This window comes from Streptopelia decaocto (assembly GCF_964273445.1).
Source record: "Streptopelia decaocto genome assembly, chromosome: Z".
Lineage (NCBI taxonomy): Eukaryota > Metazoa > Chordata > Aves > Columbiformes > Columbidae > Streptopelia > Streptopelia decaocto.
In genome coordinates, this window is record NC_138657.1 from 26,547,226 (window position 1) to 26,835,583 (window position 288,358).

At 40.6% G+C, this 288,358-nt stretch overlaps 5 protein-coding genes across 11 annotated transcripts; 3 read left to right on the plus strand and 2 right to left on the minus strand.

Moving 5' to 3' along the window:
- Nucleotides 1–4,548: 4,548 nt before the first annotated feature.
- Nucleotides 4,549–41,156, plus strand: PTAR1 (protein prenyltransferase alpha subunit repeat containing 1). 2 transcript variants are annotated; one of them, XM_082074809.1, is made up of 7 exons: nt 4,549–4,661; nt 14,301–14,470; nt 19,289–19,355; nt 24,255–24,359; nt 26,530–26,743; nt 31,148–31,464; nt 32,031–41,156. In XM_082074809.1, the coding sequence occupies exons 1-7, from the start codon at nt 4,576–4,578 to the stop codon at nt 32,377–32,379; spliced, it is 1,308 nt and encodes a 435-aa protein (XP_081930935.1). In that variant the 5' UTR covers nt 4,549–4,575; the 3' UTR covers nt 32,380–41,156. The 2 variants fall into 2 exon arrangements, with proteins under 2 accessions (XP_081930935.1, XP_081930936.1); XM_082074810.1 differs by lacking the exon at nt 24,255–24,359.
- A 16,627-nt stretch (nt 41,157–57,783) lies between these two features.
- APBA1 (amyloid beta precursor protein binding family A member 1) lies at nt 57,784–164,853 on the plus strand. Of its 2 annotated transcripts, XM_082074715.1 has the most exons (13): nt 57,784–57,899; nt 120,817–122,021; nt 133,716–133,817; nt 137,242–137,281; nt 140,133–140,278; nt 147,569–147,601; nt 148,718–148,804; nt 149,396–149,581; nt 153,453–153,632; nt 154,430–154,642; nt 158,334–158,453; nt 159,878–160,018; nt 161,384–164,853. In XM_082074715.1, exons 2-13 carry the CDS (start codon nt 120,870–120,872, stop codon nt 161,453–161,455), a joined length of 2,472 nt encoding a protein of 823 aa, XP_081930841.1. In that variant the 5' UTR covers nt 57,784–57,899; nt 120,817–120,869; the 3' UTR covers nt 161,456–164,853. The 2 variants fall into 2 exon arrangements, with proteins under 2 accessions (XP_081930841.1, XP_081930842.1); XM_082074716.1 differs by lacking the exon at nt 147,569–147,601.
- A 5,207-nt stretch (nt 164,854–170,060) lies between these two features.
- ENTREP1 (endosomal transmembrane epsin interactor 1) lies at nt 170,061–203,531 on the minus strand. 2 transcript variants are annotated; one of them, XM_082075220.1, is made up of 11 exons: nt 202,938–203,531; nt 200,337–200,393; nt 190,038–190,148; nt 187,711–187,839; nt 186,784–186,891; nt 186,554–186,672; nt 181,966–182,095; nt 181,261–181,333; nt 177,232–177,372; nt 174,523–174,809; nt 170,061–171,465 (listed from the first exon to the last, which is right to left on the minus strand). In XM_082075220.1, exons 1-11 carry the CDS (start codon nt 203,283–203,285, stop codon nt 171,259–171,261), a joined length of 1,710 nt encoding a protein of 569 aa, XP_081931346.1. In that variant the 5' UTR covers nt 203,286–203,531; the 3' UTR covers nt 170,061–171,258. The 2 variants fall into 2 exon arrangements, with proteins under 2 accessions (XP_081931346.1, XP_081931345.1); XM_082075219.1 differs by lacking the exons at nt 186,784–186,891; nt 187,711–187,839 and having other exon boundaries at nt 202,938–203,420.
- An 18,148-nt stretch (nt 203,532–221,679) lies between these two features.
- Nucleotides 221,680–228,711, minus strand: LOC309451780 (riboflavin kinase-like). Its single transcript, XM_082075897.1, has 4 exons — nt 228,158–228,711; nt 226,373–226,524; nt 224,933–225,035; nt 221,680–224,338 (listed from the first exon to the last, which is right to left on the minus strand). The coding sequence occupies exons 1-4, from the start codon at nt 228,501–228,503 to the stop codon at nt 224,208–224,210; spliced, it is 732 nt and encodes a 243-aa protein (XP_081932023.1). The 5' UTR covers nt 228,504–228,711; the 3' UTR covers nt 221,680–224,207.
- A 19,722-nt stretch (nt 228,712–248,433) lies between these two features.
- GCNT1 (glucosaminyl (N-acetyl) transferase 1) lies at nt 248,434–260,654 on the plus strand. 4 transcript variants are annotated; one of them, XM_082075837.1, is made up of 4 exons: nt 248,439–248,575; nt 252,143–252,706; nt 257,789–257,925; nt 258,342–260,654. In XM_082075837.1, exon 4 carries the CDS (start codon nt 258,478–258,480, stop codon nt 259,756–259,758), a length of 1,281 nt encoding a protein of 426 aa, XP_081931963.1. In that variant the 5' UTR covers nt 248,439–248,575; nt 252,143–252,706; nt 257,789–257,925; nt 258,342–258,477; the 3' UTR covers nt 259,759–260,654. The 4 variants fall into 4 exon arrangements, with proteins under 4 accessions (XP_081931962.1, XP_081931963.1, XP_081931964.1 ...); XM_082075838.1 differs by having other exon boundaries at nt 257,824–257,925; XM_082075836.1 differs by lacking the exon at nt 252,143–252,706 and having other exon boundaries at nt 248,434–248,575.
- Nucleotides 260,655–288,358: the final 27,704 nt, after the last annotated feature.

The following is a 288,358-nucleotide window of genomic DNA, read 5'->3' on the forward strand; positions in this document are numbered from 1 at the left end:
AGTCCAAGCAGAACCTGACTCTGGCACTAAACCATGTCCCTAAGAACCTTGTCTAAATGCCTTTTAAAGCCCACCAGGGATGGTGACTCCACAACCTCCCTGGGCAGCCTGTTCCAGTGTTCTGTTACCCTCACTGAGAAGAAGTTTCTTCTCATACTCGAGTGGAACCTTGGTTTATTTTTGGATCTTGTGTATTTTCTGTGCCCCTCAACTGTTGTAACTTGTTACATCATTATGGACAAGTTCAATTGACTTCAATGCTATTGATTTAAATATCATATTTTGTGTAAAAACCCCTCACAGTTGGCACTAATCATCGTACACTTTGGGAGGCTGGAAACAAGTGCACGGGAAGATGGGCACATCAGTCTTGGTGATTTCCCATAGCCTAATATGATTTTTATTAATAAGCCACAAAGCATGGCCGACAGGAGGATAATTATACCCCCATCGTTGGTCTCTTCTCCTAAGTACCAAGTGATAGGACAAGAGGAAATGGATATTAGGAGAAAATTCCTCACATAAAGGGTTGTCAGGCATTGGAACAGGCTGCCCAGGGAGGTTGTGGATTCTCCTCTGGCACATTCAAAACCCGCCTGGACACATTCCTGTGTAACCTCATCTAGGTATTCCTGCTCCAGCAGGGGGATTGGATGAGATGATCTTTCGAGGTCCCTTCCAATCCCTGTGATTCTGTGATTACGTGTATTTTGCAAAGGTGGCTGTGAAGACATTAACAATTGTATTTCACACTTGGTGAACTGGATCTGAATTGAAAGATTCTAACCTTTTAGCCATTTATTAGGGAGCTCTTAAAGTAAGCGAAGTTTGTTATATCACTTCAGATAGCTACAAGGATATATTATTCTGTACTCATCACAGAAGAACTACCTTGATCAAATTGTTTCCAAGATTTTTGACACCTTCCCAGATGTCATAGGAATGGACTACCCAATAAAATTTATTTTCTTTGGACAGCATATATACAATTTTTAGATTATTTAATTATGGTATATTTTCTACAGTTTAATCTTATGCCCTACGTGAAATTTAACAAAAGAATATTTTCTGAAATAGTTTACTATAATTACCCCGAAATTACAGCATGTAACTATGCTTGGCTTACAACTCAGTAATCACTCTCAAAAGGTACTGTACACTATCATGTGCAATATTAATACCACCGCCTGCCTTATAAGCTTTTATAATGTGTGTAAGTACCCAAGGTATGCAATTTAAATACATTTTATTATGCTATTCAAATAGGAATAGTGATTTAATATTCAGTCCCCTTCAAAAGGCATGCATGAAGCCATACACAGTATATTGTCAGTTAATTGCTCTGTTCTAAATAACTTTTGCAGTTAGTATATCAGTAGTTTTGTAGCAATTTTCAGTACTTTCAGAACAGAATTTTGCATTGTTATGACTGATTTTCACTTGTACACAACACTAAAACAAAACAAACAAACAAACAAAAATTTAGACTTTTAATCCATCAAGTAATTTTGGCATGATTAATAACATCTTAAAGGTATTCCTTTTACGTCTAATTCACTAAAACCTCTTTACAGAATTCAAACTTCATATATAGCTGGAAATATTTATTCATTATGCTACTTGACTGAAGCTAAATTCACGGCTTTAAAGAAATCTGAAACAAACCTGTGCAGGGAACAAATTGCATGGGACAAAGTGAGAAGGCAGTGAGCCTGAAAAGGTATGCTGTCAACTACATAAAGCTGTCTTATTCCTTTTGAGGAAGGCAAATGGGCATAAATTAAAAATTCTTGGTTATGCTGAACAATCAAAGCTATTTTGAAAAAGTAATTTTTCAGCTAAAAATATCTTCCAATGCCCACCAGGATTTGTGATATCTTTCCTCATAAATGTATTTTTATATGACATCCAGAATACATTGGCTTTCTTCAATAATTTCAGACGCTGTGTAGCATAAAAGAGTGTCTGCACAGGCTATAAAGTGAATGAAGACCTGGGACAGCACAGCCATATAACCCAGCTACCTGAAACCAGTGCTATTTAGTCTGAATTCTTCCACTTCATATATGGGTTATTACAAACTCCCATATCTAATTAGTTTTCTAATTTGGAGTTTAACACACTGAACCTTCAAATAAATCTGTGAAGGCCCTGATTTGTGAAAGACTACAATCTTTTAATGTAACAATCTGTTTGAAGTGCCATATGACTTTACAGGCTCTTGCTTATATATATTAAAAAAAAAAAATAGAGTTGAAATCCAAACTAGAATTAAAGTATCATTCATTTCCTCAAGAAATGCAATAGAGTAGGCCAATTATTCAGTACCTTGAACATGGTATATAGACCTAACTCATACTATTGCATCTTATTTTCTATGGGTGTTCACTGCAGCAAAAAGAAATACTGAAAGGAAAAAAAAAACAACCACCCTATGTGAATTCAGTGCTTATGTAGTTACAGTAACAAACTATTTTCTCAGAACCCTAAAGAAGTTTTAGCAAGTACAGTACACTGGAGCCAACTGGAGCTGCTAACACAACATGTGCTGCATTATCTTTTGCTTCTTGTAAAGGCATTTAGTTCAGAATTCTGCAATTACAGTGTCTTGCCACCTCACTTCACTGCACTGAGAGATCCTCATATAGGCTATCAAGGTAAATCGGTCTTATAACAAAGTAGCCAGTCCACAGCCAGAAGGTAACATTATAACGGTGAAAAAAATAAAGTCACAATAATTGAGAATGCAGGAAATCCTGGATTCCATTTGCAGGGTAGATGGTCTACATAACCTCCAATCAGAGGTATAGGAGTCTAAACTTGCATTCATTGTAAGTGAGAATAAAAATAAAGCATGTGTATAGAAAAATATAGCAGCAAGGTTAAAGAGACATTCCTAAACACCTACAAATATTATTTCAGGGAATATATGGAAAATCATGTAAGAAAAGCATGAAGTTACCTTTCAGCAGTTGCCGCTGCAGAGGACTCCAACACATCATCTTCAGGTTTGAACACCAAGGTTTCACCAGTATTGGTCCTGTTTCACTTGGGATTCCTTGTAGACATCACCTCCATGTTTATATTTGTCATACCTAAACAAATATGACAAAATTTAACTAACAAAAAGGCAAGAGCCAACAAGAAACACATCTCTGCTTTAAGGTTAGTTTATTTATGAATCCAGCAAAAAAAGGCAATATCAGCGTGTGAGAACACAATCAATGTTTCTCTAAGGGATATCCACCTTCCTTCTTGTTCTTTGATACACATTCTTGACTGAGCCCTTCTTATCTCCAGACTCTTCCTCCTCCATTTTGTTAATTTTTTTTTTTTTTTTTTCCCCTGGAGAATATACAGTGGGTCTACTAGGCCACCTTGGTGGTGTGTGAAGGTAACAGTTAAGCAGATTATGATGATGATGACACTGCAAGCTTTCAAAAGATACAAACCAATTATGCATAGTTAATGCTTCGTAAAACAGCTTGTCTGGGAACAACACATTAATTTCTAAATGACAACCAAACACAGTAATTATGGTTCAGAATTATAATCGGCTGTTCACACTTAGCCTGCAGATAAGCGCACTCATCTCTTTTCAAAGTCATAGAATCACAGAATCCCCTTGGTTGGAAGACACCCTCAGGATCATCAAGTCCAACCATAACCTAACCTAACTCTGGCACTAAACCATGTCCCTAAGAACCTCATCTAAACAACTTCTAAACACCTCTAGGGATGGTAACTCCACCACTTCCCTGGGCAGCCTGTTGCAATGCCTGACAACCCTTTCCGTGAAGAATTTTTTTCCCTAATATCCGATCTAAACCTCCCCTGGTGCAACTTGAGGCCATTTCCTCTTGTCCTGGCATTTGCTACTTGGGAGAGAGACCAACACCTTCCATGTTACAACCTCCATTCAGGGGGTTGCAGATAGCAATAACTCGGAAGCTACACGTGTGTTTATCTTTAAAAGCTACGTGGCTTAACATCGAGCATGAATATTAAAATAATGAAGGTTTAAACTGCTAGTTTCGTATATAAATTGGCCATTGCTGCTGCTTTTCCTTGGTCACCTGTCAAACAAGGGAACAGCAGATGGAAGGTAAGTGCAATTTGCACTTACACCACAACGCAGGGGGTGCTTCCAAGGGTCCCGGAGGCTCCCCCGAGAGGCTCCCAGCCCTGCCCCGGCCTCTCAGAGCTACGGGGCGACATCCACAAACCGCGGCGGGCACACCCCAAAGGGGGGCTCGGCCCCGGCTGACCATGCGGAGCTGTGGGGCCGGTTGAGGGCCGACGGCTCCCCGGCCCGCCTCTCTTCAGAGCGAGAGCTGCCCCCGCCGGGAGAGCCCCTCCACTGGAGCAAACGGCCCAGGCCATTTTACAGCACCCTTCCCACGCCGCCCCCGGGAGCCTTTCTGAGGGAGGACGCATGGCCACTCGCAGGCGGGGCTGAGGCGGGCAGGAGACCGCGCCCGCCCCGCCGCCCGCGCGTTACCCGCGGCTCCCCGCGGGCCGCTGACCCGGAAGCGCTCTGCCCGCCCGGCGCGGTAGAGCCGGCCGCGGAGGAAGATGGCCGAGTCGCCGGAGGAGGTGGCGGTGCTGGTGCAGCGGGTAGTGAAGGACATTCGCAACGCCTTCCAGCGGAACCCGCACATGTGAGTGGGGCGGGCGCCGCGCCGGGGCGGGAGCGCTGTCCGCCCTTGGTCTCGGCCGGCAGCGACCCCGCGCCCTCGCCGTCGGATGAGCGGGTGTGGGGTGCGGGCGGGGACGCGGCGGCCTCCGCTGCGCAGCGGGGCCGGGGAGGGCCGAGTGCCCGGCCCAAGGTCACGCCGTGAGGGGGCCGCGGGGGCCAGCCCGGTTTTTCGCCCCGGCGCAGGTGCAGCTGGTGGTGAAGGGTGGTGAAGCCCCCGGCGGAGGGGCCTCAGCGCGGCGCCTCTCCGGGGAGAACCTGCCTGCGAGTCGGCACCGGGCGGCTGCCCGGACACCTGTGCTGCGCCAGGGCAGGTCGCTGATGCCGATTGTCTTTTGTGCTCTTCGGCTGCCTCCTCTTCTTCTGGGTAACGCCCCGTAGCTGCCCCGGGAGTTGGGGTGGCTGCTGGAGGCACTAGCGGGGCGCCGGCTGCACCCCTGCCTCCCGGAGCCGTGCTCGGCCGGCCTGCCAGCCACAACAGCCTCGGTAGTAAGAAGTACCTAGTTATAGAAACCGGCGAGGACTCTGGAATTTGGAAGTGATGAGTGGCTTTTCAAAGACTGGCTTTTAAATTAACTTTACTTGAATTTGAGGTCGGGCAGTGTTACACTCGTAATGCGGCCCAGGTGGGACTGACTTCTTCTCAGTGAGGGTGGCAGAGCACTGGAACAGGCTGCCCAGGGAGGTTGTGGGGTTTCCTTCTCTAGAGACATTCAAAACCTGCCTGAACACTTTCCTGTGTAACCTCATCTAGGTGTTCCTCTTCTGGCAGGGGGATTGGACTAGAAGATCTTTTGAGGTCCCTTCCAATCCCTGACATTCTGTGATTCTGTGACTTTGCGACCCCACTGAGGGCAGCAGGTCTGAGCGTGTCTTGGGCAGAGCATCAGTGGTGCTGGCAGCCAACCTCAGGACTGAAGCCTACCGAATGGCACCCTCGTACAAACAGCACTGTTTGATGAATGCCGCCTTCAAATCTGTAACTGTTAGTGCATATGCCAGTGCTTTTTCATTGTGGGCTGTTTCAAGGGAGACAAACAGGGTGACTGTGTAAATGGAAGCTACAATTATTGCTGTCTTGTGAGAATCAGGTTTATTTGACAATTTGGGGTCATATGTTCTGTGTTTTATTTTCAGTTCCACTGCTGACCAGCTCTGAGACCGTGATTTACATATCTTCTGTATTTCTTTCTTTCCCCAGCCTTTCTTATTTTAAGACACAAACTGTTTAGGAAAGCATCTTGCTATCTATTTGTGTAAATTCCATATTGGTTATGGCAAATGAGGTAGCACATAATGGATAACAACTTCATAACATAAGTACAGTGTATTTGTGTCAGTTGGAAACACTGCAGTCTCTGAGGTGGTGACCTGTTAATCTGTTCCTGAAAATGGTATGCTGAGTGGCTGTGTAGGAAAATTTCGTGGGCACTTAATTTGTCCCTTCACTTAAAAGAGAGAATTAGAATGAATACCCTCATGTTTCCTTAAAGGTAGTACGCAACTTGGGTGGGTGGCCAGGTTTTAAAATACAACATGTGGATGCTGTTTGAAAAAGAACTGCTTTTTTTCATGAAGCTTCATTTTTAGGTTCTGAGGCATAAGGTGCTGTAAACAGCCAGTATTTGTGAATGAATGTTCTGGTTCTTCTTAGTTCCTTCTTCTTCACCAGAATTGTTTATTGGTAGAAAACTTCAAGCTTGTGTTTTTGAAGAGTATGCTGCTGTTCCTGTTTTCTTTCGTAGATGCAATCTTAGAGATGAAAGTAGGCTACAAGAGTTGTGTGCTCTGAGACTGATGCACTGTGTCAGGCTTCGAGTGAAGAAGCACGGGCTACTGCTAATTTGCCCCCTAAAGTGGAAAATGCGGCAATTCTGTCTGCTAGATTTCTGAACTGCAGTGCATGAGAAGGGACCCTGCACAGCCAGTGTAGGCCCTTTGCTACAATACCTCTCTGCCTCTAGAGCACCAGGTTGAAACCATGCTGGCTAGATATTTTTGTGTATCTTGCAGACATCTTGTCTTCCTGCTGGTGGCCAAGGCAGTCCTAACCAGCTGCAGTCCCTGACAGATGTTATTCTCTTGAATGAGTAGCCTGTCATGTCACAGATCCACGTGTGATTTTTTTTTACATGGCATCTGCCAGGGTCCACTGAAAATAAAGGATCTGCCAGGTGCATGAAGTTCGTATTTACGTATGGGCTCATTTTAGGCAAGGCTGGAGTTGCAGCCATCTACTGTGTTTCCTGGTCCACTATCTGAATTGGGGTTAATGACACTGTTGTCCTGTATAAGCTTTTTGTTCTTTGCTGGCATGAAATGTGAGAAAAAGTGCAAGTGGTGGGTTAATGGTTGGACTCAATGATCTTGAGGGTCTCTTCCAAACAAAATGATTGTATGATTCTATCCCACACTCTTGTCCCTTACTTGTCTCTCTTCTAGCATTTGTTATCCCTTGTTTTGTTTGTTTGCTTGCTCCCTTTTCATCTGTCAGAATGGCTGTTTTGTTCTGGCAGGTTCACAGTTTTCTAGTTTTAAAGGGAATGTTGTCTATGGTCAGTACTAAAAAGCATGTAAAAATACATTTTTAAGCTAAGTAGAACGTTGGATTGTTGTTTCTTTCTTTCTTTCTTTTTTTTTTTTTTTTTTTTTTTGCTTTAAGTTGCAGTCATATAGTGCCTATTTTTAACCCGAGCTTATTTCTAACTAAATACAAAATTCTTTTTGCCTTGTCTTGCTGATGGGTGCATTTTGTTCTGTTGGATAACTCTGTCATCATGCTAGTTTTCGAATTTGTAAGGCTGTGAAATTTACTGGACCCAGCCCTACAAGCACAGGTCCTGGTAAAGTCATGTATGTGAGTTATCCCACTGGAACTGAACACAGGACCAGCAGTGAACAGATTGATGTATACTTTCTTTCTGAACTTTGCTGTTCTTTTGCACATGAAGTCAAACAGAAATAGACTTACTTGTCAAAAAAGTTAATGAATTTGATGGGCATAACTGGAGAGACGAACTCTTAGATGGTAGCCCAGCATTTGTATACAAAATCCAAGGATACTATTTATGGTTTTCCCATAATCATTTATGTCACTATAGCTCAGATAATTTTTTTCTCTCTCAAGTCATCACATTCTTAGTGTAGTAAAGATAGCATTCTTCATTTTGTTAGATTTGAAACTCTTGAATCAAAGTTCATCCTGGTGTGACTGCAAATTAAGCTGCAAGAGATTCAGAAAGAAACATACTTCCTTAAGTCTTTACAGTAGCCAAGTACAAAATTTGCCAGTGTTATTTTCATTAGATTGTTTAGTACTGTTGTGCAGCATTGATACTTCCAAACATAGCAATAGGCAGTAAAAATAATTTGCTTACAATACTTAGTGGCAGGGGTCATCAGTGCAGACCTTTGCTATTGCAGCAGAAGTTTCCAAATCAAGTGGAGATTAATGTGAGAGCAAACAAAAGCTAACTTCTAGAGAGTGAAGGTGTTGTAGCTTCTTTAGAAGCAAATACTGGCTAGAAGTACTTTGGATTTCAGTGATATATTATTGTTGGTTCATTTATGAAAGTTTTTGCTTGTACCACTAAGATAATGACTAATCGTAACATGTAAATTAATTTATTATTTGAAATTCTAAAAGCAAATTGTGTATATAATGCGGTGCATGATAAGGAAAAAAAAAATTCGACTCTTGGATTTAAGCTCCCTTGTCCCTGCCTTTCACATCCTGAAAATTCGTTAGCCATATAGTCATTTCATGAGACTTACTCTAGTGTAAAAATATACACCTTTCAAATGTCCATGCTCCAGATTGTTTTCCAATATTAAAATCTTTTTATAATAGCAGAAATATTCAACTGCTTAGGTTCAGTCTTTGTTGTCGGTAGGGTCATAGTTGTGTCATGTCCACTGATTGTACCACATTCAGGTCTCCCAGCAATTATTTAATATCCTCTGTCTAATTCTTTGCAGAGGGGTTGTCTTGTTTTAAGGATGATCTTCAAGAAAAAAATCAGACCGGGTCCCTTCACTTGGGCATATGTCATGGTTTAACCCCAGCTAGCAATCAAAACCACGATAGCTGCCTGCACACTCCCTGCCCCATATTCCCCCCACCAAGTAGGGGAGAGAATTGAAAGGGAAGGGAGAAACTTGTGGATTGAGAGAAAAACAGTTTAATAAATTAACAAAATAACACTAATATAGTACTGCTACTACAAATAATATATCTAAAATGAAAAGAAAATATAAAACAAGTGATACTCAATGCAATTCCTCACAAACTCCGTCTGTGCCAAGCAGCCAGTTCCAGGAAGAGAGCAGGCACCCTGGTCCTGAACAGCTGATCCTGAGGACAGAGAGAGAAAAGACCAAAAAGGCAGGAAGGCCCAGAGGCCTCTGCAAAATGGCAGAACAGTGAAAAGCTGAACTAAAGGAATTCCTGAACGGAACTCAGCCGGAATGGAGCAGAACTGGAATGACTCTCCCCAAATGGAAAACCCAACTCCCACTAAATATGAAGCACAATACTTCATGTCATGGAATATTCTCATTGGTCAGCCCGGATATCAGTCAAGGTCTGTCCCATCCATTGCCCCCTTCCGAGCTGCCTCGTGCCCCCAGACATAGAGAAAGACCTTGGCTCCCAGACAACAACTAAGATAACAGTAAGTTCTTACATTCTCTTCACTCCAACTCAAAACCACTGGAAAGTTACTTGAAGAAAAATATTAATTCTATCGCAGGGTGCTGTCTCATTATTCTCAAACTAAATCCAAAGAATTACTGTGCTAGCTACAAAAAATAAGAGTTTCTAACTGCATGAAGAAAATTAACTTGATTTCAGTTGAACCAACACAGTTACCTAAAGTTGAAGACCCGTCATGGTAGCACAGTAAGAAATGCCTCTTTCTCTAGCAGTACTGTGTTATTCTGATTTTGTGAAAGATGGTTTTGAAGTAGTTTGGCTAGAGTTTAATTTGGGGAGAGCCATTGAATTACTGGGTTTCTTGAAGCAGGTCCTGCAACAGCTTGTCAGTACTGTTCTGCCATGGCTGAGGTTTGCACTATGGACCAGGTCTGGATTGTGCAGCTCTGTGATTTCCTGGGTCTCGTCTTGCGTATCTTCTTCAATCTCAGCACAGGTTGCAGAAGCTCTGTAATGGCTGCAGACTTCGTGAAAATCCAACTAAATTCTTCCACTAAGTTCTGACTGCTTCTACAGTGTAATTTAGGAATGTGGACTAATGTGATATCCTGTAAATACAGAGACCATTCATGCAGTTTTTGGAACATGATTGTGGTGTTTGCTTCAAGGAAAATAAATGCATCAAATAACTCCTAAAATTCAAGGGACAATATCGGAAAACTGGAAAATCTAGGGAAAGAAATGAAATCTATTCATAGTAGACAGTGCTTCTGATAGTACAAAGTACTGACAAACAGCAGCTATCAGTTGGTGTCTCCTTCAGTATTGTGAGCAGCTTGCAGCTCTCACTTGACTAAAATGTAGGCATCTGCCATTCTGTAATGACTTTGGGCGATCCTGTCTTATGCACAGGCACATCTTCTGACACATGGCCAGGAACAGTTTGCACAAGGTGAATGGTACTTCAGTCACTTCATTTGACAAGCAGTAATTCACTGGTGCCTGCAGGTGAGCCCTGCTGCAGAAGGTTTCTTCAGGTACATGATGGAGCAGAGGCTGCAGGTGTTCACAGGCAGTGTCTCCTGGGCTGACAGACCTGCCCCATTACTTGCTCCTTCTGCAGATTTGAGGGGCATTCAGGAGTAGCCTGTTGGAAATAGATGGTAGTTGGCATGAAATTTTTTTGCTGTAAGATAGGTAGGTATCCCTCCTTAGATAAATCTGCCCTCTTGGTATATTTGCATTGTGAATTCTATTCCTTCTCAGTGACTGAATGCAAAATATAGCTTCTGAACCACACAGATCATAAAAAACAATACCAAGGTGCTAGAGGCAACATTTCTACCAAATGACAAGCTCTGGTTTGCATCTTGGAAAAAACTGAGTAGTTACCAGATAAACACTTTCATATATTGCACTGTATCTTGACAGATTTCATTATGCAGTGGTGCAGTCCTCTGCCAGTTCTGGCTAGCTGAGTGTGTTCTGGAGTTGGGGTGTTTCAGGCTGACTTCTCAGCTCTGTGCAAACCCTACCTGTCTGTCATTTTGGCGTGTTTAAAGCAGTATTTTGAAACTTAGCTCACCCGAGCCAGTCTTTTTGTATTTGGTAAGAAGTGAAGGTGTGTATGTATGTAACTTCTTTTTTTAATCTCCTTGCTGTTTACCTTTGGTGTACTGTTTGTAAGCAACAGCTGGTAAATTCTTGTGGTAATTTATGGAGTTAATGAGCAAAGCTGTGGGTGACTACATCTTCATTATCTGGCACACAGCTGGATAAACACACAATGCAGTGGGTGAGCAATTGGCTGATGGGCCAGGCTCACAGGGTTCTAGTAAATGGCATTATGTTGGGCTGGTGACCAGTCCCTAGTGGGGTTCTGCAGGGATCGGTCTTAGGGCCACCACTCTTCAATGTCTTTATAAATGATTTGGACACAGGATTTGAGGGAATACTAAGTAAGTTCACCAATGACACTAAATTGGGAGGAGCTGTTGATGCTCTTGAGGGCAGAGAGGCCCTGCAGAGGGATCTGGACAAACTGGAGAACTGGGCAATCACCAGCCACATAAGTTCAACAAGGACAAGTGCTGGATTTTGCACCTGGGACACGGCAACCCTGGCTGTACATACAGACTTGGGGATGAGATGCTGGAAAGCAGCTCTGTGGAGAGGGATCTGGGGGTTCTGGTTGATGGTAAGTTGAACATGATCCAACAGTGCCCTGGCAGCCAAGAGGGCCACCCGTGTCCTGGGTGCATCCAGCACAGCATTGCCAGCCGGGCAGGGAGGTGATTGTCCCGCTCTGCTCTGCACTGGTGCGGCCTCACCTGGAGCACTGTGTGCAGTTCTGGGCAACACAGGATAAAAAGGATATAAAGCTACTGGAGAGTGTCCAGAGAGGGCTATGAAGTTGGTGAAAGGTTTGGAGGGGAAGCTGTAGGAGGAGTGGTTATGAGTCACTTGGTTTGTTCAGCCTGGAGAAGAGGAGGCTGAGGGGAGACATCATCACGGCTACAGCTTCCTCACAAGGGGGGAAGAAAGGATAGGCCCCAAACTATTCTCTTTAGTGACCAATGACAGAACCTGAGGGAATGGCAGGACGATGTGCCAGGGGAGGTTTAGGTTGAACATGAGGAAAAAGTTCTTCACCCAGAGGGTGGTGGAGCACTGGAACAGGCTCCTCAGGGAGGTGTCACAGCCCCAAGCCTGACAGTGTTCAAGAAGAGACTCAACAACACCCTCAGACACATGGTATGAACTATGGGGTTGTCATATGCAGGGTCAGGAGTTTGACCTGATGATCCTTGTGGGTCCCTTCCAACTCAGGACATTCTGTGATTCTGTGATTCATTGCAGGTGGGAACCTGTATGTCGTTGTAAGCAAGGCCAAGCAAAATTTGGCCAAAGACCGTGTTTAACATTCATAAAAGAAAGGAGACAGCACTAAATACAGACTTTGGGCTATAAGGTACCATGTTGAAAGAAGCAGCCTGCATTCTCATTTTAGGTCTAATCTGACTAGCTTCCTGAAGAGCTTAACTTATGTTGAGTAGAGCAGCAGGGATGAGGATCTTGCGTTGATACCCATGTCTTGCAATTGAGTAGGAAAATGCTGATTTTCCTAATTTTGTTCTAAGATAACCAGGGATGGAGACAGTGTGTTTGGAGACAAAACCAAGTGATTTATTTGCAAATATCTTACCTTGAGTTACTTGTGCTCTTTTTGTCTTGTGATGCATGTTGTGATATATGGAAGATTAAATCTGCTTCTGAACAAGCAAATATGTTCTTAAACAAGCACATGGTGTCACTTTTGCTTCGGTTGGTAATAATCCAATGAGGACACAGAATTAAATTGGTACACTGAGATTGTCCAGTAACAAAATTAGCTTAAGATAATTGAGTTGATGTTGTGGGATTGACACTTGGAGTTATCTGTAGACTTCATCTTGGGAAAAATTGGAGAATTCACTTTTTATCTGAGAACACAATAGATTTTTTTTTTTTTCCTGCCTGAGATCTGAGGGTCTACCTCCTCATCAATAAAATTTTCCACCCAACAGGAGTTGGTTGAGAAATCATGCTTAAAGGAAAGTATAAAATAATGCTTTCTCTCCAAATGAGTATGAATGCTTGACAACCTGTGCTTGTTTGTAAGAAGCTGTTAAAGCTGCTCTTCCAAAATCCCCATGTGCTAAAGAAGGCTGAGGAAAAAGTAAAATATGGTGTAGCCCTTTGAAAATGAACAGCTGAGTTTCTTCTGCTTTGTTTGGTGATAGGAATTTTTGTGGCAATCACCTTTTTTTTTAAAGGCTTGATTGCTGTTTAATGAGACTCGCCTCTCTGTCTCAAATCTTCCCCGTTCTGCAGGCCGCTTGGCGTAGCAGAAGGAAAAATGGGACATGTGGAAATTCATGCATTGCTGTCTATATGATTTTCTTTTTTGTGACCTGGTCACGCTGCTGCAGGGCATGCCTGGGGTAGTTTTGGGTCGATCAGGTGCCTGTACTGGGTAACCTGTTTTCTTTCCCTTGCACTAGCACTTTTTACAGCTCCATAGCATCTCTACCACAAAGTGAGGGGTGCTTGTGTTAATTCAGCAGGGTTAAACTCCTTAGGTGATAATCTGAAAATACAAAATAGGGAACTCCTTCATTTGGGATCTTCAGGAAAATCTAATAAAACTTTTCCGATTATCTTAAGGTGAGATAAACCAGCAACACCAAAAGGAATATTTCTAGAGAACATTCAAATTATATTGAATTCATGCTGGCTCGTCTAATCATGGTTATTACTTAGAGAGTATTCAGCAAGTCTTAAAATATTTCTGATTTTCTATTACTACAGAATTAGGGAACTAATACAAATTTTTTCTAGTGACTCGTAATTCCAAACCACAACTGGCTTTTATATTATGTCTGAATAAATAGTACATGTACTTATTTTGCTCAACTTAAATCTTTATTCATGCCTTAAAACATGTTTGAATCACCTGTTTTCCCAGTTACTATATTGCATGAGTTTTGTGGAGGATGTCTTTTTGAAAATACATTTTATCATACTTACAGTCCAGCACTTAAATTTGAGAAGAAACTTCTTCTTAGTAAGGGTGACAGAGCACTGGAACAGGCTGCCCAGGGAGGTTGTGGAGTCTCCTTCTCTGGAGAAACCCACCTGGGCATGTTCCTGTGCGACCTCACCTAGGCATTCCTGCTCCAGCAGGGGGATTGGACTAGATGATCTTTTGAGGTCCCTTCCAATCCCAAACACGCTGTGAAAGTGTGAAGAATCAAGAAGGTGAATTGAGTATAACGTATACAGATTTTGGTAAAACAGGAAAGATGGTGGACTGACTGGGTGGGGAGCATTGCCAGTTTGTTCTATTGCAAAAGAGAATTAGTATCTACTGGAAATAAGTTTAATTATATTTCTTTCTGTTTTTTTAAGAGATGAAATTGGATTAATACCCTGCCCTGAAGCCAGGTATAACCGGAGCCCTATTGTCCTGGTAGAAAACAAGCTTGGTGTGGAGAGCTGGTGTGTGAAGTTTCTTTTGCCATATGTCCACAATAAGCTTCTCCTCTACAGACAAAGAAAACAATGGCTGAACAAAGATGGTAAGTTACCCAGTTGGAGAATAGTATCTGATGTGATTCTTAATGCACATTTTTTTTATTTGTCATAGAGTCATTTAGGCTGGCAAAGTCATTTTATATCAAGTCCAACTGTTAACCTAACACTGCCAAGTCTACAACTAAATCATGTCCCTAAGAACCTCATCTGTTCAACTTTTAAATCCCTCCAGGGATGGTGACTCAACCACTTTCCTGGGCAGCCTGTTCCACTGCTTCACAACCATTTCTGTGAACAAATTTTTCCTACTATCCAATCTGAACCTTCTTTGGCACAACTTGAGGCCATTTCCTCTTGTCCCATCACCTGCTACTTGGGAGGAGAGACCAACACCCTTCATGCTACAACCTCCTTTGTATAGTTGCAGACAGCAATAAGGTCTCCCCTCAGCCTCCTTTTCTCCAGGCTAAACAGCACCAGTTCCCTCAGCCGCTCCTCAGCAGACTTGTGCTCCAGACCCTTCACCAGCTTCACTGACCTTCTCTGCACTTTCTCCAGCCCCTCAATGTCTGTCTTGTAGTGAGGGGTGCAAAACTGAACACAGGATTTGAGGTGGGGCTTCACCAGTGCCAAGTACAGAGGGATGATCACTGCCCCAGTCCTGGTGGCCACAGTATGTCTGATACAAGCCAGGATGCTGTTGGCCTTTTGGCCACCTGGGCACACTGCTGGCTTGTGTTAAGCCACTGTCAACCAACACCCCCAGATCCCTCTCTGCCAGGCAGCTTTCCAGCTACTCTTCCCTGAGCCTGTAGCGCTGCCTGGGGTTGTTGTGACTCAAGTGCAGGACCTGGCACTTGGCCTTGGTGAAGCTCATACAACTGACCTCAGCCCAATGAACAAGCTAGTCCAGATCCCTCTATATGGCCATCCTACCTTCCAGGAGATCAACACTCCCACCCAACTTGGTGTCACCTGCAAACTTACTGAGGGTGCACTTGATCCCCTCATCTAGGTCATTTACCTCTATTGACACTACACTGGTCCTTCTTAAAGCCAGTTTAACCTGTTCTGGAAGAACTGAGGGTTCCTGGGCAGGAGGGCCATCTTTGGATTGTGCATCTTGGCAACCTGAAGAAGTTGTAGGGTTGCTTAGTTGAAAATGTAAATCCTTTCTCTCTTGCTCAAGCTGGAAGTGTTGGAGGGACATGACTTATTCCCATGGGTGATTTAGGGAAGTTATGTTAGTCTTTACAGGAGGAATTTTGTCCTACTTTCCTGAGTCAGAAGGGAAACTGTGTTGATGTGTGGATCTGAAGCAAGAAACAAATGGAATGTTTTTCAGTAAATAGTGGAGTGGCATGAAGTTTAAAGTACTGCCTGTTTGTGGAAACTTGTTTTGTTTTCTTTTTTTTTAAAATGAAACTTCATTCTCCTCCATTTCTTCAGTTGCAAAATTCAGTGTAAAATGTGTGAGAGGTGTCGATCTACAGTGTTTAAATATCTGTTGAGGTTTTGTGTCACTACTGTAAAACATGATCAGGACCTCACCTTGTTAATTACCTGTTTGTAAAACAAGGTACAGTTTATAGAGTTTAGTATGTTTTACCATTAAGTGAGTTTCACATGTGACAGGAAATTTTGGAAGAAACTGAACAGCAGCAATGGAGGGAATGAAGCTGCAAGTCTTTCCCAGGTAGACTTAACAGAGTTGTCTTTAATGTTATGTAAATAGGCATACTGTATTGAGATGTTACATTTTCTGTACATTTGAAATATCCTGAAGGATTTTCCTCCGAATTCTTTTTGTAGATTACAGTGCATGCTTAGAATTTGGCAAGGTAGGTGTTTGCTGGATGTAGTGAAGGGATAGATTTGTTTATTACTGCTGCAAAACTCAATTGCATATTGTATTGATGCTTGTAAGAAACAATGATAGCAAATGTAGCCTCTTGTTGCCTCTTTTCTGGTGTTCGACTTACTGTAAGCCATTTTAAATTGCACAGAGAAGAAAAGGAGGGTGCTGATTCATGTGTCTGCTTTCAGATGTGGTGTCCAGTATTTTTTGGCAGGATCCTGGAAGAAGGAAGTGCTTTATAGTCAGTCATTGGTAGCTTACTGTGACAGATATTTATTTTAGTTATGGTTTCTCTTTGATACTTAGTGTCCTGGAATTCAGAATTATGACTGTTTCTCTTCTGGCTCTTGTTCCAGTTTAGAAATCTTAATTTTACAATATGTTTTTATTATTTTTCTGATTTTTTTTTAAATTCTGCATGCATATTATTTGTATCATCACAATATAGTTTTCTGAAATTGCTACAAACTGATTTTTTTATGCAAGGTATTTTTGTGTCTACTCCCAGAATATCCTTCCTTCCCATAAATCTATGTTTCTACTTTTACAACACTCTTCTGGAAAGCACCTCTTCGTGTGACATACTTCTAAAAATCTAGATACAGATTTTTAGAAGAAAATGTGCCAAAATGGTCTTGTTATATTTGTCCTTTTGCAGCTGGGGACACTTTAATGTACAAAAGGACATGTATGTCACAGAATCAGTTAGGTTGGAAAATACCTTTAAGAACAACAAGTGCAACCATGTTGTGAGCACCTATGATCTTATAGTTTGCTTATAATGTATCTAGCAGAAAGTACTTTGAAATTGTAAATAGAAGATTGTTTTTGTTACTGACACAGAGGGGACTAGCTGGCAACCGCTGTCATTGTGTGCCAGATCTGTCATAAGACTTTCTATTGAAAAGTAGCTCACAGGTAACTAAAACTGGGTCATTTGTCATCTCAGGCTCAGAATCCATACTTGATGAAATTTTAATCTTTTACTTGTTGCACAAAGCATCAAGGAATATCAAGATGAAATAACTGGGTATCGCTTTTTTATTTTCCTTTTGCCTTCTTCTTTCCTTTGCTGATGTTCAGGATACAGTGAAGCTCTGTTATGGGCAAACACCCAAAATGGTAGACAAGCTTCTGTTTAAGTTGGGTTCTATTTGGTGCTGCTCCAGACCTTTGACATTAACAGAATAATCATGTTGGCTGGAAATCATGACTTAGTAGGATAAGCAAAGCATATTTTTCTAAGTGGAGCCACGTAGACTATGAAAGCTGTTTTGTAAAAAGTATTCCAAGGAATGAACTAGTCTGTAATAGGCTTTTGCTTAATATGTCTTGTCAACCATTGCATATACAGTGGTTGGAACCTAATAGTTACTAAAACCATCATTGTATTTACAAAATCCAACACTCAAAAGTTCAGAATTTTTAATGACCTACTTCAGAACTGCCTTGGCAGTAAAAGCCTGGATAGTCACATTCAGTTTTGAAGACAGTTTCTTCTTAATCAATTGCAAAATTACCATGTAAACTTAAGGGTTGTAATTGCATGTCAGGTTGACTGAGCTGATGCTGTGTCTCCTGAGAGCAGAGGTTCGGGGGCCCAAGGCAGTCACAGACCCTCATTATCTCTAAGTGTTACCCTGGTGGGCCTCAAACCACCTGAATAGTGTCGTGGAGTGCAAAGGGAAAGACTGGGTTACAATGAAATTAACTCTTCTGTTCTCAGCAACTGTATACCTCAGTCTTGCTTTTATGACATTGTTAAAAATAAGTGTAATATGTAAATCTGGAATTTCTGCAGTGCTTAAATGGAGGGATGCAAACAAAAGTCTGTTCTTTTTTACTGAATTAGTCTTAAAACCTTAGTCTGAAGCAAGGCTGTCATTTCAGGATGTATTTAAAGTGTTTCCTCTGCAGTTATCGGAGTTATTTTGTGATCCTAACTCATCGTTATGGTGTTTCATTTTCCTACAGGTTTTTTATAGTATTTGTATTTTTTGTAACAGTATAGTATAGTATATAGTAGCTGTCTGCAGCTCAGGCTTGTACTGATGTAGTAGGGTGTTGGAGAATGGCTAAGAGAGAAAGGGCATGGGTCCAGAGACCCTCTCTACGAAGAGGATCTTTTCTAGTTAGCATGAGTAGGCCTCAGTTAGCATGAGCTGAGCAAGGGCAAGTGGAAAAGTACTGACCGAGAGGGGCCTCAGTCACTTCAGTAAACAAGTTCAGGGGGCAGCTCCGAGATAACGAGGGAGTCACATACCAGAGAAACCACAGAAGGGGATGGGCTCATTATGTATGCTGGGATGGGCTCATTATGTATGCTATCAAATCGGTGTCTGACGAGTAGGCATAATTAACAGAATTGCTTTATAAAGGTCTGCTATAAATAGAATTGCTATAAATAGAACTGCTATAAAGGCCTGTGCTCTGCATTGCTATAAAAGTCGGTGCTCTGCATCAATAAACTGAAGTATGCTTATCACCCACATTGGGTCAGCTGCATTTCTTCCTCCGTTGCCGCAGGCCAGAACCCATGCCGGGGTCTCGATCCCCAACAGTAGGGTGTATTTTAGTGGTACTATATTATTTAAAAATCACTGGATTTTCTTTGAAGAATTCTCTGTTTATGATATATACAGCATATCTGCAATTTATATCACTAAATACTCAAGGATTCTACGCAATCGCTGTCCCTCACTGAGGGCATCCTCTGTTTGATTATAGCACTACAGGTCAAGGTCAGAAATTGCCAGCTGCAAACTTCTTGGGTGTGAGTTATTAGCGAGATAGGAGTCCGTTATTTGAAATAATGAAAAGGGAGGATGTGTCAGATTTTGCCTCCTTACAAATTAAATGACTGTTTTGCTGAGGTGGGCATCCCTGGGTACAGCAGTCCGTGGGAGAGAGACTTTGGGGAAGGACAGGGAATAAAAGAGTGGAGAGACAACACTGCTGTAAGCAAATCATTGCTAATATTGTGTCTCTTGTTCAACTGTTTTAGAGCTGATAGATACCACGTGTACCCTGCTGCTGCTGAACCCTGACTTCACCACTGCCTGGAATGTGAGGTATGTTGCACTCAGCCGATGACATCAGAGGGGCCTGGGCCTTTATGTTCAAGTCAGCTATAAGCTTTGTTTTAAGTGGTAATTACTGACACAGCAAGAGGATTTCGGCTAAGGAGTATCAAAGGAATGTTAAAAATCTCTTCTATCCTCTGTGCCTTGCAGATAGTTTCAGACTGATTTTTTTTTTTTTTCCTTATTGTTGTTTTGTTTGTTTTGTTTCTTTGGTCAATTTGGTTTTTGTGTTTATTTGGAAGGTTTAGTTTATTTGGGGGGTTTTGTTTGTTTTGTTAGTGGAGTCTAAAGATTACACTGCTCTATGTGAAGGCCTGTGTTTGGCCTATATTTTGAGGGGATATAAATCCCATTGAACTGTCACTCTGCTTTCCATCTGTCATTTAAGGAGGGCCATTTGTAACCTTTAGATTGGTGTATCCTTTTTGCTGAATCACATACTGCCCAACTGATGTCTTCTCTCTATCTTCACTGTTCTCTTTTTACCCTTCCAAATAGTATACCTGAAAGCTTTTCACAGAATCACAGAATGTCAGGGATTGGAAGGGACCTCGAAAGATCTTCTAGTCCAGTCCCCCTGCCGGAGCAGGAACACCTAGATGAGGTTACACAGGAAGGCGTCCAGGTGGGTTTTGAATGTCTCCAGAGTAGGAGAGACCACAACCTCCCTGGGCAGCCTGTTCCAGTGCTCTGTTACCCTCACTGTGAAGAAGTTTCTTCTCATATTTAAGTGGAACCTCTTATGTTCCACTTTATACCGATTGCCCCTTGTCCTATCATTGGTTGTCACCAAGAAGAGCCTGGCTCCATCCTCGTGACACTCACCCTTTACGTATTTATAAATATTAATGAGGTCACCCCTCAGTCTCCTCTAAGCTAAAGAGCCCCAGCTCCCTCAGCCTTTCCTCAGATGGGAGATGCTCCACTCCCTTAATCATCTTTGTTGCACTGCACTGGACTCTCTCCAGCAATTCCCTGTCCTGAGGGGCCCAGAACTGGACACAATATTCCAGATGTTGTCTCACCAGGGCAGAGTAGAGGGGAAGGAGAACCTGTCTCGACCTACTAACCACCCCACTTCTAATATACCCCAGGATGCCATTGGCCTTCTTGGCCACAAGGGCACAGTGGTGGCTTATGGTCATCCTGCTGTCCACCAGGACCCCCAGGTCCCTTTCCCTTACACTGCTCTCCAACAGGTCATTCCCAACTTATACTGGAACCTGGGGTTGTTCCTGCCCAGATGCAAGACTCTACACTTTCCCTTGTTGTATTTCATTAAATTTTTCCCCACCCAACTCTTCAGCCTGTCCAGGTCTCACTGGATGGCAGCACAGCCTTCTGGCGTGTCAGCCACTCCTCCCAGCTTGGTGTCACCAGCAAACCTGCTGACAGTGCACTCTATTCGCTCATCCAAGTGATTGATGAATATTTTGAATAATACTGGTCCCAGTACCAACCCTTGAGGCACTCCACTGGATACAGATCCCCATTGACCACGACTCTCTGGCTTCTTTCCTTCATCCAGTTCACAGTCCACCTCACTGCCTGATTGTCCAGACCACACTTCCTCAGTTTAGCTGCAAGGATGCTGTGGGAGACTGTGTCAGATGCTTTACTGAAGTCAAGGTAGACCACATCCACCACTCTGCCATCATCTGTCCACCTTGTTATGTCCTCATAAAAGGCTATGAAGTTGGTTAAGCACGACTTCCCCTTGGTGAAGCCATGTTGACTGCCCCTAATGACCCTCTTATCCTTGATATGCCTTGAGATGTCACCAGGATAAGTTGTTTCATCACTTTCCCAGGGATGGAGGTGAGGCTGAACAGTCTATAGTTACCCGGGTCCTCCTTCTTGCCCTTTTGAAGACTGGAGGGACATTTGCTTTCCTCCAGTCCTCAGGTACCTCTCCCGTTTCCCAAGGCTTGTCAAATATGATGGAGAGTGGTCTAGAGGTAATCAGAGTGGTCTAGAGGCTTTTGAGGTAACCGTTCAGTTTGCTGCCATTACCAGTGCAGCTCATCAGGACTGAATAGCCCTGAATAGATACACTGCAGGAGAAGGAGAAGAAGGTGATTATCCTTTATTCCAGACATGTTCTCCCCCACCCTGCTCCTTTCTTGTACCTCTTGGGATTAGTCTTGCTTCACCACTGGTCATGCTGCAGTACCAAGAGTCATTAAGAATGAAGAGCAAAAGTTTACCTCCTTGCTTCTAATGGAGCCCAGAAGCAACAGTTCTTCATAACCCTGTAATCTGATAACTTTTTTGTGTAAATCTCAGATGTAGGGAATAGTCTCTTTCTGCTGCCTAGGTAAGAATGGAGACAATCTCCAAGGAATAGCGTTAGAAGGGCTGGAGGGCTAACAGAATATTATGTTAGTGTCTAGGAGGGCTCTTATTAAAAATAGGCCTTTGTAGTTAAGATGCATTATTGCAATATGAAAAATTAACAAAATTACCTAGAAAGATAGTGTCTGCAGGTAGCTGTCAGTGCTAGATATGGCAAATTCAGCTTTTTTTTTTTTTTTCCTTTCACTGCTGGTGTAGTTCTGAAGGATACTGCTGTGATCTGTATCCTTCTAGCATCTCAGTTCTAAGAAAGGGGGATCAAAATGATAGCAAAGGGCTCGCTGTCATGAAAATGTATAGCTTGAGTAGCTTTCAAGTGATAAGATGGAATTAGGAGCATGTGTAAGTACTAGATCTACTACAATAATGTAATCTTGTGGTACTTAAAACTGAATTCAGGTTTTTGTTTTAGGATTTGTGGATTTATTTTTTTTTTTAATGCAAACACATGCATCCTTATCAGCCTGTTTTTTTTCTGCATGACAGATGAAAGCATTTGCTCCTACGTACATGAGAGGAATAGTTCAAAGTTGGAATTAGAAATGTTAATGAATATGGATGAAGATTGTTTTCTCTTTTATGATGTTTATGGTTTACTGTAGCATACAAATTGCTACAGATGGTCGCCTTGCCCCCCAAATTTTTGGCCAGTGGCCTTATTGGCGGTCTGTCTTTGAAGCTCCCTTTAGCATTCAGGGAGAAGCTGTGGTTACACCAGCCAGTCAGTAGCTGTGGAATTTACCACTGAGCCTGCTCTAGCCAAGGGACTGCTTTGCTGAATCTGGCCCTATGTTGTTTTAGGGCGCTGCTGCGAGTTTGCTCTTTTTAAGCTTAGACACTTAATTGGTACGACATTTCAGCTTCTATTCTGTGGAATTCCTGCTTCAGTAGATTACAGGTCAAGCTAGCCAATCAGAGTAGAGAACAGACTCCATTCTGCACAGATGCTGGAGATAAATCTTTATTCTGAGCTAGTATAAGCTGGAAACTAATTGTGTGTGGCTTCCACTCTGCTTGCAGAACATGATGAATCTGCCGAAGGATGTTTTTGTCTTGTTCAGGGGACGTTTGTCATGCCTGATTCATCTTATATTCTCCACACACAAATTCATTGCTTTATTGTGAGGGAAAAAAGTATCATAGATTCTAAGTAGCCTAAAAAATAGAAAAATGTAATAGTTATTTCCTGAATAGCAGCTCTGCACATACAGTGTTCCCTGTAGAATTCTCTATTTCATTTTAGGCTGGGATAATCCCTTTTCCCTATGTTGAATTCTCTACTGAGAGCTTCAGAGATAGTTATTGACTCAGTAGCACTGAACTTGAAGATACAGGAAGAGTGTTTTTCGAGAGTCAGAAAGGGAAATCTTTTCCTTGGAAAGCAGACAGGACTTGTCAGAGCAAGTAGAGTGGAGTGGTGGTGTGGAAGACTAATGAGCATTTGAGCTTAGCTGACAATCACAGAACGTTGTATCTGATTAATGAAGCACAGGAGGCCAAAAAACTTCAAATGTGTTACCTGCTAGGAACAGATGGATAATCTATCTTGACTTTGGAGCTATTCTAAATAATTGTAATATGTGTGTGTAGGTTTGTCTTTTATTTTTTTCTTTTAATTAGAAGTGACTGGGAAGCTACAGAAGGGCAGGGATTATAACTTAAACTGTAAGAACACAGCAGGAGCTAGTTATATGACATAGGAAGGCATGATAAAGACTAGGAGACTTGCTTCTTAAACTTGGAGGGAAATCCCTGTTATACTGAATGGGAAACAAGACATCTGCAGTTGTTAATCATAATTTCATTTATCCTGTGTTTCCAGAAGTTGAAAAATCTTCCAAGTTAAAATGACCAGAATCTTTACCTTGGTGTTTGTAAAATAATTGTCATAGGTGTTTCTCTTCTTGCTGGTATACTTGCTGGTATGTACAATTAATCTGAAGTCCAAACACATTAGGTAACAAGACACTCTGAAGTGTCAAACCTTTTCCTATCAGAAAGCAATTATTTCAAAGGTTTCAGTAAAAACATAAGGCATGTTAAAATAATTTCAGATTATCTTTTATGGGAGCTAGAATTCTGAAGGCTGAAAAATTATCTGTGGTTCACATGACAAAATGTCTCCTTAAAGAGCTTTAAATGGATGTGTTTGGGAGTCTATGGTACTTTAGTCATACTTGCAATTAAAGTCCCTTATTTGTGAATGGGAGGGTCTCTCATTTGAAAATTTATGAAACCAGAAACTACTTTTCTACCACAGCAGTGAAACTGAATCCTTCCTGTAATGTTTCTCAACTTTGCAAAAGAATATATTTACTTCAAGAGTAAATAATGTGTGAGCCTCCTTATTTGCAGTTAATGCTTTGGTACAGAAAGAGCCACTTCTGCAACAAAGGCTTTTTAAACTCTTGTAGTTTGACAGTGAAGTTCTATTATGATACAAAGGAAATGCCATGGTCTTTGTTATTGGGATTTGTGTTCTGTTTTCAGGTTACTTCTTTTATTCATACAAATTTATTTTGTCTTTTGTAGGAAAGAATTAATACTGTCTGGCACTTTAAATCCACTTAAAGATTTGCATCTTGGAAAGCTGGCATTAACCAAGTTTCCAAAGAGTCCAGAAACATGGATTCATAGGTTTGTTTTCTTTGCCTTCTGTTGCCTCCCCAAACCTAAACATTTTTCCTAGGGTTTTTTTTCCTGTGCCTGAGTTAAGGAGAGCTATAGGTAAAGGAGGACATCTAGAAATATAGCAGATTCTTTGAGCCAGTCATTGTAAAACACAATGCCTAGGCTTTTCAAGATACCTGCCTATATTTTACACTTAGAACTAAGATAATATGCACCTTTTTTGCTGCATATTTTTAAAATAAACTTTGAAGGTGGGATAAATCTTCTTAGAGGTTTATCACGTCTTGCATGACTTCTCAGCCTGAGAGTTCTGATTCTATCAATAGTAAATATTTGAACATTGTGGATTTCTCCCTCTTTCCCTCCTCCAACTTGTTATTATCTGTTGTATTGCTTGTCTACAGGCATTTCAGAAAGACAAGAATCTGTAAAGCTAATCTTTATAACCAAATTTGAGTTATTTTCCATTCCAATCTGGTCTTTGTGGTTTGAATTTATTTTTTCCATTTCTAATGTAAGCAGTATCATCAAGTCACCACTCCTAAATATTTAAATAACAGGGCACATTTTTGGAAGACATAACTCCAGAATTACTCAAACACACAAAGCTAACCATCTCTGTCATGACTGAGTGTACACAAAATGCCTGTAGCACAACCAAGTGAAGTATAGGCCTATTGTTCAACTTTGTTTAAAAAAAAAAATCTTGGTACGTGTGCAATTTTTTTTTTTTTTTCCCCCATGATGTATTTTTTTCACAGGATAACTCATCCTTTTATAGACAGCCTTAAAGAGATTTGAATGTAACACATTAGAAAACTTAAAAAACATAAATAAAGCTTCAGTTGTACTGATAAAATATGAATTTTGGGAAGAAGGATTTGTCAGTAAACTCTTCTTTGTGGGTGCATGAGCTTAAAATTCTCAAATTAAGCTAGTATGTAACACATTGAATATTCCTAGGCATTTCTTAATTTATAAGTGTCTACTTAATTTCTGTTAATTTCTTTTGTAGTAGCATTGATGTAGTAACAACGTTGATTATTTTCTGCAACGCTGTTTTTTTTTCTTTGTTGCTCTTCAACTGCTTTTCATCACGTACATACTCTTGACTCATGCTGCTTGATTTCTATGTTTGAAGCAAAAGGAATATGTGGAGATAATGTGGAAAAAAAAATGCAGTTTGTAATGGTTTAGCCTTTCCTGCATGGTAGCTAACACTGGAAAACTATGATTTTTTGCATGTAACTAGTACTGAACCAGGTGCCATCCATATCATTACGATGATCAATATATTTTTATGAAACTAGTCAGAATGTTTATTTACATCTTAGAAATAATTAAAAGTTCTGTCTCTAACTTCTATGCCATCTTAAACTAGCAGTATTTTAGTAGCATTTTAATTGGTTGTTCTTTCATGTATTTGCCCAAAACAGAAAAGTACCTTTGAAGATGATTGTACAAATGTTTGGCTGGGATTTGGATGTGCTGACTGTGATTGATACATGTTAGAAAATAAGATTTTAAAAAATTTTCTTTTTGATTCAGCATAGTGATTAATCTTTTGTTTTCCCTTCCCCCATGATACCAAATTTCAGACAGAATTGCAAAAAGATAGGATAGGCAGTTTAAAATTCAGTAAAACTTATCCAATTTTTTTTTTCTTACACATGGCAGATACACTCACTAAAGATATCAAAATACCTGTCATACATTTTGCCGCATGGCCTTTTCCTGTACGATTTGGGGGCTGTCAGATAGATCTTGTGCATATACAGTTTGTGCATATATATTTTGGATACTTTATTTTAGCGCTATGCAAGTCTCTGAAAGAGGAGCTAATTAGAAGTCTCACACAGACAATTTAATTTTTTTCACAAATTTTCTGTTTCCTTCTCTTTTCTTTTAATGTGCCATAAGTAGCCATGACCACTGACAGCAAGCAAGCAAGGACATCTAGAGTTAAATTATTTCAGCATGTGATTGTAAAGTCATAGCTTTCAGTGTGGTTAGAGATCAGATGGTTATGTTTACTGCTTATTCGTCATCTAGTTACAGTGTAGTTCAGATAACTGAAATATCAGAAAGTTTTGATTGATTTATATAAATGAAGAAACATTTTTATTTCCTCTTAATATTGCTCTCTCACCATTGACACTGTACATCGTTTAACCAGACGATGGGTGCTGCAACAACTAATTCGGGAAAACTCCTTGCCCAGTCTTGTGACTAAAGGAAACTTGGGAGCAGCACCTCTGGAGAGGATTCACCGACTAGTGCAGGAGGAGATGAATGTCTGCTCTGAAGCTGCTGGGAGGTACCCGAGCAACTACAATGCCTGGTCCCATCGCATCTGGGTGTTAGAGCATTTGGCGAAGCTGACTGTCAAGGTATAACACGATAGTGAATAAAGTTTTAAATTTCCTTGTCTAAAAAAACCCACTGGTTTGCCAAGCAGACATGCATGCCATGCATCGAAAGTATCATGTTAAGTTAGCACGGGTAGCTAAGAATATTTAAAAAAACAGAGCAAAACATTGTGAAATGTTCTGCATTTTTATTACCTGTGTAGACAAGTTCTGCTCTGCAGAAAAAACAGATTTTACTTGCCAATGTATGAAGTTAGGTTTGTTGGTACTTAGTGTTCATGAATTTGTGGCAGGAGGATAGATGGGACTGTGTGAGCTGAAATAAAGAAGGGACAACTGAAAATCATTCATCTAGCACTAATCTTGAAATTCCTAATAGAGAAAAAGGTAATACATGGCAGATACTATTTTGATAATGTAATGCAATATCTTGTTTTGATACCCTTATTCAGCTTATCTGTGGTTTCAAAATATTGAAGGATTAAGTAAAGACAGCAGGTATTTCACAGAAAGCATAGCAGTGCTTTTAACTGGTTTCTTCAGTTAGGGTTAGAGGCCTATATTAATAGGAAACAAGGACTTTCATCTAAGTCTTTAATAACTTAATTAAGAAGAAGGGGAAAAAGTTACTATTAGTTAAAACTCAAGTAATTTTATGCTTTAGCTAACAGTAGTTTGAATATTGGGGTAGCAGTGAGTCCTTTTTACACTGCTATTATTTACTAATTTAATTAAACAGAAGAGAATTGCACTGTGGTAGAAATAACTCTTCCCAGAGCTGCAGTTATTCTGCTGGGTTTATTCATTTGCAGTTGTCAATAATTTATATTACAAAGGAAGTGGATTAAATTTGTTCAATAACTCCCAAGTCCATTGGCCTTACCCTCCATCACAGTTGCCCTACTGGTCCTCTTTTTAGGCTGATGAGTAATAAAGTGATAGTTTTCTCTGGCAAAATTTCACTGGTGCTGCTCCTCGGGCAGTGTTTAGCCCACTGGAAAATCTTCATGTTGACTCTAGGTCAATGCTTCATTTCAGTTGATGTAGCAGTACGTGTTTGGGGTGCAGGAAAATTAGCAAAAAGTGTAGAACGTAAGATATCAAGAACCTTGAGATAAAATTTGTGTCTAGGTGACTTTGAGAGGCAGAATCAGCAAGTGATTATTTGCAAGATGTGATGTGAGAAAAAAAAGCAAATACAAGGAGGACAAGGACAGAACAGACATTCCAGATTTTGACAAAAATATGCAGGTTGTTTTCTTGCTTGATGTTTCTTTTTGTACATTCAGCAATTTGTGTGTTTGAATATCCGAAAGAATGCTAAATTTCACTGAAATGTAAGACTGGAACTGTGGTGAAAAAGTAAAAAGAAAAAAACAATCACTGTGATTCTACAGCCATTTAGTTCTTCCAAGGTTGCCCAAAATTAGAGTACACTGTGTTATTTAGGGCTACATTTCTGCTGTAATATAAACTCTACATATAGTCTGAGTTAGTTTTTATTATGGTGTACAAGGAAACAGAGGCCCAGGAACATTATGTTGTGTTATTGAAACGGCAAACCTGTTTTTAGAAGTTTTATTTATGAAACTGTTGACCTGCTTTGGAGGATTTAAGGGGGTACATTGTTTCTTAGGGTTTGGGGTTCTCTTTCTTTTGGTTTGGTAATCCTGATGCTTTTGGAGACCGAATCTCAGTTCAAACTCTCAGAAAAATAAATTAAATACTAGAGGATAAAGGTTTGCCCCTGTAGGAAGATTTTTCTTTTGTCTTACATTAGACAGTAAAAAAACTATCTTGTTTGAATATAGAACTCTCCATTTGTTTTTCCTGCAGAATTCAGACCACACTAGGAAGTTTACATAGTGTTTGAAAGGTATTCATTAATATCAGTTAGGGGCTTGTCAAAGGGGTTCCAAAGCAATCTAATCTTTCTGGTATTGGAATACTTGCCTCAGAAAATGGCAAGGAAGTTTGACTTCAGCTCTCTTGCTTGACAGTGCAGTTAGCTGATGGGGGGAAAACATGGGCTGTTTTCTTTGGATAGGAATATTTCATAATTACAGGATGGAGAATGACTTGATTAGGCCCTACAATGGAAAAATAAGCTAAGAAACAAGTGGTGTGGTGACTGTCACGAGGCAACACCTCTCTCGTGTGACATCCAGAAGACAGAAGCACGCTTATCAGACACAAAGTAATTTTTCCTGTAGACATCCCCAGCAAGGCCTTGGCTTTTTTTCAGATGACTGGGCCTTCAAAGGTACCTGTCGTTTGTGTGAGTGGACATTGCCATCCATATTTATCTAGTTATCCTTAACAGCTTTTTCCCCAGTGTCCCAGACCAGGCAGGAGGTTTAGGGCTGCAGTTTATGGTGGGTAAGCATGGTAAAAAAATCAAGCACAGTGCCAGGGAAGGTGTAAGAGAGTGTCTACCAAGAGGTTGAGGAAAAAGTCACCAAGCGCATACGTCCTATTCTGGAGCAGGGGGCCACTTGCATAGTGCTCAGCTCACCACCAAAGGTGGATGCAGGCCTGTTGTGAGAGGTTATCAAGAGTAGGGAGAGAGGTGTTTTTGTTATCATCTCCTCTTTGCTTCACAGAAGAATGGCAAAGGTCTAATGCTATTCAGTGTGAAAATGGAGAAAACTGGCTTGTTGAGAAAGAACCTCTGTTGGAATTCAGATGTAAGCTGGCATTTTGTTTTACCTCCAGTTATTTGAAGCACCTTCCACTGTTACTCTGAGGTTCCTAGAGTAGAGACTGTTTTTTTGTAGAACTCAAGAGGTTTAATGGCAATCATCTCTCTTGCTTTTCCAAAAGAGGTTTTCTAGTTTGGGTGGAGTGATGCTGAGTGTCATTCTGTTTGATTTGTGCAGGGAGTTAAATGCATAACTATAGGGTTCACCTGTAACTTGGTAGCTTATAAATGTGTCAGGTAAATAAATCAGACTATTCTGAGATCTAAGTTGGACCTAATGTGCACAGTATCAATTCCAGCTGAATAAAGACTGATCTGATTTTGCTTATATCACCCTTGAGCCTTATGTTGTTTTTAATAGGCTTTTAAATGTTAATGTTCAGAAATGTAAATTAGTAAGCTCAATTCTGCTGAGAAGAGAGAAAATTGATCTTGTGGTTTAAAGTGCAGAACTGGAGATGGGGAGTTTTAGCCCACTTAAGAATCCCTTGTATGAACTGTTAGTTAATAGTGCCCTTCAGTTTGCTCATCTGTAACAGGAAGACAATGCTGGTATCTCTTGTCAAGACCTAAAAAAGAGTATCTTGGGTAGATTGTGCGATTTGTATTGTTTGTATTTGCTCTAATATGTTTTAGAACAGCTGCACCACAAAAAAGGTGTATGACTAGCATTGTGCATTTCCATGGTTTTCTTTGTGGGAGGCAGTGCCTCTTGTGCTGCAGGAAAAAAAGACAGACTTGTGCCTAAGAAAGTTGCTTTGCATCAGCCAGTCCTGTTAAGTGACATAGGTAGCTTAGAAAAAGATATTAAAAGCAAGAATATACCAGTAAATTTACATCCAAAGTCTTTAGAAGTAAATGAAAAAGATAGTTCTGATCTCTTTGAATAGTATAAACTCCAGAGGAGGAGCAATGTAAGGAAAGAGGTTAAAGCCTAAAGAGAAATAAAACCACTAGTTCTCATAGAAAGTAAAGTCAAAGAAGCTTTGCTCAGTAGCTAAACTCACCTGTCTTCCTAGAAATTAATTTTGAAGGCTTAAAAACATTCAGAATGAAGAGAAAATACATAGGTGCCAGCAGTCACCAATGTAAGTGTTCATTGCAGTTGTCATGAAAGCCTTTCTGGTAGGTCACCAATTACCAAGTCAGGCAACTTAATTATGGACAAGCAGTTTTGTATTTCACAGGCTCTAGGACTTGGAACATAATGTTAGTGGTTGACATTCTTTCATGGAAAATGGAAGTATAAATTAGTTTGAATCCCCTTTTTTTTTTTCTGAAGCAACTCACCCACCCTCTGACACCTGTAATGCACGAGGCAAAACTTCAAATACATCTAACCATTAAATACACCAATTTAATCTGATGTACCCTCTGCCTCCTCTAAATACTCTTTATTCCTAGCCATTTTGAGATTTTTAAACCACTGCTTATTTCTCTTCATAAGTGGTTTGGGAATTTTTCCCCTCACCCTGTGGGAAGCCTCACCCTGAGACACCTACCTTTGCAGAGTTTGGAAGAAATACAATTTCTTTTGTGTAGGGATTCCAAGAGACTTGTCAGCACACAGTGGAAAAGGCTCAGTGATTATATAGTTTTCCTGTGTGTGTTCTTAAACCATCACCACAGTGGCTGAGATCCCCAGAGATGTTACCTTAATACAGAAATGTGGTGGTAAATTGCTCCTTCATACTGACTGATAACTGTTGCCATCTTTGTTTCAGGTCCTCCTTGATGAACTTTCATCTACTAAGTATTGGGTATCCATGCATGTCTCAGACCATAGTGGATTTCATTACCGCCAGTTCTTGTTAAAGTCCTTGATAGGCAGAACTGTGACTGACAATAATGTACAGCTACAAAATCAAACGGTAAATGAGCAAAGCCCTAGCCTTCAAAAGGGGGAGGAGAGCGCAGGGGCAGAAGCTGCCTGTGCAGAGGAGCAGAGTGTGGATCTCCCTCGCTGTTTAGAGGAAGAGTTGGAGCTCTGCACTGAACTGATTGATACTTACCCAGGGCATGAAACCTTGTGGTGTCACAGGTAAGAGGAGTTGGTAGAAAGACTGTTCTTCTGATTTGTGTATTGTTCTTTGCCTGTTCTTTCCAAATTGTTGTTCTGATTTTAAAAGGTACCACTAAATAAAAGATTTCTAAGCTGCTGTGTCTTACACCTTTGGAAAGCATTCAAGAACGTAATCAGAGCTATTGAATGGAAAATTTGATTTGGCTTACGTATCTTGTTGACATAAGTTCCACTTGTCCCTATAGTGTGTGAAAAAGAGGCAAGATACTGTTAATCAGCCTCCTCACATTTGTAATATTTAAAGGGCAACGGATGAGCAAAAGGTAGGCAGGAGGTGTATCAGCTGCAGAAAACCTCTGCTTTACCAGCTGGGTATATGTGCCAGACTGGGTAACAGCAGATTTGCCAAAGTGACGCTGAGCCCTTTTTTGTCAACTGTGAGCAATGACAGCAGATTTTATGTCTGCTTGTGGGGAATCTGATGGGATAACAAATGAACTGAAGCAGTTCAGTAGCAACAGCAGATTATTTTCAGTACATGACATTTTTTTTTTCCTTTTTTCCTCCTCCATTTGCCTCTGAAGAAGGCATGTGTTCTACCTTCAGCACCACCTAAGCAACAAACTCCATCTTCTAAGTGAGGTGGTATCATCCGTGGACAACAGTGATGGAACTCTGAATAATTCCCACCACAGTCCTGCAACAAGTCACTTGGCACAAGCTATGGATGTTGATGGTTTGAGTGAATCCAGCAGCAAACTCGGTTATACACAAGAAACAAAACGACTGAAGCGTGCTCCTATGCCGGACTCTCCTGGTCCAGAAACAGAATACCGGTTCATTGATAAAGTATTATCAACTTGTAGGGATGCGGACCAAGCCAGGTTTGCTACTGCTTATAGAAAATGGTTAGTTACTTTTTTAGGTCAGTGATGGAAGAGTTTAAAGCTTTCAGGGTTCTTCTTTTAGTGCAATATTCTCTTTTCAGACACAAATGCATGTCTTGGTTTCAAGTATTAACTAACCTTGTTTCTCACTCTTTCAATGGTCAGTCCTAAAATTAATTTTCAGAATAGAAGTCTGTCACTTTATTTATTAAAGAACTGGCATACCTTTTTATTAAGCAAATGCAGTTTGTTCTTTAATCTTTTACTGAAATCACTCTGTGTCAGCTTCATACCATGCCATTTTCTTCTTTATCATTTGGCTTAAAAAAAAAAAAAAGTCTGAAATGCTTTTGAAACAGTGTCTGGAAAAAGAATAGGAAGATCTGTCAGTATCGGATAAACCTGTTTCCAGGTTGTTCCTCTTTACTGTAGTGGAATCTTGCTAATACCTTATTGGATTCAGACTATATTTTGTATCAGCAACCTTTAGTAGAACACCAGACTTCCGCATTTATTTCTTAAGGCTCCAGTAACAGCGTTGGAGCTGTTGCCTTTTACTGTGGTAACTGGGTTTTTGTTCGCTTATTAGTTGTCACGTGAGTTTGATACGGAAGTCTATGAAGTTGAAATCCTGAAAAGCAGATACAGAAAAATATGACAGAAAATAGTTCAAACACACACATTCAGGCTCACCCTGACAGTTGGAGCTATATTTGGAAGTACTTTTCTTAGAACAGACTACCTTAATTTCCTGCTTGGTATTTATTTATTTATTTTATATCAACAATCTAGAATTAATTACACTTGATACACATTTCTGAATGTATTATGTACACTACAGAATCTCAGCCTGCTAAGTCACACATTGCTAACTTGTACTTAACCAAGATCATGCAAGACCAATAGATGATGATGACTATACAATTAAAAAAAAAAAAAGACAGCAGGAGTGAGCCATCTCTTCACTTTTGTTCTTTTGCAGAGCTTCAGTCTTTTTTTTTCTTTTGACTCTTCCTTGAGAGCACTTCTCCAACCATACGTCTCTGTTTACATAACATGTAAATTTTAAGGGAATTTGAAACACATTTCTGTTCCATTGAAATTAAACATGAATGGTTTATTTTGTCATTTCCTTAGAATTGGTCTATATAAGGGATTTTTACACTAATGGAATTGTGCTGGTCCAAGGACCCTGGGGATAAACATTGTACAACTGTAGAAGTTTGTACAATGGCAACATTGCCTCTGTTCCAAACAGACTATTAACTAAGGGGATTAGATTTTCAAGCTAGAGACTTCACCAAAATTGCTGTATATTTCTCCTGCCCAAAGTGCCTCCTGACTGTGATAAGTTTCAAGCTGCTGTTTTTGTTGATAAGAGAGAGCAACAATGAGGGAGGAAAAGAATGGGTAACCTACTCAAAAAGTATCATTTGGAAAGAAAAAAGGCACTCAAAACATGTGGAATCCCAACAGTTCTAATTAAGTTGATGGTTGGGGATTACTCTTGCATTTCAAAATGAAAACAGACCACCTCTAGTCTTAGTATGTTCGTAGCTCATTTCAAGCACAGAGTTGCTAACAGAGACATTTCTAAGTATACACTGCTTTGTTTACAGTACCTAGGAATGACTGACCTAGGCTTGAGCATCCACCTGGCAAAGGTTTATCTCAGTGGGCATCCACACCTGCCTCTGGATAGCTGGGGACATCCTACATGGCCATTCATCTTGAGGTGCTCTGAGATGCTGTTCTTGTTGATGGTTTTAGTTGCAGAAGAACATAATGGGTGTGTGAAGGTGTGGGAACAGCTTGAGAGGATAACTTCGTCATAGGGTTCTGTCTCTATGACCACTGACAAATGGATAGGTTCAGGTACAAACCAGAGTCTGAATTTAAGAACTTCACTTGAGCAAGAACTTTTACCCATCCCAGAGGACCTAATGTTTTTTGAGTATATAGGATAACATTAAAACGTGCATAGTAGCCTTGGTCAGCTTGATTAATTATATCCCATTAATGACTAGTATGAGCCTTGAAAGTGTGAAGTCAGCTGGCAATGTGTTAAGGATCATGTTCTTGGTCCTAGATTACTTAGATGGTAACATAGTTGTGTGTTCTGTTTACCTTGGCAAAAATTACCTGCTCATGAGAAAATAATTAGTGGCAGGAGCAGACTGGAAAGTGGGAGCATGATACAAAATATTTCTTGAACTGTGGAAGGGAAGAGATGCACTCTTCTTGCACTGGAATGATTGAGGTTTTTAGAGGTTTTACTAGAATCTCACTTGAAGCCCATTATCTATTTCCTCCAGACTATAACCTGGCATCGTAGTTGGCTTTCTTAGAGCTATATTGTGGAAGTACTGTGCCATTGAATTTGACAACCTTTCTGTCATAAACACTTAAGATCAAAGAGCTGACCTCATATACATGTGTGCAGTTCTTATTCATGTCAGCACGAGTTACGCATGCTTGTAGGAAGACAAGATTTGGTCCTATGTAACTGAACCGAGTTGTATCGTATTTTCATACTTGGAAGATGTTCTGAGAGCTCTGATTAGAGATGGTGCTGATATTTTTATTACTTTTACAAAACACTGGTGTTTGTACTATGGCTCTTACATGCGGGTTTTTAAAGCCTGCACCTGATGGAAATATTCCCCACCTATTTTTTTTTTCAATCCAATGAGAACAGTTACATTTAGAAATGTTTGCAGGCCAGAATCTACCACACAGGGAACTAAACAATAAAGGTGAAATTGAAACAAGTCATATCTTCCCATTGAAAGAAATGCAAACAATAAGGTGTCAAAATGGAGCTTTAATTTTTTCAAGGTAACAAGCTATATGAAAGAATAAAATGTAAAACTAAATTACTTCAAGCCATCAATGTCCTGAAGCCTCTTACATTAAATGATTGGTCAGATACTTCCAACAAATTATATTAAGCTCACAGATGTGCGATGTTCTGAAAATATGATCTTTGGAATGTACCTGTCTAACCATTCATTATTCTTGCAGAGTCCCATTAGGGCACCACCTGAAAAAAAGAAAAGTGGCTTCAGGACATTGGTAGTTAACATGCATAAATGTTACTACTCTAAGTAATGTATTTTAGTTGGTTTGTGTTTCAGAGGTCAGAATATCATAATGTAGTCAATGAACATTCTTGTGGAGAAAATGTCCAACAGAAGCGGCAGAATACAAGGCTCTTAATCTCTGAAGTTCCTTCAAATATAAAATCAAACTTTGTACATCTGTAAATGTCTTCATATAAAATTCAGTATCTTTACTGTTTTTATCTTCTGCTGTAGTATGTGTCATTTGAATTAATGCAAATTCTTTTTGTTCACTGGATTAGTCTTTGTAGCAATTTCCTTTTGCTAGAAACAAAGGGTTTTGAGGAACAAATGTAATTTGAAATTGCAGAAATTAGAATAGAAAGAATCACATTTTTAAGTTCAATTCTCCGCTGCTAATATATTAATTGTTATTTAATTGGCATTAGGTTTATCTTGTAAGTTACAGTCACTGGAGCAACACATGCAGCATTAAAGACAGCTACAATAACAAACTTGTATAAAGTTATTATTGGAATGCATTGCTGTAGCTGCTCTGATTAATATTTGCTAATCTGCTCATGCCTGCATAGTAGTTTTTTGTTGACTTCTTGCACATTCTTTATACAATCAAATCCTTGTGTCATTTAAATAGGGGGAAAAGTATATTGTTGATTTATACTATTTGATTAATTACCTTATGTGAAACTTGGTTTAAGACAAATAAGCAAAGGGGTAACATAGGGAGAAAAATTCAATTCTGTCTTATAGTCAAAATTTCTGGCATTTCCAGTTTTGTGTTAGTGCTGCTTAGTTAGAATGTGTAGCTAGTCTTCATGGACAGGAGTGAGTTTTTTTCCTAAGTAGATAATTAATGAATTTTTAAAACAGTACTGTATAATATTGATGAACAGAAATGAAGGGTTTTGGAAAGGCTTGTCTGCATAGCTAGACTCAATGAGCATACTTCTTCAGAGCAATATATAATACAATGAACAAAATGTGACTACCAGAGAGTCTTCAGGGACTTGATGATTCAATTTTTGGACAAGGTTGTTTGCTTAGTTTTGTTTTGCCTTCTGTAAGGGAAAAATGTTCCTTAGGTTTTTTTTTTCACTTAGTAAGAAGTGAACCATTGCACTTACAGTGTGGGGAAAAAACACAGCTCCTGAGTTGTGTCTTCTAGAGAAATTTTGGAAAAAGAAACAGTGGAGTGAAATGTAGATGTGACTTTTAAATGCATGTTTGTCTTGTACTAATTTGGTGGTAAGAGGTCTTTACGATTAGATCTTACTGTTTTATTATTGTCAAATATAAAGGAAAGAGGGTAGCTCACCTATTCTCAAATGCACTTAACATTCAAGTTAGTTTCAAAGGAAGTTCAATGTCCCTGTCTAAGATAATTTTTCTCCTTTTTTCCCCATGTGCACAGAGACCTGTTCCCTTCCCAACCTCTTCTCTGTTCTTACAACCAGCACAGAAGAATGTAGCAAAGCACTGGTGAGGTGGCCTCATTTCATGTCTAGATAATTCTGACTACCTCCCAAAAAGTGCTCTGATTAATGTCATTTAGTGGAGCTCATTAGGCTCAGTTTTTCTGGAACCTCATGCTAAGCCTGCATCCTCTTTCAGAGGTGAAAAGCAAGAGCTTTATCTATGAAGCCATCTAGTTTCCCCAGGAGAGTTTGACGGAGAAAATTTAAAAAAATAATAATTCTTGTAGTTAAAGTTGGGAAAACTAGAATTAGCATAAACTTTTATTAGTGTTTTCCTCTGAAGAAGCAATGTATTGCTGAAAAATGGAGGAAATATGTGCTTCCAAGAAATTCCTTCCAGAAAGTTTATGCTTTTGAATTATAGACCTGACACTTTTTAGTGGCTTTGACTTAGTGTGTAATGTTACTTCTCAGGGCATAGTTGTCTTATAGTGAATTAGGGTACATTTTTAAAGTTTATAATTCTTGATTTAAAAAAACCCTAAAAATAAATGCTAAACATGTAATAATGGACTTTTTTTTTTCACTCTAGCATAGTGTTTTATATCTACCCACAAGCTAATACAGTACTTAATGATCCACACCAGACCTTACCATCTCATCTGTGGCATATTTTTATATCTTAAATTGCTGTTGCAGTCTTGCAGGAAGCTCCTGACAGTTTCTGGGATTCTTCTCTGAGTTCCCTAGTACTATTCAGTAGGATATTCAGTATCTCACAAAGATGCGTGTTGTAACAATGGGGAAGCTTTCCACAGTATCTGTGTTGATGCACTATGTATCTTAGATATTTTTTTTTTAATTTTGCTAGGGGTCTGAATACTAGAATTGAAAAAGCTTTTAGTTGTTGATAGCTGGCAGATGCTTTTGTACAATACAATTATCCTCAAGAGCAGAACTCCTAACTGAAGTCTAGTTTATTAAGCATCTTTATCTGCACCATCTGGAAGCTGCTGCTAATCCTACTTTATAGATGGAGGTGGGGAGAACCCACAGCAACAGAATATAATTTTCTGAACAGAATATGGTGAAACAAAGAGCTTCTATTGGAAGAGATATTCCTGCACGTTCATTGTGAATAAAGTTATGAATTTGATATATCATTAATACAGTAAAATTTCCTGAATGGGGAGCTAAATGTTTGTGGTGGTGGTTTTGTTTTGTTTGCTTGTTTGTTTGTTGTTTTTTAACAGAGTATTCCTTGTTATTAAAAATTGCATAAGTTATACAAGGTACCAGAACTTATTTTTACACGACAAAAATATATTTAAACCTACTGTGTTTATTCTTCTTAGTTCCGGTTTTTCTCTTTTGAAGTGGCTGCATTTAAAACCGGGTAGTCATCTTGAAAACGTGCTTTGGAATGTTGTCTTTAATTTCATGTAATGGAAATAGTATAGGTCTTAAATGGTTTTAAGTAGTATTAAGATCCAAGTAGTAATGGCGCTACAGTATTTAAGTGAGCCATTAAACACTAATTTTGTAACAGTCATGCCCATCAAAGTACAATTTTATGTAGGACAAAATATTTATTTTATCAAGATACATGAAAAAATATTTAATTCTCACAGCTTTCATATTAGGGGGAAATACAGTTGGTTTTAAACATAATATTTTGCAATATCTTTTCTATGAAAAAGTCTCAGATACACATTTCTGACCATTCTAAATTGTATGTAGATTTCCAGTGCAGATAAATTAGATAAATGATAAGTTTTGTAGCAGAGAGAATGAGAAGATGACAAGACAATAAAACATTGGAAAGTAATCTGTTAATTTACTAGTGTTCTACAGGATAATGAACGCAAGGCATTTTTTTTCACTGGTCTTACTTTGTCATAGCATTAATTTTTTTCAGAGGGGGATTGTTTTCTTTCTTTTGTCATCCGTAGAGAGCTTATTTGTGAATAAGATATCTATATTTATTCTCCCACAATAAGTGTGCATGTATGTGTGGATGGATGGCAGGCAGAACTGTGTTTATGTGAGCCTGAATCTAGCAGGATCATTGCCAAGGTCAGGGGTTTGCTTAAAGCAGCAAGATCTCTTGCTTCCCCTCTCCGGCTTAGTCTGCTTTACTTTCTTGATAGTGGGGCAAATGTGTGCATACACAGACCAAATTGTTAGTGGTGGTGTTTATTCCAAGTGCTGGCAGGGAGTATTTGAGATGGTGAAAGAGCTGGTAAGGTTGTGCAGGCTGGGAGAACTGGTAGGTGCTCAGCCAGTGTCCTGCCTGGGGGAGGCCGCTCAGGAGTCCTCCCAGAAGGACCGGACAGGGATATTTTGGACTAAGTGCTTTAGTGTCACAGGAGACTGGGAAAAGTATGTCAGATACAAACTAGCAGCTGAAATTGGTATGTGAATACAAACAAGTAGCCATTTTGGTACTTTATTTTCCATATTTTTCTCATGTTCTTTTTTAATAAAAATGACTCACATTAAAAAAATATTTTTTTGAAGTTACTCGTCATTTGAATGCTTTCTGATTTTGAAATATTGGATTTGAGAGCTCTTCTTGAAGGACTCCATTTTATTGGAAAATGCTAGTAGTGCCTTTCATTCTAGACGTTGTGATTCACTCCGAATGTTCTAAAATGAGCACCTAAAATCACTGGCCATTACTGCAAATATTGCTCATCATCTTAAATCCAAAACTTCGAAAAGCAAGGACAAGATCTGCTCATACAGGGTTTGGTTAGTTTTGGGGTTTTGAGTTTTTAAATTATTTTTATTATTAGTTGGGGGTTTGTTCATCTTTCTTTTGTTGTTTGTTTTGGGATCTATTTTTGTGGCTTTTTGTTTGTTTGTTTTAATTTTATCCCACTAGCTGCTAGGACAGAAGGTAGAAAGAATGTGTAGGGAAGCCCTGAGTCGATGTATACAATCCTGGTCTACTTCATTTGTGGGTTCATTAAATCAGAAAGCTTAGTATGAGCAAGTAATAAACTCTCCAGGGTCCTTGTACAGAAATAATTTGCAGGATCTGGTCACTAGGTGGTTTCTGGTGTGAGTGCTTAATTTTCCCCCCCTGTTAAAATGAGTGACAAAATTCCCGCTGACTTTACTGAGACAGGATCAGGCCTTGCTGTGGAGAGGGCATCAGCTACTACGTTGTAGCTTTGACATTTTCAGTGTGGTAGATTGAAAGGGATTTGTCTTTTGCAAATGGTCATATTTATGACTTCAAGAAAAGAAGAGTATTCATTAGCAATTGTGGTGGAGGAGAAACTGTTCAGGGTGTGGAATATTATAAATTTAAAAGGGCAGCTAGAGAGAAATATGGGTACTGTGGGGTATAAATAGCTAAGAAAGCTGCCTTGTTTTTCTCGCCTCGTTTGTTTTTCCCTCCTTGTTTCTTTTTCCCTCTGTGTTTTTCTGTCTTTTGTGGTGGCAAAAAGTTTAATACAATATACCTGTGTGCAAACCAGGGTGATATATTAGTTTGGGATGTATTGCGTATCAATAGAATATAGGTCAATGCCTGTGTTTTATGCAAGATATTTGGGGATGAACAGTAAGCTTTTATGCGCCATGTGATAATTGATGCAATATTGAAGCAAGGAGGTCTTAAATAGTGAATGGCTTAAGTTTTACAGTTCCTCAAGCATGCTGTAGACATTTATGGTGCAACAATAAACTGCACGTTTGTCAACCTGTCATCTCACAAATGCTTATAACTAGGTAAAAGCTATTTTTTTAAATGTATCTACTTAACATTGCTTTGTAATGTTCTACAATTATTTGTTGTTATCTAGTACAAGATAATTTTCTCCACACCTTTAATCCATCTTCAGTGGAACCTAGTCAGGTATAGATTTTCATGATTATAAATCTAGTTTTGCTGTGAAGGGAAGTTGAATTTCCACCATATAAAATGTTTAGTTTCCTTATGTCTAAGTTAGAAATATAACAGGGCATCCTAGCACTACTTCCCAGTTGTGCACATTACGTTTTACCTTGTTTATCTAAAATATTTTGTATTGCATGTTAATTAAATTTTTACATATCCTAGTAGTACAAAATATATTAAAAAGCACCCCTACAGTCCCTACTATTCTATGCAGATGTCTTCCAAAATCTACAGGTACAATTTTAGTGGTGGTGGTTGGTAAATAGATTTTTTTCACTTATTTATCAGCAGACTTGTTTTTATATGTATTAGTGACAGAATGGACTAAGCACAGCTGTAAGTTATTGTAGAAAATGGAAAATAGTGTAAAATCATTTTTGTTACATTTTGGCAGTTTTTGAATAAACTTTTCATCTCCCAAAAAACCCTCTTTTCTGTGACAATGTATTTACCCTGGACTTCAATTTCATTGTTTACCAATAGACATCTATCCTAATGATTACTAACCTCTTTTCAGTGGTAACCTTCTTTTAACAGAAGTTGCATCTTTTCTTATTAATTCAGGTGATGGCAGCAGACTTATTTTATGGCCTCTTTAAACATGGCCAGTTAAGACTTTTTCAAATGCATTCCTACATCTTCTGTTCACACTTAGTTTATGAAAGGATAGAGATGAACAGCAGCTTCCCAAATGAGAAATTTCTTTCTGGCAGTAGACAACTGACTGTGCTGTCCAGTGTTGCAGAACTCTGAGAGCTGAATGATGCTCATGTTTCTGTAACTTCCTTAAGTTTCAGCACGATGCTCCGTGATGTGCTTGCCTTTTCTAAAATCTAGAATAAACTCGAGTAGCTTATGCCAGTCTTTCCACGGTCCATACAGTTTCTGTGCTACCATAGTTGAAAGGAAGACGTTTCACAGATCTTAAAAGTGGGTAACTGCCCTCTTAAGTTTAAAACATATATTTGTTTGATTCATATTAAAGATAGATATAGTATAGAAGCACGGTGTGTTGATCCTAGTTGATTGCCTTTAGAAGATAAATTTTGCTGTATAAATTTTGTGGGACTACCTGAAGAAGAATCCTCAGGTGATCCCTAATCCGAACTGCTTGAGGTACGCTCATTGGTTTTGCAAACTGTCTAATTATGCACATACGTATGCGTTAACACCTTAATCCAAGTCTATGGGGCCAGTTGGGATCTCCCAAGAGTACTGAAGGAGCTGGTGAAGGTGCTCACCAAGCCACTTTCAATTATTTGTCAGCAGTCCTGGCTACCTGGGTAGGTCCCAGTTGACTGGAAAATCACAGATGTGATGCCCGTCTGCAAGGAGGATCCAGGGAATTACAGGCCTGTCAGTCTGATCTCAGTGCCAGTGAAGGTCATGGAACAGATCAAGTGCCATCATGTGGAACATAGAAGACAAGCAAGAGTCAGGCCCAGGCAGGATGTGTTTATGAAAGGCAGGTCCTGCTTGACCAGCCTGATCTCCTTCTATAACAAAGTGACCCACTTAGTGGATGAGGGAAGGGTTGTGGATGTTGTGCACCTAGACTTCAGTAAAGCCTTTGACACTGTATCCCACAGCATTCTCCTGGAGAAACTGGCAGCTCATGGCTTGGATGGGCATACTCTTTGATGGATGAAGAACTGGCTGGATGGCTGGGCCCAAAGAGTGGTGATGAATGGAGTCAAATCCAGTTGGCGGCTCTCATGTACTGATAAGGATAATGGCTGAAACGTTGTGGCAAAACCAGTTCATCCAGCCACAGGAGATTATACCTTCAGTATAGGGTGAATTGCGATTTACATATCAATGACAAGCTAACGAGCCACAGACCAGGAGGTCGAGGACATGCTGGAGGGCACATAGCTCCACCTTCTCATACGCCCAGTGTGGCACGAAGGGGAAAAGCTGAGACCCTTCAACATCACTTGTCTTTTACAATCACCCCTTCCCCCCAGATTTTTCTCTCCTTTACAAACACCTCCACAAAAGACCAAAAGTTACACAAGCAGGCAACTCAGAGGGCTATAAAGGCCCCACCTTGTGCATGCACTGGCAGTGCCCGCCCACCATCCTGCGGACCACTCTGCCCACCAGTCTCACCACATGAGCTGAACAAGACACCAGAGGACGCCTCACATGGCTGGACCCGAGACTGCAAACTCCATCACACATAAAGCAGAGCCATAAGGATGGTGAAGTCTTTCTCTTTTCTTTCTTTCCCATATTTCTACCTTTTTGCTTTCCTTTTGATATGTAACATAGTAACATAAGATTTACAGCCCCGCATATGCTGCAAAATTTTAATGTTTACTGATCGAACCTACAATAATGTAAATCCTTCTGCCGCCAATTTCATACACCATTTGGGCCAAACTGCAGAATAAAAGCCTTTTGTTTGCAGACCTTAAGTACTGTGTGTACTGTTTTCCAGCTGGAGGGGACACACGAACCTGAGTCACTTCTCCCCTCACTCATACCTGAGGGTGTGACATGACAGTGGCTGGTCACAAGTGGAGTTCCCCAGGGCTCAGTATTGGAGCCAGTTCTGTTTAATCTCTTTATCAATTATTTGGACGAGGGGATCGAGTGCACACTCAGTAAGTTTGCAGATGACACCAAGTTGGGTGGCAGTGTTCATCTGCTGGAGGGTAGGAAGGCCATACAGAGGGATCTGGAACAGCTGGATCATTGACCTGAGGCCAATTGTATGAGGTTCAACACGGCCAACTGCCAGTCCTGCATTTGGGTCACAACAACCCCAGGCAGCGCTACAGGCTTGGGGAAGAGTGGCTGGAAGGTGCCTGCAGGACAAGGATCTGGGGGTGTTGATTGACAGCTGGATGAACATGAGCCAGCAGTGTGCCATGGGGCCAAGAAGGCCTGTACTCGGGACCGCTGAGGCCGCACCTCAAATCCTGTGTTCAGTTTTGGGCCCCTCACTACAAGAAAGACATTGAGGTGCTGGAGTGAGCGCAGAGAAGGGCAATGAAGCTGGTGAGGGGCCTGGAGCACAAGTCTGATGAGGAGCAGCTGAGGGAACTGGGGCTGTTTACCCTGGAGAAAAGGAGGCTGAGGGGAGACCCTATCACTGTCTACAACTACGTGAAAGGAAGTTGTAGCATGGAGGGTGTAGGTCTCTTCTCCCAAGTAGCAGGTGATAGGACAAGAGGAAATGGCCTCAAGTTGTGCCAGGGGAGGTTTAGATTGGATATTAGGAAAAAATTCTTCATGGAAAGGCTTGTCAGGCATTGGAACAGGCTGCCCAGGGAAGTGGTTGAGTCACCATCCCTGGAGGTGTTTAAAATATGTTTAGATGAGGTTCCTAGGGACATGGTTTAGTGCCAGCGTTAGGTTATGGTTGGGCTCAATGATCTTGAGGGTCTCTTACAACCAAAATGATTCTATGATTCTATCCACAGATCTGCAGTTATGCTTCTCAAATAGCATTTTACTTCTTATAGTTTCATGCTTCCATTTATCAAAAATTGTTCATTAGTCATCAAAACTGACTTACATGTTAAGGTACCTTTCATTGATTTAAGGCTGCAGTAAATTTGCTTTGTATATGAGGGCAATCAATAGCTCTCTAAAGAGCTTTCATTCCAGGCTGTTACCCAAATAATTCTGACGTTCATATCGTTTAAATAAATAATAGTTCATTAAATATTAATAGAAAATAATTTTAATTATTAACAGAGAATGTGTGGTTGGACTTCTTTTATGTCTAAGCAATTCCTACATTAGGATATTTCAGTGTGACAGTATATGTGAAAGAGTCTTCAAATAAAGTTACTTGTATATTCTAGATATTTTACACTGCATGACTGGAATGAATCATAGGTCAAATAATTCTCAAATTTACTATAGTGTTTCTTGGATTGTCTTGTCATCCTGGTATCTTGTCCATCATCTGCATCACATGCAAAGTCCTGAGCTAATGACACATACAAAAAGAAACTAAGAATATGATGCGCCTGCATGGTCATTCTATTCTACCTGTACTTTATAACACGTCTTTGTTCTCCGGTATAGGGCTTCAAATCTTCCACCATTTTCCAATTCTAATAAATATAAATGTTCCCCAGGTGCTATTAATGATATGCAGACCTCTGGAACTCCTTTGCTGGATGCCAGAGGGCAGTGGTGGCATTGTCTGGCTGTCCTGCTGCTGTCTGTACTTGCTACACCTTTGAAAAGCAGCCAAGGATTCACCGCTTCCTTTGTAACCAAACACCCAAAGCACCTTTGAGAACTACTGTTCTGCAGTATCTAGTAGAGAAATAAAAAAGAAAAAAAGCAGAAATGTTATGTTAAGAAATATCTCAGTAGACAGGGGTAAGTTGGTGTGGCACAGCATGAAAAAAGCATGACAGAAGCAGTTTTCTCATTTGGCTAAGTCTTACCATTACCTGCATGAACCACAGAATCACAGAATGGTTGGGGTTGGAAGTGACCTCTGGAGATCATCTAGTCCAACCAACCTGCTAGAGCAGGTTCACCTAGAGCAGATCACACAGGAATGTGTCCAGGTGGGTCTTGAATGTCTCCAGAGAAGGAGACTCCACAACTCTCTGGGCAGCCTGTTCCAGTGTGCTGTCACCCCCAAAGTAAAGAAGTTTCTCCTCATATTCAGATGGAACCTCCTTTGCTTCAGTCTGTGCCCGTTGCCCCTCATCCTATTGTTGGGCAACACTGAAAGGAGTCTGGTCCCATCCTCTTGACACCCATCCTTGAGATATTTACAAACATTGATGAGATTCCCCTCTCAGCCTTCCCCTCTCCAAGCTGAACAGACCCAGCTCTCTCAGTTTCTCCTCATAAGAAAGGTGCTCTAGGCCCCTCATCATCTTCATAGCCTGCTACTGGACTCCCTCCAGTAATTCCTTGTCCTCCTTAAACTGGGGAGCCCAGACTGTACACAGCACACCAGACACAGTCTCACCAGGGTGGAGGGGGAGGATAACTTCCCTGGACCTGCTGGTCACACTCTTAATGTACCCCAGGATACCATTGGCCTTCTTGCCCACAAGGCACATTGTTGACTCATGAGATATATCTGACATGCAGATATGTTGACAAGCTAGGAAAGCGGTCTCCAAGGGAAGGAGACAGCCTTTTGAGGGCAAGTGTGTTTCAACATTTGAAGTGGAATGTTTGCAAGGGAAGAAGTTCTCTGTTTCACTGTGGGACAGCTTGTTTTTAATTGCTCTTGCATATATGCTGTCTCAACTCTGACATGCCTTGTAGTATCAATATTTTTTTCACCAAAGTAACCTTTCCTGGTGCCTTACAGCTCAAAAATACAAGGTGGGTAACAAAGATTTTTAGCTGCAGAATCTATTGGTTTCAAAGGCCTTGCTTGTTTTCTCCATATAAGCTTGCTTGTTTAAAAAGAAATATTAATCTGTCTGGCACCTCTATCTGACTGGAAAAAGTGACACCTCTGAGGGTGCACTTAGTGATTTCCATGGCAATCAGTGTTTACCAAGTGGAGTCAAATAGAAGGCAGGAAGAGAAAGATCAGTCCAGCTGTTTATTGTCATTATCCACCCTAAAGCTAAAAGCATACATATTTAATTAAACATGTACAGGCATGAAGCAAAGTAAGACTATGAGGCAGCCCAGTTCTGTGGTGTCACTTCAGGTTAGCTCATCTGTGTATGCCTGTTCTGTACAGGAGATGACTGTGTTTTTAGCCGTGGAGATTTATCAGAGCTGCAAACAAATCAGCGGAGCCATGAAAATGTAGTATTCACTGATAATCTGTTGACCTTAATTTGTTTCCTTGTTTAAGGTGTTTCCATCATGAAGGGCAATATGGCTTTTTCTGATGAAAAGGAAAATAGAAACCTTTCTCTCCATGCATAACTGCTGTCTTTACAATGTACTATCTGGCACCTTTTTTCAGGTGACTGTCCCTTTCCTACAGTCCCAGTGAACACAGCCTGTTCAGTTTAGCAGTGCTTGACTTGAATTAATACAGAAACTAAAACATGCTTCCAGCTGCTCTATCTGTGATTGCACCATCTTACAGGGGAAACTGCAACTACTACTCTAATTGACGAGTCAGAGAGGAGAGTGGGTGACAGAGGTGAGAAGTAATTTTGTAGGGAATAGAATGGAGATGGAAAGGGAGCAACATGAAAAATAAATAGATCAGTTCCCTTTTGGTCTTACAAGACCCGTTTTTCTCAGTCAGTGGTAGGTCTTCAATTATAACAGCCCAAATCTTGTGTGAGAAAGAGAACATACATGCATTAATGAAGTGGATGCCACCTGGTTAAAAATAGGGATGCAGACTTAAAATGCTCATTGGTACACAGCAGGGCAAAGCTGGCTGCACTGAGTCATATTTAGGAACTGGAAAATTAACTGGCAAAATGGCAGCTCTTTGCTGTCCCCCCTAACTGAACTAATCACTGCAAACTTACCAGCATGTGGGTGAAACTGTCAGATCACCTGTGGGAGCTAGTAGAAAGTGTCACTGAAACAACCGGTTGATGACTCCAGACATTGAGGAGAATGAAAGGTCTATATCTCCACCCCTCTCTAATTAGAAGTTTCCATAAGGGAAGCAGAAATACAAAGTCTATTTTCCCTTAAGCCTGCAGGGCAAAGGAGGGGATGAGGAGAAGACTACTGAATTATTTAAGTCTTTATGTCACACCAAATGTAAGATGGGCTCGCCACCCCAAAGGAGGGTAATCACACAGTATGAGAAACCTGCTTTACCCCTGCAGGGAGCAGGCCCATGGACCCGATTGTCAGAAGATCTCAAGCACAATCTGTCCCTTCTGTCCTTTTTGTGAAGGATAAAAGCTACTTTATACAGAGCGTCTCTGGGAGTCTGGCTCTGTCAGTGAAGTCAAACCTTCCCTGTATGGTAAGTAGTTTGCAAGACATTGTCATAGTTCTTTTTCTCTTCCTTTGTTATTTTCTGGACAAGTGAATATGGGTTCCTGCCTTTTTTTTTTTTTTTTTTTTTTTTCCCCTGTAGTGCCAAAGGCTCAATAAAAGGAATAAGGAGTATGTTCCCACTCAAGCAAAGAAGGTAACTGTGCTTGAATATGATATGTGGTAGTTAAACGTGCTAAGCAATATGCTGTGGCACAAAACAGGAGTGATTTGTTATTGTAGTTGTTTGTGTTTTGATGAATCTGTAGGAGGACAGGATTTCATCTTTCATCTGTGCTTTTGTGTTTAGCACCTGGTTGCTGTGACTTTCATTCTGAAGAGCTTAAGTCATGTCACATGTTGTGAAAGGGCTTGTTACTTATACTAAAGCAGACTATTAATGCCCAAAGGCAATGGAAAGAGAGAAAGGAGACAAAGCTCTTCAGTCATAGGGCTGTTGATCCTCTGAGTCCCAGCACTTAATAGTTAGTGGTTTGATAGTCAACATTGCCGTGACTGGCATCTCTATCTTCAGGGAGTCTAAAATCTGTCTACTTCATATTGGAATGAATGGGATTCTGATATTGGTGTTTGATATATAGGATTTGATAGTTTGCTTAAGGATAATTAAGCTAGCTATTAGTGCTTTAATTCCATATTTTGTAGTTTTTCAGTTTTCCTATGAAACAAAACAATGCTGTCTATGCTTTATACATATGTTATTAACACAGTAAAGCTAAAGCTGAGAAAAATAACCAGTAATTTTGATCCTGCTTTGAAAAACCACAGCTCACCACAGCTCCCATTAGGGACCAGAAAACGAGGAATACTCAGTGTGCACACATTTAACAAAATGCAAATTGGTTACTGCTCTGTTCAAGAATCCTGTGGAGGAGGCATCTGAGACACAGCTCTGGTCTGACTTTAGGCCTCCATAAGTCATCTGTCACGCACTCAAAGGAGATAAATTCAGTCTGCATGTGAAACTTCCATTCGAGTTTGAGTGATCTTTGTATTCCTATGTTTTCCAGTTGCACAACAATACTTATATACGTGTGTATTTACATTCTGTGATTTCAGTTTCTAAATTCCACCAAAAAAAAAAGTAGATGGAAAGCACTGAGATGAACAAGTAGCAGGCACAATTTTTAACAAGACTGCAATGGTGTAACTGCAGCAAAGAATCCATGACATTTTTGTGATATACCACATACAAACCACAGTATTCAGTCTTAGTATTGATACTTCTTGTGTGAACAAATTGCACATAGAAAAAATTTTAATGGCTTAACTATTTAAATTCACACCTACCACAGTTTGCTTCAAAAACTGCGAGTGAAATCCATTTCTACATGTACTGTTTTCACAGTAGCCTTTATTCAGTAAGGTCTCTAACACCAGAAGTCCTGATTTCAAACACTGTTTCCCTTTTCTTGTCATTAGTTATCCTGTAACAGTTAAAATGCAAATAGTTTACAAATAGCGGAGTCTTGCTATCTTTAATTACTGCAAAAGATATTCTTTTCAGTGTATATCACTATAAAGCAATAATAACACAAATCAGTAAAAATGGATTTTATTTGAACACAAGTTAATAGAAAAAAAACCCACCTGCTTCTTTCCTTTTTCACTCTTTCAACATACTTCAATTTATTCTTATGGTGACATATTGTAAAACCCTGACAACAAAAAAAAATCACAATAGGCTACCTTCAGCTAAAATTTAGCTAAAGTAAAATGAAGCAGTACATGTAGCCAGAATAGTTGGCTATATCTCTACAGCAAGACTAACATTTTTTAAAAGGAAATGTGCTGTCAATACTTTAAATTTGTCTATACTGATTTGAAAGCATATCTGTCTCCTGTACCTCCCCTACAAGAGAGAAAAATCTAGATCTAGGATCTTTTCTTCTTCCTGTCTTCTTTCTTTGTGAAAAAAATGGTTATATGTGAAGATATTTTTATGTACCCCTATACATATTTTGAGCCAGGATGAAATTTCCTCACCAAAGCAATCAAAGACCCTGTTTTTTTATAAAGGCCATAAGGCTGCCTTTCAATTTAGCCTGACTCATATGCTAATGCATCTCTCAAACGGACATCCACTGACCCTTTTTCCTCACTTTTACCACCCACTCTTCATCTCTCCACATGACAGTCATCCTTAATCCTGACCCAGCAACCTGACTTTGCAAAAGGAAGAAATGTCAGTGAAGAAGAACTGTGCACAAAATACATCACCCTTCACATCTGCTGGAATTCACATTTCATTTGTTGCTGCCATCCACCATTTGATGACTAGTGTTTATTAATAGTCCACCTTTTAGTGAAGGTTTTCCAAATAAAGGGTATATATATATATATGTTCTATACTGAACATAACAGACATACCTGAACTTGCTCTAAAGCAGACTTCCTCCTGGGCTAATTTACTTTGACAAGGAGGATGCTACATTTTCAGCATACAGAGTAACACAATTCACATTTAGAAGTTACTTTATCAGCACATTAAAAACAGTCTTATAACAGACCTCAGATACAGTCATAACCTTTGCAATTTGAATGAATGCAAATATTACTATATTACTATTACAAATCTAGACCATTGCTTTTCATTTAGTCTATTCCTTTTGTGTCCTCAGACAACATGATGACTATTTCAGTTTTCCACAAGGCTTTATTATCCAACTCTGCTTATCATTCAACCCCACAAATATCCCTGACTTCTTCCATGACAGTGTCTCTTGTGTTAGGTCTGCTAACTCTTGTATATTTCAATTGCTTCCTGTTTCAGTAAAAACTGTCAAATTTTTTATTCTTAGATTTCCTCCTGTGGTCTGAATGCAGCCACCTACATGGATGACTTCCTGATTGATTCAGAGTAAGTTAGGCTGAGTTGGGTTTTTTATTTTGTTTTTATGTATTCCCTGAGCTTCAGACAAGACACAGACTCCCTCAGACTTGTATTACATGTCTCTGACCATGAGACTAGCACTTGAAAAGGGATTGCATACAATTAGTGGCCACTTCAGAAAGAAGAAAAAAAATAATAATTGACTGGCGCTTCTCTTTCAAACAGTGTTTAAAGGAGCACTTCCAGTCCTGCCAGGCAGCGTGGTGAAGCCTACAATGGAAACAGGGGCAAAGTGCTCAAACAGGAGGCGTGATACAATGTGATGTATTCTGTGCATGTGATAGCTACTACTGCAACATTTACATGCTTCAAAGAAGAAATGGTAAAAGATCACACCTGGTATCTGTCATGAGCTTAATCTTAAAATAATAAGACTTGCAGCGTGTTCTGGAAGCCCCCAGGTACAACTGATCTGCTGGATCCAGTAGATCACCAGTAGGAGGGAGCTTGTGCACCCAAGGATTGTTCACTGGTAGCACCTCCTTTTGCTCTCTCTGGGACTCATTGGGCCTACCAGTGCAAGTGCCTCAGCTGAGGTTCCTCCCACTTGCTGAAAAGCAAAACCAAAGCTATTGTGAAGTATGCCAGTGCCAAGCCATTAATTTGGAACCTGAGATTGCAGACAGGAGGCTATTGATTCAAAAACTGTATCTCAGCCTAATTCTAGCCTGTTTTTGCCAAGCGGTTGGGGTGTTGCCATGACTGGTCTCTAAAACATCGCATGCAATGCTGGAAGTACCTGACTTCAGGAAGCAGCTCACCAGTTTGGCTTGTTGCTGAAGTGACAAAAAATCCCCATCAAGAAAAAATCCAGTTGCCCGGCTAATGACAGAGTCTTTTGGGGTTTTTCACATTTTGTCAAGTAAGCACTCCTCCTGTCCGTGCTTCCTGCAAGTGTCTTTGGCTTGGCTTCCTCTGCCTCGCCAACAGATGGAACAGGCACTGACCCTGCCAAGTTCTACGCTTCAGCCTTGCAAACCACATGCCACTGCTGCCTTCCCCAAACTAGGCTTTACTTGAGACACCTGTGCTATAATGAAAAGACAAAATGGAGGTGAAGTTATTGGTAAAATCACACATATCTTTTAACTTTTTTCCTCTGTGTAGATGAATCTGAACCACAGGATGGGACTCTGCAGAGTTGCTGTTAAGGAAGGTCATTCTGTGGGACTGACATTTTTTTATCTCCATCTACTGCCAGGTTTTAGATGAGGAAGGGCAAGGTACCGTTGAATTGTCCCATCTACTGTGTAGATCTCATAAGCAGGTAAATTAATGTACAAAACCAGCAGTGGAGCTGTTCGGTGCACTTTGGCAGCGTGCTGGCAAGGGTTGCTGAGGGAAACGGTTCAGGTCAGAAAAGAAAGGCCTGGAAAATGGGAAGCCAAAGAAATACAGGTGACATTGAAATGTCCTTACTACTAAGCTTAACACAGAATATATCCAGAAGGAAAATGCTTGTGTCACAGGAGCTTTTGGTGAGGGCAAAGAGAAGGCATTTTCAGCAAGACCTTCTTTCTTACCTCTTGCCTGCAAAATCCCTTCATACAACACAGCCACAGGGACACAATGGCAATGCCAGTGGTTGTCACTGTGAGACCAAACTCTCAGTTCCAGCAACTGCAAACAACCAGGATGCTAAGAACAGGTCAGCCCCTCAAAATCTCACATATGGAGGTAGCTGAGGAGGGGTGTAAGGTAAAGTAAATCAAGTCAGTCTTTTCCAGGCTCCCTGTGCTTCCTCTCCCACTGTTTGCATGTGCTGGCTCCTGTAACCCACTGAAGATCTGTCAGGATAAAACAGCAAGGGCAGCTGGCATATTTAATTTAACCTTTTTATTCCTTCTGAGAGGTTCCTGATATGTAAGTTTTGCTAAAGATTCCCTTGTGCACCTGTATGAACAATATTAAAAACCCCAGTTGGGTGTATGAAATGTAAGATAACTGTCTTTGACTTAATTGGCCTCACTAAATATCACATACTGTTCAAGGCTACTCCGAGAAAACACAGCCAAAGCAGTATGAAGCCACGTATTTTACACAGACAAATTCTTCAATCTGATTATAAAGCAAGGTGCTTTATACTCACTACACAAACACTTCTTTAGATTGTTATACCTAAAAAACACATTTTATTTACCATCACTGTGGACATTAGAAGTCCTAGGGTGTCTGTATTGTAGTCTGAATAGACACTGTAGTTTATAATACAAAGGAGATTTTCTCAAATTGTCTTTAAACTGCTACAGCTTTTTAGAAAAATATACATTTTTGGTTTATTCAACAATTCTATGTATATAACCACCACCAGCTTCATTGCTTATGTACGCTTATGTCTCAAAAAACTGTCTAAACAGTATGAAAAAGTGACTTATTCACTAGTGAAGGGGAAGAGTGAAACAAAATTCTCTACAGTGTGCAGAAAGGGGGATGGTGAATTGAGAGTGACCTTCAATAGATTACACTCCTTTAACATATTTCCAGAGCTTCAGAACTGCCTAGTTTAATGTGTAATTGCTGAATTCCTCAAATACTACCACATATCTCTATATTATCCATAAGGATGATTCCTGACTGATTATTTGTTTCCTTCTATTATACCTGAAGCTTTCAGATTTTTTTTATGTCTTTGGGAACTTATTTATTTTGTGATTAAGTCTATTGCCTAGTATTCTGGAGGGCACAGCAGTTCTACTTTATTATACCCCGAAGAGCTTTCTGCCTGCCAGCTGTCTATTTAAGGCCTCTTCATAGATGAGGCTTCATTCTTTATAATTTAAATTAATTAAATATTTAGTATATGGTCCATCAGGCAAAGTAAATGTTTCAAAGCATAACTAGTGATATACTGTCCCCTTAGATTATGATAGCATTAGAAAATGGGCAATGTCTTTTTACAGGCTATGGGTGGGCAGACTACAATAATTGCAACCCACTGGAAGTGAAGTTTTATTTTCTAATATATGGGATGCCTGCTACAAGGCTTGCCCAATAAGATGAAGTGAATAATCAGAAAATAAGATGAGTAGAAATTTGCATTGAACTTTTAGGGAGGAATGACCAATGTTTAAAACAGTACTAGGAGGCTTTAAGGGGCAGTGAATCCCAACTACTTAGAATCATTTTGGTCAAAAGAGACCCTCAAGATAAATGAGTCCACATTAGAGGTTATCTTGCTGGCACATTATGAGATACACTCAAAGAAAAGGGAGAAAGAGCATTTACAAAATAAAAACTTCGAGATATTCCAGTACTACCTTAAAGACTACACTTATTCAAGTGATAAAGAAAATGCCAGGCATTCTCCATGTGCACTGGTCTAGTGTTCAGTAGTGCTTGAATATATTTGAAGGTATCATTCCCTCACAGGAAATCAATTTATGAAGGAAATTGCCTGTGGAACCTAGCCTGTTTGCTGCTAATAAATTACAGACTAGATGCAGACACACAGAGCAAAATGTTACGGGTACGTAGTATGGTAAATTAGTACAGATGACAACACTAGTGGCTTCTAGGCTTAAAAAACATAGATCTGACTCCATGCTCCTGACTTTGCTATTTCAGATCAAGCTAATCAAGAAGATAAGATGGTTGAGTCTAGGAGATTTTATTCATAAAACTATCTTCCTTCAGTTCATTGGCCCAGTATCAGAATTTGAAAACATTTCAATTTCTAAAAGCCACCTACATCAGTACCAGCAAGCACCTCTGAAACAGCCCACACTCTTCTAGCAGCAGACACTTCACACACCACTGGAGTTAGAGATTAGTGCATTCTGACATATAAAAGCTGTAATCCCAAGCTTTCAGTCAGTAAAAAGCATTCATTTCTGTCCCTCGTGGATCTTGAGCTGACCTTAAAACTATGTCAAGCTTGCATTGGTCTTTTCAGCCTGTAAGAGCTGTTCTGCCATTGGCCCAAGGCAGAAAGTAGCAAGTCACAGGCCTAAACCCATTACAGTGTCCAATTCCTGAAAATACACCCAAACTGACTAGATTAGTAGACCAAGGCAGTAAAAAGTGTCTGACCTTCCATGGCCAAGGCTTTTCTCTAGGCTACTAGATATATATATATAAATAGACGTGGAATGTAGACAAGCTGAATGCAATTAATGTACTCTGTAAAGCATATTTTTTTCCTGAGAAGAGAAACCTTTAGCATAACTTCTCCCCCTTTCAAATAGACAGGCCCAGCTAATGAGATGTCTGTATGAAACCTGTGCCAGGCTCTTCCCTGTGAAGTATGTGCTTTCTCAATACTCACACAGCAGCTTGTGCCAAATGACCCTAAAATATTGCAAGAATAAAGGCAGACCGTGGTATTTTGGAGCAGATTTAGAACCCCATACGACTCTGTCCACAAAGCCCAGAGGAGTTCTCTGTGTATGTAGGAAACAAGGGGAACAAGGGCTCTCTAAAATCTGACAATTTCCATCTGCCTTTCTACTTTCACAGCAATGCTGAGCGGCAAGCGTAATCACAGGCCATATGTGAGGCAGCAAAGCTGGTCTCAGCTGGTGCAGGACTTCTGGGAAGAAAGGCCTGTTTATACTAATTTTCCCCTAAGACAAGCATGTCTTGGTCACTGTGGGGACACCGAGCCTTAAAAACCATTGACAACGGTACGATGCAAATACTGGTCTTTAGACTGAAATACAGGGTGGGGAACCTATATACAATGAAAAATGGGTTCACTGTAAATAGCATTATTTACAAAGCAAGAGTGCCTGAATATGCCAGAAGCCGCCTGATCTGCATTTTTTACAGATTACCCCAATGACTTGGAAAACTGTCACCCTCATAGGTTACCATTTAATGTCCATCAGATTGTATAGATTCATTCACAGCACTACTTCATTTTATAAATGTTGCAGATTAGTCTTGGTGCTTTTGATAGTAGTTTTTTTATTAGGTTTTATTTACTAAATTTAAATGCAAACTGGTCGGTTTTAAAAGGGCAGCTTACGTTTGTCCAGCAGCATAACTTCATGTAAGCATGGTTTTACAAAACTCAAACACATTTCTACATTTGCAGAAAGAGGTAGAACAAAACTGTGTTGAATAAATAAAAGCTTTACCTTGAAAACAATCAGACCTCAATTTCCAGGATTTCAATTGCAAAAATGGAAAGAGAAAGAAATTGACTAAACAATGGTCAGATTGAGAACATGTAAGAGCCTGAAGGTCAATGCTAATGCAATGTACTAGTACTGTTGCATTAGCAGTAGCATCTCTTCTGTTTCAGAGACAAATTCTGTGCTAGAAGACCTGTCATGATGACTTGTCAAACAAATGGTGTAAAATGGAGCTCTGGAAGAAAAATGCATTTAGGATATGGAACTTTCCTTGGATATAATTTATCAGTCATGAAGACCGTTATTATTAGCATTTTGAAATTATCAGAATATAAGCGAATAAGGTAGCTCGGGAGGGACCTCTTGAGGTCATCTGGTCAAATTTCCCTCTTAAAGAGGGGCAAATTTAGATAACCTTCAGTCCTAACTGCTTCATTATTTTGAGAAGAAGGAGAGAAAGAAGGAATTTAGTCATAGGTAAACTGTTTCACCTAATGTAACTATCCAGGAATCAATAGCTTTGGAAGTCTCTCATGTGCCTTCTATACACCCTAAATTGTGGTAACTTGGGGACATACTGGGGCCATATATCCCGGACACAGACAAGAAGAAGGGAACAGAGATCTGCTCCAGGTTTTTTCATTTTCACTACAAAAGTTATTAGATTGGAAGATGTCTCCAGGGTAAGAAAGAAAAACATCAATGAATAAGAACTATTAGCAAAGGAGGAAAAAAAATGAAGTGTTGCACTGTATTAAAATAGAGGAAAGGATTTTGCTAGCAGCTATCTAAGCAACTAAAGTAACTCACATTTTGTTAGCTTCTTCCTTCTTTTTCAAAAATATTTTTTTCGTACTGTCATTTTCGTAGTCTTCATTTATGCAGTACTGCAGGAGTTTGGCAAGGATATAAAAGTACAGCTGTGCTTAGGGGATGGCTGAACTATATCACAATGGGGGAATAGGTGCTACCCTGTCACCAAGAACCAGAAAATCTCTTTCAGATATGTATTTGGGTGGGGAAAAACAGAATTATATTCCAGACTAACCCCATGTTATAATAGCAACTAATTACAAGCCCTTATATGCATAAATGGCTTATAGATAGTTTGTAGTGGGATATACCTAAACACAGATGTTTACTGCATTCTTTGAAGACACAGGTTCATAACACTGTCAAAATGTACCAATTTAGTTTGCAAATACTACAATTTTGCATTAATTGTTAGGCATCTTAGTCTCCTACCCTTTTTTAAATGGAAAACTGATTAGATATCAATTTTTTAAAAAAGTTAATTTATTCTGATAGTTTATTTGGTTATGACTGTCCAGCCATATTGATTTAAATACCACAAAATGGTAGCTAGCTTGAGAAATTTAGGGTTTTGTTAACACATGTGGAATCACTGAGGCAGTGATGTATGGGAGCAGCACCTTGGAGCAGCAGTTACAAAATACAATAGCTATTCAGCCCGGCCTAACACTATGTTCATATATGCGAACAGGGGCATAAGTAGCCCCCTTTCAGGGAAAAGGAACTGCTAAAAACTCTATGGTGAGGCAATAAGCCTCCACAGAGGCTGCTGGCACACTTTGGTTAGGTGTGCAGCACCACGGTGTTTGCTTCTTCTTCATAGCTGTGGAGGATGCCCGGGGCCGGCTGGCAGCTGCACTGCCTGGCACATCCACCTCGACACGCCGCAGCTCCCCACCGGGAGCCTGCTCCTCTCCCGTGGGACAAGCCACGGCTCTGGGCCCGTGCGGAGGGGAAGCTGAGAGAAATAAATGGTCAAGGTCCGCGCCCTGCCGGGCCACCCTCGCTCTGTACTACCCACGCAAGAACCGGCATGTCAGAGGGTTTTGCCAGGGGCTACTTCTGCACCGTCCGAGGAGTAGCGCTGCTCGGTGCCGGGCACCCTCTGGACGACGACGGGCCACTCTGACCCCCCGCGGGGCCGTCCCTCAGCCCGCCGGGGCAGCCCAGGGCTTCACCCGCCCCTGCGGAGCCTCGGCCCCGGCACCCCGCGCCCGCCGCTCCCCCACCGCTCTCCGCGGCGTGCGGGGCTGAGCGGGGCGGGCGGGCGCGCTGACGCGGGGAGGGCGGCGCGGCAGGAGGGGCCGGGCCGGGCGGTGCTGGCGGCGGCAGGAGGAAGATGGTGGCGGCGGGAGGAGCGGCTGGCTGCCGGGCTTTCCGCCCTGCGCTGCGCTGCCACCCCCGCCGGAGCCGCCCTGCCTGCTGAGGAGGGGGCGCGGACCCGCACCAGGTGCGGAGGGGCCGGGAGCAGGAGTGGGGTCCGTGTCCCCCGCGTCGGTGGGTGGCGGGGAGGCCGGCGGGCCCTCGGGCGGGGGGCGCGGGTTCGGCGCCTGCTGCCGCACTCGCGGAGCCTCCCGGCCACAGGGGACTGCGGCCGGGGCTGCGGCGGGGCTCCGTGTGCGCCCGCAGGGCTGTGCGGGCATCTGCGAGCGGGCGGGGGCGGCTCTGCACCTGCCCCGGGCCGCGGGGAGCGGCGTCAACACGTACATGGATGCCTCGGTTCCAGCCTCCGGCGTGCAATTACGTGCTTTCGCTTATTTCGTCTATTTAATTATTTTATTCGGTGTTGGTGGGATATGCTTGGAATAATACCGCGTGGAGATGGGCATACCTTACTGCACTGGTTTTGATTTATCCCTCCCCCTCTATGCATCCTTTCTGTGGTGAAAGGAGAAATGGGGGGGTGGGATGTGGAGATTCTGCAGCCGCCGATCGAGCCATCACGGCCGCAGCAGGACGGGGAGCAGAGCCCTCTCCTGCAGGAGGTGCTGCCGGGCCCTCCGCCCCCGTCCCTGTTTGCAGGGGGGAACCCAACGGCGGCCGGATCTTCCCATCCTCTCTGTGGGGTGCTGCGAGTGGCCCGTTCTGCTCTCCATCACTGGGCTGGGGGGTGAGGTGACATCTGCTACCATCACGTACTAGTTTCAAGAAAAAGAAGGCATCTTGATCTTTTCTTCCCAGAAAAGCAGTCTGGTATAACGGTTGCCTAAATGACAGTCATGGTCAGTGCAGCCGTATGTGCTGCATCTGCTTTCTGGAAAGATCAGTGGTAACAGGAGTGATTTACCAAGACTTCTGTTGTCATCATCTATAAATCTGCCTTTTAAGAGAGAATGGAACTTGGGCCTAGGCTGGAAAACTGCAACATCTTTTGCTTTCCCCTGTTGTAGCTTTTTTGGATTATGGAATTACAGTTTGCTTTAGAGAGCGTGTTGCAGATCTGGCTGTTTTCATAGCTGCTGAGGAAATAGAAGGCAGAGATGTTTGCCTGACTCTGCATATATTAAGACTGAGCTAATGTGGGTGTAGGGCAGATCAGGCATGTAGCATTTTTCTTGTCTTTGACATGCGTCATCTTATAACAGCTGATAAGAGTACACCCAGGTGGCTGCAGTTTTGCGCCTGCTCTGCGACTGCGGCCCATTGGGTCCCAAACAACTTGCCCTGGAAAATATTCCAGTCACAGTACTCCAGGTTCTGCTGCATTGCTGTCAAAATCTGGATGGGCTGCACCTGCCTTTGCAGCATGTGGCTGGAACAAGTATGTGATGCCTGATTTTTCCCAAACACTGACAGTGACATAGAGTGTGTTTATTCTCTAGGTGCTATGTTTTAGTGGTATGCAGATAACCAAAAGTGAGGTGCCTGTTTACGTTGAGCTGTAATGGGGGGAAGGTGTGGGCAAGGGGAGAAGTAGGCTGCCCAGAAACACTGTTTGGGAGTGAAAGAGAACACCATCAAATTCTGTACATTTGTGTTGATTTATACTGAAAAATTACATGCTCAGGAAATAATGGAAGACCACAGGAAACTCTGCAAAAGCAGAAAATTTAGCATTCTGATGTACCTTCGGACAGACGTTGTGGATGTCTAACAAGTCAAGTGTAAACCTGAGAGGAAGACAGCTTGTCTTGATTAGAAAATGTGATGTGAGACTGAGAGATCTATGAGCTTTTAGGCTAAACTGATTTCTGCAAACTAATGGCAGTTCCAGGTTGGCTTTATAATATGAATTGTATGATTCATTGGTCTAAGTTTTCTTGGACACTTGTAGTTGTATCTTGAATCAATACATTTATGTTAAATTAGTGTGTAGTCCTCACTTAAAATAGCAATTTTTCTGGCTACTATGCTGTCTTTTAACAGATGCAAGGCCAGCCTTTTGGAAGGCTATTAAAATGAAGATATTCACAGATGAACGCTTCGGTTATAAAGTGTATGGCTCATGGAAAGGTGATTTGGTATATTTAGGTAGATAGAAATGGTGTGTTGAAGAGAAGAGAAAGAAACCAAGGTTTTTTAGTATAATTCTTTTTGGTTACTTAATGGAAAATAATTTTTTGTGATTTTTTGAATTAATAATTTAATTTTTAACCATTTATTATAATTTTGCAGTTCCTTATGTGTTGGGAAGAGTGTAAATGCATTCCCGATTTTTCACTTGTTAAAACTGTCTTTATGTGTTTAAACCGTAGGAAGCAATGCTTTGGAAGAAATGTGGTGATGCTGGATGTGGTTGATGCCAGGAATTGGCTTCTGACTTCTTTGATATAGTTGTAAGCCACAGTCATATATAATGCTTATGTTCTGAAACTTTAAAAGCCTGCAATACGAGGGTTATGTGCATCTCTGAAACGTTGTTAACCTTTTCATAAGCGGTCCCTACCACTGCTAGAGCTGTCATGAAACACACTGGGCGCAGAGAAATGGAATCTCCCATTCAGCTGCTTATTTTGTATTTTTAACATGTCGACACGGGTAGTCATTAGTAGTGGTTTTGCTGCTTGCCTTTAGGTTGTCTCAGTGTGTGGTAGTGCTTATGGCAAACAAAATCAGAAAAATCAATTAGTAAATCCAGAAAAGGTAGCTTGGAAAATAAACACCACAATGATTCTGTGGTGTTACTGCATGTGTGTGAGTTCAGAGTTAGTATCCAAAACTAATCATGAGGATACGAAAAAGCAAAACAAACCAACCTGCCAAACAAAAAAACAAAAGAAAACCAAACCAACCAAGTGAAAAAAACCCAAACAAAATGAAACAAATACCCCAAACAAAATCAAACAAAAAAACCCAAATGAAAACCAAACCAATAAAACCAAAAAACGACCCCCTAAATAAAAACAAATTAAACCCAAACAAACAAGCCAACCAAACAAAAAACCAAACAAAACCAAAAACCCAAACAAAAACCAAGCAACAACCCTCCCCCACCAAAACCAAACCAAACAAAAAACGACCAAACAAAAAAACCTAACCAACCAAACCAAACTTCAGAATCATCAAGTAGACAAAATGAAGGAAAGATCAAACAGAGAGCTAAAACTTTTAATTTATATCTCGTGGCCTAGATACTTCAGACCAGATTCAGTATTTTTCCCTCAACACTCAACTTGTCTGCTATTGATCATTCATGTTCTGGATTCATATGTGATTATGAATTAGAAGAATTAGACCTTTTCCTTTACTCAAAGAAAAAAGTAGTAGCAGTAATAATAATAATAAATAGAGGTGCTTCACATAGTTTAATACATGTTGCCCATAGGCAGTGCAGCTTGATTAATTGAAGCTTAACTTTGAACAAGATCCTATTACTGTGGGTTTGAGTCAAACCTTGATGTTCCACTAATGCATTTTAAATGTGTTTTTCTGGTTTCGCAGAAGGTGAGGATTGCTGCCTAATGAGAGGTCTAGCAAGCAACCCTCTGCTCATTTGTGTCAGGCAGATTGTGCGTAACACATATTGTGTAGGGGTTAAAGGTTTCTAAAAAGCAGATTGATTGTTTTTGCTTCATAGTGTTGACTGATTTGATAAGCCGGCTGCTCAGAGCAGTGTGATAGTATTTTTGTTTCCGCTGCAAAAATCTCTTTCCATGGAGCCAATAGGGAGGTACCACTGGGAAAGTAGCATCTCACCTGGTACATCGCATTGTCCTTGCAGGATCATGTCTTACAAGGTAATTTGTGTGCTGTGTTCTAACTGCAAATCCTTACTGGGAGAACTTTCCATCATCCAGTAAGCCTGTATAAACAACTATTTGTGGATCAGCAGTGGGGTTTTGTACATTATCAAGGAAACTAGTGAAGTAAATTGATTAGAAGTAGTTAAAACAATAAATCATCTCAGTGAGGTAGACTACTCTGGGTGAAGAGGAGAAAATGCTCTGTGACATTTAGCCAATGATTTCACAATGTTTAAAAAATTTAGAGTGTTTAAATTATTGTATTTTTGTTGTTAGACATGTTCCCTTACCCCATGCTGTCCAGTATATTATTGGATTATCTGTTTGGTCTCTCAAATCTTACTCATAAACCAGCAATTACACATTACTTGCTTATTTCTTTTTAATAAGCACTTCAATTGAAATTACTGTCTGTAAGAAGGTGTCCACCTTGTCACCCGTCTGAAGAAAATGTGAAAACAGGGAATGAGAGACTTCATTGAAAGTCTGTGAGTGAATGTGGCAGATGAGCAGAACATCCTTGGAATTTGGACTGAATCCTTGTCACGGAGGCACCCCGAGGTTAGTTTAAGGGACAACAGGGTCCAAAACAACTTTTATCGAACCGGTGAGAAACAGGGTTTTAGCACTCCAAAAGTGACTTAAATACAGGTGTGGATATCAGTTGAGGAAAATTGTTAAGGGCCAGCAACTAATACAACAGGCGGTCCACAGTGTGCATGCACATGGCTTCACCCAAAACAATGCTGGAGCCGTCCCTGAGTCCCGGAGAAGTACACACTTGCCTAAACACGGTGTGGGATTATTTTAAGAGAGATACACGTACTCGTAGTGAGTACGGAAAGTTAGTACACTCGCGATTGTGCGAGGCTAAATTTATAATACACTCGCAATCCTGCGAGGGTTAATTTACTTACACGTGCAAATGTGCACGGAATATTACCCGTGCTTATGTGGAAGCACGGGAGGAAAATACACCCGCGATTGTGTGAGGAAATAATTTATACACATGCTCATATTGAGCACGCAAAGTTACACGTGCAAATGTGCACGGAAAACAAGTACACGTGCTTGTATTAAGCACGGAAAGTACGCGTGCAAATGTGCACGGAAAGTTACTCGTGCAAATGTGCACGGAAGGAAAATACACCCGCGATTATGCGAGGATTAATTTTACACGTGCTCATATTGAGCACGGAAAGTTACACGTGCAAATATGCACGGAAAATATAAATATATTTGCAATCCTGCGAGAAGTTTTACTCACACTGTGGCGGCAAGGCGAGCGGAGTCTCCATCCCGGGGAGGGGGCTCTCGGTGGCAGCATCTCGCTCGTGCTCCGAGAGACCCATGACAATGAGCGGACTCTCGACGAGAATCCCGTTTTTTAATAGGCTTATCAGATCTGACTGTAGGCATTCCAGAAGCTTCTCTGCACCCCCACACTGGCTGTGGGTGCCCCTGAAGCCTCCAAACATCCCCCACACTGGCCGCAGGCACCCAGCGGCTCAGTGGTGCCTCGGGGCACTCCCTTCTCCTAACGGCCCTGGCCAGGGGGCTCTGGGGCCAAACAAAAGAAGCTGTTAGCCTCAAACAGCAGAGAGAGAGGGAGATGTGCCTACTCCTTCCATACTGAAGGAGGGAGGGGGAGAGAGGGGGGTTTGCATTCTGCCACAATCCTTTTAGTGGTAATTTCTTTTTTTTCAACTAAATAAACTCTTCTGAATTTCTGGGCACCTTTTTGTGCATCAAGAGTATCCCTGTTGAATTTGATATTCAAACTTTCACATGTAAAAGATGAACACAGATCAAGAAAACATTGGGACAGCAGAGCCAGAGTGTCTTCAGAACTTGGCCATCTGCTGCCAAGATCAATAGAACAACTACCCTAAATTCTATCACTTACTTTATTTTTTCTATGCTGGGGATATATATCAGGGAAGAACTGCCTTTCTATATGTATGTGGTTGAGGTATTGGTTTGATATCTAGCAGATAAGGTTTGATTCCCTGTATTGATCTGGATAAATAATTTTGTTTCTCTGCAATTATTTTCATTTTTGTAGATAAGAGAAAAAGGTTTCTGATTGTTCATTTTCTGGTGACCACTCAGAATTTTTGTTTTTTTAAAGAGACATATTTTGCTCAAAAATTGGAGGGAACTTCAGGTGGGCAAGAGCTTAGGGGCTGGGAAAATAAGTTATTTCTAAACAGAAGGAGGTGGAAAAAAATAAGAACATAATAGAAGATTTAAAACATACATGAACATGGCTTTTTTTCTCTTAACATATGCTTAGGTTTTATTCATGATTTAAAAAAAAATAATTCTGATATATGAGTTGCAATTCTTACCAACAGTGCTACTGTTACTGTGTATTTATACAATGTCTATTCTGATGGGACTTTGATCATCTTTGAAATCTTGGTTCTTTGGAAATATTAACTATAACTCTTCTTTAGACTAAATAAATTTAAATTAGAAAAGCATTTAAAAAAAAACAACAATGGAGAGTAATATCTAAAAAAGCTCGCACCAGAGCAGGGGGTGAAAGTGGAGGGTAAAAGCTCTTGTTCCATGCCTTCCCCAGGCTAGCGTAAGCAAAATGCTTTAATTAACACTCTTCAGATTCAAAGAACAGGCAAAGCCAGTAGTTTTCTATATGTTGACTGTCTCAGGTGAATTTTGGGAGGGTGGGTAGTGCCTCCACTGCTAGAAGAGGGAATTGGTACATTTTGTGTGGTGTGTGGGGGAAGCTAAGGGTTTTTTTTCTTCACTTTTCTTAACAGCTTTCTCGCACCAGCATTTTTATGATCACAGAGTAACTTGAGTTGGAAAGGATCCCTAAATGCCATCTGATCTAAGCTCAAATTGGGTGACTAAGGCAAGGGCTGCACATGCCACCTTGGCTTAACTAAAGCAAGCCTTCCTGTGAACTGCTTTCCTCCTCCTCCTCCTCCTCCGCTGGCCAAGCCGCCGTGCAGAGCTGCTGGCTCAGCCAGTGCCGCTGGGGCAGAGGAGGGCTGGGGTGAAGAGTGTCTGCTGTGTGATGGGAATGGTGACTACCTCCTGGTGGGCACTGGTTTCTAAATCCATCTTACCATAGTCATTCAACTCAGGAGAGGGCTGAAATACAGTTAAATTTGCTGTATTAGGCTTATCCAGTGACCAGATAATTTTTTACTTTTTAAAAATTGCATTTTTAAGACCATCAAAGCAGAGAAAAGTAGCATTCAGAAGTTTAGAAAACAACTTTTTGTGTTAAATTATGTTACAACAGTTTAAAAATTAGAGCACTGTTTTTAAAACATGATTCTATGATTCTAGGACAGCCATGAAACTGTTGGAGTGGGGCCAGAGGAGGCCACAGAAATGATCAGAGGGCTGGAACAGCTCTGCTGTGAGGACAGGCTGAGAGACTTGGGGTTTTTCAGCCTGGAGAAGAGAAGACTCCAGGGAGACCGTATTGCAGCCTTTCAATACTTAAAAGGGGGGACACACTTTTTGGCAGGGCTTGTTGTGATAGGACGAAGGGTGATCGTTTTAGACTAAAAGAGGGGAGATTCAGGCTAGACATGAGGAAGAAATGTTTTTACAATGAAGGTGGTGAAACACTGGCCCAGGTTGCCCAGGGGGGTGGTAGATGCTCCATCCTTGGAGACATCCCAGGCCAGGCTGGATGGGGCTCTGAGCAACCTGATCTAGTTGCAGATGTCCCTGCTCATGGCAGGGGTTGGACTATATGGCTGTTGAAGGTCTCTTCCAACCCAAACTACACTATATTTCTATGATTCTTAGAAGTGAAAGATATATTAAGCAGAATTCCTACTAATTATGTGTTGTGCAGTTACCCTTTACTTAAGGAAGAAAATCTCCCCCAGTAACTTTATGATGAGCTGACAGGAATTTGTGTTAAACAAAAGAATCGGTGTGAAACTGGTCTGTATCTTTGTAATTCTGTTGCATTTTCAGTGGACATTTTACATACCTTTTCCACAAACTTAACATGTATTTATCATACCCCAGTTATTGTACCTTTTGTCTCAGAGTGATAAATAGGGATGAACTCGAGGTTCTGCTCTCGCTCAAGAATTATCTTCCCTTGCTGATAAATGATTAATGTAATCCACTTATGAGATTGCCATGACATCATTCAGATTTTGGCATGCTTAATTTTATTTCATAACAATGAGAAAATCCCAAAGCCCTTGAAAGCTTCTTCTCGCTCAACTGTGCTGGGGCTGCAAGGAGCTTCGGAGAGATGTTTGAGCTCGATGCCATCTTGGCAGGGGGCTGGGAATCAGTCCCAGGGGACAGCCCTGTGCTTCGTAACCTTGGCTCTGCGTTAGCTTCAGCATCTAGGCTTTAGACTTTTAACTACAGCCTCACGATAATTAATCTGATTGCTCTAGCCGTAGTTCAAAGTCCTGTCCAAGTCAGGCAGTTTTAGTGGGTTCTGTGAGTGGAGTATCCTTTGGGTCTCACCAGTTTTGGAATCGGCAGTTTTAGTTGCAGTTGAAGTTGAGTTGGAGACTTAACATGCTGTCATGTATCTTTTTATTTCTTTACCTAAGAAAATGGTAGAGACTGAATGTCTTTATTTCAGTCTAGGTCAAGCTGCTTTTAAATGCAAATTAAAAGGTAATTTAGGTTACAGAAAACACATCTATGTTTTAGGAATTACTTTTAATGCCTCAATATACAATATGTTGAAGCATGTTCTGGATTCAAATCTAACTACTTTATTAAAAAGAACTAGTATTTCTAGTTAGCTTCTGACTTGATTATTTCTGGTTTTGAAGCCAAGATCTCTCAGTCTCCTGAACAAAATTTTTGTCTCAAGGAAATCCAAATAAGTAATCTGGACAGAGAAGGGAAGATTTACTTGATTTGGGTATCTATAAGCTGCATCTATGACTGCTTATTTTAGATAAAAAGTAGGCTCAGTAATGTATCAGGTAACTCTTTGGGTTACGTTATGTGGAGCATCACCTGATGTCTTCTGCTGCACTGATTATGAGAGTTGGGTTGTTAGCTGTCATCAGGCAGGAATCACAAAACCTTTTCCAGAGGAGATCTGGTTCTCTGTCAGATTCCTCTCAGCATAAATTACCCCCTGATAACTGATAGAAGCATTTTGAACTCAGTGGCAGTGTGGTAATACAGTTGCATGAAAAGTAAATGTTAAAAGCACAGTCCTAGCTTTTATATATTTATGATGTTCTCAAAAAAGTAGTAAGTTCTCTACTCCAAAAATGGGTGCCTGTTGGAGGTTCTCTAGGAATTAAAACTGCAATTAACAGCCTTTTTGCACATGGCACAAAGGCAATTTTTATCGGTCAGGTTTCCGGTGTGCAAATTCGTATTTTATTGAAGATACTTTTCTTCAGTATCTTTATCCATGAATATAATGACTTTGTATGTAGACGTCCAAAGGAATTTTTGATTTTTTTTCCTTCCAGTGCATAACTCTGTTGAAACCTGAGCAGTTCATAACTCAATTTTGATCTGCAGTGTTAAATTCTGTGTTACCGTCTTGTCAGCAGTGGCCTCCACAGGCACTGTGGTACAGGTTTATATACATGTACTAGATACATTCTGGATAACAGAACAGGACAAACAGCAGTAAGATAAGAGTTTAGTGGTTTTTTTTTTTTGTTTTGTTTGTTTTGTTCATTTGTTTTTTGGTTTTGTCCTTTGTATGTGTGTGTTTTCTTTTTCTTTTTCTTTTTCTTTTTCTTTTTCTTTTTCTTTTTCTTTTTCTTTTTCTTTTTCTTTTTCTTTTTCTTTTTCTTTTTCTTTTTCTTTTTCTTTTTCTTTTTCTTTTTCTTTTTCTTTTTCTTTTTCTTTTTCTTTTTCTTTTTCTTTTTCCTTTTCCTTTTCCTTTTCCTTTTCCTTTCCCTTTCCCTTTCCCTTTCCCTTTCCCTTTCCCTTTCCCTTTCCCTTTCCCTTTCCCTTTCTCTTTCTCTTTCTCTTTCTTTTCCTCCTTTTCCTTTTCCTTTTCCTTTTCCTTTTCCTTTTCCTTTTCCTTTTCCTTTTCCTTTTCCTTTTCCTTTTCCTTTTCCTTTTCCTTTTCCTTTTCCTTTTCCTTTTCCTTTTCCTTTTCCTTTTCCTTTTCCCTTCCCTTTCCCTTTCCCTTTCCCTTTCCCTTTCCCTTTCTCTTTCTCTTTCTCTTTCTCTTTCTCTTTCTTTTCCTCCTTTTCCTTTTCCTTTTCCTTTTCCTTTTCCTTTTCCTTTTCCTTTTCCTTTTCCTTTTCCTTTTTCCTTTTTCCTTTTTCCTTTTTTTCTTTTTCTTAATTAAGAAACTGCACTTCATTTATTTAGAAAACAGAGACTTTTTTGACTGTCTGTCCAAGAGCCCTGTAGGGCAGTGACTTCAGGGCCGTTGGTCTTTGGAAACGCTGAGGGTTATGTACTATACATTTGCAGGTGTTTTACACCTGAAACCAGCAGGTGAAATTACCAGAAAGGAATTCACAGGGTGGGGTTGAATAATTCAGGGCTTCTTGTGGTGCAAGGAAGAAGAACATATTTTTTCAGTCCATTAGATACTTTTAAAGTCAGCCTGAAGGTTTAATAATCCTATGAACTGCAAGGACTCAGTGACAATACATACACACAAAAATCTGTTATTCTTCCTATTTGATAATATTCTGTGTCTCAGTTATCAGACACATCCCACTTAAAGATTGACCTTCTCCAACTAGGTGCACATCTACCATCACTTTAGTAACTTTGCTTGTTGAAGATTTTCCCACTCTCCAATGCTGAACAGGAATTGTGCTGCTTCATGGCCTTTTGTAGTATCTCACACAGTTATTATGTGGTAGTGGCATACAAACTTTAGTGGCATCCTTTTTGTGTTGGCTTTTCAGGTGTAGTGAGATGTTGAACAGTGGGTGTACCTGATAATTCGGATAAAATTCACTGCTTTAGTGGCTCTGAGAAGAATCCATTGAAGTCTTTGGGTGGATTTCCAGTGGCACCTGTGGGGCTTCATGTTAGGGAGAGAAGATAGTTCTCAAAGACAAAGTCATCAAACCTTTCAAGTGTGAAGTGGTGTGCTATGTAGTCACGTATGATTATTCATACTTAGTTTGAATAGCGTGGGAAACCTGGCTGAAGTGCTGGTGACTTTAGGAAGACTCCACTTGCAGAGAAGTTGCTCAGTGTCAAGCTGGAAACCCACCCGTGTTCCACTGGTGCCACTCGCTGGGGAAGGGGCCCTGCACCATTGTTGTGGCCGTTTTGTCCAGTGGCAGGAGTCGACAGGTGGCCTGTGTGCATAAGAGGGAGAATACAGGAGAGGAAAGGTCCAGTTAATTTTTTTTTTCCCCATAAGAAGACCCGTTGAGATGTTGAAAATACAAAAAAAGTATCAGTCACCTGTTAAGGCAGTGTCATGGGAGCTTTCATGAGGTTGGCAGCAGGAGTGGATTATTTAGGAGAAAATCAAACTTGCCCGAGACTTCCAGTTGTGTATAGTTCAGTGTTCACCCTGGTCTAACTACCCCTTCCCGCAGCCTCACAAGCACTGTGGCAGTACAGCTTTGTAAGTATCAAGATCAAGACTGCATTTTACCATTAGTTTTGACTAAAGTAATTGGAGCAGTCATTACACTTTGGTAGATAAGTAATTATCAGCATAGTATTTTCCATGTTGTCATCCATCATTGCTCTTTAAAATTTACATCCTGTTTGGAGCAGAGGAGTGGGGAAGGGAAGAGACTTTGTGTAACCGGAGTATCCATCTGATGCAATTTGATGACACAGCATGCTAGGGAGTTATCTCATAGTTGCTGTAACCAAGCCAATGCCAACTACATAACAAGGACTTGGCATACAGTATAAAAAGTACCCCCTATTGTACTTGAATATTATCTATTCAGACTCTTACAATTTCTGGTCTGTTTATTCTTGTTTATTAACTGAATCATTTGAAGACACTCTAAAGATGTTCATTAAATAAGAACTTTTTTTATCAAGAGGAAGGAATACCCCTAAAGATCTCCACCATCCTTTTATTATCCAAAGAGCAAATTTCCTGGATGTAGTCCTGTCTAAAAAGAAAATGTGTGGGTCAACATGCTAAGCTTCAGGGAAACAAATCTGGAAGCCATTTTCTGCTGCAGAGCGACTAAAGCTTCAGAAGTTTAGTCTTTTTTTTTTTTTTTTTCTGTTGCTCATTAGCTGTGATACAGTTTCCCCACAGGCAGTGGTTTCTGAATTATCTTTTAGTGGCTCCCACATCTATTCTTACTGATGTTTGTAGCTTACCAAGCAGTGACACAGAGAACTGACGAGATTTTTGGCACTTCCACTGTGAGCAGGCATTTGAGCGTCAGAAGAAAACATGGAGTAAAAACATACCAGTTTCAGTTTGCATTTCATGAGATGGCAGTGGTATTGTTGCCAGTTTTTGTCTGGGGACTTAGGACAGTAGCAGTGCTTTTATTTGTATTTCCAGGATTTTCTTTATGATCACAGATTCTTCAGGCTCAGACCCATATACCTCAGAGGAAACCTTCCTGTGTGCTAATTATAATTTTATTTTTCCTGTCCCTAAGTGTAGCATGTGAAAATTGAATTTCTTCTTATAAGGCACAGCATTGTCATCTTTCAGCTCCTTCCGTACAGCACACTTGTGACAAGACCTGAAAGGTAATCTTGTGTTCACATTTTATTTTGCATCTAGTGTGTATCAGTTAGCATTTTGCTCTGGGTACTGTGTATTTTAAATGCCTTTGGATTGTGTGTGGTGAGGACTTAATCCTCTTTTTTTTTTTTTTTCCCTCTCCCCTCCCATCTGTATCTGGTTTGTAAGTTATGTCATCGTGTTTCCACTTGTTCTTCTTTGTCCTGAGCAGGCTAATTCTTCCCCATCTAAATGTAGCCCCATTCATGAGTTCCCAGTACATGTGACACATTCCCCAAAGCAGAGCAATGATGTCATAGTGGATTTTTATCTGCGAGGGATTGAGGTTAGAAAAAATGCCTTTGCAAAGGATTTGATGAAGCTATGGAGGACACATGGGGAGAGAGTTGAGTGAGTTCGTCTCTGGGTGTGCATTTAATATAGAAACACTTGTTTTTAGTAAAAGATAACTTTATCTTTCAGAAATTATAGGAGAATAATGGACTGAGTTAATGGGAAAACCTTAGAGCTTAAAAATTGGCAGATGCCTCACCATTGTGACAGAAACAGCTTCACAGTTGATGGTGTGGAGTCAGTGGCCCACAGTGTCTAAATAAATCTTAGTCTCTTCATGCTAAAGACTTAGCGGTGAGTGGTTACTGTTCTGCATGGCACTGATACTCTTTCCATTTTCTGTGGCCTAGTGAAGTTGCAGTCAAATAAATTATTGTCAATTTTACATTTTTTTTTCTTTAATAATGCTGAATATATTGTGGGGATGATATCTGTATGTACATGAATAAGATTCTACCACACTAATAAAGATGCTCAGTGAATTACAGAAACAGAAGACCTTGTTGTGACGGGCGTGGACACAGTTTCTCTTGTTATCGTCTGCATATAAGTACATGGCACTTCTGTAGTGTTCAGTTAGCAAAGCGGAGTTACCCCATTGTTGCTGCTGTGATTGTACACTGCCTTATGTGGTTTTATTGATTCGTTTAGGGACAGATGCATTTCTGGATTGCAGATGCAAACTTTATGCCATCAAGAAAAGAATTACAGTAATTTGGGGCAGAAGTTGGGCCATTAGTCTACCCTATGAAAATTACATTTTGTTTCAGCACCAATAAAAACCATTTTTTTGTTCAACTCTCTGAATTGAGACATGGCAGAAGTCCAAGGTTAGTGGTTTTGAGTGCCTCTTCTGAGAGAAAGATTTCACTCTTCCAGTTTTTGACAACTGAAGAGAGACGGCAAGGAATACACGAACTGAATTAAGGGTAAGGTTAGAATCCTAGTAGCAAGTTTCCGGTGTTGGAACCTAACTTGCCATTGAAGCTCTTTGCTTCAAAAGAACCTATAAACTTTTGATATCTGTCTTAGTTGTGTGCCTCTTACAAGGTGGGTTGTTTGTCTTGAAGTAAATAACACAGGGATTTTCAAAGGGTAGGAATGATCCCTAGTAACTGGCGAGGGCTGGAATGTTATCTGTCTTTTGGGGAATAACCTTACTTCCTAACTGAAAAGCCCTAGCAGAAGCAGCAGGAAAAGAAGCTATGTATGGTCAGAAAGACCTAACTGTGAATCATGGGATAAGATACAGAAAGAAGACTCAATGGAATCAATGATCTCAAGGGTCCCTTCCAACTGAACTTATTCTAGGAGAACTAAGCATTGGAAAAACAGCTTAACACTGAGGTCTACTAGACTGTGAAATCATCTTCCAGGGAGTCAGGAAAGATACATTTTTGGAGAAGTGAATACTCAGTGGTGCAAAAGCTTCAACAATACAGTAGGGAACAATCTTCAACTTGAAAAATCTCATTCTGAGAGATTTTGACCATCTAGGATGACTACATCCTTAAAATGGACATAAGCAGATTTTCTTTTCTTCTTTTGTTTCTTTGTTTGTCACCAGATGTAGTTTTCTCATCATGCTGTTTTTTTCCCACGAGAACAAGCATTTAGTGATGTGGTAAATTATTTTCTATTTTGGTTTTGCCCTTGAAGCAGAATTCCATGACTCTTTCAATGGTCAACTGCTTTAGGTTGATATTTAAAGTTTGATTAAAATACAGTAAAGGTTAGGAATGAACATCAGTATGTTTGATTCTTGCAAAATAAGGTCAGGAGTTATTGACGAGTCAGTATCATCTGTCTCACAGGTGATAATAGTGTAGTTGTATATGGTGATGCTTTGTAGTGATCTTTTTATTCCTTTGCAAGTGAGTGGAATGCTTATAACACACGAGCCCTGTACCAATGGGTCCGTCTTTGATGTAATTCCAAACATGACCACAATTTTTGCTACTTGGCTTTCTCCTTAAAAAATACAGGGAAAGTAAAATCTGTAGAAAAATCAGCTTAAATTGTTAGAATCAGTTGGATGCACAGTGAGTGGCAGAGGGAGCGCAATACAGCTGCTGGGTTAAAAGAGATTAAGAGAAAAACAGTAATCCTGTACAAGCAAACTCAATGAAATAATGTCCAGCATGGGGAGGGGGCTAGTTAAATTTTTGAAAGTGGTGAAACAAAGAAGGATGTTTGGGTGTTAAAGGTGTCAGAATAAATAATTCTAAATGTTACAAGAAACCGTGATAATAATGCTCGATTAACTGGAACACCGCTAGGGAATATGTTTGGAAATGATTGATAGGATTAGAGAGTAAATATAGTGGATCAACAAAGAGGTTTTTAGGTGCTGATTGTTAGAGTATTTTCCTTCCAGGGAGGGTATAATTTCTAGCTGAGGTGTCTTTGGTTGCCACAGCTAGCTATCAAAAGAAGGTACTGTGTGTTTGTACACAAACTTTTTCTCCCGGAAAGATGAAGTAGATACTATGATTGCAAGATGCTTTTAGCTATTTCAGAACACCTCCTCTCCTTGCTTCCACTGTGGCCCTGTGGACTCTCATTGTTACTTCTCTCCAAATCTTGTTTCCCCATGCTTTTAAAATCTGGCGTTGTGGCAAATTCTCGTGAGTGACTGAAGAATGATTAACATTATTTCTGTAGACTATTGCTGTCTCTGTAATAATTCTGAATTTCATGATGTTCTTTATCATAAACCCACATTTACACATTTTACCCATCACTGTCATTGCTTCAGCATGCAAAGCAGACAGCGCTGCCTGTTGATCCGTCACAACCTGTACTTGCACAGGATCAAAAGACAATAATTAGGCTTCAAACCTGACTCCACTGAGTAGTGAGATTTTGATTGCAAATGGTGTGTTTGCAATTGTGTAGAACTGGTATAGTGGCTTCAGTGCTACTCAGAATTGAGATTATTGTACAGCATGTCATAGAATTAGCTGATTCCTTGAACGTATTTTGCTTGCAAGTATTTAATGGTCTAGCTGGTTGTATCTATTTTTTTCCTAGTGGTCTAGCAGGTTGTACATATTGTTTCTTCTTGCCTTGCTCCTGCAACTTTTTTGCCAAAGAGGCTAAATTTTGAGTCAGAGCCAAAGAACTCTCCAGTCTCCATAAAGCAGCTTCTGTAAGCGGTATTCAGCAGATACGGACATATTTAATCTCTTCAAGATATTTTTCCTGTTTTTGAAAGCTGTGTGAAATCCATTAATTTACCAGACCTTTCCAGACCTGGAACAGAGGTGTAGCAGAGTGGAGAAGGCAGCGTGGTCCGGTGGGGTGACCCAAAAGTCTGCTGCAGCCGCGGTTTCTGATGTGGAAGCCTGGTCAGTGAAGCCGAGAAGTTGCCTGCTGTACTCCCGGTCTGCCTGCCAGTGGTGCTTCACAGCCGCTGTACTATCCCTGGGTTGTGTCATTAGTGTGAGCAGCTTGAAGACATGCTATGGCATTGAGGAACTTGAAAGCACACCCTAAAATCCACCGGGGAACTATCAACATGTGGTTTTGGTTTTTAAGTTCCATAATAAATTGCTGATGTTGTTATTGCATATGTAAACCAGATCAGAAGTAAGTGAGAGAGTGGTGGAATGGTAGGGCAGCTCTCGTGCAGAGTTTGTGACTTCCAGAAACCTAATAAGGTTTAGAATAATACTAACTTTATCTTTTCAATAAATACAAAACATGTAATTTAACAAGTACTGCCTGATGCCTGGGACCTGTTGTTAAGGCAGTTCACAATTTTTCATGATTTTTAGCTAAATTCACTGAAGCTTGAGCAAAGGTTTAACTTTTATGTCTATCATGTGAAAAGTGCTACAAATACCTGGAAATGAAAAATATTTCCAAGTGCCCTTCTACTTGTTTCTTTCTATACAGAGCAACCAAAAAACCCCAAAAGGTGACATTGCTGCTTCAGTGCAGTGTTGGGAGAGTAAGTGTAGAATAATGAATTCATAATCCTCTGTGTGTGGGGGATTACCTTTTTTTTTTTTTTTTTTAAGTAGCACTTGGTTTATTTTGATAGTAGTTATTACATCGAATGTTTCTGTTTACATATCCACTAACTGCTTGCCCTAGAATAGCTTCTGGAAATGCCTCATGGAGATGAGCACACTGGTGTTTTCTGAGCTAATAGAGCGTGGCATTGTGGAAGCCATGGGTAGAAGGCTATGTTTTAAGCCACAACATCCAAAATCTATGAGGTGGAAATTAGTGAAAGTGAAGGGTATTATCAACAGCATTCTTTCTGAATTTATCTGTATCTTTCCTAAGTGGGATTTTCTTTCAGGGCATCCCAGGGTTACAAATCCTTGGGGAGCTGAAAAAGAAGATGACAAGGAAATAGAAAATATCTGAGAGTCTCAAAGAGTATTTGACTTAGCAGGTCTCACTGATCTGCTTCTAGCATAACTAGCCAAGGCCCAAACACTGATCTTCACTTGCTCCAGGAATGTAGAAGCGGCAGTATTTTTAATGAGGAAAAAACAGTCCAGAGGCATCTGATTTAAATCTCTGTAGCTCTGCTATAATCCTGTCAGTGACACAAAGCTGTATTTAATTTTGTGGAGTTACATTTATTTGGAATCCATTGGGGCCAATCCTTAGTATTTAATCCATGTGTTTGTTACTGTCAAAGGTTTACTGAGGAACTAAACTGAGGTGGCATTGACGTGTTGTGGGTGTCTGTTGAAGATATGCCCACATTCTATTTGGAAGCAATTTTGCTACGTAAGTTTCCACATTTCCTTTTTTTGCACTATTCTCAAACCAAATCTGTTTAAGTAACTCTTTTCTCATTGTACGCATGACAAGGGTATGGTATACAGCTTACACTCTTTTAAACTCAGAATAGCTCAGTTTATTAATGGCTTTTTCAACTTTCTTGTGAGCTCAAAAGCAAAGATAAATTTTTAAAATTTTTACACTTACTTGTAGCTAGGGACAAAATACACCCAGGGAAATTCTGCTGAGAGAACAAACATACTGAATAAATAGACTGATTCCTAAATCATGTTCTTATCCATATCTCTCTTCAGGAAAAATGACTTTGTTATTATTCTATCTCTTTTCCTCACAATGGTAATTTTTATTCTTTTCTTGCTGGAAGAATTTACTTCTCTGTTTTTTATTTTGTTTGTTTGTTTGGTTGTTGTTGTTGTTTTAATTACGAGATCTATTGGGAAATATAGTAAAAATGAACAAACAAACAAAACCCACCACCAACAAAAAAACCTCACACCCCAGGCCGTGAAACCAGTCAATTTAGACTCTGGACAGCTGTTTTAAGGAAATTTTGGTGTTAAAAAAAGAAAAAAAAAAAAAAAGAAAAAAGGAAAAAAAAGTTTCCTAGCCAGATCTTATTTATGAGAATGTAGACAGGGTGAAAAAAGTATTCTAAATCACTAGTTATACTCCAGTTTCCACATGAAAGACTAAGGTAGTTTAAATTGCCTGCCTTTAACACCATGGATGCGTTTCTTTAGATAAAGCTTCCAAAAGCTTTTAATTATTGTTCTGTTTGTTTATTTCAAAGTTTTCACACAGTTTAGTGTTTCTGGCATTGACAAGCATCATGAGAGTTTGATGCACAGGATTCTTTAGTTCTTTCTCCACAGTGACAGACTGTGTAGCACACATGACTGGAATGTGGTCATGGATGGCTATGTCCTTCTCAGGAAAGACAGGCCAGCGAGGCGTGGTGGTGGAGTTGCTCTTTATGTGAGAGAACAACTACAATGTATTGAGTATTGTCCAGGCACAGATGAGGAGCGAGTTGAGAGTCTGTGGGTGAAAGTTAAGGGACAGGCTGGCAAGCGTGATACTATTGTGGGCGTCTATTACAGGCCACCAGATCAGGGTGAGGAAGTTGGTGAAGCCTTCTACAGGCAGCTGAGAGTGGCCTCACAGTCACAGGCCCTCGTTGTTGTGGGGGATTTTAACTTCCCTGATGTTTGCTGGAAGGACTACTCAGCCGGCCAGCCACCATCTAGGAGGTTCCTCCTGTGCCTTGATGATAACTTTCTGATGCAAAGGGTGGAGGAGCCGACTAGAAGAGGTGCACTGCTGGACCTCATCCTCACTAACAAGGAGGGTCTGGTTGAAGGAGTAAAGGTTGAGGGCTGCCTTAGTTGCAGCGACCATGAGATGGTGGAGTTCAGGATCTCATGTGGTAGGAGCAGGATAGCAAGCAGAATTGCAAGCCTGGATTTCAGCAGGACAAACTTTGGCCTTTTCAGGCAATTGCTGGGGGAAATCCCATGGGCAAGGTTGCTTGAAGGTAAAGGGGCCCAAGATAGTTGGTTAGTGTTCAGGGACTGTTTCTACCAGGCTCAAGAACAGAGCATCCTGACATGCAGGAAGTCAAGGAAGGGAGCCAAGAGACCTGTGTGGTTAAACAGGGAGCTGCTGGGTAAGCTCAAGTGGAAGAGAAGAGTTTATAGATCATGGAAGGAGGGGCTGGCCACCTGGAGAGAACATAAGGCTGTTGTCAGAGGGTGTAGGGAGGCAACTAGGAAAGCTAAGGCCTCCTTAGAATTAAACCTGGTGAGAGGGGTCAAGGACAACAGGAAGAGCTTTTTCAAATACGTGGCAGATAAAATTAACAGCAGAGGCAATGTAGGCCACCTGATGAATGAGGTGGGTGCCCTGGTGACAGAAGATATAGAGAAGGCAGAGTTACTGAATGCCTTCTTTGTCTCTGTCTACTCTGCTGGAGGCTGTACTGAGGAGCCCTGTATGCCTGAGGCCCCAGAGGAAGGCAGGACAATGGAGGAGTTTGCCTCGGTTGATGAGGACTGGGTTAGGAAGCAGTGAGGCAATCTGGACATCCATAAATCCATGGGTCCGGATGGGATGCACCCGCGGGTGCTGAGGGAGCTGGCTGAGGTCATTGCTGGACCACTCTCCATCATATTTGCCAAGTCTTGGGAAATGGGAGAGGTGCCTGAGGACTGGAGGAAAGCAAATGTCCCTCCAGTCTTCAAAAAGGGCAAGAAGGAGGACCTGGGTAACTATAGACCGATCAGCCTCACCTCCATCCCTGGGAAAGTGACGGACCAACTCCTCCTTGGTGCCATCTCAAGGCATATCAAGGATAAGAGGGTCATTAGGGGCAGTCAACATGGCTTCACCAAGGGGAAGTCATGCTTGACCAACCTTATTGACTTTTATGAGGACATAACAAGATGGATGGATGATGGCAGAGCAGTAGACGTGGTCTACCTTGACTTCAGTGAGGCATTTGACACAGTCTCCCACAGCATCCTTGCAGCTAAACTGAGGAAGTGTGGTCTGGATGACTGGGTAGTGAGGTGGACTGTGAACTGGCTGAAGGGAAGAAGCCAGAGAGTCGTGGTCAGCGGGGTGAAGTCTAGTTGGAGGCCTGTACTTAGTGGAGTGTCTCAGTGGTCAGTCCTGGAGCCTGTATTATTCAATATATTCATCAATGATTTGGATGAGGGAATAGAATGTACTATCAGCAAGTTTGCTGATGACACCAAGCTGGGAGGAGTGCCTGACACGCCAGAAGGCTGTGCTGCCATCCAGCGAGACCTGGACAGGCTGGAGAGTTGGGTGGGGAAAAATTTAATGAAATATAACATGCAAAAGTGTAGTGTCTTACATCTGGGTAGGAAAAACCTCAGGTTACAGTATAAGTTGGGGAATGACCTATTAGAGAGCAGTGTAAGGGAAAGGGACCTGTGGGTCCTGGTGAACAACAGGATGACCATGAGCCAGCACTGTGCCCTTGTGGCCAGGAAGGCCAATGGCATCCTGAGTTGTATTAGAAGTGGGGTGGTTAGTAGATCGAGAGAGGTCCTCCTTCCCCTCTACTTTGCCCTGGTGAGACCCCATCTGGAATATTGTGTCCAGTTCTGGGCCCCTCAGTTCAAGAAGGACAGGGAACTGCTGGAGAGAGTCCAGCGTAGTGCAACAAAGATGATTAAGGGAGTGGAGCAGCTCCTTTATGAGGAAAGGCTGAGGGAGCTGGGTCACTTTAGCTTGGAGAAGAGGAGACTGAGGGGTAACCTCATTAATGTTTACAGATGTATAAAGGGTGAGTGTCAGGAGGATGGAGCCAGGCTCTTCTTGGTGACAACCAATGATAGGACAAGGGGTAATGGGTACAAACTGAAACACAAAAGGTTCCACTTAAATTTGAGAAGAAACTTCTTCTTAGTGAGGGTGGCAGAGCACTGGAACAGGCTGCCAAGGGAGGTTGTGGAGGCTCCTACTCTGGAGTCATTCAAGACCTGCCTGGACGCCTTCCTGTGTAACCTCATCTAGGTGTTCCTGCTCCGGCAGGGGGATTGGACTAGATGATCTTTCAAGGTCCCTAGCATTCTGTGATTCTGTGTAGGTTAATACAAAAGCCAGTAGTGAAATCCAGCATATGCTTTTGGGATGGAAGAGGCATCATTTAACCTTGTTTTCTGGCTATATTTTTAACTTCTCCTAGGAATGATTAGGTGGATGGGAAAATGCCCTTTCAAGGATTTGCCTCTTCTAGATCTGTATTTCTGTATATGAGAAGTGCTTCTGTGCAGTTACTTCTATGTTTAATCTTTTGCTTCTTGTCACAGTTTGTCTTCATTTGATGGTACTGTCAGAACCCAACGAAGTTTAATAGGCAGGCTGCAAAATTTGGAAGACATCAGTCCTGGAGTAAAGCCAAGCAGGAGCATCATTTATTAAATAAATGATTGCTAAGTAGGTGGGAAGGAGCTACACTTTTGAGTAGTTTGATGTTTGAATGTTTTTATAGTTATTAAACCTGCAGTTGATAAGGATATAACCGGCAAATGGAGTATCTTCCCTTGTATCACTTGTAACCCATTCCATACCTGCCTAGACATCAGCACCTGGCAGGCAAAGGTGGGACTCCTTCTGCTCCCTCCTACACTGGTGTAAAACTGTGTCAGCACCAGGTGATTTAAAATGTAAAGCCTTTTCAGTTTCTTGGATAAAGCAGCAGGCTGTCTGTACTACTCACTTTCACAATACAGTTAGTTTACATTTGGGGATGATTTAAAGTGAATTTAGGAAACCTGGCACAAGACTGGCTAGCACAGCTAGGGGAATGGATACAATCTCTTCCCCCTGCCTCTGCCAGAGACCTAGTGACCTTTCCATGTAGTGTGCATGTCCCATGCAGAACCCTGGTGTGCTCTTGAATACAGCTTCCTTGTGGCTTTTTCCTTGGGATTTTGTGGCGTGCTTTATAATGTGCATCAGGTTCATTGTGTAGCATAATGCAAAACCTGGGGAATCACAGAATCACAGAATGGTTGGGGTTGAAAAGGACCTCTGGAGATCATCTAGTCCAACCCACTTGTGAAAGCAGGGTCGCCTAAAGTAGATCACACAGGAATGTGTCCGGGTGGGTTTTGAATGTCTCCAGAGGAGACTCCACAACCTCTCTGGGCAGCCTGTTCCAGTGTTCTGTCACCCTCGAAGTAAAGAAGTTTCTCCTCATATTCAGATGGAACCTTCTACGCTTCAGTCTGTGCCCGTTGCCCCTCATCCTATTGTTGGGCACCACTGAAAGGAGTCTGGTCCCATCATCTTGACATCCACACTTGAGATATTTATAAACATTGATGAGAATCCCTCTCAGCCTTCTGTCCTCCAGGCTGAACAGACCCAGCTCTCTCAGTCTCTCCTTGTAAGAAAGGTGCTCTAGACCACTCATCATCTTTGTAGCCCAGCACTGGACTCCCTCCAGTAATTCCTTGTCCTTCTTAAGATGGGGAGCCCAGACCTGGACACAGTACTCAGATGCGGCCTCACCAGGGCAGAGTAGATGGGGAAGAAGGGATGGGCAGGTCTGCTGGCTGGCATCAGGGCCACCCTGTAAGTGACAGGTGGGTGCAAGGTTTTAAGCATGGACGTGGAAGTGCAGCTATGAGGAAGAGCTTTCATGAGAATGACTGGGAGCTGGGCCTGGTCTGAAGACAGAACTGATTAAATGACCAGAGTCTGGCATTGGGTATCTGAATGATGCACTAAAGACAGCCACAGGACTGCAATTTCCCCAGTGCGTTGGAGAAGAACACAGATCTCCCAAGAAAGCCAGGAAATTGGTCTGGAAGCAGCAGAGGGCGAGGATAATGTCAGGCTGAGCACCTGCTGAACTGCTGGACTGGCCGTGCCCACGGGTCCATCTGCCCACTGCTGTCAGACTTTGCTCACCTTCCCCCTGTGGGGAGAATGAACCAGCGTTGCCTGTGTAGCTCAAACAAAGTCCATTGTCTTTAAGACTTTCATAAAACAAATCTATAATTGGCCGGTGGCTAAAACTTAAGGATAAGAAATAAAGAAATGTTCAATCCCTCTAAAGTATTGTTTGTGGATTATCCACCTAATAAAAGAGCCTACCTTCCAAGCTGTTTAGTCATAGAGGTTTCTTTCTTTTTCAGTTAGGTTTTAAATCTTACAAGCTTGTGTGATTCTTTCTTTTCTTTTTGGTAATCAGTAGCTGAAAACCAGCAACATAATATATTAAGTCTTTAATGAAGCTTTAATTATGTCTATGCATTTTTGCTTGAGTCATATCACCTTGTATAAAAACATCATGTATACTTCATGTATGTGATAGCCTCTTCACAAAACTGATCACATACAGATGAAATAAGATTCATCTGGTTTTTATTTTATGAGAAGTTCTTTCTTGGTTGTGGCTCTGGTAAACGTGTGTGTTTGGGTTTTGTGTGGGTCTTCAAAGTGTTAATGTTGTATGAAGTATAGAATTCAGATTTATGTATCTAAAAACAGATTTTAAATGTTTTACTCTTGAAGAGAGAATTTATTTTGTAATTCTGGATAGACTATATATCAGACCATGACTACTTTTTTTTTCTTCTTTTATACTCTCCATTTTTCTTTCTCACAGACACTTGAGTTATGATTAATTGAATAAACAATTACTGAAGGAGATTATGAGAAACCTTATGTGGCTTTTCTTAGTTTCAGCACTTGTCATTTTGCATTTCCAGTGATCTTTCATAAAAATATCAGGCAGTTAATTGTAATACTTCTATGTGCACAATTTTTGCAAATGAATGAGCTCTTTGGGAGAGTATTTTCTGTTACTTCAGAAGAAGTGTAACTTTGTGATAATCAGAGTTTTGCTTTTTCAAAGTATTTTCTTTTGACATTTTTCAATAGACATTTGAAATAATTTTGAATCCTTGCCATCAATATCAGTTGTGCCACTGCTGCTGTACAATGAAAAGTAGTGGGTTATGGAGAGGAAACTCATCAGTTAGAAATCAGTTTGCTAGACACTACACTGATTTCATGTGTAACCTTTTCGCTGCCATGAAACAGAATTTAAGCCATCAAAAGAAAGGTATTAGCATAGGTAAGTGGAAAGGGATAGCATTTAGACTTTTTTTGTATTTTGTTTTCTATCTTGGATGTTATTATCTGAGAGGTGAAAATACAGTGGGCATTTTTTATTCTCGGCAGCAGGATGATAACAGGATGTGTTTCTCGCCAGCATTTTTATCTACCTTACAACAATAAGCCAGCACAATTTCTCCATAGCTATAATTTTCTGACAATACTGTTGTATTTTCACTCTATACGTCTGATTACTCAGGTAGACTATGACAGAACTCTGCCATATTGGAAAGTATGCAGTTGCTATTGAGGTATTTTACTTTTTTGGGGGGGTGGTTTTGTTTGATGCTAAAATTTAAATGGAACACAAAGCTTATTTGAATCTCAGAAGATTTGAATTTCTTTAATTTTCTAGCCTGTGCTTTGACCTTCCACTCAATTTCCCATTATTCTTTCCCAGTCGATAAATTTTCATTCAGAAGTTCTGGACTATTAATTCCACTTAAGCGGGAGACACGAGAGTGCCAAACAATATTCCCACGCAGTCTTTGTAGGATGTTTTTATCAGAGGGTGCTGCTCAGTAGCGTTCGTGGAGGAGGTGGTACCTCATTCCATCTCAGAGGTCAAGAACGCCCTTTGTGGTGTCACACACCAGCACTCTCTCAGTACTGGGGATTTTACTGCTGGGCCACAGAACCAGGTGTGATGCCGTGATGGGGTTTACTGGCTGAACCTGAACTGAGGCATTTTGTCCTTGTTTTCACACATCTTTCATGGTTGAAGACTTGTTGGTTGGTGGCTGAAGAAGGGATTTTTAGCCTGCTGCTCGTTATTATAAATTAGTGTTTGCTCTTCTGTGAAGTGCCTGCATACTCAAGTAATGGGAGCTCTGTGTGTTGTTATAGTGAAAAAGCAGTTAAGTCTGTAGGAGTTTTAAAGCAGGATGCATCACACTCTGTCACATTGAGTGTTGTGCAAAACTATGTTGACCTTACATTGGTACAACAGTGCTTTCAGAGCCTGTGAACTGTGGAACAAGGTTAAGTAGCTTAAGGAGATATATGTGTTCTTTGTCAGTGCTGAATCAAGAGATTTACTTTGAAAAGCAGGTTAACGATGTAAGAAAGCATCTAATCATAGTAAGTTACTCTTTTTTCCCTTTTGAATAATTAAAAAAAAATATTTTTATTTTATTAATGTAAGATTTTTTTTAATCTGTTACCTTCTACGTTTTTAATTCCACTTCCTGAGGGAGAATTGTGCAAAGACTATGACTGTTTTGATGACTGATTATTTTTGCAATGTTTTTAATACTTTTTTCCTCTGGTAAGTGTGAGGTACAAGGGTATCCTTGTTGTACAAGTTGAGGCAACTTTTTTTGTGTTCTGAATCTAGTTCTGATCTAGATGTTGGGGTTTTTTTCAGTGGCAGTGGGAAGAGGCTGGGTGAATTCCACTTTGTTCTTTCTGTGAGATTCATATTAATCTCGGCTGTAAAATATATTATGCAAACTGCAGAAAGGAATCTAGTAACTCTTTGCGGAAATGAAAAAGTATATCAAAGTGGGTTTTGCAGGTTTTGTCAGTAGCACTCAACATTTTCATTACAGTTGTGAAAACCAGAGCAGAGCTGCTGCAGTCTGGGCAGGCCCACCAGGGTGTTGGAGGATGGAAAAACATTCACAATGAGTCTTCAGAGGGGGAAGGAGGAGGGAGGTGCTTTTCAGCAGGGACCAGAGCAAGGGGCATGATACCACAGTGAGGGAGCAGCTGGCTAAGTAGCTGGTCTGCAGAAACATCTGTGGGGGTTGCAGCTAATTACAGTGTAAGATGGGTTGTCAGTGTCATATTAGTACCGAAAGGCAGTTGCTGTACTGAGATAAAAGGAATATAGCCTTGGGAGAGGCACAAAGGATGCTTGGTGAAGGTGCAGATGCTGTGTTCTGTTTGACATGCTGTGTTGGAAAGAGTTTGAAGGAGAGTGCTTGAGGTCTGTAAGTGGAAGGGCAAGACCATGAGGAGTGAATCCTATAAAAGGAGGGACTGTTTAGGCCAAAGAATCACAGAACCGTTTTGGTTGGAAAAGACCTTTAAGAGCATAGAGTTCAACTGTTAACCTAACACTGCCAAGTTCACCTCTAAACCATGTCCCTAAGCACCACATTTATGCGTCTTTTAAATACCACTCCAGGGACGGTGGCTCAACCACTTCCCTGGGCAGCCTGTTCCAATACTTGATAACCCTTTCCATGACGAAATTCTTCCTAATATCCAATCTAAACCTTCCCTGGCACAACTTGAGGCCTCACCAGTGCCAAGTACATGGGAGATAATCACTTCTCTAGTCCTGCTGGCCACATTATTCCTGATACAAGCCAGGATGCTGTTGGCCTTTTTGGCCACCTGGGCACACTGCTAGCTCATATTCAGCCAGCTGTCAATCAACATCCCAGATCCCTTTCTGCCAGGCAGCTTTCCAGCCACTTTTTCCACTCTTCCCCATGAAGAGAGGTTCCATACAAGGCACTGAAGGCAGGTGTGGTAAAAAGGCAGCGGGCAAACTGTGGTTGGTTTGGCAGTACTGGGTATGACTAACCAGCTTCTACCAAAATGGTCAAGAGTCAGATGAGAAACAAACAAATCTGAACAGCCAACCATGGATGTTTGGAGGCCTTTGAGAATGGGTAAATGTCAGCAGTGTCACTGATGCTGACATCAGGGACAAGGACATCAATATAATTGTGTCAGGCAGCATCTCAAGATATGACTCAGTGACTGCAGCGTTTTTGGTATGCTGTCATGTAACTGTGCGGTTTGATTGTTTTTGTGCACGTGGGTAAAATCAATCCACTGGAGGGGATTTGAACATTCTCTTTTTTTTTTTTTTTTTTTTTTCCTTTCCCTCCAACTTGGTATTGTAAAGAAGTAAAGAAATTTGCACAAGCCTCTATTTTCCTTTTTCTTCCCCGCAGTACCCTGGCTGATTAATTTCAGCCAAATTTGGAAGAAGAGTAGCAATGTCAAAAGTAAATAAAGCCATTCATTTGTAATAAAACTGATGATCAGATAATGAGAAGATACATTGATTTTCTGCTCTGAGAAGAAGACAAGCTGAACTCATTTATATATAAATTTTACAGTCACCGGTTGCCTAGGCAGCTGTGTGTATTGGACAACCATTACTTGTGTAACTCTGGACTCATTGTAGATTGTTCTGATTCCTGTCTGATCGGGATTTCTTCAGGTGTTAAGATCAACTTTGTTATAGTAATAATGGAAGGTGGTTTAGAAAACAAATAATAGAAAACCACAGGGATATGCACTCCTTTTGAGTTTTCTGAGTCAGCAGAATTGTTTTAATTTATAAAGCAGTAATCTCCATTGTTCACAGAAAGATTACCTTTGTCACAATACTTACGTATATCATTTTATGACCACTTTTATAGCTATTGATTCCATCCATTTTTTTTCCTTTGTACTTCTTGGATTTAATATGTAATCTGTAGTAGGCAAGGTAAGAACCGTGTCTGTGTTTGTAAGAGTACCAGTGGCCTTGTCAAAATTGTCACTGGTGATTTCCAATATATAATTTAGATGCTGAGCTGAAATCTTAATGACATATACTCAGGAGGCATCTGAAAAGGGAGTCTGTTTACAGTTCATGGTTTTAAGTGAGGGCTGTAAATCCAATGTAATGGCTGCTTGTTTGCTAGTGGTTTAAACCTGTTAACTTGTATTCTGTATTGAATGCCAGCTGTCTCCCATGTTGACTAGAAATTTTAACACATCTGAGCATCCTCTTTACTTGGGTAATACGTAGGTGGAGTGGAATGAGACTGGCTTTCTTGCTTTTTGGATAGATGCGAAATCTCAGAAAGCTCAGATTGGCTGAGCCTCTCTCTGTCAGAAGTGGAAGCCTCCACACTTATCTATACTTGTGAACTATTTTCACCTGACATGGATCCTCTGTAGTTGGTAGTCTGACAAGAAGCTTTGATTTATGGTGGAGCATGGTGTAGAGTTAGGACACATTTACTCTGTGAGCTGTGATTATGGCTTGTTTCTTGCCCATTTCCTTGTTTCCTTTGAATGCCAGTTTTGTGAGTAGATGCTTGCAAATTAACGATGTCAAAGCCACAACTGAAACCTGGAGTAATCAGTTCTTCAGGCTGATGTTGCTGTTGCTCAGTTTTCATGGGTGTTGTCTTAAAAACCACTTGTCCTCTGTCTTTTTGTTTACTGAGTGATTCTACATGGGGGAAAATGTCCAAGATAATTTCCAGAGAAAATGAAGAAATTTGGAGGAGATTGATTTGTTGTGAAATACTGTCATATCTCTAAATAATTCAAAATAGCAATATCATTTGGTTGATGTCACAAATAGAACAGTATGCCTGAGAGAATGCAAATGGAAATTGCTTATGCAGGAAGGGAGAGTGAACTGTGATATGGTGGGTACTATTTTGCAAATATAATCCACAAATCCATTCTGCTCAGATTCTTATCCTATGCCCTTCTCTGTAGTGTTACAGAGGGCTTCAGTATAAATGAACAGGTAACGTAATTAGTTTCTCTCAGCATTTCTGTATGTTGAGTTTCAACCCAAATTGTACCTGGGGACATCTTGTTTTCTGGTGTGGTATGAAGTTGCTAGAGCTTTCAGAGGAAAGAGTATAATTACATTTATAAAAGTGTTTCAAACTGGAATTAGGTTTCTTTTACAGTACAAAAGCAAAACAATAATATGTAAAATCAAAACAAAGGAGTGCTAAAAATGAACAATCAGGAATTGCTCTGGTTCAAGAACAGCTGTTTTGCATCTTTTATTTTAGTTTTGGGTGGGTAGTGACTACACAGAAGTTATTTATACTGTCTATGTTCCAGAAATTGAGTTTTAATCTGAAAATATTTGTATGGGTGTTCTCTCATCTTCAAAAGATCACGTGGATTGAGAAAAGTCCTCTTTAGCTTGAGAAAGGCAACTGTTGCACCCATCTTCAAAAGAAAACATCAGTCATGGAAACTACAGTCTGATTAGCCTCACTTATGTCCCTGGAAAAATGCTGGAGTGAGTCCTGTTGAAAGACATTTCTGGGCACGTGAGGGAGGAGGCAGTCATCAGGAGCAGTGGCATGGATTGACCAAGGGTGGATCACGCCTGACCGAGCTGGTTGTTTTCTGTGATTAAATTACCAGGTTTGCAGACAATGGGAGAGCAGTGGATGTTAGTTTCCTTGACTCCAGCAAGGTTTTGATACTGTCTCCTCTACAATATTCTTGTATCCAACTGGGACATTACAGTCTGAAAGGGAGGACAAGCAGATGGGTAAAAAGCTGTTGGAATGGTTGGGCTCGGAGGTTATGGTTAATAGGTCATGCGCTGTCTGAAGACCAGTCTCAAGGGGTTTTGGAGAGGTGTGTCCTGGGACCTGTTGTGTTCAATATCTCTTGGTGACTCTGAGGAGAGAACAAAAGGCACTCGCATAAATTTTAACAAATGACACTGTACTGGAGGGACAAGTCGATATGTTGGAGGGCAAGGCTGCTGTTTAGAGGACCTGAACAACAGAGACCTGATGACATTTTAAAAGGACAAAGGCTGAGCCCTGCTTCAGGGGTCGCAAAGCCCCTGGCAATGCTGCAGGATTGGACAAAAGGAGGCAGAGAGCGGCTCCACAGAGACCACAAACGACAATGTGCAGGAGGATGGGGAATGGGGGGGATTGCAGTCAGTCCATAACATCTCTGTGCTGTTCCTTCCTCCTCACACTGTTCCCCTGCTCCAGCATGGGGTCCCTCCCATGGGATACAGTCCTTCATTAATTGCTCTGTTACATGGCATGGGGTAGCCCCTAGTTCCTGCTCACAGAGGCCAGCCCTGCGGCCACCTGCTACCAAAACCTTGCCGCATAAACCAGATACAGTCACGACCACTTTCAAGCAGGACTAAAACTCATGAAGACAACTGTTGTCCACCAAAACCTCAGCCAGTTGGGGAAGCACATGGCATTGCTGCACAGACTTACTTAAGGCTGCTGGAAGGGAGGAGAAAAAGAGGAGACATGTGGCTGGAGCTGTACTCTTGGAAGGAGATGACCCACCCTGGACTGACGAAACTCCCAAGGGACTGCAGCTCCCAAACAACCAGGCTGAGGCAGGTTGCTTCAAGACATCACAAGTCTTGGAGGATCTTCACCAGGGCAGGGACACCCCTGACAGGCTGCAGCCCAATAAGGAACTGGAGGATGAGTTAGAAGCAAGCAGCAGTGGAGGAAGACAAGTAGGAGCAAGGAGCAGCAGAAAGAAACCATACAATAGTGGCTCCAACCTCGTGCATTGCATGTTGCATGGCCATCGCAATTAGGAATGACCAAGTGAAACATGCAGTGAAAACAAGAGAAGTTGAGACTAGCAAGGGGAAGGAAGGGGTGTTGGACTGAAGCTGAGTGTGGAGAAGGGAGAGTAAAATGCTTCCCTAAGGGTTTAATTGTTTGTGTTTTTTTCTCAATATCCATATCAGTAGCTATATACAACTACACTGCATTACTATACATTTTTGTAAAAATATAACAAAACTTCATAGATCAAAAAAAAGCCCACAAGAATAGTTCTACAGTGTTAGTGAAGTCCATTGTCCAAGTGTCCTATTAATAGCTATGAATGCTTAGGAAAAAGTATAAAACCATGGACAGTGTGATTTGATGGTTTCTCCGCCTCACAGCATTTCAAGAACTTCCTCATTCAGAAGTACAGAATTATCTTTTCAAAACAAGAGAGAGAAACGTACATAGAAATACCATGCTACCACTATTTGTTGTGTTTTCACTAATTTCTGATGTCTCAGGTAATCCCTTACATAAAATTTTGCTGTTCTAAGAACCGCTAGGATTGAAAGTTTTTTGTTGCTTGCACTAGAACTCCCACTTGAAAGCTGCTGCACAACCATGTTATTTCCTGTCTGGATCTTATTTCTGCCTATTTGTCGTTTTACCAACATCAGCCTTCAGTTTAAAAATGTTGGGTTTGTGGGTTTTTTCTATTTTTGTTTTGTTTTGTTTTGCTTTGCTTTTTATTTCCAGCATCTCAAGTTTTTATTTTGTTAAGATCAAGTTCAGCTCTTCCAGACTTTTTTTGTAGGGAATGAGAAAGCTTGTCCTAATTATATCCTCGTGCATTGCCTCTGTGCCTGTTTGTTGTTTCTGATTGTGAGATTCCAGCTGAGGCCTGAATGAGATCTTGTGGTTTGGTTGTGGTTTTGTTTGGTTTGGTGCTTGAATTCTGATCCCAGTTCCTGGGAACTCCAAACAAAAGCTGTCCTGGGCTATGCAGACCAAGAGAACCCCTGATATTGAATACATGTAACTATTTCTCTTTGGCAAATATGTGAGTGAGTATATTTACTGCCCCCTTGGCCCATGAAGATGTGTTTACAGCTTTTTAAATTGATGTCTAGTTCTTGAGCAGTAAATCTTCAGATGCAGTAGTCTAGGGAGCATTAGAATTATTTTAGAATATGTGAGATCATGAAATCAATGCAATTAGATATTTAATTCCTCTAAATTTTATCTTTACCTTGATTACCCTGGTCTTACAGGTCCTTATAGGTTTTCACAATTCATTTTTTTGTTTATTTTGTTGGGGGAGGATGGTTTGATGTTGTTGGTTTGTGTGTGTGTGTTTTGTTTTTTTAAATTCTGTGCTCGTCTTTGTGCTTAGTGACCTTTATCTGAAGTTTAAACTGTGATCCTTTGGGGGTTTTTGTTCAATGCTGAACTTGTACATAAAATACACAACAGGATGGCAAAACAACACTTGCATTCAGAAAATCAGTTCTCAATGTATTTCTGAAGTTAGACATTTCTCCTCTCCAAGGAGGAGAAAGCAAGAAACTTTGACAATATTTTTCACAACACTAGTATTTCAGACTGAACCCCTGTTAATGTACCTCTTCAGTCTTCCCAGGACACTTCTGAAAAGTATGTTGTGAAGGCATACTGAAAATTAGCTTTAAAAAAATATTAGAATTTGTTTTTGCCAATGTGTTTGTGTTTACCTCTTGTAGATGCTGGATGAGTGTGAGGTCCATAACCTTGTTCGACTCTCAAATCAAAGGGAGGACTACAAGAACTGATCCTTCTGTGCATTCACTGAGATTTGCTTGTTCTGTAGTATGGGCTGTGGGGTCCACTTGCAGGACTAATGACATTGAGGCTGGAATTTGCAAATTGAGGTTATTTTGTCACTCAGCTGCATTTAAGAAACATTAAATGGATGGATTTGCTAAGTAAGGTTTTCCATACAGCATGGTTGCCTATACACTGCATTCATTCAGCTTGTTAGTGTGCCTGCAACTTTTCATCCTAAATAGTTAAAATATAAGTTGTTTTCCATATCTCTATGTGCATTCAGCTCTGTCTGCTGAGAAAGCAAATGTGTGGATCACAACCTGTTGTTCTTACCTTGAATATGGACATGCTATAACCCAGGACAGTGGACAAGTTTGCCTTGTTGCGTAGCTGTCCATGTTTCAGGAAGCCAACTGGAATGCCGCGCATTATGGTTCCGCCAAAATCCAATCCCTTGGGATTACGTAGTTAGCCGAGAAGCTGGGACTGGTATCTGTGTTTAGTCTGGAAGGAAAAATCTGATCCTTTTTTTCTGGGAACAAACGTGCTTAAACTTGCCTCCCCCACTGTCCACGGAATTAGAAAAAAAATTACTTAAAGCAGGTGACGTTAATCCCTGATAAAACTCAAGAAAGTTGAATTGGGCCATTATTTTGAGGCCAGTGTCGGTGAGATTATAGGTTTTTAAATCCTATGTCTTGAAAACTATGTAGTCTTTTTTAATTAGTTGTAAGGTGGCATTGTTAATACAAAATTTGTGTTTGGAAGGTTTTTTAGCTTTTTGTCACCCCACTCTGCTGAGTTGAGTGGTCTTAATAAAATGCCATTATTGAATTCTACCATAAGAAGGATTTGCATTTTTCAATAATTTTTTAATGCAAAAAGAACTGGGATTTTAAATATTTTGTAGCAGGTGACAAAGCCTGAGACCTCTCCCTGAGCTCTGTTAGAAGCCACTGGCAGTTTTCCTCGCAAAGTAGTTTCAAGATTAGATAGGCAGCATACGTGGATTAATGGGATCAGTCTGTCTTGGCTTGTGAGCCTTCTGAAGAGAATCTGGGTCTGCCCTGTGGTGGGAGTGGAACCGCTGTGCTGTGAAACTGCCAAATTGCTCTTTGCCCTAAGAAGTGGTTCCCATGATATGTACAGACATTTACAAGGAATCTGACCTAGTCCTGGTGCCTATTTGTTTCACTGAGGCTACAGCAAATAGGACTCGCCAAGCAGTCCTAAACCATATAAACTGAGATATTCTGTACTTTTGCTGAAAAATTTAGCATTGATTTCAAACGTAAAGCTGCCAACAGCTATCTAATACTTGGAGGATCTCAAAGAGTAATTCAGCTCACTTCATTTGTGAGACCTCTTCACTGTCTTAAAAGCATACCTGATTTCAAGTGCTGTCCAGTTTGATTTAAAGAACATAGAATAATCCTATTCCTAATCTCCTGTGTTTCTGTCAGGGTGCAGAGAGAATTTGGTGATACATTTCACAGTTAAATTCACAGTCCCTATTTATAGATGTTTAAATCTAAGTCAGCTGCAGTATGCCTGACTTAATTTGCAGTCAAAAATTCACATCACGTATAATTAATGTGCTTGAGATATGTTTGATTTCATTACTGCTGTTGCATGTACTTATGTACCAAGTCCACATTTCTCATAATTACTCCCAGATGATTAAATTCAGATTTGTTTCAGGATGACATTGTTTCTGTATTTATAAACTGAGTGTTTAAATAGAATGGCCTTGGTTTAAGCTTTATTTTTGTCCCTGCTACAAAAATAAAATATGTGAAGGAAATAGGGTATAACTGTTCCCTATGCTTATAGAAACTGTATTTAAAAAAAAATGGTTTATCTTCCTGACTATATTTCATGTTGTCAGTGCTGTGTCATTTTAGGACTCCTTGCTGATGCAAATTGTCCTTTTCACTTTCAGAATTCACTGCAAATAAGCAGTGATTAATTTTAACTACTGTCTAGTACCCTGATAATTTTTTGTGTCATGCTATTTGCTTGTTACAGATAGGGAGGCTAAAGGAGAAATTTTATGTGGCTCGCCCCTACTGTCAGTGAAGAGATTAGAGAGAAATGAAGAATTTCTGACTGCTAGCTTGTCCTTAGAGGATTCCTTTCTGTCTTAGTACAAAAATAATCAAAATATTACAAACTTGAAGCAGTGGCACAAGGTTTATCATAGAAATTGCTTAAGCATTGCAGCTACCTATTTCTTTGTTAGTCTTAATGAAGAAAATTGGACTCTTACAATATTTCTTCAAAAACACTTTCCTAGTGGTGATTGGTAGAAATACTCCATATTTGTCAATACTGCTTGTATTTAATGATTTTTCAACCCATAATATTGTGAGTCAAACTGATTTTGATTTATTAATAGCTTGGTGGGAGTATGGTACGTTGATGGCATATCTGGTTTATAGAGCAGGTACAGTCTTGTCTATATTTGGTTTAATACAACACTGCTAGAGGAAAATACATCACACCAGATCCAGCAGCCTGAGCAAGGTGAGGCAGCTGCTGCTCCGTGGCTCCACGTCCATCCAGTCGCAAGGCTGAGCCAGTGTTCCCAGCGGACACGTTGCACGCAGCACACACAAACACCAGACATTACACATGTATGCACAGATGGATCAGATGGGCAGACAGAGCACTCATTCAAGCACAGACAGCTCCAGGGGCCTCATCCTGCTCCTCTCTCTCACAGGGAGTGACTGGGTCCCCTAGTGAGAGCCACATATATAAATATGGGAAACATGGATCCCATCAGCAGCTGCGGTCAGCCTGTCTGCCCTGTAGCTGCTGACATTGGGGCATACGAGCTCCTGAGGCCACAGCTCTGCTCCAGTTGCTGGTACTACCCATATCACTTGCGCACACACACACACACACACACACGCACACGCACACGCACACGCACACACACACACACACACAGAGTTGACCAGGACTCCCCTGGTCCTGTAGCTGACCCCACTGTGCTCTCAGCCTCAGAGATGCATGGGATCCATCCCACCAAGGGCTGGCTGTTAGAGGCCACTCTGCCTCTGTGTCCTTGGCCACTTGCCCTGTTTCCCAGCCGGTCCCAATTTACATTTGATCACACGCTCACTTGCATGTGCTGCAGTGCCAGGGACACACAGGCACTGCAGCTGGTGGTCTGACTCCAGCTGTTGCACCCAGACCCCCATTCACATACACCTGAAGTAAACAGTCCCTCACACAGGAATGAGTTAGAAAAGCATTTATGGAGAAAATAGGTCAGGCTGCCCTGCTCAGGCACAGGCCATGGCCAGACAGGCATACCAACCAGCCCACTGTTCACATGCGACTAGCCCTTTTTATCCCCCTGCCCCTTCATCTTCCTATACTTCCTTGCCAAATCAACTAAATCCATCCCTTCCCTTCTGTCTTCAGTTCCTCTCCTAAACTTCCTGTTATGAGTCCTGTGCAATCCCCAAATGCTCTTCTGCTGCATTGCATCATGTCCCCTCACACCCCTGAACAGCAGGCCCACTTAGTCTGAAAGGTGATCGAGTGGGCTGCTCCAAATGACTCCTTTGGTGGCTTTCACACCTGGGCACAAGGGCTGAGGCTCTCCTGGGTGAGCTCTGGGGTGGCTCAGACATGATGTTCCTTCCTCAGGAATCTACGGTTTAGGTTCTTATCTGCAGTTGCATGCCCTTGGCTCCTCTGGGCTTGTGGAGATGGACCTTTGATGGGCTGATGGCTTCTGGGGTGGGACAGGGGTAGCTGAGGCAGCGTATTTTTTGAGCTTTGTTCCCACTATTGTTTCTCAGTGCTGCTTTGTGGTTGAGATTTTATCACATAGCCTCACTCATACATCCTACAGGGAAGTCAGAAATAATGGCTATGTGGGTACGTTTATGTTACTGCCATGGTCTGACACTCTACCATTTAGAATGGAGACTTGAGACTTAGCTGATGTGAATTATTAAGATGTTTATTGATTAATGAGCACTCTAAGAGGAAATAGGAAAAGCAGCAAAATAATCTATACTCTGTGCAATTAAATATACCAATTTATGATTTTATTATGATACAGAATGCAGATTCTATGGAATCATGTATGTGATTACTACTAAATTACATTTTTTTAAATATTGAGGTGTAAATCTGTTTACTGCCTCCCAAATCTTAAGAATGTAAACCTGAGGGAGAGGCCAGCATGTCTTCCAAGGGGATTTCCTCTAGCCTCCTCGTGGACTTGAATCCACATGTCAGCATTACTACCATCTGTAGGTCCACACACCTACCTTTGGAAGACCTATCTTCCTTTTTTCTCCACTCAGTTTGCCATTTTTTTCTGTATTTGGTATTTTATTCTCCATTTTTTCAGAGTTTGGGCTCAGCTTTTCATTAGCCTTACACCTTCTTTCTGTCAAAGCTGTTCTCAAGCAAACAGCCCTCTCATAATTACTGTTTTGACAGTGGTCCCAGTTTTGCTACATCCATACCGAGATTTCATATTTCATATTATTATATGCATAATGTAAGCTTTATGTAGTGTTATAAACAGGATTGCCTCATTATGAGTGGCTTGGCAGCCCAAAATTCATCTGTTATTATCAGCCTAGAGTGATTGCATTGGGTTTACACTTATCAATCACTAGATATATTCTATTTTAGCCCTGGATCTCTACCTAGATCCAATTCATCATCATCAGGTTCTTATCATGTATGCTGGAGCACATGCCAGAGCAGCAGAGTAACTGTCACACTTTTTCACACTTCCGCTGTGGGCTCTCATGGTGAGGTGCAGAAATGACCTTACAGCCCTTGAGGTTGTAAGGAAGGTATGTATTTATGATGTCGAACACACACAGGGAATAGCTTCACCCAAGATGCGTGTGTGTTTTACAGTAGTTGTGAGCTTGGTTAAATACAGTAAAGTGTAACGTATTAATGAAAGTTTTTAGGAATGCCTATATATATTCATAAGCTGTCCCCAAGAAGGCAGTTCTTATTACAATGAGTTCCGGGAGACCATTTCCATAGTCTCCACCTCCGGCTCCTCCTGGTTGCAGCTGCACAATGATCGTGAACCGGGGTCCTCTTTCTCTGTACACGATCACCTTTGGTCCAGTGTGATGAGTTGGTTAGGACTCAGACTGCTGAGTTGGTTAAAACTGGCGTATCTCCTGTCCTGTGCCCAAGCTTCTGTTATCTAGTTCACCCAAGGATGCACCAAGGATGCACCCAAGGATTATTATCTCTGCAAGGCATCAGCGAACTCCTGTTTCTCGTACAATAAGTTACACAAAGATAAGCAAGGCTATGTGGGTTAAAGGGTTAGCTCTCTGTTGGCTCTTTAGTGATGTGGGGTAGGGTTAGTTCTTTAAGTGTCAAGTGTTAGTTTTTCAAGTGTTAATTAGTTAATTGTCAATTCCCTGTATCAGTGGTTCCTTACCAGGGCCCTAGCTATTGTGAGGCCTTGTGCTCTGGTTTGGCTTCATAGTCACAGTTTCCTTTACATACAATCCATTTCTTACTGAAGTATTTCTGTTTAATTTGTTTGGAAATAAATGAGTACCTTGATGAAAGACCTAGAGCTGAATTTCCTTATTTTCTTGCCTTAAGGAAGCCTATAAATGTTTTAATAAGCAAGAAAAGCTTACTACTGTGAAATATGTTTATCAGTAATGTGGAAATACAGGGCCAGAAGGTTTTTCCAGACATTAATCTAATTCATTGCTCTGAATAAAGGCATGATGAATCATACCTATATGATCTAATCATCTTTGATTAGATATTTTTCTAAGCTCCTCTTACGTCTCCAAAGAAGGAGACAGGATATTCCACAGCCTCTGAAAGTAATCAGTTTCAAAACTTCATTATCCTTTAAAGTTACAAATGTAATTTTGTTTGCTTTGCTTGTTTGGTTTGTTCGTTGCTTTGGTTTTTGTTTCTTTCCCCTTCCACCCCCCAAATCTGAGCTCAGTATTTTTAAGTTGTCTTTTTAGACTGATTTTTTTTTTCCCCCCATGGGACTAAATTAACTCATTTCTTTCAGTCTTTTCTCAGAGGCCTTGTATTCTAAGCATCTTGTAGTTATTTGTTCTTCTCTGGTGTCTCTCCCAAGTCCATTAGCCTCATCCTGTCACACTCAGAATCCTGCTGTTTTTACAATGCTAAACTTCATTGTTTTGTGATTGTGACACAATTATCTATCACAGTTCAATTTTCACCACTAATTCCTCCATGTTTAGTCAGAATAAAATGTCCTTTCCTGGTTACCTTTTCAGCTTTCTTAAGCAACAAGATCCTTGCATACCTCTCGTGACTACATTCCATCACTCTCTCACCAAGTGCCAGAGTTCTTGTATTTTACCATCATAGGCTGTTGTTTGGGTAGTTAACTAGTTAAGAAAAAATGTCTGTAATTGCTTCAAAACTTGAGAATCTGTTCCACCTGTAATAGTGCTTTTGTTGTTTTCTTTGTGACTTTCATCTTAACTTCAGTCCTCTCTTTTATCTTCTCTTGAATGCCAGAATAAATGCACTATTCTTGAAGTATGATATAGAACCTTGTTACTCATTTCTTCTTGCCATGGTTGCCCTTCATGAATGAGCTGTTGCCTTCTATGTTACTATTATAGTTGGTTTTAGTTGTCCCACAGAGTTTATGGTGCTGGCTAGGACATACTGCACAACTTCTCAGATGGCTTGGTATTTTTGGCATTTGTGTGAACATCACTGGTGTTTAGGAAACTGTCTTTTGACCTTTTGTCTTTATTTCTTCCATAATCCTATTGCAATTTCTAACTGCTTCCTAAAGGCTAGTTCTAAGACAAAGTTACTGTTGTCTTCATCTATAAGAGCTTTTCCCATTAGTTTCCCGAAAAACTAGTTTAGTACCTTTTTGCTGTTGCTGAGCTAGCATGCTGAACAGCTCCTCCGTCTCTGCATTTTTTGGTCCATCCCTCATTTGCCAAACAGGCTCTCTCAGTTGAGAAAATTAAAAGCCTTCTGCTGATGCTGTTAGTGCAGCCATGTGTTCATTTCCAGTTATGCATCTGCCGCTACTTGGGTCTTTACACCTGACTAGAGGATTGAGGAGGGAGCCACCTGTGTCTCTGACTACTTCAGCTGTCTCCTAGAAACTAAATATTTCTGATCTGTTACAACCATATCTGTCAATGTCATTAGTACCAGGTGATAGGTAGCATAGGGCAGTAGGGGCCCAAAGCGGAGAACAGACAGGTGATTAAACTATTTGAAACAAATAGTGTTTTAATATTATGGAACAGAATGCTACATGTTTGTTTGGAAGCCTGTACTGTCTTCAAGTCATGCAGTATTTAAGCTTCCTAAATCGCTTTTGAAAGTGAGACTTAGGCAGCAGCATTAACATGGCTGCTTCCAAATAAATCTGTGGTCCTTCAGCTGTATTTCAGAGCATGAGTACAGAGGAAATTCTGTTACCTTGATGTTCTCAGTCTGTGCTCTTCAGATTAATTAGGTGGTCACTGCAGTTTCCTTTTTTTTTTGGTCCACCTTCTTGAATTGCAGAGACCTGAGGCATTTCTGCAATGAGACATTTGCAGACAGAATCACAGGCATGGATCTGTCAACCCATTTAGTGGAAGAGTTGCTAGCATGTTGCTCTGAGGTGCCCTAGACCAACCACATTTTACCAGCTGAAGCTTTTTGGAAGTTTGTTTGTTTGTTCTTCTTGCTGAAATAATTTGTAGGAACAGAATGATAACCTCTTGTTTAATGAAATGCAGAAACTTAGAGGTTTTTAGGAATGGATTTCAAAGAGAAGCTGATTTCCTCTTGCAAACTGGGTGACATTTATTTCTGAAAATTTAGTATACTGACTTAACTTCAGTGCACCAGATGCCATGTGTTACAATAAAGACAAGTACGTGGATTTTGGTCAAGGAGATTGTTTGCACCAGTTGCATGATATCAATGATTTTCAAGTTGCACCAGTGATTATTTACATTGTTAATGAAAAGACACTTGAAATGTAACAACATAACAACTTACCTGAGAATCATTCTGAATAATCATGTTGGCCGTTACAAACTGTAAATTGCTTTGTAAAAAAACATTGTTAAAACACAAGTCAGATATAATACATTATTTACTTTAATTCAGACATTGTTGAATAGTTCATTAGATTTGGACATCAGCTTGACGTTTTGTATAATCTGATGGAACTAAATGGAACTAAAGTTGAATTTTGGACTTCTGTGGCATTCTAGCTCCAAAGGATGTCAAGAAACTTCTACTCAAGTAGTCAGCAGGTTAACCCAAGCTTGAGTGTAAACTTTTAATTTTACCAATATTAGCTTCCTGGGACAAAAACAATTTCTTTGGTATTCTCAGCAATGCATTCTATTTAAAAAGAAAAAACAATCCTTACAGTGTGAAATTAGCAACCGTCTGTATTGCTGATATCTGTTTTTAGCGCATTGTGTGATGCCTGCAGTGTAGCAATTAACTGATCTAAAACATTGCAGTTCTCATAGAAGGAGAGTAAAATCTGGTCTGAAAATTATTAGTTAATTTTGAGTTCTGAAAGTTCTGACCTTTAGACTTCTCTTTGCAATTCTGTTAAGGCAACACCATATGTTGCCATCTGAGGCAGCTGAAGGTCACAAGTAGCATAGAGCAGTCCCAAAAGATTTGGAGAATATTAAAAATCATGGTGTTTGTGTTTTGCTGCATCAGAACATCTAGAGAAACTTTGTATTAAAAAACCACAAAGCAATTCTGCATGAAATTACTTCCACCAATGACAAAATGGCCTGGAGGAGAGAGTGATCACTAAATTTGGAAGAACCACGGGAGTATGTGGCTGCTCATGTATGCTGCTTTTGAGTATACAGGTTGTTTCAAAAAGATGGACCCAATCTAAAATCACAAGGCTTTGAAGTTGGGTCCATCTTTTTGAAGAACTGTGTACTATGGTAAGGCAGCACAATGGCTGTACCTTTGTCATAGTGCTACATTGGGTAAGAAGGAATTGGACTTTATGTTTGAGGCTCTTGTGACAGAAACTGCCACCAGAGCTGAAAGTATACAAAAGTATACACAAACCACACTCCATTTAGATTTTAGGACAAGACTTAGCCCTGACAAAAAAACAGACAAGAGTGTAGATAAGGATTTTGAGGATTTAAATCACTTATGTTGCCATTGTATAATAAGCGAGGTGAGGCAATTTGAGAGAGGGTTTCTAATTTATTCCTACAGTGCAGTCTGTAAAAAGGGCTTTTCACTGCCAAGATAGAGGATTGAAAAAAATCAACACACCTTTCAAATCTCTATTCAGTTGATATTTTTGTATTATTTTTACAAATACCACCTCTGTTTACTAGCGCTGAAAGGACTTAGAAGGAAAAAAAAAATATTTCGAGTATTTTCCCCACCCTGCCACCCCTTCCTATAATTTTAAGTTGTATACCTATTAGCAGTCTCTAATGTATGTTTTCTTCTGCATTGAACAAAGAGTTCCAAAGGCTTGGTCTTGAGAACACTGCAAAAAAGAGCCTTGTTACCTACACATGTGAAGCTGGTTCTCCCCATATCTGTACTGAATTAAAGAGAGTTGAATACATGTTGATAATTTTTTTCTTAATATTTTTCTTTTGGTGAGCATGTGGTGGGTTGATCTTGGCTGGCTGGCAACCTGTCCCCACCCTCAGCCTCTCTCCCACTCCTCCCCATCAACAGGGCAGCAGGGAGAAGCAAAGATGAAGAAGTTTGTAAGTTGAGATAAAAGAGACTGGTTGCCAGTTGCTGTCATGGGCAAAACAGACTTCACTTGGGGAAAATTAATTACCAATTAAGATAGAGTTGCATGGTGACCAAAAAAAAAAAAGACAAAAAGCTAAAACCACTTTCCTGCCCTCCTCCCAGCTTCTCCCTAGGCTCAACTTCACTCCTTCACTCCCCATTCCTCTACCCCCTCCACCCCAGGTGGTGCAGGGGGATGAGGAGTTGGGGGTTGTGGTCAGTCCATGACAGCCCCTCTGGCGCTGCTCCCTCCACGTGCTGTTCCTGTGCTCTGGCACGGGGTCCCTCCTAGGGGACACAGTCCTCCAGGAGCTGCTCCAGCGTGTGTCCTTCCCTGTGGTTCAGTCTGTCAGAACAGCCTGTGCCAGCGTGGGTGCCACACGGGCCACAGCTGCTGCCAGCAGCCTGCTCCTGCCTGGGTCTGCATCCGCTGCTGCTGCCCTCAGGGGCAGTTACCTCGGAGGGGGAACAGCAAGGTGGTGTCTTCTTCCTAAATTATGACTCAGGTTTCGCAAGTGTGTGTACTGGGAAGCTTACGGGCTGGAGGTGGTTACGGCAGTGCGTAGCTGAAGAGTTGTGTGTAGCTGTGGGTTCGCTCAGGGTACATGGGGTGGGCGGTTTTGGGGTTTGCCAGGGGAGAGCCGTGCAGCTGCCTGGCACCTCAGGCTTTTTGTGCAGTGACAGGAAACATGCAGGCCATGGGACAAAAAGGGTAGAAAGTGTGGTTTATTGAAAAAAATACAACAAAACCCTCACATTGGTAGAAAATCTGGGGAAGCTAATGATACTGCAGATAGTCCTTCAATACAGTCACCAGAGTGCTTAGGCTTGTGGTTGGCAATGCCCCTACACCAGCTGGTGCTGCAGGTGTTGGTCTGGGCATGGACTTCTCTCCCACTTCCTGGCTAAGCTGTCACAGAAGGGACCCTTCTTTCCCATATGTGTACATGCATAAAAAGCATTGCCTGGCATCTCACCAAAACAATTTTTTTTTGCTGGGGGGAAGAGGCAGGGAACAGAAGTAGTTTATTACCACATTTCTTTAATACTGTTATTTTGAGGAGTTCAGACTCTTCTGGGCAGAACAGGCAGCAAACAGAAGCACAGCTGCGTTTTCTAAAATACGGGAATGGGTCCACGGTGAGGAAAACACGGGCAGTGATGCTAGGGCCTGATACTGGCAAAGCCAACCTCTCTAGGACCCACGGGGAACATGTGGGGATGGCATGGCTGGAAGCCAGGGGAGCTGCCGTGTTGTCACTGCTGGGCGGCCTTCAGCTGCTGTGTTTTGTAGTCACTCACATGCTGTCATTGCCTGCACGGTCTCAACCAACGCCCTCTTGCTTATTTTCCTTTAATGTTTTATGGTTTAGCTCTTCAAAGTAGGTGTGGATTATTGATCTTGAGCTTGTTGACTCTGATTGACTCTGCTTTGTTGTGGCTTCGGTAGGACTGGTGGGTTTGCTGATTTTCTCTAATATTCAGGTTTCCTGGATGAGCTATTTAAAATGTGTGTCTGCATGTTGTTATTCCTATAATCCAAAAAAAATAAATCAGCATTTCAATTTCTCAGTATGTTTGTTTACCTGAATTATGATTGGTATTGTTTTTCCCAAACCATGTGACATTACTGTAGTACAAAGAATTAATTGTTTTGCTTTGAATCTTTGAGGGAGGGGGTGAGGGATTTTCTGTGTTAATTTTTATAATGTAGCAGGGTAGCAGGGTTTTTGTGTCACTGTAGTCTATTTTTTTCTGTTAGGCTTTTACTGTTAGGTTTATCTATTTTGTATTTTCTTTCAACTTTGCTGCGGCAGGTGTTTGCATAAGATGTATCTTGCTTTGCACATGTGGCACAGTGCTTATGTTTGTTCTGATGTGCTTGAAATTGTATGCAGAGTTGGGAATCTTGCTTTACTGCTGTTATTTAGGTCCATTTTAATACTTCATAAAGTAATTGAGGTCATAGTTTATTTTTTCTATTGCTGACCTTTTTCTAGCTTTCTGTATTTCCATTTATGGTTACACACTGTCTCCTTGAGAAAATAATCAGCCTAGTATTTGGTAATTTGCTTTTTCCTTGCTGACTTTGCACACCACTATAACATGCAAAATGTTTACTGCTTGGTTCCAGGCTGTTTTAAATATTTGGTATTTGTTTTATATACTTGGGCATTATGCTCGGGTGCAAAGACCAGTCCAGTTTGAGCTATGCGAGGAAAAGCTATTTTTATGCTTTGGATTTTTTCTAACCTGCTTTTAAGAGGAAGGTTTTGAATGCTTGCCTTCACCTTAGAGCTTGGTGGGGGGTGTATTCTCGTGTTTGTGGCTGTGAGTAGCTTACAGCTAAATATGCTGGGTTTGCAAAGACATGCCGAGAGGGCAGGGTGGCAGGGCATTGTGAGATTCCTTTCCCTGTGAATGTTAGAGGTTTTGTGATGTTGGAGTTTGTCCCTCTGTTGCATCTTTTCTCCCTGAAATCTGTAGTTGGGAAGCTTGCAGGAAAATCTGAGCAGTCTGTTCCACTTTGGTGGACCTGCTTTTGAGGAGTCAGGACATGACATCATATGATCCATTCCCACGGTCTGATCCATAGTGTCCTGCAACTTTTCCTGTGTGTGTTGGAATGCCTGTCTCATTGGATTAAAATAGCCTTCTGATGTCAAATGTTTTGACAAGTGCCTCCAGAAGCTGGATATGCACTTGTTTTCCTTTGGTTTGTACATTATCCTTCCAGCCTGATCTAAGGCTTGCATGTCTATGCTCTGACTAATGTAGACTCGACCTACTGCTTATCTCTGCTTTGCGGCTGATAACCTCTTAGAGTGTGTGAGGTGTTTGGTATATAGGTGTTTGAACCAAATTTCAGACTTAGCTTTACAATAGCTTAATGTTAGTAATTCAAAGAGTAAAAATAAATAAATAACCAAATAAATAAATAAATAAATCAGTTTTATGTGGAACATCTTATTGTCTTTGTTACTGGAGATAATTCTGAAAATACAGCTCAGAAGGGAATAGGTAATATAAGTTTTGGAATTTACTTTTTCTTTTGATAAATATAATTCTACAACCAAATTACATCAGAAATGTCTGTGCTTGCAAGGGTCATTCTAGATCATAGCAGAAATTAGAGGCAAATCTTATGTTAGCTGTTCCTAGTCTGGATACAGATTAATACATTGCTCTATTTTTTCCTGAAGGAGGTTTACACATTTATCATAACAGTCCCTCTTGTGATGGCAGCTATCTAGAAAAGATACATTTCCAGTGGATGGAAAAGACAATCTGCAGGCTTAAAAAGAGGCCTTTTGTCTGGGATAGAGGTAGAGAAGCTACCTCTTCAGGACTGAGATGAATTTTAGATCATTTGTTACAGAATGCTTTGTCTTGGAAGGGACCTTCAAAGGTAATCTAGTCCAACCCCCCATGTTGTCACAAGGATCATATAACCTGGGGACTTGACCTGTGAGCAGTGTTACCTTGTTCATAATGCCAGATGACACTACTGTAATTTTGATTGACAAAAGGTGAGATCTGCTTAGCTTAAAACAGCTGTCCTTGTCTGTTTCTTACCTCAAAACAACACACAAAAGAGAAAAAGGATTTGAACACTGCTTTAAAAAAGTAAGTGCTATTAAAATACATGTATGTCCCTGTCAAATCTTAAGTAATATTGAAAGACAACACTGTCATTAGCTAATCTGCTTCATGGACAAGTCTTTTCTACTTGTGCCATTTCTGGTTTTTGTTTATTTTCTTAAATGTTTGGTCTTTTTAGGAAGCTACTTGGGATAACTTACATTGCAAACTCTTTTGATTTTAAGTGTTCATCTAGTGGTGGATGCAGCTTTGAAAAGGTGCAGCCTGTTTTTTGATATCTTGTCAGATTATTTTGGTAGGACCTGAAGTGAAATAGCTGACTCTGTCTTCATGCAAGAAGTACCATAGGAAGAAGAAGAGATGCAAAAATTGAAACTCATGGGAAAACATTTTTGAACATGAAATGTTTGTCAGAGTCCATAGATGGCCCTTAGTGATTGTTAAGCCAGAATAACTCTGGCAGGTAATAGCAGAAGGAGTTTTGAGTAGCATAGTTTTGCTTCATGGCAAAGCATCATAAATTGTTTTGATTTCTGCACAACAAGCCATGTTCTTTCATTCTGCCTAAAGCGCTGTGTATGCTTGTGAGAGTGATAGAGCAACTGGTGCCATCAGTTTGGAGGTGAATTTTGTCTGTTGAACATTACTGCTTTTCCCTAGTTTTGTGGTTTCTTGAAGCAGTTTTCTTCCAGTGGATCAGAGGTAAATTTACTTGCAGAAATCAAGTGTTGAGAGGTGTTAGATCAGACACTTTTGACAAATTACAATGCTGTATTAAGGCTTGCAGGTGTTTTTCTGAGAATTTTCCTAAGGCTGCTCTGAAGGCCTTAATTTTGTGCTTGTACAAGTGGAAGAGTCATTAAACTGTGCTGCAGCTTCACGTTGCCAGCACCATTAGTCATTTTAGGGAGTAGTGTGAGTATGCTTAGGAGCCTGTAAACAAACCAACATGTAGACAGAGTTGCTCTAGAATTACAGGTTTAAATTTTTTAGCCTTTAATACGTGGGAGGTCAGGGAAGATTTTTTACTGGTCCTAAGAAAAAGTCTGAGTGCCTGCATGCAGTGCTTACCTTTCAGGAATGACAGCATAAGGGAATTAAGTCAGAAAGCTGTTTTTTTTCTTCAAGTAGTGGAAAGTGCCTTCTTGATCATCACTAAAGTTTTACATTGGTACAACCAGTACACTGTGCTCTTGAACCCTGTGTTTGCGGGGCGAGGTTTCGGTAGCAGAGGCCTACAGGGGTGGCTTCTGTGAGGAGATGCCAGAAGCTTCCCCTGTGTCCAGTAGAGCCAATGCCAACCAGTTCTAAGACATACCCACTGCTGGCCAAGGCTGAGCCCATCAGTGATGGTGGTACCACCTCTCTGATAATGTATTTAGGAAGAGGAAAAAAACTGCTGCACAACAGCAGGTGGAAGAGAAGTGAGAACATGGGAGAGAAGGAAACCGAGCTCAGTGGAGAAGGAGGGCAGGAGGTGCTCCAGGCGCTGGAGCAGAGATTCCCCTGCAGCCCGTGGTGCAGACCATGGTGAGGCCGGCTGTCCCCTGCAGCCCAAAGGAGGCTGTGACTCCCTGGGAAGCCCGTGCTGGAGCAGGCTCCTGGCCGCACCTGTGGTTCCATGGAGAGAGGAGCCCAGGCTGGAGCAGGTTTGCTGGCGGGACTTGTGACCCCGTGGGGGACCCAGGCTGGAGCAGTCTGTTCCTGAAGGACTGCACCCCGTGGAAAGGAACTATGCTGCAGCAGTTCATGAAGAACTGCAGCCCAAGGGAAGGGCCCACATTGGAGAAGTTAATGTGGGACTGTCTCCTGTGGGAGGGACCCCATGTTCGAGCAGGGCAAGAGAGTGAGGAGGAAGGAGTGGCAGAGACAATGTGTGATGAACTGACCACAGGCCCCTTTCCCTGTCCATCTGTGCTGCTCAGGGGAGGAGGTAGAGAATTTGGGCGTGAAGTTGAGCCCAAGAAGAAGGGAAGGGTAGGGGGAAAGTCTTTAAGATTTAGTTTTATTTCTCATTGTCCTACTCTCTTTTGGTTGTTAATGAATTAAATTGATTTTCCTGTATCGAGTCTGTTTTGCTCATGATGGTGATTGGTGAATGATCTCTACTTGCCCTTATCTTGATGCATGAGCCTTTTGTCCTATTTTTCTCCCCCTCGTGTCCAGTTGAGGAAGGGAGTGATAGAGCAGCTTGGTGGGCACCTGGCATCCAGCCACTGTCAACCTATCACACCCTGGTACATAAAAGAAGAATCTGTTAGTTGCTTCTTCAAATGTGGTTGCATGGGAAGTTACAGTCTTTTGGTTAGAAAACATTGCATTTATGCAAAGATACTGGAGCTGTAGTTTCACTGACCAATTTCAGTCTAAAATCACAGTCATTCAGAAGTCTGTTTTTAACTGAATTAGGTTAATGTGATTTTTTGAAACTTTCTAGTGCCACCAGATAAAGCCAATGTCTAATGATCCCAGACAATGAAATTCACAATATAGTAAAGAGTAAAGAATGGAATTTCTAAATACTGTTTAGAGAAATTAAATGCCAGGTTTCCCTCTCTCATTATTTTTCCCTGAGGCATCTTATTTTTCTTTATAGCTTATATAGTTTTGTTATGATTCTTAATGCTTTTTTAAGGCAAAAGATACCAGGACATGTGCAAAGGAAATGGAAGCAAAACATGGCCATGGATTTAATAATAAGGAGGTGTCATTGACTTTCATGTCTTTCTTATTTTTGTAAGAGTGAGGAGTCTGAACACTGATGTGAAGAGTAAAGAATAATTTCAATTATTGAACAATTGTACTATTGGCAAGGTTTTAAAATAGAATGCCAGGTCTTTAGCTAGATTACTTGCAAGTACTTGAATGAGAGATAATTGGAGAAGGCACTATTACAAAGCAATTCTTGCCTTGTTAATACACCTTATGTGTCATATTCCTCTTATTTTCTGTGCCACTCCACCCATCCTTTTTGCTTTAAGTTGCTTTAGGACAAGAGGAAACGGCCTCAAGTTGCTCAATGGAAGGTTCAGACTGGATATGAGGAAAAGTTTCTCCATGGAAAGGGTTGTGAAGCACTGGAACAGGCTGCCCAGGGGATGGTTGAATGGCCATCCCTGGAAGTTTTTAAAAGATACACAGATTAAGTACTTACGGATATGATTTAATGCCAGAGTTTATGGTTGGACTTGATGATCTTGAGGGTCTCTTCCAGCCAAAAGGATTCTAAGATTCTAAGTTCTTCTTTCTCTTGGTCCTCTGGATGTTTTATTCCCTGAGCAGATCTATAGGATTAAATGTATGGTACCAAGGACCAAACATACAGCCTTATGCACATTTGATGAGTCTCATATCATGTTAGCTCTGGACTGGTCCTGGGCCTGAATGCTCGCCAGCAGGTTGAACAAATTAGGTGCACTACTGGATCACATTCTACCAACTGATTGCTGTTTGAAAGAAATCCCTTATGTGATCTCCACTTCTGCTCTGCAGTGTGTACTGACCTGCAGTGTGTGGGCACCATTGGAAGTTGCTCTTCAAAAGCATACTTCGGATCCAAACTAGAACGCTATGTAGACCCACTCTTGAGAAATCTATTCACTATTGCAAGCTGCAGATTTTTTTTTTCTCTTTCCCTGCCTTTCCCTCCCCTTCCGCACCCCTCTCTTTTTTCCAGACTTTTTTTTTCCCTTGGAACCGATGAGAGTCAGAAGTTCAGAGACTTTCAGAAAATCTAAAACCCCAGTCATAGGTCTGAAGGAGCAAATGGTGTTTTCCTGAGAGTGACTGTGATTTATTTTTTTTAATTATGTGTCTGCTTTAATGTAATTTTTGAAACATTACTTCATCTTGTAATGACTCTTGTAGTTCCAGATCTTGAATGTTGTCTATTTGAGCTCAGGATCTGCACAAGTAACTGTCTGCAGAAACTGGCCTGTTCAAAAGTCTTGAAACTTGGCCATGCTAAATTCCTGCTGTTGACCAGCTGCTTTTCTACATATTCAGGTAACTAATTTAAATTTTTAAAAGGGTGTGGCACAAAAGCCTTTTGGACTGTTAGCTTTCAATAGCTATGATAACAATGCCAGAATCCTAGAAAACTCTAAGGAAGTTTATGTAGTGCCAGTAGTTTAAAAGGTAAAGTGAACTAATATAAAGTGAATTGATAATAGTAGAGTGGCAGCTTAGCATCAGCCCTGTGTAGGATAATGGAATGGATGTTGTGGGTTGATAGACTTTGAAAATTGCAAATATTTTTAAATGGTTTTGCTGCAGTTCAAACAAGCAAGAGTTTAGGGGGTTATACTGTGGAGGTTGGATCTACTGATCACCATGGGTTTTTACACCTTTTATGGAGTTCAAAGCTTCACTTCTCCAGAGAAGTGCCACAATGCCAATAAAAGCTATCTGCCTGACCGATTTGAAACACAGTGTTGAATTCTGTAGTAAAGTGGTAATCTTAACATATTCCTGTAGCAGCCTACAGAGCAGTGAGAAATATAGAATTCTTTATTTTCATTGCTTTTTTAACCCACTTCCATATTTAAAGTTAATTCAGTGGCTTCCTGCCTTCATTTTTAAGTATGTTTCCCTGAGATGGATCATGTCCTCAATACTTCTTGTCCTGAACTTGAAAAATTAAAACCAAGATGATGCTGTAGTAGAGCAAAGAAAAGGGATGTCAGCATGTGCATGCTTATAAGGTGACTTATGCAAAGGTCAGATATTTGAAGAAGGATGCAAACTGTTCCTTAGCCTGATGGATAGCAGAGACCAGACTAGCATGGTGTTTAATTTGAGTTAAATATCAGTAGAGAATAGAGCCTTAAATGCCACACTTCAGCTTGGATGTCAGCAGAGAAAGACATTCTGTTGTCGGATGGATGATCCTTCCTTGAAAAGAAATAAAAAGATAGGAGAGAATAACTTTAAATATTCCATTCTCTGGCATTGTTGAATCCGTCTTCTCTAGGTTTCACAAAACATTTAAGAGGCATCTTGTTTTCTCTGTATAAAATGTAATAAAGCAAAATAATTAGGACTTCTGTTTACTGGAGAGAAAGGTTCTTCAGTGTCTTTGAAATACATTGCCTTAATAATTACTTCTGAGCCTAAGTGAAAGGAGCCACTGACTCTCAGACTGTCTGCAAGCAAAAAGGAGAAAAATGTTAATAGATGAATACCTAAATATTTTAATTATTTCAGGTATTGAAACATTTCAAGAATGTACTGTTCTTCCTCTAAGTTTATCCGTGTGAAATGTATTTTTCCTTAAAACTGCCCGTTTTAGTTGCAGCTTTTCTCTGCTATAATTCCACTGGTGGGGTGTATTAGGAATATAAAAACATTTGCTAAGGTTAAGAATGAATAATAAAAATATTTTAAATGGAGTATACTCTTCTACTAAAATCTAAGTATTGCTGTATAAAAAGACAAAACAAAGTAACCTACTTTTACAGAAATGTGAGCCATCTGAAGTTGTTTGTTTTTTCTTCTGAAGTCAGCACTGTTCGGAAGGGAGACAAGAGCACTGCAGGGGGGAATGAAATAATTTTTAAAAGAAGATGACTGCCACCCTACATGCGTTTAGAAAATGTTTTATTTATGCTCTGTTTCACTTGTGACTGCATCTTTAAATGCTGTTACACATTTTACTTTCCCACCCCATTGTCTGTATGTATTACTTGACTTGGAATCATTTGTGTGGAGGTTTTAGCGGTAAATCTTGCACAGGTATGTTAAAAGTGTGTCTTTCTTTTCTTCTGAATTCTCTCCTGTGTAATTATGTTCTGCTAAGTTTGTTTTCTTAGTGGGTAGAGACTGGCAAGTGTATGGAAAACTTTGTGGTTTTGACAGAATGCATCTGGTTTTGATTTGCCTGATCTGGCAGTGGTGTGTGATCTGGTTAACCTGATTAGCATCAGCAGATCTTTTTTTTTTTCATAACCTGATGGGACCCCTGTGGCTGTAGCTGGGCATCAATCCCATCTCCCTGGCTCAGGCTGTAATTTCTGAGCAAGCTGCCATTTGAGAGACAGATCTGAGGACCCTGAGCTGTGCACAGTGCAATTACTAATACTTGTCAAGTTCTGTTCTATGCTGAAGTAGTGGAGAAATGCCAGCCTTCATTAGGGTTTAATTATGTCTGGGGAACAGATTTCATACGTAGTTGCCTTGGTGCAGCTAGTTCCACTAACAGAAATGTGCTTCTGCTGAGAAGTAGGTCTCGGTCAAAATCTTCCTCAGTGCAAAGAAAACAAAGTGATGTTGATGTCTTGCTTGTTGGAATAACTAACCCTTCTCATCAGCTCTGAAAAAGAGCACAGAATGTATCTTGCTTCCTAAGTCACTGAAGGTGCAGAAATTGTTAGTGTTTTAGGCTCGAAAAAGCTTTGCTGTTGGGAAGCCTGGAACAGGCAGACAGGTCTGGTTGAGGCCAGTCAAATGCAGGCAGGTACATGCTGGTCTACCCAGAAAGGTCTCTTGCAGTTGAAAATTGGGTTTGTAGTGCCCAGTGGTGCATCTGCTGTGGTGCTGACAAGTGGCCACGGCATTTGAGAAGGGTCGTAACAGTGGAAGATGTGCTTGAGAATTTTTCTCTAATCACTCAGGACTATGCTTGGGAAGTAAATATATAACCTCCTTCCATGTGGTTTTGGAGAGGACCATGGGTCTGTCTTTACAGTATAGCACCTTAATACAGTTGCAAATCTGTGAGAAAATGAAAGTGGAAAATCAATTTTCCTTCAAGCCTTTGGAAACTCATGAGCTGGTCTGTGCAGCTTTGGGTTTGTGTTTTTTTTGAGATTGTGTTGTTTTGTAATGTGGACTGATTCAGCAGTCTGTCCTTGAAGAAGTAAGAGAATCTGCAGGTGTTGTCAGAATTTGATGGTTGTATATGACATTTGGCTTACTATGTGGGCTAAAATGGCAACAGAAATTACAACAGAAAAGAAAGCTGTCCACGGGCGGGGGTGGGGGGAGTTAATTTTGATCTCCTGTCACCTACGTCTGTGCATTCCTACTTACTCCTCCTTTGCATCTGTTGTTTTGTTCCATAGTTTCTTGTGACATTCTTCCCCCTGCCCTGCCCTGAGAACTGAAGTTATATAGATGCAAGCTCAAATCTATTGAGGTAGCTTTTAATTCCAGGAATATTGCAGCTTGAAGCCAGTAAGATTTTATCTTGTTGTTGTTGTTGTTGTAACTTCGTAAATTTTCAGCTGTGTCTATACCTATACATGAAATCTCCTTGTTAGTGGGATTTCACTTGTTTCTTCACGCAATCCTGATAGCCTACAGCACTTATGTGTTCTTGCTTACCTAATATCTGTGAATAGAAGCAGGTATTGGTTGTGGTGTCTTGCTGCCACTCTGAAGGAAGACAAACTATTTGATACTTAAAGCTGCCCTCTCAATAATATAATCCAGGCATACATCAAGTCCTTGATAATAAACTTATGGTATGACAGCTAGAAAGTGTTAATTCAGTTGTTTTGAATGGTTAGAAGTGGATGCAAAAGAGATTATATGCCCATCATATTAAAATACTTTGGAATTTTAGTTACCCCTATCTCTCTGTCTTCCTCATTCTTCTGCAGTCTGAATAACATCTCCACGTCTTATATATTGCCATTTTCAAGCCTTTCTAGAAAAAGTCATTGTCAAAAAACATGTTGTAAAGTCTAAGTTGAATTGAAATAATAATTGAAATAAGAGCTGTTAGGTTTGAGGCTTTTGTTTTTCTAGGATGCAGGCAAGAGGGGGAGGGATTGTAAAATCTGGTGTTTTCAGTGGCTGGGTGTTATAGTTGCCAGGCAGGGGTACATTTTTAAGTACATGTTATACTGTGAAAGGTAGGCAAATTCTGTATCCCATCCATCCTGCTTTCCCAGATTGAGGTGAGTATAGCTCCTTTGAAACTTGTGAAATAAAGTGAATTAAAGGAGGATCAGGTTGCTTATACTGTCTGAGCCATGGTTGCTTTTTCCTGAGGGAGTATCCACAGTTTGAAGCTCTGGGGTAATAATAAGCGCCTCAGAACTAATCCTTCTACTGATCCTACTGACAGAATCTAGGAAGTTACTGGGGTTTCAGCACTGTTTCTGCGCCATTTCAATATGATCCTGTACTTTTGATTTTGGGTTTGGAAAGATGGGAAACAGATTTTTGGATCAAAATGTGTTGCTCAGTTATCTTGCTAATTACTAGATTTGTTACAGATACATTTAAGAACTGAAAAAGTTATTGCTTAGGTGTCCTGAGGCTTTTTTTTGCCCTCCACATGTGTACTATTCTGCTGCTTTAGCCTTTTTCTTTGAAGTGATCTCTCCTGGAAACAATATTCTGCAACTTGTTTTTCTCCGCTGAAGGGATATAATTAGACTAACAGACTAACTAGCTGAACTTTCTGTTGTTTAACTTGGTTTTCCTGAAGGCTGCACATTTGCTGAAGAGCCTTCTCTCATATTCTAGCTGACCTTTATTTTCTTGAAGTAGTCTCAACACCATCTAAATGTTTCTGTGTACCCAACACAACATATGTCTTGATTGCATTAAAGAATTCAAAAATCTAGAGTTTGACTCACTTGAAAACTTTGCTTTCCATAACAAAATTGATAAACTTGATTTTTCTCTCACAGTATTATTTTAAGTTATTGTATCTGGAGGACTGAATGACAAAAACGTTTCAATAGGTGAAGAGTGTTCTCAGTTTTGGTTCTTGGCTGGTACGTCTTCTGTTTCGCTCGTATTGAAGATAACGTTGCATCAAGACTCTGCAGCACCGACCAAGGAGACATCTGAGTAGATTGTCTCAACCAGTTTGGATGAAGTCCTCATGTGTAGGCAGAGGAGAAAAATCCAAGGGTTGGTTTGGTTTTTTGTTGTTGTTTTTGGTTTTGGTGGTGTGGGGTTTTTTTTGTTTTTGTTTGTTTGTGGGGTTTTTGTTTTGTTTCTTTGTTTTTGTTTTTTGTTTTTTGTTTTTTTTTACATACTAGTGAAAGTATGTTGTGAGTGAAGCTTGAGGCATTCTTAGTCACCCTGAAGGACTATCATGCTCTGCAGCTTACTGAATCATATTTTTTAGCTCTATCTATGGTTTTCAGTATTACACTTTCAATGGCATCTGAAAGGACATGGAAAGGGTATTTGGCTTGCTGGGTTGATTTTTTTTTTATTTTTTTCTTTTTTTTTTTGGTAATATAAATCTAATCTCTCTTTGTATATTACTTTCATTGATATAAAAATATCGCTACTGTAAAGATAACATCATTTGCATTCAGAATTCATCACTGGAGAGTCAGCATTTTCCATTGTGCTCTCTGAAACAGTTCTGCCCTTTTACACAGAGAAGAAAAAATGGTAAATTACAAACAACCATATGCTCAGATTTAGTAAAGACTCATTTTTAATGATAGTACCTGTAACAGAGATTGAAGCTAGTCTCATATGGTAATATTGATATTAAATGCTGTGCTTTGACATTGTTTATGTACTATTTCAATTTATTTTTCTTCTTTGGAAATTTATTTTATTAGTAACCATAATTTAAATACCACAGTATTTAAATACCAATTCCAGTAGTCAAAATTTTAGATTATCCAGCTGCTAATTAAACATGCAGTCCATAAGACACCCGGGAATTAAACCAGCAGTAACCTGTCTGAGGATCACAGCAGAGTGAAAGAGAAGCCCAAATTTCCTTAGCTTAGCTGTTACAGGACTCTTATTTATGATGCTTAATCATTCTGGTTGGTGAGAACAGAGGTTGCCTGTGGATGGTTGTCAAGATTTTTCTCCACTGCTTTTGGTTCATGTCTTCTGTCTGGGCCATAGTATCAGTTAACCTTCCTCTGGCAGCAGAGGGATGGCTTCAGATACTCCCGGAGTTCATTGCCTCTGTTTCTTCTGTAGGCAGGAATTCAGTGTTAAAAGGTGCTGAAAAGGGTCTGTTACTTTCCTGATCTCTCTCCAGTGCCCTAAAGCATTGCCAACCCTGTCCTCAGGAGACCTGTCACTTGCTTCTTCCTCATGAGATCCGGCCTGTCTGCTCTGAAATTACTGAATGGTGTTTCTTGGTAAAGCTTAAATTTGAGTTTTGAATAAGATGTGAACTGAAAGGGGAGAAAAGTTGAATGTTTTTTGAGAACTTATTAACTCTGGTAATTCTACGTCTGTTTACTATTCACAAAAGTCTGGGGTTCTTTTATGTCAGGTGCAGATTTCTCTCAGCCCGCACTTCTTTTCATGAGGGCAGGCATGACCTGGAGGAAGGAGGCCCATGGAAAGGAAATGAAAGTGCTGGGTTTTTTGTGCTGTGTCTGTTATGTTGGCTTCATCACTGATTGCATCGGCTGTTCAATGTGCTCAGGTTCAATGAAACTGGAAACTGTTTTTTTTTTTTATTTTCAGATTTCAGTTTAATAATTTGGATGCATAAAGCTAATTATTACTTTTCTAAAAATAATTATAATTAATTGAAGGCTTGCAAAATGCTGCTTCTTATCTGTTTTAAACCTATATTAAAAACAGTCAGAGGTGATTTGCATGGGCAGTAAATAATTTCTGTTTTCAGTAAGCTGTTAGATTTGTAAATATAATAAGTTATCTTTGTATTCCTAAAATACTTTTCAAACCTTATGAAAAGGGGTAAAGACATTCATCAGGGAAATGGTCATGTTTTTAATCTGGTCTTCTGTAGTTCCACCAGTTTATGTGCTGCGGTAGATGAAATGGGAATGTACTTTTGAAGACACGCAGGAAGGGTGAAGTTGTGTTATCACAACAGAAAGTCCAAAACCAGAAGGAGGTTCATAGGATGGAGATGAAGGTGTTAAATGGATGGAGAGTTAAATATGCTATTGAGCAAAACCATGGTGTGGTCTTAGTACTCTGTTATCTGTTACCCGGGGAGTGATGACATTTCCAGACTCCATAAGAGAGTTGTGTGACTCTTTCAGGTTTCTTTAGTTGTGATCTTGATTCAATTCAAAGATATATTTAGGAGCTGATGTAACCAATTTTGATTTGGAATCAGAAATTCAGATTAGTTCCCTATAATCACAGGGTTAGTATGAGATTATGTGTTTTAGGAAGTCTGATGCTGACACATGTTCACCCTTCCCACCACGGAATTTTATGCCCTGGTGAAAGCCAAAGTAGATTTAGAAACAGTGGAAACTGACATCTGGTGTATGATTTGCCTTTAAGTTAGTCAGGTGCACACGGTGGCTTAATCCAATTAATTTCCATTTCAGTGTGGCTTGTGTAGTCTGTTCATTGTTGTGGTGTTAATAACATGTTTGTTTTAGATATGGGGAACTTTTGACTACTCATATCTAAATAATAGATGTAATTGTGTCTTCCAAAGAATTTGTAGTTTTTGTTTATTTTTCTACTGCAGACTTAATTCCTGTGATAGTCCTGTTCTAGTAAGTTAGTGGTTCTTTGGTCATAAATTCATGGTTTTGCATTTTTTTCCTCTGTTGTGCCCAATATTTGATTTCTTGTGTGCTTTCAGTTGTGAGGGAACCTAAACGATAAGCCACTGAGTATTGTGCTATGGCCAAGCTGATGTTGTAAGCATAGGCTAGTGTACAGTTCACTTTTATTCTAATAATAGTATTTCCTTACTTCGTGTTACAAATATGTGTAGTCTTTTAGACTAGTTGTAGTCAGAAAAGACTGATGCAGGCTACCTCCTTTTGAAATTCATGTACCTTACTAGGTTTCTGTTGAACATGGACTAGTGTGTATTTCTCCTGCTGGGTTCAGCAGCAGACATAGGACTCAGAAATGGAAACTTCCAAGGATGTTATGAATAAAATTGGAGTAAAATACTTGCAGAAAATATTAAAGGCAAATTATAGTGTTGCAACTAATGCGTTTAACTTGTTTAAAATAGTACAGTGGTACAAGGATGGCACAAGCACCTGCAGAAAACCGTGTACAGAGCAATTTTGTGCATGCAGCTTTTTGCATTACAGTTAAAATATTATGAATGCTCATAGTTGTTCACCCTCATCAGTATGAACCAATGTGTGTATGTGTGTGTATGTGGTGAGGTTTTAATGTCACTTTCCAGGTGCTTTCAGTGACTTGCACAAAACATACTTAGTTTAAAGCATTTTTGGTTGAGTTTACTTAGCACACAACAGCAGAACCAACCAGGTTTCCCAAGCAGGTTAGAGTTCAGAAAAAAGAGTCATCTAGCAGGGGAGAGGTGGGGAATTCTCTTGATGGAAACATTGCATATGCTGTTGAATTCTCAGCCATTTTAAACCACAGGGGCTCTTTAAAAAAATAACAATAAAAATTGAAGGTGTGTCTCAAAAGACATATGTTTGCCAAAATACTATGTTGGGTTTTTTGAAAGGTAGCTTATGTTCATATGAGAGAACGTGCCAAGACAACTTGCACTCAGGGTGAGATACCAGAGGTCTCTCTGCTTTTACTGTGGCTTGGAGTTATGGGTAAATATGTTCAAAGAATAGGTATTTTTTACAGAAGACATAGGTAAATATGCCCAAAGATTTTTAGGGGAGAAAGAACCTTTTTTGTTTACATGCTCAACCAGCATACCAACTTTTCCTTTGCAAAAGTTCTGCAAAATGAGAGGAAATTGTTATAATTCTTATAAATAAAAACATTCATTAAATATATATATATATATGTGAATACCCTTCACAGTGATGCAGGCTGGGGTTGATGGGGGCAACGAGCAGCTCTGGGGCATGGCCTGGGTAGCAAAAAAACCAACAGTGAAGCCTGGTGGGGTGTGAGCAGTACATCGCCCCAGAGCTGGGGGAGGGCAGTGACTGTCTCCTCTGCTCAGCGCCCTGCCAGATGCCACCTGGGTACTGCCTCCAGTTTGGGTCCCCAGTACAGGGATGACATTGCCAAATTGTTGGGAGGTGAGGGGAGTCCACCAAGGCAGTAAGGATGGAGCCCTTGTCCTGTGAGGAGGGGCTGCAGGACCAAGGCTGGTTTAGCTGGGAGGAAGGATAGCATTGAGATCACACAACACCAGCCCATGGGATGGAGATGTGGCTGGGTGCTTCTTAGTAGCGTGTGGTGGAAGAGTGGGTTAGAGATGTCTGGCACATGTTGGAATGAGGGAGATTCAAACTGACTAGAAGGAAGAAACGTTTTTCCCACAAGGACAAGCCAGCAATGAAGCCAGGGCCCAGACAGGTTGTGCCATCTCCAGCCTTGGAGGTTATCAATCCTCAGCTGGATAAAGGCCCGAGCAGCCTGGTCTGAGCCCAGAGCTGGCTGTGCTTTGGGCAGGGCTTGTAGTGGAGACCTCCGGTGGCTCTCTCCTGAGTTATCCTGTTATCCGATGTGTGGCAAAAAACAGTGTGTATATGTGTGTGTAGTTGTAGTCTTGGTTCCACATGTAACACAGCTGTGTTTTGATATAGCAACAACACTATACAGACTTATCGAAAGCATGATATTTTATTCAAAAAACAGGATTGGCCCGTGGAAATATGGTGCATAACGCTCCTATAAAGTAAGGTCTAAAATGGCATATTTGGAATTTAAAAAAAAATTATTAATTTCTGTCTGCATGCACAGGAGAGCAAACAATTACACATCTGGACTTGGGAAACAAACAGAAAACCAAACTGTAACCTGAATACTCATATTTTCTCCTTTACTTATTGCATGTCTTTTCCTGAGTAGTACTGGGCATGCATGTTGTGATCTTGTTCCAAGATGATAGCATGCCCTTTGTCGATATTTTAAATACTTCTTTTTTAATGTAAAGTAGCAGTGAAATAAAAATCCTTAAACTTCAAGTTTTTCTTTATGCTACTGGAGAAATATGTGGAGATGTTTAATTTTTCTTCTTTACAGGCAGTAAGGTAGTTTAACCTTCAGCAAAGAGCTAGTTGCAGTAGTACTCAGCCTCTGATTTCTCTATTTTAGAGACAGATTCATCCATCAAGTCCTGAGTGCAAAGCTGAGAGTGCTTACAGAGCACTTTCCCATATATGTTTGATTACTGGAGCACAGCTGCTGTTCTGCGTAATTAATGTGAGGGTATAATATCTTTCAGATGGGTGCTGTGTCTTTATGTCCAAGGTCAGATGGCCTCTCTTGCTTATATTCTCTTCTGTTTATGGCAGTTTATGTAGCTTATTGATTTTTGTTTACTTGCTGGAACTCAAGTGCTTTTTTGAAGGCCTGGTGAGAAAAATCAGGCAGATCTTGTATCTGCTTGAGGGAAATGCTACTAAGAATTAAAAAAAAAAAAAAAGAAGTGAGTTTTAATAGTCTTCCAGCTACTGTGTATGAAAAGAGATTCAGTGCTTCTAACCTCAACCTAAATAGGTGGTTCTTTAAATTACTGTCCCAAAGACTGATTGTTAAACAGCCAAATAAATGTACTTGACTTAGAAGCTTACTTTTCATTGAAGGTTATTGGGGCATAGGTGACCTAAGGGTGTTTATTCAGATCTACAATTTTATAAGTAAACTTCTTTTTTGACAATCACAATTTCTCTTTTGAAAAAAAAAAAAAAATCAGAATACATTTCAAAATAAGATTTTATTGTTTGCAAAATGAAAAGTGAAATTAAATTGAAATTATGGGAGGAAGGGCAAACAGAAGACAACCTTTTCCAGTAAAAAGCTTTAAGTAAAGCTTAGAGTTTCTTCCTCATCCCCTCAAAAGACACAACCTTGAAAATTTCAGGATATCTGTATTTGAAATTAACCTGAGATCATTCTTCAAATGAGAGCAGTTTCACAAGTGAAACTTTCAGTTTTCAAAAGAAAAACGTTAGGGCTCTCAGGTGGTTTATAGCAATATTTTGTAATGTTTGTAATCTCTGTAATTTTTTTCTCATAGCTAGACATGTCAGCGATGCTGTCTGTCGATAGTATGCTAATATGTGGTGGGCATATATTAAGTCTTTTAAAACAGGATCACATATTTTCAGATATTATCAACTATTTAGTTGTAAATATCATGACATTCAATACCTTATTTCACTTGAGGTATAGGTGAGGTATAGTCTTCAAGCAGCTGAATTTTACCTTCTTTCCTAATTCAATTTAATTTAATTTAGTTAAAGATGTGGCAGGACACGTGTCATGAAGATTTCAGGAAGCTGGTCATCATCCTGCGTTTCTGTGGCACTTAATTTCTTTCAACTAGTACTGCCCTTTTTCTGCAGGTGACCAGTGACAGGTGCAAGTCAGGGACTACTTTGAATGTGACAGATTTAAGGTAGAATTTTTAAACAGTCCTCTATTTTAGCCTAATTCTGTCTATGTGCAAAGCAATGGATATTTTGTAACTCACTTCAGTGGAAGCAGGAAATCTTTCTTGGGGTTGTTATGTCTTGGAATCTTCACCCTTCATTTTGTGGGCTTCAAATGGAAAGCTCTCCAATGTTGTTGTTCTTGTTTACTTAAATAATATTTCGTATGCTGCGAGGAGGAGAGTGTTTGGTTTATTAGCTCTGGCACACACCTGTGTTCTTTCCCAATTTCTTGGAAGCCTCAGCTGGAAAAGATCTTAACTTGTCACTGAAGGCTTCTTGCTAACATACCTTCTTTAGCTGGGAAAAAACCGAACTGAGTTTTTTCATAGTTGTTTTGAAAAAGGACTAGTTTGTGTAGAACATATTTATCTGTTCAGTTAATGTGATGTTTTAGCTATTATTTTATAACTGTATTTGTTGTGTACTATTTGATATACTATATGTTTTTCTTTTTTTGCAATGTGAGTGAGAAAGGTGAATCTTGGAAGTTAAACACAGCATGCTAGATTTGCAAAAAGCTATCTGTGTATGGACTGTACCTTAGCATGAAAATATCTGTCTGTAACAACGGCCAAGATGTATTTTGTTTCTTTTTCTTTTTTTTTGTACTCATAAGTTGTACAGGCTTAAACATTAGGCATATTACATGAAGGAGTGCACTCACTAGAAGAATAGCACAAGTAACTCCCCCGGAGTCTTCCCTGCCTGTCAGCTTTTCTAATAGCAACTGAAATTACTGTTTCTTTCTCATCACAGGAAGTTATTGCTACGGCTCTTTTGCAGAAAGCTCATTTAGTCAGGAAAGTGTCACCTGAGTCTCCCTGCCTCAGGGCAGTAGATTTAGTTCAAGTTCTATTTTACATTCAGGTTTTTTTTTTTTTAATTGGTAATTTACATATGCTTTTAGAGATCCTTCGAGTTCGAAGTCTTCCAAGAATTAACTTTTCTTTTAGTACTGATCAATAAGTCACAGGCTAGAGCTGTATTTTACTTGTGGATGTGTGGCTGGACTTAGAGACCTAAGAGGACATAAAATGTCCTTTTTATTGCACTGTGTTTTAAAAACATAGGGCAAGGTTCAAAGTAGCTGAAGCTGTTAGATAAAAATGGAACTTTCTGAGCTAGATAGGTCTGTTTGCACAATGAAACTTACAGAAGATATTCTGTATTCTTAGAGAGTTTTCCTATTTCTATGGCCAGCATGTTTATTATTCCACAGCTCTCTAATAATACATCATCTTTTGAGTCAGCAAGGCTAAGATGCCTCACTAGTCTCCATGTCATCATGGTTATGAATATTAGTAATGTCTTCTCCATGTTTTAGGAAAGGTGTTCAGTGCAGAAGCCATCTTAAGTGATTATAGATACGTTCCACAAAGGTAACTATAATATTTAGCTGTTATGTGCTTCTCTAGGGAGGAGAAACAGGTGCTTCAAATGCACCCTGAGAGTGCATTTTTACTTCTAATGATTTTTTAAAGCACATGGGGTGACTAGTTCAGCTGAAGATACTGTACTGAAGAAGTGTCGTATGCATAGCTGCCATGTGTCTGAGCAATTGCAGACTCCTGTGATGGGACTAAATCTGTCATTTTACATTACAGCATCCTTCCTTTGCACTGAGTTAGTGAGCTGTAGGGAGAGCAGTGGAGCAAAGGTGGAATATTTCTGTCTTATTTCTACCACGGTTGAGCCTTTGGCAAAGGTTAGCTTTTCTAACATGCAACGTCCTCGAAATGCCACAGCAGCCCATAGGAGCATCTCCAAGGAGGTGCTTGGAAATTATTTTTCTACAGAGAGTTTGTCTGTAGAAGTGAGAAGTGCAGTCCCCAAAGGGATAGTTGTTGGTTGCTGCTGTTGGAGGTCGTTTTCATGGGAGATCACACTGTTGTGCTGGCTGTCGACTGACTTCGGAGCTGGTGAAGTCAAATGCTTATCTGCTGGGGAAAGAAGGACACCTTTTGTTACTTCTGTTTATTGACTCCACTTTTTTTTAAGAGTAACATCAGAGTTTGTTTGTTTGTTTTCTTTCCAGCTGTGATAGACAAAATGTCAATAGAATAAGTGACCTGCCCACCAGAAATTGCCATGAACCATTTGGCTGGACCGCCTGAGGGGGAGGTAAGTGAAGAGCCAGCAAATGGAGCAGTGAACGAGTCAGTGGAGGCTGACTTGGAGCACTCAGAGCTGGAAGAGGAACAGCGGTATGCAACTCGCTACCCAAGACATACAAACAGCAGCCAAGGGGGCCTGTCTGGGCAGGAGGAGGAAGGGATGTTAGCTCGGTCAGCCAGCACTGAGAGTGGTTTCCACAACCACACGGATACTGCAGAAGGGGATGTGATAGCCACAGTAGAGGACAGTTATGACACAGAGAGAGTTCAGGAAAATGAGGATGAGAGTGCATATGCGGTGCAGTACAGGCCTGAGTCTGAGGAGTACACAGAGAATGCAGAGGCTGAGCACGGCGAGGCCATTCATAATCGAACATTGCCGAATCACTTACATTTCCATTCCATTGAACACGAGGAAGCCATGAATGCAGCCTACTCGGGTTATGTCTACACACATCGGCTCTTCCACCGAGGAGAGGATGAACAGTATGCTGAACCTTACGCCGACTATGGACTGCAGGAGCATGTGTATGAGGAGATAGGAGATACACCAGACCTCGATGTCAGGGAGGGGATCCAGCAGTATGAGCGTGAAAGGGAGGAGGCTGACAATTACCGCAAGGAGGCACTTGGTGCCCGCCTTCACCATTATGATGAACGGTCTGATGGAGAGTCTGACAGCCCTGAGAAGGAGGCAGAGTTTGCGCCTTACCCAAGAATGGATAGTTATGAACAAGAGGAGGACATTGACCAGATTGTAGCAGAGGTGAAGCAGAGCATGAGCTCCCAGAGCTTAGACAAGGCAGCTGAAGACATGCCAGAGGCGGAGCAGAGTTTAGAGCATGGTCATGCTCTTGCCGGTGGTGGGCATGAAAGTAACGGCCAGCTCCCAGCTGGTTCTCGAGTTACATCCAGTTCAGGAGAATCTGTACAGAGGTACAGCAAGGAAAAGAGAGATGCGATTTCACTGGCCATCAAGGATATTAAAGAGGCTATTGAGGAAGTGAAGACAAGGACCATCCGTTCTCCTTACACCCCTGATGAACCTAAAGAGCCCATCTGGGTGATGAGGCAGGACATCAGCCCGACCAGGGACTCTGACGACCAGAGGCCACTAGATGGAGATGTGAGTATACAAAGCTTTCATCTCTCAGGTTATGTGTGTCTTGTTCCTTTGTTCCTTTAATTGTGACATACATGGCAGTGAATGATGGTGCATTTTGTTCTTGTCCTGTGACTCATCATTCATTAAAGTATATAGTGCTTGGTCTATTTTAAATTCGTACTTTAGAGGGCATGTAAGAGGTAAGTATGTGCATTATCAGTGGGCCAGTTTTTTCTCTTTGAAGAACTGCTGACCCCAGAATTTGTCACATGAAGCTCTTAGTTTTTTTTTCGGAAACAAATACTGTTAAGTTTTTTACAGCCATGAGATATTTTAGAATAGCTACTGAACACTCCATCTTCTGTTATCTATCCTTGTTTCTCTTAATTCTAGGTTTCTAAGCTTCATTTTCTGTCACATAACCATCCTAACAGTTTCGTCAGAAATCTGTTAATATTCTTTATGGTGGTATTATAGATCAGATTAATATTGCAGAAAAGTTGCAGGTTTTTTGTCCATTTGCAGGCTCTAGAAATGTGTTATGAACCTCCGTATATTAGATTACCACTGTAAAGTGTATTCACTTTACAGCAATCCAAGTATTAAAGGCTGCTGTTCAGATGTACAGCATCAGCATTTCTGAAATTCTGTACTTCTGACATGAGGCTTTGCTTGGATCAGAATCAGTTCACAGTTTGTGGTTCCAGCTGCCTGTACAATAATCTTTACTTGAAGTTTTATGGATTTGATGCATTTCTAATAAAATAAATTCATAAAGAACTGTTAACGGCATTAAATTTATGCCTGATATGAAAATAACTGCTAGGCTAAATTTACTGATGAAAAATAGTCTATCATATGGACTGCTATTACTTCAAGGATAACTGCACTGGAAACATCTGCTCCATCCTTTTTATTGCTGTGCAATGTTTTCTGTGACCTTTGCTTTTTTGAAAGAACACCGAAAGCTAGAACTGTTTGTGTGTTGTTTGGTGTTTTAAACCGAGTTATTGTAACCTTCTAGGAATGCATCAGGACTATCCAAAACACCTCAGCCTCTGCAAGGTAATTCAGATAGTGAAAACACATCACGTGCAGGGTAGACATGTAACTGGCTTCTGATTTTTTTTATCTGACATCAAAACACTGAAGGCTGGTATTTTACAAATGGTAAGGCATTTTTGGAGCATGGTGTTTGAGTTGCTGAAAAAAAACCTGCAAGTTGACTGAGACATGTAGCTTACAAATTTTATTTTTCCTTGAAAACCATTGGAAACACACAGTAGTGAGTATGTTTTGGTTGCTTTTTTGTTTCTTCAAAGTTTCAGTGAAATTTTTAAAAGCCCCAAACAAAACAAAAATGTTTCTTTTAAATATTACTTCAAAAAGTATTTTTAAAATTATGTTACAGAGTGGATTAACAGTCATGTAGAGGGCTAAAGCAGTCTTCCTGGATTGGGAGAACAATTACTTTTAACTTCTTTAAACATTTCCAGAAGCTGTAATTATTTCTCTCTCCTTTTTGAAATAGATTACATTATCCATTTGCTGTGCATTTTGTTCACCATATTGTCTGTGTCTGTAAGTGCTGTCTTTGGGAGGATCAGAGAACTTACTGTTCTTCCTGATGGTCTGATCGTAACACTCAGTACCATGATGGTCCTGGTGACATTAGGTTTGGGATCGTCAGATCCCTGAGTCCTTCCTGAAGGTGCTCCAACTGCCCTCCAAAATCTTGCTGGACCTTTCAGAATTTAACTTTTCTAAGGTATGATGGTAGGACTTAGCCAGGTGTGTTCATATAGAAGCCCAGGTGTTTGTGTTGGTCTGTATCTGTATCTGTATTAGGTATGGAAGTACATAGGAGTTTCTGTTTTGCATTAAAAGTTAATTTCTCATTTGATACTTTTCATTACTAGTCAGATAAGAACCTGACTAAGATTTTCAGTGCTGGCTGTAATCAGAACAGTGATGTATAATGACAGTATAGCTCACTGCAAAGATAAATGATGGCTGTAGATGTGCAGTATGTGTTCTTGGAAATAGGAATTAAATTAAGCAAATAGTTAGGAAGATCTGTAGCAGATTGAGGGGAATACGTGTTGTAGAAGAATGGACTTGGGACTGGGTAGGAATTTTGTTTTTCACTGACGATAAAGTAAGTTATGCACTTTACTGGATTCTAATTCAGACACCACCTCATGAACAGTCTGAACAGTCTGTTTCTTCAACAAGTATTCCTAGAATTGCTTAGCAGTGAATTGGTCAAAATTAGGTTGTGTTAACTATGTGACCATGAGTGATCCATTATAATAAAAATATACTTGAAGCATATTCATCTAAATGTCTTATCTGTCTCCCATGAGAAAGAAGCAGAATCTCAGACAGGAGCTTTTCAGTGTAACCAGTATATGCCAGAGATGTTACTCAGTCTGATTTGTAACATTGGCCTTGAAATAACAAGGAATTACATAAAGAGAGTAATTATTCCCACTGTACTTCAAACTGATGGTCTGTGCTGTTTCCCTGTTTTTTCAATTCAACAGTTTCAAACTTGACTTTCACACCAAGAATCTTACCGGTTCAGCTTCTTTTGCACCGCTTGAGCAGCTTTGGAGGACACAGGAACTAAGCACAAAGCTCCAGCTCTCTGGTCTTTGCCTCAGCTCCTCTTTCTTCCCTCTCTCACCTGATTGCAGTTAATGTGAGGAGATTTCCTTACCTCAGCCACAGGGAAATGGCTGAAGTTGGTCTGTTTTTCCTGGGCCTCTCTCCCCAGCCTGGCTTTGACCCCTAACACAACAGGTTTGTGCTGAGTGCAGGCAGTGAGGAAGGGCTAAAATCACCCTTGGAATCCAATATTTATGTTATGTTTGAGAGCTTGGCTCTTAACTGCTCTTCTCCTGAGCTAGAGCAGCAAGCAGCTTTGGACCACTTGGGAAGAGACTGAAATACTGCTGGATGTGTCTCGGGGACATGCATTTGGAGCACCATTCTGAAGGGGAGCAGCTGAGGGACCTGGGGTTTCAGCCTGGAGGAGGCTGAGGGGAGACCTTCTTGCTCTCTGCAGCTGCCTGAAAGGAGATTGGAGCCAGGAAGTTCTGGCTCTGCTCCAAAGGGACAAGCATCAGGATGAGAGGAAACAGTCTCAAGTTGCACCAGAGCAGGTTCAGATTAGATATTGGGGACAATTTCTTCCCGTAAAGGGCTGTCAGGCATTCGAACAGGCTGCCCAGGGCAGTGGTGAAGACACCATCCCTGGAGCGGTTGAACAGACACAGAGATGAGGTTCTCAGGGACATGGGTTAGTGCCAGCGTTGGGTTAACAGTTGGACTCAATGAGCTTGAGGGTGTCTTCCAACCAGAATGATTCTGTGATTCTGTGATTTTACCTTAGGAGGGCACCACTTTCTTCCCCCAGAAATATTAAGGAACTGCAGCCAAGTGATACAAATTGTGTGCTTTTATTACCTTCCATTATTTTGTGGGTCATCTTTGGAAATTGTCCCTATATTGTTTTTTAACAAAACTATTTTGCTTTTAGAGATAAAACTTTCTTGAAAATACTTGTAATAATTTTATGTTGTTTATCATATGATGTTGAAACTGGTAAGACCTCTTTAGACCAGGAGCAATCACTTTTTATTTGGCTAGGAGCATTCCATGATAGAGCAGTAGAACCAGGGAGTCAGAAGAACGATTTGGACTTGAGACTCATTAAATACGACAACCTTTTTTGTCTTTTTTTTCACAAGAAAGCACCTGCCATTCCCCAGTGCTGAGCATTTGAATGATACATTAACAGCAGAATGTTTGGTAGGATCCCCATTGGAAGTATCCAGAGACTGTTTCGAGAAGCTAACAATCCTGAAGTGTTCAGCTAGCCTGCAGCTGGGTAATGTTTGGGGCTATTAGGAAAGACATGCAACAACTGTAGTGATAAGAAAGCTAACAGGTCAACTGTATACATTCATTTTTAAGATGCCCTTTATTCCAGGTTTGTTCTCAGTTTAATTTATCAGGAATTTGAGTCATTCCTAGGAATTTCTTCTCAAAATAAAAGTTTGGTACGCATGCAAAAAAAAGAAAAAGGCTCATAGCCCATGGACAATTTGACTGTAATAAACTCTGGCCGTCATGTGATGCAGAGGCAGGTAGCAGATTTCTTTGAATAAATAAATAGTGTACTAAAGTATCTGCTTAATATTTAACAATGGAGAGTATTTGCTGTTGTTTGCCTTGTGTACCTTGGTTTACTGATTCGTGCTTTCACTTGAATAAGAGATGATCTGGACATCTAGTTTGTGGGGAAGGTGTTGTACCTGTGTATTTGATAAAAGCCCAAAAGTTATCTCAGTGTCCTTTGAATAAATACGGTAAGTTGGATTGGTTTGGGTTTTTTTTGTAGTCTTCCACACATGAGATATGAGCAATTGACATATATTTCCAAAATCTGTTTATCAGAAACCTTTTTAACCAAAGCAGACTATCACTTTTTCAAATACAATAGCAGTTAGAGCTGCACAATTGCAAGGAATGTGACATCAGGAAACTGACCCATGATGGAAAACACTGTGGAACTGCAGTTAGGTTGCATTTTCTGAGTGTGAAATGGGAGAGATAATCTGTTCACATTGTACTGAATGATGTTCCTTGTTGGAGACCAGCATGGAGCTTATGGTGTGCACATGTCTAAGAATGATGGAGGGGGATACCCTTTAGGAAAAGGTGTTCTTCCAGATCCACACAGTTATCTCACTGGAAGGGGAGGCCCATATCCTATTTAGGTAGCTCTTGCCTGTCATTCTTTGTCAGTTTCTCTGCCAGAAACCTGCTGTGAATGTGCCTAGCCACATACAGAACTAGTGGTGTTTAAAGGTCTAAATAAAAGACATCTGGAGTGCATGGATCTGGATTTAAGGATTAACACGTGTTCAAGTGGAAAAGAGAATAGTTTTGAGTAGTAGATATCTCAGAATACAGTTAAATATTCTGGTGTACAAACTGTATGGAAGGTCTTAAAAAGCATCTTTAAAATGTCATAGAGCTATGAGAAGAGTGGCTTGCTTAGTTTTGGAAGTACAGAGATCTGCTTAGAAAAACACTGAAAGGCACAGTTCGAGATTTGTTTGTTTGTTTTTTTGTTTGTTTTTCCTGGCATTTAAAGAACATTTATATCTTCTCATATCCAGAGAAGACAAGCAGGCTGTCTGCTTCACTTCTGCCATAATCAGGAGAAAATGGTGGTTTGGAGGGAGAGATTCTCCGTTTCAGAACTAAATACTGTGACCTTTTGCTGAGGTCCATTCAGTTATCCGTGGGGTAGCAGATCTGAAAGCCAGATTTTGCTGACATGCCGGGCACAGTTTGTTGCTGTGTGCAAAGGCTTCAGTTTTGCAAAGTGTTCACAGTCTCTGTTCCTCTGCAAATACTTGATGTGGTACAATGTTAGAGTAAGTCCTGTTATAAAGTAAAACCACTTACATGGGTGGTTTGGATTTGTGAAGTAGAAATTCAGAACTGAAGACAAGCCCTTTAGGCAAAACAGAGCTGAGATGTATTGTTCTTTTTGGTTATATATATTTTATTTCAACCTTCAGCTGCAGGATTTTCTCAGTTCTGATAACTCCAGAAGCAAAATGCTTTCACGGAGATGAATTTGCTTCACTTTTTCCGCTGCAGGAGTAATGTATTATTAACAAGGCAATAGAGAAGTCTGTTTTAAATAATTAAGCAGGTTTCAGTAATAGATGAACAAAGCGGGGCGGGAGGGAAAGAAAAGAAAGTAAATGAAGATGAGTTTATATTGATGGAGTACTGTTTTCTTTTTCTGAGCAGACCTTTTAAATTTGTTGATTGAGCACACAGAATACAGGTCATCTTTCTGTCATCTACGCAAGACCATAGTCTTAACACTATACAGCAAAAAACCACTCCAAAAGCTGCAAGCCAAAAATGATCTAAAAAAAGACCAAAACCAAGCAAAATGCATCTTATCAGCTTATCTTATCTGAATCAGCTTTATGCTGATTCATCAATCACACAGAAGAAAGCTTAAATTTATCAATTAGTTTGCTTGAAGATAAACACTCTGCAGATGAGTTACAGGCTTTTAAATTATAGTGAGCACACATAACCCCTTGAATTTTATATATCTGTTATGTTTTTTAATTATTGAAAGATGAAAGTAATTTCAAGTGTTTTTTCTGTGCTGTTTAAAACTGGAAAAGCGCTTGTCACACTTTCAAAGTCTTTTGAAAACACAGGAGAGAGCTACACTAATTTTGTCAGGCTGACACATGAAGCTGCATTTGAACTAGAAGTTAAAGTTCAGCTAAGAAATTCCATAGTTGAGAGAGAGCATCAGCCAGTACTGACCCAGCTCACAGGAGCCTTGCTGTGCTGGCAGCTGTCCATCCAGCCTGAGTGCTGCTGGACAGACCCTACCCATATAGCTCTGTGTGTGTGATCTGATGGGCAGTCAGAGTCTGTACAGCCTAAGGTTTTATTCAAAGGGAAGTTAGCAGCTCACAAAGTGTAGCATGGCTACTGCTACTGACTTGTGTGGCCAAGAGACTCTTTGAAATGAGCAAAATAAAGGGCCATCTTGACCTAGCAGCCTCAGTTACTTATATCGTTTCCTCACTCGGACTTTTCTCTGTCAGATCTAAACCTCTGTCTATTTGTAGATATATTTTTATTTTGCTTTTAAGACTTAGTAATGTAACAGTAACAGATGGGTGTCTTTCTTCAAAGACTTTGACAGAGGTACACAGTTACTGCTTATGTCAAAATCTCTGGTTTTGTAACAAATGAATTTTACTGAAGAATTACAACTCAGTGGTGTTGTGCAGACACTCTTGGACAGTGTGTTTGTTTCTAAACAGCTGCTTTATTCAGAGCTCTTGCACAGTGTAACGTGTGGACGGTCAGATCTCTCAAGTAGGATTGTCAGCCATTGTCCAGATGGTGGTATGTGGCAGGAGGCTCTATCCTTGCAGGGCATTGTCAGCTGAATCGGGAGAGATTCCCCAAACTGCATTTGTTCTCAGGTCTTACATACAGCTGGTCTTTGATCCTACATGACCACTCTAGCACCTCTGGTCCATTGCTATAGTTTACCTTAAGCTACACACAAAACACTTCCTATGGTAACTGTGCACATTAGGACTGTCATACATCTGTGGGAATAGCTTCTGTTGACTAGCAGCAAGTCTCTTATCCATGTAGTGTTTGGTCATTTTTGTAGCAGAAACTGTTCAGGAGTGCTGCTGGGTTAGCCAGAGTCGATGGCCAGGACTGTAGTTAGCACCCTGAAATTAGGAAAGGTGCCTCTCCCTTGTCATGTGCGCAGGAGAATCCTGCTGGGGGAATATTCCTGTATGGAGAGGTCCTAGAACAGTTAGTCAAATGCTTTGTTCTGTAGGGAGCAATTTAGTCAGTCACCTAGTCTCAAGTCTACTTGTGTCAGCTGTGCGCAAACTGTCAGGGGTGGGTCCTGGACCACCCAGCAAACGGATGGGTAAGTGCACTGGGCATGCGCGGAGGCAGTTACACCACAACCACAAACTTAAATTTCATCCTTTGCCACAGTTACAAAAATTAAATTGCATTGCTTGTGCTATGGTATGCATGTATGTGTACAACAGTTCTGAGTTGGTTTTATTTTTTCAAACACTCCATTTTTAACACTACAGTTAAAGTAAATTTAGCCAAAGACAGCTGCTGCTGATGATGATTTATATTGTGAGGACATTTAGCTTTCAACTCCATTCTTCATGGGTACTTCATGCTGTCTAAAAGTTGTGAATATATGTTGATGATCTCAGTCTACTTTTCAGTGGATAGAATTCCAACTGTTCAAATCACGGTAGAAATTCTGCCACAACATGGTTGTGCTAAAACCCAAGAGATTTACTTCCACAGTTCTGTACTGGGTGGTGTTTGTAAAATCATGCATCTGACTATACTTCCATGTTGGACCTGAATATTTCATAGTGCTTTGACCTTTGCCCAATGTGGTTGGTACCTCTCAGAAGACTTTTTATCACTGAAATAAAATAAATTTAAAAGCCTTGCTTTATCCAGTTGTTGCCTGACCTAATGTACAGGAAGACTCTGCCATTCCTCTGCCAGGAAGCCAGTAGGTGGACATTAGTGTCATATGAGTAATGGACTTTTGCTTAAGTAAATCTTGCATTGCTGAAGTATTTAATCGTTTCATCTCCTATCCCGGCCTTCTATGTGGTGATGTGACCCACTAGGTTATACTTTTGTCAGATAAGCAGCTGCTAAATGCAGGTAAAACAACTCTGCTTTTATAAAACAAGAGCAAGTTGTTGTATAAGAAGATGTTTCAATGTCAGTTATGTTTGTCTTCATGAGCTATTCAGTAGCCAGCTGGGTTGACCTGGATAGGTTGTATGCAACATGATGCAGATGCAGTACAATCCTCTCCTGTTACAGTTTCTGTTACTAAATCCCTCTGCACAATAGCAAAGAAGGTTTCTCAGGTGGAGTGGGTTGCATGTTAGGTAGAGTCAAACAACACCAAAATTGAAATGGAGAATTTTTGGATGTACCAGATTGAGTATCGTAAGAAAAATGTAAGTAGATTTTTTGAAGGGGAGAAATGGGGTAAGTCGTACTTTTCTTTTTTTTATTGCTGTGCTTAAGAAAACATTTTGTAATTCCATTGATGGACTTCTTTACATAATTGCAGCACACTTCATATGAACTTACTGTCTTTGTTCTGACAGCATTTTTGTTAGACTTCTAAAACTTTTTTTGTTAACAGGCGGTGAAGCAGTCACTCAGCATTTATTTTAGACTTCAGTTGTAATGTTTTGAGCAGGCATTCAAGTTGTCTATCCGCTACAATGTATCAAGATATTTCTTGTTACTGCTGTGACTGCATTCTTTCCTTGTGCATGGTATATGTACCTCTAAAAATACATTTTGATGCAGAAGAGAACTGAGTGTTTATTGTTCAAATAGCGAATTTTTTTGTACAAATGTTTTTGAGGACAGCTCTCATGTCATGTAGAGAACTTTATAGAATGTTTGATATTTGGGTCTGGTAGGTTTGAATTTGTGGGTTTTTTGCAGAAAAATTTAAGCAGACATTCAAACAGCACATGGAAAGCTGTGTGATCATTTTGAATAGTTGCTAAATTCTGATACTTTTAAATGAAAATAGCTGAGTAAAGGTATTTGTAGTGCTACTGGAGCAACTGTTAATACATTTTAAATGGTGCAAAATTTCTTAATGTCAGCAACCAACTGGTTTAAATGAAATAATTTATTATCACTTTAGTGTGCAAATATGAGAGCTTTCAGGGATTTTTTTTTTTTTTTATGCTAAAGTATGCTATGCTTTGCTTCCTTTATTTGTTTACTATTTAAAGCTCAATCCTACAATATCTTGATGCAATTATTAGGTTTATGGTATTGTGCATCTTTTATATTTAATCCTAATACAGAAAGACTGTAACTACTGGGAATGTGACCACTGCGAGGATGCTTCCTCAAGTAAATAGGAGCTGCTGTTTGTGCAGTTGAGCCACTGTGTCACCGTAACTCTGGTAGTTACACAGCAGGTCAGGGGAGCCCGTATCTCTCGCACAGCCCCGCGTTGACTGCTGGTGGTGCAATGAGCAATCCTTCAGTCTGAAGGCACCAGCACAGGCCAGCGTTCCAGGGACCGTTTCACAGCTGCATCTCCTTTTTGCCTTGCAGTTGTAATTCAGAATATAGGGGTATGCAAGGACTGTTCTTTTACCCAGGAGATATCTGTAAAAGGAAGTGCTTCTGAACTCTTTGGAAGCCTTTCTTTATTAACTATAATTCTGATATTTAGTAATTTGCCAAGATAAACCTTTCAAAGGCATGAGGGTGAAGACAAATATAAGGGAATTTTATTTATGCTTGTTCCATATCTGTGAAGCTAGACTTGCAAAACTCGAGATGTTTTTGCACACAGTTTCGTTGAACTCAGTGTTTCAGCTGAAGTGGAGGCATAGCAGGAGAGCACCGCTGGACAGGAGCTGCTGCCAGCTCAGAGCACTGGAAGTTTAGCGCTTCTCTGGTATGACTCATTGGCTTAGAGAAAAGCCATGTCATGTAATTGTTTATGAAACCAGAAGAACAGTATTTGACTGTTTTACCATCAGTGATGAACTGTTGAGCTGGCAAAACTGGGGCCACAGTAGGCTGTAGAATGCGAGGGCTGCTGGGCTAAACAGCCAGTTTGCATAGCTAAATGCTAAACCTTCTTAGAGGATTCACATTTTATCATGGGCACCAACCTGTTTTTCAGATAAGTCCTTAAGATCTGTCTTCAAAAGTGCCTGCTGTGTTGAAGATTTGTGCTCTGTTTCGTTTTGGTCACTTTCTTTAATTCCACACTCTGTGTTTTTGTGTCATACCCCCACACCAGGCCCTCTTGCTCTGGTACATACCTCGCTATGACTTTCTTGTGTCACCAGCATTCATTAGGAGTTGCCTGTGATGAGAATATCCTTTCCCAAAGCATTCTTTCCCTTCACCAAGGTACTTACTAATGGATCATACAGGTCAAGATATTCTGTGATACTGCTTTTCTATGCTATACCCTTTGTTTTTCTGCTATGACATTCTTGATGATTGTGAATGACTACGACATGATCGGAAAGACAGTTTCTCCACTGAATTGTTTATGGTGAAGGGAGACAAAGGAGTAAGTCTTACCTACAGAGAATGCATAATGCTAAGACCATAGCACAAACTGTGAAATATTTCCCAAGTTTGTGCTGTATCTAGGATGAGGAACCATAGCCCTTGGTGACACTGGAATTGAGTAGTCCTTAAATATATTCATATATTGCATACATTAGAATTACTCTGTGCGATTTATGAAAGTTCTCTAAGATGATAGAATAACATTTACGGACAACTACTGCAGCCTGTATCTGCTCAGATTACATTAGTTTAGCACGTCAGATTAATTATATGTGAGACCATGTGTGCTTACGGGGAAATTACAGTCTTTTCTTCACTCCCCCCAGTTTGACAACTAAGTAATCTTTACCTGAATCTGTGTGTTCTAGTCACAATGAGTTCACCTGTCTCCCATTGCAGCTTACTTCTTAATGACTTTATCTTTTCTTTCCTAGAAAGTCAGAGCTTACGACATCAGTCTGCCTTGGCTGCAGCCTTCAGTAAGCTTACAGTCATTAGTCTGCATGCGATAGGCAGGTACTCATGCAACTCAAAGTCCTGTAGCTGCAGCTTAGTTGGATGCTGACAGTAAGTATAAGCAGTTGGCCTAATACCGATGTCAGATGATCCTACATTCGTCTTGCAAAAATACAGCTTTATGACACACTTTTTGGCTGAGTTTTGCTTACCACTGTGTACAGCTTTTTGGGTTTCCAAATGCTTCACTTCATACATTACTGACAAATAAACACAGGTGTTTTTTTGAAGGATTTAGCTGTTTAGACAAAGTTCATTGAGCTACTGCTATGTGGTCATTATGATAAAAAGCAAGGGTTACAACATTTTAAAAGTGTTTGTCCTGAGCCTTTTTTTGTTCATTGCGTTGTTTGTTGTTGTTCTTTGTTTGTTTGTTTCCCTCTCACCTCTTATTTCCACCGCCAAGTTAGAGGGAAATAGGAAAGAACAATTTCCACGTTGGTCCCTCAGATTATTATTTAATTTTCTTGCTGTGTCTAGTCTCCATCCCCAGATTCCTCTTCACCTCGGGGTGCTGAATCGTCAAGTAGACAACATCACCAGGATGTCTGCAGTACGGCAGAGGCCTCCACTAATAAAGAGGTAGAGTGAGATATATTTAAAAGCCACAGTCATGTTCATGCTGCTTATGCCATTTATTTTCCCTTCCCCCCCAGTGCCTGTGCAATCTCTTCTCACAAAATTGAACAGATGATTTTCCTTTTGCTAGTCTGTCTGTCTGATTTTCTAGCATACTTAGGACTGTTTATCATGGCATTTCTGACTCTGCATTCAACTGCCACTACATTTTACAGGCTGGGAAGTTTATTGGTTTACCAGCAACTATCACCTCTGTATTAGAGGCAAAAGGAAGAAGCTCTTTTTTCCATGCAGAATGTCTTCCTGCAAATAAAATTGTGTTTCTCAGACACATGAAGAAGCTTGCTTAAATATAATTAATTAGGCAGTAAAATTATGTTGCTTGATATTTTGTCATTGTAGAAACTGACTTGTCAGTGATCCACAGTCAGAATTCAGTTCCTGACTCCAGGCTCCTCAAAATAAAGCTAAATACTTACTTTCTCTTTATTTTACTTTATTTTCTTCTTTCTTTTTTTCTTATTCTTTTCACCTCACTTGACAGCTTTTTACACTGCAGTAGTTCCACTGACACAAAATGAGAAGTGTGAGTTGAACTTGTTGCAGTGTGAAAAGAAAATAATTTGGCATTAAAAGTATTTGGATTAGTATAGAATGTTTGGCTCTATAAACAGAAAAATCTGCAAATATTTGGTTTGTTTGTTTTTTGGGTTTTAAACTTAAAAAAAATGTAGAACCTTTAGTCTAAGAATATACCATATTGTTACTGAGAGCAATGCATGCGTTATCTTCCACGATGGAAAAAAACAGATCTACCATAACTGGAAATGCTGATTAGAATTGAAAAACTAATTAGTAATCCATTCTTTCTCTTTTTCTTTTATTATTATCAAGAGATAAAAAAGCTTGTAACATGTATGTATTTGTGCCTGTCTGTATTTGCATTCAGAAAACAGAGAAAGTTTTCAAAAGACTTAAGAAACTCATAATTTCTCACGTCCTAAAGCCTTCAACAATAGATTGTGCTGTTAAATTTTCATCAGCTGTATTGCTATCTGTTAAAGCCTTCAGCTTTATTCAGTAGAGATTTTGTCACTTTATATATATCCTAGCTTTTAGTATCGATAAACTTACCCAAAGGAAGAAAACACACAAGATGCTAATAATTTCATTTTTTAGGATGTGCTCACATGTAGCGTCAGAGGTGGTAAACCAGGTTTCACAGTAAGATGTGTCAGGCTGTTTGTTACCCTCTGATGAGCAATAATACCTACTTTAGTACTTCTAGTACAAAAACAACAGTGATAAAGCAGCCTCATAATTTGGGGGAATGACTTTTAGGTCTTAGTAAAACCTTTCTTTAAAAAAAATGATTTTATTATACTACATGGCAACAAGATGAACGAGAGTAATGAAACATTAATGACCTTGATGTTTCATAATTCATGGATATGTAAACTCAAAAGGTGTAGTTTTCCTCCCACTGGTGACTTTACCTGTTACTTTACTATTCCTGTGGACTTAGTAGAATGTCTTTCAGCCTGGGAAATGAACAAAAAAAACTTGATTTTGTGTGTGAGTCTTTGCAATAAAAGCATGTATGGTGACAGTTTACTTCACTCTATCCTGAAAAGAAGTTGCATCAGCTAGTCAGGTTGCTGAATAGTTGCCAAATGTGTAATTACAGACTTTGTTCACTCTATTTGAAAAATAAAAGTACTTTGGCAAGGACATTTATACACATGACCTGTCTCTGGTGTGCAGGGGATTTGTCCTCTGGGCCTGTCACAGTCCAGTGGTTGAATTTCACTCTCAGCGCTACTCCAACAGCAATTAAAAACAGTTGTTCAAGTCTGCATAGATAGGTGGTCCAGTAAAAACATTAATCTGAAGAGATGAAAGACCCACAGATCTGAGAAGGCATGTCAGTGTCCTCACAGCAGCTTAAATGCTTTGGCAGCGGGAGATGGTTGTTTATTGACATCTTTATTTATGCTAGTACAATCTCTGATGGAGAGCTTTCTTGGTTTTGCAGTACAGCGTAGTCGTTTTGAGAATAAACAGCAAGTACTTAAAGGCTGCACGGGCTCTGCTGTCCATGTGTCACACACCTTTTGTTTTTATTTCACTAGTCATTTTGTTTTATAGCAAGACAAGCATAATTGTTTGAAAAATGTTAATTGATGCATCCATTTTCTATTTGTTACAATAGAAAACACTCCCTCAGGTTAGTGACTCAACCTGTCATGTAACTACGACCTTCCTGGTTTACCTGTTTTTTCCACTAATATGCAGAACATAGTAAGTTGCCCATCATAAAGGAGAATAATCTGGCGAATATTTCAATGGATATTGTCTGGAAATGTACTGGAAATTGTCTAAGATATTATGCATTATTATGAACATATCGTGATTTTCTTTTATAAAACTATATTAAGCAGTCATTGGAGGAGTTACTGCTACTATAATCAGTTGTAGATTCATTAGAGTTTTGTAATCCTTGGACTGTCCAAAATTCTTATCTGGAAAACATATGACAGCAGCAGTTTTTCCAGTTTACCTGTTACCATCTATATATTGCCACAGATAATTTTCTTTGAGTTTTCCAATGTGTTGTAAGTTATTGATTATAACAAAATAGTGAGTCTCACCCACTGAAAGCTGTAGTTTCCAGGTGTTTGAAGTGTTAGCTACAGTCACTCACATAACATTGCAGTTGCAGATAAGGTCTTACTTTACACTGTGTATTCACATGTGCAAGGCAGGATTTTTTCTTATTTGTTCACCTTTTATGAAATTGAAGTTACCAGATGTGGTTTTGTGCTTGATACAGTGTAAACATGGTGGTGAGGTGTTAGTGAATGTAATTACCCCATAGAACACGGGTTGCTACCAAACCTGTTAAAATTTAGAAAGCTTTTTGTAGATTGTATTAATGTGAGGGATGCATCTAAGAACAATCCTAATGAATAACAGTATTTTGTTAATGAATAACTGATTGGGTTGCTGGTTGAATTCATGAATAATAACAGTATAGCATAATTTCATCTATTCCTGCATGTATTTATTTGTAGTTGGAAGAGCTAGTGTCTTTGAGATATGTATTTTCCTGCATACTTCTTGATTAGCAAAAGCAGAGCACCTATTGGTAGAGGGTTAATATACTGTTCAACACCAACAAATAACTGAAAACTGGGTTTAGCATGTTATCTGATAAAGGCACAAACAGAATACATTGAATTTCACTCTAGTAGGTGCTTAGACTTTGAAAATATGAAATACAATAATAACTCTTAATAAATGGTTATTTTCCTGTGCTAATAATTATGAGTGATTTATTTTTTTAATCTTTTTGGCATGGAGAAATTTTCAATGCATATTTGTGCATGCTCTGTTCTGTTTGAAAGTCTTTCTGTATTAATTACAGCCCAGAAAAAGCTTGGCTTCATTTCCAACTTACGTTGAAGGTAAGATAGTTCTACAATTTCTAAATATTTTTTCATATCTTAAAAACTCCAATATTTATAATGTATAAAATTTTATTTCTATTTGTTGAATAGAAAAGCTGACAGGGTTGGGTATACTGATTTAGATTAAATTGTGTCCAATGTGAAACCTGAGCTAAATCCTACTGTGCTCTTTCCAAAGTTCAGATACATGGAACTTCTGCTTTTTTAATGTTTCATTCATAGTTTCTGTGTCATTTATGCTGTTTTATTGTCCGTATCACTTAAAACACTAATAATTTTTTACGGTATTTACACAACAAATGTGAACGTGTGTGGACAAGGAAAATAGGTTAGGCAAGAAGAGTGTAATGCTCTCTCTCCAGCACCGATTTCAATTGGCAGGCTGAAGCCAACCTCAGTTGCATTAATTAGAGGAATTGAATTAATTTGATTAGTTGGCAGGCCTGCCAGAGGAAATCTGCACTGTTTTACAGCTACTTGTCCTCTAACTAAATAGTGCTTCCTGTCTGAAAGTTAAGCTTGCTCTTGTGCTAGTGCTGAAGTCATTCAGAACAATGTGAAAAAGCAAGTTACCAGCTACATGAACTGCTGTTGCCTTTTGTATGAGTCTGCATCCTGTGTATACAGGAAGCCTGCATGCTGTAAAACCCAGTTATTTTGTTATGAGAGCATGACAAAAGCAGAAAATTTGAAGTCTCATTTGTTTTTTCCCCCACTGGCAGCAGTTGTCCATGTGCTTGATGAAATGACAGGAATACAGTTCCTATGATAAGTCATTGGAGCCATCTTGGAACTCCTTGGATTGCTTTACAGTGTGCTGTGTTTAAACGATAACGTGATCGTTCTCTTTTGACTGCAAGTTGATCATTGGTTTAGTCCTCAGTGTATGAGTTGCATATTTTGGCGTCTGTGATCAGAATATCAACTAATGTAAATTTAATACATTTTTTGAAACTAGCTTGAGTTTTGGAATTTTGCAGCAATGAAGCATCTCTCTGAACTGAAATTCATCTCCTAGTGGTAGCCCTGTCCATCAAGGGCTATCTTAAATAATCCTTCTCTCCTTTAAACAAACAAACAAATGAAAGTAAACTAAAATTTTCTTAGATTTTGCTCCAGTGCAAAATCTACTAAAACCCCCCAAATTTTGCATTTTTATGCACTAGCAGTCCAAGAAAAACTTGTTAGTACCTGTGCTATACTTTTGTTCAGATAATAATTTCATTGTCAGAGGTAATAAATCAAGGGGGTCTTGTAGAAAGCAGTGCAATCTCTGTGTTCACCTCTCATGCAAACAGAGCACATATCTTTTTTGTTTTAATTGTAGGAAACAATTATCTTGCAAATATAATATGTCCAGGCAGGACCTCTCAGCAAAGCATATTTTAATAATGATTTTGCAAGATTGGGTGTTCTACCTAAAGGTAGGCACACAGAATAGGGCAAAAAGCCCCTGCTTATATTCCCCCCAAATCCCAGGTGCAAATTCCCTCCCCTGTTCCCCTTTGGTTGGGTACTTCAGGATTTACAGACTACCCAACACCTGCCTTAGTTTACATATTTCATTCATCTAATTCTAACAACCTTCTCCCCTTATTGATTTATTTAAAATATGGATTCCTGGCTCTTTGGTTACGCTTTCCCATAGCTTAACTTTTTAAATACAGTAATCAGTTTGCATTTGGGATTAGTTCGAGGAGACTTTGTTTTACATTAAGGATTCATAGTCTGATGTCTCTCAGTTCTTCCCACCTGCTGGAGTCAGGTGCCAGATCAGTTGTAAAAACAACATTCCTTCCTTAAACGTTCCTTACATCAATATGCTTCCTTCTGGGAGTCTTATCTACACCTTTGTCAGCCTATACTTATGTTCTTTGTGTTTTGATCAGAAATTGTACTATAAAGGACTTTATACCCTTTATAGTGAAGTGGTGAAAAGGCTTTGACGTGTAGAGTAACAAACAGCAACACTTAAAATGCTTTATGGTTTCAGGACTGGAAGAGTGTGCAAATATGTAATATAATACTTCCAGAAACATAAATTTCCATAAAGAAAAAATTCCGTTTCTTTGGGTCGTGTACTTGAAAGTGAACTGAAAGTTCATTTTGAGAGTTTTCCAGATACACAGTATCTGAGCAAATTCTGTGCACTGGAGATGAGCATCTTAAAACTGGTAGTCATAAATTCTCATATTTAAAGAAACTATAAAGGGGACAAGCTTACTCCTAAGATTTATCCATCTACTTCTGTCTTTGCATATAGTTCCAGTGTGATACTTATCTCCGGCTCTTTCTTTACCCCAATATCCTTATTGAGACTGAGAATGATCTTTAAAGGTCCGTGGCATAAAAGTACTTTGCTTAATTGGGCAATCAGTCTTCTTGGTAAAGGGAGACTTGTACCTGTAAAGCATTCCTGGGAGGTTCCTCTGCCTGTTGTACTAACTGTGGCCAACACACAAGTGAGCAAGTGGCTGATGGCTGGTATTAAATTGCACCTGTCCTCTTTCTGTTTGTCACTGTCAGTCTTACAAATGCAAGGCTGGTTTTGGTGGGTGAGGGGCAAACTGAGATTATTTTGCTTCAGGGTGATCCCTGCTCAGAAAAGAATGAGCTATTGTGAGAGACAGGCTGGATTAACAATTACAGCTTTTGCTGGAGAGATGTTGAGAGCATTCACTTGATGTTCTGTACCTTTGAAAGTACTCATTGCCATATCATCATACTAAACTGCAGTGTTTCAGAGAAGGATTTGCAGCCATCAGGTGCAGACTCAAGTTGTCAGAGTGCTGCTGTTTTGCCCTTGTTCAACGTTAGATTCTTCGGTGATTGCTTTTCTGTGTTACAGTTCCTGGACCTTGTGATCCTGAAGACTTGATCGATGGAATCATTTTTGCAGCCAATTACCTTGGCTCAACGCAACTCCTTTCTGATAAAACTCCTTCCAAGAACGTGAGAATGATGCAGGCTCAGGAAGCTGTCAGCAGGATCAAGGTGAGGAATAATTCCTGCTGCTTCTCAAAAGGTTGCGGATATGAACTTCTTACCTATGAGTAGTTTCTTCATGTGGGGTTATCTGTGGTTTCAGAAAGGTTAAGTGCCTCATCCTTTATTCTGCAAAATAAATCACATGTTTAATGCACCTTTTGGAGCAAAATAAGGAAAGGTTACCAGATTATTTTAATTCCCTATAGCAATACCTGTGCTGTGTACTCTAAGCCAGAATCTGAAGTCAGTGGTGGTCTAAATTACATATTACCTGGGTGTTGAGAGAAAACAGGTTTGGGGTAGAACTAGTCGGTACTGCAGCTGCTTCTGGCTTGGCACTTGCTGGAACTGGTACTGTGGTAATGTTTGCAGTTATTTTTGACCCTGCTGTGGATGCTGTTTTCTCCATGACATAACAGCTATAAGCTGAATAAAAAAGAAAAGCCTGTGATGATACAGACATGTACGGTCTGTATCATCAAAAAAAGTAGTTTTTCCTGGAATCTGGTATGTTTGTTTGGAAAACAGAAATGCATGCTGATTTCTGTACTGGCCATGGCAAGCAATGGGTGTGCTGCTGTATTGTAAGTTACAATGATGACATTGCTAACTGAAATCAAGGTGTGTGGATGAACTATTGCAGGGTTGTAGAGGATGCTGCAATATTCTCACTACCCATACATGACTAGGTGGTAGGCACACGGCTTCATCTTCTGCTAATTCAGCTAACCAACACCATCTCATCTGAAAGTTTTCCTTAGTTTAATATTTATGTGTTCTTCTTTTGTATAGTTTATTTTGGCTTCCAACTCAGACTCTGTGTACAATTGTATAAAAGAGAGAGGAAGAGAAACAACATGCTATCAGCAAGGCCGATAGCACTATCTGTTAAGGTTGGCTGATGTTATTCCTTCCTACTGTTATTCCTTCCTATGTTTTCCATGCCAGATGTTTAGTTCAGTCAGTGTGCAGAACTTTCACAGGGAAGCTCCAACTAGAAACATTGAGAGACTTCCATAAATTGTGATTTTGCAGTTGTTCAAATACATAAGTTCTTGTAACTTTGTCTCTGAAAATCACTAACACTCTAGCATTTTAGAGGAGGTAGGAATGTAGCCTTCTTGTTACAGATAAGTCTTCTTCTGCCATCTCTGTATAAGTTTCCACAAACTTAAGCAACTACTGAGCCTATTGTAAAAGAACGGTTTATCTGTGTTCACTGGAGATTCTGTATTCAGTGACGTTTTTGAAAAAGATTTTTCACACAGCTCTCTCAACCCCATCAGGTTTTGGTGGGTTCTTTCCAAAGCTACAGTGGAGACTTTCCATTACAGAGTCTGCTTCTTTCCTGCTCTGCGTGCAAGTAAGGCTGTGCCTGTCTCCTTAGTAGTCCCCGTGTGTTCTTTCCTGACACTTGGCTGCATGGCAGAAAAGTTTTCTGATTTGAATGCCCAGGAAACTAAAGGTAAAACAGAGAAGGGAGAGAAATAAGAGCTTCAGTGAGGCTGGATCTAGGAGGGACACATCACTGGAGACTGAAAGATTAGCATCAGCTGTCATAGGAAACTGGTTTCAGGAGTTAAATTTGAGCCTGGGGTTGGGCAGGAAGTTTGTGCCAGTGAGGTAAAGCTTGCATGAGAGTACCTGATAGACAAAGATTGAAGGGATGTGTTAGAGAAAATTGGAACAGAACTGATTTAAAGCAGCTCTATGAGGTATAAGAGCGTGGATCTTTCTCTGTTACTAAATGTGTTTCTTAGAAATTCATTAACAAAATAAAGTTCTTTCTGGAGATTCTGTTATGCCTCAGCACTGCTGTACCTCAAAAAGAATAAATCTCTTTAGTTCATTTCACTCATAAACCCCATAATTTATACATCCATATAAATCAGCAGGCCTGCATATTTCTGGTTGTAGTAAATTTGTTGCAGGGCAGAAGCCCAAGTAATTGCATTGTTGACCTGGTAAAACCCTAGCTTGTGCATATAATTTTCAGCAACTGTAAGTGTATTTCTGAAAATTGTTGGCTTACTGCATGGCACACAATGCCATTGTATACTTTTTTGACAGTTACTGCTTTTCTGCTTCTAGGCAAAGCTCAGGCAATGTAAATATGCCTCCATGAACCTCGGGGTCTTTTGGTTTATTAGGGTTAGTTTTGGCTGATTTTATTGCTGATTACCATTAAAGCTAAACTTTTTTAGTGAGAAATCCATTGCAACAGATGGAGTTCCGGCTTCCAAATTCATCACTGCATAAGACAGCCTTTGTAGAGGGGGTCATAGTATGTCCTGAGTTGGAAGGGGCCCACAAGGATCGTCGAGTCCAGCTCCTGTCCCTGCATGTTACAACCCCACAGTTCTCACCATGTGTCTGAGGGTGTTGTCCAGTCTCTTCTTGAACACTGTCAGGCTTGGGGCCGTGACATCTCCCTGGGGAGCCTGTTCCAGTGCTTCACCACCCTCTGGGGGAAGAACCTCTTCCTAATGTCCAACCTAAACCTTTCCTGGCACATCTTCCTGCCATTCCCTTGGGTTCTGTCGTTGGTTACCAGAGAGAAGATGTCAGTGCCTGCCCCTCCTCCCCTTGTGAGGAAGCTGTAGCTGCCATGAGGTCTTCTTTCAGTCTCCTCCAGGCTGAACAAACCAAGTGACTTTACCTGCTCCTCCTATGGCTTCCCCTCCAAACCCGTCACCAACTTTGTAGCCTCTTCTGGACACTCTCCAGTAGCTTTATATCCTTTTTATCGTGTGGCACCCAGACCTGCACACAGTGCTCCAGGTGAGGCTGCCCCAGTGCGGAGCAGAGCGGGACAATCACCTCCCTTGCCCCCTGGCAATACTATGCTTGATGCACCCAGGACATGGGTGGCCCTCTTGGCTGCCAGGGCACTGTTGACTGAAGTTCAACTTGCCATAGGCCAGAACACCCAGATCCCCGGGTGTCTTTTCTATTGTCCTTCACAGTACCATCCAGCTTCAATTCTAACTGACCTTTGGCAGCACGAATTTCCTTCCTACAGTGGCAAGCAGCATCGCTATAGTCCTCCCATGTTGCCTGACCTTGCTTCCACTGGCCATATAATTTCTTCTTTTGCCTTAGTTCAAGGAGATCCCTGTTCAACCAAGCTGGCATTTTGCCTTGCCTGCTAGATTTCTGGCATTTTGGAATTGCCTGATCCTGTGCTCTTAGTAGGTGGCACTTAAAAAGTGACCAACACTGGTGGACCCAAACACTTTCAAAAGCTTCTTCCCAGGGAATTTTACTAAGTAGTTCTCTGAGCAGCCTGAAGTCTGCTCTCCTCATATCCAGAGTTCAGGTCTTGCTGGCAGTTTTCCTCCCATTAGCAAAGATTTTGAACCTGACTGCTTTGTGGTCGCTGTGGCCAAGGGAGCCACCTGTCACCACTTCACCCACATGATTCTCTCTGTTAGTGAGCAGCAAGTCCAGGAAGGCACCTTTCCTGGTTGGTTCCCTTAGTACCTGCACCAAGAAGTTATTGTCCAGATGCTTTAGGAATCTTCTGAGCCTGTTGGTGTCTGCTGTGTGACATTCCCAGTTGACATCTGGCAAGTTGAAGTTCCCCATAAGGACAAGGGCGGGTGACTTAGAGGCTTTGCTTAGTTTCTTAAAGAATAACTCGTCGGTGTCATCATCCAGGCTGGGTGGCTTATAGTAGACACTCACAATGATATTGACTTTATTTGTCTGCCTCTTAATCCTTACCCAGAGGTTCTCAACTTCACCATCATGAGCTGCCAGCTCTGTGCATTCCAGCCCCTCTGCTATGTACAGTGCCACCCCCCACCTCTTCTACCCTGACTGTTCCTTCTGAATAGCCTGTAACCATCCATCATGGCGCACCAGTCACAGGATTCATCCCACCAGGTTTCGCTAATGCCAATAATATCATATCTCTGGGACCAGGCCAAGGCTTCTGGTTCATCTTGCTTGTTCTTCATGCTGCGTGCTTTAGTGTAGAAGTACTTCAAGTGTGGTTCTTTTACCCGTCACCTTGTGGCACAGTCTGAAGAATCTCACTAGCTCACAGCTCCTCAAGCTTAGGTATGCCATCCCGCTGCTCATCACTGACTGGCCTGGTACTGCCCTCTTCCAGTCTAGTTGAAAGCTTTAGCCCAAATGTCTAAAATATTGCTCACACAATGAGCCCTACTTGCGCCCTACTCATCTTTGTTTACAGAGTGTGTTAGGTGTTGCACGTGAAACATTTATCTGTAGTTAAAGAAAACAAAGGTTATAAATTAAGAACAGGCTTTTAAAAATTTGCAGACTTGAAATTAAGAGCATTAAAAAGCAGAGAAGAGCTTTGTTTAAGGCCCACTGTGTATGCATGCCTTCCATATGTGTGTTCCTTTTGAATTTAATAATCCCTATAATGCTTCCTTTTAACAAAGCCTTCAGACCACACACTCATTCATTTAGAATATGAACAGATTTTGAAAATGGTTCTCCATGCTGCTTCTTTACACAAGTCTTTCTTCAGTTAAATGTGCAAGAGTTGGATGTTTTTGTCCTTTGGCTTTCATCTCTGTGAAGCCCAGCTAGGTTAAAACAGATACACTTCATTGAAAACGTTCATCCAATGTAGTTATTATGTATTTCCACTAGGAGGTACTTTTAGTAATAGAAAAGGTATTTCACCATTATCAGACTGTAGTCTCATTACTTCACATGACGTAGAAAGAAATATATTTTCACATTTTACTTGGAGGGGACCCATAGTAATTGTAACAGTAAAAACGGTGATGTTCATGGTTACAATTCATATCTGATCTGTGCTGTTAAGTTTCACATGTGAGCTAACAACTTTCATTTTTATTTTTCATCAGCAGATTTGAGCTGTGTGGCAGTTTTAAACATTTTAGATAACACCTGATTTGATGACAGAATGTAATTTAAGAAACCATATGTGGAAATAATATAATATTTTACATATTTTGATTACTCATTGTCATCTGGGTGTTCACTGAGTCACAGTTCATTTTTTGTAGAGGTTAAATAGTTTGAGTATATTTAAGATATCCTTGTAGCAAAAGTTGCTGGTTTTTAATAATTTAGAATTTTTGAAATAGCTATATTTTACTTACCTTGATTGAAAAGCTTGGACTATGTATATTTTAAAAAAATAATACTTTGTTTAGGTTAGGTAGTTTGTGTTTTTTCCTAAGAATATAGAAAGAACCTTTTGATTTAAATTAGCAGAATACTGTGATGAAGAGGATTTGTCAGATAAACTGTTTTGCACAGAATTATCCTGTTTGTTTTGTTTTTTTTTTTTTCCAGGGACCATAACTACTTTTATAACATTTTTGTGCAGTGTCAAATTAATTAAAATTAATTGTTCCATATCTTTACATTAGTTTTATGAAGTATTTGAAAGACATTCTTCAAAAAATCAAAATACCACTAAGACCAGATTCTTCCATTGCAAGAGCATAATTTTCAATAAATTGGATGATAATGTATTTTGATTAATCTTTGCTTCTGCATTGTAAACTTTGAGGATTTTTTCCTGCTTTTCTTCTTTTTGGCCTATGCTTTTCTTCTTTTGTGGGGTCCATCACTCTGTAAAGTTCTGGGAATGCGGGACATTGTCTGAAGGGAAGCTTGATTTTCGGAAGCAATTTATATGCTCTATCTCATTAGTGTCTTCCCCTTGTCCAGTGTATGGTAGGTAGCTATCATTCAAGATCAATATGTTGTTTCTGAGTACCAATGAATATTAATGTAATGAAGAGCCTCCAGCACAAGCCAGGTCTGATTGCTTTTGCAATTGTCTGCAATCATGAGGAAGAAATGTTTTACAAAGAGGGTGGTAAGACACTGGCACAAGTTGCCCAGAGAGGCGGCAGATGCCCCATCCCTGGTAACATTCAAGATCAGGCTGGATGGGGCTCTGAGCAACCTGATCTAGTTGCAGATGTCCCTGCTCATTGCAGGGGGGTTGGACTGGATGACCTTGAAGGTCCCTTCCAACCTAAACTGTTCTGTGATTCTATAAATCACAACATTACCAAATATTTCTTAGTTTTTAAAAGGCGACTAAAAGCTGGTATGGGAATGTTTATATTTGTAAATAAGCAGCACAGTCTAAAATTTCGGTATCTGCTTTCAGATTTGTTTAGGCAAAACCTGACAGATATAAGTTGTGAGCATCTGTATAAAATGTTTGATGCATCTTGTGATTCAGGCCTCCTGTTGTTTTTCATAATAGTAGTTAGCCGTGAATCTCTATGAAGCCTGTAATAGTAAGTCTCCTTCCCACCACAAGGATACCTGCTTATTTAATTAGGTAAGGGGCTCTTAACTGTTGGAAGTAAAAGTGTATGTGCCAGCCTGGTAAGTATTCCATTTCTTCAGTAAGCAGGTCCATAAGTCCAGTTCACCTTGGTTTGAATTATTGACTACAAGACCGTAAGAATTATGCTTATTTGTGTTGTTGCCACAGTGGCGGCACTTAAGGAATCAGCTTGATGTAATGGGTTCGTACATCTCTGGATATAAATAATTTAAACTAATTAGTGAAAAGAGACCTGTTTTCAGGTGTTTGTGGAACTGAAGTACATCCTCCACTGCCTCCTTGAAAAAATGCGGTGGTATGCACAAAACTTTGTACAGGTGCCACAGGAAAACCTGTTTTCTAGATATGCAATGCTAATGTTGGTATAAGTGCGTTTGCATAGAAGGAGGAGAAAATGGAGGGGGCAGTTACCTTCTGTCATTTAGATTTTCCAAGGAAAAGTAGCATATTTTTAGGGAGGTTATTTTTTGAAGACTGTTGGAGAGCATTAAAAAACTTCACTCTAAATTCTTTAGAAAAAAAAAGCTGGAAATAATAATGATTAAAATTCTTCTCTCACCTTTTACTCTGGTGTTGCTTCAGAAGAAGTAACCTCATGGTTTACGCTGCTGTAAATGAGCGGAAACTGAAAACAAACAACAACGAAAGCACATACACACACAAAACCAACAACAAACCATCCTTGTTTAATGCAACTAATGTTTTAAATGAAAGAAAATAAAAATCCTTTTGTGTTCTTCCTGACTCTTTTCGTGTGGTTTCTTTTCATTTTTTAAAGTACTTGTGCTAAACTTTTCTTTTTTTTTTTTTTTAAGCCAAAAAGAAAGGAGGAAATTAATCTAAGCAGGGACTAATTTAGAACAGCTAGTAGTCTGTGAGCCCTGACATTAGCATGCAGATTCCTGCTTGACTTGGAGTCTCTGTAAGTTCTTCTCTAACTATTCTCCTGTCTCTGTTTGTTCCATGCTAAGCAGATGGCCCAGAAATTAGCCAAAAGCAGGAAGAAGGTGCAGTACAAACTCCATCAGCTTGATGTTATGCCTGTTCTTTTGTTTTCTGGGAGGGTTTTTTGCCTTTCTTTTTATTTTGTGTTTTTATTTTCTGCATCCAGCAAGTTTTTTTTTAAGATTTATTTATGAGCCACCATACAAATTAACATTTCTCAGAAATCAGTTGCCTGATTGGCCATTTTTTGTTGCTTATCATTAGCCATTTCATGTTAGAAATAGAGTAAAGATTGGATTTATCAAATGGTTACAGGCAGTACCCAAAATACATACTAAAGAAACAGGACTGGCATGGCAAAGGTTTTAACTCTGTAAAATGATAGGTTAAAATCAAGTATTTTTATTTATTTATTTTATCTTTCTATAGGAGTGCTTTGTTTGATTCACACGTGTTTCAAATTGCTGGATGCAAAAAAAAAAAGTATATATACAAACTAATACACTGCTGAGATTGACCCATCTTAGTAATAAGTTTCATTTATGGAGGTTTTAAGTATATTTTAACAAATCTAATTAAAAAAAATACAAGCATTTGCTTTCTCTTAACAAAATATTACTTCTAAAGTGGGTTAGTGCTTGAATAGTTTGCTGTTTGACTTTGAAGGTCTTCTTACCAGAACTGCATTATGAATTGCTTAAACTGCACCCACCTGTGGTACAGCTTTTTCCATTGTTATTGACTGTCTCTGTTAACCCATATAGAAATTCCTCAGGCAAGAGATGCTGTTAGGCCTTTCTGTGGCATGTGTGAAAAACCTTCTTTAAAGTGGGATTCATAGTGTGGAGAAAATGGGACAATCACTTTGATTTTAATGAAATCTTTATATAGTTAATGTTGCAATCAGGTATAATTTTACTCAGTCAGGAAAAATATCAGGAAAGCTTTTATGGGGTTAACAATTTTTCAAATAATATTCAATTCACTTTCACATATATATATATATGTATCTAGTTTCCATATATTTGTGTTTATCTTTAGCTTTTGCAGTCTAATACTCTTATCTTGCATTGCTGTTCTGGTGACTGTGTCTTAGTGCACCCCTGTTCGTGAACCTAACATCATTAGTAAGTATGTTATCTAATGTGTTTGTTTGACACTAATCCATTTATTTGCAGGCTCCAGAAGGTGAATCTCAACCCATGACTGAAGTGGACCTCTTCATTTCTACACAGAGAATAAAAGTACTGAATGCAGACACACAGGTATAGACAAAGACGCTTTTGTCAGTATTGTAGTAGTAGGTTACTGACATAGACTTTCAGCTGCCTGCCAAAATTTGTCCTTCAAAAAGTGATGGCTCTTGTATTTCCCCCCAGGATTTTCTAGTAAGAAGTCCATGCTCAAGAACCATGTCATACATGCAGTTACTTTGGTGTGTCTGACTGTAGAAATTATTAGAATTTGTGGGTAAGCCAGTTGCAGTCGACTCATTTCTTACGAGCTGTGATGCATCAAGTATTGATTGTGCCCAGAGTGGCCCAAAATATTTGGTTGAGATAATTTGAAGTTCATAGTCCTTTGCACATACATGCCCAGAATATTCAGGTTCTGTTACTGAGGTCTTTATGTGCTTTTCCACAGAAAACACAACAGTAGTTTGTAAAACTTGCTTTCTTTTACTTTCAGAAAGTGAAGCTCTTGTATTATCTTGGCATCTCCCTTCATGCATGATGGGTGTTACACACTTCACTTAACAGACATCTTATGTTGCCATTTTTTTGTTTTTCTAGTGCTAGGTTTGCAATAAGAACTTCATTGCAACAGCTGCTCATGTTGTTTTCTGTATTCCCCAGGAAACCATGATGGATCATCCCCTGCGGACCATTTCTTACATTGCTGATATAGGAAATATAGTTGTTTTGATGGCACGTAGACGAATGCCACGGTCTAACTCCCAGGATAATGTGGAAGCATCTCACCCTTCCCAAGATGGAAAGAGGCAGTACAAAATGATTTGCCATGTCTTTGAGTCTGAGGATGTAAGGAATTACTCTGTTTTGTAATTTTCTAAGGGTGGAGATGTAGGCAGATTTTGGTAGGCTTTAAATGCATTGCAAGTGCTCCTATTTGTTCATGAATTGCAACCAAATATTTTGTCTGAGCAGAGGAACTTGGATTCTTTTTGCGTTTTGCTCACGAAATTGGTGTTTATAGAAATGCTTCCCATTTTAAGCTACTTCAGTTCCTTCCAGTAAAAGTGAGAAGAGAGTCTGGTTGTCACAGCTTACAAACACCAGCTCAGATTCTGCATTTAAGAGTGAAAGTCTGTCAGAAATTCTTATTTTCCTAGGGAAATTATGATCCCAAGTATTGCATCAAGGGCCATTGACACATACTAGAAAGGTGATTTGGTGGTTGGATTTTTCAGGAGGAGGCTTGTGTTGCAGAGTAGCTGCTGACATGACATCAATGAGACGGCAAAGAAAGGTGGCAATTTCAGCAATCCCAGAGCATGCTGAATAGAGACACAGCTGAGTAAATTTTAGTCTGTGGCACAGGTTACTAAGTTATCTTATCTAGGACTGTGCATAGCTTGCTGATTTTATGCACTTTTTAAACCCAGAAACTAAAAAGTAAAATCAAAGATATCAGATTGAAGTAGTTAGATATGTAGTTGCCAGGATCATAATCAAGTTAGACCTAATAATTTGGGAGAATAAATAATCTCAGTCCTAAGACCTCCAAATTGCAGAATATTACTTAAGAGAAGTAAAGTGAAAAATATCAGTTTCTTATAAAATCCTCGTATGTCTTCCACTCTATAGTGTATCAGCAAGAACTTTGAGATGGGAAGGTTTTCTTGAATAAGCGGCTGATTTTATGTAATGATGAACCTGTTCTAAGCCCATGTGTGGATAAATTTCTGGTTGCAGATGTATGTGCATATGCAGCCCACTGCTGAGGTTAAAAAATAAGGACAGGTGTGCTGATAGAACTGATCCTCTACCAAAATGTTGACAGAGAGCATAAAAAATTATGGATTTTTTTTTTTACCCCAAAATAACGTGTAAGCCAGTTTGGCAAAGTGCAGCAATTAGAAATGACGGACAGCGGGATGCAGACAGAGATTTATGCACAGACAGAGATCTTATTCAAGAAGGAGCACAGAGCCGGGCAAAGCAGAGAGCTAAGCTAGGCTAGGCCTTTATTAGCCATTGACAGTTTATAGGATTTACAGATACGGGCCTGGACTAAGATGTTACATAAGATGTTTTTCCAATAAGTGTTATTAAAAACACACCACACTCATGTTATGTTTGTCTCACTTGTTTTCCCACTCATTCACAGACCAGGCCCCAGGACATTCACACGTCCCATGCACTTGGGGACGGTTATCTGGCCCAAGATACCATTCTCACAAGTCTGGACTATAACTCTTTACAATTATGAGAAATGTACTTCAATACAATCTGTCCAAGGCCCTTTATATTTTGTTATGATCTCATTATGTTAGTATTATTTCTTTGACTGTCCAGATACATGTTAGTATTGATCTTCCTTTATCATCAGGTGGCTGGAACTGCACATCTTGCTTTCCCACAGCAAAGCCTTTCAAGAAACTGGTCTGAAAATAAAAATATTAGCCAATTTTTTTTTGTCTTAATGTCACTTGATATGCTGCCTGCTTTGTGGCTGCCTTTGCTGTGTTTCTAGTCAGAAGTTTGGGACTGCTGGCTCTCTTACTGGCCAGCTGAAAAAGCAAAAATCAACCTGTCAGATGACAGAGACTGGGACTTGTTTTCCTTCAGCATGTGGTGGTCTGACTGTGATCCAGACTTGTTTCTCTGGCTACTGTTAGTGCTTTGGCTAGCTCGAATCTGTGCTTCCATTTGGGGATCACTGGCATTATTTTCTGTGGTTCGTTTGGATCAGCCCATGTTAATGTCAGATGTGATCCTCCCTTTGCCACTAGATATTGTCTTGGAAGATACATGCCTGTAGATCCAATGAAAGCATTGCCCAGTCATGTGAAAATATGCCGAGAAATTGCAGAAGGGTATATTAGCTTGCCTTAGTCAAATAACTTGCAAAAATTATCTAGTGTACCCAAATGACTAAGAAAGAATTAAAATAGAAGCATTGTAGCACCTGTTAGCAGCAAGGAGATGGCAACCTCAGAGATCCTGTACATCCAGTGGAGTAATTTAGCCTGTTTATATTATAAAACTCATGCATGTATCATTGTCACCTTTTTTTCTTCTGGGACAGCTGGGTATTTAGAAGAATTTACCCAGTAACTGACACAGAAGCTCTAAGCCCTCAAGCAGGTGTTGGCCAGAAGGTGTCTCTGCTTGGAAGTACAGCACCAGATTTTCAACTGTATTTAGAGCTGGATCTTCAAATGAGCTGAACCTCATGTATCCAAATGCTGGGTGTCTAAATGGGAACTTATCACTTCTTGGAGAGAAGATATATGTGTATTAATGCAGAGTCTGCACTTGTGTCCTCTGAGCTATGGACGTGTAGCTTTCCCATTTTCTTGCTGTCAAAACTGGTTTGATCTGAGCACTGGTAAAATACTGCAAGTCTAGACATTAGCCTTTTCAGCAACAGCCACCATGCTATTCTCATCAGCAGGTGTAGTGCTAGTTTGAGTTGCTTTAAGAAACAATCAACTTTTTATTTCAGGATTGGGAACCTTTCCTTTATTAGGGACCAAACTGGACTTTAACTACAGCTGGTAGGCTCTTTAAAAATATACCTTGGCAGTATTCATTCTTCCCTAACACTCCCCCAGGCCTGTGTTGCCAGCTGTGGAGCTCTCCTCTGCCCTCCCTTCCCCACAGACAGTGCTGTGCTCCAGGGGACTGTTTCAGTGCACGTTGTGGCCAACTCCTCTGCACTACACACTGCTTACTGAATGTATTGCTCCAGTTATGCACAGCAGTACGCTGCACCCTGCTGTGCCACTTTCCTCTCCTGCCTCATACTAACCATGATGACTGCCTCAAAGGGAAGCATCCCTCTGCCCTGCTGTTTCCAGCTGTTCCCCGCTTTGCAAGACACAGAGCTTTCCCTGTGTGTGCCTTGTGCCCAGTTTCTCTCGCAGAGCTGCAGATGAAGAACAGCTCATGGTGGGAGCAATGCAACATAGTCAGTGGCGCATTTCATGGCTTAAGGTGGAGAGAAGGCTACAGGAAGCTGCAGGGACAAGAGGGTGCAGGCAAAGGACAGGCTGAGAAGGAAAGGGTCATGGAACTGGCAAAGTCATGGGAGTTTGAGGAAGGGAAACAAGAAACGTAGAGGAGAGAAGCTGAAGGAGGTAGCAGGATGGAGGAGATCGTGACCATTTCCAGTCACTTCAAGGTCACTAGTTGCTGCCCTTTTCTTGTTTCATCTGAGACTGAGGTAGGAGCAGCCAATATGGAGGGGCAGGTTTAAAGGAGGGTAAGAAAAGAAGGAAATATCCTCTTAAATGTGGTTATGTGTTTTCTAGTAGACATTTTCATTTTCACTGCTGGCTTGTCAGAGAATGGCATTGCCTCTGCTAGAAGGGGGAGTCATCTGGGAGCTGCACGTGTGGGAAGAATCGTAGGTACAAGCTACGGTCACTGCAGTGGGTATACCTTTATGTTTATATTAGCAGTTCTTACCTGTGAAAGGATGGCTTTGTTTCTATTTCTCATTTATAATTGCTTACCAAGCTGGATTCATGGCACAGGTTAATACGTTGACATTTTGTGGGTCTTTTAAATTGATTTTTAATGCACAAATATTTTTTAAACTGGATTGCAGTAACTTGACTTAATGTTCCATTTTACAGCGTGTTTGTAGCAGAGTAGGTGTCAGTGGACAAGACCATCAGAATGTTTCACTTTTTTCTTCTCTCTTCTCTGGGAACTGCTACAGGCACAGCTGATTGCACAGTCCATAGGTCAAGCATTCAGTGTGGCCTACCAGGAATTTCTGAGGGCAAATGGAATCAACCCAGAAGACCTTAGCCAGAAGGAATATAGTGACTTGCTCAATACCCAGGACATGTACAATGACGACCTGATTCACTTCTCCAAATCTGAAAACTGCAAAGATGTATGTCTTTTTCTTTTTCTTCCCCCCCCCGCACCCCGTAACAGCATTAAGCTGCTCTGTACCAAATCCTGACAGAAAACAGAAATCCACTAGTACTTCCTATAAATTACCTCAGTAAGCCTAGAATATCCTCCCAAGTAGGACAACCTGTCATCAGTTCTGTTTCAGAGGCAAATAGCGAACCCAAAATCTATCAGCCGTGAAATGATTTACCATCTGTTTGTGTTTTTTACCAAGCAATTTTCAGACTTGTTTGACATTGTATATTAATGAAATGTATTTAAAACAGATGAAGAGAATAATACAATTTAACAGATTATAATAAAAATATAAAATAGGTGTTGGTGAAAGTGGATGATTCTAGATTTTAAAGTATTATACTTGGAGCTTGTTTAATAAAAATGCACCAGTGCACCACTGCAACACAGAGGCAGTACTTTTCCAGTCCACAGTCATAAATTCTTGCAATCTCTTCCTGTTTCGCTTTGTCCACCAAAGCTCAAGGCACCAAGGTTTCTTCCACTCCAGTTTCCTCTGCTCATATGCAGAATTAAGTGGTGTGAGGTGTTTCACACTAAGCAGAATCTATATTATGTAGTGTTGATTATTTCATATTTGAATACAAATGAAATGTAGTAAAATGTGTACCCTGTTTTGTCTTGCCTTTGAATTAGAAACACGGTTTGCAAATAAGGAGGGGTGTGTGTTTGTTGATTATATGAATGTTTGGGAGGGAAGGTATTAATTCCAAATGTGTGAAGAAGCTTTGTTTTAAAACTCTTTTTCATGTGGTACAGGTTTACATTGAAAAGCAAAAGGGAGAAATCCTAGGTGTAGTGATTGTGGAGTCTGGATGGGGATCCATTCTGCCTACAGTTATCATAGCCAACATGATGCATGGAGGACCAGCAGAGAAGTCTGGAAAGCTCAACATAGGGGACCAGATCATGTCAATCAATGGGACCAGTTTGGTTGGTTTACCACTGTCAACTTGTCAGAGCATTATAAAGGTACGGAGAATGTTTCTGGAAGTTACATGCTTTTAAAGGGTTGCATAATAGGAGAGGTGAAAGTATAGAATTCTTAAGTAAATTCTTAACAAATATTTGTACAGAACTTTCTATTTCATGATCTTTAAACTACAGTGGGATTTATGCTACACTGATTTTATGACTCCCAGAAACTGAGCTGTGCTGTTTACTTGCATAGACGAAGACTCTGCAGAACTTCACAAGATAATATTTTGTTCAGAAGGAAGATATTACCATATATACATCTGAAGATACTTAAAATTTTATGTAACAAATGGAGGCACAGGTGTCTAATATTCTCCTGGGCCATTTTAGCTGTTTTAATGCATCCTGATATCTGGCTGAAACAGAGCTGATGCTTTGTTTGTTTGTTTGTTTGTTTATAACTATTTTTAAAACTTTAAAACTTTGAATTAAAGACATACTTATCTTCTGTAGAAACTTTGCCCAATTTATTTGAAAGTATGATGCTTCTTGTTGCTTGACTAAATGGAATATTTTAATTGGAAGAGCTGTTTTCTAGTTGCCAGAAAAATATGTGACTGTAAAAAGCATACAGGTCAATCGGAACTAAACAGTGTCTGAGGTAGCTGTAGCGTACAAGGGAATACGTATTTAAACATCAGAGTTTAAAGAGCTATAAAGATGCACCTATAGAGCAGGTTTGAGATGAAGCTATACGGACTTCGTTATTTATCAAAATAGCCTCATAGAACTCCTGCAGATCATAACATGTAGACAGGTAATGTAGTGCTGGTGGTGTACTGTACAGAAATCCTTCTCTGATTTCTAGGAATAAGCCTGTTTAACTTCTTTATTTATGCAACTTTCTGGTAACAATTTTGACTGTGTAGTATAATTACAAAGCAAATTTTTCTTCTTTGTCCATGAATTAGTTTCTTAATATTTGAACAAAAATGTTTGCCATAATGACTTCTCATTCTGTTTTCCAAAAATGTTAATGCTGAGTTCTGATGAGGGATAGATACATAAGCCACTGAACCAGCCATTTTAGATTCAGTGAGTAGAAATGATAGCCTGGAAGTGTAGCATACTGAAAACATGGCAAAACTAGTTTTAAATTTATGAGGGAAGGAAAAAAAATCATATTTGATATCTTTGTGGCAGCTTCAGTGGAACAAAACTTCCTGCAAGTTTAGGCTTTTCATGTTAGCCATATTTGTTTCCTGTCCCACATCAGTTTCATTTCTAAAACTGTGAGGAGTTACACTTCTCTGATTCAGAGCCCTTTCAGGTGGAGTTTTGTTGTGCTTGTCTTTACTTTCTCAAAAGAGAAACAACCAGCTTTGCTGTTTCCAGCTTCTGCAGCACTTTCTCCTCCACACTGATACTTAACTGCTGTTGCCATAAGAACTGCTAGTGATTTATTTTGTCTTTTTAAGAAGAAGATAGTCTGAATGATCTAAGTGCACATTTAAATGTGTCAGAAGTACCTCAGGATTTCAGATTTCTTTAGCACGCTGTAACGACTCCTATGAAAATACAAGAATATTATGTAGATAAGAAGAATATCTTGCAAGCATTTGAAGTAAGATAATTTCAGTATTATGGATCTGATCTCTGCTACTAATTGACCATAAACCAATTGCAAACTGACAGAGCTTGGAAGAAGCTTTCAGTATGTGGTGGTTATTCCCTAATTGTATTACGCTGCTTGCATCTTTTTCAGAAGCATCTGGTGCTGGCTGCTATGAGAAGCAGAAACTACATAAGCAAATAAGTTGTCAAATGATGGAATTCTTTTGCTTCTGATCAGCACATATTACCAGTCTGCATAATACTGGAAATTAGCCACTTTTGAAATAAATGCTCTTTCTGCAAAATTAGAAAATTATTTATTGGGCTCCACATTATTTTTTTTTCAATGAATACGTATATTAATAAATAACTTACACATTCATCATGGAAATAAGATTGCAATGATACCAGCTTTGTTGAGGGCGTGTAACCTGAATGAACTCAGATGACTGAAGTTAGACACCTAAATTCCTCATAGAAATGGGCATCTCCAGTACTCTGCATGGCTCCTGCTCTCCTGGATTTAGAAGGCTGAGGCAGAAACCCCTCAGACTTTTGAGTAAACACTGTACCTGCAGCTTACTACAGGTTGATTAGTCCCTGTCTTCTCCTCTGTGTGTTGTTGTGATGACCTGAGTATAGAAGATGAGTGGCCCTTGAGCATGTGTGGTGTGCTGCTAACTCCTCACCAGAGTGGGGGAGTCCATAGTCATGGAGGAGATGGTGTTTGCATCTTCTTTCTGCTGAGACTGGAGTACAGGCAGTTCCCACAGCCATGTGCTTTCTCATTTTGTGTTCACATAGCCCTTCTCATGGAGCCACATTCAGTAATGAGCCAGGCCAAGCTCAGTGCTGTGTGGAAGTGAGGGCAGCTCTTCCCGTGTGACAGCTGCATCCAGTTTAAGGCAGTGACAAGAAAACAGACTCTAAGGCAGTTCACGCTGGTAGGATGATTCTGTGATGCTGGTCTGGTTATTCAAGTCACTGCTGAATCTGGAGTTTAGCTCAAGAGAATCAACAGCAGTAAATTGGATGTACCTCAGCTATAGTAGGAATTATTTTCAGAATTAACCTTTTGAAGTCTGTGTCAGATACCTGTTAGTAGCAGTGGGACCCAAATTTCAATTTGACATATTAAAGGAATTCAGAAGTGGATACTGGAATTGGTAGGTCTTGTATTAAGTGAGGTGGAAGTTGCTGTATTCTTTATAAAACATTTAGCTCTTTATGTGGATTTTATTTATTTATGGCTAATCTTTAATGGGAATGGAATGTTTCAGAAAAATATCTTAGCAATCTCCAGGAGCTCTGAATACTTGAAATTGTACAAGGAGTCAGATTGCAGTTATCTGCATTTTTTACATTTCAGTTTTAATGGAGCCATACAATCACAGAGTTTCTGAGGCTGGCAGTCACTGCTGAGGCTAGTCTAGACCAACACTCCAGTTCAAAGTAGAGCAGGTTATTTATGGCTGTGCCCACTGGGGTTTAAATAACTCCAAGGCTGGATACTCTGCAACCTATCTGGGTAATCTGTTCAAGTGTTTTACCACACTGATAATAAAAATAAATTTTCCTCCTTCAGTTTTCTTCTGTTAGCAAGGAGTTAATGGTGAATGTGATATAATTCATTTAGAAGGGAGGAGGAACAGAAATTAGTAGCACTGCTTATACAAACATGATATCAGCAGGACCTGCTGTTTGCTTGACAGAATTTAATATATTCTATTAGGGAAGCCACTTATTTGTAACTATATTAACTACATGTTTAAAATTTTATTTCCCATCCATAGTCATTGGCTTTTTTGGTGAGCTGTATAGACCTGTTTAATACCTTTTTTATACATGATTCGTGTTATCAAATGAAGAAGTTCCTGTAGGAAGCTAGTTTTCCTAAAACAACTGTGCCAGCTTCTTGGAAAGAAAAACTTGTTATTTTGTCACTCATTTCACTGAATATTTTGATGCTTTTGTGTGGCGTTTGGAGATCAGATTCTGCTACAATGCCTGTAAAGAGCTGTTTATTCAGGGCTGTTCCCACGTCAAGAATTTAACATCTTTTGTCCCCTCACAGTCCTTATATTAGATGTTTCACTCTGCCACCATTTTTCACATTGATTTCTTTTTGCAGGGTTTGAAAAACCAGGCCCGGGTTAAACTGAACATTGTTAGGTGTCCTCCAGTAACCACAGTCTTGATCAGGAGACCTGACCTCAGATACCAGTTGGGCTTCAGTGTGCAGAATGGGATTGTAAGTAGCTTCCACACACTCTAGTTAAGCTTTAATATAGATGAAATTTCTTATCCATTTGTGGGTAAGTTTCAGTATTGGAAGAGGGAAGCTACCACTTTCTCCGTTACAGGAAGAACCACTTTCCACATGTGTTAAGTCTAAGATACAAAAGCTGAGTTAATCTGAGTTGGTGGGCTGGTTTGGTTTTTTTTTACTGACTTCGCAGCTTTAGGGTCAGCCATTGGAACAGAAAACGTGGTTTATGTTAGAGAAACAAAAATGTGTAGAAGCAGCTGTTTTCAATATGCATTATTCATGTCTCTCACCAAGCCATTGCATGATCTCAAAAGAAAAAGACTGTCCTTGATCCTTTTTTGTGGTAAGGCATCTGCATCCTGAACATTGTTTAACTGTGGTCTTTCATACCTTTTGTCATGATTTAACCCAAAATAGCAATATAAACATGACAGCAACTCGCTTACCCGTCTCCCAACCCCCCAAGTAGGGGAGAAAATCAAAAGTGAAGGGAGAAACCTGGACTGAGATGGACACAGTTTAATTAAGCAACAAAATACTAATACACTACTAGTAAATATATATATATATCTATATAAAAACTAGAAATAAAACATAAAATGGAAGATACTCAATGCAATTCCTCACAAATTCTGTCCACACCAAGCTGCCAGTCCCAGGAAACAGGACCTGGTCCCAACAGCCAATCCTGAAGAAAGAAAAGAGGAAAAGGCAGAAAAGCCCAGAGGCTTCTGCAAAATGGCAGGATGACAAAAGGCCGAACTAACAAAAGTCCTGAGCAGAACTCCCCCGAACAGGTCTGCAAGAGCAAAGAGAAGAACCAGAGAGAGAGAGGGCGCAGAAGATTCCGACTCTCTTTAAATATGAAGCATGACGCTAATGGGATGGAATGCTCTCATTGAGCAGTCTGGATGTCAGTCGAGCTCTGCCCCATCCATGCCCCCTTCCTCGATGCCTCACACCTGTGGGCAGAGCACTCAGAACATCCTTGGCTCTCAGACCAGAGCAATTAAAAACATTAACTCAGTGTGGGGTGTTATCTCTTCTTTTCAAACTAAGTCCAAATAATAACTGTGCTAGCTATGAAAAAGAAAGGTTTCTAACTGCATGAAGAAAATTAACTCATTTTCAGTCAAACCAGCACACTCTTAAATTTCCAAACCACAGCACACGGGACATACAGTGCAAACAGCCTTTTCTGACAGTTTGTTCTGCTCTTGGAAGAGAACATCCAGTAGTTATTTGTCACTAACAAATTTTACTTTCAATCAGTGATTGGTTACATTTTACAATTTGTCACAAGCCTCTGTGTTTAAATGCTGAATTACAGTTTACAGGCAAAAACAGGTAATCTAAAGCTTCTGTTCCTTATCCATGCCCTGATAAATTTGTCTTTTCCCTTCCAGATCTGTAGCCTTATGAGAGGAGGCATAGCAGAGCGAGGAGGTGTGCGTGTCGGCCATCGGATCATTGAAATTAATGGACAGAGTGTTGTGGCAACACCCCATGAGAAAATTGTTCACATTCTCTCAAATGCTGTGGGTGAGGTAAGAGTGGCCAATGTGTCTAGGCAATATAACACAATTCTTCGCTGTTACTAATAACAACCAGTGGAATCCAGTAACAAGTGGTGTCCCTCAAGAGACAATAATGGGACCAATACTCTCTAATATCTTCATCAATGACATAGCTAGCAGGATTGAATGCACTTTCAGCAAGTTTGCAGCTAATACCATGCTGAGTGATGCAGTTGATAGCTCAAGGAAAAAGATGCCATTAGGGCGACCTTGACAGGCTTGAAAAGAGAGCCTTATGAAGTTCAACAAGGCCAAGTGCAAGGTCCTGCACCTCGATCAGGGCTGTCACCAGTATCAGTGCAGGCTGTGGGATAAAGGGATTGAGAATAGCACTGCAGAGAAGGACTTGAGGGTACGGGTGGATGAAAAGCTGGACAAGAGTCAGCAATGTGTGCTTGCAACCCAGGAGGCCAGTCCTACCCTGGGCTGCATCAAAAGCAGTGGGGCCAGCTGGTTGAGGGAGGTGATTCTGCCCCTCTGCTTTTCTCTGATGAGACCCCACCTGGAGTCCTGTGTCCAGCTCTGGAGCCCTCAGTACAGGAAAGACATGGAGCTGTTGGAGAGGGGCCAGAGGAGGCCACAGAAATGATCAGGGGACTGGAACAGCTCTGCTGTGAGGACAGGCTGAGAGACCTGGGGTTGTTCAGCCTGGAGAAGAGAAGTCCCTGGGGAGACCTTAGTGCAGCCTTTTGATATATAAAGTGGTCTTCTCAGAAAGATGGAGAGAGGCTTTTTAGCAGAGCCTGCAGAGACAGGACAAGCAGACAACAGTTTTAAACTGAAAGAAGGTAGACTGAGATTGGGCATAAAGAAGAAATCTTTTACAATGAGGGTGGTGAGTCACAGGGAAGCTGTGGGTGCCCCATCCCTGGATGTGTTCAGAGTCAGGTAGGATGGGGCTTTGAGCAACATGACTTGGTGAAAAATGTCCCTACATGTGGCAGAGGGGTTGGACTAGATGATGTTCAAAGATCTCTTCCAACACAAACTCTTCCATAATTCTGTAATTCTACCTCAGCCTGTTGGTATTCAAATCTACAAAGTGGAAGTGAGGGCAAGCCAGCACACTGTTCTTTTAGTATTTACCCATAGTTCTCCTACATTTTAGAAGAACCCTAATCTGAAAATAGGAAGTGTCCATGACTTTAGGTGATTCATTGATACTGAACGTCCTGTCTCATAATATCACCACCTGCAGTATTTTAATAAGGGTATGAAAACTCTCAGGTGTTACCTTTCCCTTCTGTCCTGTATGACCCTAGCTAGTTTCTTCACCAATGCTCTGTTGTAGGATGCATGTTATGAACATAGATTAACTTGTCTTATTTCCTCTAGATTCATATGAAGACTATGCCAGCTGCCATGTACAGACTGTTGACTGCACAAGAGCAACCAGTTTACATCTAAAGCCAACAGCTCACCGTCACAATGTGCATGGAGGATGTTTTCCTCATTAGTGCTTGTCTCTAGTGCTGTATTTCTGTGTCTACAGAGACATTTCTTTCTCTCTCTCCTTCACAGATACACACACATTCTGTCCCCCACACACACTCTCTTTTTCCTCTTCTCCCCACCATTTTCCTGTATTTTGGGAAGGGGCAAATATATTTATAGGAGTATTTTGATTGCATCTTTTTACAAGTGAAACTTCATGCGGTTCCACATGCAAACCAGGAAAATAACAGCAGCATTGTTCACAGCAGGATTCACAAAGAATATTAGCTCTGCTTCATGCTGCATAATGTTTTATTGTTGTGGCTATAATTTGTCAGACTGAGTAAATTCCATGTTGCTGACTGAAAGATGTATTTACCAAAAAGATAAAAGTGTAGAGTGCAAAGTGTTCTCTTGGATATCCTGCATGTGACTTTGCTTTTCTTGCCCTATTTTCCCACAGGCACTGAGCTCACTATTAAAGGTTTATGTCTGTAGGGAAAGTAGAATACCAGAAGGATAGTTTTGCCTTCAGGAAGAATTACCTGCTTATGAAGAACTCAGTAAATGCTGCTGTTGCAAAATGGACTGTCCAAATACACACCTTTTAATTCCCCTCTGTCATCAGTTCTTCACAGTAGTAGGACCCCAAAAGGTACTCTGTGAGTTGCTGGAACATGTTACACTTGCATTACTTACACTAAGTAATTTGGGAGGCATTTTTTACAACTGCATCCCCCTCTTTGCCCTCAGGTTTCTAACTCTTTGTTTTCCTCTACTTTGTTTTTAAATACAACATGTATTTTATAGTCCCTTTCCTATTTTAGAGATTAAAAGAGGGGAAGAGGATCTTTAAATATCTACACAAGAAATAGTGAGGGGCTTTCCTGAATAGCTACACTTTTTCTAGGCTCTTAATTCCAAATTGGGTGCACACAGCCATGTGTGTCAGTGTATATAGACATTTTTAAATTGTGCTTGCTGTTTATGAAGTTTGAATATAGGGGATATGCAGACTATTATAAATAATTTTGTTCTCTGAGCCAGATTTAACATACATTTTTGTCCAAAGACCTGTCTGATTCTATTACTTTCTCCTTAGTTCATGATATAGATAACAGTGGAAGGGATGAGGTGGGAATAAACTTATTTATTTTGTTATATAATTTAACTTGTGATTTTTTTTCCATATGTATGGCACTTAAAGGAGATATGCGTGTACTATATGCACTTGTGTGAAGATGATAAACTGTAGGGATGTATGAAATCTAGGATTTGATTGGCCTCTAACTTGCATGCTAGAGAAAAAAGGGGAAAAAGGGGTTGGATTGTTGTTTTGTTTTGTTTTGTTTTTTTAAGAGGGAAAGAAAAAAGAAAAAAAAAAAGAATCAGTGGCTTTTCCTCCTAGTGAGAGGAAAATTCTCTGTTCTCTGTAGTTACTCTCTACCAGGCCTGTATACTGGTGTTTATGCTGAAGTTGAACCATGCATTTAGTCTGAGCTAATATGTTGATTTCTTTTAAGGAGACAGTTTCTGCTATGTTTTACTGTGATGGAAAGGCTCAGTGAGGTGAAAACAAGAGCGGGCCACACACAGCCACACACCACTTCTGCTTTGCAAATGTGCTGTTGGCCGTAGTCACTTGTTTCTCGATTACTGTGGGTCGCACCATACCATGTAAAGTTGCTAGCAGCCTGGTAATGATGCCTGGACGTTACTCTGGCAATCCGTGGAGGTGGATGTCTCTGTGTGTGCATGCACACGCACACTTGGTGCAAACACTGCTGACAGCCACTGAGCACACTTGCCAGAGGTCCATTTTTGGCATTCAGAAATCATGGATACCTATGAGCTGATCAGAGGTAGAGAATAAACTTTGTATTTCAGTGGGCAGTAAATATTTAAGGGGGATAATGAAGTGATACATAAACTATTGTAGTAAGTGAATATGTTATAGTGTTGAGGTTGATGTATGATGACTTGATTTTACTACAGTTCTTGTTGTTACCTAACATAATCCCGATCTTCAGAATAGCAGATTGCACAAGAGAGTGGTGTTAGTATTCCAAGTTAGTACTTACCTCTGCTACCTGACTGATGCAACTAGATAGTGAATGAATTGTGAGTATATTGTTTAACTGTAGGCATCTGGTTTATGATCATTTTAACTTCTTTCCAGAGCTTTCCATATATATAGTAATATATGTAAATATGATATATAACCATGTACAATTTAGAAGATTATATACAGTGCAGCCTTTCCATAAGTTGCCTGAGGAAACTCAGTGAACTCTTGAAGACACAGTTATCATGCTTCTGGTTCCTGCTATGTTTACACCCTCAGCTTCACTTGTTTCTGTGGTTCTGTCCAGCTCATGTGTTGGGGTCTTTAACTCCCTTCACTGGGAAATGATGAAGACCTGAACATGCAAATATACTTAGACATGAAACAACTGTTTCTTTGGAAATCTTGAAGTCAAGATTCTGCAGAGTTACTGGCACTTGAGTGCTTGAACAGTTAACGGTAAATAGGTGCTTAACATCAAGCAAGTGAATGCTTGCAGGATCAGAGTCTAGCAAAAAAAATCTCAGTTTTTCCAATTACAGTGTGTGCATAAGTTTTATCAACTCGGATGTTCATAGTGTGTGCACACTTCTAAGAACTCTTGTAAACAATCCCTTTTTACTTTGTAAAGGGAAAGAGTTTCAAGAAAAAGGAGATTGAAAGGGAAAGCTGGCAGTTCTCTAGACTGTTGCAGCAGTTTGTTAGATTACATATGTGAATTTTTTAAAGATTCAAAAGAATAAACTGCTGATTTACATTCCTTCTTCAGTGATAGACCTGAAGTCTTTTTCATCCTTGCTGCTTCATACAGTCTAATTAACTCTTCAGTGTTTACATTAAGGATGAAACATCCCTTAATTTTTTTTTTATTGGCAAGTTTCGCATACTTGTTATGAGTCTTGTTTGAATTTGAGACTCAATGGGGATATCCAAGTTTGCTTGCTTTACTTGTTTTCTAAATGAAACGTATTTCTGAATACAGCAGTGTGGTTGAGATCTCTTGTACATATTTAGCGCAGTACCTAGACTATGAAGTTGTATTATTGTTCTGTAAAGAGGATGAATAGAAATTATTGTAAAGCGTTTGGAAAAGTATAGTATTGTATTTGTAACTATTGTTCTTTGTAAACATTTAATGATCTCTATATATAAATATAAATATATATATATAAACATATGTGAGCCTGGAATGTTGATACTGCACATCTACTGAATGTAATTCCTCTGATGTTTTTTGCCACAGGTCTCTGACCTCTGTAACGAAGCTGCAGTGGTTTGATTTGGGAGGTGAGCAGGGGGGAGAGAAGTGGACTTTTTCTTTTGGGTGGGGCAGGGTGGGGGGTTTCTGGCCCAGCTGTTTTGTTGTGATGTATTTACTGTGCTACATTCCTTTATTTAACAGAGCGCTAACGTCTGTAAGATTTGCAACAATAAAATATGAAACAAAAATACCTCAGACAAGGCTGAGTTTGCTCATACTGATCTAGGGGTTGGCTTGCCAACACTGAGCGTGTGAATGCCTGAAAGGTGCCTGAGCTTCTATTTCACCACTTAGGCTGGAGTAATACCGTATGTGTTTCTGCAGATGTGTAGAACACTGTTAACTTTATTTTAGAAACAGCATTATTTTCAGGTAATAAATTACACTAGTCCTTCTAAATTAAGCTGATTTATTACCAAGGCTGCATCCCAGTTTTTACCATGTGAAATGTCACCATGTTTGCATCTTCCAAAAGATTGTTATTTCAAGATGCCTTTTATATAACAGAAGTATTATTTCATTGTCTGAATAACTTTAAATATTCTTTTTTTCCTAAATGAGGCCTTGCTAAAAATTCTTTCTAATTCCTATCATTTCTGAAGCCACTCTTTTTCTTCAAATGTCATCAGCATGGTTTATTCTTAAAGACCTAATACCATTAATAAAAAGTAGAATTCTAGTATGTCTGTCCTCAGAATAAAGCTTGCAACTGCCCATGCTAAGGTTAAAAGATATTTGTATAATGAGAGATTGATTATGGAAAACACCATGGTATTTGAAAGTCAGTCATCAAAAGCCAACAAAGAAACATTTCTTCAGGTGAGGCTTCACAGGATTTTCTGTGCTTCACAGGTTGTGACAAGTACTTTGAACCTACAGAAATGAAAACATACCCCACAGCTGATTCAGAATAAATGTAAATGTGGCCCTTCAGCCCTCGAGTGGCTCTTCATAACATGAAATATAAATATTGCCAACACGGAGAATGAAGAATTTCTTACCTTTTCACCTTATTTGCTTAAATGATAGATTCAGGAAGTAGTGAAGGAAGTTGCGTTCTGTGTTTCCCTGTGTACCACCCTCCATCCTCATGTTTATCGTTGTTAAAGCTTTACATACAGATTTGCAAAATTTTGCATTTCAGTGGGTAAACCTGACTTTCCCTTTAGCAGTACAGATAAAAATTTCACAGATTTGCTGTCTTTACAGTGGACATTTTTCTTGCCCTTGCCTCCAGTGTTCTGGGAGGGCGAGCAGACCCCCCCTCAGTTCCAGCACCCTGTAGTGCCTTGCAGGCTGGAGAGCTGGTGCCCATATTCTGTGGGGACTGACAGTGTCTGAAAACAGGACTAGGATTATGATTTAAATAAATGTTCAGTGTGGGGGTACATGGTGCCAATCCTGACCTGGAGAACCTTGTATGTGGAGATGTTGGTGACCCACATGCCAGTTAAACTGTGCAGGCCCAGGCCTGTGCTGTGCTGCTTGGACAGTGTGTCCTTCAGGAATGTCCTTGGCCACCGCCTGAGTTTAGCTGGTTATAGGAGAGGAGCCTGCAGGCAGCCCCGACTTGATACTGATGGTGACACTGCCTGTGTGTCCTTGCCTTTGTCCAGAAGTGCTGCAAGAAGTTTTCATCTCAACATCCTTTTTGTTTGACGGTAGAAGTAATGGATGTTGTTATTTTCTTCTAAGAAAATCTTGTAATAGCTCAAATGATCAAAATGGGGTAACTCTTGCATGGATGAGATCTGCACAAATTGTTGCACCCTCCCGTTAGACCTGTTTGATGCTGCACAATTTGAAGCTCACAGCATCTGAAGGGATATGAAATTATCTATGCTATCCTCTTTCTTCATAGCATTAGCCCTAATAAATAGGATTTTAAGTGAGACTTTACAGAGTCCAAGCACCTTTCTTACTGGGATGATAGCAAACCAGTGCTTCCTGGTACAAAACACATAAGCTTTGGAGTTTTGGTTTTGATTCTGTCAGTGGGGCAAGAATAATGTCCTGCCATTAAGTGACAAAGTCACTGAGCAAAAAGAGAACTTCTTTCGGACAGTTTGTGTTTTAATTACAGTTCACAAATTAACAGCCTTTTATAAAGGATAGTGTTATAAATCTGAACACTAGTTCTTCCTTAAACCCTGTTTCGTATTTGAAGGCCCACCTTTTATGACAAGAGCTTTTAACTTAAATCATAGTACTGGTAATCTGCAAGGTTCTTCAATATCGATTTTGACAGCTGGTTCCACTAGAATGGTGTATAATTACACCCTGTAACTGCACAGGTTATCAAACTTCAGAGCCAAGAAAATGTTTCTGGTTTGTGACTTCAAAGAAGATGGCACATAAAATGCCCAGATTGTGGAATGTCCATCCTGGTAGATTCTCTTCCTGGCTTTTCAGTAATGTAACAAGCACTGAATAGTGGTTTCATTGGCCTTCACAATGAAGTGTGACTGTAGGCCCTAAGTTGTATAGAACAGTCATAACTCTTTAGAGAAACTGTTAGATATTGATGGGATTGGTGTACAGGAATAGGGTATATATATGCATTTAGCGAACAGAATTGTGTATAAGGACATTATCCATGAACTGCATGCTGACTTTTTTGAGGAAGGGCAGCAGGAATTCTTAGGAAACCAAAGGATATTAACAGCCTGTTAATTAAGAGAGGTGCTCCTCAGACCTAGTGTGAAATATGTAACTGCAACACGTATGGGAAGGGCGCTGTGGTTCATTCTTAAAGAGGTTGATTGTTGCTGTAAATGTTGCTCCTAACTACTTCTGTTTCTGTAAAATACTCAAGTAAGGACATTTTTTTACTTCTCCGGTAAAATGGTTTTGGTTACCCTCATTTTCTCTGCACTGACCACCTGGCATGACTGCTATTCTGGAAACCTCCCCTCTCTTAAAACCTAGTGTCTATTTTAAATATTTATATTCCAGCTCAACTGAAATAATCTGTAATTCCTGCTTATTCTCATGCTTTCACGGCAGGAATTTTGTGCAGAACTATTCTCTATTGGATGATTTTACTGATGAGCAAATTAAGATGGCAGAAAAATGTCTCTCTGAATCCTAAGCAATCATCTTAACAGGCTAGTTCCATCTCCCTCCACCACCCAGTCATTTCTGTTAGTCTGCATGCATGTGTGCAGATGGGTAGGGGAAACACAACTGACTTTCAGAGGAGTAAACTGAAACTAGGTACATTTTGTTCCACTTTAAGTCCATCCTTAATGTTTATCTTTATGATAAGCATCCACTTACTTACTACTTATCCACTGATGCTTCTTCCTACCACCTTTGCCCCATTGGGACCTGCATGTACTCTGCCTTTCCTCCCTGTTCCATCCCATAACAGAATCTCCTATGGCTTCCGTGGATTTCTCCACTGAGTGAGATGGGTGTGCTGCTCCTTCTTCAGAAAGGCATCATCAAACAAGAGCGTGGAAGTTCAGATGTACCGTGGCAGCAGTGGGAAGAGAGTATGGCAGATTGCACTGAGCTGTGTGCCCCCCTGTTTTACAGTAAGAAGTTCTGGGACTAAATGGGCAGTGTCTCACCCACTAATGAATTCCCACTGCTCTTACTGGTGGCTTTTCCATCAGGTGAGAGTTGCAAGAGGAGTGGTGAAGGCATCTGCGTTTGAGAGTGTGCTGTTCATGAACAGAGACTTTTCCATTCATTCTGAAGGCTGCCTGGGTGGGAAATGACACCACATTTGAAGTGAGAATGGGCGTGAGTTTATCTTTTAAATTTATGATTGCTTTTAAAGCCGGTAGATTTTTTTTTAAAACAACAAAACTCTGCTGGTGCAAGACTGTTTCTGATTAAATAGATTTGCATAAACTTTTCTTTGAGGGATGAGAAGCACTTCAGAAAATGAAAATTATTCTTCTGTTGCTAAGGGCTGCATTGTCACTGGAAGCATGGTGATTAACATTAGCCCCTGGACACCTTGTAGCTCTAGAAAGCTTTGCATGTCTTAAACCTGTTGGAATAGCATGAAATGTGGTAAGTGTCCTTTACATTATTTCTTGTTGAGCTTCTAATTATGACTAAGAAAAAGAATTGGGCTATGCTACTGTTCCAGTGCCTGAAGATAACTGAAGATAATTAAATTAAAACTTACTACATTGTTTGGGTATATGGGTAACTTTCTTTTTTTTTTTTTTTTTTTTTAACTTGCAATGTTATTGTTCTAGTAGAGAAAATTAACTTATATCTTCAAAAACTACTCAGTTTGTCAGAGCATTATTTTGCAGTAGATCTGCTACCTATCTAGAAAGTATTTCATCAACGTGCCACAGTCAGAGATTGTGTGGAGCCACGCTGTAAATTCACAGCAGTCGAGGTGCCGTCTTAGGTGTAATGGCTGAAGGGGCTGGGTGCCAGCGGGCAAAACAGAGCCCTGTATGGTGAATAATCCGTGCAGCTAGCAAGAACCTGCCTGCGCAGTCCATAGCCAGTTAGGTTGTTAAGTCACTGGTGCAGAATAGAGCACAGCCTGGCTACAGAAACCAGGCTGTTTGGTGTTCAGGCCAGTCTCCAAGAAACACGGGAATTCAAGTATTTTTTTTTTTACACACTGATTCAGCTGCAAAATTTGCAGGGATGTTGTGTGAGGCACATGGAGAACACAAAGGCTCCTGCCCTGAGAAAAGGTGCCTCAGCTTGTGCATTCCCCATATGAAGCAAGACTGGTTAGCTGGAGAGCACCCTGGGCACAGACCTGGCCGTCAGTTCTCTCAAATACTCCTCTGGGACAGGGAACAAAGCCTCTGATAACAGAAATGAGAGCATTGTTTTGAAAAGGTGATGATTCTGTGTATGGGTTTTCTTTGGTATCTTTTCTTCTGGTGGAACAGCTGCTGTTGCCACATTGTCTCTCTTAGTGTCTGTTAAAGCATGACTGGCTAAAATCCAGGTCATTTTGTGCAGGTCACTAAGGAACAGCTTATCTGGGTAATCACTTGATTGATGGGTTTTATAAATAATCATGGCACTCATCCTGTAGTAATTACCTGGTCAATTAGAAATGAGGAGCTTGGGTAAGCAGATAATTTACTGAAATCAGATTTTTTTCTCTCCTGTTATCTAAAACATGTGCCTGCCTTTTGAAGCACTGTCCAATGTCTGGTAACTTTAGCTCAGATTAGCTCTGTTCCACTGAGACAGTGAGCAAATAACTGAATTGTGATCAAGTCTTCCAAAGCATAAGCTTATGTTGTATCCTGGTGTGGACCCCAAGGACTTCGTAGACTTTTCTCCCAGTAAGGTTGCAGAGAGTTTATATACAAGTGTGACAGCAAGGTAAGAGCTGTCAAGAGTACAGTCTGCACTGATGGAGTACACATAATTTTCCCCTTCTGCAACTAGTTTTGGAAAGGCAAATGATTAACCGGGAAAAAGAAGCCAATATTGGAAATCTGAAAGAACTCCCACTAAAGATGATGCATGTAACAAGAACAGTTATGAGTTTCAAACTTGATGACGTTGCAACATACGTAACAGAGCAAAGGCAAAAGCTAGCATAACAAGGCAGTGTCAGTGTGTTGCTGTAGTATTTTCCTTCTTCAAGACAAAACACTTTATTTTTACTTGCTATGCTCTTACTTCTGAGAGTAAAATGTACCAATGTGCCAGTGCTTCAGCAAACTCAACATCCCTAATGTATTTCTTCTACCAGACAGGAAAAATGAAACACTAATTCCAGTGTAAAGCGTTTTATTTTATTCAAGTTATCATCTTTAGTGAGTCAAGCCATACTGCACAGTTTCAACTTCTGAACAAGCTTAATTAAAACTCACTTTATAGCTTTTTGGTTTTCAGTGGGAAAGCTGTTTAATATTTTCTAAATGAAGCTTTATCATTAAAATAGAGGGAGGAATATTTTGTCATCCTGCTGAGACACAGAAGGCTACAACTTGCCTTGCAAATAAAATATGTATCTGATCCCAGCCTCCGGAAATACCTAGTGTATTCCATGTTAGCAGCACACGTATAGAACAGAGCTTAACAAACTATCTGTAGTCATCAGCTTGAGCCAACTGGCATACATGTTTGTTTATTAGCCAGAGGTTGTCAACTCATGGGTCACTCACTGTGGCCTAGTCATTAAGATTGCCAAAATAATGTTAGGTCGTCATCTGCATGTCTGCAGACCAGTTGAGATGGCATCACAAACAGACCAGTTGCACCTGATCAGCCCAATAAAGGCCAGCTTGCAATCTACTTGATTTGCTTTGTAGAATGAGCTTCCCGTCACAATTCTGAGCAGGAGAGTTAAAAAAAAAAAAAAAAAGAAAAAGTATTATCAACACACCAACACACTTTTCCACCTATTTGTCAGAGGTTATTTTCCTAGGCAGCATGTATGGCTGACAGAAGTGCTCTACTGAGGAATAAACAGAAAACAGCTCAAAGACAGAAACCAGCTCAAAGTACAGTTTCCCTGACAATGCCAATAATACTGTGAGGCCGTTCATGCTCAGCTCTCTGGATCCTGGTCTCTGCGAGCGGTTCTTCATCTGTGGTGAAAACACTCAGGTCACAGCAGCTCTGCACGTGCGGCAATCTAGTATGACGCCCACAAGGTAACGCACGGGCACTCAGTGACATGGCTTGCTGGGCAGGTGCCATCACCTTTCAAAGGAGAAAAACATACAAAATGTAAATCAGATTTGTTTTTAGGCTCTTCTTCCATTGAAGTGGTTTCTTACCCAACTAGGAAGAAGCTAGTTGTATTCCTGTCTGTTATTTTTAAAGAATAATAAAAAAAGCTGAGACTAAAACTGTTATTTGTTAAGGAGGTATGGGAAAAGTAATCCCAAATGACAAAAGGAAAGAGTATTGTTTCTTTTTTTTAAAAAAAAAAAAAGCTGCACAAGAATCAGGTCACCCCAAACCATGGCTTGTCAGGTATTGCTTAACAGGAATCTAAATGTTGCTTCCTGCAGAAGCAACTGGACTGTAATACAGGGGAGCCCTGTACCCCTGAGACCCTGGATGAAGCCAGGTCAATGGAGGAGTTTGCTTTAGTCGATGAGGACTGGGTTAGGGAGCAATGAAATAGTCTGGACATCCATAAATCCATGGGTCCAGATGGGATGCATCCGCGGGTGCTGAGGGAGCTGGCTGAAGTCATTGCTGGACCGCTCTCCATCATCTTTGCCAAGTCTTGGGAAACGGGAGAGGTGCCCGAGGATTGGAGGAAAGCAAATGTGACTCCAGTCTTCAAAAAGGGCAAGAAGGAGGACCTGGGTAATTATAGACTGGTCAGCCTCACCTCTGTCCCTGGGAAAGTAATGGAACAGCTTGTCCTTGGTGCCATCTCAAGGCATATCAAGGATAAGAGGGTTATCAGGGGCAGTCAGCATGGCTTTACCAAGGGTAAGTCATGCTTGACCAACCTCATAGCCTTTTATGAGAATGTAACAAGGTGGATGGATGATGGCAGAGCGGTGGATGTGGTCTGCCTTGACTTCAGTAAAGCCTTTGACACAGTCTCCCACAGCATCCTCACAGCTAAGTTGAAGAGGTGTGGTCTAGACAATAGAGTAGTGAGGTGGGTTGCAAACTGGCTTAAGGAGAGAAGCCAGAGAGTGGTAGTCAATGGTGCGGAGTCTGGTTGGAGGCCAGTATCTAGTGGAGTGCCTCAGGGGTCAGTACTGGGGCCAATATTATTCAATATATTAATTAACAATTTAGACGAGGGAATAGAGTGTACTATCAGCAAGTTTGCTGATGACACCAAGCTGGGAGGAGTGGCTGACACGCCAGAAGGCTGTGCTGCCATCCAGCGGGACCTGGACAGGCTGGAGACTTGGGCAGGGAATAACCTGATGAAATTTAACAAGGGAAAGTGTAGAGTCCTGCATGTGGGCAGGAACAACCCCAGGTTCCAGTATAGGTTGGGAAATTACATATTAGAGAGCAGTGTAGGGGAAAGGGACCTGGGGGTCCTGGTGGACAACAGGATGGCCATGAGCCAGCACTGTGCCCTTGTGGCCAGGAAGGCCAATGTCATCCTGGGGTATATTACAAGGGGGGTGGTTAGTAGATCGAGAGAAGTTCTCCTTCCCCTCTACTCCGCCCTGGCGAGACCACACCTGGAATATTGTGTCCAGTTCTGGGTCCCTCAGTTCAAGAAGGACAGGGAACTGCTGGAGAGAGTCCAGCGTAGAGCAACGAAGATGATTAAGGGAGTGGAGCATCTCCCTTATGAGGAAAGGCTGAGGAAGCTGGGTCTCTTTAGTTTGGAGAAGAGGAGACTGAGGGGTGACCTTATTAATGTTTATAAATATATAAAGGGTGAGTGCCATGAGGATGGAGCCAGGCTCTTCTCGGTGGCAAACAACGATAGGACAAGGGGTAATGGGATCAAGCTGGAACACAAGAGGTTCCACTTAAATTTGAGAAAAAACTTCTCAGTGAGGGTGACAGAGCACTGGAACAGGCTGCCCAGGGAGGCTGTGAAGTCTCCTTCTCTGGAGACATTCAAAACCCGCCTGGACATGTTCCTGTGCGACCTCACCTGGGCGTTCCTGCTCCAGCAGGGGGATTGGACTAGATGATCTTTTGAGGTCCCTTCCAATCCCAAACATACTGTGATACTGTGAATAAGCTTCAGGCTAGTGTGATACATTCTCATAAAAATATTTTTCAGTTGTTTCTGTCAAATTTGTTAAGGCTTTTGTTGCCTGTAGGCTTCAGTGGGAAATCTCACTTTAAATGCAGAGCCTAAATTAAAATCTTTGATGTGTTTTGTGTGAGAATGCAAACCAAAACCAGTATTTACAGCAAATCACTTGTGCTGTGTGAGAATCAACTAATCTATCCAAATGGTCTGTAAGCTACTAGACCATTTGTTTGATGAAGTCTGTAATGTCTGAAACATCTGAATATTCATTCCATTAATGTAAGCACATATTTTCTACTTCCTGCTTTTTTTCCTTTAGTACCAGGTCTTATCCTGGGAGTCAATCACAAAAATTTTCTTCTAGTGGGTTTACATTAAAATTTCCTTGCCAGTCTCTGTTCCTTCCAGTTTATCATAGTAAATGCTTTATAACATCTCTTCCCTCTCCCTTGCCATGCTCAGTATAAAACATTGTCATGTTATTTATAGTTCATGATTCGAGCACAGCTGACCACCTCCTAAATACACCTGTGTTCAGTCCAAAAACCTTCCTGGCTGTGTGGTTGACAGAGCAAGAGACATAATAGATGCACAGCCTCTCATGCACTCCGTAAATAAAACTACAGTACCGAAGGAAGCTCATTGGGTCCAAAACCTTTGACACACAGAGCAGAGTGCCAAATATAAAGCTATACTCCCAAACCAAGGCCACCTTGGGTTTCAGCATCACCCGATAAATACAAGGAGGTTGTAGCATGAAGGGTGTTGATCTCTTCTCCCAAGTAGCAAGTGATAGGACAAGATGAAATGGCTTCAAGTTGCACCAGGGGAGGTTTAGATTGGATATCAGGAAAAAATTCTTCACTGAAAGGGTCGTCAGGCTTTGGAACAGGCTGCCCAGAGAAGTGGTAGAGTCACCATCCCTGGAGGTGTTTAAAATATGTTTAAATGAGGTTCTTAGGGACCTGGTTTTGTGCTAGGGTTAGGTTATGGTTGGACTCAATGATCCTGAGGGTCTCTTACAACCGAAATGATTCTATGATTCTAAGTAGTAAAACTACCTGCTCAAGGAATGTGGCACTGGTGATAACTTCTGCCATATGTTTCTCATCTGATTTTAAAAGAGACTTGATATTTTCCACCAATTCATGTATGTCAGGGCTCATGCTGCAGGACTGCTCAAGGATCCATGACACAAGCTGTTTAGTGTCTGTGTAACACCTGTAGTCTATCAAAGACTGAGGCCTTCCCCTTGAAGTTCCTGCTCTCAAACTGTTCCGCAAGGTGACAGCACCGAGTTGTGGTTTTAGTTCAGTCTGTGTTGCAGCTTCACAGTTGAGTGCTGGCCCTGAAGACAGAGATCAAACAAAGCAAACAGACCACTTGGTTCACAGAGCCTTTCAGCAAGTAACCCCTGAGATTTCAATCCTGGTTCAGTGACGATGCAGTACAAAGTTTAACCACATAAAACTCAAAAGCCTGACATGGTCAGGGCAGCACACAGGGCTCACTCTGTATTGGATTTACACTAGAGAAAATGCCTGTGAAATTAAGTAGAACATGGCTATGGTTGAGTGCATATCACATGTCAAAGGAAGAACATTTCTAGGAAAGCTGTTTGCCATTTTGTATACATCATTTCCTTTCTCTTCTGCTCCTGTTCTGAACAGACCTGAAATGAGCATTCAATGTTAATGTCGACGTACAGTTATACAAAGCAGGTTAAGTCAAGCTTGAAGGCTTTTGCGATCTCTCCTAAACTTTTTTGTAACTTTCCATTATTACCAGTCAATAGGGCTGATTACAAAATATCTGGAAACAATTGTTTGTTAAGCTGGAAGCTAGTAATACTACAAAGTGGAAATGTCACAGGGGAAAATGAAACAAACCAACCAAACAATAATAATAAAACAAACAAAAACCAAAGCAAAACAAACAAACAAAAGACCCAAGAGGCAGCAGGGAATCAATTCCACTGCCTTTGGTCTAAACGAGGATCATCAATTTTTGGCATTTGTAAAAAAAAAAAAAAAAAAAAAAAAAAAAGAAGAAGTAAATATATATAAAAAAAAAAAATATATATATATATATATATATAAGAACACCTACAGGTTGTTCAAAAAGCACTTTAACATTGGCTTTATGCCAATGTTAAACACAATACAGGATGAGATCTAAAACCTTCCGGCAAGAAGAGCACTAACTAATTTGAAGCTGGTTCCATTCTTTTGTTGCAGCTGAGTTCCCTTGCCACAGCACCCATGTATTTGGCTCTCAGATCCAGTGCTGAGCAGACCTAATCTTATCTGCACTGAGCCTGAAGTGCCCAAATGCTTCTGAACGATGGAGTCTCTCTACAGCAGAAAAGTTGTTGTTACTAACATGCTGTCTCCCCACTTGCATTTTGTGAATGCTTACATGTATCAGCAGCTAGTATGGGGATTACAATATCCTCTAACAAAAAAGGCAAGACTCTTGACTCGTGGATTTTTTAAGACTGTCAGCAGAACCAAGGACTCTTCAGCCACACAAGCAGTTTTCCAACAGCAACTGAATTGGATCACTGACACTAAAGTAGCTGTGACAGACTTCATTGGCTCTTCACTGTGGGTTTTTTGTGTTGAGTTTTTGGTGGAGGTTTTTGTTTGTTTCGGCTTGGTTTGTGGTGGTGGTTTTTGTGGGTTTTGTTGTTTTGTGGTTTGTTTTTTTGCGATACTATGAGGAGCAAGAAAAGGTGTGCAAATTTACAGGCTAATACCAAATACCCAAGCTAATTTTGCTTTAAGTTGCTCACACTGAAAACTACCCTCGCAGGCTCTTAGATGCCAGTGATACAGGGAATTGACAATTTACTAATCAACACTTAAAGAACTAACACTTGACACTTAAAGAACTAACCCTACCCCACATCACTAAAGAGCCAACAGAGAGCTAACCCTTTAACCCACATAGCCTTGCTTAGCTTTGTGTAGCTTATTGTACAAGAAACAGGAGTTCGCTGACGCCTTGCAGAGATAATAATCCTTGGGTGCATCCTTGGGTGAACTAGATAACAGAAATCTGGGCACAGGACAGGAGATACGCCAGTTTTAACCAACTCAGCAGTCTGAGTCCTAACCCACTCATCACACTGGACCAAAGGTGACTGTGTACAGAGAAAGAGGACCCGGGTTCACGATCACTGTGCAGCTGCAACCAGGAGGAGCCGGAGGTGGAGACTATGGAAATGGTCTCCCGGAACTCATTATGATAAGAACTGACTTCTTGGGGACAGGTTATGAATATGTATAGGCATTCCTAAAAACTTTCATGAATATGTAACACTTTACTGTATATAACCAAGCTCATAACTACTGTAAAACACACACTTCTTGGGCGGAGCTATCCCCGGTGTGTCAGGCATCGTAAATACTTACCTTCTTTACAAATCTCAAGGGCTGCAAGTTCATTTCCATGCTTCACCAGCGTACAAATACACTGAGAAATCCTATGTGTTCCCTCCTCCTCATCTCCCAACACCCCTCTCCCCTTCCCAAACCAGTAACACCTGTTACAGAACCTGTTTCTAGATGTGAAAGCCTAAAGACCCACAGAACTAAGGTGTTGGTTGGAGAAAACTTGGCGAAGCACAAACTGCTTGCTGTATGTTGGTAGTCTGTTGGGAGACAGCAGCTGATTTCTGCAGGTACTATGTTCAAGGTACTAAGCTTCTGACGAATGTTCTTTTAAGGATTCATTACATAAGCTCTGATAGAGAAATATCAAGTCACCTTGAAGCAGCTGGCAGTGCAGCACGGAATCACTTTTAGACCTTTGTTGCACTGGATGGAAGTCTCTCCCTCGTGCAGGCAGCAGGCTTGCGTTTGGAGGTGAAAGGCTCACTCTGCTGGAAGACTCAGGAATTTCTTCACCTAAGTAACCAGGAACAGTGAAAGTGAAGGAAAAGTAGTCAGAAAAAAGCAGATCTGTATAAGTTGTTATTAGGTGCCATTACTGTGTTTGGTTGTGTTTTTTCATTTGTGTGGGGGTTTTGTGCGTGTTTGTTTTAGTTTGTTTTTTTTGGTGCTCCCTCCAGACAAAGCTGTAACGATTGAACACAAAAGCCCAGAGCTGCGTGTATGTGTGCGTATGCCCACACTCGTGAGTAACACCGGTCTAAAGCCTGCTTAAACATTTGCAGAAACCTGTTCAGCCTTACACAACTAAAGTAGCAAAAAAACCCCACCCCAGCTTTGCCTTGTATAAACCTCACCTTAAACTATCTGTTCAGAGAGAAATGAGCTACAGCTTTCTTGAACAGAAAATTAAATCTCACAGAGCCTGAAATCCTCCTGCACATAAGCAGTTGTACCAAGATATGACAGCACATGGTCACACAGGCCAGTCACTGTTTGCAATTAAGTAGCTCTTAAACTAGACACCAGTCCCTGTAAGGAAATTTAAAACTTTGTTTCATTGGGTTCTTCATGAAATTAACAATTTTCCTGAATTCTTGTGGTGTGTTTCATCTTCCCAATTAATCAACATTCCTCCTTTTCCTTAGAGTGAAATTACATGCTGTGATTCTCACAACTGCCTTTTTGTGCATAGGACAGGATGAAGCTTTGTATTTTGCACCAAGGCTGGTTCCATACCTCTGTCTGATAGCAGCTGGCATATTATAGGAAAAAATGTTCTTGCTCATGCAAGAAACAAAGGCAAATTAATGCCAACAGTTTCTTATTCAAAAAAGGGCAAATGTTTGTGCTGTTGCTCCAACAGAAATGTACCGGCCACTGGAGCACTGAAGAAAGTTACGGCTTGGATGAAATGTACTTACTGAGATAGCACACACTCATCTCCCCCACAAATACAACCTAGACTCTAGTCTAAAGTGAAAATACAGTGACACAACATACATAAAGTAGATACCAGCCTTGAAAGTCAGGAAGTAGGACAGAGCAACAAAGTGTGGTGGACCAAGAATCACACAGGATTAAAGAATTCATCACCAAAATAAATGTTTTAACACCAGTGGAGCTGTGCTAGCAGTCAGTCCTGAGGTACAGTGCTGCTAGCACTCTGGAGAACTTTGGTGGTTTTGTTTTTGTTCTTCAAATACTAAACTTATGAATGAACCAATTTCATGATCTTGTGATAATTATTCATAACATAAATGTTTCAGATGTCAGAATGATCACTGGCTTAAGCTGGTGTGTACTGGAAATGCATATGTGATGATACAGAGCAGATACCAAGCATGCCCAGCCATCAGCAGAGGGTCTTGTCTTCCTTCTACAGGTGGCAGGGAAGTGCTTTTGAATTAAACAAAACCATTTTAGCCAGCACAGAGAAGCTTGCAGCTCATTCTGCAGCAGGCAGCCAGGATTACCCAGGCTCTGCTGGCAGACAGTAATGTGTAGGTTTATTTTCCATTGGGAGCTACATTTAGCTGATCAGTCCTGGCAATGCTGAGGGCATCACAGCATCATACACAAATGCCCCGGCATGACAGAATACTGGCATAAACCAATATTTGGCTTTTATTTATAGACCGTTAACTCTATATCAGGTGAGACAGGCCATGGAGTTACCCTGACACAATCCCAACACATCCCCTCAATTTGCATTTCCCTCCTGCTGTGGTTTAAATGCAGCAGGCAGCTCAGCCCCACACAGCTGCTCACTCACCCCACAGTGGGACGGGGAAGAGAATTGGAAGCACAGAAGTGAGAGGGCTCGTGAGTTGAGATAAAGACGGTTGGGAGGTGAGGAGAAGACAACAAAACAAACCAAGGAAAAACAAGTGATGCAAAAGCAATTTCTCACCACCGGCTGACTGATGCCCAGCCAGTCCTTAAACAATGACAACCCTAGAAAACTTCCCCAAAGTCCGTGTTTTTGAGCATGACACTCCAGGACATCCCTTCTTTGGTTACTTGGGGTCAGCTGTCCCACCTTTGTTGCCTCCCAACTTCTTGTGTACCCCCAGCCAACATGCTGTGGGGGGCACAGTGAGACATGGAACATGTGCAAGCACTGTTTACTGAGAGCTAGAACTCTGGTGTGCTATGAACACTATTTAGTTCACAAATCCAAAACAGCGTCATATGTGCCATCCCAGCCAGACCTAGTGCACCTCCCTAAATATAAATAAAGGACAAGATGCTGCTCAGTGTAATTCTGTTACCTAAATTCACCACCCCTAGGAAGCCTTGGCATCATCTAGAAGTAGTAGTGTTAAGTTTCTTCATTAAGAAGCTCACTTTCTTCATTATCTGAATTTAACAGCCAGGCTGAGGTTTAAATAGGTCTTTACAGGCATTCTTACAGAAAAAGAAAACAAAAGAAAAAAAAAATGTAATAAAAAGGAAATTAAAAGAAAAAAAGGAGGCAAAAGTATGGACAAACCAGTTAAAAAGATGATGATGAGGGTACAATTTATCACCTGTTCAGGTCTGCTCGCTTGTGAAGGAAGCTTTAAAATACAAACAATACCTCAAACAATGACTTATTATGGCTTTAAAAAAAAAAAAACAAGCAAACAAAAGAACCACCCCACCCCCCCCAAAAAAAATACCCCTTGACTCTTCTTCACAACAGTTGCATTTTCTAGTGTTCTTTTCCTGTTTTCTGTTCTCATAACTTTAAGCAGTCACCACTCAGCCCTGTGTTTGATATCTTATTTTCTTTTATGTTCAAAGTTCCCAGAGAAAGCAACAGCACATTTATCAGTAAGTCCTTGAGAATTAAATTTTTTGCTACAAGTCTTCTGAATTTCTTTCTGGTTACCACAACTGATGAGATATCAGAAGCATCCAATTGCTTGTTTTCAGAGGTTTCAGATAGACTGCCAGCGAGTAAGGGAGCTTTGAGAGACTTGTTATCTGGTCAAATTATGGTTTTATGTAAATGATTTTTTTCCTGCCACCACTCATTAAGGACAGTTTCAACTGAAACTGTTTTCAGTTTTTCCATAGCTTGGGAAGTAGGTTGGCAGAGGAGATGCCACAGTCAAGTAAGAGATTCAGGGCTTCCCCTCTGGCCCCAACTGTCTTTACTCTCAATATTCTTGCAGTGTGAACATAGTGCAGTCAAGGCACATGACCATCTGTTACACAAAAGACAACCTGCCCCACAATGGCAAGTTCAAATGAAAAGCAGAACAGATCTTCACCATGGCTGTCCTGGAAAGGCTGCCTGTGACTTACATGGGAGCCAATAATGTTTAACTGCAAGCGTACACTGCAGCAAAAATTAGGCTGAAAACAACTTGGAACTATTTCCATGATTTTCTAAAACGATCCTGAGCAAACCATGATGTGGTCTCTACATGGAGTCTACCTATGTCCTCTACCAGTATGTGGAAACTAATTAGTAATTCTCCCAGTGCAGGCTGAATAACAGGGTAATTCTCACATTTAGCTCAACACAGTACAGCATTATTTTATCCTTTTCCTATTTTCATCAGCAACAATATGTCAACAGGAACCATCATGTATACAAAACAAATGGAAACACTGGATCTTACAAGCTAAGAAGAGAGAGTCAACAACTACCTTGTGGACTACTAAGAAGGAGATATATATATATATATGTGTGTGTGTATATATATATATTTTTTTTAATCTTAAAAGCAAACACTTTTAATGTATTTTAAACATTAACCCTTGTTCCTACTGCCCTAAATAGTCATGATTCCGTATATCTGCTTTGCAATATGGTGCTTGTTTTTCAAATATATAATAATGCTGCTGCCACAGTAATTCATCTGGGTTGGGTGGAACTGTTCTAGACAAATTTTAAAATGTACTTTTTACCTTGAAAGGCCTCACTGCCACTCACTTGACCCAAATCAACGACTTCCACAACACTTGTTTGTAGTGCACTTTCCTGGAATAAAATAGAAAAGTTGAAAAGTTACTAGTAACTACCTTTTCTTCTGGTATTTTCTAACCAATGCAACATACACCTTAGAAAGAGAACTCTTTTGCTTAACTTCGCAGTGGCTATGTGATACAAGTTTAATGCCACTGCAAAAACAAGAATAGTGAATGTCTAAAATCAATGTTCGTCATTCAGGTCAGCCAATTTTATCCTGCTGAGTATTTTCTGAGTAGAAGCACCTGTCTTCTGAGAAGACCAGTGAAAAGGGATCAGTGAGCATGGCAAAACTCCAACCTACTCCCACATGGGAGGAGTATAGGTATGGACAGAATGTTTAGCAAGGAGGCAGCACAGGCATCCTCTAGAATAACCAGCAAAAGGTATGCTCCAAAATAAATTTTGCTGCTTTTCCCATGCTCAGACACAGTTTTCCAACTCGGTGAAACTTTTCAACTCTAAGGGCAAGTGATTAATTAAAATCTTCTGTGATATTAACAGCAAGCCACATTTGCAATCAAACATATTCTCCTGTTATTCTAAAATGAAAATATACCTGACTTATTTTACTGCTGCCTCAGTGCAACCTTACCTTTATAGCGGAATAAACAAGTTAGGCTTGAAACTCCTGTGGGCCATACCTGCTCAGAGGTTTTCTGGCTACAAACAGCTTCGTAAGAAGGAGGTGGGTCCAGAGGGCAGAACACTTCAACGCCTTTGATTCGCGCTCCATATATGTGGGGCAATGGAATCACACCAGACCCCAGCATCCTGCAGCAAACAACAGTGAGTGGCTCTGTCAGTACAGCTTTCCAGCTGCACGAAAACATCACCAGCTGCCAAACTCCGCTGGCTTTCCTGTGCCAGCTCAGATTTTGGGATCGCAGTCACAGTTAATGAACTTGGTGTGAGCTGCAAGAGGTTTTCCCAGAAGGTGGCAGGAAATTGCTCCTTGGGTGGAGGTGACTCTCCAAGGTGTTCACCAGAGAGTCTTTGGCCAGTACTGTGCCTGGAAACCCATTTCAGTTTTACTTCACAGAGATACAGTTTTGTTTCAAGAGATCCAAAGGCAGGTGGTAATTTAAAATGTGATAGCCTAGCTCTGACTTTTGTGAACAACTGAATTCTTAATTATAACTGAAATTCAAGATACTTACAACCTCATGTTTTATGTTCAGATATACCTGCACGGAAAGAAGCAAACTCAAACTAAAGACTGTTTTTGTGATGAAGCTTGGCTAAGAATATTATAGTTGATCAATTCACAAAGGCTTGTATGAGGCAAATGCACCTCATGGTTAACCTTACTTTGCAGTTTTCAAAGAGCTCTCTGAAATCTTAAATACAGCAGAAATGCCAAAGACCTTGGGCTGTATCATCTTCCTCCTACAAGGTAGCTCTGAGAGGGAAGAAACCAGAACAATGCCTGAAGAAACTCCTGTTGGCAAATGCCAATTTTGATGAGTTTACATTACCCCATTGACACTGGAACAAAGCATGGTGGTTGATGGCAAAGCTGCCAAGGGGACCCTCCTCACACAGTCTTTAGACAAGTGTATGACACAAAGCGTCTCAGTTTTTCTCTGCTTTTTATTATGCTTTAGATTGCTGATTTGATACTGAGCAGGAACCTCAAGCAACACACAGAAGCCCAGGTTTTCCTCTTGGGACCCACATCAGGCTCACAGCTGTCATTAGTGAATCTGATCTCTATTCCCTGACACTACAAAGAAATGCTACACAATAACAAGGTTCTTCCTCCCACCGTTTAGGCTTCTCTGGACACTGAGGTAACAAAGGTTGACCAGGAAAATTATTTTCTTCTGAGCTGAGACAAAAGAGCAGAGTGAATGGAAATGTTTAGAGAAGGCTGCTTACAGAGGAAAAGAATAGGACTTCCAAAAAAGAAAATTGGGAGCACTTTTGTGGAAGGCTCCTGTCAAGGTAATGCATGGAAAAATCCAAGGAAAAGAAATAAAATATTTTGATAACTGGTCATTGCCTTTTCAGTCTTAAAACTGGGAGATAGATATCATGTTGAAATAGTTTTTAATTTCAGGCTATTTCATCTTCCCCTAAAAGCTTCAGAATAGTTTTGGACTTCGATAGAAATTGATGCTCCATTGACATTACTTCTTTACATTTTTCCAGTATGTTTGTGCTGAGTTTACATTCAATGTAGGCCACAAATTTGTACTTCTTGAACCCTAGTTCTGTTCTTAAACATGACTGATCGGGCCTACACAGCTCAGTCACTCGTTGAAAATTAATATTGCATCCAAGCATCATATCATGTTAAAATGTTTTACAGAACATGCAACCAGAAAAGCATTCCTTTAAGTGCCTTAACAGAAAATTCATTTCCAGGATGTGCACATTTTTCAATCTGTTATTAATTTCTTGATTTGCACACTCTTTTTTTTATGTAAGCAAGGCAAATACTTCTGTTAGTCAAAAAGCCAGCAGCTTTTTGAAGTGATCATACAGAAAGGTAGGAAAATGGGAGTCAAAGCTTTTTCAGGGAATCGCACTGCCAAGAGAACTCCTCCAGACCATGGGGAGACTTCTGTCCTGCCACTGGTGAGCAGGACACCGAAGGAGGAAGGCGCACCCTCGGCAACCTCCAACCCACATTCTGCATTGGTACCTCAGCCCACCAGCAGCATCAGGGCCTTGGCCTCCTGGAAACTTCAGTGTTTCAACAGCAGGAACATGTTTTGTGGTTAAGAAACAACTGTCAGCAGCACAGAGGTCCAATTTGAGACACATTATGAATTTGAGAATACACGACTTGGATAAACAGATTAGCATTTTGGTAAATGCCTCTAGTCCCCAGATGGTATTTAAAGCTGGACTGGGGTAGATTTCTAGGTCACAGGCAACAGGTTTGCTGCCTCGCATGGATCGCCTCTTCCCTTACATTCACACGCCTTATAACACTTTCTATTTTATGCTTCACATGGGAACTCAGCTGTAACTGTTAATGTTGTTGTGCCAGTCTTGAAAAACAACTTAATTGTTGTTTCCTTATTTGTGAAATAACAAGGTTAGAGGTAGAAGCTGACCAGACATTTGTAATGTTAGCTTGTTTTGTCTGCTACTAAATATGACAAATGTAAAAGCTTTTCCTTGAATAAATGAACAAACCAGTTAATTGGCTTTGCTAGTGGTGCCTCTGGCTCTTCAGTTTAAAGGATAGAAGAGAACAGCTTCCCATTCCGAACATTTCCTTGGCCCACATTCTGATGTCCGCAGCGTTTCCTTTTTCAGAGGGATGTATCTGTTTTGGAGTCAGCCCAGGAGCAGCTTGCAGAGGGTGCTTCACCACGCTCGATGCAGCTCCTGTCACTCCCCTTTCATACAAAGGTTTTGGCTGTGGGATCCACGGGAGCTTGGCACAGAAAGCCAGGTCACAGATGCAGCGTGGTGTTCAGGCTACAGACCAAGCAGGGAGGGGAGGTGAAGCGTGAGGAGGCTGCTTGGGAAAAGGTGAGGTCCCACCTCAGCTGTTCCGTGGGAGCCATCACATCTCCTCATCTGCCAAGAGTGGAAATTAGCTCTGTCCATTGCTTTAATTACTGCACTGCTGCATGACTATCCTGAGTACCTTGACACAAGCAGCCTGACTTCAGAAAGATGTCACCATCACTTAACTGTTATTATCAACCATTTCTAGTGCGATCACAGGCAAGGTAGCTACCCCATATTAGACCACAGGAACCTTAAATACTGTTCAGTGGCCACTACTGTGCGGAAAAAAAGACAAGAGGAATACTACTACCAAGAAGAAGATAACCATCTAGAATGACATGCCAGACAAAGAATTACAGCCCATTTTAAAGCAGGGGAACTGTGACAAGCATATTTCATAAATACCTTATCTTCCAAAGAGATCATTGCGCATGTCATCCTCTTCTCATAACTAGCTTAAACCCAGGCTCACATAGGAGATTTTTAGTAATGTTTGGAATTAAACTCCAGGTTTTAGCATTTTCAATGTCTTTTTTATTCTAAAATCTATTCCTGTGCTATGTTAACATTTTTAATGTAATCTCAGGATCAGGTCCTTTGCAAGGACCATGCAGTCTTGAAAGTCATGTACACACTATCTGTCATGAAACAGTGAAATAAACAAAACAGTTCTGCACACTGAAAACAGCAGGAGTTTTAAACAAGAGTAGAATGATACTGTCTGCTTGAGCATGATGATATTTTATATATAAATATTATGTGTTCACAGCAGCATAATGCACCCCACTTGAGTTGTAAACTAATGAAGCGAACCTGCAAGTTACTGTGACGAGTGTGTAACCACCTGCAGAATGAAGGATAACAAAACCCACAAGTCACCACTGAATTGCAATAAATATAGGCACTAGTAAGTACCAATACAGCAAAATAACCAAGTTGATGCTTAATGGACAAGCTACATGATTTTAACCCTATTCCTCTGCAAAAACAACAAAAAAATCCACAAAATTTACATTAAATGTTTCGTAAGACTAATTATATGAAAGAAGGCAGCCTTCTGCCACATGAAAATTTTCTGCACATTTTCTCTTGCTCACAAGAAAATTCATGCAGCTATGATTTTTTTCTCCCCCAAATCCTTCTTCCCTGATCTTTGTAGTAATGAATTTAAAAAAAAAAAAAAAAAAAAAAAAAAGTGGACAGGGGAGATTACTGTGACTTGTGACTATCCTCCTTTCTGATATGCAAGCTCACCCTCCCAGGCTCACTCTCAGTCCTCCATCCCACAGCTGCCACTGCGGAGAAGCCCAGCAACAACCCCAGGTGCGAACCCCGCCTGTCTGCTTGCACACGGGTAAGGGTAGTGATTACCTGGCCTGGCAGAACAATCAGAACATAGCCTCCAGTCCAGTAAGAAGGTCTGGGGGGTGAGGCTGCTGTCTCTCTTGCATCACCTTGCCAAGAGTTTGTGCCTGGCTTTCCGTCACTGCCCGCACCTGACAGCATCACAGCAGTTCTCAGACATGCCAAATTGCAGTATTTCTCTTATCTGAAACAGTTCCTACAGAATCTAAAGTGAAAATCCCCAAATTATTCCCCTAACTGGTGCCTCCTAACTCAACAAGTTTATTCTCTTTTCTTTTTTTAATTTCCTGAAGTCACCAACCTTTTTCAGTTAACAACCGACTAAAAAGAAGAAGACGATCTTGTAGTGTTTTCAAAGACATTAAAAGAAAGGAAGAGAGTGTAGAGGTTTACCTGTGACTGCTTTGTGGAGTACAGGAATAAAAAGTTGAAAAATAGGAGGGAGGTGGCACAGGTGGGACAAAATCATCAGGATCCGAAACTTGATCTTGCTCTCCAACATGAGATTCATCCTAATCAAATGAAACTTCTGTTAAAAACCTTCCGAGATAAAAAAATTGCTGTCATCTAGAAATACTGTTAGTATTGCTGTTCATAGCAGGCAATGCCTTGCACAGACTTACTATGCAGGATCTTCTCGTTAGAAATATCTTTGAGTAACGCAGGGCAACCGCTGCCAAGCAAACTGTGGTGGTGAGAGCATTCAGGGCACAAAGGGCAAAGAGAACTTTCTGAAGAACATGAAGATTATGGAAATTAAAAGATTAAATCAAGGTATTTGTCAATGTCAAAATAATAATCATAATCATAATCATAATAATCATAATCATAATAATCAACAAAAACAAACACAGAAAACACAAGAATTACCATGAAAATTACTTTTTAAAGATGTATGTGATGAAGCCTTCAGAACAGGTAATCCCCAAGATTGGATTAATTTGCAAAAGCTTGTTTTGCCTTGTTATGTGTCCTGACAGGAAGATATAGAAGGATTTAACACCACCCAAATGTGTTTTGTGGTCTGTCTATTCGTCCAAGAATTATAACCTTCCTCTTAACTTTACTGTGGGAAATCCAGATGTGAGATAATCACCATTTAATAAACGTTAAAGCAGTTTTGTATTTGAAGATGATGCTGTTTGGAAGATGCAATTTAGCAGTTTGTAAACAAAGAAAGTCTGAGAAGATCAAAAAACACTAAAAGCATCAAATAATCAGCTAACATTTACACCATATTTACCCATGTAATCTTGTCTGAATTCAGCTGTAATTTTGATTGCATAAAACACAGGACATGAGCTGCATCTTGGATCAGCAATGCGCTGGTCAAAACCCAGAGATGAGTAAAAAAAAAAACCAAACAAAAAAAACCCCAACACTAAACAAAAAACAAACCTGTTACAGAACCATAAAGGGCTCTGACCATTGTGGAAGACCAGAAAATAACAGGATTTTTCACTAGCAAGCACAGCAGTCACCTGAGCGCTGCAGTGTCACACAGGTGTGGACAATCAAAGCAGTCATGTTCCGCGGTGTGCTCAGAGTACCTTGAGAAGAAGGCGAGCAGCATTGCACGGCTTCACATGGTACAGCTTCAGGGCAGTCTCTTCATCTGGGCATTTAGTGGGGTCAGACCTTTCACAGCAGATACAAATCTTCTCTTCACCTTTTTCCACCTTATAAACACAAAACTCCACTTTTGATTTATTAGCTCTTTTAGGTAACATTTTAGCTTGCATAGTATAGGGCCTATGTCTTAAATTATACCTCTGAATGGAAAGCAAACTGTAAATAGAGTAATAAAATGGAATTTGTGCAGTTTGGTACACCAATGATTCGTGCATTATAAAGCTGTATTATGCACACTTCTTATTTGAAATGAAGCGTTACTAATAAGCTCAAGACCTTTAAATACAACTAAGTTGCAATCAAAGCAGCACTGATTACTAAGCAATACTATTCTATGCTTCTTAAAATGCATCACAACCTGGATTCTTTCTTTGACTGATGTGTAAGCCACTGTATATGGAGTGTACACATTTTCTTTGACTTGAGTATATTTTGCATCTCTATGGATGGAATTAAACCCATAACTATAATATCAACCCAGCCAAATCAGTAATAGTTATATCTGTACAACACTATTGCTTGTAAGTTTCAAATTAACGTTATTATCTTAGTTTTCAAGGAGAAATTCAATGCTTCTATATCTAGAGATAATTGGGGGTTTTAGCTGTCAAACTCTCTAGAGTCATTGTGTCAAAGGTCTTCCATCTACATCAACCACTGTAGAGAATAATTTACGATTTCGGGAATACCTTTCAGCTGTACACTATGCTTCCAACCACAGAGGGCTTCAAAATTCCTGAAATGCTTAACCATCTCATCTGGAATAACACTAATAGTTCTCAGTGCTGCTTCAGTACATTGATATTGGTGAATCTATAGTGCTAAAGTGCTTGTAATCTTGGACTCTCACTGTAATACACCAAGTGGCTTGTTAAGGAATAACCAATAGCTTCTTGAAGCAATAAATGAATGAAAAGAAATATTCAAAGATCTTTCCATTAACCCTTAAAGTCCTTCACACCTTTATGCACCACCATCTTTATCACCAAGTGACCCTGCATCCTTCAATTTCAATTATTCCACAGTTCCTTATTCATTAGTAGACATTCTTCTACTTCTTATGACACCACCTGAGAAAAATCTTTTGCATTGTGTCCTTTCTTGTGCAGATTGCTTCTTCCCCAACCAGAAGATTTCTGAAAAGCTAGTGTGATTTAATCTACCTTAATTTTTCCCTCTTAGTTCTTGCTGTAAGGTATCAATGCAAATTGTTCTCACCAGGTGAGGCAAACCAGGAAAAATAATCCCACCCACAGATTATACTGAGATTTTGTGCATAGCTCACCAGTACCCACTCAGGCTTTTTTTCAAGAGTTTATCCTCACGACATTACTATAAAACCCCTTTATGCTAGTCCTTAAATGACTATGATATTAAAATTAGTGCATAATTCTGGCAAGAGGAATTTTCTAAAGATATGTTTGGAATTCCCTCTTACATGGCCCCATAAAATTGTCTAGGAAGCCTTGTACTGTATCAGCTGTGTCTTCAGACCCTGAAGATGGAGGCCAGCTCTCCATGAAGACAAACAAAACAATTTCTGGGCTAAGTATGCTCTTCTAACAAAGAGTAAAACCTTTCAAAATGTATCATTTTGGGGTCTTCAGCTTTAGGAACCGACCTGCTTATGAAAACTCCAACTCCAAAAAACCTGGTGTTTAGGAGCAAAGACAATAAAAATTCTGTTGTGGATTTCAGTGTGTCTGTTCACAATTTGAATTGAATCTAAGCCTGTGGGAGATTTGAGGGATTTTCTTGAGGTTGTTGTGTAGATGGGTTTCTATTAGATGGAGATTTATTTCTGAACTATCCAAAGGAATCTCAAGGTCAGCTCGAAGGCTGAAAAACAGCACCCGCTGTGGGAGTGAGGCCTCAGGGCCTCAACAAGATGTAAATCAACAGATCTATTAATAGTGAGATTCGGGCGCGTGGACAGCTCGTGAACATGGACAATATCTAACCAGCTAATGCATGCTTGGAGCGTGGACGCGTGATCAGGAAATAACTGCATATATAAGGAGGCTTGTTTCTGTAGTAAATGGCTTTGCTTGAATTCATATTGGATTGTGTGGAGTCCCTGATTTTTTGCCCTCGCAAAGGCCTGCAACAGAGAGTTCTCTTTTTTCCCCACCATGCTGCAGCTGCATTATTTGCATCTCTACATTAGCCCATTTTGTGATCCCAGCACATCAAGCTTACGCGGCATGCCATGAAGAAATAACTGTAAATCAGTACGTCTGCTCACCACATCACATCCAAGTATACTGGACACAAAATGGATGCTTTGACATCCTAATACAAGTCCAGCCACGTTCAGCAGAACACAGATGATTGACAGCAGAACAAACAGGTTAGCCTGGAATGGCAAAACAAAGTTAACAGCAGTGGGAACAGGATCACCAACCTGACTCAAGGAACCTATGGTAGTGCAAATCCCACTCCCAAACTCAAGCTGGGAACCACACTTCCCCCCAAGGATGTCTTATCTTAACCCAGTAAATGGTTACTCCAAACATCTTTGTCTTCTCTCTCTCCTCATTCTGCACTAGTTGTACAGTAATAAAATGCAGGCAACTGTTGAAAAGTACAGGCAGCTAAAGGTTTTACTGGAGTGCAGAATACAATTTGCAAGCCATCCAGCTTCCACTGTATGTCATATCTTTATACCAAGTTTACCTCTCAGCACATTTAGATCAGTAAGAAAACTGAACGAGAAACATCCTAAGACAGCATTCATTCTGTGTAGAGTTTCTAAGACTATTTTGCAGCACTAACTGTTTGCCCCAGTACAGTGAGGACTGAGACACTTAAGGGACTTTGATTATACGTTTTTGTTTCCTCTTGGCTACTAAAACCAGAACACTTTCATTTGTAAATAAGACAATACCTTCAGTTTATAAACCATCTGAAAGACCAGCAGTTGAGGGAGTGATAGAGTGCTTGAAAAAGCACAAGCAAAATCAGTGGATAAAATGAAGTCCTACTTTTCACGTACACCCTTACAATCTGCAATCTGTGCTTACGTGAGACTTGGGATATGGATTTTAGATACATGTAAGAACTTTTCCGTCCCCAAATCATATGTGCAAAATTTTTCTGTAGTTCAAGAGAGAGTACTATGGGTAAGACTACTACTTTAGAAACAAATAAAAATAAAGGATCCCTCTCCTGATGTGTTTAAATTTTAAGCACTCCATCCTACAAAGCAAGTATCAGGTCTTCAATGCCCAAAAGAATCCTTAATAACAATCTGCTCACTCAGATTCCTTTGTATCAAAATGTCATAAATTAAAAATGCAGGAGATCACAGAAAGCTGAGGAAAATAAGGAAATAATGAGGAACACATGCTCAGTTCTTCTCCAGATAGCTTTACAGCAGATCCAGCAACAAGGACTTCCTAAACATGCACAAAGACTGCAATCAATTTCCAAATGAGTTTAGCTGACGTACCATGGCTAGCTACTTAGGAAGCTGGACCAAAAATAAATCAGAGCTGTTGCACCAAGTATGACACAGTTTACTGAGGTTCAGGGAAAAATAATCACCCCTGAATGGACAAGAGCAAAAGAGCATTACTGTGCAAGCTCATTCCTTAAATTACACCACCTCATTACTAGTAGGCTTTTTCAGAAATTTACCCTAACATTATAAGGTAGGTTTTAACCTCACAAAACCCCAATAATTAAAGTAGCTATAGTACTTCTCTGAAGAGGACTGGGACTATTTTGTGTTTGACATACCAAGAACAATCAATATTAAGAGAAATGGTGTTTTCTTCTAGCTTTATAAATACCATGAAGCCACAGATAAGAGGTTTTTAATGTCAGTAGGCACTCTGCATGCCATTTATTTTTCTGAATAAGCACAGGATTTTTTTTTTTATTATTAATTATTTGCTCAGTACTCAAATGAATAAAAAATGATCAGGGGGCAGGAACACCTCTCCTATGAGGACAGGCTGAGAGTGGTGGGGTTGGTCAGCCTGGAGAAAGCTCTGGCGAGACCTGACTGCAGCTTTTCGATATACAAAGGGGCCTTATAAGAAAGACTTATAAGAAAGGCCTTTTAGCAGGGCCTGTTGCAACAGGACAAGGCGGAATAATTTGAAACCAAAAGAGGGGAGTTTCATGCTAGACATGAGGAACATTTTTTTTTTTTTACAATGAAGGTGGTAAAACAGTGGCACAGGTTGCCCAGAGAGGTGGCAGATGCCCCATCCCTGGGGACATTCAAAGCCAGGCTTGACAGGGCTCTGAGCAACCTGATCTAGTTGCAGATGTCCCTGCTCATGGCAGAGGGGTTGGACTAGAGGACCTTTGAGTGTCTCTTTCAACCCAAACCATACTACAACTCTGTAATATTCCCAGATCCTTCTCTGCAGATCTGCTTTCCAGCAAGTTTTTTCCCCAGAGTGCCTGGGGTCATTTCCCAGCACGGGCAGGGTTTTGCATTTCCCCTTGTTGAGCTTCATGAGATTCCTCTCAGCCCATTTCTCCAGCCTGTCCAGGCCCCTCTGAATGGCACCACTTGGTATATCAGTCATTCCTCCCAGTTTTATGTCACCTGTGAGCTTGCTGAGAGCACACTCTGTCCCATTGTACAGACCACTCTTCAAGATATTATGCCGCCCTGGACCGAGCATCCACCCCTAAGGCATGACACTTCTGACTTGGCATTGTGCCACTGTTCACAAGCCTCTGGGCAAGATCATTCAGCCAGTTTTTAATCCACCTCAGTGTCCACTTATCTAACATATACTTCATCAGCTTATTTTATAAGATACATTCTCCTGCAGATTCAAATTTAAACATCTTCTCCATTTCTACTCACCTACAAGTGAAAGCAGGTGTTCCACTTTATTTCAGTGAAAGAAGATCCTGCTTGCATGTAAACCAGGAGAAAAATAGACCTCAACATAGAATTAACAAGCAAAGGCAAACATGCTACTTTAAAAGCCAGAACAGAGGTAACTAGTCTTAACGGCAGTGATGAAAATGGTAACATCTCAAATTATGGTTCTAGTTTGGCCCACAGCCCTTCATCTCCTGAGTATTAGATACACATGGGCAGTGAACAGCTGCAGAAAGTCTTGAGGAACATTTATAGGAATGAAACTACATGTCTTGCACGGATGACCTCTTCCAGGTTAAAATAGACATAATGCACTTTGAGGAGTCCCTACCAGCATAAACTTGCACGATAAGGCTCTGACCTCATCATTCATTCTGTTTGTTGTCCTGCTGCTGCTGCCATTGAAGCCAATATCTAATGCCAGAGAGGAACTCCTTTCAATTTAATATGCACACACAGAGGACTGATGCTCAGACAGGCACTTAAAAAAACAAAAATCACTCCACAGTCATCAACTCTTATGTCTATTACATCCTACACACATACTTTCTAAACATCCTTCTAGGAAAATGCAAGTCAATGTTTTAATTTTCCATATACACAATAGCAATAATTAAGCATTAATTATGGGACCTTACTAATTTGCTATCAGTTGTGAGAGTTATTTATTGTACCATATGGAGACCTGCAATACAGTTGTCAACAAGAAAAAAAGCCATGCAGAAGTACAAGACAAACTATTTCATTTAATAAAAAAGTCACATCCTTCAAATGCAGCATCAAAACACACCATATGAATGGAATAAAAGCTTTTTCAGCATAAAAATTAGTGACCAAAAAAATCAGAAGAAACCTGACTTTGACCTGATTATGTAGGCTAAAAGCCTCCCTAAAGCCTTTTCACAGTCTCACACTTAAAAGCATATTTATTTTTATTTGCTTAGGCTCACTTTAAAAGCTTTGTATGAATACCTTTTATTTACTTAATGCTGGAGGCCTGCCTGTGGGCCAAGATGTTAACATCAAACTACTTTACCCCTAAAATACAGACAAACAGGCACTATTACAGCAATTCTCACCGAAGCCAAATGACTTTGCTTATTATGAAGTGCATATATAGGGAGAGATTTTTTTTGGCAGGGTTAGGGCACTGACAGGCAGCTTCTGTTCACAATGCTTTATATTGTTACCAGCAGGGCTACAATTTACTAGCACCAGAATAGTTTGGTCTAAACATTGTATTTTGCTTAGATCTATGCAAATTAGTCAAGGTGCAGATACCAAGAACGCACTAGCTATTCCTAAAATTCTTTATTTTCAAGCTGCTGGAACACGCTTTTCTTCTGACAAGATTTTTCAACAAAATAAAATGCTTCCTACACATTTGTTCTTCAAAAATTTTCAAGATTTAAATAAATACTTGAATTTCATAAAGTGGTCTGTTTTCCAATGAAGATGCATAAATTTTTCTCTTAAAACAAAAAATAATAACACTTTTGAATTTAAAAGATTTCTAATAAAAATTCCAAATCCTTATGTTACTGCACTGTAAAAAGAATCTAGATTGAGTGACTCATGCCAAACTTGCAACTTGGACTTTTCTGAGTCAAACCCCACAAACCTTTACATGAAAGCTGACCATATGTCTGAACACAAAAGCTGGCTGTTAGCTAACAACAGAACCATAATGTGATGTAGCTGAAAGCCAGGGTTGCATCCACTCTGTTAATTTCTTGATCCTCTGCTCTCGCAGATACCAAGCTGCTCACCAGCGCTCGCAGCTGCCACAGCACCATTGCCTGGTGTCCTCCTGCATGTCTGCACACTTGTCACTTTTCATGCAATCACAGCTAAATCTTCTCTTTAGCGGCAGAACCCAAGCACTAACCAGCCACCAAAGATATGCTTAACTTGAAGGTTTTGCTACAGTTGGTGAAAAAAAAAACCCAACACACACGCAAAAAAACAAACCAACAAACAAAAAAACCCACAACAAACAACAAAAAAAGCCCCAAATCACAGCACACAATCAGAAAGCCTCCTAAAAAGCACACTTTACGGGACTGCGACTAATTTGTACATGACTGGAAAGGATACTTCACTAGTAAAATGCTTCTTCACTCAGCAAAGTATCTATGGTTCCTGGGAATACAATATAAACTCGGAGTGCATTGGTGTAGCCCAGACTGGTACACGGGTAAGGACAGAGCAAGCATGGCCTACAGAAGATATGAATTGCCCTCAATGCACACGCAATCAAACAATTAATGTGGAATTACAATATTTTCTGAAAACAGTCAGGTTCCTTCCTTATGGAGGACAGAGAGGACCCCAGGAACTATGGACCTGTCATCTTCACCTCTGTGCCTGGGAAGATCATGGAACAGATCCTCCTAGAAGCTATGCTAAGGCACATGGAGGACAGGGAGGTGATTCGAGACAGCCAGCATGGCTTCACCAAGGGCAAGTCCTGCCTGACAAACACAGTAGCCTTCTATGATCCACTACATCAGTGAACAAAGGAAGCTCTACGAATGTCATCTATCTGGACTTCTGTGAAGGCTTTAACATGGTCCCCCACAAACATTCTTCTCTCTAAACTGGAGAGAAACGGATTTGATGGGTGGACCATTTGGTGGATGAGGAATTGGCTGGATAGTCACACCCAGAGAGTTGTGGTCAATGGCACAATGTCTGGATGGACACCAGTGACAAGTGGTGTCCCTCAGGGGTCCATATTGGGACCAGTACTGTTTAACACCTTTGTCAATGACATCGACATTGGGATCAAGTCCACCCTCAACAAGTTGCAGATAACACCAAGCTGAGTGGTGTGGTTAACACGCCTGAGGGACAGGATGTCATCCACACTTGGACAATCTTGAGAAAGGGAAAGGGGCCCATGAGAACCTCATGAGGTTCAATAAGACCAAGTGCAAGGTCCTGCACCTGGATCGGGGCAACCCCCGGTATCAATACAGGCTGGAGGATGAAGGAACTGAGAGCAGCCCTGCAGAGAAGGACTTGGGGGTACTGGTGGATGGAAGATCAGACAAGAGTTGACGATGTGTGCTTGCAGTCCAGAAAGCCAATTGTGTCTTGGGTTGCATCAAAAGGAGAGTGGCCAGCAGGTTGAGGGTGGTGATTCTGCCCCTCTGCTCTGGTGAAACCCCACCTGGAGTCCTGCATCCCGTTCTGAAGCCCTCAGTACAGGAAAGAAATGGACCTGTTGGAGAGGGGCCAGAGGAGGCCACAGAAATGATCAGAGGGCTGGAACAGCTCTCCTTCGAGGACAAGCTGAGAGAGGTGGGCTTCTTCAGCCTGGAGTAGAGAAGGCTTTGGGGAGACCTTATTGTAGCCTTTCAGTACTTAAAAGGGGACTAATAAGAAAGATGGGGACAGACTTTTTAGCAGTGGACAGGTTGCCGAGAGAGGTGGTAGATGCCCCATCCCTGAAGACATCCCAGGCCAGGCTGGACAGGGCTCTGAGCAACCTGATCTAGTTGAAAATGTTCCTGCTTATGGCAACGGGGTTGGACTAGATGACCTTTGAAGGTCCATTACAACACAAACTATTCCATGATTGAAAAATAAGATTTAAAGCCCTATGAAAGCAAGGAATTTAGGAGCAGAGAGGAAGGAACCAGCTTCCGTACAAAGTAAAGAGTAAAACTGAGCCCAGAACAGTTAAAAGTCAATAACCAAACAACTCTGGGGAGGGGAAAAAAGTTGCACTTTTCCCATTAAATACATTTGGACAGGCATGCACAAGATGGAGCTTATTCTCTGAAAGAAAAATCAGCTTCAGAGCATTAAGCACTACAAGCTGACTTTGGAATGCTGTTGGCAACTGATACTCAGAAAATCCTCAAACAGCTAAAAGCAAGGTAAGATTTCAGAGCCAAGGCCTCTCAGCAGCTGTATTGCTGAAGGTCAAGCCTCCCCTGCAAGAACATCCTTCAAAAGATATAATTATAATTTGATTTTGCCTTGCAGTAGCCTGTCTCTGGGACCTATTATTAATATTTACCTAGTCTCTTCCCATGCTGTAATACACACTGGGTGGGAGAAAAAACAACAAGTGTGTCTATTTTATTTACTAACAGGTCTTATCATAGTCATCCCTCTTCAAGACTGGTCTCCTCTCAGCTGTAATCTCCAAAGAAAAAACATGAACGTTTAAAACACAGCAGCCCTCTCTGCCTTTGACTCGGCAGCCAGTCCCTGGGTCCTTTCTCAAAACATCACAGCCCTGCGCTTTCTCCAGGTGCCAGCAGCACCAGATCCTTGCTGTCATCGGGAAAAAAAAAACACAGTTGTTTTGTCTTCCCCCTGACCAAGGCCTCAGATTGAAGTGGCAGCCAAATGACAGCCTGGCTGTTCACAAAGAAACATACCCAGGCAGTGAGAAATCATCACCTAAAGAAGGAAAATGGAGAAAAATGTTTTGTGAGCCCTTTTACTGGAGGAGCTAGACTGCTGCCATGCTAAGAAGCTGCAGGCAATCAGGTATACTTCAGCAGGTTTCAGAGATTAAAATCTTGAATCAGAGCATAAAGCAGGTTTCTTTTAGAAATAATTAGTCTTTTTCAAGGGGACAAAGACAAATGTGAATTGCATTATAAAATTCCTTAAGTATCATAAACTGACAAGAACAAAAGCAAGATAATGTATGAATCCATAAGACACAGGATTACCACATTCTTCAGCATAAACTCTACTATAAATTGCTCTGAGGACCAGCACCTCCTAATGGTCGAATTCTGTGGCACCTACCAGTCACTGTAATTCTGTTCAAGACCCAGATCTGGGAAGGAGAGAGGGTTAAATGATGAAGCTTAACCTTCTACCCTTAATGACAGCCTAATTGGTACATTTGAGAGCTTTTAGTACATACCATGATAAATTAAAAACTAGATATTATGATCCAATTTGGGCTGAAACAAAGCTATTTTTGGGGGGTTAGATGCATATGAAGAATTTCAAGGGGTACTTGAATAATTTGAAGAAATTATGAAACTGAACTAATTGAAAACAGTTTTGCATTAAATGAAAGATGATAAGAGGTCCTTCCTTATGAACAAGAGAGTATTTGTAGATTGAGGCGTAACTATATATGAAAAAGAATAATGACCACTTAGTCCCACAACACTTAACTATTGAGCAGAGTCCAAAGTCTCTGCAGAAAGACAACTAAATGTTGACATAAGTTGCTGCAACATAAAATACGGTAATTGATATAACTCCTCAGATTTCTGCCATGGCTGTAGCACAGGTACCCAGCATGCTAAATATGTGGGTTCAATAGCAATCTTACAAAAGCACCTTAATGTGCAATCAATCCTTTCCACAAAGCTCACTTTCTGCATAAAGGCATTTCTACACCTAGCACCTGCCTGAGTCAAAGGCTGTCAAGGAGACAGCTGTGTGATCTCTGCTTCCCTTGCAGCAGGATAGCAGCCCTGTGCAGGTAAGGGAAAAAGGGATTCAGTCCAAAAGTCTGGAGAGAGAAGTCCATTAGTAAAGTATTTACAAGAAATAAGTGTAAAGAGCCTCCCATAAGAGTAGAAAGGGAAGGGCAGTCACAGCTGGAAAAGGCATGTTTTAGCCCCAAATGCATTTTATAGTTTCAGTTATGAATGTCACAACTCTAAGCCACGGCTGTATGAGGAGTCTTATTGCTCTGGTATTTAGGAAACCTGCCTGAACAGCTCATACAATTCCTCATAACTCCCAAGAGAAAACGTTCAAGCTACTAGAGGGTAGACATATCAGAAATTTAGCCCAAAATAAGTATGTTCACAGAAACTAATGATTTCTCCTTGATTCGCCATAGTGATAGATTGTTGCCAGTTCTATGCATTATTTCCTTAGCCTCATGTAATGTTTAATGCTGATTTCCATTTTTTTGATAATAGAATAATATTTCAGAGGGAAGGGACCTACACCAATCTTCTAGTTGAACTGCCTGAGCACTTCAGGGCTGACCAAAAGTTAAACAATGTTACTGAGGGCATTGTCCAATTGCCTCTTAAAAACTGACAGACACGAGGCATAGATCAACTCTCTAGGAAGCCTGTTCCAGTGTTTGACCAGCCTCTGAGTAAAGAAATGTTTCCCCGTGTCAAGTCTGATCTAATCTGGCTTTTAAAAATCAGACCTCTATAAAATACACATACAAATAAGAAACAACAACAGCAACAACAACAAAAAGTACAGGTTCGTAGAATCACATAATTGTAGAATAACTGTTGCTGCAAGTGAGCTCAGAAAAACTCTAGTGAATCCTCCTGCTCAAAGTAGGGCCAGCTATGAAATCCCAGCAGGCTGCTAAGGGCTTTAATCAGTCTCAGAAAATTCCTCATCTGCTGCACAATGTCCCTAGACCATGTACTCCAGCACCCAACCATCCTAAAGATCATTCTATATAAATGAAATGTTCAGGAAGCATTTGATGCTTTCATATTAAAAAAAAAAAATAGGAAGGGCCCATGAAGTTTACACAAAGGAGAATATGAAAGAGTTAAAGAGCAACAACAGACAAAAGGAAACTACAGCAACAACATGCTTCAGAAATAGCACAGAACACAGGCAAACAGAAACAGGGAGCACTGTGCAAGTCTCAGGCATTTTGAGACAGATGGCCTTCCACATTGGGAGTCCCAGACACCAAGCCCCTCTTTCTATTCACAGGTAAGTTAAAAAAAACCTAACAATTTGCTTTGCTCTGCCTATGCTAACTAATGCACCACCGAGAAACAGCAATTCATCTATAGCTCACACATCTGATTCTTGGTACTTCTCACTGATAACCATTAGGATCCCAAAGAAGCACTGCATACAAATACAACTGCTTTGGCCTGGAAAAAGTCTTCGGAAGTAACAGTGCAGAGAAAAAAGGGAAGGAAGGGGAAAGGGAAAGGGAAAGGGAAGGGGAAGGGGAAGGGGAAGGGGAAGGGGAAGGGGAAGGGGAAGGGGAAGGGGAAGGGGAAGGGGAAGGGAAAGGGAAAGGGAAAGGGAAAGGGAAAGGGAAAGGGAAAGGGAAAGGGAAAGGGAAAGGGAAAGGGAAAGGGAAATCACCAAACACTTAACACTTTAAAACCTTTTTTTTCAAATCATGTCTCTAAGACACTGAGAGCCACACAGCTTCAGATTTCACTTACAAATAGAAAAGGCTTACACACCCTGCACATCAATTAACTTCTCTCAGAGCAATGTAGTGTCAACTGTATTTGGAATAGTAACATCAGATACTTACTGTAAGACAGCAATACTTAGGTTAGCTCTCAAACCTGCCGTCAGACACTAGTGCAGTATAAGTGAGCTAAGCTTTCGAACCAACTCGCCTATATAAGCTTAAACAGCCCTGCCTCAGACAGCTAGATTTATACTAAACCAGCACATTGTTATACCTACACAAATACAAAAAGTGCTCTGTAAGCAACATTAACACTTCCCCCAGACATGGCCCATTAGTACTCCATCCATTCAGGAAAGAGCATAGCTTTTCATGGACTCGGATTTATCTTTCAATAATTATGATTCTACAATTTTAAAAAGGGACTCAACAGCATAGTCTTTTTTCAAGCAGAAAGAAGTGATTTTGTTTGTTTTGTTTGTTTTCTTTACCAATGATTGTTAAATCAGGATCATCTGATAATTTCCTTACAAGAAATTTTAATGGATACTTACCAAAACCATTACTGGCTTCTTCCATGACATTATGGCTAAGATTCCGGTTAAGATTACCTACAACATCAAAAAACTTTGCATCAGCAAGAAGCAAAGAACTATTCACAAAATGTCATCTGCATTGTATATATCACTGCTCTTATGAAAGGTACTTTATAATACTATAACAATGCTGGGAAGATACAAAGCTGCACTTTAAACACAACCAAATTTTTGTCCACTCTTTTCTTAAAAACATGCCAAGGGACAAGAGTTATACCAGTGACTCAGACCTCAACAATTGCCTAAAAAATTACTTTCAGACAACCCAGTACTTTTTTTTTTTTCTGCAACATGGCCAAGCAAATCTAAAAACTTGATATGTCTTCTCCAGCCTCGCTCACCACTCCAACAGTTCATGAAGTGCCTGTGGGCACTTACTGCTTCATCCCTCATGCTGGCTCTGGCCCTCTTCTAACCATCTCAGTGAACCAACTTCCAGAGCATAAACCCTACCAAAAACATTGAAGAGCACTAAAACTTATCTCCCTGATCTGACTTGCTATTTAGTCTGATGAATGCCAGTAACAGTACAAGAAGGAAAAGCATTCCCTTTACAGCAGTAGTCATTACACCAAACTTGCTGAGTCACAGAACTGAACCCCATGACTCTTCACCTTGGGGAGCAAAACAAGGAAGGAGAAAGCATTGCTGTAGAACTGAAGGAAACAGCATATCTAAATACTCTCTCACAGTAATGATGGGAACACTATAAATAAAGGCAAATCAGTTTTTCAGCAGGTCCTACCAATAAGCAGGTATATTTTAATTTGTGGGACTTTGTGACTAAGCCAATTCAAACCAAACTTGTACTCTAAAAAGAAGTAAGAAGATGAGAAAAAAAACAGGAAGTTGCCCACTAGTATTTTTAATAAATCCCTTCTGTAACTTCATTCACTTGACATGATCAATCTGATTTAGCGTAACATGCACATATGACTTGGCCAAGACACCTACTGGTATCATCACTGGTGTTGCAAAACCACATACGTAACTCTGCAGTTTCATAACAAATTATTTTTTTGAATTCTGTGAGTGCAAAATAGTCACACGATTTTATAACAAAGCACAACAATACTGATGTGAATTCCTGTTTTGCCTTAAGGATCACACAACATTTCATTATGCTTGTTATAGCTTTAAATTATGAAAAGAAAGTCTTCCTCAAGGTATTCCTGACCTGCACTTAACCAGTGAATGATAACCAGCATGTTGCATCTAAAATGAAAAAACGAAAACAAAAAAAACCACACCAAAACAAGAGACACCCTCAATTTCAGCTTTTAATTGCCTCACCTTTCCAGTTTGCTTCTGAGCTAAAATTTTCACTCACACTGTTACACCTGAAAGGTATTTCTGATAATTATTCAACTGAATATATTATTGTTTCAGAGCTAGCATTTAAAAAGTAATCATCCTTCTTCATTATTAAAGAGACTCAATATTTCTATATTTTATAATATGCATATAAGCATGGTTCTGCCTGCAGAGCTCAAAGAAATTCCATAGCTTACATATATTTAAACCAGTTTTAATTTAGGGTAAGAAAAACAGCGGATGAAAGATCAAGAGGAGGATACCAAATGCACATATTTGGATGGTTTGGGTTTCCTCCCCACCCCACCCCATCCCACCCCTAACAGGCTGTCTATACTTTCAGTGGTTAAAATCGCATTATACAGACAAATAGGAACTATTTGATCCCCAAAGTACAGATCATTGAGCACATTTCCACAGGTTGTGAACAACATCAGAAACATAATATAAATGTTTAAAGCCAGGGACAGGCTGATGCTGTTCACATCAGCAGCAGAAGCAGAGCATGCCAGCCACAGAACGCAACTTGCTCATTGATCGAGGGCTCACAAACCGGGCGCAATCTGACTGTTTCCTGCTCCTATTAACTTCTGCTACTACTGCCTAGCTTCTGCAATACAAACTATTATATACTCTACAATTATAGAGGTGCAGTTTAAAGCAGGGCCCAACAGGATGTGGAATAACTTCTCTCACTACTCTTTAGTAAACTGTCATAAACCCATCCATTTTTTTTTCCCAGGAATTTCGCTATTTTATTATCTCTCAGTCTTGCTAGCGCAACGGTATACAATGCACAACAGCAATATGCAACATCTACATACACCACGACTTGAGAAAATTCGGTTTCTGATTGTGTATGATAATTTAGTACTTTTTTTTAGGCTAAAAGGCACACCAGGAAACAAATCCCCAATCTAGTGTCTTATCCTGTTGGGATTCGTGCTGTAAACCTGGTAAAGCCGTTAGCAAAAGTGTAACTGTTTATTATTTCCAAGTAAGAGAAAGCTGCTCTTCGCTGTTGGAGCAGCGGGAGCAAACGTGTCTCGGTGACAGCAGCTCTGCCTTGGAGGTCCCGTGAACCCCAAGCTCAGCGCTCGCACGGCGGGTTTCCCGGCGGGTTTCCCAGCGCTCGGCAGGCGCCGGGAGCAGCCGCTGCCGCCCCCCAGGGCCGCGCACGGGCAGCGAGCCGGCCGGGACGGGAGCGGGCTGTTGGCCGGCTGCGGGCCCCCGGCCGTGACTTACCGAGGAGCCGGCCCAGAAGGAATAGGCGTTCTTCACCTGCGGGCCGCTGCTCAGCGACAGCGCCCTGAAGTTCAGCGCCACCACAGAGCAGCCCAGCACAACCTGCAGCAGCCCCAGCGGGAGCAGCGGCCGGCGCGGCAGCAAGCCGGCGCCCGGGGCCGGGGCGGTGGGGCGCGGGTTGCGATATTGCGGCAAGCCGGGACTGCAGCCGCCAAAGCGGAGTGGCGGTAGCGGGGGGTCGGCGGCCGCGGTGGACAGCGAGCCGGCCGACGCGCCGGGGGACGGGCAAGCGGGGGCAAGTCCCGGGACGGGACAGGAGATGCCCGGCAGCAGCACCGGCAGGGACATGGGGGGCGGCGGCGGCTGCTCTTCGCGGGCGGCTGCTGCGGACGCCTGGCGGGGGCCGGACGGATCCCCACCGACCACCCGGGCGACGGGTTGTGTAGCGTTGCCCTCGCCTCGCCTCTCCGCCGGGAAGGACGCCTCCGCGCCAGCCCCGGCCGTAGCCTCCAGCTGCCCTCCGGGACACGAGGCTGCCCGCCCGCCTCCCCGCACCCCTTCTCCGACGGGCACACCGGCCTGCCCTCTCCCCACCCCGCCAGGCGCTGCCGGGGCCACCCCAGCGGCAGTCGTCATGCTCGCCGCAAGGTGCCTCGCCTGGTCCCCCGCTCCCGCCCCGCTGGCCCGTCGCCGACCGGCGGACTCTCCTGGCTGCTGGGCCATGGTATCCCCCGGTCCCGCCCCGCCCCGCCCCGTCATGTCTCGTCCCTGTATGGCTCTCCCTACTGCTACATGGGCCGTTTTGTACCACTCTTGATGGGGTTTTCACCTCCCCTTGTTAACGTGCTCACTCCCACCCCTCCTCCCTGGCCTTTTTTCCTTCAGTCACTGTTGTTAGCAAGCAGTAAGCCTGAAGTTTAAAAATAACTCGGGGGGAAAGCCACTGGATTGCATTTCGCGTTGTTGGCGCGCTTCCACCAGGAGGAGGAGGTTTGGCTGACAAAACGATGTGTGTTTTTATGTGTGTGCCTGCGTGCAGGCACCGCGCCATGTGTCTGAGCAAAGATAAGGGCAGAGAAATGTCTTTCCTTATTCGTCCCCCACATTTTCCCTGGGAAAAGCTTGCCGTGGTCATGGTCTGTCCTTCTCTTCCACTTTTTGATATGCTCCAAGGAAGGAAGGTCAGGAATTTACTTTGGCTGTGTGTGCTGCTCTCTCCAGATCAGTCAAGGCAATTTTATACCTGTTGGGCTTGTGTGGACATTACTTTGAAAAACTGAGAATTTCTGATATGAAAAACAGAGCTTTTAGTACTATGGGAAAATAATTTATGTTAAAGGTGTCATTGGCTCAGACGACAGCACTTGCTCCTCTGCAGAGAAGGGTGCAGATCTGGCACTCAGGAAAGGATTTGGAAGCTGTTGCAATAATGCATAAAGTCTTATAAAAAGGAAGGAAAAGATTCATCATTAGAGAAGCAGCTGTTGGAGTCAGATCCTTTGTGCATCTCTGTTGATTTTCTCTCTGAAAATCCAGCATTTAGAGCACTCCTTAACAAGAAAAAAATCACCTGCCACCCTGGACCATCATCTTGCAATCAAACTCTCACAAATCAACCTTTATGCCAGTGTTTATGGACCAGAGTTTGAAGCAATAGACTTGAACACCCAAGATATAATAGGAGGGCTGCTCAAGTGCTACTGCTCTTGCTTATGCCCTTCCCAGTCTTTAACTCAGGCATTAATTCATAAGCATGTAGGTTTAACGATACATGTGAGATTGAAGTCTATCCTACACATGCTAACTTACATGACATTTTCTATGTTTTTACCTTTTATTCTGTTAAATGAAAATAGAATTGCAGATACTGTAAATATGCTGAAAGTTCACTAACAGTGAGTAACTGCAAAATGCCACATCCATGTATTTCAGGGCTTCAGGGATGATGTTCCAATCTTAGCTTACCCAATTTACAAAAAGCAGACAAAGGTAAAAGATGCTCCATCAAATGACAGATTTTAGCTGTATCCAACTAGCAGCTTACTTGTAACAAGTAAAAACAGGATATATGCACTTCATGTGGTAAATGGGATCTTGTAAAGCATGACATTTATTTCTGATTTCTTCAAACATGCTCTTCTTTTTAACTTTCATAAATACAAACTGGGGAACAAAAACAGTTACATCAGAACAGAAAGTTATTTTCAGTCTGAGCCAACAAGTTGTTACTTCATGTCTCAAAAATGCAAACCTATGATGTACTAACTCATGAGCTTGAAGTTCTCTGTGTTTTGGACCTGCATATTGCTTTCTCCGTAGCTGTTTACTGACTTGTCTTAATCTGTGAAACAGAAAAAATATCTAGATCTTTTTCATCACATGCTCCAAGTTACTTCAAATATCTGAAACTCCAAAGAATCATGGAATGGTTTGGGTTGGAAGGGACCTTCAAAGACCACCCGCCCTGCAATGAGCAGGGACATCTGCAACTAGATCAGGTTGCTCAGAGCCCCATCCAGCCTGGCCTGGGATGTCTCCAGGGATGGGGCATCTACCACCTCTCTGGGAAACCTGTGTCAGTGTTTTACATCCTCATTGTAAAACATTTCTTCCTCAGATCTAGCTTGAATCTCCCCTCTTTTAGTTTAAAACCATCACCCCTTCTCCTGTCACAACAGGATCTGCCAAAAAGTCTGTCCCCACCTTTCTTATAGGACACTTAAGTGCTGAAAGGCCACAATAAGGTACTTGTGAAGCAGCCTTGAGATGGTTTTATTACATCATGTCACCTTACTTTTGGCTCTTGAAGCTTTGGGAAACTGGGCAACCTGTGAAATCTTTTCACAGAGCCTTGAAAAGGAGAAAAGTTAGCCTGAAAAAAATGGATAAAAGAACTTTTAAAAAATATTAAATAATAATACTGTATAGCATGCACAGATAACAATTGAATTCCCTCCAATACTGTTTAAACCCATCCAAAGTAAATATTTCTAAAGGGAGATCAGTTTCTCTGATGACATGTTTGGCTACGTGCAATAAAAAATTTCAATATACTCTTCAAAGTCCTGTCTGTCTTGAACTCATGCAAAGACTTAGGGCATCAGAAGACACCATGACCTTGATCAATATTCCTCTAGAAGCAGAAGCAAAGTTGCATTATATGTAGAATATCAACATTTTCAGGACACTCAGAAGAGATACTTGAAATCAGCTGTCTGGCTTCTTTTCCCTAGTTTTCGTAAACCTCCACTGGTCAGCTCAACTTCTGTAATCCCATCTTTCTGCGTAGACAAAATCTGGATGCTCCACGCTTTGGAGTGACTATATGGTATCCTGCAGCCTGTGGTCATCCACTTAACAGGGACAGAGCAACCTCAGTTCCTCAGCTGCCCAGTGCAGATTGATATGGGAATCCTGGTGCTCCTGAACAGAGCAATATGACTCTTGGGGGTGCCAGATGAAGAAGCAAAAGTCAGCATAAAAATGCATTTAGTGCTCACGCGAACAGATAGGGAGCTGATAGAGACAGACAGACAGACAGACAGACAGATAGATAGATAGATAGATAGATAGTAGAGAGATAGATAGATAGATAGATAGATAGATAGATAGATAGATAGATAGATAGATAGATAAAGAAAGGAAAGGGCAAGTCAGGATTACCTTGGTTACTTAGATAGACAGGTTAAGAGACAAACAAGATAAAATCTCTTTTCTAGGAGGTAGGAAAGAAAGTCTTAAAGCAATGTGACCTACAAATGTGACCAGAAGCAGTCAACTGGAAGCACAAGCTAAATACTAAAACTCACCAAAGCTCAGCAGTGATGATGGTTACTCAAAAAAACACTTCTGGAGAGAACGTAGATCATGGGGGCTGTAGTCATTGCTCTCTGTACAAGAAGCAGACAGCCTAGGGCCACTCCTGTGGGCCTGGAGATAGTCACAGCTGAGCGGCTCATTCCTCCCCAGGTACGCTGTGAGTATTAGCCACATGGGAATCGTGGAGCTCCATACTCTTGTTTGATTCCCATAGCAGGCTTTTGGGAGACGGGACCAGGATGGCTCTGAGTGCTGACACAGCCTGCAGGGCTACAGTCTGCCTTTACAGGTCAACGTGGCCTCCAAAAACATGTCACACTTGGCCAAGTTGGGACACCTTGTAACAAGTTTCACTATGTATTTTTGGCCATTTTTTTTCCTGGTTCATTATGTGGGACATCTGAATGTCTTGTTGCTGCTGTCCCTATTATGAATAACGTGCTACCATTCTTGTTCTGAGGAGCTAGATGAGGCTGTTTGCACTGTTGATGTCCATGTGAGTGCTCTGTGTGTTTGTTTGTACCATACATGTGTCTGGCCACATGTAAATATGCATATATATGTTGTATACACATGCTCTGTGTGTGTCTGCTGGGAGCACGCACTCAGCCTCATTAGCAGCTGGACCTTGGGACATGGAGCTGCTGCAGCCTCACTCCTCCTGGGCTGCTGGATCCATTATGATTCTGCTAATTGACAGTTTCTGATGAAATCTGATGGTTTTTGCATTCATTCCTCAGTTAACTTCTGCATGTCAAAATCAATCTTTCATGAACCACAATAAACACAACAATAGGCCATAAATGCAAATAAGTGTCTCTTCCTTATAAATGATAGCTATGATTTCTGCGAACAAATTGAATGTTTGTTACCCTCTGTTTTATCATAAAAATAATTATGAATAAATTCCTGTAGTTCAGAAAACATTATTAAGAGAACAAGCCCATGTCCATCACATGTCCATCTTCAGATTCCTATTGTTCTTTCCTACTGTTCTTTTCTCAACTAATTTTAGCTTCAGCAGTGTGTCTTTGGGTGGTATAACAGGTTTACCATAGTCACTGTCACTGGGATCTGTTAATTGGTGCTGCCAGCTGCTCACCTATGCAGATATCCTCCTTTGTTGGCATAATATATGTGATGCAGCAAGTTGATAAGGCCATTTCTGTATCAGTTGCCAGAATATTCCCAACAAATAGACACACAAAGCATACTCTAACACTTCATGCTTCTGCAGCCTTTATAAAACAGGATGCAAGAATTCATCAGCAGATTCATCATCTGTGCATAATCTCATAATGAGGTAACAACCAGGGCCAAGAGGGGGTAGCAAAGCTTATCCACAATTCTGGGGGCATGAAGGATCCCCAGCATTATTTTTGAGCTGCAATGGCTTTGCAGAAGTGTCACGCAGAAGAAACCTGTATCAACTTTATGTAAATATCTACATCCTGACACAGTAACTCTACAATGCCACGATGATACTGCATTATATTTTTTAAATACTATCTTTAACCAAGTTAAAGAAAGAAGGAAAAAAAGATGCAAACAGTAAAGGCATAATGTCCATCTGTAATTCCAGCATTATTAAGGAAGCTTACTGGATTAGCTCCCTCAGAGATTTCATGCAACCTGTTTAGCTTCGTCATGTCACTTCAGTTCTCAGCTCAAAGTTCATGAGGGCAGAAGATTTCATTCTAGATTTCCCATTCCAAGACTGGGACTCAGTACTTCCAAATGAAGTCTCCACAAAGTAATCAACACCCTCTTGTGTTTGTGGTGAGCATAGGCCGTGGCCTTGGTATGCTAGAACGCTGGATCTTATATAGCCTTGCTGCTTCTTCCAGGCCTGGAGAATGACTCGTTGCTCTGGCCTAGTTGGGTACATCGAAGAATATGAGGAGCAACCATCATGCTGAATACACTCATTAAGAGCTATATATGTGATTAATTCAACATTATAGAAAATACTTTGATAAAATATCTGGTCTGACACTGTCTCCTGATTACCATCAAAAATAATGGAAGCATCTAAAAAAAACATTTCAGGGATATGTTAAGCTATGCTGGTGACGGGTGCTACCCATCCGTGCTACTAGGGTAAGAGCCACCTTTAACTGTTGCAGAAGAGAAATGGGACTGGGCATATTTTGTGCTCAAAGGAAGAATGAACAATGTATCCTTGTGCCTGGACCCAAGTCAGTCAAAGCCGCCAGGGGAGCGCATACAGAAAGGTGAGACTGTGGTGCAGTTGACTGTGTCAGAAAAGCCACAACAAAGACTAGTTTTGACCAGATTAGTAAAGTTTTGACAATTCTTCATGAAAATGAATGGCTGTCATTGGGGGAGAGCAGCAAGGGGAAAGAGGCTTTCGGTTTTTTTTTGGTAGCACAATCCTTCTTTTTATCCTTTATTCTGCTAGATAAGGTAGAAATTATTGAAACAGTCCTGGTATTTTTGTGTGTTTGTTTTTCATATAATATAAAATATGTTTTTCAGCTCTCTCAGGAGGAAGACAAAGGAAGAAAAAAGTAGAGAAGGTAGAATTTCCTTGTTGGAACAAAGAAATAAATGCATCTCAGATGAGGAAAATTTTGCTGCTCACATAATTTACTTTCATGAAGTCTTTTCATATTCAGCTGGAGATAATTTATTTGAATAAAACCTTTGTGTTCTTGCTGTATGTTCTTAGATCCACCTGAATTTTGATGCTACAGTTCCAACTCTGAAGTAGTTAAGTACTGCCTACGTGAGAATGTAGCTACTAGCTCAGCTGTACAATAAGCTAAAATAAGAGAGTCATGATCATCAGCTCTTCCCTGTGATTTCCTCCCACTCGGGATGCTTCTGTCATTCAGTTCACGGGCAGTTCTCAATGGAAAATTGTTCAGTTATCTTTTTTTTTTTTTCCTTTCCATTTTTCCTGGGATCCAGTACATGTCCCTACCCTTGTTCCCAGTCACAAGCAGTAGAGAAATATGCATTTATTTATCTTTCATAATTTCCAACAGAATCTTAAGTGCACTGTAATGGTTTTGATTATCCCTGGGAATACAGAAAACAAGATCTGTTAAAATACATTGTTTCCTGGTCAAGCTGCTGTGCTTTACTCACTTGCTTCTGAGTGGCTCTACAAACAGTAAGCAATAGACCTTCAGTAAACTTGTAGTGTGTGCAGCACACTAAACTAAGTCTTGAGATGAAGTTCACCTGTTTGCTTTCTTTGGTTTAGAAGTGAGAGAAAATAATTCGAGATTGCTTCTTTTCTTTTCTTTCCCTACTGAGAAGTGATCCGAGCATTGGTTATGAGTTTGGAAACCAACCCATCAGCAATTCTGCTACTGTGGCTTTATTTTGTTAAGACAAGTTTTAAGGGACAAAGATGTCAGCTCCGTCACATCAGAAGGCTTTTTAAGGTGCCATGTAATGCAGAAAAAGTGGTACTCCTTCACAGTTCAGCAATGGAATTCAAAGGGAGAAATGTTCACCTTTCATTCTCCTTGCAGTATCAGGGTGTCTCTGGAACTCTGGAAGAATGTTGCAGTATCATACAGAGTGTGGAGAATTTATGTGATGATGCTAATATATCCTCCTTTCACTATTTTTGGGTCCCAAGGGAAATCAAAGTCTGATAGCATCCCCAGAGCCGACTTAGATCTTGGAATGACCCCTACATATTGCTTTCTTTGTGCCCCCATATGATGTCAAAGACAAAAATAGATTTTTTTATTGTCCTATATTATTTGATTAAGTATTAGCTAACAGTTATAATTTGTAGTTTATCTTTAATGGAGGAAAACTTTTTTCCCTATGTGCCTAAGGCAGCAGTTTCCTGGTCTTATTTTTCTTGCACTATTTGCATGTGTATGTTAACTGTTGCCAGAAAAAAAAGAAAAAAAAAAAAAGAAGAAAAAAAAATGCATGTGCTTAAGCAGCAGTAAATTTGCTTTATTAGCTCCCCAGGACACATATGTACCTGGAATTTTACCAGGGGATTTGAGCCCTCTTTAGTTCCAGGGAACAGAGTTCAGTGCAGAAGCTTTCCAATAAGATCCTGGTGGTCTGTCAGCCTAATTGTGCTCAGCTTGGGAAAGCAGTAACATCTTTACAAGTATTGTGGTAAATATTATTATGGGCTTTGGAATACAAGAATCTTGCACAAGCTATTTAATTTCTGTTCATACTTACTATCCTTTTTTGTAGTAAAATTCTAAATTAGAAAATCTAAGCCCTTTCAGAGAATGTACACTTATTTCTTATTTCCATAGACATTTTTGTCTCACAGAATCACAAAATGTTAGGAATTGGAAGGGGCCTCAAACGATCATCTAGTTCAATCCACCAATCCTCATCACCTCTTGCTCTAAAATATCGCAAGTTTAACAAAATTGAAGGGATGAGAAAGATCAGGTGATTAACTGGAACATAGTAAATTCTTCAAGATATGAAGCTTGTGACTTCAGGTAACTTGACTTTGTTCTGTCATACTGCTTCAATTTATCTCCACCTTGCTACTAGTCAGGTTATTATATTGCTGGATCATTAACTTTCTTAGATGTTCCTCTTTTCTCTGTGACTTAACATGTGCATATTTGTGCATTTTATCATTGTTTACCTGCAACTACTGCCTGTAGAAGATTGTGTTGACTCCTGTGATAATTCTCATGAAGAGGAAGCAGAAGCAGAAATATAAACTGTGTAGATACAGGGATTTTTCCTTAATTAAGGTAGAGGATTTTATCCGTAAGTCTGCAATCACACATCTTTGGTTCAGGTTTGTTTCTGCACCTCTTTGTGTGTGGTTTGATTTTTTGCGTCTTAAAAAAAAGTTATAATTCTTTTTATGAAGTCTTGTTCTGGTCTGAAGGGTGGTTCTCCAGCTGTGTCATCTCCACTAGAGACTGAAGTAACCTCGCAGGTATGCAGGGAGGGTGTGACTCTCCTCTTCCTTTTACACTGGCTGTCACTCAATGAAAGGGGTACTGAAGTTTAAGTTGCTGCTTTGGTCTACACACATACACCCCCACTGCAGCAGAAAGCAGAGGTGGCAGTGAGGAGAACAGCATAGGGAGGGTATGTCCTTAAACTCTGTCATTAGCGGCATTCAGGTAAAGATTTATGGTTTTTCTAGAGCTCCTCATCATACTGCTCATTTACTAGGGCTACAAGGACAGATTAACAAATAATAAATAATCTAAACTCACTATAGCAGTGGACTGCAGAGGCCTCTGCCCTCTCAAAGATATAAAAACACATAGGGAAAAACAGAGCTCCAATTACTTTTCAATAGAGCAGAAAGCTTCTTTAAATTTGATTCTACTTTTATAACTGGACATGTTATTTTGCAGACAAAACTGAGACCTCATTTTAAAATTTTCTTGACTGTCTTGTTTATCACTTGAAAAGAGATGTGTAGATTTTTAATTTTAAAAGGGAAACCAAGTTTGTCAGATATGACACTATATGACACAGGAAAGCCAAAAACTAAGCTGCCCTGTTTCAGCTTGACATATTTAGTATAATGCTCATCTCATCATTAAGAAAGCTAAAAAAACTGGTACAACCCCATAGCCACCTGCAAACACTTAACTTCTGATTACCAGCTGGAGCTCAGGGACTGGTCATGCAAGTGACATGTTTAGGCTGTCTTAGAAGGTTCACATGCTAAGTTCAGAGATACAACAGCAGGTGGGGTTGATTTACTTTTTAGAAATCTCCATGTGTAAAGTATGCCCATGTTCCACAGAACTGTTTGATAAAAACAAAGGAAAAGTCTTGGTCAGTGGGAGCTAAATTGTGGCCTATATGGCTGTTACTTTTGGTAAGAGATTGTGCTATTTCCTAATAGGCAAACCCATGGCACTTTATCCCATCCTAGAGTTTTGCAGTGGTTTCAGGTGTGCATTCTGATGAATTATAGCTTGTGTAAAAGGTAATTCCATGATGTCTAGACTGCACCTCAAGACCGCAAAAGCATTATTTTTCTTTCTGTTAGGATGTATACATTGCACTAAGGAAAACAAGATTTAGTTCATCTTAGATTATACCTATGTTGGCTTGGAATTTCCCTGGAAATCACTGTGAATGCTTGTAAAACTTCAAGGTAAAGTTAAGTATATTGTAGTAAAATAACACATTCTTTGCAAAGAAAATGAAAAGATTATGATTTCTTCTCTTTAAACTGATGATTTTGAAAGAAAACACTAAAAAGCCATTAGTTAACTTGGCTGCAAATTTAGTTTAGAGGATTGTGGAAGGAGCTTTCTTTCCCCTGGTTTCTTGATTCACATAAACATCAGTTCACAATGGAAGTTTTTTCTGATGTCTACAATGGTTAGTAATGTGCTCATATAGGAATATATCTAGAGAGTCAAACAGCTGATCAGGGAGACCCAGTGCTACTTGAAGCATTTCAGGGATGTGACTTTGAACTAGCCCAGGTCCGGTCCTATGGACTAAATGCCTGTTAGCAGTTGTAGCATATCTTTGAATTACTTAATTCTGACTGAAAGGAAATCTGACAACGTCTCTGAGAGGCACTGAGGTGCACTCTTAGATGCTTCCATGACACGAGTGATTATGAGATTTACTTGAAAAGCACACTGGTGTAGAAGTATGTGTTTTCTGTCCTGGAAATTCAGACTAATTAAAGGGTGTCCTGCAGGGCTGCCCAGAAGTTCTGTGGTACTTCATTGTAGACCATTTAACATAAAATTTCTAGATACATATTTCTAGCACTTCCACAAAATATGTTTTGCTTCTCTATCTATTTACTTACAGCTAGGAGCCAAATTCTAATGTGATCATGTAAAGTCATGTTCATTTTCCATGTGTGGTTTCATGTTGTTTCAGAACTCTGATGTCCCAATAAAAATATGGTGAATAGTGTCACAGTTCTTTTGAATCCTCTAGTTATGTACACAGACCACCACACTATTCCAGTGTTGCAAATATTAAACTGTTACTCACTATTGCCGCTATATCACATTGATGTTCATGCACAGGAAAAGTGGTATAATCACCACCATTCCATTCTACTTCTGTGGTGGCAGCTATACACATATATCCAGGAACAGCAGTATTGCTTATACACTTTCCCACTGGGGGTATCTGACAGGAATCTGACAGGAATCTAGAAAGATGTTTTGTTGGTGGACCAGTGTTGACAGTAATCAGTGTAGTCCTGACTTGATTTTTCCACCTGCCACACCATGACAAGATTGCCGTAAGGTCAACATAGTTTTCCTTTACCCATTTGATATCCCAATGTGCATTATCGTATCTCTTCTTTATAAACTTTTGCCCTATGGGGCTGTGAAGAGCTGAAGATCAGCCCTGCTGTGGCATCGTGGGGTCAGAGACTGATGGTCCTAGGGCACTGAAATCAGGTCCTGGAGCAGGGCCAAGGGGAAGGCACTGGCGGGCTGAGCAGGGACAGTGCTCTTACATCCCGGACATTTTATCAAAAGTTTTCTGTTCCAGCTCTATGACGCATATAGAAATCAGACAATAGGTAAATGCAACAACACCAAAAAAACCATTCAACCTTTCCCAAATGCCCTAGAGCATACACCACATCCTTGTGGGAGGGCTGAGGACAAGCTAACGAGCATCACATCATGGTTGACACCATTTCCATGGCTGTTGGTTACACTGAGGACAGCATTGCTTACAGAAGTTCAGAGATGATCTGTGGACCTGTCTTGGCCACTCCTGGCATTTCCAGTCATCAGGACCCACTCAGCATGTCTGTTCACTTTCCTGCAAACACTGAGCCTGACCAGGGAAGATTCTAAGCCCCTCTCTAGCCCTTGAATTCATAATAGGTTTGGGGCTGCTGGAAAGAATAGTCACACATAGTCAAGGTCTGCACGTGTTGTCTCATTCAGTTGTGCAAGGCCCAGGAGACATCAGCTGGCAATGGGAAGCTGAGCTGCATGACACCATGGGGGATTTGTAGATGAGAATTTTTGTCTCTGCTGAGGCATCTTTAAAAAAATGGGCCTGGGAGGCCATCACAATCAGGCTAAGATCAGTTTCTGTGATATCTTCAGTACTCATATAATTTCATTTGGCAGTATCACTTCGCTTGGTTCTTGGTTTATTCCTGCATTTCTACCAGGTCTGCGGTTATCCCTGTAGATCAAATACCACTTCTGTGGTCCAAGGGCCCATGGGCTGCTCATGAGCTTGCACAGGAATCTTTCAGAGCAGGGCCAGTTTCTTTGTTACACAAAGGTATGCTCTTCCTACTGGGAAGACAATAATCTAGCATGCACGCTTCATGACTACAAAGGCTCAGCTCTCTGGCTGAGATTTTCTCCCCTGTTTTGGTTTTGTTTTTAAATCCAAACCCAAGGATGAGAGGAAATGGCCTGAAGTTGCACGAGAGGAGGTTTGAATTGGATATTAGGAAAACTTTCTTCACAGAAAGGGTTATCAAGCACTGAAACAGCCTGCCCAGGGAAGTGGTGGAGTCACCATCCCTGGAGGTGTTTAAAAGACATGTAGATGTGGTTCTTAGAGACATAGTTTAGAGGTGAACTTGACAATGCTAGGTTAACCGTTAGGCTCAATGATCTTAAATGTCTTTTCCAACCAAACAGTTTTATGAAAATTACTGTTTAATTATTAATTTATAAATTGGTAAACTACAATGTACTTTAGGCAGCTAAATAATCTTACAAGGCAGACTTAGATATTTAGGTGTACTTGAAGCCATAAATATATAACCGAGGTTAACAACATGGGATTTTTAAGAATGCTTAAGAGTGCCTGGATGTGTAGGTTATTGGACATAATTAAAACTATTTGAATGACTCTCACGAAATATAATAAGTATTTGTATGGTTTCCACTACATGAAAAGGCACACAAAAGAAACATTACCTCATACGCTAACTGAAGTGCTTAAAAGCTATGTGTTTCAAATAAGAAAGGCAGCGTGACAGGACATGTGTCTGTAGTTGACCATATAGAATAATGTTGTTTCAGTTCTTCTTTATCCACTTACTTTCAAGTCTACTTCATCCCATTAGCATTTCTGCTGTCAGATGTGGAGGTGTTCTTCATAGAGTGGAAGACCTTTTCTTCCTCTTCTTGGTTGGAATGAAGGCTATGTGTGAATCACCTGTTCAAGGTAAATGGGTCTCTTTCAAATGAGTTAGTATTATTTTCATTATGATTTGGAGAAAAGCAAAGCGTGTGTGTATGGTGCCCAGTTATCCTGGCTCCTTCCTATTCCGAGATGAATATAGGCTAAACTCAATTGCGTTTCTACAGTTTACAACAAAATTAAACCCTCTCATTTCAAAATTATGATAAAATGGAAAAGCTGATTTTATGCTTCTTAAACAATTTTTCTGTTCTAAAATCAAAATCACACAACAGTCTCACATAACTGTGGTAGAAGTCAATGACATTAACTGCAATGAGAGTTTTAGTTCTTTAGTTCTGCTGTTCATGATCTCAGTTGTGTTCTGTTTAATGCAGTAGGTGACCAGATAGGCAGTCTCTCTGCTTTTATATACACACATATGTGTGTGTATGTGTGTGTATGTATACACACAATACCTGAAGAGGCTTCTGGACATCTGTGTCTATGAGCACACTACAGAGAACATCAGATATTTAGCTGTGAGTGGCCCTCATTTCCAATGTGCCATTGGTGTTTTGTCTGTATTCTCTTGCACCTATGCGTGCCATTTTGGCTAATAATGGATTTTTAGAAGGCCTTTCATTTTCAGGAAAAAAAAGCCATGGTAATGTGGAAAGCAGGCTTCTACAGTTTTTTTTCACTCACAGTTTGGCAGTGAAGATTATTTTAGAAGAGCAGCTGGTGAATTGTGTTCGTCCTTCTGGTTCACTACTGCAACAGAAGGTATTTTCTTTATTTTGTCTCTTCATACATGCAGTCATTCACTTAACTTACATATCTCATACTCAGTTTTACTACAACATATTGTGCACATCATCTAAATGAGAATGAATGTTTCTTGTTGGTAGGAGGACCAACACTTATTCTTGAAACTGATGGGTAAAATCCACAAAGAAGGAGTACACATTTCAGGCTCTTTTGTGAGTGAATGAATTACCCTAAAATCCTAGTAGAAAAGGTAAGAAAATCTCACAGATTTTGTAAAGGACTGCATTTTGGCTTTATGCCGTAAGAAATATGAGCTCAGTGTTCAGTATCTGTAGTGATACTTCTTTCAGATGTTTGACCAATTAGCTTCTATGTTCTTTCAAAGTGGACTTTCCTCTTTCAGCTGTTAATAGCTACATGTTTAATTTCCCCACATTGATAGCTAAACTCCTTTACATTTTGCATGTGAATTTTTATTTTTCTGTATTTACATTGCATTTAAATTTTTCAAGTGCCTGCACACTTATTACAAATATATTTTATTTTTTACAAGTGACCCTTTAAAGATGATGTATGACATAATGTAAAGAATACTAGTCTAGTTTCACTCAAGGTGAAACAGTAGCACCTGCTTCCCTTTGACTTTACAGTCCGTATTAAGATTTTGGAAAACAGCGAGGCACACAGCAGTAGCAATGGCTAGTTCCATGGCTGAGTACTAGATTGGGACAGAGAGTGAGGTTCCTGGAACCAGGGAAACCCGAGGAAGAGTCTGCTGTGGCATTCAAGATGGGAAGTGGCAGTTCTCATGAGAGGGGCTGATGAGGCTTGGGCATTGCCAGGAGCAAACGTGGGTCGTTTAAACCTGGTTCTAGGGAGCGCAGGTGACCAGAAGTCTGGCATTCATGCAGGAAGGGCAGGGAAGCTCTGCCAATTCAAGAGATTAGCTCAATTGGTGGTTATCATTCTCCTAGGAGTCTTACTATGGTATTCACCTGACACAAAGGTGTGTCCTCTGCACTCACTAGAAGGGATGCAGCAACACAGACAGAGCTGCCGCAGGAAGAGGCAGCTGTCCATACCTCAGGCTGCAGGGAATGCCAGAGCCTCTCACTGGTATGGGATGGCAATAGAGATAAGAGCTGCACGAGGTGGGACCAGGTGGATGATCTGCTCAGCCTGGTGGTAGATCTGAGAGAGCTGGTAGAAAAGTTGAGAAGCATCAGGGAGTTTGAGATAGACTGGTGCCGAGCTCTGGCCTCCCTGGGACAGGAAATGCCACCAGTAAGAAAAGAAGATCGAAGGAGTCCTGTATCCTCCCGCTGCCAGACTGAAGACAGCACATCAAGGGAAAGGGGTGAATGGAAACAAGTCCACACTCAGGGTGGCAGGCAACCCCCTCCCCATCTTGCCTACTTCAACCTCCCAAGTGCCTCTGTAGAACAGGCATGAGGATCTGGATGTGTGTGGCAGTTGCACACCCCACTCTCTCTCCCTTCCCCCGCCTCTTTCAGTGTGGAAGAGGTGCATGCACCTGCTTCCCCAACACCTCCTGCCTCTCCTGCTATGGGGCAAGTTAACAGCTCCTTTTGTTTAACCATCTGTTGGTTAGCTAGGAGAGGGGAAGAAGTGCCAGACAGTCAGGAAGTTTCTGGGTGCCCACAGCCCAAGTGGGGGTTGCTGAGAAGTTTCTGGGCATCCGTAGCCAGAGTGGGGGAGAAGAGAATCTTCTAGAATGCCCACAGCCAGATCTGACATGATTATAAAATGGGACTACTTGCTGAGGCATCTCTTCGTGTGTGTCCTCTCGAAGCAGCAGGCCAAGAATGTTGTCATCAAGAGCCTTCTGCTTAGGCAGGATCACCGCCTAAGGTAATCTCCCGGGACTGGAACTACCTCACCGCACTGTGTGGGTGAGTGATAACTTACTTAATAGTTCCTCACTGCATAAGCAAGTGTATTTTCCTTGCCGAAATCGGGCAAGTGTATTTCCTCACAGGATTTGTGGGTGTTTTCCTCACTAGACAAAGTGTGAGCATTTTGTGCTTAAATATAAGCACGTGTATTTTCTTCCTGAAGTCAGGGACGGCTCTGGCGTTGTTTTTCGTGAGCCACATGTATGCACACTGTGGATCTCCATTGTTTTTATTTGCTGCACCCCAATAATTTCCTCAACTGATATTCAAGCCTGTATTTATGTTACTGGAGTGCTAACTGATTGCCCATTCCTTACCGGTTAATTTGCTCCACATTTTTGACCAGAATAAAAGTTTGTCCGCCTAAAACTAACTTCAGGGTGCCCCGTGACAATGTGGAAGGCCAGACAATGGCTGAGGAAAATGAAGGTCCATCTATATCAGAGGTGTTGACAGGATCAGAAAGGCCTACCCTCCACATCACAACCATCTCCACAAGGAAGAAAAGAAGGGTTATAGTTGTAGGTGACTCCCTTTTGAGGGGTACAGAGGGTCCAATATCTGGGACAGATGCTCCTTGCAGGAAGATCTGATGCCTTTCTGGGGCCTGGGTTAATGACATCACCAGGAAACTTCCTAGCCTGGTACAGCCCTTGGACCTGTTACTGGTCTTCCATGTGGGTGGCAATGAAGTTGCAACCCATAGTCCAAGGGTGATCAAAAGAGACTTCAGGACCTTGGGACAGTTGGTAAGGGAATTGGGAGCACAGGTCATTTTCTCCTCTCTCCTCCCAGTTGAGGGCAGCGACATTAGAAGAAACAGATGGACAGTCTATTAATACATGGCTCTGTGGCTGGTGTCACCACCACAATTTTGGTTTTTTTGGTAATGACATGGTGTACAGGGCAATGGATTTGCTGGCATTGGATGGAGTTCACCTTTCTCAAAGGGGGAAGAGGGTCTTTGCACATGAACTAGCAGGGCTCATCGACAAAGCTTTAAAGTAGGCATGATGGGGACGATAGCAGGCTCACTTGTGACAAGCTGTGGGATGAGACACCAAGGATCGAGGGGTGGGGTGTTAGTGAGGACCCTCAGCTGGTGGTCTTGAGATGTGTTGGCCTCACTGGAGCACACCTGAAGTTTTACAGAGATGAGCCAGGGACTCAGCAGAACAGAGGTGGCAGAACTTTCCAACAAGCACAAGAGCTCTTGATCCCCAGGTGTAAGAAACTGGGTAAGGAAGGCAAGAAGCCACCATGGCTGAGTGAAGATCTGCTGGTCAAACCAAAGGGCAAGAAGCAAAAGCACAGGCAGGGAGAGGGATCCTGGGAAGAATGTAGTGACACTGCTTGGTTGTGCAGAGATGGAGTCAGGAATGCCAAGGTGCAGCTGGAGATAATTTGGCAAAGGATACAAAGAAAAACAAGGTTTTCTACAGGTATGTCAACCAGAACAGGAAGGTCACAGAATGTGAACCCCTCCAATGAGGAAAACTGGTACAACAGACAAGGAGTATGTTGAGGTATTCATCAATTTTTTGCCTTAGTATTCACTGGTAAGCTCTCTTCCCACACCTCTTGAGTGGATCACAGAATCACAGAATGTTATGGATTGGAAGAGACCTTGAAAGATCATCCAGTCCAATCCCCCTGCCAGAGCAGGAACACCTACATAAGGTTACACAGGAAGGTGTCCAGGCGGGTTTTGAATGTCTCCGGAGAAGGAGATTCCAAGGCGCAGACCAGGGTAGTGAAGTTGCTTCCACTGTAAGATATCACGTTTGTGACCACTTGAGGAACCTAAACACACATAAATCTATGGCATAAATCTGACAACATACATCCCAGAGTCCTGAGGCAATTGGCTGATGTAGCTGCCAAGCCACTCTCCATGATATTTGAAAAGTCATGGCAATCAGGTGGAGTCCCTGGAGACTGGAAAAATAGAAACATTAAACCCCTTTTAAAAAGAGTAGGAGGACACCAGGAGCTATTGACTGTCAGCCTCACCTCTGTGCCTGGGAAGATCATGGAACAGATCCTCCTAGAAGCTATGCTAAGGCACACGGAAGACAGGGAGGTGATTCAAGACAGCCAGCATGGCTTCACCAAGGGCAAGTCCTGCCTGACCAACACAGTGGCCCTTCTACAATGGAATAACTACATGAGTAGTTAAATCCATACCTGAAGCAGTACACAGAAGAATTGTAGAATCACTTCAGTTGGAAGAGACCCTAGGATCATTGAGTCCAACCATGATCTAAGCTAACTCTAGCACTAAACCATGTCCCTAAGAACCTCATCTAAATGCCTTTTAAACCCGTCCAGGGACGCTGACTCCACCACTTCCCTGGGCAGCCTGATTCAATGCCTGACAACGCTTTCTGTGAATAATTTTTTCCTAATATCTAATCTGAACCTCCCCTGGTGCAACTTCAGGCCATTTCCTCCTGTCCCATCACTTGCTACTTGGAAGAAGAGATCAACACCCTCCATGCTACAACCTCCTTTCAGGTAGTTGTAGACAGTGATAAGGTCTCCCCTCAGCCTCCTTTTCTCCAGGTTTAACAGCCCCAGTTTCCTCAACTGCTCCTCATCAGACTCGTGCTCCAGGCCTCTCACCAGCTTTGTCACCCTCCTCTGCACTCTCTCCAGCACCTCAATGTCCTTCTCATGATGAGGGGCCCAAAACTGAACACAGGATTCCAGGTGGGGCCTCACCAGTGCCGAGAACAATCACTTCCCTAGTCCCGATAGCCACACTATCCCTGATACAAGCCAGGATGCTGTTGGCCTTTTTGGCCACCTGGGCATACTGCTGGCTCATATTCACCCAGCTGTCAATCAGCACCCAAGAAGCCAATTTTTTCAATCTGAATCCTAAAAGAAACAAGCAATTTTTGAAAGTTTTGCAACAAAGTGTACAGACAAATCAATTCACAGCTTCAGGCTGTAAGTTCTCACTAAGGCACAAGTCTCCAGAGTAGGGCGAGTTTTCAGACACACTGGGAAGGTTAAACATCTCACTACTCTTTTCTGTCAGTCTGGCTTTTTAGGCAGTCACCCCCACAAGGTTTGCATAAGACTGAGACAACCAGCCTTGCTATGTGTGTCAAAGGAAAGGAAATCTGCAACAAGGATAACTTTGTCAACCACAGTTCCTTTACTAATGGTACAGCGCAGCAACGTCAACTGAAATAAATACAGGTATTTGTATATAATACAAAAATATAGCCATTCATAAAATTCATACTGTGCCAGGAATTATGTCTTGAACTTCAACAGTTGATATATAACATTTTCTCTTAAATAATGCGGACAGGTACCCTCAGCCAAACGAATGTAATAACATTTTCTCTAATTTGAAGACAAACACACGAGGAGCAGTTTATTAGTTCAGTGTACCCATACATCACATTTCAGCTAAGATTTGAGAGCAAACTAACAGTTTTTCAAGTTCTCCTTTTACCATTTTTCTCTATCAATATCACAGTGGCTCTATAAGCAAATGGTGATTTTTTGATAGTAGGTACAGATTCATAGGTACAGAAAAGTATTTATCGGACAACCATCTTAAGGCACTATGGTTTCCACAACAGACACATGAAATTACTGGCAAAAAAACAATTTTAAAGACTGCTATGAGTGTGTAGCTACAGTACTATTGATGAACAACATTCTGTTTATATATATTTTTGGCAATACATTCAGTTGACTAGTGTGGCTTCTTTTTTCTTTTAAAAAAAGTAATAAAATATAAGATTTTGACATTGCTACAATCTCAAGAATGCCTCAAGTCTTTGCAAAAAAAAAAAAAAATCTCCCTTTATCCCTCTATTTTAAAAAGTAAAAAAATCCAACTGTCACTCTTGCAAGACAATTCTTTTACAGACTTCTCAGAAATACGTTTTCCAACATGCTAGATGGTAAAAGTCCACTCCTTTAAAAAAAGTTTGCTTAACTGCTGATAAGTACCCCACACCCAATTCTGTATTCCCTCTATCTCTGCTACCAACAGCACTGGTGAACAATTCATTTAAATGAAATCAAGTTCTTGATTTGCTCAAGACCCCTTCCTAATAATATCCCATGATATTTGCTCAAAGTTAAAACAATACGAAGTGAAACTAACATGCTGACAATACCTGCGCCAAAGACCAAAACTGCTACCTTGTTAAAATTCTCTTAAACCCAACATGAAAATCAGGATAGGACAAGGAGTAAATTCATAAAATTGCATGACGGAAACTGTGTTTTCCAAATTGCACATGGTAGTTCAGACACAGAACTACAATTGAGACATATCCACAGAATCATTTTGCATTTCGGAAAATGTTCCAGCCACATCACAAGCTGATGCCAAAAGATTATAAACATGACAAAATCACTGCAGCTTACCTAGGTCCACTCACTGAGTAGGGGATAGGAAAAAAAAAAAAAAAGCAAAGGAAAAAAAAAAGTAGATTTCAAATCACACATTACTTACTTTAAGAAGCATTTTCCAAACTAGTATCTATTCTGACAATTGCCCCTCTGTTTACCTATCCCTACATTTCAGAGTAGGACCAGCCGCAAATACTTGTAATAAATAACCCATACCCACTATAATGTTGATGTATTATTTTATGTATCCCCAAAGGCTTTCATTTCTGTATTGGTCAGCCAAAACCTTGGCTTGTACCCGCACTTGGTGCAGAGAGTTGATGAGATTTTTTTGTGCCTTATAGTAATGTCAATCTTGAAGTCAGACTTTTAATTGCCAGTGTAGTAAATAACTCCAAGGTTCTCCCCATTTTCCTATGACAAATGCCAACAGCATATAAAATGCAAAGTCACCTTTTGTTACCTCTTTTGCATAAAGGCCCAATGAGCAGAAGTCTTGTTACACTGTTTCTGCATCTTTTGTGCCTGAACCTTTAAAGTTTATCAACTTCCACATTGTCATTAATTTCTTGAATTTCAGTGAAACACTTCCTCAGAAGTAAACTACACAGGTCATGTGTTGTCATATGTACTGTCAACTATGAAGAACTATGTCTCAGATTCTGGTAAACTAAGGAACAACATTAATTTCCTACATCTCAAATAAACTTAAAATAAATAATTTCAATTAAAATAACAGCTTCAACCACCACAGCTGTGTAGTATATAAAAAAATAAGAACTATAGAGAATTAATATTGCTACTGTTACCTAATCATTGGCTTCCTGCACTACAGGAAATTTCTGACTCAATCAATAGCAAAATTTTCTAAGCTACTAGCTAAAATCCAGATGTAAAAATTATATAAAACTGAGAAAAGAGGTTGAAATAACATTCTGTATGTTAAAACCAGACAGTCTTCACTTAAATGAACAACTCATATCTTAGATTCAGAAGCGGCCGCAATTACTTTTGGTCATGTTCTGCATGTGTTTAGATCTCTGAACAACTGGTAACTTTATGATATACAATGTATCTTGTAAGCACCTAAAACTGCCTTCGGCTCCTTTTGCGTGACCGGGTTAAGGATGAATTAACACAAGGAAACTTAAATTATCATGTATGGTTGGTTCCATCCTCAGTTACCAAAACAGACATATGACAACAAAGTACCTATAAAAGCAGTGCAAATACAAAAGTTTCCTAACAGGGGAGGAAAAAAAAAAAAAAAGCAGCGTAGGTTTGCTCAGTGGTTGTTCACTGTTTTGCCTTCTGGCAGACGAAAGAAGTTATCTTCTTTGAGTTTAAGATGTTCTGGTAAATCTAGCTGTCTTTTTGCTTCTTCAATGTCTTCCTGAATTGCTGAAATGAGTGCCTCTGAAAAAGACAAGAATAGGGATATTTGAAAGTTGGTTTGAATTCTGAACACAATAGCAAGTGAAAATAAGGTGCACCACAGAATACCAGACAACAATCATAGAAGTAGAATTAAATTATTACCACAAGGTTTCAAAGGCTAAATTATTCGGCTTTAAAATCCGCCCCCCTTCTGTTTTTTAACATACCAGAGTTGCATTTTTCACTGTTATAAGCACTACCATCTCCTTGTTCCAAAAGACATCTTAGCAAAAGATCAACAGGGTTTCATGAACTGTTTCAACTTTAACAGAGCTGCATCTTAAAAAGAAGTTAACAGACTAGACTGACGCTTTTACAACAAGCCCCTGATTTTAAAGTTACTCCTCAGACAAGTGACACAACAACACCATTTTTAGTGTGATATGCTGGAAGATGTGGGGCTATGTTTTTGTTTTTAATTAAACCAACTTGTACATTTACCTCATTAAAACATTTTACCGAAATTTCAAAGGTTAACAGTTAAAACACCTAATAATGGAAAAAGAAGAAGTGAAGACTTGCATGAATAAGACAAATAAGAGATTAGTGTGAGCGATACCCTGTAATACTGACCTACAGAATCAAAGTTTTTTTCCGGTCGAATATATCCAGTTATGACTATACTAAGAATTTCTCCGTAAAAGTCATCTTTGAAGGTGTGGATAATGTGCGTTTCCTAAGGGAAGAGAAAAGTTGGTGTTTATGATGAACTTTAATTTTATTCCTCTCACTGTAAGGATGCACTTCTAATATTCCTAATTCAAATTTTACCCAACAGATACCAATAAAAAGGACATTTAGTTCAGCATGTATAATGCAAGATTAAAAGGCTAGGGCTTTTGCTTATGGTAGGAAGAAGAAGTGTATTTTGCATGGAATTTAAGAAATGTGATAGCCAAAAAAAAAAAAAGCAAAAACATGGCATTACTCAGGAGAAATGCTTCACCACTTCTCAGAGGTTAGATTTCCAAGGCAACAAATCAAAACCAAAGCTTAATGTTTCATCATTAAGTTGATGCATCTAAACGGGTATGAAAATTTTGATTGAAATAGTTGGCTTAAGGAGACCTTTTACAACCAGCTCACACAGAAACTGAGTGATAAAATTCAAGAAGGAGCAAAGGCTGTGACGGGGTTCTGTCTCATGCTCAAAACCATCCATGCACATCTCCCTCTTTAATGTAGGCCCACCCATAGCAAAAGCAGCAGAAATACCAAATGGAAAGCTTTGGATTACCTGCTCAGAAAAAGTTAACTACAAAAATTTTTAGAAGTATCTCTTTGCACAGGACAAGAATATTACAAGGTCTTCAAACATTTAATACTTTAGAAAGTTCATGCCTTAGAGAGTCATACACAAATAAAGTATTTTAAACAATTAAAACATAGCTCTGCAAGACTCAGAAAAAGCACCAGCACCCGACAACAAGAAAAAAACAGCAGTCACAGCTCAGGATTTTAACTCAACTCCTCCATCCTATTACTATGTACCTCTGAATATTTTTTTCTGTATATCAAGCCAAAGCACCTCATGTATGGATTCCAACATTTAAGAGAAGAACTAATAGAAAATCCTTACCAATTAAGATGCCCAAACATATCTTATTTGAAATGTAAATAGATTGCAGAGAACAATAGATAAGTATGTTCTAGTTTATGCTAGGGGTCTCGTAACCAGTTAATTCAATGCATTTATCAAGCTGATACTTAGTTAGCTATCACCACCATAACCAACCACAATTTCAGAAATACTGTTAAGTTTTTATTTTAGAAGTATGTAAGTAATGATGGAATAGAAAGAAGAAAATAAACTTTATTCACATACAGCTCTATACTCTCTGGTTACTAAGAGTATTTTCTTTTCACAATACAAACATATGGATATCAAATACATTTCTAAAAGCAAACAAATTTATAGATCTCATTTATGGATCAAATTCTGCTTATCTTATTCAAATTCAACATCTGCCTCTTTTATTACAATAAAAATTCCACACAAAGCAAAATTCTTACCACTGATTTCTTAATATTCTTATAGAAAGGATTCCATCCTATGCTCACAACCATTTTATGCACATCTCCATTTCCAACACAGGCCCATCCATAGTATATACCAGTAGACATATCAGATGGAAAGCTTTCAACTACTTGCTCAGAAAAGTTGGCTGCAAAAATTTTTGAAAATGTAAAGTGTGAGTGACACTGTGTAAGTCAAAGACATAAGAGAATCTTCAAACATTGAAAAGCCAAACTCTGCCTACATATTATTTACAAACATAACACTGATGATGATGCAAATGATGCAATGTGTCGTTTGGCAAAGTATAAAATACAAAACAGGTTCACAAAATTCAGTTCCTATGGTAATATTAGAGTTATCATGTAACTTATGCATACTATATTTTATAGTTATACACATTCTCTTCTGTGGTAATAATTAATAAACGTGTTACATATCCAGTCAAACATATTTCACTCTTAGCATAACCGTTTAGTACGGTGAAAGATAAGAAAAACATTCAAGTTTCTTCTGCTCTACAAAATAGCATCTCAGAACGATTTACTTGCAAGTTAAATAATTCCTTATGAAATAAAATACATAGAAATAAATGAAATTATTATTTAGTCACCTGTCAACTTTGGACAAGTTGCCTTTCACAGGCATCTGTGGATTTTGGGGATTTTCTTTGAAAACTACATCCCTACAGTAACATAAATCGCCTTCTGAATGAAACTAGACTTCTTGCAAAATTATTGTCCTCCTGCCTCCCAGATAAGTAGATCTCTTCAGGCAAACATCAAGTTGACTTGAAAGAATTTATAGTTACTGAATTTTCATCAAAGCTCACAAGCAGTAAAAACTTCCCTCTCCTATTCCCTTTACACCATTTATAAGTCAAAAGTAAAATGCAAAATTGTTAACAGATGTTGTCAGAAATCCAGCACCTCAAGATTAGTCTTATATAGTTTGTCTGCTACAAGTGGTGCAACATGACTGCTGACTTCACTGTCTGTTTAAGACAGGCCAAAATTCACTTGGATTGTACATCTTTATTTATATACCTGAAACAGAGATGAACAACAGGAAAATATATTTCTTTGCAGGCCACATCCACCTGCTGTTTTTCAACCTCTGCATTATTTCCATCAACCTTCCTTCCTTACAACTATTCCCTTTGTGAACGGATATTTTCCAAGCTTCCACACCACAACATCGTGCATGTGACCACTTATCTACATCCTGAACGCTACCGTGACGGTCATTAGATGCTCAAACCAACAGAAGAAAAAAAAAAAAAAAAAACTGGAAAAAACACCTCACAGAATGGGAGAAAAGTAACACAAGAGAGTACAAGACTCTAGGCAACGTAAAAAAGTAAAACGCCTGCCATAAAAAAAGCTAACACGGAACAAGCCAAGCCTTTTCCCAGAAGGAACGAGTCACGCCAGCGGCGCGGTTGTGCGTTCAGCGGGCCCTCCCACGCTCACGGGAGCTCAGTCCCCAGCCGGGGTCCCGCGGGGTCCCGGCAGCACAGCCGGGCGCCGGAGCCCCAGCGCGGCGGGGCCGTCCGTCCGCGGGAGCGCGGCGGCTGCCGCGAGACCCGCACCCGGGCTCTCACCGGCGGCTGCACTTCAGCCCCGCCGCGGCCCCAGCACAGGGATCCGGTGCGGACCACCGGCCCCGCGGCGTGGCCAAGGCCGGGCCGAGCCCGGCTCCTCCGCGGCGGACACCTCGCTGGTGGCCTTCGCGGGAGGTGTCACCCCCGCCACGCCCCGGCCCCCCGCGCCCCCGCTCACCGGTGGGGATGCCCAGCTCTTTGGAGCCCCTGCCGAAGCCTTTCACCACCTCCCCGCGGCAGAAGTACGGCAGGTGCCGCATGGCGGCCGGCGAGCGACAGCGGCCGTTGGGGCAGGCACGCGACGGCAGCGCGACCCACCCGCAGCTCCCAGCAACAGAGAAACAACTCTGCTGGCGCGCGGCGCTCTCCACGGCCTTGCTCTGGGCGCTACCAAAAAGCGGGGAGAAATCTAATGGAGCGTTCCGGTTTTCAATATATATACCGCTCTGACAAGCAAGCTGCCTCCCCGTGAGAATAGACTTGCCCAAGCGGCTATGGCCACCGCACCCATACCGCCTGCACATGCTCAGTCTGCCGTGCGGCTGTGTTGCTGGGCGCGGTGTTTCAGTTGCGGACTAAAGGGGCGCGCCTGGGGGCTCTGCCCGGGGCACCGCTACCCCTCCCTGCCTCTCCCCGCCGCGTCGGTTCTTGGGCAGCGCAGCGCTGGGGCCCGGCTGGCAGAGGCCGCTGCTGCTGCTGCGGCGGGTGGTGGCGGCCGCGGCCTGCCCGCCCGGCCCGGCAGGGTGTGAACCGTATGGGCTCGCTGATAACCCTGCTGCCCCGTCGGCTCCGCCTTACAGGCCGGGAGCCCGCTATGAGGCCGCCCGCACGGTCGTCGTCCTCCCCGCCGCGGTAGGCGAGACGGGGCGCGGCCAGCTTGTGGCGCAGAGCCCGCTCCCGGAGGCCCACCGCCTGGCGGCGCGGAACGGGCCGCTTGCGGGTCTGGGTGGTGTGGAGCGGGTTGTTCGCTTTGGGAGCTGAACCAGGGGAGGCAGCGGGACTCGGGGCGAGCCGCCGGCGGTGTGTCTGGTCCTGCCCACAGACCCTGCTAGACTCGCTCTCGTGGGGCGACCGGCTCTGGCCAGTCCAGCAGCCTTCGTGCAGTGAGAGCTGAACAGCAGCCACTGTGGCTGTTCAGCAGCAGTGACTGGCAGCTGCCACAGCTCACTCTTCTTACCTGAAAAGCTGCATCTCGCCCTCTGCGGCCGTGCACAGAAATAACGATCGTTTCTTCCTTGGTAGCGCTGGGTTTATCTTTCAGAAAAGGTCACATTCTTCAGAGCACAGCAGATACGTAGGAAAACTCTGAGACTAGATTTTTTTTTTTTTTTTTAATGTTATAGCAACGAAATGTAATTGCTTAAAAAAAAATTTACTCTGATTTGCCACCATACTCTCATCTCCTTTTGTGTCATTACCCCGGTAGTGTAAGGATTTCCCTGGTCAAAAAAAAGTGTCAAGACAAGGTATGCTCATCCTGTGTTCACTCTGTATACTTCAAGGAAAGTGAAAGGTATATCAGCATTTCCCTTCTTTCGCTTCCCATTTCCAGTTGTTCTTCATGTTGTAGCTGTCTTGATAAATCTCTTTAATGTCTTTAGCTGATTAACACTTTCTATGGCCCCAATCTAGCTCAAATAAACTGAGTTCACATGCATTCAAAACAGCATTATTGAGTGTGAAAAATGTCCATAATCTGCCTAAAGCACAGAGCATACAGCTTTCCAGCAGACAGTCTGTTTGTATCGGTGGCATATATGCCAACTGAGTTCTGGGGTCTCATTCAGCATTGCTGTGCTGCATGTAAGCATAATTGTGTATAAACACATATCTGTATCTAGAAATACCACCAAAGTCCTTGAAGTGGATTTCTAATCCTTCTCTCATCTAGAACACAGTTGCTAATTTTACCAATTTGATACAAGTTACAAAAGTATTTCTGGACTGCTTCTAATTCTCTTAGCTAGCTTTTAAAAGGGAAAAGCAGTGTAAACACCTATGACTTGTGCTTACATCTAACTGCATTCAAAGTAAATAACTTTTAAAAATGGGAACTGTCTTGAGAAACTAACTTATTTGTCATACAATAAAACATTGAATGCTACTAGTTTGTGGAAGCTGTGGACACAAGCTGTTTTGTATAAGAAGGCCAAAATTTTTTTTAAAGTTATTCTCCCTCAAACTTACTCCTTACTTTTGCCTCCCCCCCCTTATGCCAATACCCTCTCCCCGCCCTGTCATTTTCATGCTAAGATTTAAATTAACTACTTCAATTTGATTAGCTTTGACTGACTTAACAGAATCATTATATACATAGCTGTAGCCAAGCAACAGAGTAGTGGTGGTAGTATATATACTTAAGAAGGAAAAATGGGAAAGATGTCCTAAGTATGCTACTACTACTGCATATATTGTGTTTGGCTGTCTCCCAGCCTATAGTTGCAAAAAGGGTTTTCAGCATACTTCCTAATGGAAATGTCTTGGATATTAAATCCAAATCCTGAAGTTGTTACATAGTTGCTTAAATAATGACAGACCATAATAATTGAAAAGGTGATCACATGGCCATTGGAGTTGTTAGTTTATTTCAGCGGAAGAGCAAGAAACAAAACAAAACACCTTATATTTTCCAAAATATATTTTGTCCTGATAGTAATGAATTATGCATCTGGTTATAATTCGTATTTAAGGACATATATATTTATGGGGTTTGTTTTGTTGTGTTTTTTAATGAATACATCTTTTCAGAAAAAAAATGATCATGTTCTTCTGATGTCCACAAGATGGCAGGCAATATCTTCTTTCTTAGCATCTGTAGGTTTGAGCATAAGGTTTACAATCTTCTCAGTAACAGAGAAGACCTTGGGAAACAATCAAGGAAGTATTTAAGAACTGTGTGGTTAGGTAATTTCACAGAAGTCTAACTGATGACTTTTATCTCATTCTATCAAATAGTTGTGAAGTTAATAATTTAAACCAGCCATCATGATGGACTGCTGTGATTCAGCTAAAACTTAAGCCATCCTTGATACTAGACATGTTTTTCCTTTGTTATTAATTGAACCTAGTTCATATTGGAGAGGAGGATCTTGGATGAGTAGAATTTAGTTACCTGTACTGAAATTTAATAGTAGTCATGTTTCTTCCAAAAGTGTCATCAAATTTTAATTATGAGCATGTCTGCTAGGATTGTCAGCCAAGAGAAGGGCTGTTTGATAGTTCATACCCGCAATGAGAAAACTCAGGCAGCTAGGAAGGAACTTTTGTTCCCTGCTTATGCTACTCTATTTACCACTATTGTTGTTAGTTAAAAGTGTTTAAATATTTTTCTAGTTTACACATACAGCATAGTAAACCAGGATAAAGAAAACAAAGCATGTGTTATGTCATCAGTGTAGGGCCTGTGTCAGGTTACTTGACTGAATATAAGCTCGTCATACTAACCAAAGTTTTATGCAATACAGAATATACACAGTTTTCCTTGTTTCATAGTAAAATCTATGCCTGCATCATATCACAACCCTGTGCCAGAGTCCCTGTCTCCTGCTGCCATGCTGCAGAAGAGTGCATTCTTAGGCATGGCTTAAGGTGGGAGCAGGGATATCCTGTTTCCTCTATGTAAGCTGGGAATAAATAAATAAATAAATATACATCTATCTGTCTGTCTGTCTGTCTGTCTATCTATCTATCTATCTATCTATCTATCTATCTATCTATCTATAAATCTTCTGGATACTGGGATGTTGTAGGGCTGTCTGGATACTGGGATATTGTAGGGGTGTCCTAGCCAAGCTGGAAAGTCTGTTTACACCAGGCTTGGTAAAATATTCAGGAGGTGACTCAGAGAAAATAGTATCATGTAGTAAAACTAGTAGCATTTTAACCAGCTCCTTGGAAGTTTCCATTCCCAGCCTGACAAAACTCACATTGATTCAAGAGTTCAATCCAAGGACACTCTGGCATGCCTTACTTTTAGTGGTCTGAAAACAGGTGGTGAAATCAGAGTACAAAGATACATACAAAACACTCTTGCAAGAATGTCTAATAAACACACCTGCTTTTAAAATATTTTTTTTTTTTTGTATTTGAGTCTGGAATACCAAGCAACAGAAGTTTTTTGTCTTGCTTTGTTTCCGCAGTCTGAAGTTTTGTTCTCTTTGAAAGGACCATATTCTTCTAGAATAAATAACTGCAGATTAATGTGATGGCTAGCAAGATTGCATTAGCTTACAGTGAAGCAACAGATAGTATCAATGTCTGCATAGTAAGGCATAGCTGATATTATCTGCTGAACAGTTTCTGCTAATTGTAGAACATTCTAGCACCTACAATGTGTATGTTACTAAACGATGTGTGAGAGACAAAGCTTGTTTGATTACTTACTGATGCAATTCAGATATTGCAGAATTAGGATATACAGATGTAGAGCTTGATGCTTTTTGAAAGCTTATTTCTATGTGTTATGTCTATATGTCAGTTATATCTATATGTCAGTAATTCCCTCAGCTTTTGGATGACTATTTCTCTTTTTAGTGCCATTTCCACACCAAAACCTCCACTGGCTTCTTGAAAAATGCACAGCACTGCTTTCAACTAGTTTAACTGCATCCTTGTCTCTGCACAGCGTTGTATTGTGCCATGTGGACATACTTCATGGCTGGGGCTTAAAATTATCTAAATTTTGAAACTGCTGAAGAACCCAAGCTTTTTTCTGCAAAAAGCCTTCAAATGTATTTTACAGCCCTCTCTATCTGTCTGTTTTTCAGAAGTAGGTAATAGGTGTCTTGGATTAAATAACTGTGGTCTAAATAGTCCTGATTAGGCTGAATCATAATCATATCCACCTGAATGTCAGGTGTGTATCACATACTTTTTTCTAGCTACAGCTGATATAGATCAAAATGTTTGTGACCAGTCTATCACTTACTATTAAAAAAATCGAATCTTTTGATTTATATTTCTACTGCGCTACAAAATGAAAGATACAACACAGTGTGATTAATGGTTTGGTACAATCTTCAAGAGAATCCTACCCACAGGGGCTTTGGTAGCACAAGAAAAGTAGTACAGGGCAAGGCATCTCAGGCAGCTTCCACCATTGAAGATGATGAAATAAGGCTCTTATGTGTTTGAGAGTGTGTGTTCCAAAATACCTTGCATTTCTCAACAGCCAACAGAGATTGCTACCAGGAATCCCACAATGAAATGTAGAAGAACGAGACTGGGCACCTCAGCGAAGTAGGTTAGAAGTTCACTGTGTTGTAATGAGTTGTGCAATGCTTTGCAAATGAATAGATGTAGGCAACTTGGAGGTTAGTGTTGAGCTATTTCTGATCAATGTTCCTGCAGAAACAGCCTGTAAGAAGTATTAATGTGTTACAGAAGATAGTTAGCTGAGATCTGTTAAGAAAGTCACAAACAACTGCATGAGCAATGGATTTTTCATCTTGCTAAATGTGATAAAAGCCAGGAATAACTTCATTTCAGATTTTGATGAATCTGAGTAAATTATGTTTCTGATGAGTTGAAATGCAAAAAAAAAAAAATTTATACCAAAACGTTTTCTGACCTAGAGCTTAAGTACTACCTGACTCTTAATTCCCACTTTTCATGGAGGAGAATAGAAGGTGAAGATGCAAGAGACTTACAGAAAAGGTCAATCTCTCAGAGGGAAGAGCCTGTTGGAAGGGCATAAGCTTAAGTGGGAGTGAGTACAGCAATAAAAGGACCAGATGTTTGATGCTTAGGAGATTTCAAAAGTTTAGGAACACTTGACAAAAAAAAAAAAAAAAAAAAAGTGCCAGTTTATCAAAACTGTCGGTCTTTACTGCAAGGACTGGTTTCACAATGACATGAAGAATGAAAACTTGAACAAGTCACCACTGGATTAATTCATGGAAGTTGTATTTAGAAGTGCTGGGAAGAACAGTACCCTTTCAAAACCACAAGGAGCATGTTGCCCCAGTGGTAGATTTGCTTTTTTATGTCCAGGAATATCTTGCATAGGCCCTCACCTCTGTTATCTTTATGGAAAGCTGAAGAGGCTTTGTTAATTTTCAAGCTACAAGGGGGAAGCTTTTTCATCTATGGAACAGCATTAGAAAGCAGAAGATGAAAATTATTGTCATAGAGACTGAGATTGCATGGGGGGAGGTAATGAAGGAAATGGCTGCAATGTTTTCCCTGACTGCTAATTATCAGGTTTTAGGATCATTTTCCCTTCCCTGGGCTTTCTGTTACAGCTTTTTTTCACACACTAAGCAACAGCTGAGCAAACAAGGAAAGTTCTGGTGAAAATTTCTCACCCATATCAAGAAGCAACATGTTAAAGAAGAAAGTAGCCCTGCTGCAATACTTAGAATTGAACTATTAAATCAAATTCACTTCATCTTGTAACTCCTCCCAACTTCTTGGAAATTCAAACCCTTTCACCATATTTTCTTTCTCCTTTCCAGTTTGTTTGGCTTTTTCCTCAGCAGCATGCAAAATATTGTGTTCATACCATTGCAAAAGTGGCAACAATGCATGTGCCACAGAGTTGGATTTGGTGAGTGATAGATGCCTGACACAGAACTGCAAATGAGGAGAATATGTCCTTTGGCTCAAGCATGTTATCTGGTAGTTTATATCATCACTTGGAAGTTTCTACTAAATAGCTTTTTGTAACTGGGATATTAGTCTTCTTCCATCCACTTTTGCATCACCAATTTGTCTCACAAGGCTCCTTCCAACATGACACCTGCTCTGCTTTTTTCCCCAAAATAAGACCTGCTGGTTTCCAGTGAGTTTGTTGGTGGATGATGAAAACTGACTGCTGGTAGTAATACAGGAAGCTAACTCACGTGCTGTATGTGAGGTCTGACAGAGCTGCTCTCCAAGCTGCTGCTGGGTCATTTTGTTTTGCCCTAAGTGTAGCAAGGCTTAATGATCTGAATAAAGCAGCTGGTATGTTTACTGCTAAATTAATTACTTTGTGGAAGCACTGTGTGTATCTCCCTCAGTTCTCTGAGTTCAGCTGCATCCATCAGAAGTGGTAGCAGTGATGGTTTGTTCATTGGAAGTTATTATATAATTAAAAAATCACTTCTTTCCCGCCCCTCTTCCCAACAAACAAACAAACACACATACAACCAACTGACCAAAAAACCTCACACAAAACAAAACAAAACAAAACAAAACAAAACAAAACAAAACAAAACAAAACACCAAACCAATATGATTTTACAACTTCCATTATTCTACTTACTTTTTCAATTATATCTTGAGTTGCAAAGGTTCAAAACAGCCCATCTAACCCAGTGTTAGATTCATGTGGAGATGTTCTAACCAGTTTTTCTGCATTATTAATATCACTACCTCCTGCACTTGAATTGCTCATTTTACCCCACACTGTTTACTTTGACAAAGAAACAGCAGTGGGAACCTGTAATTTATGCTACAAAACAGGTTGAAAAGAAGATTCTGTAGAACCCACTTTACATTACGGAACTAATTATCCCCACAAACTCAGGGTTTTTCATAGCCATCATCCATGTAGTATCAGAAGGTTTAATAGGGAGATTCATATACTCCTTTGTTGCTAAAAAAAAAAAAAAAAAAATAAAAATCAGAGATTAGTAAATGCCCTCATGAATTTTGGCAACCTTGTACTCATGTTTGGCAACCAGAATGTACTAACCTGCAATGGATATCTTGAGGTATTGCAAAAGGTTCATTTGTGAGTGAAGAAGGGCATCAAATTCTGGAGTAGTTTGAATAATCTTCCACTTCCTTCTTGGACAGAAAAGAAGAAATACTCTGTTTAGTTTTCAGATTATATTTTCTCACATCAAGCGAGCAACTTCAACAGTCATTAACTGCCACAAGAGGTAAGTAAGAAGGTGACACAAAAGCATTCAAACTGCTTTGTCTGACGTTAGAGCATATAAAAAAATTGAGCAAACTGACATTTTCTTCTTCTCTTAAAGAGAAATCAATCCATGGAAGAGAATCTGTACGAACATCTATTTTGAACTACACTTTTGTTTCCATGCTAAATATTTAATACATTTTTATTGCCCATAGTAGGCCTGTTAACTAGAATATAAATTTCTGAACCTTGGAAGAACTTTATACTGAATGACCCAGATGTTTGATATATTCTGAAAAAATCTTTGAGAAGCTGCGAAACGTTTTTTCTAGCCTTTTGGTTCACCACACTGTGGTATTCCTGGCAGCTGCCTCCCCACATCGCTCCTGGACAGGCAACTCATAATGCTCTGAAAGATCAAATTAGAAACGAAGAAATGAACAAGGAAACAATCTGAGGATAATGCTCATACATAAGAAACAAAAGTAACTTCATGAGCTGGTTGGTTTCACTGTATCTAGTTTCATTTCAGAGATGGGTAAGCCCCTGGCCTTATTACTTACCACATGGGGCTGAGACTTTGTATATGTAAGGTTCAGATTCAGTGTTTGTGGCCTCTCCCAATTCAGTGAGAACACTCAGTTGTGCAAGTTTTTCTCAATGTTAATGACTATTACATTTGGTATCTCCCATTCGCTGTCACTGCAGCCAGGTGGAAAGTGCACAAGGCTGGACATGGAAGTTCAAGGAAGATCAGTACCTCTGTTGTTCTAACCTGTCTGTGTTGGAATTTAATCAGTTTCTTTATCTGCTTTTTTTGTATCTTTCTTACAGACTCGTTCCAACAGCACGGATTAGTGGATTAATAGAGAAAATCCTAACAAAAGGACACTTTACCTGGGCTCTGAAAAATGCTGCCAAGTTGCTATCAACTTCTTTATGCTGGTTGGCTAGTTTTTGAATGAATGTCAGCACTATATTTAAACAAAGAGAAAGTCAATGTGGAGTTGAAGGCCCTTCCATTTCAGTCTTCAAAATATTGGTAAACTAGGCAGTTACTTAAATGTTATCCTTCACTTTCTTGACAAATAATTCTGCTTAATTACTCAGAATTTCTAAAGTTAAGGTAATTACTTTTGCATTACTAGACATTTTATTTATATATATATATATATATATATATACACACACGCGTGTGTATATATATATCCATATATATATATACACACGCGTGTGTGTATATATATACGTGTATATATATACGTGTATATATATACACGTGTATATATATATACATATACATACATACATATATATATATACACACATATATATATAAATTTTTATTCAATCGATTTTCAGTTCTGAACCAATTTCTAAAGAATCAAGTCTGATACAGAGGAGGTTCTCTAATGTGATCTTGGTTCATTAGTAGAATCTCAGTATGTTCAGCATTAACTGATGTGATTAATACCTACCGCTTCACAAGTAGAATGTGTAATACAGTATTTTGCTGTGGTAGGAATTAGGTGGTTTGTTTTTCTTTTTGACTTTGCTTTGAACATAGCTGTTGCTGTACATGTACAGGAAGGGAGAGAAGCAGGGTGAGTGGTATGTGGTTGGTTCTTTATTTCTGTGAGAACACCAGACCAGTTTCCCAGAATGGTCTATCAATAGCTTAGGCATCTTTGTACAGAAAGTGGCAGCAGTATGCCAAAGAAACAAACTGCCAACACTGGACTTTACTCTGAGCTTTGAGTGAATATTTACATGTTTGGGGATCAGACCATAAATTGTCATGAACATGCATTGAGATATTACACAGAAGGTGTCTGCAAGAAGCAAAGCTTGCAAAAGGTTTGGACAGTCATGTCAATGACTGCAGCAATGCAATATCTATGCAGAACATTTCATCAGCTAACCTCAGAGCACTTCACTGAGGAAATAATTGGCCTCTTTATTTAATTCAGAAACTATGGATACCAAAAAACCTATACATCAGGTACTCTTTCTTCTTGGTTCACATTAGAAATAAATGTTTGCAAAGGCATGGCTCCAAGATGCGTTATTAGAAATAATTCTTTATATTTACACAAGTGCAGATTTTCAGATTGAGATAACCTATGGTTATTTCTTATTCCTTTTCTGGTGTGGTGCTAGAAAAGGACAGGCTACAAGTCTTCTCACACTGAAGTTTTTTCACATCAGATTATTGAAAGAATAGTGATTTGCTTGAGTGACTTTCTCTGCTGCGTTGATTTATATTGCTACGGCTTGTTGGTGTCTGCTTGAATAGAGGTTTTTAGCCTCTTTTGTTTATAATCTTCATTTTCCTTATTTTAGACAACATGCAGAAGAAAGTATTCTCTCAGATTACAGGATTTTTTTTTTTTTTTTTGGTAAATTAAAACCTAAGTGCATCGATTTCCATTGCTGGTTTAAACCTTTTTGGTGAACACCATCCTAAGGTACAGAGAGCAGCCAAATGACAGATAAACAACATTAACAGTAAATAAAATCTCAAATAAATAGATTAATACATGTGAGCCAGGAAGCCTTTGTGTAGGACAATTGAGTCTTTTTGAGGATGCACTTCAAATCCTCATATGTGGATCTTGAAGGAAAATGGTTTTCTTCAGAGTGGCAACAATTCTGCTTCCTAGAAGAACTATGGAAATGACTTTTAGGCATGTGCCAGCAAGCTGGGACACAAAATCACATCAGAATATTGTTCATAGTATTTTTCACTATGAAACCTTTTTGCATAAGATAGTGAAAACCCCTGAATCTTGCTTGGAAATCAGGCTTGTTTGCTTATTTTTGTGTTTATTTGTCTGTTTTACAGACCTCTTATTTATATATTAATAGAGTTGTTTCACTGTTTTGAGAGGTTATCAGCAGTGTAAAAATCCTCTGGACTTCTCACAAAGAAGTATGTATGGTATTTTTCAGAAGTTTATTTATTTTGAGGACTCAAAACCTTGTAAGAAAACAGGGCTACTCTTGAGGACATACTACAGTAGTGAGAGCAAGAAATGAAACCCTTTCTCAGAAGATTTACTTGTAATTCATCAAGAGATAAATGCTTCCTGCTTTTTTGATTGATTTTTTTTAATATTTACATTTACCTCTGCCACAAAACACCACCACCTATGAACACTACATGATAAGATTGGGCTTAGGAAAAAGAAACATCAATGGAAAAAAAATCAGAGAGATCCAGCAGGAATTTTGTCGCTCAGGAAGGCTCAATGGAGCTGCTGAAAACAAATATAAGAAGAAAGTTGGTTTGTCCTGGATATTCAAGATTACTTTAATAGTTGATATGTAAGTGAAACCACATGTTTATCAGACTGTACTAAGGAAAGGTACTGATTATTTTTGACCTAGAAAGTATGAAACGGTTAAAAGGTATCAGGTATGAAGAAGAAATTTGTGAAGTTCTTACAAGAGTCCTCGATTTTATAGGCAATCTTGAAGTCCCCGTGAACCTCTTGTTCAGCATCTATCTGTGACAGACATGAGATACTCAAACCAGAACAAATGCTTACTCAGAACACAGATTTAAACTTAGAATTAAAAAACGAGTGGTGAATTGCAGAATATAAATTGACTAGCCTGTAATTAGGACCCCACATTTACCCTCCAGGGCAGAACAATAACGAACTACATGACCCAACCACTAACTCTTGGGAACATAAAGAAACAAGACAGATTTGGTAACTTAGATCTGCAAATCAATAGGATGAGTTTGGAAAAGGCACTGTGGAAGACTGTACAAAGTGTGCAATAAAATACACATCCCAACAGTACCCATTCTTTTGATGAAATTGCTACATTTCCAAGAACTTAAAGTATCTACAAAAACCTGTGGACAACGATGAAGTTCCGAATAAAAACTGAAAGTATACTCTTACTCTAAAATACACCAGTACTGATTCTAGGGACTATTCAATAGGCAGTTGTATCTAGCAATATGAATAAAACTGTTGTGAGTTATGGTAATGTGCATTTTATATGATTAGGTGATGTCTAAGCTTACAGGAAACTGACAAGCGATAACTAGACCATATAATGGGACAATTCTTGCTATAGGTTTATGTGTACTAAATATACAAGTTAAACATAATCTTGCATTGCAGGAAATACGCAGCTGCCACCTAGTCCATGTAGGGAATTATGTGGATGCCACCTCAACAGGGCTTGGCCCTTGGTTCTTGCTCAAAGATGAGTCGTGAATCCACTGAGTAAGTAAGTGGTTTATTTATCCGACGTGCAGAGCAGCTCGAGCTGGGTGCCTCCAAGTATGGACCCCCATTGCAGACCACGCATTCCAACAATTCCCTTACAAATTTCCCAAAATGTACCACCTGTTACCCAGTCCCCAACTCCAAACATTTAATTCAGGTTCATTTGCTTGGTCACTGGGCTGGCCTTCTTCTGAAGTTACTACATTCTCTTGGAATTATTTCCTTGGTCCTTCTTCATTCTGCTAGCATCTGCCAATGTCAGCTAATTTTGTGATGCTTTATCAAAAAGTCTACTCTCAGACAGCTCTTGCAGCCTAATGCTTCAACTATTTTAGCTTCTAGTGCTAAGTAAGGCTATTAATCCTAATAATTCTTGGCACTTGGAAATACACAGATTACAATTTACTTAGGGAATGGAACACCTAGTCCACTAATGGAAAATATTTGTCTATACATTTTATTCACAGGCGACATAATAGAAAAGAACTCCCACAGGAGTACTGGAAAATGCATGTATTCGGTTCCCACACTTCTGCAGTTTCTCAAGAATCAGGTACTTTTGTGTAGGTGTTGTACTGACAGACTGACTGCCCAGAAGGACAGAGCAAGACATTCTGTTTCCAGCAGAGCAAATTATGGTAAAAAATAGCCTACTTCTTGAAAAATATTCAGCTGATCCCAGGTAACAGAGCAACCCTGCTATAGAAAAAAAGGAATACACAATAACAGTTAATGTACAGTGAAAGTATAACTGAAAGAAAATTCAGAAATAATGAAAGTACTGCCTATTTCACAGAAAGCAGACAAAATATCATAAAAAAAAAAAAAGTAATATGTGGAAGTGATGAGTAGATGTTGAAAGCCTGATGATAAAAAAGGACCGAAGTAAAGAGGCAAATGCTGTACCTATAAATAACATCTAAAGTAACTGTAGGTTCATGGTCCTAAGCTGGCATTAATTTGTTTGGATATGCTGGGAAAAAAAGTGTTAAGATGGGATTTTTTTTCCCTTTTGTCTAAAAGTAGCAATATGAGACAATATAGCATGAAATCATATTGACTAGGTATGTTATACCAAAAACCCTGAAGTCTGCAACATCAGCAAAATGCACAAAGGAATCTTAGCACCAGACAACCAGCTTATGTAACAACTGACAGCAAAATACTGTCACTGTAAAAATATTATAATGAAATCAAAGATGCTACTCTTGTGATGTAGGATCATGTTTGTTTATCTAGCAAAACAGGAACACAAGGGACTATAAAACTGTTTATAGTGGAATTTTTCCTCACAGCTATAACAACAGACTACCCTCAACAAAGGGAAGGAGAAAAGAAATGAACTGAGATTGAAAGTTTGGGCTATTAAATAAGTCCATAGTTGATGGAAAATCAAAGGAAAAGCTTGAGCAGAGTATTAGAGATACACAGTCTGCAGTTCTTTCAGAAGAAGCGTGCACTTAGAATACCGTAAAGCAATTATGACACCAGCCTCTGAAATTCATGAGGTGTTTTGAAAGTGTAGAGGAGAAATAAAATCAACTTAGAGGCTAGTTCAGAATTCCCGGTGTATACATAGGCATATGTATGTGTGTGCATGTATGGATGGATATATGTATGTATATCTTCATATTTACATACGTAATATTGGTATTGATTTATTTTTACCCTGGAAGGGGGGATGTTCTAAGACAATGGTTGCTTTTCATAAATAAAATACAGAAAAGTTTGAAAGGTTGAAATTTGCCTAACTTGTTAGTGTTTTAGGAGGACCTTCACTGATTATCGTTGTGGTTAAAATACTGGATTTGCCAGGCCACACCAGACTCCTCCAAAAGAAGCCAGCAAGTGAAGGAGTCCTTCATTCCCTGTGCAGACATGTTAACGCCAAGCCCGCTTCTCACCTCTTCAGTACAATCAGCAAGTTACACTTTTTAATTGGATTGGAGTAACAAAAAGTAACCTAAATGGTTCAATGTGGTTTACTTTGCAAGGTTGGGGCCATGGAGTGGGAGAAGAGTCCAGGGGATGCCTTGTGCTGGACACAGCTGCTTCCAGATGGCCCTAATACAAGACACAATATGCAGACCCTGTTGGTGACAGTGGTAACACCTCTGTGATAACACCTTTAAGAAAGGGTAAAAAGTGCTGCACAGCAGCTGTGAGATAAAGGAGTGAGAAAAACATGGGAGAAAGAGCCCTGCAGACACCGAGCTCAGTGGAGCAGGAGGGCAGGAGGTGCTCCAGGTTCTGGAGCAGAGATTCCCCTGCAGCCCGTGGTGCAGATCATGGTGAGGCCGGCTGTCCCCTGCAGCCCAGGGAGGTCCATGGGGGAGCAGAGACCCACCTGCAGCCCAGGGAGGACCCCACGCCAGAGCAGGTGGATGTGTGCCCAAGGAAGCTGCAGCCAGTGGAGAGCCCACAGAGAAGCAGGTGGCTGACAGAAGTTGTGGGCTGTGTGGGACCCACACTGGAGAAGGCTGTTCCTGAAGGACTGAATCACACTGAAGGACCCACACTAGAGAGTTTGCGAAGGACTGTATCCCATGGGAAGGACCCATGCTGGAGCAGGGGAACAGTGTGAGGAGGAAGGATCATCAGAGGAGCTGTACCACAACCCCAATTCCCCATCCTCCTGTGCTGCTCAGGGGGGAGAAAGTAGACAAGTCAGAAATGAAGGGGTGAAACTGAGCCTGGGGAGAAGCCAGAGGGGCTAGGGGAAAGGTGTTTTTAGTTTTGTCATTGTTTCTCACCATTCTACTGTATTTTTAATTTGCAGTAAATCAAAGTAATCTTTCCCAAGTCAAGTCTGTTTTGACCATGATAGTAATTGGTAAACAATCTCCCTGTCATTATTTCAACCCTTGAGCTTGTCTGTCTTATTTTATCCTCCCATCCTGTTGAGGAGGCAGAGTAGGAGAGTGGCTGAGTAGGCATCTGGCAGCAAGCCAAGGTCAAACCCATCACCGCGGTACAATGAGAGGCCCCTAACTTACTCAGTATATGTTTTACAGTTAGTTTTGGCTACTCAAGGCTACAGTCCACTCCACGCTATTTTTGATTCTGTAATCAGTGCTAACTGCCAGCCAGTGTCTTGGAAGCAGTTTGTGCTAGGATGGCCCTGATCATGCAGTACTAACATAGTTTATTCATATTAAACCTATTTTAAACTTACCTGAAAAATCCGCCTCCCAAAAAGTGTGATGATTTTGTGTAAACACACAATGGGTAAAATGAAAGAGTATTTCTGATATATATTATAGATACTTTGAGGAAGAAAATATGGCCTTCCCTTATTACCTTTAGGCATGAGCCCTGGCAGCCAAGAGGGCCACCCGTGTCCTGGGTGCATCCAGCACAGCATTGCCAGCCGGGCAGGGAGGTGATTGTCCCACTCTGCTCTGCACTGGTGTGGCCTCACCTGGAGCACTGTGTGCAGGTCTGGGAGCCACACGATAAAAAGGATAGAAAGCTACTAGACAGTGTCCAGAAGAGGCTACAAAGTTGGTGACGGGTTTGAAGGGGAAGCCATATGAGAAACAGCTAAAGTCACTTGGTTTGTTCAGGCTGGAGAAGAGGAGATTGAGAGGAGACCTCATGGCAGCTACAGCTTCCTCACAAGGGGAGGAGGAGAGACAGGCACGAATATCTTCTCTCTGGTGACCAATGACTAAACCCAAGGGAATGGCAGGAAGATGTGCCAGGGGAGGTTGAGGTTGGACATTAGGAAAAGGTTCTTCCCCCAGAGGGTGGTGGAGCACTGGAACAGGCTCCCCAGGGAGGTGTCACAGCCCCAAGCCTGACAGTGTTCAAGAAGAGACTGGACAACACCCTCAGGCACATGGTGTGAACTGTGGGGTTGTCATATGCAGGCAGAGGATTTGTTCTCGATGATCCTTGTGGGTCCCTTCCAACTCAGGACATTCTCTGTCTCTAGAGCTATGTTCATCCCTACAAATGTGTACTCAAACCTATCAGAAGACACTTTGTTCCAAAGTACGCTACAATGTGCTTCAGCTGCATTTTCTTCAATGGGGTGGGATGTCTCCTTTCTGTCAGCTGTTTTGTGTTAAAGTGGTTTTGGCAGCTGTGACTGTCTTCTTCAAACTTTCTGTTCCACACACAATGTTTGCACTTCTGCAACACCTGCCCCTCCCTCAAGCTTATGCTGACTCTCAGTGTTCAAGAGTTCACCTTGAAGATGAACTTGAAGATTAGGATTATTTTTTTTTTTCCCCTACGGAGGCACAGAACAAGCAGTGTGGGGAATCTGAGCAAAATTTAACAAGGGAAAGTGTAGAGTCCTGCATCTGGGCAGGAACAACCCCAGGTTCCAGTATAGGTTGGGAAATTACATATTAGAGAGCAGTGTAGAGGAAAGGGACCTGGGGGTCCTGGTGGACAACAGGATGACCATGAGCCAGCACTGTGCCCTTGTGGCCAGGAAGGCCAATGGCATCCTGGGGTGTATTAGAAGAGGGTGGTTAGTAGATCGAGAGAGGTCCTCCTTCCCCTCTACTCCGCCCTGGTGAGACCACATCTGGAATATTGTGTCCAGTTGTGGGCCCCTCAGTTCAAGAAGGACAGGGAACTGCTGGAGAGGGTCCAGCACAGGGCAACAAAGACGATTAAGGGAGTGGAGCATCTCCCTTATGAAGAAATGCTGAGGGAGCTGGGTCTCTTTAGTTTGGAGAAGAGGAGACTAAGGGGGGACCATATTAATGCTTATAAATATATAAAGGGTGAGTGTCACGGGGATGGAGCCAGGCTCTTCTTGGTGGCAAACAATAATAGGACAAGGGGTAATGGGATCAAGCTGGAACACAAGAAGTTCCACTTAAATTTGAGAAAAAACTTATTCTCAGTGAGGGTGACAGAGCACTGGAACAGGCTGCCCAGGGGGGTTGTGGAGTCTCCTTCTCTGGAGACATTCAAAACCCGCCTGGACGTGTTCCTGTGCGACCTCACCTAGGCGTTCCTGCTCCAGCAGGGGGCTTGGACTAGATGATCTTCTGAGGTCCCTTCCAATCTCAAACATACTGTGATACTGTGAAGAATGTTAAGTCTATTAAACTTTACAAGAAAGGGCAATATAGGGATGCTTACAGAAAACATAATACAAATTTCTGGATTGTAGTAACTCTTTCCTTAGAGAAGGCTGAAGTAGTAAAGGCACAGTCTCCACATTAAGAGACCTTCAAGCCCAAGCAGGATTCAAACTGGGGTTAGGATCCTCTGTCTACCCGAGGTCAAATACTAGGATCTAATATCTTCCTAATGTTAGGCCTGAACTATCACAGGAAACAGATATTGGGGTTACACTTATTAGAGATAAAAACTCAGACTAGGGATCTTTTGAAATGGTTAGCGGAGCAGCTATTAAAATTACAAAATGCTAGACCACTGTCCAGCACTTTTCCTTTTCAGAAAAAGGAAACTTTTGCTTCCTTAGAACTGCTAAAACTGAGAAGATAAAAGAAGGAGCAGTAAGCATTAGGTTTAAAAAAATCTTTGCATCTCAAACTTTTGACAGAGTATAAAAAAACTAGGGTCTTTAAAAATGTTTTATATTCTTCACATTTTCCAAGAAAAAGCCTAAAAGACTGGTGGCAGCTGTCAAATGACAAATTAAATACAAATATTAGTCTATAGCGAGCATACCTATGAGACAGATCTCCTCCTAGTGGAAATATATTTAAGCTTCATTCTTCTGAACCGTAACTATGTAAATTTAGCCATACACAGAAAACTGTTCTTGAAACTTCCTCAATTTTGTTGTTTCTTTCTATGCCTTTTTTTCTCACAGGTTTGCTGGTCTTATCATGGCTATCAAATACTCATGTACAAATTGATTCTATGCAAACCAACCCAGATTTACAACAAAATAATTATGTATTTTAAATCTCCCGCACTTGTGACTTGCTTTTTGTTCACTTCCATTTATCTTTTGTCTCTAAGTTCCACTTTTCCCATTGATTATTTTAATTCCTCTGTCAGTACTTACAAAATTGTGAATGGCATATCTTTTTTAAAATTTTATTTTATTTTTTAACTTAATTTTGTTTCAGAGCTACCAAACACATACAGTCACATCTCTCACAGGGGTATCACCTAGGAGGAAGGACAGCTTGTGGACCCTGTCAGCTCCATATTCCAGCTTCAAGGTTAGAAGAGCAAAAACTAGATGCAAATCCACTTCATCCATTTTGTTTCAGGATCAGATGACAAAAACTATCCGTGAAAGGAACTGAAACACAGTCTTTGAAATTTCACAAAGCTGCAACAAACAGATGATAAGACCATTCCACTGAGGATCACAACCTCTCTAACCATGTCAGTCTATGAGGAACTCCACATTCCACCTGTACAAAAGGTAGAGAATAACAGACTTTTGAACTTCCGTTATTTGTCTGAAATAACAGCTTTCAGTAATTATTTTAATGCTCCCCCATCCCTCTCCACAGGAAGCAGTTTTTAGAGGGTACTGCAGCAATATACCTCATCTCTGGTGCTTTGCTTATTTTGCTCCAATACACTTTGCATCTCTAGCTGTGTAAGTAACACCAGGGGGATGAAGAACAAGAGAAACTTCTGCCCCCAAAGCTTACCCAATTTGCTCTTTTAAGAATACTCCATGTTCAGCTCTACTTCTACTACTCCTTGTACTGCAATGGCAATACTGTGGTTCTTTGCAGACAGTTTAGCAAGAGGACAAATATTTGTATTTATGCTACCTGTGACTTATTGTTGTAATTTACATGCAAGACCAAGAAGATGCAGTCTTCAGATGTAATCATAAACCATTATTCCCCATGAGAAAAACAAGTAGGAAATCTTGCCCCTTACCCCCTGATTTTTCACTCTTGTTGGAAACTTCTATTACCAACCTGAATGGGGTTTAAAGAGAAAAGTCCTCTTTCCTATTGTTCTCTCTCAGAAGTTCAGCCCTACGAATAACAGATGTACTGGAAAGACTCCTTTTTTCCCCCACCTGTCAGAAAAAAAAGGGAGGACTACCAAGCTAGTGTGTAGTTATACACTACTTCTGTGCTCAGAAGGCATACACATAATTAAAATTTTATTGACAACATGATGATGCAGATTTCAGGTCCCACAGTCCATTCCCAAGCTTACCTGCCTGACCTAAGGGGTGATGTAGAGGCAACTCCCCCTTCTGGCAGTGTCTCCCAGCGTCAGCCTTGAAATGAAATCTCATTCTCTGGTTAGCTTTCAGTGCCTGGATCCTGTTTACTGTGCAGATGTGTGAACCTCCAGTGGGAGCTCACAACTGGGATGAGGAAAGGACAGGAGAGTCCCTTAGCCGTGTCTTGACCTGCCAAATCACACTGCACTCTAGATAACGCTGTTGTGCAGCGATTCTTGGGGAATGCTGCAAGCACTGTTCAAGCTGCTGCAGGCTGCAGCACTTGGGGTTTTTTAATGAGAAAGATGCTTTCTTTGAACATCCTATTTCCTTGGAATTTAATTTTCTGTTCTCTTTTTAAGTAGTTGGATAACTTATTAAGAATCTACCTGCCCCTAAGCCCCACCTATGTGTTTCACAGCTCTCCAAACCCTGTTGAATAGTTTATCATCAGGCAAACATTTGATGGGACAAGGTGAACAACAAATCAAAGCCTTCTTCAGACTCTGTCTAGACACGCTTTTCACCACTCTAAGTTTCGTACTTGGCTTCCTAGCCAGGTCTGCTCCTTTCCCACCCCACTCCTCTCTTCCGCCTCCCGGTTTTTCCACTCACTGTCCCATTTACAACACATCTGTCCGCAAAGGCGAGCTCCGAGCAGCCGAGCAAGACGGTGCCAGGTGGGCGCTGCACACCCACAGCTCCAGGACCACCAGCCCTGGCTGTGTCCCTGCTGCTCCTACAGCCAAAACAAGCCAATTCAGTGCTGTGGCGGTGACTTTCCCCCTCGTCCCCCCAGTGGCACCCAAGGCGTCCTCCGTGCCGCACAGGCGCGGTGGGTTTGTGGTTATTTTGGACTATGCCCTGCCGATGTTGCCTTCTCCTGACGGGCTAGACGGTCCCCCGGGGGCGTCTGGGGAACCGTGAGAAAGCCCTGATCCGCGGGGGAGTTACCCCTCTCTGTCCTACGTGGTTTTCAGCGCTGCCGGCAAGTAAAGCCTTGGGGCGGGGCGGGGCGGGGCGGGGCGGGGGAAGGCTTAGGAAGAGCAGTTGCAAAAGGGTCTGGCGACAGCTCCGGCACTGGCGGAGTGAGGGAGGGGCGGGCAGGCGTGAGGAGAGGCGGGGGCGGGATGCGGCCAGCGGTGCCGGGCGCCGCGGAACGACGGGCCAGGCCGGTGGGGTGGGTGGTGCCGGGGGAGGTGCGGGGCCGGGCGGGGGCCGAGAGCCCAGAGCTGGGCCGCGCAGGCAGGGACGTGTATCCGCGCTGCCGGGGCGCCCTGCCTGCCCCGGAGCGTCTCGCCTCCCCGCCGCCACATCGAGCCGCGCCGGGCGACAGCGGCCGCGGCCCCGCAGGTGGGTGCTGCGGGGGGGCAGGGAGCGGCGCGGTCCCGAAGCGGGCGGCGGCTTCGGGCTGGGCTGGGAGCATCGCTCTTCCCGGGGCCTCCTCCGAGAGCCGCCGTATCGCCGGGCAGGTGCCGCCACGGAGGGCGCAGTTGCTGTGCCTCTCTACTCCTTCTCTTTCTGTTACTCCTTACTTTCTTTCCCTCTTTCTCTCCTTCCTCTCTCTTCTTCCCCTCTTTTCCATTTTTTCTTTTTTTTTTTTTTTCCCCCCCGTTCGTATCTCTCCTTTTCTCTCCTCCTCCCGTCTTTCTTTAGTTCTTTTCCCTTTTCTCCTCTCTCTTTACCTGTCTCCCCAACTCCCTTTTATTTATTTTTCTTTTTCCACCTGGCTTGGTGTGAAATCTGTTAGCAAGCACAAGGTTCAGGGGACATCTGATTGTAATCGTGGGGTGTTTCTTTTTCTTTTTTTTTTGTTTTGTTTTATTTTTTTTTCTCTCTGTTTAACTTCATGAAACTGGGAAAGCCCTGAATAAATGTTCTTTCTTTCCAGAACAGCAAAGCTCTTTAGAAGGTTGTAAATAATTTTCTGTGGCCAAAGTTGGGTGGGAGGACTCACAAGCCTGACAGGAGGCTCAGTTATGCTCTGGCACTTTACCTCCTTTCGGTGTTGCTCAAAAAGGAGATTTCTTTGTGGGAAAGAGGAGGAGTGACAGAAGGAGAGAATTGCTATTTTGGAGTCTGCAATTTTAAATTTCTTTTTTTAATGGAATATGAGGTATATGACCTCAGAGCTGACAAGAATGCCAGAGCCAGAAATTGTAGTAAGAGAAGAAGGGACAAACCTAGCATTTCAGTCTATCGACTTCAACTTGAAAATTCTTGTGAAAAATACTGCAGTATTTGTAACTCAGGTCAGAGCTCAGTTACACTGGTACATTACTTTTGAAAGTAGGTGTATGCAAAAGAAAATACTACTACTCTTTTTTTCTCCGCAGTGGTTCTCTACTCTGCCTATAGTAAACATCAGTTATGGGCATCATCTCTTTTCTATGAATCTGAGTTGTCCACAGTAATAATTCTTTCCTGAGACCTGAAGAGCCAAAAGTTTCTTAAAAAACCCAGTGAAGACCTTTGCCAAGTCTGCTCTCTTTTTTTTTTTTGTAACTTAAGTGAAATGTGCTGGAGAACATACAAGCTGCGGATTTACAGTCTGCTGTGCTGAGAATATGGTGATTTACTGAACAAAATCCTGCTTTCCAATGTTTTTTCCACAGTGCAAACCTCACTACTAGTCTCATGAAAAGATTCAATTTTGTTTTTTCTAATAATTTCATACTGCTTTTCCTTTGAATTCCAACATAATCCAAAAGTTCTCCACTTAACTTTCATTCATAAGCTTCTGAAACTTGGAAACACCTAACTTTATCAACATAGAATTCTGTCTTAGGAAAGGCGAAGAAAGGTAATTCCACAGGAATGTAGCATGCCCAACCAGTATGACTGAAATAGCTTGTGCTATTAGGTTTACTTCATAGCTCCAGGGAAACCACTTCTTGCACTGCAAAGCTTTATTATACACAGCATAATCATGGTGCTAGTAGAGAAGCTTAATAAAACAAACAGAAACCTCATCATATCTCAGAAAGCTCTTTGCACCCAGCAGACAAGAACACTGTAAATAATAACAAAACCTGTGTATTTGGTAACTGTTACCAAAGTGTTCCCAGGTGTGGATTCTCCTATCATAATCATACACATTTTTCTTGATTAGATTTTAAAGCCTTTTTTTTGTTTGTCTTTTTGAGGAGTGGAAGGATTAGGCTGTTTTCCTACTGTAAAATCCTGTAGGAAAGGGAATAAGAGGTGGCAGTTCTCTCCCAGTATAAAGTTTCTGTGATGACAGTGAAAGTTGACCATTGCTGATTATGTATACAGCTCTATAAACCGTAATACGGGGGGGGGTGGGGTGGGGTGGTGGAATGCCTGTCTTTCTGTGTATTTTGCAACACAATGTACTTTCCAGATAGAATCTGCTCCTTAGACAAAAAAAAAGTTGTATTTTTGAACTGTATTCTTATGTGCAGGCTAGATTAAACTCATTTCACCTGAAGTAAGCAGTGAAACCCCTTCAAAATATCATATAGTACCTCTTAAGCTGTAGGCTAAAAGCAGGAAGTGTTATTTTATTGACTTGCACAATAGAGTTAGACCTTTGCACATAAGCATGATGCTGATCCTTCTTTATTCTATAACTACAAGAGACATCTGTTCTTTTCTGATGAGGTTATTGTTGCTGGTACTTTTTGTCCTTTAGCTTACTGGTTAACTGTAGGCATGGGTTTAAAACATTGGCTTCTACACAGGGTTAGCAAAAGTCTTCTCAGAATAATATCTGAAACGTTGTGCTTGAAGCAGGATCCACATACTCAAAAACCTGACAGCCTCTTCCTTCCCCATGAGATTTGGATGTAGTTTACGAGATATTACCTTTCCTGTCGGCCAGTGTGTCCCATTCTGAAATACTATATTGTCACAAGACAACAATTAGCAAAATTCTGTAGATGGGCATGAGGAGTGCAGTGACTGCTCCATTCCTGGCAAAATTATAGTTCCTACTTTAGAATACTGTATAAAAAAAATAGATATGCATTTAACATTGAAGTAACCAATGTGTACAAATTATCTTGATGAACACCAGGCACTTGTACTGGGTGTTATATTGGACGGTATTACTCTAAAGATGTTTTGTTTGGTTTTGTGAGTGCACTTTCAGTGTTAGTTATCTTGAGGTCAAACATATTGTTTTGTCAATACTAAGAAGCATAGACTTCTCTGGAGAGGAACTGGTCACTGAATGACTTTGCCATAATGGTTTTACTTTCCTTAGTTGAAATTTCTTACTGTTATTTGTTACTGCCTGTGGGACCTCTGAGGAAGGATGTGAACACAAAAGATGATCAGGCTTTGAACTGTTCTGAGGAAGATTTACTTGATCCAGTAGTACAAGCGAGTATTAGAAAGACTACCAAAATTTCTGTTTTTCTCAATGCCAGTTAATATACAGTGTGTGTTCATGTGGGTTTTACTTGTTTTTTAAAAGAGAAAGTGATGTGCTATATTCCTGACATCTGAACGTATATCCAAATAACACAAGGATTTGATTCCCCCCCTGCTGAAAAACAGCTATCTACTTTTGGCTATTCTCACCATTTATTCTCTATGTAGTAGTAGGTGTTTGTGGAGCTTTGTTTAAAGCTGTCTTCTAAGCTAACAAGCGAATAGAAAGGTATTATTTTTTTTCTATAAAACGGAAGCGTATTTTTCTTTTTATTATTGGGTGCTTTTTTAAAGCAGCTCTGAAGGAAAAGCCCTGTTGTTACAGGGTATTTATTGTCAATGAGCAGACAACTGCACCCATGTGGAACCCTGCTGCTGCCTCTACATGACTTTCAGAATTAAGGTCTTAGTCCTGTGAAGTCTAAAGATAACCTGAATAGTCACCTTATGAGCAAATCTTATTTTCGGTAAGACTGAAGGCTGTTTAATGGAACAAACATGAGTACTTTCATTCACTTACAGGCGGATCTACTTTCAAGGTCACGCTGCTTGAAATCATGGAAATGCTGAGTAAAAGTGACTCCACTCTGTGTCTGGCAGATCTCTGCAGATAATCCTGCATCTGCACAGTCTGTCTTTGTGCTTGTGCTTGTTTGTGTTTATGCAAGCTGCTTACAGCTTCGAAAATCACTTCCTTATCAGAACGAATGTTATGCATAACTGAACCTGAATGGGAGCATGTTAATTGTAATAACTGCTTGCAGGACATGCATGCTTTGAAGCATTGTGGATGTGCCCTGGTAAAACTCAAGGGCCTTCCAGCAAATCCATCTGTGGTGGAGGGCCTACTTCAGAAGTGTTGAGGAAAAGTTTCGTATCTCAGGTGGAATTTGTGAATGGGAAAAGAGAACAGCAAGGATATGGTCAACATCTTCTTACTTACTGCCCTCATTGATAGCTGAAGTTTCCGTATATCTTCCCTCCCTCCAAGGCAAGAAAAGGAAAAATAAGTCAATTCTGACTCTGACTCCCCACCCATCAAAATGATTACTTGTCTCCTGGCCCATCCCAACTACCACTTCAGAGGTGAGTGTACTCAGCACTACATTTTCCACTTGGCTTTTCTTCAAAACATTTCTGTAAAAACAAAAATTTCAGGTTGTCATGAATGGATGTAGGATATTAGTGCAGCTGCCAAGAAGTTTTCAAATACCTGTTGTAAATCTTTGTTTAAAAGCTAATATGTTTGTGAACATAAGATAGAGGCCTGTATAATGTTAATGTTGCTGGGCTGCTCCACTGTAGCTGTATGCCAAAAGTCACCAAAGCAACTACAAGAGAGCAAACATCATTCACTGCCTACTTCCTCTGATATTTGTTAGAGGAAGCAGAATCGGAGGGAAAATGAAAGGAAGAAGCTGGGTGCACATTAGTTCAGCAGCCCACAAGGCTGAGAGAGTCATGACACCGGAACATTGCAGCTAAACCTGAATGATCTGTCAGATCTTCCATGCTCTTGTTATAACTGGTTTTGACCTCCTGACACCTCCATGACACTACCTAACTCTAATCTCTCTCCTGCCTTTCTATCAGTCTTTCACAAGATCTACAGGCTGCTGACATACCCCAAAGTACTCTAACCCCTTCTAAACTTCTGGTGCTGGCCTACAGTCTATTTTGGCAACTACAGTGCTTTCATTTTGAACGCTGAATTGGTGTTTAACACCTTGCCTAAACACTTTTTCCACTGATGTGAGAAAAGACTGAAGAGCCAAAATCAAAAGCTACCTGAGTTTTTGTTCCTATGCCACCAGTCCCTAATGATTTTCATCTTATCATGAGATGGGTCTGTGTACAATTTTGTTTCAACCTTAAGAAAAGACACAATCTCCAACTCTCAGCTGTGTCAGTCCAAACAAGAGCCTCAAACCCAGAGTCCAGGTTTGCTGGACTGGGGTATGGTGAGCAGAGATTTCCAGGGTGCCGCAGGGCTGGTGGTTCCCCATGGTGGGTCCATCAAGGCAGGGACCAGCAGCCAGGCCCATTCTGCAGCCCCAGCCAGGAGCAGAGCAGCCAGGGGGCATGTGGAGACATTCCTGGCATCAGGAACCTCTCTGGGGACTGGGACAAACTGAGGCTGGGCTGGGAATTGGGCCCATGGCCAGGCTGTATGGAATGGAGACTGGCCCTTCTATGGCATCACTGAGGCAGGGGCTGGCAGCCCTGGGAGGCTGAAGTGGAGCCATAGGGGAGCTTGGAGGTGGCTGGTTGAAGCCATCAAGGCCTATTAGTGCCCTTGGGGCCCTGCTGTCAGCCATGAGAGCTAACTGCAGAGAGCTGCCTGGAGGCTACCTGATTGGGTCTGTTGTGGTATCGACCCAGCCTGGCATGCAGAGGTGCTGGGGATGGGCAACCAGCAGAGATGGGAGTGGGTCTGCTCCTTCCACCAGCAGCATGTTGTGATACCGGACCAGTTGTCCCGTGAAACTGCAGCCATCAGGTTTGGTGTAGAAGTGGTCTGCCAGCTGTATGCCCTTGCAAACATCCTCTTTCTTAGGACCAGCCCTGTGGTGTGGGTCCTTGCTAATAGCACTGTCATTATGTGCTGCAGCCCCAGTCTAACCTGTCTGTATGAAACCTCTACGTGAACTTTGGTCACCCTCCTAGGTGTGCTCTAATCTTCTAGAAGTGTTTTGTGAGGTTTTTCTGGTTGTTGTTTTTTTTTTTTTCTCTGAAGACTTAGGTTTCTTGTGGCATTTTCTGCTTGTTTTTAAGGATGGGTGAAGCCAAACTTATCTAAAAACACATGCTGAGCTGCACTCAGAAGGTGCTGCTCCCTCCTGTCCATGGCCACAGCCTTTCTTTGATGAAGGTTATTCCCCTGCAGCTCCTTTGGCTTAAGTACCCATGTAGTTTATTGCTGACTCGTTTCAGTCAGTACTGTGAGTCAGATTAATAATTTAGCATGTAGGGTTAGCACAAGTTTATAAAGTAACCAGGTAAAGACTTTGTTAATGAAATCAGCTGTTTTACTGTAGCAATTTTATTGGCATATGAAAGTTAAATCAGAACCTGATGTTTACCAAGACATCTCCCAAACTGACAGGTAATGAGTACTTGTTTCACTGATGAACAAACTAAGAGGCAGATGATCCAAGTGATTTGCCCTCTGACACAGAAGTGGTGCAAGAAATGAAGATTTAAAGTAGTTATAGTAATCCTTCTTTCCATAAGGTCTGTTTAAATGGAGAACACCAGTGTCTAGTAGAAATCAAGTTGAAATTATCCTGGATTTGTGTTTGGTCATACCATACCGTTTGTATACAGCAGTGAAGAATAATTTTGACAGGAAAGAGGGAAGCAGGCAGCAGACAGCTAACTCAGCCTTTTTACTAACTCCTTCAACTACCAGCAACTACTGTAAGTTTCCCCTTTTAATGATTACTGCATCAGAAATACGAATCTGGCTTGAAGAGGAGGCAGTTAAAGAAGGAAGCGGGTCAAGAACATAACTTGTGCAACTGAACTTCAGTTGAGAGCATGATCAAGGCTGTAGAAAAAAGTCTTTTATATGTGGTTGCGCAACCTCCCTCCTGCTCTCCTACAGTGCAAAGTGCTGCCTTTGACACCATGTTCTCTAGTATGCACTCTAAAGCTATGCAAAGCTTGAGAAAAGAATGTTAAAAGCTTTACTGAATGCAGTCTGGAGCTATGTTAATGAATATTCTAGGCTCATAAAACTTCACAAAACAAAAAACAGGTATATTATTAGATGAAAGGTACCAAATCTTTCCTATTCCTGTAGAAGTCATTTTTAGCAAAGAATGGGATATGATCAAGTTTTAGGACTTTTTAGAAAAGGAATTGCAAGCATAAATAGTAACTTATTGTTGAGACTGTTCTGAGGAAGCAATGTGTCAGGGAGAGAAATTTGACTGTGGGGAAAAGCCTCCACCTAAAGATCGGAGCCACGTTAATGTGTAAACATTTGTAGATCTTGAATTTTGGTATAATAGAAATGCAGTGCCTGATTATTCTGAGCTCAAAAAAACAGAGGAATTGCACCTAGCTAGGTATACAAGGCCTTTTTGAAAAAAAGTTCTTTATCCTGCTTTCAATTAACTTCTATTCTAAAGCAGGAGCAGGAAAGATTTCTTTGCAAGCTTTATTATTTGCAAATCGTAGAAGGTGAAGACCGCAATGGTAGCTTTCGATTAATGCTCTGTCTCCCTGGATTGTAAGGAACAGGGAAGGCGTGGCAATCCTCTTTAAGTGTGTGTTACTCCACAATGCTAGTGTTCCTCTAAACACTGGGAGTAGGATAAAATAGTAGTGCTAATTCTCATCCTAAAGAAAAAAGGAGTCCAGCTTCTGACAGTGAAAGCTTCACAAATATAAGTGGTTCTGAAATACATTTTAAGTTCTATAAAAGTCTCTGTTTCTAAGTTGGTAGGCAGTAAGCAGTAATATAAGGGTGGCCAGTATTACAAGCTTCATCCTGTGGCAATAAATACTTGATAGAGATACTGGAGACTATCATGTAGCTAGTATCCTTCCTTTGTTAATTTCATATGTGGTGTATATTATTTCTGTTGGATCAGATCTACTGACCAAGACCAGCAGGACATCAAGTAAGCAAGTGTGTGATAAGTTACAAAGCATGTTAAAACTTCCTCTAAATTATATAATTGCGTTTGATGCCATATTGCAAACTAAAAGTGGTAATTGTGGAATTTTCCTTTTATTTTTTTTTTTTTTTTTTTTTTTTAATTCAAATCCAAAGTGTGAGACCTGATACTTAATAGGTACCTCTTTATGCTTTCAGTTATAATTGCACACTGGTTCATCTGGCTACTCACCTTAAGAGTTCTTCCAGTTTTACTCCACTATAAACCTAAACCAGACTTGGAACAAATGTCCATGATCCTAAGATGAATTAGAAATGCATGGTAAAATAATTACAGTTGCAACTCTGAAAACAAAGTACACTTTACAGTAAATAAGATGTTTATATCATGCTGTTAGCCATGATCCTTATAGATGTGCTAGACATCTGTGCAATGATCCACACCTTTCTCCCACCTGCTACATGTGGATCAATCCCCCCATCAGTTTGCAAAGCTGTGGGCACAGTGGTGGACCTGATGTGTAGTGTATTCTGGTGGCAGCATTACTACCAAAAAACTGTGAGGCCAGGCCTCAACTTCTTACATGCACCTGTTCTGAGATTTGCAAGTAGGAAGATAAAAGACACAGTTTGAAAATCAACAGCTAAAATGATACTGGGGTAGCTTAAAGAAGGAAAAGAAAAAATCTTACATGGAACAGCCTACAGCATAACCCAGAAGTGGACGCAGCACACTCTTCTTTTATGTAAAAGAATTTTCTCACCATTTTTTTGGGGTAGCAATTATTCTTAGGGCTGCTCTGAAAGTTATTCAGAGGCACTAAATTTTTCTTGAAAGGAACTGTACATCTCTCCAATACTTTAATATTTCTTTAACCTTTTAACTTATAGATTAAAATTTCGGAAGACATTCTCGGTAAACTGTATTGGCTTTTGCAATTAGAGGTTTGTTTGAAATTCAAACCTGTACTGAATTTGTGAGTACAAATGCCATTACTTGAGTAGCAATGCAAGTGGTTTAAGGATGCCCTGTTCTTGATCAGTTTACGGTGTGTGGTAGTGCTCACAAAAAAAAAGACCCTCAGTTTGGTAATTCTAGACCGCAGTTTTCTCAACAGCTACAGCTATAGCAGCTGCATAACTATGCAGTGAACCCTTCACAGAACACTGAAACAGAAAAAAAGTTGCTTAAGGCGAAACAGGGCTAACAAACGCAAATCATGTAGTGCCTGTGAAGTGAAGATGAAAATAATATTGACGTATTATAAATCTTGTTTCAACTCAACCTTGCAGCATATTTCCACATAAAAGCTATCGGTGAATCATAAAAACAGGTGTGTTTAAAAGATGGTAACACAACACTGCTGTGTTCTTAGATTTGTGCATTTGCAGTGACCTAACACAAATCAGCTTTTGAGATAGGCTGTAAGTATTGTCTTTTACCTTAAAAATGTACTTCAGCAATCGAGTCACAGCTGTTCTCACAATTTTGAAAGTTGAGAAGCTATGCTACACTCACTTCTTTCTCCTCTTCTCAACAGCTCTTTCCTGATGGTGTTTCTAATCTCAACTGCAGGAAGTTGGAGAGACTGTATCTCTTATAAAAAACCTTGAAAGGCTTCAGGGACTGCTTTCCCAGTGAGAAGATAAAGCTTGAGTAGCATCCAGGAAGTGAGTGGTAAGTTATGACTATAATGAAAACTGTGTCACTGCTGAAATGAGTATAAAACATTCTTGTCAAACTCTGAAGCGTGAATTAATAACAAACACTTGCTTCTCAGTAATGTATCTGACTTAATTACTGCCTCTAATTTTGTCAGTTGCAGTTGAATCAGCTCCCTCTTCTTACTGAACTTTGCTTTATACTCCTAGTACTACAGAAATAATGTCTCACAGAAACTATCTGCTTCTCACCATATTTTTCTAGAAAAATAAACTAATTTTTTTTCATTAATTTATAATTTTCAACAGAAATTTTTTGGTGGAACTATTAACCCTTTTGCTATCACTAAATAACAATATATTTATTAGCAAGTAATTTTTTAAAGAAATCTTTTAGTCTTTGAATGACAATTATATTTCATTTTACTTTAGGATTTTTTGTTCCATCTCCCTGACAATCTCACCAAATTCCTGAGAAACACAAACTGTTTTTCTGAAGTTGTTGAAGTTGATATGAGCAGATTGGAGGGCAAATTTTTTAGCCCTGCAAAGCCATTTGGTATTTGAAATGCTGAAGAGGAAATTGCGGTTTTGCCACAACTCACACTTCAGGCTTTTCTTGGGTCTAACTCTTATTTTAGTAATCATTTCAGTTTTGAAAGTTAACCAGAAACAAGACTTCTTAAGTCGGAGACATCTAGAGCTGACAGAGGAAGATCCTATTGGCGATGTTAACTGCACCAAGATTATAGAGGGGGATATAGAAGAAATTCAAAAGGTAAAACTTGAGACATTGTCAGTGTCATTTAAGAAAAGACACAGACTAACAACAAATGATTACATTAACATGACAGCAGACTGTGCCTCCTTCACCAAGACTAGGAAATACATTATGGAACCTCTCAGCAATGAAGAAGCAGAATTTCCAATTGCTTACTCCATAGTGGTTTATCACAAAATTGACATGTTTGATAGACTTCTAAGATCAATCTATGCCCCTCAGAATTTTTATTGCATTCATGTTGACAAAAAGTCTCCAGAATCTTTTTTTGCTGCTGTGAAGGGAATAGCCTCGTGTTTTGATAATGTCTTTATTTCCAGCCAGTTAGAAAGTGTTGTATATGCTTCATGGAGCAGGGTGCAGGCAGACATTAACTGCATGAAAGATCTCTACAGAAGAAGTTCAAACTGGAAATATCTAATAAACCTCTGTGGCATGGACTTTCCTATAAAGACCAACCAGGAAATAGTAGAGAAATTAAAAGCTCTTAAAGGCGAAAACAGTTTGGAAACAGAAAAAATGCCTGTTTATAAGGAAGTAAGGTGGAAAAAACACCATGAGATTATTGATGGTAGAATAAAGAACACAGGCATAGACAAACAACTACCACCTCTCAGTACTCCAGTTTTTTCTGGTAGTGCCTATTTTGTAGTTAGCAGAAGATTTGTAGAATACGTCTTAGAAAGCAGCAAAATACTGAAGTTCATTGAGTGGGCAAAAGATACTTACAGCCCAGATGAGTACCTGTGGGCAACAATTCAGAGAATCCCTGAAGTCCCGGGTGCGGTTTCTTCGAGTGACAAGTACGATGTTTCTGACATGAACGCACTGGCCAGGTTTGTCAAGTGGCAGTACTTTGAAGGAGATGTGTCCAAAGGTGCACCCTACCCACCATGCAGTGGAGTTCACGTTCGCTCTGTCTGTGTTTTTGGGGTAGGAGACCTGAACTGGATGCTACGAAACCACCACTTCTTCGCTAATAAGTTCGACACTGAAGTTGACCCTTTTGCAGTGAAATGTTTGGAAGAGTATTTGCGACACAAAGCTTTGTATCTGCAAAAGAACTAAAACACTGCGTGCTCATGTTACGAAACAGGTATAAACAGTACAGCTACCTACTTGAACTCCATGCCTTGTACATGGACAAGGGGGAGAGAAGATATGTCTTGAGTGGAGATGGGGATGCCTTGTGTTGCACACTGAGGCTTTGAACTTTGGGTGCAAAATCAAATACAGCAATTTTTTAAAGGACGCCAACTCTTGGAATATTTATTGTCTAAAAGGTGTAATTAATGGACTTCCTTTGGCTAGACTATTTGTCTAAAGGCTTGTAAAATTCATGTTGTTCATGGTTTTTCCTCAGTTTTTTCCCTTGAATGTAACTCTAGCTGAAGGAGAAAGATGAAGAGGGGGAAAAAAAGGAAAAAAGCAACTGGACTGTACAAACATAATACTGAGTACTGAAAGTTCTCAGAAAAATAACAGAATTGATCTGAAAGTTAACCAAATGGAATATGCCAAAGCCAGCTGTCACCATTTAACTTAAATCTGATTGCTGTAGTTCTGTAATATATAATTCTTAATGCTTCTGAAGATTTCATCTTCAGCATGGAAGTATTAAGGATTTGTGTTTAAATTTTTGTAGCCAAATCTTGTTTTTGTACTCTCAGACTCCCCTGATAATGTGATACAAAGTTTATACACCAGTTTGAAATTACATCTTCTCAGGGGAACTTCACTTTTGTGCCTGATCAATATTAGACTTGTAATTTCAGACTTCCTACTGTATCAGGAGTGTTTCTTTAGTATTCAAAATGACTCAAGTTTCTCAAAAACTTAAGAACTGAAGTCGTGTCTAAATGTCACTGATGGAACTGCCGGTTTCTGCTTTCTGTGAAGCTCAACTTGCATTCCGGATTCTTTTAACACTGAATAAATGAAAATAAAGTTATTTTTCTAAATGATATGGCCTCTTCCTACAATCAAAGTCGTTCTGAAAGAACTACCAAAAAACCATAAAGATGAAGAACTATATATATATTTTTTCTACTATTTCTTTCCATATCTGTTCAGGTTTGTCATGCATAGTTACTGCCAGATGGTGTCTTGTCTTACTCCTGAGATGACAGTGGAATTCGTCACACACTAACAAATAGCAAAACAGACTAAATATTTTGTTTCTTGAACTGCTGCACGTGTTTCTTACAAAGGTAGTTTGTAATGAAGTTTCTCCTAAGATGTACCCCATTAGACATTATCATAATGAACTGCTTATCATTCATCATGTGAACAGCTAGGGAGGCAAGCAATTTACTCTGAAATAGGGCCTGTTCTGGCCAACATCCACCTTCAAAACCACCTGAAAGCTGTTTAAGGAGTCTCCAGAGACTCTCATGTGATGCATAAACAGGTAATTAAAGCCTATGAGCTGTGTCAGTGGAGCGAAATATCTTGTCTTCCCTATACTTTGCCTTCTCTACAAGAATGCTCTTATAGACAGTTGTGCTCTACCACAAACCACAACAAGCTACGCTGCATATAGTTCTGGGAAATTCCAGGAAGTCATGTTACATTTTTAGGAGAAAGAAAGCTGTTTGTTTTTAAGAATTTCCACCTGGAAACAAGCTACATGAACAGCTTCTATAAGACCAGAACTGCTAGCTCAAATAGACTAAAAAAGTGATGATGAAGTTGTCTGAATAATGGACTGCCAACTCAGCTGCTTCAAATCTGCTAGACAGCTGGAGCATCAAGCCTTTTACCTACCTATTGAAGCCTGTTTTGTACTTACTCATTTGTATAATACAATTAATGCTTCACTGTATCTCTGTTGTTAATGACAGTGATACTGCTACTGCAGAGAGACAATGAAGATGCTACTTGACTGGGCTCTCTAAATGCTACTGTTTAGATAGAGTCAAGAGAGATTCGCTGTACACTCTGTGTGTTTTGTACAGAAAGAAAAACAGGAGAACATTGCTGTTTAGTGTACATTCTCCATAAGACAGGGAGGAATTTCTTTTTCTTCTGGGGAAAGTGAATAAAAAAAATATCCATCTCCTTAAAACTCACTTCTAGAAGATACACTCTGATCTAGAAGATTTTAATTGTTTTAGGAAGGCAATTTAATAGAAAGAACTCTTAATCTGTTGAACATGTACCAAATGTGCCAAAGGAGATCAATAGATTAATAAGAGTTGTTGCAGCTGTGCATACAGAAAAGACACCATAGCCCGTTATAACAGGTAGATAAAACAATCTAACTTACATTAGTATTTCACTGAATCTGCCACGCTTAGCCAAAATAATCATCATTCTAGAACTGACCAACTTTGTAGCACCAACGAAACTCAAATAAAATCTAGATTATATCCCTTTCTGACATCAGCAGTTGGTTTTTCATAATTTGTCTCAGTTTTCTACCCAATGCTTAGAGGACTGGAGTAAAACTCCAGTACTAGCTTGAGTGAACGTGAAATAAAAATGTTTCACTGATACTGCAGCAACAAGCTAATCTTGATGCTGTGCTGAAGATGCTGGGCTCTTGTTAGGAATACTAAAAACTAAAAACTTAATTATTACATTAACCCTTCAACCATTAATTATGACTACAGTGGTGCTCTAATACAAGAAAATTGCTTGTTTAGTCTGATCAGCTTTGGGTTCCCACTTGGGGAAGAAGGCAACACATAGACCTGCACCGTGAATGCTGGACAGAAGGCAGAGCAGTTAAATTTGAAGCCGTGATGGCAGGTTCAGCTACAGTGCTGCCCGGGGCCCCCAGATAACTTACTTTCTTCAGTCCCTGCTGCATGCACACCGCTTACACCAGCCCTCACACTGTGACCTTATCATCCCATGCGCAGCTAGGAAGGAAGCTGGTTTGCATTCTGCCTACCACATAACATTTTTTTTTTCTTCTTCTTTCTATGTTTTAAAGCTGGTTTAGTTCCTCAGTCTTGCTCAACAGAGCTGGGAAGGAACAAGTAGCCAGTTAAATGGTTGCTGAAGTAACACATATGCAATCCACAATCCCCTAACTTGTCGTTTAACTTTCCTTAGAATTTTTCAAAGGGCTCTGTGCATCAGAGGTACTGCTCTAGTTCAGTCCCTACTTACATGTAAGCATTTTGAGTCACCCTAATAATAATAACAACTTGCTTGGTTTACTGTTAATAATTGTGGTAACCAAGTATCCTGTATGAGTGACCAGGCTGGAAGCCTTTCGGCTCACAGGCTGATTTGGTCCCAGAAACCTAATACTTGTGCTTTCATCTGAAACTTCCTTCCTGCCTGAGGTTTGGTTTGACTGGGAGCATGTGGTTGCTGTTCTTGCTGCTTCCTATCTAGCGCAACAGAAGAACACCCAAGTTAACAACAGGAAACACCCAAGTTAAACATTGCAATTGTAAATTAAGGTCACCAGGCAGATCACAATTACTTGGTGCCTATCCAAGTGGCCTGACAAATAAAAATTGACCTGGGTTAACACAAGAATGCATTAGAACATTAAAATGAAATAAAGGGCCATCTGCGCCAATATACTTGTGTTATGCTGATAAGGAGGACATACACCCTTCTTCCAGATTCAGTGCTATTGCTAGCTCTGAATGGCTGTGGCAGTCATTAAAAGAAATAAATGTGATTTCATTTAGTTCTGCTGCAATATTTCACTGTCTTAATTTATAACTTCTTTTACTTTTGAAGATTCCAGTGGTGGATTTTTTTGGTCACTTGGGGAATATATAAAAAATCTAATATTATAGTGAGCAACTCTTCAGTCAATTAAAACATGGGTAACTGTATTATGTAAAATGGCTTCCCATTTCCAGTTAGCAATAGCATTCATCCTCATCTTAACATTTCAATAATCTAGCAGACCAGCTTCCATAGCTTTCAAATTATCTTCTTTCCAATAGATTGGTTTCCTTAAATGTGCTTTTAATGCCCTAGACTGCAGTGTGGTAAATTAACAGTGAACTGCTTTTGACAAGCAAGGAGTCTTCCAGGTGACTTAGACAGCAGATGGAAAAAGGCAATACCCTTCTGGTTATGTTCCTTATTCCAAATCAAGTCACTCAGCTTTTTCCAAGTACTCAGTTTTCAAGCATCTACACTAATCCGATGTACAAAGTTATTTTCCTCATATTTATCCTGAGGTTTTCTATTTTATAACTGAAATTAGTCAGTTTCTTATTATTTGCATACAAATTAGCCTGCCTGCCTGCCTGCCTTCCTTCCTTCCTTCCTGCCTTCCTTCCTTCCTTCCTTCCTTCCTGCCTTCCTTCCTTCCTCCCTCCCTCCCTCCCTCCCTCCCTCCCTCCCTCCCCCCAACCTGGGTCAGCTGCTAACGTCACACAGATCCTTTTTATTTGCATTATATTCTCCCTAATTCGTCTCACCTTTCATTAAACTATCTTCGGTCAGGTTAATATTTTCCTCAGTATCATAATTTAAATTCTGTGGCTTGGAAAATGAGCTTTGTTGTTGGAGTACTACACATGGTTGTGTTCTTCTAGGATCTACCAGTATTAATTTTAGTTTGTCTGTATTCTACAGCTTCACAAGAAAAAATTAAAAACAAAACCAAGTCCTTGGAGTCAAACCGATATATATTTAAAAATATATTGTTTTTTCCAAAAAAAGGAAGTTGCGTAGGAAAAAAGGATGATATAGAAAAATACTCAGCTACGAAAAACATGTCAGGATGGGTCCTGAGCAGATGTCATCTGTTAAAATCCATGTCACATACTCCAAGACAGGATGCTGGAACTTTTTTTGACAGATACTTGTCAAACTATATTTTTAAAAAATAATTTCCTCTGGATTTGGGAACCTAGGCCTACTGGGAGATCAAGTCACATACAAGTAAAAAGCATCTATTCTGTACCATGAAATCATATTAATCTTATCTACACTTTTTTAGTTGTCAGGAACTTGAGTTCATTCTCTCATTTAAACAAGCAGTATTTCAGAAATCCTTTAGCAGAAAATGTTTAGTTACTAGAATCTTTATAAACTTCAATGAAATCAGTTTTTCTGCCTCAAAACCCTGTATCTTTCTTTCAACCAACTTGCCTTTAGTATACATGGGTGTGGGGAGCAGAAATGGTCATTTGGCTTCAAAGTATATCTCACCACCTGGAATGTGATAGCAAAAGTTAAATTTGTGGCTTAGCGTCGTTATGGGTAAATCCTTAGTATATTTTGGCACCAGCTGTATGAATTGCATTAGTGATGCTGGAAAGAGGGATGCCCCAGTGTTGATGTGAAATGAGTTCAGTTTGGAAAACATACTGGAAGAGTGCACGTCACCTGGCTATAGGGAATGCTTGTAATCCTGTTTAATAAGCAGACTGATGTTAATTACACAAGTTGCTTGCACCAGGCAGTTAAACCTCAATTACCTCTTTGAACCGCTAGATTATTAGGGTGATGTTGTGAAACCTCCTCCAGAAGCAAAGTTGAAATTCTGTCACCCTTAACTTCAAGTTAATCTCCCTTTGTGCTTTTTTTCAAGTTTAAGGGGCAGATAGGTCTTTCTACAAAAACTGGCAAACCTGTTTTTAATGGCTCAACTCTCACTGGCCAGGCCAGCTGCCTTCCTGCCCGCATGGGCTCTTGAGCCCAAATGAGCCCAGTTGGTATACTTTTTCTGATCCAGCAGTGGTGTTTTAGCTACCTGCACGGCATTTCTGTGCTGGGCATGCAGAGCAAGGAGATGATGCTCCTAAGAAATTACGTATTGCGCAGTTGTAAGCCTTGCATGCTGACACATTCAATTCCTACTGCTACACAGGCAGGGGGGATTTGCTTCTACACCAGAGCAAACCCAGGTGAACCTACTTTGGGGCACTGAGACCAAAAGCATTTATTCTTTCCCCTGTGCTTGTGGCACCATAGCACGGAGCAGCTGTTGCCTGTGAGATACATAAATCCTTAACAACAGTCAGCCAGCAATGAAACTTAAAGACTTCAGAGAAAATAAATATCCAGACTACACAACTCATGTGTATCTTCTTTAAGGACTTCTGCAAGAAGGTAAAACACAAGCACCATGCATACCTTTCCCTCCCTCCTTTCCTCCCTCCCTCCCCACTAAATTTAAATATGAACTGCTTCCATGCCAGGAAACTCAGCAAACAGGATGTTTGGTAACTGAGGTAATGCCCACCCCACTGCCCCACCCGCTTGCATGCCTGCTCCCTAGGGCAACTGACCTTTGGAGAGCTCTTGTTCTTTTCAAATGACCAAAACCAGAAGAGCCACAGAGAAACTTCATTTTGTTTTCACAGGAACTAGTCAAAACATTTTGCTTTTGATGCTTCCTTAACCTTTTCTGCCTGCTTACTCACTGCAGCTGAGGGCCCGGAGAAAAAGAAGGTCTCTTCCTCAGTATCTCCAGTCTCATGGTCTTTCTCCTTCCTTACCAAACAAGATTTTTCCCACCCTTGCCTCCTTCATTCGCCGTCTCCTGTCTTGTTTTCTTCTCCTGCCATGATCTGCCGGGAAGAGAGGGCACATCTGAAAGAAACTCTGACAGACCTTGCCAAACATTTTTCAAGTGGCCAGGGTACAGGGAGAAATGAAGTTTCAGTAAAACCATTTTTCGATGGGGTTACAGATTCTACTCAGGGCAAGGGTACTTAACTGATGTGGTCCTGAAGCATGTCTTCCCCACCTCAGCTTCCTAGATGCTACATCCCAAGATACCCAGGCTGAAAATATGGTGCAAGCCCACTTTATGTATAGACAGGAGAATCCTTCAGTGGATTAGCTGTCCAGCTTTATTCTGCAGTGGACACTGAATCTGGAGATCTTTCTAAAATTGTATCATAATTGCATATTCAGATACACAGCAAAAAATAAATTAGGTTTTTCTCAGCAGCTGAAATCTTTCTAGATACTTCCTAATCAGTACACTTTACAAACACACACTTTTTTCTGTTATGAATTACAATTCAAAATAGGAGCTACTACATACATCACATTTACAATTTTGCCACATTTGCTTAAGTGTAAGAGTAATGACCTGACACTGAGTGTAAAATAGAAATTTGAGTCACAAATGTAGGTTAAATTCCATAATTTAGAATTAGTTTTCACAGTTTCAACACAACACTTAAAAGAAATTTCTTAGGTTCTGTAGGGCTTTCCATAAAAATCAATTAAACAAATGTTTCAAATTGAGCACAATCACTTCTGCACTGTTGTGTGACTGAGACGCATATTCTTTTGTTTATTTATTTAGAGGAAGGATGACCAGAATATGTCTTTCAGTGTAGCTTTAGGCTTCAATACCTCTGTGGAAGGGAAGCAACTAGTGACGAGAAAGTGGGACCTAGAGAACAAATTAGATCTTGTACGTAAGGAGTGACTTCAATTCTCAATTTGGTAGCTATTCCCTGGTTTAATTTTTTAGTAAATTCAGAATCTCAGACCCTCTTAAGAATAATTGCTTATGCAAGGCTGTCTTTTATTTCACAGAGAAAAATTAAAAAGATGCAGGGTTTTCTTTTAAATGGAACCCTCAGCTCTAACCATTGAGGTCAGTTTTCATCAGAATTCTGAAAATAAATACTCTGGGAAAGAGTCATCATTCTTACATGTCTGATCTACCTTCATGGGGATGTAGTCCCAAAAACCTCAAAGCCCACACAAGCTAAATATTTTTCAGCTCTAACTAAAACAGTATTGAACTATATACCACTAGGGTTTTGCGTATTTTTGAAGTCACATTTCTTTTACCGGTGAGTTTATAAAAATCTGCTGTCGTTATAGCAGGCTTTCACTCTTCTTGATGTTTAAAAGCTGAATTTTTACTAGCAGCCTGGATAACACTCAGAAAAGCTAGACTGGCAGTTTGGCTGTGTAATCCATGTACTTCAGTTCTTTTGTGTGAAACTGTCACAAATTTCCACCAGCTAAGCATCTTTCTACCATTAAATGTAGTCATATGTGGAAATTTTTTAAATGAGAGGGAAAAACCTCCACAAGATTGCCTTTTGTCATCTGAAGATGAATGACACAGATTGGAGCAGTATCTCAAAAAATTGTGTGTTAAGAGCAGAAAACACTGACAAGTGGCAGTCACAGTGGAAAAGAACAGCAATCGACACATCAAAATAGTTCACATAGCTCTTTCTGAGATGCTGCCAGCAGTGGTTAGGCACTATCATCAGCTTTTTTCAGTCAGTGGAGGTTAAATCACGTATTTGGACAAGCAGTGGCAGGATGTGGGGCAGTGGTTTAATGACAGAGACTGAGGTACTTGGTGGCTTTCAAGTGAGTCCTCAGCCTACCTACGTCCCTAGGACCAGTTGGGCTGAACCCCAGGTTGCTGAGGGAACTATCTGATATCCTTGCAAGCCTGTTTTCCTTCAGTTCTGACAGGTTATGGAGAGTGGGGGAGGTCCCCAATGACTAGAGCAAAGCAAATATTGCACCTGTCTTTAGTGAAGGGCAAATGGGAACAATCAGGGGAACTAGAGGCTGATTTGCCTCATTTTTGGTCCCTGGGAAATTCATGGAGAATTCTTGAGCATGTGCAAGCACATGAGGGAGGAGCCAGATTGGGGATATTCAGAAAAGATTAACCAAAGTTAAGCAGTTCCTAACCCACTGGATGGTCTTCTATGATAAAATGACTGGGCTTGTGGATGAGGGGAGAGCAGTAGATGTTGTTGGCCTGGGTGTACGTGAGCAAGACTGCAACAGACACTGTGAGGAGGGGCAGCAAGAGCTGGGCTGGAGAAGGGCGGGTTTGATGTGCCTGCTCTACTTGGGAGGAGGCTAAGAGGAGCCAGGCTTTTTGCCAGTGGTGGTTGTAAGTGGAAAACGGAGAGTTTCCAGACAGAGAAAAAAGGGGTGGGGAATTTCCCTGACAGGATAACTAAGTACCGGGACAGGCTTCTCAGAGAGGCTGTGTCATCTCTGTCCTGGGGCAGACTTCAAGCCCTGGCCCTGAGCAACTATGTCTGACTGCACAGCTGAGCTTGCTTTGGGCAGGAGGTTGGTCTGAATATCTCCTGCAATCCACACCAGCCCATATGACTGTTTTTCCATATTCCTCTTCCTCCAGCAATTATACAGTTACAAAACCACTCCAGTAGAATGAGACCTGAAGCAAAATATTCACAGAGAGGGATAACCCATTTCTTATGAACAGAATGTTTTAAATAATATATAATAATAACTGAGGCTTGCTCTAACTCATTTTCCTGTGTTGCACATATCCACTTTGTCACCCCACAAATACCAGTCCCCACAAAGCTGCAACACATTGTTCCCTTTTTTCACCTGTTCTGTTATTTTTAACTTAGTATTCTTCTCACAAGAATACTGCCATGTCTGTCTGCGACTAAAGCTGATCAAATGTTTGCTTACATTAATGACAGAATTACACTGTGAAATGGGCAGGCTGTTTACTACATGTAATGTAAAGGTGCCTGCCCATTACTGGCAGTTGTATTCTAGAGGATCAATTAGACCAGCTGAGGATGAGAATGGTGATTGATTAAACAAACAAACAAACAAACAAACAAACAAACAAACAAACCAGCCAGGAAATAATGAAGACACTTAGCAGTTCTTGATGCTGTTATGACCCCCATTCGGTTCTGCTTATATCCTCAAAGCCACAAATGAATCAAATTGTGTGATACAACACTGGGTTCCCTGCTTTTTCTTGGAGTGTAGTCAGAAGGAAAATTAGTTCGGACTTGTACAAATCCTTTTTTGAAAACAAAGAGAAGTATGCACAAACAGGTCAATCTTCTCCTATGTGCTGCTTTAAAAAGGTATTTAGCTTTTTGTCCATTTCAAGACTGTTGTAAAGGTAGCTATACTAATGAACCATAGGAAGGCAAATCTGGTTTGTGTGATTATTCTCATGTGTGTTCTGTCTTGGCTAAGAAGGTCTGTATGTCTGGTCTTGTATGGTACTTTTAAAAACTGTTGTAAAAAAGGCTATATGCATGTGTGTTTGTGTAGCTTGTCATCTCTTTGGACAGGAGCAGGTGCTTAGAACAATTTAGACTCAGAAATGACATTATGCAGGCATTTGATGAGAACTTGATACTTAATATGTAGTCTAACAATCCCATGCTAAAGCTTGGCCTTAGAATTGGTACATCAGAATATAACAATAGAAGTATTATTCTTTATATATTGGCATTGAGGCTCTAGTAATTTTTTTTTTTTTTTTGGCAGAAGGCAGTATTTGGTTAATGTTTGTTAAGTGCTACTCTCTTTAATTGTTGGAGAAAAAGAAGGCAAAATAATTTAACCAAAATGGTTTCACTTTTACCAAGTGCTCTGTGTCATTTGTTGGCAAAGGTAACGGAAGGAAAAATATCAGCAACAAAAAGTGACCATGAAATGATTTTTTTACATTAACAACACTGGCTCAGATTTTGTTTCCCATATTTGGTATTGCCTAAACTGCAGTAAATGACTATGATACAATTTGTATTTCAAGCTGGTAGCCTTGGCCTGTTTTCAAAAAGAACCGAAAGCATGTGCTGTAGGCACACTCAGAAAGCTTTCCTTCCCTTCCCCTACCCTCTGTCTTAGAAGAATGGCATACCCTCGTTTTTTTTAAAGAATAGGAAACATGTACATGCCTCTGTCTACACAGGAATTTGATCTCTTCTCTAAAGAAGTCATCAGCTCTATTGAGACAAGTGGTTTAAAAACAAGCCCTTCTCCATACTAGCATCTTGGCTAGCACCATGCAGCTGATAACTCCCTGTGCTGGTTGTTCATGTTCTCTCTGGAGCCTGGCATATAAGCTCAGAACAGGGAGTAAGGCACATGCTTCCAAAATCACTCTGTAAAAACATTTTTAGTGCTGTCTGTAAATGCAGCCCAATGTGTACATCTTCACTGGTGTTTGGAGATCTCTCTGTAGATATTGCATGAAACTCACACTTCGTAATTCCAAAAGAGGAAGTACCGCTCTATTTGTTTGATGCCAGGTTTCCCGAGTCTTTCTCTGAGGTGATGGTATAAACCAGTCAATACCTGAGGCACACTGCCAAGGTAGGAGGGTGGCTCAGACTGATGGTAAGTCTCAAGAACTGACATCTGAAAAACACCAGGCAGTAGAAGTTTGGTAAACACAACAAAGTAATACAAGTTACAGTAGCCTCAACTCTGCATAGTTTCAGAAATAAAAGATTATCGATCCCAAAATGTTTACGCAAATGAACCTCAGCAAGGAGAAGACAGGAAAGGCCGAAGCTCATTTAGTGTCAAAACTGGCCAGTGTTGTTTCAGATAAAAAGAAGAGCTTTTAAAGTATGCTAATAGGAAGAGGTCTGAAGAAAACTTGGGACCAACAGTTGCTGAAGATGGTGACCTGACTAAGAGGGATGAATAAAAAAGGGAGACATTCCATGCAATTTTTGTGCTCAGTCTTTAATAATAATGACAAACCTTGGGCTGCCCAGCCCCCTGAGTCAGAGGACCATGAGAGTGGGAGCAGTGACTTCTCATTTGTGGACACTGAAATGGAAAGAGATCAGATGCATCAGCTGAATGTTCACAAGTCCGTAGGCCTCATGGGATTCATCTCAGAGTACTGAAGGAGCTAGTGGATGTTACGGCAGGACCTCTCTCAAGCACCTACCAAAGGTCTTGGGGTCTGGGGAGGTCCCTGCTGACTGGAAGCTAGCAAATGTTATCGCAATCTACAAAAATGGTGTGAGGGAAGACTCAGGGAACTACAGACCTGTTAGTCTGACCTCAGTTCCTGGAAAAATTATGGAGAAGAGCATACTGGGCACTATTGAAAGGCATTTAAAGAATAATGCAATCATCAGGCACAGTCAACATGGGTTCACCAAGAGAAGTCCTGTTTAGCTAATTTGATATCCTTCTGTGATAAGGTCACCCACCTCATGGATGAAGGGAAGGCAGCGGATGTAGTTTTTCTGGATTTTAGCAAGGCTCTTGATACTGTCTGTTACAACATCCTTCCGAACGATTTGTACAACAGTGGGATGAGCGAGTTTAGGGTGCACTGGGTGAAGAACTGGCTGAATGGCAGAGCACAAAGGTTTTTAGTGAATGTCATTACATTTGGCTGGTGACTGGTCACCAGTAGTCTTCCTCAGGGCTCAATTCTAGTGCCAGTTCTGTTCAATATATTTATCAACTATATGGATACAGGAGTTGAATGCACCATTAGCAAGTTTGCTGAAGATACCAAACTGGAAGGTACTGTTGACTTTCTTGAGGAACAAGAAACCTTGAAGAAGGACCTAGATAGACTGGAGCACCAGGCTATGATTCATGGGAAGAAATCTAACAAGTCCAAATGCCAGATTCTGCACCTGGGGTGGAGTAATGCTGAGCACAAGTCTAAACTGGGAGAAGAGTGCCTGGAGAGCAGCCCTGCAGAAAGGGATCTGTGGGGGCTGGTTGACATCAAGCTCAATATCAGTCCACAGTGTGTGCCCTAGGAGCCAGGAGAACAAACCACATCCTGGGGTGCATCAACCACAGTGTAACCAGCCAGTCAAAAGAGATGATTGTCCTGCTTTATTTGACCTCAGTGTGGCCTCACCTTGAGTACTGTGTGCAGTTCTGGGCCCCACAACTTCAGAAGGATGTGAAGGTCCTTGAATGTGTCCATAGGAAAGCAACAAAGCTGGTGAAAGGGCTGGAAGGCATGTCCTGCGAGGAGCAACTGAGGGCTTTTGGCTTGTCTAGTTCGGAGAAAAGGAGACTGAGAGATGACCTCATGGGTCTCTACAGCTTCCAGAGGAGTTGAAGTGGAAAGGAAGGTGCTGAGCTCTTCTGCCTGGGATTCAGTAATAAGATGTGTGGGAATGATTCAGAGCTGTGCTGGGGGAGGTTTAGACTGGACCTTTACTAAGAGGGTGGTGAAACATTGGAATGGGCTTCCTAGAGAAGTGGTTGAAGCCCCATGCCTGTCAGTGCTTAAGAGGCATTTGGACAATGCCCTTAACAATGCTCTAACTTTTGGTCAGCCCTGAACTGGTCATGCAGTTGGACTAGATGATCATTGTAGGTCCCTTCCAGATGAAATTATTCTATGCCATGCCATGCCATTCCATTAAAAAAAAAAAAATCAGTACTCATGCTTTTAAACATCTCATCTATTACCAGATAGAAGATTTAAAAAATGGCAGGTAGAATAAAATGTCAGCCTGAGTGTTAAATGGCAATCTGCAGAAAAGGATTAGGCTGCTGGGTAAAACAGCACCAAATAAAATTTAAGTATATTTCAAGAGGCCATGGGCATTTTTTCTCACTGAATCAATTCCAGTGCTGCAGTTCAGTGTGCAAATCCTGGCTTCAGAGCTGCTCAGCCCCCATTTGATTACATTATTCTTGCCATAAGGAGTCCAGCTGCTGGGCAGATTGAAGGCTCTGTGATGCAATTTCAGTGCTCTACAGTGCATTATAACAGGGTTCACACAGTACGTTTTTTGTTAGACAAAGAACATCAGCAGAGGTTTAGAAAGCACAGTGACTTCTAGGCAAATTGAAATTGTCTATATTAATTGAGAGGCAAAAAAAAAAAAAAAAAAAAAGCCTGAAAAATGAGCTGTGAAAAACAAAACCAGGGATCAGACTCTGCTTAGTGCAAGTGCTTCCTTTTTCACGTAGTAGGAGTCCTGGCAGTGGACACATACTGTGGAGAAAAAAGAAGGAAAAGGAAAAAAAACATAGTCACAGTCTGGCTTTTATTAGAGTTAAATATTAACTTGTCCAGAGGAAATGAAAGGCAGCAAAATATCACAGGGTTATTGATTTCATTTCAACTTTATCCAAATGCCCTACTGTCCTAAGTACTGTGTAAACAAATAGGAAGACAGACCACCTTCTCCAAAGAATTTATATCATAAAACTCACAGCACAATGCACTAAAAGGCAAGCAAGACTATCTATCTCTTCTTATTGTGTTACCTCTAATAAATAGCATTGTGACCAATACCTTACAGAGTCTGAGCACTTTTCTTACTGGGATGGCAATAGCCCAACACCTCCCAGGGCAAAAACCAGAAGCCTAAATGAATATTACTCTAAGGAGATAGAACAGAACCTAGTAATAAAACTAAAACATAATAAAGCTAAAACCTTTATATTGTTCTTCCAAGAACAAATGACACACTCTCCACCCACTTGCAGGCTAATATGTATACATTAAGTGTGAATGACATCAGGCAGTGCCAGAAGATTCGACAGTAAATCAAAAAAAAACCCCTCTCACAGACCTTACCTAAAATGGAGCAACTGTTTTGGAAAATATCTCCTTGTGGGAAATAAACTCAACATAACAACACCCTTATATTTTTTTAATCTACTTCTTGACTTAAATAGGAACAATGCGAATATTATGAAACAAAGCTATCCACACTGAATTTAAGAAAACAAGAGATGATTCCACAAACAGAACAGTGCAGATCAGGACCCTCATTTTCATCTGAGCGTTGAAAGAAAGGAAGTTAAGTATCACAGATCAATCATCTTAAACAATGAGACGTATCTCTTGTGCCTGTATGCAGTCATAACCTCTTGCTTTCTCACAATACATTCACAATCTTGTCTAAGTCATGGCAGGAAGCCATCTAGTACCCACTACATAACACATTTTCATCTACTCTGTGTAGGCTGTTCTTTAGGCCTAGAAGTAAAATAAATTGCATTTTAAGGTTTATTGCTACCAGATAGCTAGGACTGCTATTCTTCTTTTGGGAGCACACACCCTGCTTACTTTAATAACTTGTGAGATACTGTAATCCAGACATTTTGTTATGAGTGGTAAGGTCATCAGAATTAGTATTAGAACATATTCCAGGCTCTCTTCATACTCACTAAATGAATATCAAACTACTTTATGCACCCATAATGCAAGAAAATCATCTTGTTCCGTGTATCTTCAGCATTTGTGTGATTTCAAGATGTCATTTCAAGGTTAATGAATTACAGGAGCACACACCTTGCATCAACAAAGACCTGGATGGCTGTAGGAATGCTCAGTCTCAAAATCGCTTTCTATTGCATATAGACAAGAAAATGCACCTTGTTGTAGCAGAGCAGGACTGAGGGAGAGTTGTGGTGATGGGCAACACTGCCCGAGCCTTCCTGCTGCTGCCAGCCCTGCAGATGCAGTCTCAGGTGGCTGTGGATGAGTAGGCTGCTCTTCGGGGGCCACACATAAGGTTGGTGGCGCACACCCTGGGCCAGCAGGCACTGGAAAAACACACTGTGCCCTTGGCCCAGGGACGACATGGAGGGAAGAGCAAGCAGGGGACATCCTGCACATCCTGCAGCTCGACCCAGCAGGGGGGGCCGGGCACTGGGGCCGGCGAACAAAGCGCTTGGTGTTTTTCTGCCTGGATGCTGAGTTACCCCCGGTGTGACAGTTACAATCCACTTCCTCCACTGCCACTCTGAAAAGGGCATGTACCTTGTCAGATTTAAAAATGAGAGAATGCTAGATGTCTTGAGGATTAGTGTTAAGTGTTAAAATAATTTTTACTCACCAGAAATGGAAAAGGTTGACAACAATGGGGATTGGCTGCAGCCAGCTACTGCTGGCAAGCTGAACCACCCAAAGTGTATTGTATTTTATGTATCAAAATGTTACCTTTTTCAGCATTGCCACAAAGATAGCACAATGTATAATCTTCGTCCTGTCACCACAATTAAGGAACGTTAAAACCCACAAAACATTTATTTAGAGAAGCTGTTAACTGAGTGACTGACTTGAGCAGAGCCAAATAAGGTGTGTCTACAGTACCAGGCAATCTTTAAACAGAACCCTTTTAGCTAACAGTAACCAGCTGCCCCCACATCTCTATTCTTTCACCACAGATTTTTATTAAAGTCCTCCATTTTAGCTTTGTCCCAATCCTTCCAGGATCATGTAGCATCATATGCGGACATGCGCAATTTCACAATGACAGACTTTTATATAAATTAAAAGTTGAGCATTAAAAAATATAACAGTACATTTTCCTCACAATGAATATGGTTTTATGCCTTCATTCAGTGTAGACCTTTATGTAGGTAATTTTTTAAAAATCATGCACTTTTAGATGAAAACATTTTATTTAGACTATCATTACAAATCAAACTAGCAAATAGCACTACTGCCTTCATGACAGAGAAATGGAAGTGCAGCAATGTAGGTCTGTGTTTAGTTAGAGGCATACCTATGTAAATCCAAAAAAATTTTAAAAAGGTATGAGATCTTGGTGATAAAGAGAAGTTCTATTACACTGTACAAGACACACTTTTTCAGATGCCAGAGATGGTCACACTATTTGTTAGGAAAGCCTGGAAAGGATAAAATAACAGGAAGAAGAAGAAACCTTTCCCCCATGGCCCCTGCACTGCTATGTATTTCACATGCAATACCAGATTTCACATACAAGACTAAAAGAAGAGCAGCCCCCTCTGCCTGAGCTCCTGCCACTGGTGAGGGCACTTTCCAAGGAAGAGAACATACGTAGCTGAATGCTCAAAGCCTGAGAAGGACGTTTGTAGGTGAATATCCTGTTCACAGAGGAAACATTCAAGCCTGCATATTAAGACGGTCCAGCTACATCAATACAAAAGAAAATCTACTTTAGCTCCATCCGTAGGGATTTATTTATGTCCCCTGTATCTGAGTCCTGGCAGTACTCAAGCTACATGTAGTTACTGAGCAGCTCAAGCTCAGGTACTTTTAGGTGGCAACTGAGTAGTGGGTTTTATTTTTGAGACCAGGTTCTGGAAAGAAACGGATTGCAGTTTGGGGCTGATCCAACAGCAGAACGTCTGAATCCTGCTTTACCTTTACACATCATTTAGTGGATCTAGCTCAAGGTGAGACTGACAGTCCTCTGAAAATGCATGATCTGAAATGTACCGGCATGTTAAATCCTTTTTTCCTGGTTTTCTTTGAATCAACAAGTGCCATCTACTTCAGTCAAAGCATGTTTTCCTTTCACATTTCTCTTTTTATTAGCCTTGTTCTGAATGTGGGAACAAGCTGTTTGGGACAACTTGGTCTCAGTCACCATCTCACCTGTCACCTCATCAGGACTGTTGAGGCCACTTGAGATACCTTTTTGGCTCCAAAATTCAGAGTGCTTTTCTATAGTGTGGTGCACAAGAGGATTTTATGCCAGCCTGGTCTGCTAGGTGCCACTGTATGGCTGATTTTAACTCCACTTGTTTCAGTCAGTTTTCAGCTTTGCATCTTGCTGCTTGTCTTCGCAAGGACAGAGTGTCAGCCTCAGAGAACACTATGTGGCTTAATTTAATTTTTCACAGAGTTGTACATTTGCTTATTTCCACCTGCCTTTTTCTCTCCATCTGGTAATAAATAATGGGACATGTCAGCAGTTGCAATACCCTTGGGAGGTTTGGTGCCTATAACTCGTGTCATGTATATTACCCACTTGTAATTTGTTATGATAACTGATGACTTGTTCAAAGGCCTTCTAGGCTCAGCACTGAATCTTGCACTCACAGGAGCAGATTGAATAGAATAAGGATTCACCTCTTATCCTGTGCAGGTATATGAGGTAACTCTTGTCTTGTTTATAACTCCTGAGTAAAGACACCTGCAGATGTATTCTACAGGGCATGAGATCAATACCTTGACTAGCTCCAGCTGGGTAGCAGTACTTCATATTTGCTAGGACTTACTCCATCCATAGACAGAGAGAATTACTCATGCCAAAAGAAAATAAAGAAAAAAAAAAAAGAATTGAACATGATAGCAGAAAATAGCTATGAATATTATGGAATTAAGTAAATTTAAAAAAATTAAAATCAAGGGCAATCATTATGTGAAACTTTGTTAACTAAAGCAAATTAACAATAAATTCTTCTTGCTTGTTCTTAATTCTTCCATGTGGGTTTCATCATCAGTAGATCATGAAAATTTCTTTGTAGTATAAAAAGCGTCTTGATAAAGCAGTGGTCAAAGAGAGCTTTATATCATGAAAGATGGCTTACTTCCTATCTTTATCAGTTATTCTCGAGGTATCAGACTTCCATTTTGCACTTCACAAGTTATAGTCCAGACCTTTCTTGAAATCAATACCATGATATTTTTTTTCTTTGTATTGGTGGTTTCGTTTTAAATGGGAACTACCCCACGGCAAGCCCTGATGTACAATTACACTACTTATTTACCCATATGCCGAAAAGGACCTGTCCAAACAAATTCCTGCATTTAACCTCATTAATAAAAGCCAAGATACAATTGTTTTTCTTGGCTAGACATTTGGTTAGTATTTTAGTCCAAACAGCATAAGGCATGTTTGTTTAAAGCTCACAGGAGAGTAGAGGTCAGAAAAGAAAGCCGATGATTGATTTACCTTTAAAAAAATATTTTAAAAATTTAGAGTAATTGTTATGCAAGATAAGGTTCTGAAAAAAGAAACAAAACCTGCTTGGTAAGTTTCAGTTTGATACAAGCCAGGAGTCACCAAGAAATTCCAGTTCCACAGATGTTCTACCAGAATAGTGACCAGAAGGGTCACTGAATTTGCTTTAACTTCCCTGGTGCTAAAAGGGATGTAGTAGCTTTTCACATTTATATATTAACTAACATTTGTGTTTAACTTTCTTAAGAGTAATGGAGAAATGCAGAAGAAATGTGTACAGATTCTTGAGCATTTTACCAATCCAATTTCTTATGGAGCACCCTTCTTTCTGGGATTACTTTTTTTTAGTCTAAAATTACTCATACATATATATTTGTGGTCAATCAATTTGCTTTAATGATAATCTCAGTGCTGGCCAGCTGTAATATGTCATTTCACATCCCAGTTAGGCATGTCAATCAGTGTTTCTGAACGCTGCTAAACATGCTGACTGCAGAATAACAACAGGATAGCTGGATTTACCCAGGCGTTACATTTCAAACCACTGTAAGTTACTTTATTGTCCTGATTACAAGCTGGCTCTTTTCTGTACACTGAAGAAAAAACCGAAAACAACAACAACAAAACCTCAAAAAGCAAACACAAAACACTCTCCACCCCAAAAGGTCACCCAAAAGTGCTACTGCACAATGTCACTTTAGCAGACAGCCAGGAAAACTTCAGATGGTTATCTAACCCGCTCCAGCTGTACGGAAAGCTGCACGGCCAGCACATAAACCTGTCTGCTCCGAGCCTTGTCCCGTCACTCCTGCTGTCGTGGTCACCAGCGTGGCCGCCTCCGCCACACCAGAGGGGCAGTGAGAGCAGTGGCACCGGTGGTGCCGGCAACAGCCCGAAAATCGTAGACGCTGGCAGAGCTGAGGACAGGAGCTGCAGCAGGGCTGACCGGAAAGGAATAAAACTGAACCTAAGTGTGAAATCCAATGCTGTTCTGAGTCAGCTTATGATCAGAATAATGCGGGTACTATCCAGCAAGCTGCAAATGGGATTTAAAATTAATTGCACACAACAGAACATGTTTAAATACTGTTTTCAAATATGCTTGTTTATAGCAAATACCCACTATTTCTGTCACAACTATAGTTTACAAGAGGCAAGCACTGTCCTCTTTAAGGATGGGAACATATCATGAATGGTCCCAGTTCTTGGGTTTACTCAGTGAAACCATGGAGTCAATGGAATTTTCTGCTCCTAGATTTGAAACTTTGTTTCCTAGATTTCTTTAAAATTTAACCTGTGCCTCTGTAGGTACTTAAGTGGGTGCTTTATTTTACTTTTAGGCCCAAGCCCTGGGCTGCCCATTGTCTTGTCAAGTCTATTGTAAATGAACTGTAACACCCCAGAGGAAAAACATGGTTTTATTATGGACTATTTCCCCTGTAAGGGATCAGTCACAGCAAGATGCCTGAATTATAGTGGATAAGCCTCAGGAAATGCTGATTGTATTGAGTGGGGAATTCTCTTTACTGCTTCTTTTCTGTTTCCATGGAATAGATCGGCTTCTCCATCGCTCCTTTTAAATACGTTTAACATTTGTAAATGCCTTGGGTCTTCCAAGTCTGAGACTCTAGCCCAGCCCCCTATCTTCTGTATCCATCAGAAGGGAATTCACTCAATGTAAATTGTGTCCCAACTCACTATGTTTTGGCCCTAAGGTCAGTTCTGCTCATGATAATCTGGGAATAAGGATTCAAAGCAAAATAGTTACATAGGCCTGACTACAGTGACACAAACTTTCCTCCTCTCTAAATTAATATGTGAACAGGAGTAAAACTGAAGAAAAATAACAGTTCTGTTGAAAAGTCCTGAGCACACAGTAGCGGAAACTTTTAAGAGGCTAATAAATGAGACCATTTGAGTGAATGAGGCTTTTATTCTCAACTGGAGACTGCAGTGACTGAAACTGATACGCAGCCAAATTAATATTAGGCACTCTCAACAGAACAGAACTCTCTGACTAAGTAGTAGTTACTCTTTTTCTGAAGTAAAAGCTTTAGTTAGTCTGTGATTAATACTGTATATTGATTTGATGTGAGCACAATAAAAGGAGATTTCAAAAGTAGTAATATCTGACAATTTGAAGAAATGGTCCCCAAATTTGATGAACAGAATAGCAAACAGAAGACAGTAAATCTCTGAAGAGAATACTGTCTCAGATGTGTGGAACTATATACATACCCAGTAGGTCTGGAGGCAGGTGCTGAGATAAGTAAACCAGCTTCCATTATGCTACTGATCTGGACTAGGTGGGCTCACCACCTCCCACAGCCCCCAAGCCAGTGTATGTGCCTTTTAAAAATATTGCTGATTTTTAAAAACAAATTCATAGTACATCATAATGTGACGATATTAATAGTTGGCCAACACATGGCACCTTCTATTGGAAAATCTGTGTGGCCCTTTTCACATTGGTTATTACTTAGCAAAGAAATCTCCCATGACTGCGAAGAAACCACAAACTGGATTGCGTGATTCTGTTTTGCCGCTACTGATGTGAACCCCTGTTTACACCAGAGAACAAAAGCACTGATATAACTTTCTGAAACTTATACATTGAAATCTATACTGATACATTTAAATTTTCACTTGTATTCACTGGTATTTAGGAACCTTCAAAATGTGTTAGCTGACCATTTCAGCACTATTGAAATTAAATTAATGACCAGTGCACTCACAAATTAAATTTCATTCATTATTTGGTCGAAGTCACAAACAGGAAAAAAGCAGTACCACAAATGTAATCAATGTACTACTACATTCATACAGACATTAGCATTCATACAGACAGCTCACCAATAAAAGTGTTCACATTTTAGGAAATGAAAGAGGAGAGGTTAGCTGGTTGTTTTTAGCTGCACACATTTGCATTGACTCATTCTGGAAAGTTTTTGTCAAGATGAGTATCTGCATAATAACTTTTACTACTTATCAGGGTACTCCCCATCCACCAGTAATAGAAATAGTAGCAAAATATTTCAGGGCATGTTAACTCTGCTAATAAGAATAATAATAGATGGTTCATCCCATATTTGAAACAAAGGATTAATAATAATAATGAGTAAACTGTTAAGGGATTGCAGTGGGACTAGAAAGAAAACATAAAAATAACAATATGATTCACCTTTTAGCTAATGAAGTCTGAATGCACTGTTCCAGGGAAAGCAGTTTCTACTTTAAAAGACAGCACAGTAAGTGTTCAAATCAGAAAGCAGCTTGAAATATAGTATGTTTGTTTATCCAGACTACATTTAATGTGGTGCTAAGCACAGTGCTGTGTTACTTAATTCACCTTTGCTCCTGGGTATAAGCAATGAGGGTGAGTAGGTGTTCCAGACTGGAACACAGTGTTTTGCTGGGGAGCACCAGAGACCAGTACAGCCAGTACAGCTGCTTATAAACTTAGTAAAGCATTTGAACAAGCATATTGTTAGGAAAAATTATAAGTTTTTCTTTTAATGCATCCTTCTGTTGCTTACCTTTATTTTCTATCTGAACTTTCCCTCCCACATTGTTAGAGTGTTACCTTAAGGAAAAGAGGAGGATGAGTCCATCCTCCTGAAGGTCTGAGACCCAGACAAGGGTTCAGGCTTTCTGGTTTGTATGGTCTTATAAGGTGTTTGTACAGTCATGTTTGTATGGTCTTGCCTTAAGCTGTGCTATTCCATTTGATATAGCACTACATTAAATACGCATTTCACTTTAAATGGCTACAGACCTACCTACCCCACAAAGACCTTTCAGGAATAATACACCTAATGTTTGTCAGACATTGAGGTCTTCACAGGCTAAGTACTGTCAGCAGGTTTGGGGCTTATTTCCTCAAACTTCCTCTCCCCAGAACAGAAGTGAAAAACTCATGAAAGATCGTTTAACAGGGAGAGTAAGAAAGCAAAAGTTAATGCAATGCACAGAATAACTGGAAAACTATGTAGCCAGTATAGAAATGTGAAAGGTCTCATTGGGGAAGGGCAGAAAAATTTGCAGCCAGACTTTTCCTGGGGGATTTATATAGCTGTAGAAATAGAGCCAAATAGTCTGAATTCAACAGTGTTGCCAGTAGCTACCACAGATTTGTTACTTGCTGTATTTTCCCCACCTCATAATGACCTGCTTGTTCCAGATAGAAATACAGTTCAGCAAAAATGCAAGTTGAGAGGAGCTTGGTTAGTTTTATTAAAACTATTTCCTGAGCTAAATACAGGAGTTGATAGATACTGGCTAATATTTCTAATGAAGGTGTGCAAGAAAGCCTCATAATTAAGTATTGGAGTAATACTTTCATCAGGTACCAGACTAATACTATATCATCCAGACTGGTCCAGAAGTAGTTTTTATCTGGTAGCTATTTTCTCCTTAAACACAATAATGGGTAAAACCAGTCTTTCACTATAGTTACAGAGAACTATTGCATTGTTAATAGAACAGCCAGAGAATGTAGGTAAGTGTACTGGCCCTACACCGTTTTTTTTACTTATGCAAATAGCTAAAACGTACTACATACAATCTCAGAAATGCAAGAACAGTGGAGAAGGGTAATCCAGATAAGAAAAATGTTTTGGAACATGCAGAAGGCTAGAGGAGAGCTCAGGAAGGGGTGTGTGTTGGGGTAGCAGCAGCTGGACAGTCGACAGTCAGAGGCAGGAGTGGATCTGGTAGGTGGTAATGAAGGTGCTCAGATAAAATGTTTATTCTGAGCAACAGCTTCTCCACAGGCTACCCTGGGAAGCAGAAATAGCCCAAGCCTGGCTTCTGTGAAGCAGCAGCAGTTGTTTACTGGCTGTAATTTGTCAGCAGAGTAAGGGAGGTTTCTGGCTCTCTGAGCCACTGCAGGATCTTGAGGGTTAATGCTTCTTAAGAATAGAAAAAAAAAACCCAAAACCAAACCAAAACCACTTCTTTAATACATATATTTACTTTTAAACTGTGATCTGGTTTCACGTGAAGAAGCTACCAGCAGATAGATGTGGTCAAGTTTTCATTTTTGTCATTGATATATTCAGGAAAATCTCAGCTATGCAACCTGGATCACCAAATAACTAATTAATATTTTGGACTCACCATGCATGCCCAGTTTCTCATTCTTGAGTGAGTCTGGAAGAGCTGACAGAGAAATCTCCCTTAGATGAATCTGTCTGCGGATGACCACAGTTACACCACATTCAAATGCTTGTGTTTCCCAAGCAGAGGCATTGAACAGGCACTTGTAACTTCTGCAGGCTCAAAGGAATGCACAGTCAAACTCTGTTTAACTTATTGGAAAGGGATTAATAAAAATTAGAAAAGCACTGGAGACTCACAGAAGTTTGAAGTTATTCGTATTGAATATCAAAGTTGGGAATTATGTTTAAATAATCTGGTATTTTCTTTTCTAAATCCATTAAAAATATATTCTTGTCTGCCTCTTCTTTATCAAGCAATTAGGCTTGTTTGCCCTCCTCTCCTCTTTTGTCTCTATCAGATGTTGTCCAGGCTACTTGTGTTTACTTCCTTATTTGCATTTCTTTAGTGGAGACAAAATGTCCAGGCACCAAACAGACTCAGCAACTACAAAAACAAAGTCCTAGGTAAAAGCAGCACAACATTTTATCTCTCACACACTTGCAGATCTCTATTTGTCCTCAGCTGAGCAGTTACAACCTACTGGACCAGAAAATCCTAGCGAGACCTGTCTACCAGATCATCGGGCCAACTCCAAAACTGAAATGGCATTTCTTCCCATCATTTAGGACTCAACTACTCTGTACAAAAAGAAATAACCTCAAAGCTTGGTCTATTTATTGAAATCCCAAAAGATCAAAAAGAGCTTAAACAAGTTCAGTTGGTTGGTTTTCTTTCTCAGTATATAATGAAAGTGAAAAGAATATATGTAGTAGCAGATTTATTAATAATTATACTTTAGTTTACCTATTGATTAATAAATATTCTTAATCCTCATGTATGCAGTGAATATCCCACACATATATCTTGGGCCCTTCACAATATGAAGTACAACATCTCTGATCTTGAAAAGACAGGCTGAGAATGAGTTTAGCTGAAATACATAGTTTAGTAAAATTCTGAAGGGATGGCAACATTAATGACAGCATGATGTTCCTGTCCAGGGTGACACCTTCTGGATTAGGAGGCCACTCAGTAGGGTGTATGGGCACATGGAAGGGCAAAAGAGCCTGAGGAAAATTTGAGGAAATATTCTCTCATTTCCCCTCATCAATAGCTCTGAGGGGCTGCCACACATCTGCTCAGTCCCTCTATGCCACACGGATTAGTAGCATCAAAAATCAAGTTGGTTGAACCAGGTGCCAGCATATAAGGTAGGTTGCTTGTAGCCTCCATGATGATTATATGGGCAGCTGTGAGCACTTGCAGAAGCTGGGTGGCCTCCATGATGCCCTTCCATGGGAAAAAAGAAGGTGCTGGGACCAATGGGGTACCTCATAGACACCAGACCCAGATGTGTGGAAGTGCAAAGAAACTAAAAAAGGCAGCCCCTCCAGAGATCTTTTCCCTTTCATTTACAAAATCTGCCTACAAGTCACACGAAGAAGGAAAAAGAAAAAAGAAACCAAAAAGAGACAGAAAGTAGCACTAAGATCCCTGAGATGTTGAAATGTTGCATTTCCAGATGATGAATTGCCACTGAAACATAGTTAGAAGTTGTGGCAGGATGCAAACGCCCCTCTCTCCCCCTCCCTCCTTCATCATGGAAGGAGTAGACACATCTCCCTCTCTCTCTGCTACATGTTCTTTTGTTTGGCCCCAGAGCACCCTGGCCAGGGCTGTCAGGAGAAGGAAGTGCCGAGGCGCCAAGCAGCTGCTGGGCGCCCATGGCCAGTGTGGGGGATGTTTGGAGGGGCACCAAACAGCCAGTGTGGGGGTGCAGAGAAGCTTCTGGAATGCCTACAGTCAGATCTGATCAGCCAATAAAAAAACGGGACTCTCGTTGAGACTCTGCCCATTGTTGCGGGTCTCTCGGAGCACGAGCCAGATGGTGCCAACGAGACCCACCCCCAGGAGGAAGACTCCGCTAGCCTTGCTGCCACGGGTGTGAGTAAAATAACCCTCGCAGGATTGTGAGTGTATTTATACTTTCCGTGCACATATGCATGTGTAACTTTCCGTGCTCAGTATGAGCACATGTAAAATCAATCCTTAAATAATCGCGGGTGTATTTTCCTCCCGTGCTTCCACATAAGCATGTGTAACTTTCCGTGCACATTTGCACGCGTACTTTCCATGCTTAATACAAGCATGTGTACTTTCCGTGCACATTTGCATGTGTAACTTTCTGTTCTCAATACAAGCACGTGCATAAATTATTTCCTCACACAATCGTGAGCGTATTTTCCTCCCGTGCTTCCACATAAGTACGTGTAATATTCCATGCACATTTGCATGTGTATTTCTCCTCGCAGGATTGCATGTGTATTATAAATTTACCCTCACAGAATTCTGAGTGTACACTTTCCGTACTCACTACAAGTACGTGTATATCTTTAAAATAATCCCACACCGTGTACAGGCAAGTGTGTACTCCTCCCGGACTCAGAGACGGCTCCGGCATTGTTTTTGGTGAAGCCATGTGGATGCACTCTGTTATAAATGAAGACGAGTTTTTGAGCTAATCAGTTAATTTTATTAAGCAAGCGAATTTAAAGCAAGCGGTAATTAGGCCAAACAGCGCTGGGTGACCGGGGGAACTCGGTTCCGCCAACGGCACAACAACTCAACTTTTCGTGTGTGCTTATATTTGTTATGCACTCGTTCACGCGCTGGGACACCCTGACGACAGGGTGTGGCTAGTCGACAATGTCCACGCGCTACCGGGCGCTCTGTTATCTGGTGCACCATCCGGACGCTCTGTTATCGGTTGCACCATCCGGACGCTCTGTTATCGGTGCACCATCCGGGCATTCTGTTATCCGTTTCCTCCAGATGCTGGCTTAATTACTATTACAAAGTTCTACAAAACATAATCAATCTTGCACAAGCGCAGTTGCTGCTTACAACAATATGCATAATATAATTGAATCCTACTCGATTTGTTCAACAATAACAATTTTGACCATCACTTACTACACACTCTGTGGACCTCCTGTTGTATTAGTTGCTGCCCTTTAATAATTTTCCTCAACTGATATCCGAACCTGTATTAAAGTCACTTTTGGAGTGCTAAAACCCTGTTTCTCACAGGTTTAATAAAAATTTTTTTGGACCCTGTTGTCCCTTAACTAACCTCGGGGTGCCTCCGTGACAGAAGTAAACCCACAGAATCTGCATTTTTGCAGTGTACCTAAAGAAATGTATAGTTCTGTCTTGTTGGGCATAAGGATGGTCCTGAGTCTGCTCTTCTGGCGTTCTCAACTGAGGTAGCTCAGCTCACGTGAGAGCAGCCACAAAGCAAGTCTGTGTTTGCATTCCATGTTGCCATCAGGGGTGTTTGGACTTCTGTACTAAACCCCCAAGTTATAAACCCTGCTGTATACAGATACAAATGCCAGATCCTTTACCAAAGCATTCTGGCATAAGATGGCTGCCCTTTTGGACAGGAGGGAAACAACTTGTGGGAAGATACTGGGGAATTCATGTCACAGCAGTTGCCTGTCCTGCGTCTGCACCTTGAAGCTGTCATGTTAGCAACTGCTAAGTTGTGCTGACCTATGATTTAACCAGCCCCCTGTTGGGCCACTTGCAGAGAGTGGTATTACCATACCTAAGGAGAAGGTTATCCATATGAATAGAAATCACTCTGGAGTGACATCAAAGTTTAATGCTTGAATTAAGTTTGCAAACAAGGCAAGCCCTGAAAACCCACAGTAGGGACTGAGTCAGAATTATATGCAGATCACACCTTTTTGTTCAAGAAACTACATACCAGATCACACTGGGGAAAATCTGAATAATACTAAGATGTCGAAATCGTTACCCATTTCCTCGTGTCATGATTTGACACTGTAACACCAAAGGATGAGCATTTCAACTCACTGATGCTATCTCCACACTAGAAAACTATTCATTTGTTGTACCTGAAAGCAGTTTAGACCGGTTGATGCTTTAACTGTTGTATCCCTGGAACAGCTAACTTAACATCCAGCACAGCATCAGGTGGCAGAGCAAGAGCTATAGATGTTTCCTTAAAGCTTGAATGCAATATAATATTTTTCAGCTCTGGCTTTGCTCATATAGTTAGGCATCTATACATATGTGTGTGTGTATATCTATATCTATATATCTATATATCTATATATCTATATATCTATATATCTATATATCTATATATCTATATATCTATATATCTATATATCTATATATCTATATATGTGCCTGATGTGTCATCTACACATCTACACACCTAGGTGAGTTTTCAGCATCCTCTGTTTGACAGTGAACTAGTCCAGGAGCTTCAGGTCAATAAAGGTCCCTGAGGAATCTTCTTGTACTCTCCTTGAAATTCCTGTTGTACCACATTCCTACTTTGAGGGAAAGTAATTAGCAAAATAGTGCTGTTTGAATTAGAAACATCAAAAGATGAAGTCTTTCCTCAGTAGTAATTATTAATCTGAAGCTGGAATGAAGTTCAGAAGCTTATCAATGGAAGAAGTGCTAGTGAGTGGTAACACGGAAGTAAAAACCCTTAGTAAGGAGTAGTCAGAATAAACAAAAAAATAACTTATCGGGCTAAACAAACCAGAGGCAAAAATTAAGAGTAAGCAATTAAGGATGAGAAACAGAGTGCTTCTTCTGGGTTCTACTCAGTATTCACAAAAAAAACTACTCTTGATCTCATTCCACTGTCTGTCCTGTGCTCATAGTTTCCACTGATAGGAAAGGAATGGTGTACCAGCTTTGTAGGAAGTACAGCGGCTGAAAGCACAGACGAAAATGAGATGGGTGTCTATAGACAGCCACAGGAGGGCCATTCTGTGGTCACCTTACCCTGCTTTGTCCATGTATGATTCAGCTTTGGGGGAGGAAAGGGAGCACTCTTTTCTTTACAGGACTTACTAGAAGAGATCTAGTAAATTAATTCACTGAACTGGTGACAATACTGTCTCTGTGTGTTCATGTCACTAGTCTCATCCATTTTTACTCACTTCACAATCCCAGCAGTTGAGAAAGTGCTCTGCAGAAGGTGTTGAGCCTGCCTGACAATCCTCCCATGAAGCGGTGGTCTACCAACACCAGTAGCATTTAGACCAGTGTCTAGCTGATCACTGCTCCATGTAAGGCATAACACGTTAATCTAAAGA

Coding starts and splice junctions, on each gene's coding strand:
- PTAR1 (XM_082074809.1), top strand. CDS start 4,576: ATGGCCGAGTCGCCGGAGGAGGTGGCGGTGCTGGTGCAGCGGGTAGTG. Junction 14,471..19,288: donor ACAATGGCTGAACAAAGATG/GTAAGTTACCCA, acceptor CAACTGTTTTAG/AGCTGATAGATACCACGTGT. Junction 26,744..31,147: donor TGGCGAAGCTGACTGTCAAG/GTATAACACGAT, acceptor TCTTTGTTTCAG/GTCCTCCTTGATGAACTTTC.
- APBA1 (XM_082074715.1), top strand. CDS start 120,870: ATGAACCATTTGGCTGGACCGCCTGAGGGGGAGGTAAGTGAAGAGCCA. Junction 148,805..149,395: donor TACTGAATGCAGACACACAG/GTATAGACAAAG, acceptor TGTATTCCCCAG/GAAACCATGATGGATCATCC. Junction 153,633..154,429: donor AATCTGAAAACTGCAAAGAT/GTATGTCTTTTT, acceptor CATGTGGTACAG/GTTTACATTGAAAAGCAAAA.
- ENTREP1 (XM_082075220.1), bottom strand. CDS start 203,285: ATGTCCCTGCCGGTGCTGCTGCCGGGCATCTCCTGTCCCGTCCCGGGA. Junction 186,892..187,710: donor CTGCTCGCCTTCTTCTCAAG/GTACTCTGAGCA, acceptor CATGTTCTTCAG/AAAGTTCTCTTTGCCCTTTG. Junction 186,673..186,783: donor TAACGAGAAGATCCTGCATA/GTAAGTCTGTGC, acceptor TCATTTGATTAG/GATGAATCTCATGTTGGAGA.
- LOC309451780 (XM_082075897.1), bottom strand. CDS start 228,503: ATGTGCAGGCGGTATGGGTGCGGTGGCCATAGCCGCTTGGGCAAGTCT. Junction 226,525..228,157: donor AGAGCTGGGCATCCCCACCG/GTGAGCGGGGGC, acceptor AAATTTTTGCAG/CCAACTTTTCTGAGCAAGTA. Junction 225,036..226,372: donor AGAATATTAAGAAATCAGTG/GTAAGAATTTTG, acceptor CTCTTCCCTTAG/GAAACGCACATTATCCACAC.
- GCNT1 (XM_082075836.1), top strand. CDS start 258,478: ATGCTGAAGAGGAAATTGCGGTTTTGCCACAACTCACACTTCAGGCTT.